The 259148-nt window shown below is 46.9% G+C and overlaps 1 protein-coding gene across 6 annotated transcripts; it reads left to right on the top strand.

Moving 5' to 3' along the window:
• The first annotated feature begins 25467 nt into the window (after positions 1-25467).
• Positions 25468-248076, top strand: atxn1 (ataxin 1). Of its 6 annotated transcripts, XM_033014306.1 has the most exons (7): positions 25468-25709; positions 68946-69101; positions 104850-104911; positions 109283-109359; positions 142248-142356; positions 235964-237905; positions 246379-248076. In XM_033014306.1, the coding sequence occupies exons 6-7, from the start codon at positions 236118-236120 to the stop codon at positions 246898-246900; spliced, it is 2310 nt and encodes a 769-aa protein (XP_032870197.1). In that variant the 5' UTR covers positions 25468-25709; positions 68946-69101; positions 104850-104911; positions 109283-109359; positions 142248-142356; positions 235964-236117; the 3' UTR covers positions 246901-248076. The 6 variants fall into 6 exon arrangements, with proteins under 6 accessions (XP_032870197.1, XP_032870182.1, XP_032870205.1 ...); XM_033014291.1 differs by lacking the exon at positions 104850-104911; XM_033014314.1 differs by lacking the exons at positions 104850-104911; positions 142248-142356.
• Positions 248077-259148: the final 11072 nt, after the last annotated feature.

Raw genomic sequence — 259148 nt, 5'->3', positions numbered from 1 at the left:
CTCCCCCCACCCCATCTCCCTTCCCCCTCTCCCTCCCCTCCTCATCCTCCTCCCCCTCTCCCCTCCTCTCTCTTCCCCCTCTCCTCTCCTCACCTCCATTCCCCCCGCTCCCCTCCCCGCCTCTCCCTACCCCCCTCTCCCTACCCTCGTCCCCCTCTCCCCTCCCCTTCTCTCTTACCCCCCCCCACCCTTCTCTCCCCCCACGTCATCTACCCCCTCACCTCCACTTCTCAACAAATTTCTAGAGAGAGTTAGATTTAGCTCTCAGGGCTAACGGAATCAATGGATATGGGAAGAAAGCAGGAACGGGGCACTGATTTTGGATGATCAGCCATTGAAGGGCCGAATGGCCTACCCCTGCACCTATTTTCTATGTTTCCAGAAGAGGGGAGTGTGGGGAAGGGAGGGTGGGGCGAGGAGTGAAAAGGAGGATAAGAGGGGGGGGGGGTTGTGGTTGGGGAGGAGGAAAGGGGTGGGGAGGTGGGGTGGAGATGGGGAGGGGGCAGTGTAGGCGAATCTAGTAGGATATTGTGATTATTTTGCAAACTGATCAATGGAAAGGCATGTGTTATTTTCTGGCTCTGAGTGGGATATCTTTCCCTTTTTAAATGATTTTGTTTATAAATTTCCAAAAATTAACTTTATTCAGAATTTTTAATAAATATATATACAAAACAAAATTAAATGTTCACATTACGGCTTCCCATGCAATAGTAGTTCAGTTTTAGAGATACAGCGTGGAACCAGGCCCTTCAGCCCACCGGGCCAGCACCAACCAGCGATCCCCGCACGCCAACACTATCCTACGCACACTAGGGACAATTTTTTTTACAATTATACCAATTAACCTACAAACGGGTTCGTCTTTGGAGTGTGGGTGAAAACCCACGCAGGTCACGGGGAGAACGTACAAACTCCGTACAGACAGCACCCGTAGTCAGGATCGAACCCGGGTCTCTGGAGCTGTGAGGCAGCAACTCTACCGCTGCACCACCGTGCAGTGTGACATATTAGGATGTTGCCAGGACTCGAGGGTGTGAGCTACAGGGAGAGGTTGAGCAGGCTGGGACTCTATTCCTTGGAGCGCAGGAGGATGAGGGGTGATCTTATAGAGGAGTACAAAATCATGAGAGGAATAGATCGGGTAGACGCACAGTCTCTTGCCCAGAGTAGGGGAATCGAGGACCAGAAGACACAAGTTTAAGGTGATTTAATAGGAATCTGAGGCGTAACTTTTTTATACAAAGGGTGGTGGGTGTATTGAACGAGCTGCCAGAGGAGGTAGTTGAGGCAGGGACTATCGCAACGTTTAAGAAACAGTTATACAGGTACATGGATAGGACAGGTTTGGAGGGATATGGGCCAAATGCAGGCTGGTGGGACATTGTTGGCCAGTGTGGGCAAGTTGGGCCGAAGGGCCTGTTTCCACACTGTATCACTCTATGACTCTCCAGAGATGCTGCCTGACACACTGAGTGTGCCCCGGTAACCATGGTTACCAGTGCACCCAAGATGGATGATGTCATTCCACTAATCTTGTAGAATTCTTTGCCACAGACGGCTGTGGTGGCCGCAAGTCAGTGGAGATATTTAAGGCAGAGATAGATAGATCCTTCTTTAGTGCGGGTGTCAGCGGTTACGGGGAGAAGGCAGGAGAATGGGGTTAGGAGGGAGAGATAGATCAGCCATGATTGAATGGCGGAATAGAGTTGATGGGCCGAATGGCCTAATTCTGCTACTATCACTTATGACCTTATGATCTTCTGTTCAAAGCGAGCATAGAATGGATGGACTCTGTCAGATAGAACATAGGACTGTACAGCAGAGGGACAGGCCCTTCAGCCCACGATGTCTGCGCTGAACAAGATGCCAAGACTATCCCTTATCTCCCTGTACGTGATTCATATCCCTCCATTTTATGCATATCCATGTGTCTATCCATATACCTCTTAAATGGCACTATCATATCTGCCTCCACCAACACTACTGGCAGCGTGCTCCGGAGAGAGGGGGAGAGGGGGAGAGGGGGAGGGGGAGAGAGGGAGGGAGGGGGAGAGAGAGGGTAGAGAGGGAGGAGGAGAGAGAGAAGAGAGAGGGAGAGGGAAGGAGAGGGGGAGAAAGAGAGACGGAGAGAGAGAAAGGGAGAGAGAGAGAGGGGGAGAGAGAGGGAGAGAGAGAGGGAGAGGGAGGGGGAGAGAGGGAGGTGAGGGGAGAGGGAGGAGGAGAGACAGAGAGGGGGAGAGGGAGAAGGAGAGACAGAGAGGGGGAGTGAGGGAGAGGGAGGGGGAGAGGGAGGGGGAGAGAGAGAGAGGGGGAGAAGGAGAGCGAGAAAGGGAGAGAGAGAGAGGGAGAGAGAGGGAGGGAGAGGGAGAAGGAGGGAGACGGAGGGGGAGAGAGGGAGATAGAAGATAGAGAGTAGATAGTGATAGATAAATACAGATTGTGATAGATAGATGGAGATAAATTAAAACATCGCTTCAACCACCACCCCTGGCAGCGCGTTCCAGGCACCCACCACCCTCTGTGTAAAAAAAACCTGCCCCGCACATCTCCTTTAAACGTTGCCCCTCTCACCTTAAAGCTGCGCCCTCTAGTGGTGGACATTTCACCCTTGGATTAATGTTCTGACTGTCTACCCTGTCTGTGCCTCTCATAACGTGCCTCTCATAACGCTGCACTCCTTCAATAGCGAGAATGTCCTTCCTCAAATTGGGAGACCTAAACTGCACACAATACTCCAGGTGTGGTCTCACTAGGGCCCTGTACAACTGCAGAAGGACCTCTTTAGCCGACAAACCTGCTTGTCTTTGTAGTGTGGGAGAAAACCGGAGCACCCGGGGAAAACCCACGCAGGTCACGGGGAGAACGTACCAACTCCGTACAGAGAGCGCCCGTGGCCAGGATCGAACCTGGCGCTGTGAGACAGCAGCACTTCCCCTGCATGGCCTGTGGATGTTTACTGAAGCAATTCCTACATTCACAGGATTATTGGGTGTCAGAAAACTGACCTTACACACCACGGTGGTGCAGCGGTAGAGTTGCTGCCTCACAGCGCCAGAGACCCGGGTTCGATCCTGACTACGGGTGCTGTCTGTACGGAGTTTGTACGTTCTCCCCGTGACCCGTGGGTTTTCTCACTGTGGTCCGGTTTACTCCCACACTGCAAAGACGTGCAGATTTGTAGGTTGATTGGCCTCTGTAAATCGTAGGACAGAACTACTGCATGGGCTGATTGGTGGTTGGCGTGGACTCGGTGGGCCGAAGGCCCTTTTTCCACGCTGTATCTCTGAACAGAATTAAAGGGCGCTCTTTTAGAAAGGAGGTGAGGAGGAACTTCTTTATTCAGACGGTAGTTAATCTGTGGAACTCATTGCCACAGAGGGCTGTGGAGGCCAAGTCAGTGGATATTTTTAAGGCAGAGATAGACAAATTCTTGATTAGAACTTTGACTTAAACCAGCATCTGCAGTTCCTTCTTACACAAGTTCTGGATGAGAACGGGTGTCGAGGGTTATGGGGCGAAGGCAGGAAAATGGGATGAGGAGGCAGAGATCAGCCATGATTGAATAGACTTGATGGGCCGAATGGCCTAATTCTACTCCTGCAATTTGTGAATGTAAAATTGTGAACTAGACTCCTTCTTTAAAAACCTAATGCCCTGTAAATTAAGTGGGCATGTAAATATTGTGACTAAAGAACAGATTAGGGATTATTGTACCAAATGACTTCACCCTATTGACCCAAACCCTCTCTACCATCAACAAGTCTGGGCACTATGTTATTGGAAAGATATTGTCAAGCTGGAAAGGGTGCAGAGAAGATTCACGAGGATGTTGCCAGGACTAGAGGGTGTGAGCTACAGGGAGAGGTTGAGCAGGCTGGGTCTATTACTTGGAGCACAGGAGGATGAGGGGTGATCTGATAGAGGTGTATAAAATCGTGAGGGGAATAGGTCGGGTAGATGCCGAGAGTAGGGGAATCGAGGACCAGAGGACATGGGTTTAAAGTGGAGGGGAAAAGATTTAATAGGAATCTGAAGAACAACGGTGGCGGGTGTATGGAACAAGCTGCCAGAGGATGGGACTATTACAACATTTAAGAAACAGTTCGACAGGTACATGTATAGGACAGGTTTGGAGGGATATGGGCCAAATGCGGGCAGGTGGGACTAGTGTAGCTGGGACATGTGTCGGCAAGTTGGGCAGAAGGTTTCCACACTGTTTCACTCTAAGGCTCTAGTCTGGGATTTGAGGAATACTCTTAATTTGCCTGGTTGAGTCCAGTTCAGTATGGCTCGATGTGTCGGATGGAACTGCAGATGCTGGTTTAAACTGAAGATAGACACAAAATGCTGGAGTAACTCAGCGGGACAGGCAGCATCTCTGGAGAGAGGGAATGGGTGACGTTTCGGGTCAAGACCCTTCTTCAGACTTTGGTCTTCACCTGCTTCATTGAATGCTGCAAAGTATTCTCTGTATTCAAAGATTTACTTTAGTTAATCGTCACGTGTACCGAGCTACAGTGAAAAGCTTTTGTTGCGTGCTATCCAGTCAGCGGAAAGACAATACATGATTACAATCTAGCCATTTACTGTGTTTAGACACGTGATAAAGGGAATGGCATTTAGTGCAAGGTAAAGTCCGATTGAAGATAGTCCTTGGGTCTCCAGTGAGGTAGACAGTAGCTCAGGACTGTTCCCTAGTTGGTGGTAGGATGGTTCAGTTGCATGACAACAGCCGGGAATAAACTGTCCCTGAATCTGGAGATGTGCGTTTTCACACTTCTGTACCACCTGCCTGGATGGGAGCGGGGAGAAGAGGGGGTGACTTTTCAAGGTCTGGGCCCTTCTACAGACCTGAGTGCTGAAGACCAGAGCCAAATTTAGGATTAGCTGTGGATAGACAAAAAATGCTGCAGTAACTCAGCGGGACAGGGATCATCGCTGGCGTTCCTTCCTACACATTTTGTCTGGGATTAGCTGTGTCGGGTTTTAATGTTATTCCTGAAGAGATCTCGGCATGGCATCTCTCTGCAGGATTCCGTGCACGGAGCTGTTTTGAAGTGGCCACTGTTATGTAAACAACAGCCATTTTGTCCACCGTGTATAGCCGGCAGAGTGAAGCAGAGTCATTTCTGTTCCCTGACCTGTTGTTCACACAGTCCTTTCATCCCCTCTTCTCTGCACCTTCTTCACATCCTTGCTCAACTCCCGAGAATGTCACCGCCTCTGCCTCTGACGACTTAAACGGATCTCCAGACGATTTGCGTTCTCCCAATAGATCAGGTTTAAGAAGTCAGGGTGGTGCATGGTGGAAACATAGATATATATATAGATATATAGACAATAGGTGCAGGAATAGGCCATTCGGCCCTTCGAGCCAGCACCATCTATGTTTCCACCATGCACCACCCTGACTTCTTAAACCAGATCTATTGGGAGAACGCAAATCGTCTGGAGATCCGTTTAAGTCGTCAGAGGCAGAGGCGGTTCAATGTGATCATGGCTGATCATCCAAAATCAGTACCCCATTCCTGCTTTCTCCCCATATCCCTTGATTCTGTTAGCGCTAAGAGCTATATCAAGAGTCAAGAGTGTTTTATTGTCATATGTCCCGGATGGGACGATGACATTCTTACTTGCTGCAGTACAACAGAATAAGTTAATATGTAAACATTGTATATAACGGGGGGAAAAAAAGAAAAAGTTCAATAAATAACAAATATAGTGCAAATAACAAATAATTAATATAGTATTTTGCAGTTCAGAGCTCAGAGCTTACTAGTTGTGTTTAATAGCCCGATGGCTGTGAGGAAGAAGCTGTTCCTGAACCTGGACGTTACAGTCTTCAGGCTCCTGTACCTTCTTCCTGATGGCACCGGAGAGATGAGTGTGTGGCCAGGATGGTGTGGGTCCTTGATGATGTTTTTGAGGCAGCGACGACAATAAATCCCTTCGACGGTGGAGAGGTCAGAGCCGGTGATGGACTGGGCAGTGGTCACAACTTTTTGTAGTCTTTTTCGCTCCTGGACGTTCAAGTTGCCGAACCAGGCCACGATGCGACCAGTCAGAATGCTCTCTACCATGCACCTGTAGAAGTTTAGGAGAATCCTCTTCGACGTGTCGAATTTCCGTAATCTTCTCAGGAAGTAGAGTCACTCTCTCTTGAAAACATCAGTAGAGTGGCGGCCTCACGGCGCCAGAGACTCAGGTTCGATCCTGACTACAGATGCTGTTTGTATGGAGTTTGGACGTTTTTTCTCCGGGCGCTTCGGTTTCCTCCCACACTCCGAAGACGTACATGTTTGGAGGTTACTTGGCTTGGTGTAACTGTAAATTGTCCCTAGTGCGTGCAGGGTAGCACTAATGTGCGGGTGTCGCTGGTGGGCTGAGGGGCCTGTTTCCGTGCTGTATCTCTAAACTAAATTAAAACTAAACTAATATCTATCTGGTATAAATCCCATTTTTAAATGATGTTTCTCTGGTTTGAATTATCTATTGGAAGGCAAACTCATTACTTGCATAGCCTGTTAATTCCTGCCATTATTGTAAATAGTTTAGTTTAGTTTAAAGATATAGCCCGGAAACAGGCCCTTAGGCCCACCGAGTCCACGCCGACTATCGATTGGTACACGACACTATTCTACACACCAGGGAAAATGTCCAATTTTAATGAAGCCAATTAACCCACACACCTGTATGTCTTGGGAATGTGGGAGCAAACCGGAGCACCCGGAGAAAACCCACGCGGTCACGGGGAGAATATATGTTCACTACCACTACCTCAATGGTGACCCTCGGACTATCATTGATCGGACGTTGCTGGCTTTGACACGCACTAAATATTATTCCCTTATCACTGTAAATGGATCGATTGTAATCATGTATTGTCTTTCCGCTGACTGGTTAGCACACAACAAAAGCTTTCCACTGTACCTCGGGATAGGTGACAATAAACTATGTGGGAGGTCAAGGACACTGCTGGTGCCTCTGGCTGCTACAAATGTGAGAAGTGCATCCAGGTACAGCTCCTGAAGGGCCCTGTTGGGAAACTGGAGAAGCAAGTGGATGACCTCAGGTTCGTCCGAGAAACGGAGTCGTTCCTCGACAAGTCCTACAGTACGATTGTTACACCTATGGTACTGGAAGAGAGAAGGTGGGAGACAGTGAACAAGGGAGGGAAGCATGGAATGCAAATGTCCCCGGGTGTTGTACCTCTTGTGAACAGGTTCACCCACTTAGAAGCTGTCGGGACAGAAGACGTGTTTACACTGGGCGGCGGACTGGCTTGCGATGCGAATAGGGTTGTTGAGCCAAAACCAAAGAAGCCAACGTCAGGCAACGCCATTGTAGTTGGAGACTCCATTGTGAGAGGTACGGACAGGGGTTTCTGCGGCAACAGACGGGATTCGAGGATGGTGTGCTGCCTTCCTGGTGCCAGGATCCAGGATGTCACGGACAGAGTGCAAAAAATCCTCAAGGGCGAAGGTGAACATCCGGAAGTGGTAGTGCATGTCGGCACAAACGATGTCGGAAAGAAGGGGATGAATATTCTGCAGCGTGACTTTAGAGAGCTCGGAAAAATGCTGAAAAGCAGGACCTCCAGGGTTGTTATCTCCGGTTTGCTTCCAGCTCCTCGTGCTGGCGAGAGCAGGAACAGGGAGATACAGGACCTGAATGTGTGGCTGAGGAACTGGTGCAGGAGGCAGGGATTTAGATTAGTACGGGTGTCAGAGGTTACAGTGACTAGCTTCTGCAAACCAGCCAGCGGCAAGACAATGCACGATTACAATCGAGTCATTCGCAGTGTACGGGTACACGATAAAGGGAATAGCGTTTGCCACAAGGGAAAGCCAGGAAGTAAACCTATGTGTGAGACAAAGGGGTTGAAGAGTTGCGAATTGTGAATCCAGAGGAAGGAATGAGGGTGGAAGGGGAGGGGAGAAATAGGTGGGAGTCTAGGTGGGGCAGAGGGGTGAGGATGGGGTGGTAGTTATGAGGTCCTTTCAACAATCTGGTAACAAATGGGGCCAGAGGTCATAGCCTCAGAGAGAGCTAGATAGGGCTCTTAAAGATAGCGGAGTCAAGGGATATGGGGAGAAGGCAGGAACGGGGTACTGAATGTGGATGATCAGCCATGATCACATTGAATGGCGGTGCTGGCTCGAAGGGCGGAATGGCCTACTCCTGCACCTATTGTCTATTGTCTATTGTAAAGGACGTTCTTTTAGAAAGGGGATGAGGTGGAATTTCTTTAGTCAGAGGGTGGTGAATCTGTGGAATTCTTTGCCACAGAAGGCTGTGGAGGCCAAGTCAATCGATATAGATAGATTCTTGATTAGTACAATGGATATCTCCAAGTCAATGGAGGTAGATAGATTCATGATTAGTGCGGGTGTCAGAGGCTATGGGGAGAAGGCTGGAGAATGGGGTTAGGAGGGAGAGATAGATCAGCCGTGATTGAACGGCGGAGTAGACATGAGGGGCCGAATGGCCTAATTCTACTGACTTATGATCTTATGGGGCGGCACGGTGGTGTAGCGGTACAGGTGCTGCCTCACAGCGCCAGAACACCCTGGTGTGACCCTGACTACGGGCGCTGTCTGTATGGAGTTTGTACGTTCTCCCCGTGACCTGCGTGGGTTTTCTCCGAGGTCTTCGGTTTCCTCCAACGCTCCAAAGACGTGCAGGTTTGTAGGTTAATTGGCTTGGTAAAGCCATAAGGTCCGAGGATGGGGGTTCTGGAGAGAAGGCGGGTACAGGATACTGAGTTGGATGATCAGCCGTGATCATATTGAATGGCGGTGCAGGCTCGAAGGGCCGAATGGCCTGCTCCTGCACCAATGTATCTATGTATCTATGTATTTCTATGTTTATATGATCTGCGATGAGGTGGATAGTAGTTCAGCGGTGCATGCAATACTCCACATGCAGCCAAACCAAAGTCCTATCGAGCTTTGTGTCGGAAAGAACTGCAGATGCTGGTTTAAATCGAAGGTAGACACAAAATGCTGGAGTAACTCAGCGGGACAGGCAGCATCTCTGGAGAGAAGGAACGGGTGACGTTTCGGGTCGAGACCAGACTGGTGATTCAGACTTCAGACTTCAGACTCCGATAGAGCTTTCACTGATCAACTGATCAAAGCCTAATGCAGTATGAAATATTATCTTCATTGGATTTGGTATTCGGTGTGTTTAATATTTCCATAGATATCAAAGCCGTGAGGTGTGTTCAGAATGGGCTGCTGATGAAATGAGAGCAAGGTATATGGACGGGAAAGGAATGGAGGGTTATGGTCTGAGTGCAGGTAGATGGGACTAGGGGAAAAAAGGAAGAAAAAAAAAGTGTTCGGCACTTGAAGGGCCGAGATGGCCTGTTTCCGTGCTGTAATTGTTATCAGGACCAGACATTGTAGGGTTTGCGGAACCAGTCGCAAGGATATGAGTAGACAATAGACAACAGACAATAGGTGCAGGAGGAGGCCATTCGGCCCTTCAAGCCAGTATCACCATTTACTGTGATCATGGCTGATCATCCCCAATCAGTACCCCGTTCCTGCCTTCTCCCTATATCCCCTGACTCTGCTATTTTTAAGAGCCCTATCTAGCTCTCTCTTGAAAACATCCAGAGAACCTGCCTCCACCGCCCTCTGAGGCAGAGAATTCCACACTCACCACTCTCTGTGAGAAAAAGTGTCTCCTCGTCTCCATTCAAAATGGCTTACTCCTTATTCTTATACTGTGGCCCCTGGTTCTGGACTCCCCCAACATCGGGAACATGTTTCCTGCCTCTAGTGTGTCCAAGCCCTTAACAATCTTATATGTTTCAATGAGATATCCTCTCATCCTTCTAAACTCCAGCGTGTACAAGCCCAGCTGCTCCATTCTCTCAGCATATGACAGTCATAGGGGCAGAATTAGGCCATTCGGCCCTACCCCGCCATTCAATCATGGCTGATCTATCTTTCCCTGCTAACCCCGCTAGACTTGGCGATTCAGCACGGAAACAGGCCCTTCGGCCCACCGAGTCCATGATGACCAACGATCATCCCGTTCAGCAACACTAGGGACAGAGTACAATTTTACAGAAGCTCAATGAACCTTCAAACCTGCACGTCTTTGGAGTGTGGGAGGAAACCGGAGCACCCGGAGAAAATCCACGCAGGTCACAGGGAGAACGTACAATCTCCGTACAGACAGCGCCCGTGGTCAGGATCGAACCCGGGTCCCTGGCGCTGGGAGGCAGCAGCTCTACCGCTGTGTCACCATGTCGGCCTAGCTTTGGTATAAACCAGCATCTCCAGTTCCTAGTTATTACAAGGAAGGAATAAAGTTGGATTAGTCGTAGAAAAAACGACACAAACTGCTGGAGTAACTCAGCGGGTCAGGCAGCATCTGTGGAGAACATGGAGAGGTGACATTTTGGGTCGGGCCCTTCTTCAGATTGATAGATTGAAGAATGTTGATTGGTATAGGTTTGGTATAAAGAGGTTGATGGTTGGCATGGTCTCGGTGGGCCGAAGGGCCTGTTTCCATGCTGTATTTATCAATGACTCACTGCTTTAGGTCCAGCTTTGGTTAATCATTAGTCCGTTTGCAAATAGACCAGGTAACTGAGAGTGAATGATTCACATGCGAGATATTAATGCTTCCATGGTTTCTTCGTTATCACCTGTACCCGGGTGTTTTTTGCATTCAGTAACAGCAAGACCTAATTTGAGGAAGGACATTCTTGCTATTGAGGGAGTGCAGCTTAGGCTTACAAGGTTAATTCCCGGGATGGCGGGACTGACAAATGCTGAGAGAATGGAGCGGCTGGGCTTGTACACTCTGGAGTTTAGAAGGATGAGAGGATATCTTATTGAAACATATAAGATTATTAAGGCTTGGACACTCGAGAGGCAGAAAACATGTTCCCGATGTTGGGGGAGTCCGGAACCAGGGGCCACTGTTTAAGAATAAGGGGTAAGCCATTTAGAACAGAGACGAGGAAACACTTTTTCTCACAGAGAGTTGTGAGTCTGTGGAATTCTCTGCCTCAGAGGGTGGTGGAGGCCGGTTCTCTGGATACTTCCAAGAGAGAGCTAGATAGGGCTCTTAAAGATAGCAGAGTCTGGGGATATGGGGAGAAGGCAGGAACGGGGTACTGATTGGGGATGATCAGCCATGATCACATTGAATGGCGGTGCTGGCTTGAAGGGCCGAATGGCCTACTCCTGCACCTATTGTCTATTGTCTATGACTAACTGCGTGGGTTTTCTCCGGGTGCTCCGGTTTCCTCCCATACTCTAAAGACGTTCAGGTTTGCAGGTTAATTGGCTTTGGTAAAAATTGTAAATTGTCCCTAGTGTGTGTAGGAGAGTGTTAGTGTGCGGGGGTTACTGGTTAGTATGGAGTCGGTGGGTCGAAGGGCCTGTTTCGGAGCTGTATCTCTAAACTAAACTAAATTAAAGGTAGGGTTGATACTGGCAAAGTCAGTGTAGACATAACATAGAGAGGATAGACAGTGGGACAGAGAGGGCGGACAGTGGCATGTTCATAAGTTTACCTGTGATAGGAGCAGAATTAGGCCATTCGGCCCATCAAGTCTACTCCGCCATTCAATCATGGCTGATATATCTCTCCCTTCAAACCCCATTCTCCTGCCTTGTCCCCATAACCCCTGACACCCGTACTAATCAAGAATCTCTCTGTCTCTGCCTAAAAAATATCTGCCTCCACAGCTGTCTGTGGCAAAGAATTCCACAGATTCACCACCCTCTGACCAAAGAAACTCTGGTCAGTCAAGAGTCAAGAGTGTTTTATTGTCATACTGGACTAGGTGGGACCCGTTGGGTCCCAGGTTCACACAGGAGGGCTGGTCCCCCAACGCAATATTCCACCTCTCCACCAATTCCAATATTGCTGGCCGGGGGGGGGGGGGGGGGGGGTGGTCGGCTGTCTGGAGCGCTAGTATGGGTGTTATGGGCCGAAGGGACTGGTTTCCAGAGGACTAGTATGGACATTATGGGCCGAATGGATTCTTGGGCTGGTTTCTCGGCTAACAGGGGCCTTGTGGGCCGAAATTAGTGGTTTCAGGCAGGCCAAACAACTCATTTCATTTCATTTCCAATTGCATTGCTGTTTCAAGCACTGGGCAGGCCGAATAGCTCATTGCATTTTCACTTCACTTCCATTGCCATTGCACTTTCAAGCACAGGGCAGGCTCAAGCCAAATAGCTGATTGCATTTTCACTTCATTTCCATTGCCATTGCACTTTCAAGCACAGGGCAGGCTTAAGCCAAACAGCTCATTGTATTTCCATTGCCATTGCAGTTTCAAGCACAGGGCAGGCCAAACAACTCATTTCATTTTCATTAAGGGCTATCAAATCATTTATTCAAGTACATTGCGTACTCACAGTGTTCTGTAGTTTCCCAGCTCAGACAGAGTCATGACCTCTCCCTCGCCATCTTGCAGACAGACTGAGCCATGCCCACACTTCCGGGGTTTATAGTCCCTCCCCCCTCCCACCGGAAGTGATTGACAATTTTTCTAAAATTGAAGTACAGTGCAAACAGGAAGTGGTCAAGATGAGACTTTTAATTATATAGATATTATAAAGAACAATTCAGTTATTACTTGCAGCAGCACAACAGAATATGTAAACACAGTGCACTGGAATCGATATAATAAACGAGAAAAAAAGTTCAGTGTGTGTATATATACACGTACTCACAAATACACATATACACAGATGCATTCCTCATTCGTGTAACCTGTTTGTGGCCATTCTTCCATCTACTGCTGCCTATTTCCCTAGCTCTCTCTCCCGAGATCCCTCAATCACCCCTGACTGCCAATCACCCCCCCACCCCCCGGACACTTATTATCACTTATTATTATTTATTTAAATCATTTGCTATGTCGCTCTTCCAGGGAGATGCTAAATGCATTTCGTTGTCTCTGTACTGTACACTGACAATGACAATTAAAATTGAATCTGAATCTGAATCTGAATCTGAATCTGAATCTGAATCATGGCTGCCCCCTTTTCACATTCCTCATGGAAACTTACCGAATGGCGAAAGGCCTGGATAGCGTGGATATGGTGAGGATGTTTCACTGGTGGGAGAGTCTAGGACCAGAGGGCACAGCCTCAGAATTAAAGGATGTACCTTTAGAAAGGACTTGAGGATGCATTTCTTTGGTCAGAGGGTGGTGAACGTGTGGAATTCATTGCCACAGAAGGCTGTGGAGGCCAAGTCAGTGGGTATTTTTAAGGTGGAGTTTCTTGATTAGTACGGGTGTCATGGGTTATGGGGAGAAGGCAGGAGAATGGGGTTGGGAGGGAGAAATAGACAGTAGATAATAGGTGCAGGAATAGGCCATTCGGCCCTTCAAGCCAGCACCGCCATTCAATGTGATCATGGCTGATCATCCCCAATCAGTACCCCGTTCCTGCCTTCTCCCCATATCCCCTGACTCCGCTATCTTTAACAGCCCTATCTAGCTCTCTCTTGAAAGTATCCAGAGAACCGGCCTCCACCGCCCTCTGAGGCAGAGAATTCCACAGACTCACAACTCTCTGTGAGAAAAAGTCTCCGTTCTAAATGGCTTACCCCTTATTCTTAAACGGTGGCCCCAGATAGATCAGCCATGATTGAGTGGCGGAGTAGACTTGGTGGGCCAAATGGCCTCATTCTGCTCCTGGAACGTATGACCTAAGTGACATTCCATCGATTCATTCCTCCCTTTCACATGGTGTCAAGAATTCTTTTAACATTCACACATGTCCTTCGAACAGAAGGATCATTGTGTCAGTGTTGTTTGTGTTGCAAATCCTTAATAAGTTATTTGTCTATTGTAGGCAGCAGGGAGTGGTTCAACCAGGCAAGCATCCTTCCTTCTAGAACCTTCAACAACCCTTCCTACTATACACCTCTTTGATGGCCCTCGGACTTTCCTTGATCGGACTTTACTCAAAGTAACATTAGCAAATTTGCAGATGACACAAAGCTGGGTGGCAGTGTGAACTGTGAGGAGGACGCTATGAGAATGCAGGGTGACTTGGACAGGTCGGGGGAGTGGGCAGATGCATGGCAGATGAAGTTTAATGCAGATAAATGTGAGGTTATCCACTTTGGTAGCAAAAACAGGAAGGCAGATTATTATCTAAATGGCGTCGTTGGGAAAAGGGGAAGTACAACGGGATCTGGGTGTCCTTGTACATCAGTCTATGAAAGTAAGCATGCAGGTAAAGCAGGCAGTGAAGAAAGCGAATGGCATGTTGGCCTTTATAACAAGAGGAATCGAGTATAGGAGCAAAGAGGCACTTCTGCAGTTGTACAGAGCCCTAGTGAGACCACACCTGGAGTATTGTGTGCAGTTTTGGTCCACTAATTTGAGGAAGGACATTCTTGCTATTGAGGGAGTGCAGCGTAGGTTCACCAGGTTAATTCCCGGGATGGCGGGACTGTCATATGCTGAGAGAATGGAGCAGCTGGGGTTCACTCTAGAGTTTAGAAGGATGAGAGGGATTCTAATAGAGACATATAAGATTGTTAAGGGTTTGGACACGCTAGAGGCAGGAAACATGTTCGCGATGTTGGGGGAGTCCAGAACCAGGGGCCACAGTTTAAGAATAAGGAGTAAGCCATTTAGAACGGAGATGAGGAAACACTTTTTCTCACAGAGAGTGGTGAGTGTGTGGAATTCTTTGCCTCAGATGGCGGTGGAGGCCGGTTCTCTGGATGCTTTCAAGAGAGAGAGCTAGATCGGGCTCTTAAAGATAGCGGAGTCAGGGGATATGGGGAGAAGGCAGGAACGGGGTACTGATTGTGGATGATCAGCCATGATCACATTGAATGGCGGTGCTGGCTCAAAGGGCCGAATGGCCTACTCCTGCACCTATTGTCTATTGACACCTGTACTAATCAAGAATCTATCTATCTCTGCCTTAAAAATACTAATTGACTTGGGCTCCACAGCCTTCAGTGGCAAAGAATTCCACGGATTCACCACCCTCTAATAAATTTCTCCTCATCTCCTTCCTAAAAGAACGTCCTTTAAATCTGAGGCTATGAGATCTAGTCCTAGACTCTCCCACTAGCGGAAACATCCTCGCCACATCCACTCTATCTAGGCCTTTCACTATTCTGTACGTTTCAATGAGCTCCCCGCATCCTAGAGTTATGGAGTGATACAGTTTGGAAACAGGCCCTTCGGCCCAACTTGCCAACACCAGCCAACATGTCCCAACTTCACTAGTCCCACCTGCCTGCGTTTGGTCCATATCCCTCCAAACTTGTCCTATCCATGTACCTGTCTAACTGTTTCTTAAACATTGGGATAGTCCCAGCCTCAACAACCTCCTCTGGCAGCTCGTCCCATACACCCACCACCCTTTGTGTGGAAAAAGTTACCCCTCAGATTCCTATTACCTTGAACCTATGTCCTCTGGTCCTCGATTTCCCTAATCTGGGCAAGAGACTCTGTGCATCCACCCGATCTGTTCCTCTCCTGATTTTATACACCTCTATAAGATCATATTTCCAAACTCCAGCGAGTACAGGCCCAGTGGCCACAAACGCTCATCACAGGTTAACCTACGCATTCCTGGGATCATTCTCGTAAAAGCTCCTTTGGACCCTCTCCAGAGCCAGCACATCCTTCCTCAGATATGGTGCCCAAAACTGCTCACAAGACTCCAAATGCGGCCTAACCAGCGCCTTATAGAGCCTCAGCATTACATCGCTAAAGTCACCCGTTCCTTCTCTCCAGGGATGCGGCCTGTCCCGCAGAGTTACTCCAGCATCTTCTATGCCAATGCAGACTTGGATTTTGACTCCCTTGTTATGAACTCCCAAACTATAAATTGCATGTAATTTGTAGGATTAATAGAGAGAATGACTCGAGCTCGGTGATTCATTTTTTAATCATACCGCAGGTGCTGTTGTGACAGTGAACGTAACGCTAGGAAATAAATTATAGTGGGCGCTGGAGGAGTAATCTTTCACACGGTGAAGGGTTTAAAATTAGATAGGATTTCCATAGAAACACAAAAGCTACGCTCTCTCTACAGTTGAGGCCTCACCGTCTCTTAACTTATATTTATTGAACAAGAGGTTTAGACCTGAAAAAAAACTACACACCAATTTACATGGAGTTTTAGGCAATATTAACTTAGGACTTTAAAATGTGACTTAAAGTTTATAGACTTTAGGCTTTCGATTTGCGGCCCACCCAGTCTGTACTGACAGACAGCACAGGGGTGGAGTTGCTGCCTCACAGCGCCAGAGACCCGGGTTCGATCCTGACTACGGGCGCTGTCTGCACGGAGTTTGCACGTTCTCCCCCGTGACCTGTGCGGGTTTTCTCCGGGATCTCCGGTTTCCGCCCGCACTCCAAAGGTTGGTCGGCCAATTGGCCTGGTATATTTGTAAATCGTCCCTGGTGTGTGTAGGATTGTGTTAGTGTGTAGGGTTCACTGGTCGGCGCGGAATCGGTCTCCCACACCCACAAGACGTACAGGTTTGTAGGTTCATTGGCTTGGGTATAATTGTAAACCAGTAAGTGTAGGATAGCGTTAGTGTACGGGGTGATCACTGGTCGGTTGGGCTGAAGGGCCTGTTCTCGCGTGGTATCTCTAGAGTCTAAAGGCATCCATTTCAAGTATGTCGTATCCATGAACCAGATTTTAGATATTTCCCACCACAGGTTTAGGTCGACCAGCGGTGTAATGCTGAGGCTCTATAAGCCGCTGGTCAGGCCGCAACTGGAGTATTGTGAGCATCTTACAAACATAGAAAATAGGTGCAGGAGTAGGCCATTCGGCCCTTCGAGCCTGCACCGCCATTCAATATGATCATGGCTGATCATCCAACTCAGTATCCTGTACCTGCCTTCTCTCCATACCCCCTGATCCCTTTAGCCACAAGGGCCACATCTAACTCCCTCTTAAATATAGCCAATGAACTGGCCTCAACTACCTTCTGTGGCAGAGAATTCCACAGATTCACCACTCTCTGTGTGAAAAATATTTTTTCTCATCTCGGTCCTAAAAGATTTCCCCCTTATCCTTAAACTGTGACCCCTTGTTCTGGACTTCCCCAACATCGGGAACAATCTTCCTGCATCTAGCCTGTCCAACCACTTAAGAATTTTGTAAGTTTCTATAAGATCCCCCCCTCAATCTTCTAAATTCTAGCGTGTACAAGCCGAGTCTATCCAGCCTTTCTTCATATGAAAGTCCTTACATCCCAGGAATCAGTCTGGTGATCTTTGGGCCCCATATCTGAGGAAGGATGTGCTGGCTCTGGAGAGGGTCCAGAGGAGGTTTACGAGAATTGATCCCAATGATCCCAGTAGGAGGGAAGAAGGGTGTCGACCCGAAAAAGTCACCCGTTCCCTCTCTCCATAGATGCTGCCTCACCCGCTGAGTTCCTCCAGTATTTTTGTCTACCAGTGATGAGTGGATTAACACACGCTGAGCGTTTGACGGCACAGGGCCTGTACTCGCTGGAGTTTAGAAGGATGAGAGGGAGGGGGGGGAGAACCTCAATGAAACATACAGAATAGTGAAAGGCCTGGATAGAGTGGATGTGGAGAGGATGTTTCCTCTAGTAGGAGAATCTAGGAACAGAGGCCAGAGCCTCAGAATTAAAGGACGTGCCTTTAGAAGGGAGATGAGAAGGAATTTTTTTCGTCAGAGGGTGGTGAATCCGTGGAATTCATTGCCACAGACAGCGGTGGAGGCCAAGTCAATGGGCGTTTTCAAGGCAGAGATTGATTAGTACGGGTGTCAGGGGTTGTGGGGAGAAGGCAGGAGAATTGGGTTAGATGGGAGCGATAGATCAGCCATGATAGAATGGCGAAGTAGACTTGATGGGCCGAATGGCCTAATTCGGCTCCTCTCAGTTCTGACCATGACAACTTGCTGTTCGAGTGACCCTAGTTTGAACTTGTCTGTTGGCAGAAGAAACTGAGCCAGCATTCACTATTAATCATTGTTTCCAGTTGCTGACTGGCGCTTTTGCTTGCCAAAGTCTATCCATTCAGCATTTTACCCTTTTTGGGCATTTTGAACCCAATTGGGAGAAGGCAGGAGAATGAGGTTTGGAGGGAGAGATAGATCAGCCATGATAGAATGGCGGAGTAGCCTCGATGGACCGAATGGCCTTATTCTGCTCCGATCACTTCTGGAAACAGTCACAATTCCCATGTGGCAGATGATAACATTATAGATGGATGGTTAAAAGAATGAAAAGTATAAAATTAGATCCCCCTGTGAGGCAGCACGGTGGCTCAGCGGTAGAGTTGCTGCCTCACAGCGCCAGAGACCCGGGTTCGATCCTGACTACGGGTGCTGTCTGTACGGAGTTTGCACGTTCTCCCTGTGTGACCTGTGTGGGTTTTCTCTGGGTGCTCCGGTTTCCTCCCACACTCCCAAGATGTACAGGTTTGTAGGTTAATTGGCTTCTGTAAAATTGTGAGTGTGTGTAGGATAGTGTTAGCGTGCGGGGATCGCTGGGCAGCTCGGTCTCGGTACGTGGCGACTCCACGATCCGCTACGTACCCGCTACGTACATTACACGAGCTCGAATCAGGGGAGAACTCGGGAGAATTACCTCGTACAGTGGGACAGGCCCTTTAATAGGAATCTGAGGGGCAACTTTTCAACACAAAGAGTGATGGGTATATGGAACGAGCTGCCGGAGGAGGTAGTTGAGGCGGGCACTATAACAACATTTAACAAACATTTGGACAGATACATGGATAGGACAGATGCAGAGAGCCGAATGCAGGTGGGACTAGTGTAGATCAGGCATGTTGATCAGCAGGGAGAAGTCGGGCTGAAGGGCCTGTTTCTGTGCTCTATGACAGGTCCACTCTGGAAACCTCATGACAAGCTCTTGATTCTTCTACTGGGTAAATGTCTCTGCTTTGCCCTATCAATGACCCTCATGTTTCTGTACACCTCATCAATAGACAATAGACAATAGGTGCAGGAGTAGGCCATTCGGCCCTTCGAGCCAGCACCGCCATTCAATGTGATCATGGCTGATCATCCCAATCAGTACCCCGTTCCTGCCTTCTCCCCATATCCCTTGACTCCGCTATCTTTAAGAGCCCTATCTAGCTCTCTCTTGAAAGTATCCAGAGAGCCTGCCTCCACCGCCCTCTGAGGCAGAGAATTCCACAGACTCACCACTCTCTGAGAAAAAGTGTTTCCTCGTCTCCGTTCTAAATGGCTTACACCTTATTCTTAAACTGTGGCCCCTGGTTCTGAACTTCCCCAACATCGGGAACATGTTTCCTGCCTCGAGCGTGTCCAAACCCTTAACAATCTTATATATTTCAATAAGATCCAGAACAAGGGGTCACAGTTTAAGGATAAGGGGAAAATCTTTTAGGACCGAGATGAGAAAAACATTTTTCACAAAGAGAGTGGTGAATCTCTGGAATTCTCTGCCACAGAAGGTAGTTGAGGCCATTTCGTTGGCTATATTTAAGAGGGAGTTAGATGTGGCCCTTGTGGCTAAAGGGATCAGGGGGTATGGAGAGAAGGCAGGTACAGGATACCGAGTTGGATGATCAGCCATGATCATATTGAATGGCGGTGCAAGCTCGAAGGGCCGAATGGCCTACTCCTGCACGTATTTTCTATGTTTCTATGTTTCTATATCCTCTCATCCTTCTAAACTCCAGAGTGTACAAGCTCAGCCGCTCCATTCTCTCAGCATATGACAGTCCCGCCATGCCGGGAATTAACCTTGTAAACCTACGCTGCACTCCCTCAATAGTAAGAATATTCCTACTTCCCTCCAAGGAATAAAGTCCTAGCCTGTCCAACCGCTCCCTATAGCGCAGGCCCTCGAGTCCTGGCAACATCCTCGTAATTCCTCTCTGCACTCTTCGCAGCGTGACACCTTCCACCCTGCACCAGCGCGACCAAAACTGAACACAATGCCCCAAATATTCCGAAGAGGGGTCCCAACCTGAAACGTCACCTATCCATGTTCTCCAGGGATGCTCCCTGACCCGCTGAGTTACTCCAACACTCTGTGAAACGTCACCTATCCATGTTCTCCAGGGATGCTCCCTGACCCGCTGAGTTACTCCAACACTCTGTGAAACGTCACCTATCCATGTTCTCCAGGGATGCTGCCTGACCCGCTGAGTTACTCCAGCACTCTGTGAAACGTTCCCGATGTTGGGGGGGAGTCCAGAACCAGGGGGCACACAGTTTAAGAATAAGGGGTAGGTCATTTAGGACTGAAATGAGGAAAAACCTTTTCACCCAGAGAGTTGTGAATCTGTGGAATTCTCTGCCACAGAAGGCAGTGGAGGCCAATTCACTGGATGTTTTCAAGAGAGAGTTAGATTTAACTCTTAGGGCTAACGGAATCAAGGGATATGGGGGAAAAAGCAGGAACGGGGTACTGATTTTAGATGGTGAGCCATGATCATATTGAATGGCGGTGATGGCTCGAAGGGCCGAATGGCCTACTCCGGCACCTGTTTTTCTATGCTTCTGTGTTTCTCTGTTTCTATCTGTAGTTCCTTCCAGCACACTGAATGAAGACAGATGTTTCTGCAGTATATTTGTCTGTCGAGTGCGGTGCCAAACCTTGGTTACCAGAGTTACAATTTTCTACGCATTGCATGTAAAGACTTGTTGACAACGTACTGGGAAAAGTCTTGAATCTCAGCAGAATGACGGGGTGGGAGGGAATGAACTGATCAAAGCTGTAAACATACGGCTCGTAGAACGTGGTGCTACAAAGCACAAAGCGAACAGCAGCGTGGAAAGGTGAAAACTGGAACAGGAGTGGGTTGAAGGTGTGAAAATGGTGTCCGCTGGTGCAAGTGAGTGCTTAGAAATCGGACACCTTAGAATCATAGAAAATAAATGCAGGAGTAGGCCATTCGGCCCTTCGAGTCAGCACCGCCATTCAATATGATCATGGCTGATCATCTAAAATCAGTTCCTCGTCCCTGCTTTCTCCCCATATTCCTTGATTCTGTTAGCCATAAGAACAAAATCTCACTCTCTCTTGAAAACATCCAGTGAATTGGCCTCCACTGCCTTCTGTGGCAGAGAATTCCATAGATTCGCAACTCTATGGGTTTTTCCTCATCTTAGTCCTAAATGGCCTACCCCTTATTCTTAAACTGTGACCCCTGGTTCTGGACTCCCCCAACATCGAGAACATTTTTTCTACATCTAGCCTGTCTAATCCTTTAAGAATTTTATATGTTCCATAAGATATCCTCTCATCCTTCTAAATTGCAGTGAATACAAGCCCAGTCGACCCATTCTTTCTTCATTCGTCAGTCCCGCCATCCCGGGAATAAACCTGGTGAACCTACGCTGCACTCCCTCAATTGCAAGAATATCCTTCCTCAAATTAAGCGACCAAAACTGCACACAATACTCCAGGTGCGGTCAATGTTCCAATGAGTCTGGAGAAGGGTCTCGACCCGAAACGTCACCTACTCCTTCTCTCCAGAGATGCTGCCTGTCCCGCTGAGTTACTCCAGCAATTTGTGTCTATCTTCGGTTTAAACCAGCATCTGCAGTTCCTTCCTACACAATGTTCCAATAGTGCTTTATTAGTCACAGATGTAACTGTACAGTGAAATTATTTTTGCATATATTACACCTGCGGGCTCCGCCATGTTTTGGCGCCATTATTCAAAATCCAAAGTCCGTTCGGCCCGCGTGCTTGATGTACGGGAGCAGTTCCCTCTAACCCACGTCCCCTCTCCTCCCCTTTCCCGGCCATCTTTGAGTCCCGCGGGCACCTCCTGCAGCCGACCTTGAAGCCGTTGGAGGCCCCTTCACATGGACTTCTTCACACCTGAGTCCATTTCATAGAGTCAGAGTCTCATGGCGTGACAACAGGCCCCTTCATCTAACTTGCCCACTCCGACCAACATGCCCCATCTACACCAGTCCCACCTGCCTGTATTTGGGATTTGGCCCATATCCTTCTAAACTTATCCTACCTGTCTAAACATTTCTTAAAAGTCGTGATAGTACCTGCAAACTACCTCCACCTGTAGCTCGTTCCATACACCCACCACCATTTTAGTTTAGTGTAGAGACACAGCGTGGAACCAGGCCCTTCGGCCCACTGAGTCTGAGCCGACCAGCGATCATCGGTGTAAAATAGTTAGGCCTCAGGTTCCCAGTAAATCTTTCCCCCCTCACCTTAAACCTATGTTCTCTGGTTCTTGATTCCCCTACTCTGGGTAAAAGGCGCTGTGCATCTATCCGATCTATTCCTCTCATGATCTTATACACGTCTATGAGAACACCCCTCATCCTCCCGAGGTCCAATGAATAAAGAAGAAAGAGGCGGCCATGGCTGACAAGGGAAGTCAAGGACGGTATATAAATAAAAGAGAAGACGTATAATGTAGCAAAGATGAGCGTGAAGCCAGAGGATTGGGAAACTTTTAAAGATCAACAGGCAATACGGGGAGAAAAGATGAGGTACGAAGGTAAGCTAGCCAAGAATATAAAGGAGGATAGTAAAAGCTTCTTTAGATATGTGAAGAGGAAAAAATTAGTTAAGACAAATGTGGGTCCTTTGAAGACAAACAGGTGAATTTATTATGGGGAACAAGGAAATGGCAGACAAGTTGAACTGGTACTTTGGTTCTGTCTTCAGTCTTCACTAAGGAGGACACAAACAATCTCCCAGATGTACTAGAGGCCAGAGGATCTAGGGTGACGGAGGAACTGATGGAAATTCACATTAGTCAGGAAATGTTGTTGGGTAGACTGATGGGACTGAAGGCTGATAAATCCCCAGGGCCTGATGGTCTGCATCCCAGGGTACTTAAGGAAGTGGCTCTAGAAATAGTGGACGCATTGGTGATCATTTTCCAATGTTCTATAGATTCAGGATCAGTTCCTGTGGATTGGAGGGTAGCGAATGTTATCCCAATTTTTAAGAATGTAGGGAGAGAGAAAGCAGGGAATTATAGACCAGTTAGCCTGACATCGGTGGTGGGGAAGATGCTGGAGTCGATTATTAAAGATGTAATAGCGGCACATTTGGATACCAGTAACAGGATCGGTCCGAGTCAGCATGGATTTACGAAGGGGAAATCATGCTTGACTAACCTGGAATTTTTTGAGGATTTAACTAGGAAAATGGACAAGGGAGAGCCAGTGGATGTAGTGTACCTTGACTTTCCGAAAGCATTTGATAAGGTCCCACATAGGAGATTAGTGGGCAAAATTAGGGCACATGGTATTGGGGGTAGGGTGCTGACATGGATAGAAAATTGGTTGGCAGACAGGAAACAAAGAGTAGAGATTAACGGGTCCCTTTCAGAATGGCAGGCAGTGACTAGTGGGGTGCCGCAAGGCTCAGTGCTGGGACCGCAGCTATTTACAACGTACATTAATGTTTTAGATGAAGGAATTAAAAGTAACATTAGCAAATTTGCAGACCAAAGCTGGGTGGTAGTTTGGAATGTGAGGAGGATGCTCTGAGGATGCAGGGTGACTTGGACAGGTTGGGTGAGTGGGCAGATGCATGGCAGATGCAGTTTGATGTGGATAAATGTGAAGTTATCCACTGGTGGCAAGAACAGGAAGGCAGATTATTATCTGAATGGTGTCAGGTTAGGAAAAGGGGAAGTGCAATAAGATCAGGGTGTCCTTGTACACCAGTCACTGAAAGTAAGCATGCAGGTACAGCAGGCAGTGAAGAAATCTAATGGCATGTTTACCTTCATAACGAGAGGATTTGAGTATAGGAGCAACGAGGTCCTTCTGCAGTTGTACAGGACCCTGGTAAAGCCACACCTGGAGTATTATGGGCAGTTTTGGTCTCCAAATTTGAGGAAGGATATTCTTGCTATTGAGGGAGTGCAACGTAGGTTCACGAGGTTAATTCCCGGGACGGCGGGACTGTCATATGATGAAAGAATAGAGCAGCTGGACTTGTATTCACTGGAATTTAGAGGGATGAGAGGATATATTATAAAAACATATAAAATTGTTAAGTGATTGAACACGCTAGAGGCAGGAAACATGTTCTCAACGTTGGGGGGAAGTCCAGAACCTGGGGCCACAATTTAAGAATAAGGTGTGGGCCATTTGGAACTGAGATGTGGAAAATCATTTTCACCCAGAGAGTTGTGAATTTGTGGAATTCTCTGCCTCAGAAGGCAGTGGAGGCCAATTCACTGGATGTTTTCAAAAGAGAGTTAGATAGAGCTCTTCGGGCTCAAGGGATATGGGGAGAAGGCAGGAATTGAGTACTGATTGAATATGATCACAGTGAATGGCAGTGCTGGCTCGAAGGGCCGAATGGCCTACTCCTGCACCTGTTGTCTATATATCTATGTATGAATCAAGCCCTAGTCTGCTTAACCTCTCCCTGTAGCTCAGGCCCTCGAGTCCTGGCAGTCTCTTGACAGGTTGTCTGGTGACCATCAGGTAATAGAATATAGAGCAACGTAGCACAGGAATAGGCCCTTCGCCCGCAATTTCTGTACCGAACATGATGCCAAGACCAACTTGTATCTGCGGCATCCCCCCCCCCATTCCCTGCATAAGCTCATTGGTGGTAGGAGCAGAGTTATGCCCCTGTCCCACTTAGGAAACCTGAACGGAAACCTCTGGAGACTTTGCGCCCCACCCAAGGTTTCCGTGCGGTTCCCGGAGGTTGCAGGTGGTTGCCGGAGGTTGCAGGTAGTGGAAGCAGGTAGGGAGACTGACAAAAGCCTCCGGGAACCGCACGGAAACCTTGGGTTGGGCGCAAAGTCCCCAGAGGTTTCCGTTCAGGTTTCCTAAGTGGGACAGGGTAATTAGGCCGTTCATCCCATCAAGTCTACTCCGCCATTCAATCATGGCTGATCTATCTCTCCCTCTCAACCCCATTCTCCTGCCTTCTCCCCCCTGTATCTCTGACACCAGTGCTAATCAGGAATCTATCAATGTCCAACTTAAAATTCAACTTGGCCTCCACAGCCGTCTGTGGCGAAGAATTCCACAGATTCACCGCCCGCTGACTAAAGAAATACATGGTAGACAAAAATGCTGGAGGAACTCAGCGGGTGAGGCAGCATCTATGGAGCGAAGGAATAGGCAACGTTTCGGGTCGAGACCCTTCTTCAGACTGATGTGGGGGGGGGGGGGGAAGAAGAATCACAGAGCGGGTGCAGTGAGAGAGGAGGTTGTTAAACTGCCTTCGGAGAGAGGAGGAGAGCTTCTTGAAAGTAGGCGTGAGGAGTAACCTTGAGGAGATTTCGCAGTGGAGTAGACAAAATGTTTGTACATCCTCATCGCCTTCCTAAAGGTACGTCCTTTTATTCTGAGGCTGTGGCCTCTGGTCCTCGACTCTCCCACTAGTGGAGACATCCTCTCCACATCTACTCTATCCAGGCCTTTCACTGTCCGTTAAGTTTCAATGAGGTCCCGCCCCCCCCCCCCCCCCCCCCCCCCCCTTACTCTGCGGTTGCTTGTTTCTACATGAAGGCAGAACAGGGCTGGTATTTTGTCACTGATTTCTCAGGGCAAGGTGCAATCTGCCGCAGCGATACAAATCCACATGGACCCGAGCCAATGGTCTCAAGGTCACGTCAACGTCAACTCCCAGTCATACCAGGAAGTACAAAACAAAATTAATCACAGCTGAGCGCTTGATTTGTCTGTCTGAGGATTTATCTGCGGTACCACAGACAAAATATTTCCCAGGATGAGGTACGTCGGATTTAATCTGCGCAGCGGAAACGTAATGTAAGCCTCCTGTAAGGTCATGATCTTATACACAGAGAATAGGCGAGCAGACTGGTCGAGTTGAGTTTAGTTTATTGTCACGTGTACCGAGGTACAGTGAAAAGCTTTTTGTTACGTGCTGACCAGCCAGGGTAAAGACAATATACGTGAGTACAATCGAGGTTTATAAGGTTAATTCCCGGGATGGCGGGACTGTCATATGCTGAGAGAATGGAGCAGCTGGGCTTGTATACTCTGGAGTTTAGAAGGATGAGAGGCGATCTCATTGAAACATATAAGATTGTTAAGGGCTTGGACACACTAGAGGCAGGGAACGTGTTCCCGATGTTGGGGGAGTCCTGAACCAGGGGCCACAGTTTAAGAATAAGGGGTAAGCCATTTAGAACGGAGACGAGGAAACACATTTTCTCACAGAGAGTGGTGAGTCTGTGGAATTCTCTGCCTCAGAGGGCGGTGGAGGCCCGTTCTCTGGATACTTTCAAGAGAGAGCTAGATAGGGCTCTAAAATAAACCGAAGGGCCTGTTTCCTGCCTCTAGCGTGTCCAAACCCTTAATAATCTTATATATTTCAATAAGATCACCTCCAAGAAAGAAGGCAGGAACGGGGTACTGATTGGTGGATGATCAGCCATGATCACATTGAATGGCGGTGCTGGCTTGAAGGGCCGCATGGCCTACTCCTGCACTTATTGTCTATTGAAACAGGCCCTTCAGCCCAACTTGCCCACGTTGGCCAACATGCCCCAGCCTTGCCCACGTTTGGTCCATATCTTTCCAAATGTACCTTTCCAAACGTTGATTAAATCATAGAGTCATCGAGTGATACAGTGTGGAAACAGGCCCCAACATGTCCCTGCTAATATTTTATGTGTCATTCCTAACTGCCACTGTATGTCATGTTGTCACTTGCGGGCGGAGCACCAAGGCAAATTCCTGGTATGTGAATACTTGGCCAATAAACATATTCATTCATTCATTCATTCATTCATTCATTCATTCATTCATACACTAGTCCCACCTGCCAGCACTTGGTCCATAGCCCTCCAAACCTGTTCTATACATGTACCTGTCTAACTGTTTCTTAAATGATGGGATAGTCCCAGCCTCAACTACCTCCTCTGGCAGCTCGTTCCATACACCCACCAAAAAAGTCACTCAAAAAGTTACTTTTACACAAAAAAGTGGGAAGAAGTTACCCCTCAGATTCCTATTAAATCTTTGCCCCCCCTCCCCTCCCCCTCCCCTTAAACCTGTGTCCTCTGGTCCTCGATTCCCCTACTCTGGGCAAGAGACTCTGTGCGTCTATTCCTCTCAAGATTTTTGCACACCTCTCTCTACAAGATCACCCTTTGTCCTCCTGTGCTCAAATGGATAGAGACCCACAGCCTGCTCGCCCTCTCCCTGTAGCTCAGGCCCTCGAGTCCTGGCGAACATCCTCGTAAAGAGAGTGCCAGAGCTGTGCGTGTGTGTCGGCACCACCTCCAAGAATGGGGAGGTTTTGAATAGAGTCATCGGGATATTTCGGGTGCTCGAGCTTGCAAATTAATTCTGCATCAAATCCTTTCTAATTTTAGCCCTCGCTGTGAACGGCAGGGCCCAGGAGTTGTAAGCTCGGCAGCCTCCATTAAATCACATTGGAATATACGCGAAGGAGTTTCCTTGACAAAAGTGTTGGCAGTGTTAAGCATTTGCACGGGTGAAATGTTCCAAGCCGAAGATTATTTTTTTTTTTTAGTGCTTCAGTGTCACGGGACCAGCTGCCCTGACTTTATATCATCCGTTTTGTTTTCTTCTCGAGAGTAGATTTCTTTTTTTTTTTGAGTCATCGGTGTCGTGAGTTCAAACATTTAGCGTCGGAAGCTTCAAAGCATCGCCGCCTGTGTGTACGGATTGAGTGGGACGTCTGTGTACGGGTAAGGTACAGACTTTGTGGAGTAAGCTTGTCTGAACAATCTAACAGGTTGCAGGGAATAGGCACTGGATGCTGTAGTTGCAATCTTTCTCCCAGAGAGTTGTGAATCGGTGGAATTCTCTGCCACAGAAGGCAGTGGAGGCCAATTCACTGGATGTTTTCAAGAGAGAGTTAGACTTATGTCTTACGGCTGACGGAATCAAGGGATATGGGAAGAAAGCAGGAACTGATTGTGGATGATCAGCCATGATCATATTGAATGGCTCGAAGGGCCGAATAGTCTACTCCTGCAGCTATTTTTCTATGTTTCTATGTTTCACAGCCTTGATGTAATATTTTTTTTAATTCACTGCTCTGATCTTGTGGACTGATGCATCTTATAAGTTTATTTTTTACATTGTATGCCTTGTTGTCACCTTCCCCCAGCTAACAAATAATCTATTCGACATTTTCCTTGAGCTTCGTCCCCTTTGATCTCTTGTTTTCACACCTTACCCTTTCCATATCTCTCGTTTCCCTCTCCCTTGACTCTCAGTCTGAAGAAGGGTCTCGACCTGAAACTTCACCCATTCCTTCTCTCCAGAGATGCTGCCTGTCCCGCTGAGTTACTCCAGCATTTTGTGTCCTTCATCGGTGTAAACCAGCATCTGCAGTTCCTTCCTACACATCCCAACTTAGTCATAGAGTCATACAGTGTTGAAACAGGCCCTTCAGCTACAACTTTTCCTCACTGACGAACATGTCCGATCAACACCAGTCCCACCTGCCTGCATTTGGCCCATATCCTTTTAAACCTGTCCTATCCATGTTCCTGTCTAATTGCTCCTTAAACGTTGCGATAGTCCCAGCTTCAACTATATTCATTCCATACACCCACCACCCTTTGTGTTTAAAAAGTTAGTACAACCTTCAGTGCAAGATAAAGTCCAGTAAAGTTCAATTAAAGATAGTCCGAGGGTCTCCCATGAGGTAGATAGTAGTTCAGGACTGCTCACTGGTTGTGGTAGGATGGTTCAGTTGCCTGATAACAGCTGGGAAGAAACTGTCCCTGAATCTGGAGGTGTGCGTTTTCACACTTCTGTACCTCTTGCCCGATGGGAGAGGGGAGAAGAGGGAGTGGCCAGGGGTGCGACTGGTCCTTGATTATGCTGCTGGCCTTGCTGAGGCAGCGGGAGGTGTAGATGGAGTCAATGGAAGGGAGGTTGGTTTGTGCGATGGTCTGGGCTGTGTCCACAATTCTCTGCAATTTCTTGCGGTCTTGGATGGAGCTGTTCCCAAACCGTGCTGTGATGCATCCCGATAAAATGCTTTCTGCGGCGCATCTGTAGAAGTTGGTGAGAGTTGCTGGGGACGTGCCGAACCTCCTGAGCCGTCTAATGAAGTGGAGGCGTTGGTGTGCTTCCTTGGTCATTGTTTCTCAAAAAATAGAGAACCAAGATGGGGCGTCACGGCGGCGCAACGGTAGAGTTGCTGCCTCACAGCGCGAGAGACCCTGGTTCGATCCTGACCGCGGGTGCTCCAGTTTCCTCCCACATCCCAAAGACCGACAGGCTTGTAGGTTAATTGGCTTCTGTTAATTGCCCCTCGTGTGTAGGGGGTGATCGCTGGTCGGCGCGGACTCGGTGGGCCGAAGGGCCCGTTTCCACGCTGTACTCCACAGATCCGGACTATCGACAACACCGCCCACTTTTGTGTCAGAGTTGTACCTGCTGCAAATTCTGGACTTGTTGCTAAATGTAACAACTTAAAGGACACAGGTTCGGAGGGATACGGGCCAAACGCAAGCAGGTGGGACAAGTGTAGATGGGGCATGTTGGCCGGTGTGGGCAGGCTGGGCCGAAGGGCCTGTTTCCACACTGTAACTTAAATTACTCTCGGGTCTGTAGTTCTGCCAAATAATCGGCAGCCGGGCAAGCAAACTGGGATGTGTAACTGACATCAAATCCACTCTGTGTAGTGGATGGTGGTGAATCTGTGGAATTCGTTGCCACAGAAGGCTTTGGAGTCCGTCAGTGGATATATTTAAGGGGGAGTGAGATAGATTTTTGATTAGTGCGGGTATCAGAGGTAATGGGGAGAAGGCAGGAGAATGGGGTTAGGAGGGAGAGATAGATCAGCCATGATTGAATAGGCTTGATGGGCCGAATGGTCTAATTCTGCTCCTATCACTTAAGATCTTATGATCTGTGTAGGAAGGAACGGCAGATGCCGGTTTAAACTGAAATGGACACAAAATGCTGGAGTAACTCAGCGGGTCAGGCAGCATCTCTGGAGAAAAGGAAAAGGTGACGTTTCGGGTCGAGACCCTTCTACAGACTGAGTCAGGGGAGAGGGAAACGAGAGATATGGCCCAAGCGAAGTATGAGGTGCTGTTCCTCCAATTTGCGCTGGGCCTCAGTCTGACATTGGAGGAGGCCCAGGATAGAAAGGTCAGTGTGGGAATGGGAGGGGGAGTTAAAGTGTTTGGCAACAGGGAGATCAGGTAGGCTGATGCGGACTGAGCGGAGGTGTTCAGCGAAACGATCGCCCCTGTCTGTGCTTGGTCTTGTCGATACATAGGAGCTCACACCCTTCCATATCTCTAGTTGCCTTCTCCCCCGACTCTCAGCCTGAAGAAGGGTCTCGACCTGCGACGTCGCCCGTTCCTTCTCTCCAGAGACGCTGCCTGTCCCGCTGAGTCGCTCCAGCATTTTATTCCCGTCCTCAAGCAAACTGGAACCTCAGCCCTGTACTCTGTGCCTGCTTCTCTCTTGCAGGTACATTCTGTGCAGGGTGGATGTCAGTGATTCACTGCTTCCAGCCTTGGACGCAGAGCTAAAAATAAAGCAATCGCCAAAACACGAGGGAAAACAAAACCTACTGCGTTTTGTAAAAGGAAGAGCAGCAATTTGGCAGCCAGCATGGGCTCAGCATTCCGGGTGTGCCTTCAGGACTAAAATAGTCCTGGTGACGTCTCGGTAGCTCGAGTACTCCATGTTTGTGTGAAAGCAAACCGGGCAGAACCAACGACTGTGTGTGAAGGAACTGCAGGTGCTGGTTTAAACCGAAAACAGGCACAAGAAGCTGGAGTAACTCAGCGGGACAGGCAGCATCTCTGGAGAGAAGGAAGAGGGAACAGACGTTCTTTTAGGAAGGAGATAAGGAGGATTGTACACTCTGGAATTTAGAAGGATGAGAGGGAATCTTATTGAAACATATAACATTGTTAAGGGTTTGGACACGCTAGAGGCAGGAAACATGTTCCCGATGTTGGGGGAGTCCAGAACCAGGGGCCACAGTTTTAGGAATAAGGGGCAAGCTATTTAGAACGGAAACGAGGAAGCACTTTTTCACACACAGAGTTGTGAGGGCCGTATGGCCTACTCCTGCACTTATTGTCTATTGAAACAGGCCCTTCAGCCCAACTTGCCCACACCGGCCAACATGCCCCAGCCTGCCCACGTTTGGCCTAGTCCTGCACCCGTCTATTGCCTGTTGAATTTCTTCAATCAGAGGTTGGTGAATCTGTGGAATTCTTTGCCACAGAAGGCCGTGGAGGGCCAAGTCTGTGGATATTTTTAAGGCAGAGATGGATAGATTCTTGATTGTTACGGGTGTCAGAGGTTATGGGGAGAAGGCAGGAGAATGGGGTTCGGAGGGAGAGATAGATCAGCCATGAATGACGGAGTTGACTTGATGGGCCGACTGGCCTAATTCTGCTCCTGTCACTTGTGGCCAATTATGAATAGGTGACGTTTTGGGCCAAGGCCCTTTTTCAGACTAGTTAACCAAAGAATAATTCCTTGAGTAATTATGGAATATATAACGTAGAACAGTACAGCATAGGAACAGGCCCTTCGGGGCACAGTGCTTGTGCCAAACATGATGCAAAGTTAAACTGATCTCATCTGCCTGTACATGATCCATGGCCCTCTATTCCCTTACAATCAAGGACCAGTCTCACCCTGGTCGCTTCCTCTTCTCCCCTCTCCCATCAGGCAAGAGGTACATCTTCCTCCTCTGGCAGCTTGTCCACACACCCACCACCCATCATGTGAAAATATTACCTCCTAGGTAATTAAACCTCTTGCCCCCAACTTAAACCTCTGTCCGGAGCAGGTAGTTGAGGCAGGGACTATCGCAACGTTTAAGAAACATTTGCACAGGTAATAATAATAATAATGGATGGGATTTATATAGCGCCTTTCTAATACTCAAGGCGCTTTACATCGCATTATTCATTCACTCCTCAGTCACACTCGGTGGTGGTAAGCTACTTCTGTAGCCACAGCTGCCCTGGGGCAGACTGACGGAAGCGTGGCTGCCATTCTGCGCCTACGGCCCCTCCGACCACCACCAATCACTCACACACATTCACACACAGGCAAAGGTGGGTGAAGTGTCTTGCCCAAGGACACAACGACAGTATGCACTCCAAGCGGGATTCGAACCGGCCACCTTCCGGTCGCCAGCCGAACACTTAGCCCATTGTGCCATCACATGGATAGGACAGGTTTAGAGGGATATGGGCCAAACTCAGGCAGGTGGGACTAGTGTAGCTGGGATATTGTTGGCCGGTGTGGGCAAGTTGGGCCGAAGGGAGTGGTTCCACACTGTATCACTCTATGACTCTATCCATGTTCTCCAGAGATGCTGCCTGACACGCTGAGTGTGCCGGTAACCATGGTTACAAGGGCCTGTTTCCATACTGTGGGACTCTGTGACTCCTTGACTGCAGTGTACCTGCTCCCTGTTCAGGTTATAAGAGGGGAATTAGGCCATTCAGCCCATCAAGTCCATCGCAAGGTAGCACAGCGGTAGAGTTGCTGCCTTACAGCACCAGAGACCCGGGTTCGATCCTGACTGCGGGTGCTGTCCGCACAGAGTTTGTACGTCCTCCCCGTGACCTGCGTGGGTTTTCTCCGGGTGCTCCGGTTTCCTCCCACACTCCAAAGACGTGCAGGCTTGTAGGTTAATTGGCTTTGGTAAAAATTGTCCCTAGTGTGTGTAGGATAGTCTTAGTGTACGGGGTGATCGCTGGTCGGTGCGGACTCGGTGGGCCGAAGGGCCTGTTTCTGCTCTTTGTCTCTAAAGTTGAAAGCCTAAAGGTGATGGGCCTGTCCCACTTAGGCGATTTTTTAGGCAACTACAGGCGACTAGTTTGTAGCCACATGTTCGCCGGTGGTCGCTGGGAGTTGTCTCCTCAGTCGCGCAAAAGGTCGTAGCGTCTTTCTGGTCGCCGCTAAATTTTCGGCGACAGTGAGTTTGATGCCAACGAGCGTAGCTTGACTTCTCCTGACGTAGGTGCTGTCGTAGGTTGTCTCCAGGATGACGTAGCTTGTCGCCGTTTTTTTCACGACCTGCTACGACTATGACAATCGCCGGTAGTTGCCTAAAAAATCGGCAAGTGGGACAGGCCCATACTCACCCATTCATCTTGAAGACTGAGAACGTGTTCATAAGTTCTTAAACGATAGGAGTAGAATGAGGCCATTCGGCCCATCATCTACTCCGCCATTCAATCATGGCTGATCTATCTCCCCGTCCTAACCCCATTTTCCTGCCTTCTCCCCGTAACCTCTGACACCCGCACTATTCAGTATTCTTCACACAAGTGAAAGCTGCATGTAGAGAGGTGTTTAGATTCAGAGCTCACCTCCCATATTTAAGAGCAGCACGCCCAGCTGTGGTCGAGGACATTTAATTTAGTTTAGTTTAGAGATACAGTGCGGAAACAGGCCCTTCGGCCCACCGGCACCGCGCTGACCAGCGATCCCCGCACACTAACACTATCCTACACACAGACTAAGGACAATTTTTTTATTTACCAAGTTAATTTACATACAAGCCATCACATCTTTGGAGTGTGGGAGGAAACCGCAGATCTCAGAGAAAACCCACGCAGGTCACGGGGAGAACGTACAACCTCTGTACAGACAGCACCCGTAGTCGGGATCGAACCCGGGTCTCCGGCGCTGTGAGGCAACAACTCTACCGTTGCGCCACCGTGATCGCCAAGATGGAGGGGGCATTTTAGAATCAGCTGTGTCAAAACTGACAGGGTGGTCAAAAAGGCTTTTGTTGCATTGGCCTTCATCATAAGGTCATAAGTGATAGGACCATTGAGTATAGAAGTTGAGACGTCATGTTGCAGTTGTATAAGACGTTGGTGAGGCGGCATTTAGAGTATTGTGTTCAGTTCTGGGCATCATGTCACAGGAAAGATATGGTCAAGCGGGAAAGGGTTCAGAGATGATTTACACGGATGCTGTCAGGACTCGAGGGCCTGACCTTTAGGGTGAGGTTGAGCAGGCTAGAAGCTTATTCCTTGGAGTGCTTGAGGATGACAATAGACAATAGGTTCAGGAGTAGGCCATTCGGCCCTTCGAGCCAGCACTGCCATTCAATGTGATCATGGCTGATCATCCACAGTCAGTACCCCGTTCCTGCCTTCTCCCCATATCCCCTGACTCCACTATCTTTAAGAGCCCTATCTAGCTCTCTTGAAAGTATCCAGAGAACCGACCTCCACCGCCCTCTGAGGCAGAGAATTCCACAGACTCACAACTCTCTGTGTGAAAAAGTGTTTTCTCATCTCTGTTCTAAATGGCTTACCCCTTATTCTTAAACTGTGGCCCCTGGTTCTGGACTCCCCCAACATCGGGAACATGTTTCCTGCCTCTAGCGTGTCCAAGCCCTTAACAATCTTAAACGTTTCAATGAGATCCCCTCTCATTCTTCTAAACTCCAGAGTGTACAAGCCCAGCCGCTCCATTCTCTCAGCATATGACAGTCCCGCCATCCCGAGAATTAACCTTGTGAACCTACGCTGCACTCCCTCAATAGCAAGAATGTCCTTCCTTAAACACGTGATCGTATTGGGGTGTGTATGATCATGAGAGGAATAGATCAGGTAGACGCACAGAGTCTCATGCCCAGAGTAGGTGAATCGAGAAGCAGAGGACATAGGTTTAAGATGAGAGGGGTAACTTTTTACATTAAGGGTGGTGGGTGTATGGAACAAGCCACCAGAGGAGGTGGTTGAGGCAGGTACTATTGCAACGTTTAAGAAAAAGACAGGTACATGGATAGGACAGGTTTAGAGGGATATGGGCCAAATGCAGGCAAGTGAGATTAGGGACATGGGGCATGTTAGTTAGTGTGGGCAAGTTGGGTCGAAGGGCCTATTTCCACGCTTTATGTTAATTACTATATATATGACCATAGCACACAAAAATGACACAGAGTGCTGGAGTAACTCAGCGGGTCAGGCAGCATCTGTGGAGAACATGGATAGGTGACGTTTCACAGAGTGCTGGAGTAACTCAGCGAGTCAGGCATCATCTGTGGAGAACATGAATAGGTGACGTTTCACAGAGTGCTGGAGTAACTCAGCGGGTCAGGCAGCATCTGTGGAGAACATGGATAGGTGACGTTTCAGGTTGAGACCCTTCTTAAGAATGGGACTGAGCGGATTCTTAATCAGCCAGCTGTAGGAATGATGTCAGGCGCACTATCCTCTGATTAATAGCAACGCACTGTCCTAATGTCAATCAGCACAGTATGCCAGCCACCTGCTGGACTTGTGCATATGTTCTGACTCTAAATGAATGTCTCTAATAGAAACAGCTTGAATTACAGTGCAAAGACTTCCATTGCTCAAAAATTAATTTCCCACAGCTTCATTGCAAGTAGAGGTCACTATGGAGATGCGGGATTCCAAGAATGAACAGTGGGTGGCACGGTGGCGCAGCGGGTAGAGTTGCTGCCTCACAGCGCCAGAGACCCGGGTTCAATCCTGACCATGAATGCTGTCTGCATGGAGTTTGTACGTTCTCCCCGTGACCTGCGTGGGTTTTCTCCGGGAGCTGCGGTTTCTAAAAACGTAAATGTTTGTAGGCTAATTGGCTTGGTATAAATAGTAAATTGTCCCTGCGTGTGTGTGGGATGGTGTTCATGTACGGGGATTGCTGATCGACATGGACTCGATGGGCCGAAAGGCCTGTTTCCGCACTGTATGTCTAAACTAAACAGTGTGCTTTATTTTATAAGCCATTAAAAAGGATTTTGTTATTTGGAGTTGAATAAAATTGTTTTCAAGCATCATAATTCATGTTCATCTTGTAGGAGCATCAATTTCTTGTTGACCATCAAGTTTTCCTGCCTTCCCCCCATAACCTACTGACACCCGCACTAATCAAGAATCTGGCAATCTCCGCCTTAAAAATATCCATTGACTTGGCCTCCACTGCTGTCTGTGACAAAGAATTCCACAGATTCACCACCCTCTGACTAAAGAAATTCCTCCACACCTCCTTTCTAAATGTGCGTCCTACTGTTTAGCCAGTGGCCTCTGGTCTTAGACTCTCTCACTGGTGGAAACATCCTCTCCACATCCACTCTATCCTGGTCCATATCCCTCCAAACCTGTGCCATCCATGTACCCATCTAATTGCTTCTTAAACGTTGGGATTGTCCCAGCCTCAACTACCTCCTCCGGCAGCTTGTTCCATACACCCACCACTCTTTGTGTGAAAATGTTCGCCTCAGGTTCCTATTAAATCTTTTCCCCTTCACCTTGAACCTATGTCCGAGTGTTAGTGTGGGTGGATTGCTCGGATGGAGCGGGCTCAGTGGGCCGAAGGGCCCGTCTCCGCGCTGTGCCTCTAAACTGAATGAAAACACTGTGCGGTGTGTTTGTGATCAGAAGGGTTTTGTCGGGTTGAGTTGCAGGAATACGCAGTTAGTGCAGCTTTCCAGCTTGCAGTGACAGCAGCGCTTGCAGTGACTGTTCGCAAGTACAGGACATTCTGCTGCTCAACATCTGCTGGGAGATCACCAATAACACTATCTTTCACACACTAGGGACAAACTGACATTGACACCAAGCCAATCAACTGACAAGCCTGTTCGTCTTGAAACCCACGCAGGTCACGGGGGGAAACGTACAAACTCCGCACAGACAGCACCCGTAATCAGGATCGAACCCGGGTCTCTGGCGCTGTGAGGCAGCAACTCTACCACTGTTTAACATGGCTACATGTTGGGGGAGTCCAGAACCAGGGTCCACAGTTCAAGAATAAGGAGTAAGCCATTTAGAACGGAGACGAGGAAACAATTTTTCACACAGAAATTTGTGAGTCTGTGGAAATCTCTGCCTCGGAGGGCGGTGGAGGTCGGTTCTCTGGATAATTTCAAGATAGAGCTAAATAAGGCTCTTAAAGATAGTGGAGTCAGGGGATATGGGGATATGGGGAGAAGGGCAGGAACGGGGTACTGGTTGTGGATGATCAGCCACGATCACATTGAATAACGGGTGCTGGCTCGAAGGGCCGAATGGCCTACTCCTGCACCTATTGTCTATAACACGGATATTGTGGGCCAAAGGGCCTATTCCTGTCCTTTACAGTTCTCTGTTCTATAAATTAATCTAATTTAGGTTTAAGAACGCTATGGGGGGATTAGCACGCAACAAAAGCTTTTCACTGTACCTCAGTACAAGTGACAACAAAACTCAAGTCAAACTGTGCTGCCTTCAAATATATCCCCATATAACCAGCGCTTCTCCCTGTTGAATGCAAGATCTGGGAGCATCTGGAACCAATTGAGTCTTGAAAAACATTCTGGGGAGGAAACATTAGTCAAACAAGACAGGTGGACATTCCATTAAGGATCTGTGAAGGAATGTGTGATCTAGTTTTAACTTTTATTTTCACCACTCAGGACGATACTTTGCTCACCAATTATAGAACCCATCTGGTTTTGATTTCATTGTAACTGAGGGAATGAAAATTGGACAGGTTCTGCGTTGGAATCACAGACCAAGGCACCGTGTTACTGTATCTCAATGTAACCCGCTGAGTACTTCACCAAAGTCAATTAGGCCTGGATCAAGTGGATGTGGAGTGGAGAGAGCCTGGGACTAGAGGTCACAGCCTCAGAATTAAAGGATGTTCCTACAGGTAGGAGATGAGGGGGAATTTCTTCAGTCAGAGGGTGGTGAATCTGTGGAATTCTTTGCCACAGACGGCTGTGGAGGCCAAGTCAGTGGATATTTTTAAGGCGGAGATTGCCTGATTATTGATTAGTGCTGTTATTGCTAATTACTGATTAGTAATTGATTAGATTATTGATCGTCAGGGGTTACGGGCAGAAGGCAGGATAATGGGATGAGGAGGGAGAGATAGATCAGCCATGATTCAATGGCGGAGTGGATTTGGTGAGCCGAATGGCCTAATTCTGCTCCTAGAAGTTCTGAACTGATGAACAGTGCAACCACAACTTGTACAGGGCAGGTATATCAACCATAACGCACCACTTTCTCCCTTGAGGCATCTCTTTCTATTTTCTTCTTATCCGTCCTCTCTATCACTTGCTGCTGAGTCGTGTGGGTGCTGCCTGCAGGTGTCAGCAAATGTCAGCTCATAGAGTCGTAGAGTGACACAGTGTGGAAACGGGCCCTTCGGCCCAACTTGCCCTCACCGACCAACATGTCCCGTCTACACCAGTCCCACCTGCTTGCGTTTGGCCCCTTAACCCTCCAAACCTGTCCTATCCATGTACCTGTCTAACTGTTTCTTAAACGTTGCGATAGTCCCTGCATGTTTGTGAATGTGTGTGAGTGATTGGTGGTGGTCGGAGGGGCCGTAGGCGCAGATTGGCAGCCACGCTTCCGTCAGTCTGCCCCAGGGCAGCTGTGGCTACAGAAGTAGCTTACCACCACCGAGTGTGACTGAGGAGTGAATGAATAATGCGATGTAAAGCGCCTTGAGTATTAGAAAGGCCCTATATAAATCCCATCCATTATTCATTATTATTACCACCTCTGGTTTGTCCCTCATGTTTAGGGCTTACTTTTACATTAGAGAGTTTAGAGAGATACCGCGCAGAAACAGGCCCTTGGGCCCACCGGGTCCGCACCGACCAGCGACCCCCGCACATTAACACTATCCTACACACACTAGAGAGGTTACAATTTTAACGAAGCCCAATTAACCTGCAAACCTGCACGTCTTCGGAATGCGGGAGGAAACCTGAGCTCCCGGAGAAAACCCACGCGGTCACGGGGAGAACGTGCAAACTCCGTGCAAACTCTACCGTTGCGCCACCGTGCCACCTTTAATAGAGCTGGTGTATTCAGCAGGTTCTCAGTGCAAGACTGACGAGAGACAGCACGGTGACTGAGGCAGAGCTTTTACAAATGACTGTTGGCTGAATGTCCGGACTTCAGATTTTAGAGATACAAGCGCGGCAACAGGGTCTTGGACCCGCCGACTCCGCACTGGCCAACGATCACCCCGTACACTAGCACGCCGACTCCGCACTGACCAACGATCACCCCGTACACTAGCACTATTAAGGGCGGCACAGTGGCGCAGCAGTAGAGTTGCTGTTTTACAGCGCTTGCAGCGCCGGAGGCCCGGGATCGATCCCGACTACGGGTGCCTTCTGCACGGAGTTTGTACGTTCTCCCCGTGACCTGCGTGGGTTTTCTACGAGATCTTTGGTTTCCGCCCCCCCCCCCCCGTCCAAAGACGTGCAGGTTTGTAGGTTAATTGGCTCGGTATAAATGTAAAATCGTCTCTAGTGTGTGTAGGATAGTGTGAGTGTGCGGGGATCGCTGGTCGGTGCAGACTCGGTGGGCCGAGGGGCCTGTTTCCGCGCTGTATCTCTAAACTAAACTAAACTAAACTAAACTGAATCTTTCTTGTTACATGTGATGGAATGGAATTTGAAGGCAATGGAAGAGGATTTTGGAAATGGGGTTATGATGAATACTGAGAAAAATTGCAATCTTGAATTTACAAACCACACACACACACACACACACACACACACACACACACACACACACACACACACACACACACACACACACACACACACACACACACACACACACACACACACACACACACACACACACACGTCTGAAGAAGGGTCTCGAGCCAAAACGGCACCCATTCCTTCTCTCCAGAGATGCTGCCTGAGTTACTCCAGATTTTTGTCTCTATCTTCGGTTTCAACCAGCATCTGCAGTTCTTACTTTCACACTGTGAAGTATCAAGAAATACCTGCTGTGTCGCATCAGGTGCAAGTGGATTTTTAATATTTATCTCAGCCATTATTACTGTGAAAACCAGCTTCTGCAGTTCCTTCCCACACATTACTGTAAAGGGGATGTACAGGTTGAATCTTTTCACACATAGGGTGGTGGGTGCCTGGAACGTGCTGCCAGGAGTGGTGGTGAAGGCAGATACAATTGTGGCGTTTAAGAGGCTTTTAGATAGGCACATGAATATGCAGGGAATGGAGGGATACGGATCACGTACAGCAGGGGTGGGCAACCTTGTTCTGCATAGGGGCCGGGACACGTGCCTGTGAGCGGATGGCGGGCCACATCTATCACGTGTACACATGGATCCCGCCCCGGATGGCAGGCATCAAATCATGTGTTCACAGAAGGCTGACAAAAATGCTGGAGAAACTCAGCGGGTGAGGCACCCTCACGCAACCCTCGCATGTCTCCACCCGCTGAGTTTCTCCAGCATTTTTAGTCTACATTTGATTTTTCCAGCATCTGCAGTTCTTTCTTAAACGTGTTCACAGAAGGTGCGCGGCCGTGTCGGCGGCTTTGCGCAGGATGCGGTGCAGGCAGAGCTCGGCCGCGCTTGGCAGGCCGGATGATTACGGGGGAAAAAATCCGCCTGCGGGCCGGATGATTTCGGGTTACGGGCCGCATTCGGCCTGGGGGCCATAGCTTGTCGACCCCTGATGTACAGCCAGATGAGATTGGTTTAACTTGGCAGCATGTTCAGCACAAACATTGTGAGCTGTTCTAGTGCTATACTGTTCTATGTTACATAGAAAATAGGTGCAGGAGGAGGCCATTCGGCCCTTCGAGCCAGCACCGACATTCATTGTGATCATGGCTGATCGTCCCCAATCAATAACCCGTGCCTGCCTTCTCCCCATATTCCTTGACTCCACTAGCCCCTAGAATATCTAACTCTCTTAAATCCATCCAGTGATTTGGCCTCCACTGCCCTCTGTGGCAGGGAATTCCACAAATTCACAACTCTCTGGGTGAAAAAGTTTTTTTCTCACCTCAGTCTTAAATGCCCTCCCCTTTATTCTAAGACTGTGGCCCCTGGTCTGGACTCGCCCAACATTGGGAACATTTTTCCTGCATCTAGCTTGTCCAGTCTTTTTATAATTTTATATGTTTCAAAATCCCCCTCATCCTTCTAAACTCCAGTGAATACAAGCCTAGTCTTTTCAATCTTTCCTCATATGACAGTCCCGCCATCCCAGCGATCAATCTCGTGAACCTACGCTGCACTGCCTCAATCACAGTTACGGCTCTAAGAAGTTTATATTTGCATATTATCTCTGGATAATGTGATGGATTTTACATTTTACATCAAAATATAAAAACATTTTTTTCACCGTTCACCATCAGTATTCTCTAGCCTTAATGCTGGTCCTCTGTGAATTATTTTGAAACTAATAAGGTTTAGTTTAGTTTAGATTATTATCACGTGTACTGAGGTACAGTGAAAAGTTTTAGTTGCGTGCTAACCAGTCAGCGGAAAGACAATACATGATTACAATTGAGCCGTCCACAGTGTACAGATACAGGATAAAGGGAATAACATTTAGTGCAAGATAAAGTCTGATTAAAGATAGTCCAAGGGTCTCCAATGAGGTAGATTGTAGCTCAGGACTACTCTCTAGTTGGTGATAGGATGGTTCGGTTGCCTGATAACAGCCGGTAAGAAACTGTCCCTTTTTTCTCACAGAGAGAGGTGAGTCTGTGGAATTCTCTGGCTCAGAGGGCGGTGGAGGCCGGTTCTCTGGATACTTTCATGAGAGAGCTAGATAGAGCTCTGAAAGATAGCAGAGTCAGGGGATATGGGGAGAAGGCAGGAACAGGGTACTGATTGTGGATGATCAGCCATGATCACATTGAATGGCGGTGCTGGCGCGAAGGGCCGAATAGCCTACTCCTGCACCTATTGTCTATAATCTGGAGGTGTGCGTTTTCACACTTCGGTACCTCTTGTCTGATGGGAGAGGGGAAAAGAGGGAGTGGCCAGGGTGCGACTGGTCCTTGATTATGCTGCTGGCCTTGCCGAGGCAGCGTGAGGTGTAGATGGAGTCCATGGAAGGGAGGTACACAAAAATGCTGGAGAAACTCAGCGGGTGCAGCAGCATCTATGGAGCGAAGGAAATAGGCAACGTTTCGGGCCGAAACCCTTCTTCAGGGAGGTTGGTTTGTGTGATGGTCTGGGCTGCGTCCACAATTCTCTGCAAATTCTTGCGGTCTTGGATGGAGCTGTTCCCAAACCGTGCTGTGATGCATCCCGATAAAATGCTTTCTGCGGTGCATCTGTAGAAGTTGGCGAGAGTTGTAGGGGACATGCTGAACTTCCTGAGCCTTCGAAGGTGTGCGTTCTCTGCCATTGCTTCAACATTGATGGTCTGGGACAAGTTGCTGGTGATGGTGTGCATGATCTTTCCTCCCATCTGGTTATTCACATCCATGTTACAGGAGCAGAATTAGGCCACTCGGCCCATCAAGTCTACTCCGCCATTCCATCATGGCCGATCTATCCCTCCCTCCTAACCCCATTCTCCTGCCTTCTCCCCATAACCCCTGACACCCGCACTAATCAAGAATCTGTCAATCTCCAACTTAAAATACACAAGCAGAGAGGATGTTCCCACTAGTGGGAGAGTCTAGGACCAGCCTAGGATTAAAGGACTTTGCTTTAGGAAGGAGATGAGGAGGAATTTCTTCAGTGAGGGTGGTGAATCTGTGGAATTCTTTGCCCCAGAAGGCTGTGGAGGCCATCAATGGATATTTTTAAAGCAGAGATAGATAGATTTGTGATTAGTACGGGTGTCGGGGGATATGGGGAGAAGGCAGGAGAATGGGGTTAGGAGGGAGAGATAGATCAGCCACGATTGAATGGCGGAGTAGACCTGAATGGCCAAATGGCCTAATTCTGCTCCAATCACTGATGAACATTGGACCAGGATTAAATATTAAATATTTGCTGCGGCTAAATAATTCCTGGTCCTAGTTCATAATATTGTGATGATTAGTTGGTTGCCAAGGAGTCGATGCCAAGACACACAAGTCAGAAGCAAACCTGCTGTGAGATTTCTTGGGTGCCGAGTATATTTGTTACTTGGGGCCATTCGACCCATCAAGTCTACTACACCATTCAATCATGGCTGATCTATCTTTCCCTTGCAACATTCTCCTGCCTTCTCTCCATAACCCCGACACCAGTACTAATCAATTTTTTGTACAATTAACTCAACAACCTCCTCAGGCAGCTCGTTCCGCACATCCACTGCCTGTTGCGTGAAAAAGTTACCCCTCAGATTCCTATTAAATCTTTTCCCCTTCACCTTAAACCTATGCCCTCTTGTCCTCGATTCCCCTACTCTGGGCAAGAGACTCTGTGCGTCTACCTGATCTATTCCTCTCATGATCTTATACACCTCTAGAAGATCATCCCTCGTCTTCCTGAGCTCCAAGTAATAGAGACCCAGCCTACTCAACCTCTCCCTGTAGCTCACACCCTCTAGTCCTGGCAACATCCTCGTAAATCTTCTCTGTGCCCTTTCCAGCTTGACAACATCTTTCCTATAACATGGTGCCCAGAACTGAACACAAGACTCTAAATGCGGTCTCACCAACGTCTTATACAACTGCAACATGACCTCCCAACTTCTATACTCAATGTAGACACTAAAAGCTGGAGTAACTCAGCGGGACAGGCGGCATCTCTGGAGAGAAGGTGACGTTTCAGGTCGAGACCCTCTTCAGATACTATACTCAATACTCTGGCTGATGAAGGCTAATGTGCCAAAATGACGTTTTGACCACCCGATCTACCAGCGACTCCACCTTCAAGGAACCATGCACCTGCGTTCCTAGATCCCTCTGCTCTACAACGCTACCCAGAGTCCTGCTGTTCACTGTGTAGGTCCTGCCCACGTTAGACTTCCCAAAGTGCAACACCTCACATTTCTGTGAATTCAATTCCATCAGACCCGAAACGTCACCCATTCCTTCTCTCCACAGATGCTGTGTGACCCGCTGAGTTGCTTCAGCTTTTTGTGTCTCTTTAAGTCCTGTCATGTCTAATTGAAAATAGCTAGCTGTTTTTTTAAATTATAATGACTAATACTTCAATTATTTCTGCCCACAGTCATTATTATTCAGTGTGTAAGATCTTGTTATTGAGCGAAAACACTGAAATAAATAGGTGATCTCCTGTTCTCACAAACAAGAGTTAACATCTAAATGACAGTTGTCCGTTATGGAGTACGTGGAATGATAAAACAATTTAGTACATTTTCTTGAGGGAAAAATTCACTTGATCTTTATTAACTTCCGAAAAATATTCAATAATCGGTCAATGATCAGCAGAGTATTATCAATCAAATTGACATTAGTGGCGCAGCGGTAGAGTTGCTGCCTCACAGCGCCAGACACCAAGGTTCGAACCTGACTACGGGTGCTGTCTGTACGGAGTTTGCACGTTCTCCCTGTGACCACGTGGGTTTTCTCCGGGTGCTCCGGTTTCCTCCCACACTCCAAAGACGTGCGGGTTTGAAGGTTAATTGGCTTTGGTAAAATTTTAAATTGTTCCTAGTGTGCTCGATAGTCCTCGTGCGTGGGGTGATCGCTGGTCAGTGCAGACTTGGTGGGCCGAAAGGCCTGTTTCCACGCTGTATCTCCAGAGTCTAACAGGTGCCTAGGACAGAACTGGTTTACACTGAAGATAGACACAAAAAGCTGGACTAACTCAGCGGGACAGGCAGCGTCTCTGGAGAGAAGGAACGGGAGACGTGGCAGGTCAAACTCTGGTTCAGTGGTTCAATGGCTTCTTTAAGGGCCTGTCCCACTTTCACGACCTAATTCACGACCTTTTTTACTCATGGGCATTTTACATCAGGCTAGAAAAAAGCCCCAACCTACTTGATGCCACGAGTACCTACGACTAGCATCACGACCTACCTACGACCTACCTACGACCCCCTACGACCTCGTGACGACCATACTGCGAGTATGAGTCAAGGGAAAACTCAGCAGAGGTTGTGAATTAGGTCGTGAAAGTGGGACAGGCCCTTTATTGTCACGTGTACCAGAGACAGTGAAATACATTTTTGTCATTCAGCTCAGCAAGGATATCCCCGTACATAAGCACTATCCCCCGGTCAGTACAGAATGTAAAGAACAGCCCACTGAGTCCATGTGCGAGAGTGGCCATTTTGGCACCATTTTTCAGTCCCACCTGCAGCTGGCCACAATGGCCGGTTACAACCATCGCCCTCCATCCCTGTTGCTGTGAGGCAGGAAAGCAATTTCAATCATTAAACTTGTGGGCAATAGACAATAGACAGTAGGTGCAGGAGTAGGCCATTCGGCCCTTCGAGCCAGAACCGCCATTCAATGTGATCATGGCTGATCATCCCCAATCAGTACCCCGTTCCTGCCTTCTCCCCATATCCCCTGACTCCGCTATTTTTAAGAGCCCTATCTAGCTCTCTCTTGAAAGCATCCAGAGAACCTGCCTCCACCGCCCTCTGTGGCAGAGAATTCCACAGACTCACCACTCTCTGTGTGAAAAAGTGTTTCCTCATCTCCGTTCTAAATGGCTTACCCCTTATTCTTAAACTGTGGCCCCTGGTTCTGGACTCCCCCAACATCGGGAACATGTTTCCTGCCTCTAGCGTGTCCAAACCCTTAACATTCAAGGGCAAATAAGTAACACAAAGCACATGGCAACAGAGCGTGTTCAAAACATTGTCAGGGGTGTCTTAGCTTAGAGATGCAGCGCAGAAACAGGCCCACCGAGTCTGCCCCGACCAGCGATACCCGCACACAAGTACTATCCTACACGAACTAGCGACAATTTGCAGAAGTCAATTAGCCGACAAACCCGCACGTCTTTGGAGCGTGGGAGGAAACCCGGAGATCCCGGCGAAAACTCATGCAAGTCACGGGGAGAACGTGCAAACTCCGTACTGGCAGCACCCACAGTCAGGATCGAACCCGGTTCTCTGGCGCTGTGAGGGCAGCAACTCCAACGCTGCGCCACCGTGCCGTTTTGCTCTGTTGGGTAACATCTTCTGTGGGCACGTTAGATTAATCAAGCAAATTGTTGGCAATTATTATCTCCTGTAAAATGTGTTCTGCTGATTGTGGGCAGAGATGAAAGCTGGCCCTGTTGGTAAATCTGCTCTTCCCACATTCACATTGTTTGCACCGTGTATCTATCAGTGAGCTCACTGTCCTAATCCGATCAGAACTATAATGACACTTTATTTTTGAGAGTCCAGCACTCATGAGGCTTAAAATCAATAAGATGCAAGAACAGACAAAAATGCTGGAGAAACTCAGCGGGTGAGGCAGCATCTTCAGTCTGAAGAAGGGTCTCGACCCGAAATGTTGCCTATTTCTTTCGCTCCATAGATGCTGCCTCACCCGCTGAGTTTCTCCAGCATTTCTGTCTACCTTCGATTTTCCAGCATCTGCAGTTCCTTCTTAAACAAGATGGAAAACAGATTGCATTTTAAAGGAGCCATGTGTTCCAAGTGTGACCTTAGCTGGAATAGTGGGTGGCACGGTGGTACAGCGGTAGAGTTGTTGCCTTGCAGCGCCAGAGACAACAGGATCTGGGATACAACAGGATCTGGGGGTCCAACGGGATCTGGGGGTCCTTGTTCATCAGTCAATGAAAGTAAGCATGCAGGTACAGCAGGCAGTGAAGAAAGCAAATGGCATGTTGGCCTTCATAACAAGAGGAATTGAGTATAGGAGCAAAGAGATCCTTCTGCAGTTGTACAGGGCCCTAGTGAGACCACACCTGGAGTATTGTGTGCAGTTTTGGTCTTCAAATTTGAGGAAGGACGTTCTTGCTGTTGAGGGAGTGCAGCGTAGGTTCACCAGGTTAATTCCCAGGATGGAGGGACTGTCAAATATTGATAGAATGGAGTGGCTGGGCTTGTATACTCTGGAATTTAGAAGGATGAGAGGTGATTTTATTGAAACATATAAGATTATTAAGGGTTTGGACACGCTAGAGGCAGGAAACATGTTCCCGATGTTGGGGGGAGTCCAGAACCAGGGGCTGCAGTTTAAAAATAAGGGGTAAGCCATTTAGAACGGAGATGAGGAAACAGTTTTTCTCACAGAGAGTTGTGAGTCTGTGGAATTCTCTGCCTCAGAGGGCGGTGGAGGCCGGTTCTCTGGATACTTTCAAGAGAGAGCTAGACAGAGCTCTTAAAGATAGCGGAGTCAGGGCATATGGGGAGAAGGCAGGAATGGGGTACTGATTGGGGATGATCAGCCATGATCACATTGAATGGCGGTGCTGGCTCGAGGGGCCGAATGGCCTATTCATGCACCTATTGTCTATTGTCTATTGAGACCCGAGTTCGATCCTGACCACGTGTGCTGTCTGTACGGAGTTTGCATGTTCTTCCCGTGACCTGCGTGGGTTTTCTCCTGGTGCTCCGATTTTCCTCCGACACTCCAAAGACGTGCGGGTTTGTCGGTCATTTGGCTTTGGTAAATTGTCCCCTGGTGTGTGTATCTCGATACGAAACGAAATTAAACAAACATGCATAACTCCGTGCGGTGAGGTGCAGCTTGAGCAGACACGGTGGGTGGTGAAAAAGGAGTGGGCAACTCTTCGAGCCTTTTTGGTCGGGGTGTGACCTCAGCTACCAACATAATTGCTGCAGTCAGTCGGCTGAGCTCCTGACATTTCAGTGATGTGGTTTACTGTGACAGCTCCGATTTGAGGCCAGCGTATCTGCAAGATGCACCAGCAGCAAGCACGATGTGCATGAGATGCTGCTAATTATTCGCACGTTAGTGCTCTCAGAGGCATCTCCAAGCTGATTCTGTCAGAAAATACAAAGCAGGTCAGACATAGAGTCACGGTTCCATACAATGTGGAAACAGCCCAACTTGCCCAGAACCAACCAACATGTCCCATCTCCACTAGTCTCACCTGCCTGCCTTTGGTCCATATCCCTCCAAACCTGTCCTATCCGTGCACCTGTTTAAATGTTTCATAGAAACATAGAAAATAGGTGCAGGAGGAGGCCATTCAGCCCTTTGAGCCAGCATCGCCATTCATTGTGATCATGGCTGATCGTCCCCTATCAATAACCCGTGCCTGCCTTCTCTCCATATCCCTTGACTCCGCTAGCCCCTAGATCTCTATCTAACTCTCTCTTAAATCCATCCAGTGACTTGGCCTCCACTGGCCTCTGTGGCAGGGAATTCCACAAATTCACAACTCTCTGGGTGAAAACATTTTTTCTCACCTCAGTCTTAAATGACCTCCCCTTTATTCTAAGACTGTGGCCCCTGGTTCTGGACTCGCCCAACATTGGGAACATTTTTCCTGCGTCTAGCTTGTTCAGTCCTTTTATAATTTTATATGTTTCTATAAGATCTCCCCTCATCCTTCTAAATTCCAGTGAATACAAGCCTAGTCTTCTCAATCTTTCCTCATATGACAGTCCCGCCATCCCAGGGATCAATCTCGTGAACCGACGCTGCACTGCCTCAATCACAAGGATGTCCTTCCTCAAATTAGGAGACCAAAACTGTACACAATACTCCAGATGTGGTCTCACCAGAGCCCTATACATTAAGGTTGGGATAGTCCCTGCCACAACTACCTCCTCTGGCAGCTCGTTCCATGCACCCACAACCCTTTGTGTGAAAAAGTTACCCCTCTGATTCCTATTAAATCTTCCCGCCCTCATCTTAAACTTATGTCCCTTTGGTTCTCGATTCCCCCGGTCAGGGCAAGAGACTCTGTGTGCGTTTACCTGATCTATTCCTCTCATGATTTTGTACATCTCTATAAGATCACCCCTCATCACTTAGACGCAAAGAGTCTTTTGCCCAGAGGAGGGGAATCGCAAACCAGAGGACATAGGTGAGTGGAGGTGGTTGAGGCCGGTACTATCGCGTTTATGAAACATTTGGACAGGTACATGGAGAGGACAGGTTTAGAGGGGTATGGGTCAAACGCAGGCAGGTGGGACTAAAGGGCCTGTCCCACGAGCATGCGACTCCATGCGGCGAGCGCGACCTAACGTGGTCACATGAGCCGTACGGCCTCGCGGGGCCAGTCTCACTTCGATTGCCGGAGCCGTATGGAGTTGTGCGGAGCTGGTCCCGACATCGCGCGGGGCTCCGAAAAACTGACCGTGTTCAAAAATTCCGCGCGGCAACGGCCTGCCGGCCCGCAGCCACATTGAGGCCGTACACACCGCCTCGACGGGCATACGCAGCGTCTTGACGGCGTACGCCTAGCGGACTTCGCTTGAACTTCACGTCACTCACTCGACCTCCGCGTGGCCCCCGCTTCCGGTTTGGTCGCGCTTGCCGCATGCAGGTCGCATGCTCGTGGGACAGGCCCTTAATGTAGATGGAACATGTTGGTCGGTGTGGGCTGGTTGGGCCGAAGGGCCTGTATGACCCTATGACTCTGCAAGATAAAGTCCAATAAAGCTCAATTAAAGATAGTCCAAAGATCTCCAGTGAGGTGGATGGGAGGTCACGACTGCTCTGTGTGACTCTTTGACTTTCTAAGACCAAAGGCGACTCCAAACTAGAGTAATTTAGTTTAATTTAGTTTAGTTTAGAGATACAGCGTGGAACGCGCCCTTCGGTCCACTAAGTCCGTGCCGACCAGCGTAGCCCACACGCTAACACTATCCTACACACACTATGGACAATTTACAATCATACCAAGTAAATTAACCCACATAGACAATAGGTGCAGGAGTAGGCCATTTGGCCCTTCGAGCCCGCACCTCCATTCAATATGATCATGGCTGATCATCCAGTATCAGTACCCCGTTCCTGCTTTCTCCCCATATCCCTTGATTCCTTTAGCCCGAGGAGCTAAATCTAACTCTCTCTTGAATGAAAAAACCTGCACATCTTTGGAGTGTGGGAGGAAACCAGAGATCCCGGGGCAAACCCACGCAGTCATAAGGAGTGATAGGAGTAGAATGAGGCCATTCGGCCCATCAAGTCTACTCCGCCATTCAATCATGGCCGATCTATCTCTTCCCCCATTCTTCTGCCTTCTCCCCATAACCTCTGACACTTGTACTAATCAAGAATCCATCTACCTCTGCCTTAAAAATATCCACTGACTTGGCCTATATCCACAGCCTTCTGTGGCAAAGAATTCCACAGATTCACCACCCTCTGACTAAAGAAATTTCTCCTCGTCTCCTTCCTAAACGAACGTCCTTTAATTCTGAGGCTGTGACCTCTAGTCCTAGACTCTCCCCACTGGTGGAAACATCCAGCGCTCACAGAGAGAATGTAGCAACCGTACAGACAAGCACCTATGGTCAGGATTGAACCCAGGTCACTGGCGCTGGCTGTACGGCAACAACTCTACCGCTGCGCCACCGTGCTGCTTTACTGCTCAGCCGTGTCTCTGATGTCAGCTGCAAACATTCTTCTTCTTAAACGTGTGTTTGAAACAAACAAATATAATGCAAAACAAGAGCAACATCATTTGATATAGCTCTGTATGTGCATCATCTTGCTCTTCTGTGTTGTTTCCCGTCCCGCTAAAAACATTTTTTTGGTTTGACAGCAGACATTTCAGCAAAATTAGGGATTTCCCCAAAGCCAAGTCCTTAACCACATACTTTGTATTGCCATTCTTGCACTTTGTTTTTTTTAATCTCATTTAGCGTAAGTTCAGAAATAAGTAGTCTTGTTATGACTCATGTCTGGAATATAGTTGCTGCTAACAACGCCAGCGGACCGATGAAGGACACAGATTGCTGGAGTAACTCAGGCAGCATCTCTGGAGAAATGGGATGGGCAACGTTTCAGGTCGGGACCCTTCTTCAGCAGCTCCACTGTTCGCATCCCTGTAGTATCCCTTCGTTATCACCTCTTCCCCAGCCAACAACGGGCCCATTGTGGGCTCTACCCGTCCTTGTTCCTGTTAGAAACATAGAAAATAGGTGAAGGAGGAGGCCATTCGGCCCTTCGAGCCAGCACCGCCGTTCATTGTGATAATGGCTGATCGTCCCCAATCAATAACCCGTGCCTGCCTTCTCCCCATATCACCTGATTCCACTAGCCACTGGAGCTCTATCTAACTCTCTTAAATCCACCCAGTGATTTGGCCTCCACTGCCCTCTGTGGCAGAGAGTTCAACAAATTCACAACTCTCTGGGTGAAAACGTTTTTTCTCACCTCAGTCTTAAATGGCCTCCCCTTTATTGTAAGACTGTGGCCCCTGGTTCTGGACCCGCCCAACAAGTCGGAACATCTTTCCTGCATCTAGCTTGTCCAGTCCTTTTATAATTTTATATGTTTCTATAAGATCCCCCCCTCATCCTTCTAAACTCCAGTGAATACAAGCCTAGTCTTTTCAATCTTTCCTCATATGACAGTCCCGCCATCCCAGGGATCAATCTCGTGAACCTACGTTGCACTGTCTCAATCACAAGGATGTCCTTCCTCAAATTAGGAGACCAAAACTGTACACAATACTCCAGATGTGTTCTTACCAGAGCCCTATACAACTGCAGAAGGACCTCTTTACTCCTATACTGAAGTCCTCTTGTTATGAAATCCTCTTGTCCTGTTGCCGGCTCTGCTTTGTCCTGCCGTTTTCCTACACTCCCTCTCCTCTACCTTCAGTCTGAAGAAGGGTGCCGATCCGAAATAGCACCCATCCTTTTTCTCCAGAGATGCCGCCTGACCCGTTGAGTTACTCCAGTGCTTTGTGTCTATCTTTGTTGCAAACCGGCATCTGCAGTTCTTTGTTTCCACATTTTGCAAACAAAACCAATATTCCACAACCTTCTCCAGGGCAAGTTGGACAATAGCGACACGTACTGTAAAGAGTGGAGTCAAGAGTCAAAGGTAGACAAAAATGCTGGAGAAACTCAGCGGGTGAGGCAGCATCTATGGAGCGAAGGAATAGGTGATGTTTCGGGTCGTGACCCTTCTTCAAGTCAAGTCAAGAGGCAAGAGATTCAAGAGAGAATTTTATTGTCATGTGTCCCATATAGGACAATGAAACTCTTGCTTGCTGCAGCACAACACAATATGTAAATATAATACAGAACAGGAGATAAAAGTTTTCAAAAGGGAACTGCAGATGCTGGAATATCGAAGGTACACAAAATTGCTGGAGGAACTCAGCGGGTGCAGGAGATAAAAGTTTGTGTGTCTATAGACCATAGATCATACATATACACAATAAATAAACAGATAAAGTGCAATAGGCTGTTATTGTTCAGAGTTTGTTTGATGGTGAGTTTAATAGCCTGATGGCTGTGGGGAAGTAGCTGTTCCTGAACCTGGATGTTGCAGTTTTCAGGCTCCTGTACCTTCTTCCCGATGGCAACGGAGAGATGATTGTGTGGCCAGGATGGTGTGGCTCTTTGATGATGTTGGCAGTTTCTAGAGGCAGCGACTGCGATAGATCCCTTCGATGGTGGGGAGGTCAGAGCCGATGATGGACCCAACTTTCTGCAATCTTTCAGGCTGATGTGGGGGTGGGGGGCAGGAAGTAGAAAGGAAGAGGCGGAGACAGTGGGCTGTGGGAGAGCTGGGAAGGGGAGGGGAAGGAGGGAGAAAGCAAGGACTACCTGAAATTGGAGAAGTCAATGTTCGTACCGCTGGGGTGTAAACTACACAAGCGAAATATGAGGTGCTGCTGCTCCAATTTGCGCTGGGCCTCACTCTGGCCATGGAGGAGGCCCAGGACCGAAAGGTTGGATTCGGAATGGGAGGGGGAGTTGAAGTGCTGAGCCACCGGGAGATCAGGTTGGTTCTTGCGAACTGTGCGGAGGTGTTGGGCGATGCGATCGCCGAGCCTGCGCTTGGTCTCACCGATGTAGAGCAGAAGACAGTCAAGAGTGTTTTATTGTCACATGTCCCAAAACGGGTACAATGACATTCCTACGTGCCGCAGTAAAGCAGATATGGAAACATAGTACTCTGTAAACACCACGAATAAACACAAAGTTTAGTTTAGAGATACAGGGCGTAAACAGACCCACCGAGTCCGGGTCGACCAGCGATCCCCGCACACTAAAGCTATCCTACACACACTAATAATAATAATAATAATAATAATGGATGGGATTTATAGCGCCTTTCTAGAATACTCAAGGCGCTTTACATCGCATTATTCATTCACTCCTCAGTCACACTCGGTGGTGGTAAGCTACTTCTGTAGCCACAGCTGCCCTGGGGCAGACTGACGGAAGCGTGGCTGCCAATCTGCGCCTACGGCCCCTCCGACCACCACCAATCACTCACACACATTCACACACAGGCAAAGGTGGGTGAAGTGTCTTGCCCAAGGACACAACGACAGGACTACTCACAGGGACGACTCACAGTTTTCACCAAGCCAATTAGACCACAAACCTGTATGTCTTTCGAGTGTGGGAGGAAACCAGAGCGCTCGGAGAAAACCCGTGCAGGTCACGGAGAGAACGTACAAACTCTGTATGCTTGGCTCATATGCCTGTGAAGCTGTCCAATCCAACCTGCCTTTATGTTTCTTAAACGCTGCAATGATACCATGGAACTTTATTGTCACATGTACCTAGACACAGTGAAATTCTTTATTTTGCATACAACCCGATAAAACCGCACAATAGATAAGCACACTCATAGTGCAACGATTGTAGTGTGAGGATGGTAGGCAGCGACTCATATAGATCTTTTGTTGTATAGTTGTACAGAGCCCTAGTGAGACCACACCTGGAGTATTATGAAGGGTTTGGACACACTAGAGGCAGGAAACATGTTCCCGATCTTGGGGGAGTCCAGAACCAGGGGCCACAGTTTAACAATAAGGAGTAAGCCATTTAGAACGGAGACGAGGAAACACTTTTTCTCACAGAGAGTGGTGAGTCTGTGGAATTCTCTGCCTCAGAGGGCGGTGGAGGCAGGTTCTCTGGATGCTTTCAAGAGAGAGCTAGATAGGGCTCTTAAAAATAGCGGAGTCAGGGGATATGGGGAGAAGGCAGGAACGGGGTACTGATTGGGGATGATCAGCCATGATCACATTGAATGGCGTTGCTGACTCGAAGGGCCAAATGGCCTACTCCTGCACCTATTGTCTATTATCTATTATCTCTTCGATGGTGGGGAGGTCAGAACCCGTGATGGACTGGGCGGTGTTCACTATTTTTGCAGTCTTCTTCGTTCCTGGGCATTTGAGTTGCTGAACCGGGCCGTGATGCAACCAGTCGATATGCTCTCTACTGTACACCTGTAGACGTTCAAGAGAGGAACCATCGACATGCCAAATTTCCTCAGTCTTCTAAGGAAGTACGGAGGCGTTCAGGGACTAGGAACCAAACGGAGGCAGGTGGGACTAGTGTAGATGGGGCATGTTGGTCGGTGTAGGCAAGTTGGGCTGCAGGGCCTGTTTCTATGTCGTGTGACTCCATGACTCCAGGCACTTCCACTCGGAGTGGCTACAGGGTGGAGCTCTCTGAACGATGGAACTGAACCAAACTGGGGCAGAGCCATGAGGGGCGGCATGGAGGTGCAGCGGTAGAGTTGCTGCCTCTACCGGAGTTTGTACCTTCTCCCTGTGACCGCGTGGGTTTTTTCCGGGTGCTCCGGTTTCCTCCCATAGGTTAAGTAGGGTAATTCATAAGTTCGAGGAGCAGAATTAGGCCATTCGGCCCATCAAGTCTTATAGAAACTTATAAAATTCTTAAGGGGTTGGACAGGCTAGATGCAGGAAGATTGCTCCCGATGTTGGGGAAGTCCAGGACAAGGGGTCACAGCTTAAGGATAAGGGGGAAATCCTTTAAAACCGAGATGAGAAGAACTTTTTTCACACAGAGAGTGGTGAATCTCTGGAACTCTCTGCCACAGAGGGTAGTCGAGGCCAGTTCATTGGCTATATTTAAGAGGGAGTTAGATGTGGCCCTTGTGGCTAAGGGGATCAGAGGGTATGGAGAGAAGGCAGGTACGGGATACTGAGTTGGATGATCAGCCATGATCATATTGAATGGCGGTGCAGGCTCGAAGGGCCGAATGGCCTACTCCTGCACCTAATTTCTATGTTTCTATGTTTCTAAGTCTACTTCAATCATGGCTGATCTATCTTTTCCTCTCAACCCCATTCTCCTGCCTTCTCCCCATAACGCCAGACATCCATACTAATCAAGAATCTGTCAATCTCCGCCTTAAAAATATCTATTGACTTGGCCTCCACAGCCGTCTGTGGCAAAGAATTCCACAGATTCACCACCCTCTGACTATGGAAATTCCTCCTCATCTTTCTAAAGGAACGTCCTTTAATTCTGAGGCTGTATATATATATTTATTTATTGCTCATTATTCTATGTTCGCTCTTCTGAGGAGATGCTAACAGCATTTCATTGTCTATGTACTGTACATTACACAATGACAATAAAGGTTGAATCTGAATCTGAATCTGACTCTCAGGTCCTAGACTCTCCCACCAGTGGGAGCATCCTCTCCACATCCACTCTATCCAGGGCTTTCACTGTTCGGTACATTTCAATGAGGTGCCCCTCATCCTTCTGAACTCCAGCAGTGCCGTCAAACGCTCATCATATGTCAACCCAATCATTCCTGGGATGATTCTTGTAAAACCTCCTCTGGACCCTCTCCAGGGCCAGCACATCTTTCCTCAGATATTGGGCCCACAAACGCTCACAGAAATTTGCTTATTTGAATTGTAAATTGTCCCTGGTGTGTAGGATGATCAGCCATGATCACATTGAATGGCGATGCTGGCTCGAAGGGCCGAATGGCCTACTCCTGCACCTATTATCTATTGTCTATTGATAGTGCTAGTGAACGGGGTGATGCAGTGGTCCTGAGGGGCCTGTTTCCGCGCTGTACCTCTAAAGTCTAAAGCCAATGACAATTCTCCTCCAGTTTTGGGTAGTGGCCTAAACTCTTGTCGAAGGTGGACAAAAATGCTGGAGAAACTCAGCGGGTGAGGCAGATTCAGATTCACATTCAGATTCAATTTAATTGTCATTGTCAGTGTACAGTACAGAGACAACGAAATGCATTTAGCATCTCCCTGGAAGAGCGACATAGCAAATGATTTGAATAAATAATAATAAGTGATAATAAGTGTCCGGGGGGTGGGGGGGTGATTGGCAGTCACCGAGGTACGTTGTTGAGTAGAGTGACAGCCGTCGGGAAGAAGCTGTTCCTGGACCTGCTGGTTCGGCAACGGAGAGACCTGTAGCGCCTCCCGGATGGTAGGAGGGTAAACAGTCCATGGTTGGGGTGAGAGCAGTCCTTGGCGATGCTGAGCGCCCTCCGCAGACAACGCTTGCTTTGGACAGACTCAATGGAGGGGAGCGAGGAACCGGTGATGCGTTGGGCAATTTTCACCACCCTCTGCAATGCCTTCCGGTCGGAGACAGAGCAGTTGCCATACCATACTGTGATGCAGTTGGTAAGGATGCTCTCGATGGTGCAGCGGTAGAAGTTCACCAGGATCTGAGGAGACAGATGGACCTTCTTCAGTCTCCTCAGGAAGAAGAGACGCTGGTGAGCCTTCTTGACCAGAGATGAGGTATTGTGGGTCCAAGAGAGGTCATCGGAGATGTTGACCCCCAGGAACCTGAAGCTAGAAACACGTTCCACCTCCGTCCCGTTAATGTGGATGGGGGTGTGCGTGCCGCCCCTGGACTTCCTGAAGTCTACAATGAGCTCCTTGGTCTTCTTGGAGTTAAGGGCCAGGTTGTTGTCAGCGCACCATGCTGCTAAGTGCTGGACCTCCTCCCTGTAGGCCGACTCATCGTTGTTGCTGATGAGGCCAATCACCGTTGTATCATCTGCATACTTGATGATGGTGTTAGTACCATGTACAGGTGTGCAGTCATAGGTGAAGAGGGAGTAGAGGAGGGGGCTCAGCACACAGCCCTGTGGAACGCCGGTGTTCAGGGTGAGGGTTGAAGAGGTGTGCTTGTCTAACCTAACAGACTGGGGTCTGTTGGTTAGAAAGTCCAGTATCCAGTTGCAGAGGGAGGGGTCGATGCCCAGGTTACCGAGTTTGGTGATCAGTTTTGATGGTATAATGGTGTTGAATGCTGAGCTGTAATCGATGAACAGCATTCTTACGTAAGTGTCTCTGTTGTCGAGGTGGGAGAGGGCGGAGTGAAGTGCCGTTGAGATGGCATCCTCCGTACTCCTGTTCAGCCTCACCCGCTGAGTTTCTCCAGCATTTTTGTCCACCTTCGATTTTTCCAGCTTCTGCAGTTCTTCCTTAAACATAACTCTGGCCCTAGATCAGGATTTAGTAAATAATATCCAGAACTATCCTGAAATAAATGTGAAATGAAATCCGTGCAGTCTAAAGAGTACTACATGCATCTGGCCGTGCTAAATCCGATGGGGAAGTGTTTAATGCTGACATTGGATGCCAGAAACATTCCAAACACAGGCACTGGCATCCTTCAAACCAATCCGCAAAAATATACTCAATCCCTTCCCTTAAACATCAAAATAGATAATTGAACAGCAGACTTAAAATAGTCCGAAAACTGCGACTACGTGTTCTATAAATGGACGGGAGGCAAAATGAGCCGCAACTTTCGTGCAATCCTTTATTTAGAAAGCATCGTCAAATTTGAATTCTGCATTTATATCTATTAAGAATGCAGACGGGTAAATCTGTCCCGAGTTATACCGCCCAGTCCATCACGGGTACTGACCTCCCCACCATCGAAGGGATCTACAGGAGTCGCTGCCTCACAAAGGGCAGCCAGCATCATCAGAGACCCACACCACCCTGGCCACGCTCTTATCTCACTCCGGCCATCGGGAAGAATGTGCAGGAGCCTGAAAACTGTAACGTCCTGGTTCAGGAGCAGCTTCTTCCCGACAGCCATCAGGCTATTAAACGCTACAACCTCATATAAGCTCTGAACTACATATATATATAAACAAACAATTATAATATATACTAGACCAAGTGCAGACCCGTTGGGTCTGTTCCCCCAACGTGCGGTTGTGGGGGGGGGGAGGCGGCATGCAGCGTCACACACACTAACTACCCCCCGCACTCACGCTAATTACCCCCCTTGATATTATATTAAGATTATTAATTTGCTCCTTTTACCCCATAAACACCCTATCTACTGACGCATAGCCCCCAACTTGCAGTCACACTTGGGGGGGGGGGGGGGGGGGGGGGGGGGGAGGGGGGGGTAGAGAGTGAGGGCAGAGAGAGAAGGGGCAGAGACAGAGAGAGAGACAGAGACACAGAGAGAGGGCAAGAGGGAGAGGGGGGTGGAGAGGAGAAGAGGGAGGGTGGATGAGGGGGGAAAGGTGGGGGAGGAGGGGAGGAGAGAGAGAGGGTGAGAGTGAGGGGAAGAGAGAGGGTGAGAGTGAGGGGGAGAGAGAGGGTGTGCTGAGAGGGGGGTGAGGGGGAGAGTTGGGGAGCAGGGAGGGGGAGGTAGGGGGGAGGGTGGAGGGAACAGGGTAGGGGGTGTGGAGGGGAGGGGGTTTAGGGGAGGGAGGGAGGGTGGGGGGGGATGGAGGGGAGCAGGGGAGAGAGAGAGAGGGGGGGAGAGGGGGGAGGAGAGAGGGGGAGGGGAGGGGGAGGGGAGGGGGAGGAGAGAGGGGGGAGGAGGGGGGGAGGGGGAGAGAGAGGGTGTGCTGAGAGGGGAGGGGGAGAGGTGGGGAGGGAGGGTGGAGGGAAGGGGGTAGGGGTGTGTGGAGAGGAGGGGGGTTTAGGGGAGGAATGGTGGGGGAGGGGATGGAAGTGAGAAAAAGAGGGGAGAGAGAGAGGGGGGAGGGGGGAGAGGAGAGGGGGGAGGAGAGGAGAGGGGGGGAGGAGAGGAGAGGGGGGAGGAGAGGAGAGGGGGGGAGGAGAAGAGAGGGGGAGGAGAGGAGCGGGGGGGAGGAGAGGGGGGGAGAGGAGAGGGGGGGAGAGGAGAGGGGGGGGAGAGGAGGGGGGGGAGAGGAGAGGGGAAGGAGATCCTAAAAAACATTTTAGAACCAAAAAAGTCACATTCTGCAAGCATTGTAGAACCAAAAGAGACACTTTTTGCAAACATTCTAGAACCAATAAACACTTTTTGCAAACATTTTAGAACCAATAGACACATTCTGCAAGTGTTTTAGAACCACTAAGGACACTTACATTTGAGTAGACATGTGTTCAGTGTTATTCACAGCTCAGAGAAACGTGACCCTCTGCCTTCCTCCAGCTTGCAGACACTGATTGAGGCACACCACTTCCTTGTTTTATAGTCCCTCCCCCCTGCCGCCAGCAGGGGCAGCAGAGAGAATGGGGAATTTTGTAAAATCATTAATATCTCTGTCATTTGTCATCGACGGGAAAAATCCTCGGCACACATATGGCGGAGGGGGGCTCTGAGCAAGGTGGCCAAAAATGACGGCCGTAGGTTGCGGCGTTCTCTCGGAAATCGCAGCACAGATGGCCAAAACCGGTCAAGAACAGACTTTTAGTAATATAGATAAATATAAACAAACAAATTTCAGAAGGTAGACAAAAATGCTGGAGGAACTCAGCGGGTGAGGCAGCATCTATGGAGCGAAGGAATAGGCAATGTTTCGGGTCGAGACCCTTCTTCAGACTGATGTGGGGGGGGGGGGGGGGTCACCTCATATTTTGCTTAGGTCGTTTTATTATTTTTATTATTAATGTTGAATGTTTTATGTGTCATTCCTAACTGTCAGTGTATGTCATGTTGTCACTTGCGGGCGGAGCACCAAGGTAAATTCCTTGTATGTGAATACTTGGCCAATAAACGTATTCATTCATTCATTACACCTCAGCGGTATGAACATTGACTTCTCTAATTTCAGATAGTCCTTGCTTTCTCCCCCATCATCAATGACATGCAAAACAAGTCAAATGGCCACTACACTGCCCACTGAGTCCGCGCCTACCAGCGATCACACATACACTAATTCTATGCCCTGCACACTCCAAAGACGTACAGGTTTGTAGGTTAATTGGTTTGGGTTTGTATACTTGGTGTAAGTGTAAATTGTCCCTAGTGTGTGTGGGATAGCGCTAATGTGCGGGGTTCGCTGGTCGGCGCGGGCCAAAAGGCCTGTTCCGCGCTGTATCTCTCAACTAAACTAAACTGCAGGCAATTATACAGAAGCCAATTAACCTACAAACCTGTACGTCCTTGGAATGTGGACCGGAGTTCCCGGAGAAATCCCTCGCAGGTCACGGGAGAACGTACAAACTCCGTACAGACAGCACCCGCAGTCACGAGTCAGAATCGAACCCGGGTCTCTCGCTCTGTGAGGCAGCAACTGTACCGCTGCGCCACCGTGCCGCCCCAAAACAAATTAATTTGGATGAAGGTAATGATAATGTAGACCAGTTCAAAGTGCGACTCTCCAGTGAGATGACATCTCCAGCAATGACTACAGTGAGCACAAGGATATATACATGAATAGGACAGGTTTAGAGGGATATGGGCCAAACGCAGGCAGGTGGGACTGGTGTAGCTGGGACATGTTGGTCGGTGTGGGAAAGTTGGGTTGAAGGGCCTGTTTCCATGCTGACTCACTCGATGACTCTAAGAGGGATGATTATCTCACTGCCCGCAATCTGACAACCTAACCCAAGAGTTCTAGGGCACTCCACTCTGAATTGGCACTAATCTCAGAATTAAAAACCTATCCAACTTTGATAATAGTTGGTATATAAATGCAAATGCCAGGCAAAGTCCAAAGGTCAGGCTATCGACCTTATCCCTGAAAGCTTATATGACCTCCCACCAACTCCCTGACTTCCTTCCCCCTCCCCCTCCCGTCATTGTTGGTGGTGGCTTCAGCTGCCGAAAACCTCAGTGGGGGTGCAGCGGTAGAGTTGCTGCCTCACAGCGACAGAGATCCGGGTTCGATCCTGACTACGGGTGCTGTCTGCACGGAGTTTGTACGTTCTCCCCTTGACCTGCGTGGGTTTTGTCCGGGTGCTCCGGTTTCCTCCCGCACTCTTAAGACGTACAGGTTTATAGGTTAATTGGCTTCTTAAACTGTCCCTGGTGCGTGGAATAGAACTACTGTGGGTAGACACAAAATGCCTGAGTAACTCAGCGGGACAGGCAGCATCTCTGGAGAGAAGGAATGAGACCCAACTTCAAAGATGCTGCCTGTCCCGCTGAGTTACTCCAGCATTTTGTATCTACCTTTGATTTAAACCAGCATCTGCAGTTCTTTCCTACACATAGAACTAGCGTGAACGGGTGATCACTGGTCGGCGCGGACTCGGTGGGACATAGGGCCTGTTTCTACACTGTATCTCTAAACTAAAGTAAACTAGTTAACATTTAATAAGTGGAAGTTTGTAGGTGAATTGGCTTCAGTAAATTGCCGCTAGTGTGTGGGATGCAAAACTGTGATAAACAGAGAACTAGTGTACGGGGTGATCGATGGTCGACGCGGACTCGGTGGGCCGAAGGGCCTGTTTCTGCGCTGTATCACAAAACGTATCCCTCCATCCTAGACTTTTCAACATCCTCACCGCCATCAATCCATTCCTCAAAGTCTTCCTCACTGATTTTTGCCTGATTATTTTTGCCTGGTTATTTTACTATGTTAAAGATGCTGCAAGTCATTCCAGTTAATCTTCAAAGGTTCAAAAGTACAAAGGTCAGTTTATTGTCACATGTCACGTAATTAAGGTACAGTGAAACTCGAATTACCTGCCAGCCGCACTAAAAAAAAGCAACAAGACACACAACTACATAAAAGTGAACATAAACATCCACCACAGTGGATTCCCCACATTCCTCACTGTGATGGAAGCCCCCGCGTCAGGATGGTTGAAGCTCCCGCGTCGGGACAGTCGAAGTTCCTGCGCTTTGGAGCTCCCGAAGTCGGTCTCTAACCAGGTGTTAATTCCCGCAGGCTTCCACGGTTGGAGCTCCCGAAGTCGGTCTCTAACCAGGGACCGCCAGCACCCCGGTGTTAATTCCCGCAGGCTTCCACGGTTGGAGCTCCCGAAGTCGGTCTCCAGCAGAGGCCGCCAGCTCCTCGATGTTAGGCTGCAGTGCGGACAGAGATACGATACGGAAAAAAATTGTATCTCCGTCGAGGTAGGAGATTTTCCCCAACTTGCCCACCTCCAACATAAAACAAGCTAACAAACACTAAAACATACATTTAACACATACTAAAAAACAACAGGAAGGAAGGGACAGACAGACTGTTGGCGAGGCAGCCATAGCTGGCGCCACCTGGTGGATATCTTATAATCCATTTGAGGAAGGGAGAGATATACTGATTATAGGCAGGCAGATAAGAGTGGATCTGGGCATCATGTTCAGCACACACATTGTGGGCCGAAGGGCCTGTTCCTGTTCTGTACTGTTCAATGTTCTACATTCTATGTTCTATTGGCTATGTTGAATGGATGGGCGAAACCTTACATCTGTATGCTGTTAGCTCCTTGTTAAATTGCAAATGTACAAAGCGTGGGAAAACATTTAAAAAATAGAACATTTCATGTTAATGGCTTTAAATTAAACGTTACTTATTCACAAAAATTAATTGAAGTTTTATAGGTCAATTGGCCTCTGCACATTGCCCCTATTTTGTAAGGACGGGGTGGATGTAACAGTTGGATAGCATCAAACTGGTGTGAATGGGAGAGCAATGGTTGGTGGGGACTTGGTGGGCCGAAGGCCCTGTTGACATGCTGTAAAAAAAATAAAATTTCACCTTAATGATGTTTAAAATAAACTGTATTTAGTTTAGTTTAGTTCAGCGCGGGAACAGGCCCTTCGGCCCACCGGGTCCGCGCCGACCAGCAATCCCCGCACATTAATACTATCCTACACCCACTTGGGACAATTTTTACATTTACCAAGCCAATTAACCTACAAACCTGTACGTCTTTGGAGTGTGGGAGGAAACCGAAGATCTTGGAGAAAACCCACACAGGTCACGGGGAGAACGTACAAACTCCGTACAGACAGCACCGGTGGTCGGGATCGAACCTGGTTCTCCGGCGCTGTGAGTCAGCGACTCTACCGCTGCGCCACCGTGCCGCCCATTTTAATTTATTCACTTTAAAGTGAATTCAAGTATTGTAGGTTAATTGGCCTCTGTAAATTGTCCCTAGTGTGTAGAGGAGTGGTTGAGAAAGTGGAATAACATAGAACTGGTGTGAATGGGCGATCGATGGTCGGCGTGGGCTCGGTGGGCCGAAGGGCCTGTTTCCGTGCTGTAAGAGGAATGTTTAAAAGATTTTTACCTCAATCACTTCAAAATGAATTGGATTTATTCACTCAAAATACAATTGAAAAGTTCCAGCAAGATGCTACCTATTATGCTGATGTAGTTCTTAATGTTGATCTAACGCATTGAAATGTTCAAAAGCTCAAGGGCAGATCCAGACGTTTTCTTTTCTGCACTGATCTGGAACTTAAGGAATTTGCACACTACAACTTAAAAGAAACAGCTGTAGAGCTGCTGCCCTACATCACCAGAGACCCGGGTTCAATCCAGTCTTATGGAGTTTGTACATTCTCCCTGTGACCGCGTGGGTTTTCTCCGAATGCTCCGCTTTCCTCCCACACTCCAAAGACGCACAGGTTTGTAGGTTAATCGGCATCTGCAAATCATAAATTGTCCCCAGTGTGTGTAGGATAGTACGGGGTGATCACTGTTCAGCGCGGACTCGGTGGGCCGAAGGGCCCATTTCCACACTGCCTCTCTAACGTCCACAGTAAAGTCTAAAAGATAGGGTATAGAGTCTGAACCTTTTACCCAGGGTGGAAATGTCCAAGACTAGAGTGCATGGCTATAAGGTGAGAGGGGGAAAGTTTAATGGAGATGAGCTGGGCAAGTTTTATTGCACAGAGTAGTGGGGGTGCCTGAAACATACTACCAGGGGTGGTGGTGGAGGCAGATACGACAGTGGTGTTTAAGAGGCTTTTCGATTGAATGGCGGACTTGACTTGATGGGCTGAATGGCCTAATTCTGTTCCGAAAGCTTATGAATAGGCACTTGAGATATGGACCATGTGCAGGCAGCTGTGCTGCACTATAAGCGAGAGAAACAACCTCTGGCATTTGAAAGTGGCTTCAATCAGTGGGTGGTGAATCTGTGGAATTCTTTGCCACAGAAGGTTGTGGAGGCCAAGTCAGGGGATATTTTTAAGGTGGAGATTGACGGATTATTGATTGTTGTTGTTGATTAACTTTAATTGTCATTCAGGTATACACATAGACACAGTGCACATTGAACGAAATTTCGTTGCATTGACTCTTCAAAGTAGCAGCAGAATATAACATTTATATCAAGCGATCAGTAAAAGTGTTTAGTGTGTCCATAAAAAGTGCTTCATGTGTATAGTTCTGTAAAATAGATATGTAGGAAATTTTTAAAAGTGGCAATGTATAAGAAAGTTCTAACCTCGGTTTGATTGTGAGTTCAATAGTCTTATGGCCTGGGGGATGAAGCTGTTGCAGAACCTGGTTGTCCCGCTCTTCATGCTGCGGTACCTCCTCCCAGAGTTCAGCAGTGTAAACAGTCCATATTGTGGGTGCGTGGGGGCTCTGGTAATGCCCTTAGCTCTTGTCAGGCAGCGTTTGTAACCAATGTCCATGATGGAAGGAAGAGAAGTCCCAATGATTTTTTCCGCTGTCCTCACCACTCTCTGAAGGCACTTCCAGTCCGCAGCTGTACAGCCGCCGCACCACGTAGAGATGCAGCTGGTCATGACTGATTCAATGGTGCTTCTGTAGAATGTGGTGAGGATGGGAGGGTGGAGGTGTGATCTTCTCATCCTGCAGAGGAAGTACAAACGCTGCTGTGCCCGTTTTACCAGAGATGTGATGTTTGTGGTCCAAGTTAAGGTATCCGTTATATGCACTCCCAGGAACTTGATGCTTTTCACCTGCTCCACTGCTAAGTTGTTGATGCCCAGCGGAGTGTGACTGGGCTGATTTTTCTTTCTGAAGTCGACGACAATATCCTTGGTTTTGTCCACATTTAGGAGAAGGTTGTTCTTGCTGCACCAGCTCACCAGCTGCTCCACCTCCTCTCTGTATGCCTGGTCGTCGTTGTTGTGGATGAGGCCCACTACTGTTGTGTCATCCGTGTATTTGATGATATGGTTAGTAGTGGACCTGGCGACACAGTCATGTGTCATCAATGTGAAGAGCAGCGGACTCAGGACACAGCCCTGAGGGGAGCCGGTGCTCAGTGTGATGACCGAGGAGGTGTTCTTCCCCACCCGCACAGACTGGGGTCTTTCAGAAAGGAAATCCAGGATCCAGTTGCATAGTGTGGTATTGAATCCTAGGGGTGCCAGTTTGCTCACCAGATGCTGGGGGATTATCGTATTGAATGCTGAGCTGAAATCAACAAACAGCATCCGCACGTGGGTGTTCTTCTCCTCCAGGTGTTGTAGGCTTAGGTGGACTGCAGAGGTGATAGCATCCTCTGTGGAGCGGTTCGGGCGATAAACAAACTGGAACAGGTCAAAACTGGAGGGGAGTTTAGAGACCATGTGCTGCTTAATAAGCCTCTCAAAACACTTCATTATTATTGGTGTGAGTGCTACGGGGCGGTAATCATTCAGGCAGGTTATTGTGGACTTTTTGGGAACTGGTATGATGGTGGCTGTCTTGAAACATGATGGAACAATGGCCTGGTTCAGGGAGGTGTTAAAAATGTCTGTCAGAACCAGTGCCAGTGCTGTTATTGCTGATTGGAAATGATCAGCCATGATCACATTGAATGGCGGTGCTGGCTCGAAGGGCCGAATGGCCTACTCCTGCACCTATTGTCTATTGTCTATTGTCAAATATATAAATGATGGGTGTTTCTCCCAAACATTATGGAGGGAATTGTAGATCAGCCATGATTGAATGGCGGAGTAGACTTGATGGGCCAAATTGCCTAATTTTTCTCCTATCATTTATGAACATATGAACAAGATCTCAGTCTTCAAGACATAATAGAAATATATAAACTTATGAGAGGCATAGATTGGGTGGAATGTTTTTAACGGAGTGGAAATATCAAAGACATGATTGAGTTGAGTGTAGAGATACAGTGCAGAAACAGGCCCTTTGGCCCACCGGGTCCACATCGAACCGGCGATCCCCCGACACGAGAACCAATTTACAATCTTTGCCGAAGTCCAGTAACCTACAAAACCTGTACATCTTTCACGTCGGAGGAATCCGGAGCACTCGGGGAAAACCCACGCAGGTCACGGGGAGAACGTACAAACTCCGTACAGACCGCACCCGTGGTCAGGATCGAACCCGGGTCTCTGGCGCTGTGAGGCAGCAACTCTACCGCTGCGCCACCGTGCCGCCCCTTCACTGTACCTCGGTACACATGACAATAGACTAAACTAAACCAATCCAGGTAAATGGGACTGGCTTCGGCGGGGAAGTCTAAGGGGATTAGGCGGGGCATAGTGTTGGGCGGGGACCAGTTGAGCCAAAGGGACTGTTTCCGTGCTGTATGACTTTATGACTGTATCTATGCACGCTAGGAATTTCACCTGACTCTGAGGTCTTGGTACAACCACAGTTGACAGCGGCAAGGAGTCATGTAGATATTGAAACTGAAACTGAATGAAGAGGAGAATCCAAAGGCACAGCCCTGTAACCTCCACTCGATGTTTGAGTTTAGTTTATTGTCACGTATACCGAGGTACAATAGGTGCAGGAGTAGGCCATTCGTCCCTTCGAGCCAGCACCGCCATTCAATGTGATCATGGCTGATCATCCCCAATCAGTACTCCGTTCCTGCCTTCTCCCCATATCCCCTGACTCCGCTATTTTTAAGAGCCCTATCTCTTGAAAGCATCCAGAGAACCTGCCTCCACCGCCCTCTGTGGCAGAGAATTCCACAGACTCACCACTCTCTGTGAGAAAAAGTGTTTCCTCGTCTCTGTTCTAAATGGCTTACTCCTTATTCTTAAACTGTGGCCCCTGGTTCTGGACTCCCCCAACATCGGGAACATGTTTCCTGCCTCTAGCGTGTCCAAGCCCTTAACAATCTTATATGTTTCAACACAGTACAGTGAAAAGCTTTTGTTACGTGCTAACCAGTATTTCACTTGGGCAGCTTACAATCCAGCGGTATGTATCTTGACCTTTCTAACTTCAAGTAACCCGTGCTTTCCCTCTCTCTCTCCGTCCCTCCCCCACCCTAGTTCTCCGACTAGTTTCACTGTCCTCCTGATTAAATCTTACTGTTTGTATGCCTCGTTGTCAACTTCTCCTCAGCCAACAATTATCCTTTCTACATTTTCCTTGACCTTCGTCCCCTTTGATCCCTCATTTTCACACCTTTGTCCTTCAATATCTCTATGTCTCTCTCTCCCCTGACCGTCTGAAGAAGTGTTTCAACCCGAAACGTCACCCATTCCTTCTATCCAAAGATGCTGCCTAACCCACTCAGTTACTCAGCATTTGTGTCTATCTTCAGCGGAAAGGCAATACATGATTACAATTGAGCCATCCCCAGTAAACAGATACATGATGAAGGGAATAACATTTAGTGCAAGATAAAGTCCTGTAAAGTCTGATTAATGATAGTCTCCAATGAGGTAGATAGTAGTTCAGGACCGCTCTCTAGTTGTTGGTAGGATGGTTCAGTTGCCTGATAACAGCTGGGAAGAAACTGTCCTTGAGTCTGGAGGTGCGCTTTTTCACACTTCTGTGCCATTTGCCCGATGGGAGAGGGGAGAAGAGGAAGTGGCCAGGGTGTGACTGGTCCTTGATTATGCTGCTGGCCTTGCCGAGGCAGCGTGAGGTGTAGATAGAGTCAACGGAAGGGAGGTTGGTTTGTGTGACGGTCTGGGCTGCGTCCACAATATCTCGCTGTTAGAGTGATTCAGCGTGGAAATAGCCCAACTTGCCCACACCAGCCAACATGTCCCAGCTACACTAGTCCCACCTGCCCGCCTTTGGTCGATAGCCCTCCAAGCCTGTCCTATCCATGTACCTGTCTAACCGTTTCTTAAACGTTGGGATAGTCCCTGCCTCAACTACCTCCTCTGACAGCTTGTTCCATACACCTGCCACCCTTTGTGTGAACAAATCACCCCTCAGATTCCTATTAAAAAAATTTCCTTCACCTTAAACCTATGTCCTCTGGTCCTCGATTCTCCCACTCTGGGCAAGAGACTCTGTCCATCCACACAATCTATTCCTCTCATGATTTTGTACACCTCTATAAGATCACCCCTCATTCTCCTGCACTCCAAGGAATAGAGTCCCAGCCTACTCAACCTCTGCCTATAGCTCAGACCCTCTAGTCCTGGCAACATTCTTGTGAACTTTCTCTGTACCCTTTCCAGCTTGACAACATCTTTCCTATAACATGGTGCCCAAAACGGAACACAATGCTCTAATTGCGGCCTCACCAACGTCTTGTACAACTGCAACGTGACCTCCCAACTTCTCTCGGGGCACAAAACATCAAGTAACCCGGGCATTCCCTCTCTCTCCATCCCTCCCCCAGCCAAGTTGCACCAGCTTCTCGTTTTCACCCAACAAACAGCAAACAACAGCCTGTTTTCTTTATCATCGTTACTTTCTTGCATATCTTTCATTCTTTGTTCTTTATCTCTCTCTACATCATCGTCTATATCTCTCGTTTCCCTTTTCCCTAAAGGGCCTGTCCCACTTTCCCGAGTTACGAATTCTCCCGAATTTTCCCCTTGATTCAAACTGGGAGATTCCAGCCGTAGGTACTTGGGGCTATTTTTTTTACTCGTGGACATTTTTCATCATGCTGAAAAAACGTCCCGACTTACCTGATGCCCCGAGTACCTACGGCTGGCATTACGAGCCGCTACGAAATATATACGGACTCCTACGGACTCGTTACGGACATTCCCCGAGTTTGAATCAAGGGGAAAACGCTGGAGAATTCGTGAGTAACTCGGGAAAGTGGGACAGGGGCTTTTACTAAGTCTGGTGAAGGGTCTCGACCCGAAACGCCACCCATTCCTTCTCTCCAGAAATGCTGCCTGTCCCGCTGAGTTACTCCAGCTTTTTGTGTCTGTCTCCCAACTTCTGTACTCAATACTCTGACCGTTGTACTGAGATTGTCCGCAGACAGTGACGCAGATGAATTCCATTTCCTAGTTGGTCGTCACGTGGTGCGGTTGTAAAACTGGTGCAGTTAAGTTAATGGTAGTTCCTCTCTTGCGAGCTGGGAATGAGAAGTCCCTTAACGTCTCCACCCTCTCTCTCTCTCATTCAATCACAGAAGTTAGCTGCCACTGTTGGACACGTCCTGCTCCCAAGATTAAACTATTGTTGACAACCTCGGAACCGATACTCAACATATTATCCTGTGCTACGCAGAAAAGGGGATATGAAATTCCTTGCAGCAATCTTTGACGTAAAGTGATTCATTTTATGGGTAAGTTTAAAGATTTATTTCTGATACGGAACGATCTCTGGATGCTTTCAAGAGAGAGCTAGATAGGGCTCTTAAAGATAGCAGAGTCAGGGGATATGGGGAGAAGGCAGGAACGGGGGTACTGATTAGGCATGATCAGCCATGATCACATTGAATGGCGGTGCTGGCTCGAAGGGCCGAATAGTCTACTCCTGCACCTATTGTCTATTGTCTATTTCATCTTTTGTGTCGATTTTGGATAAACTATATTTTCGGCCAGATCTGAATCGGCAAGAGGGAAGAGCACAAGAGAGTTTGCCTGAAAAGAAACGAGAAATTGCGACATTCGAAATGTTTGCCTTTGTGCAGACGTTTCCCAATATATATTTCTGCAACACATTACAGACCATGTCTTGAGCTAAACTCAAAGTGCTGGAGTAACTCGGCGGGTCAGGCATCATCTTAGAGCGGCACGGTGGCACAGAGGTAGAGTTGCTGCCTCACAGCATCTGGGACCCGTGGTTCCATCCTGACCACGGGTGCTGTCAGTACGGAGTTTGTACGTTCTCCCCGTGACCTGCGTGGGTTTTCTCCAAAATCTTCGGTTTCCTCCCACACTCCAAAGACGTGCAGGTTTGTAGGTTAATAGGCTTCGGCAAAAATTGTAAATTGTCCCTCGTGTGTGTAGGATAGTGCTAATGTACGGGGTGATCGCTGATCGGCGCGGACTCGGTGGGCCGAATGATCTGTTTCCGCGCCGTATCTCTAAAGTATAAAACGTCTATGAAGAGAATGGCTCTTGCTACCTGACTCACTGAGTTACTCCAGCACTTTGTATTTTGTTTGGGATTCCATCATCCACAGATACGTGCATATACATTTTGAAACTTAATTGGGAGAGTTGATCAAAACATGATAAACTTAATATACTATCTTAATCCATGAAGTACACTGTGTGAACTGTATAAATTTGGAAGGCTAAAGCAAGCAAGATGATTATTGATGGAGCGTTACAGGTAGTTAGAAGGTCATAGGTGATAGGAGTAGAATTAGGTCATTCGGCCCATCAAGTCTACTCCGCCATTCAATCATGGCTGATCTATCCCTCCTTCCCAACCCCATTCTCCTGCCTTCTCCCCATAACCTCTGACACCAGTACTAATCAAAAATCTATCTATCTCTGTCTTAAAAATAGATAGGGTGGTCAAAAAGGCTTTTGGCACTTTGGCCTTCATTTGTCAAGAGTTTTGAGTATAGAAGTTGGGAGGTCATGTTGCAGTTGTAGAAAGATTGTTGGGCGAGGTCGATTTTAGAGTATTGTGTTCAGTTCTGGGCAGCGTGTTAAAGGAAAGATGTTGTCAAGCTGGAAAGGGTGCAGAGAATATATGTGAGGATGTTGCCAGGACTCGAGGTCTTGTGCTATAGGAAACGGTTGAGCAGGCTGGGACTCTATTCGTGGAGTGTAGGAGGGTGAGGGGTGATCTTATAGAGACGTACAAACTCATGCGAAGAAAAACATTACAACACACACCCACAAAACATTACAGTGGCCGAATTACAGTTGGGCTTGTGTATAAAATCATGAGAGGAATAGATCGGGGAGACTCACAGAGTCTCTTGCCCAGAGTAGGGGAATCGAGGACCAGAGGACATAGGTTTGAAGTAAAGGGGAAACGACTTAATAGGAATCTGAGAGGTAACTGTTTTATACAAAGATTAGTGGGTGTATGGAACAAGCTGCCAGAGGAGGTAGTTGAAGCAGGGACTATCGCAACGTTTAAGAAACATTTAGACAGGTACATGGATAGGACAAGTTTGGAGAGATATGGGCCAAAAGCAGGCAGATGGGACTAGTGTAGATGGGGTATGTTGGTTGGGCTGAAGGGCCTATTTCCATACTGTATGACTCCGTGACTATGCCATCGCAATAAGGTGTGAGGGGGAATGTCTAGTGGAGATATGCAGGGCAAGTTTTGTGGTGGTGGGGGCTTGGAATGCATTGGCAGAGGGTGGAGGCAGATACGATATTGGTCTTCAAGAGGCTTAATTTGGATACGCACACGAATATGCTGAAAATGGAGGGTTATGGATCGCCTACGGCCAAGACGAGATCAGTTTAACTCAGCATCGTGTTCAGCACAAACATTGTGGGCCGAAGGGCCTGTTCCTGTGCTTGTACTGTTCTATGTATGACCAAATGTGGAATTCTTTGCCTCAGAGGGCGGTGGAGGCAGGGTCTCTGGATACTTTCAAGAGAGAGCTAGATAGGGCTCTTAAAAATAGTGGAGTCAGGGGATATGGGGAGAAGGCAGGAATGGGGTATTGATTGGGGATGATCAGCCATGATCACATTGAATGGCGGTGCTGGCTCGAAGGGCCAAATGGCCTACTCCTCCACCTATTGTCTATTGTCAAAGTTCGGAAAACTTTAGCTAAGTTCTGATGAAATATTCGCCTGAAACATTTTCATTTCTCATTCCATATTTACCACCTGATATTTTTATCAGTTCTTTTTCCTGCAATCTTACTCTTGGTAACTTTTCCTGTGAAGCAGCCCAAGTTGTTTTCCTCTGTTCAAGTTGCTTTTTCTGTTGGTGCATCGCCTGTTATGTAATTGGGGCAATAAATGATGCAATAGAATCTAATCAGTTGTAATTAAGTTCTAACAAGGAACCAAAAAGGATGTTTAAGAAGGAACTGCAGATGCTGGAAAATCAAAGGTGCACAAAAATGCTGGAGAAACTCAGCGGGTTCCAAGGGTTTCGGCCCGAAACGTTGCCTATCTCCTTCGCTCCATAGATGCTGCTGCACCCGCTGAGTTTCTCCAGCATTTTTGTGTACCACCAAAAATGATGTTGCCAGGACTCGAGGTCTTGTGCTTTCGGAAATGGGTTGAGCAGGCTAGGACTCTATTCGTGGAGTGTGGGAGGGTGAGGGGCGATCTTATAGAGACGTACCAACTCGTGAGACGAAAAACATTACAACACACAACAAAATATCAGAGCCAGATTCAGATTCAGATTCAACTTTAATTGTCATTGTCAGTGTACAGTACAGAGACAACGAAATGCAGTTAGCATCTCCCTGGACGAGCGACATAGAATATGATTTCAATAAATAAATCTATTTACATGCATACAGTCATAGTGTTTTTCCTGTGGGAGGAGTGTCCGGGGGGGGGGGGGTGATTGGCAGTCACCGAGGTACAGTGTTGAGTAGTGTGACAGCCGCAGGGAATCAGCTGTTCCTGGACCTGCTGGTCCGGCAACGGAGAGACCTGTAGTGCCTCCTGGATGGTAGGAGGGTAAACAGTCCATGGTTGGGGTGAGAGCAGTCCTTGGCGATGCTGAGCGCCCTTCGCAGACAACGCAGCCACAGAGTGATACAGTGTGGAGACAGGCAGCTTCACCCCAACTTGCTCACACCAGCCATCATCCCCCATCTACACTCGTCCCACCTGCCTGCCTTTGGCCCATATCCCTCCAAACCTGTCCTCTCCATGCACCTGTCCAATTGTCTCTTTTATGTTATGATAGTCCCTGCCACATACGAGGGGATCTTATTGAAACATATAAGATTATTAAGGGTTTGGACACGCTATGGGCAGGCAACATGTTCCCGGTGTTGGGGGAGTCCAGAACCAGGGGCCACAGTTTAAGAATAAGGGGTAAGGTATTTAGAACGGAGATGTGGAAACACTTTTTCACACAAAGAGTTGTGAGTCTGTGGAATTCTCTGCCTCAGAGGGCGGTGGAGGCCGGTTCTCTGGATACTTTCAAGAGAGAGCTAGATAGAGCTAGTCAGGGGATATGGGGAGAAGGCAGGAATTGATTGTGGATGATCAGCCATGATCACATTGAATGGCGGTGCTGGCTCGAAGGGCCGAATGGCCTACTCCTGCACCTATTGTCTATTGCCTATTGTCTTGTCTATTATAACATTGAATGGCGGTACTGGCTCGAAGGGCCGAATGGCCTACTCCTGCACCTATTGTCTAATTACCTCCTCTGGCACCTCGTTCCATACGCCCACCGTCCTTTATGTAAAAAAAGCCGCCCCTCAGGTTCCTATTAAATCTCTTCCCCCTCACCTCAAACCTATGTCCTCTGGTTCTCGATTCCCCTACTCTGGGCAAGAGACTCTATGCATTTACCCGATCTACTCCTCTCATATTTTTTATACACCTCTATAAGATCATCCCTCATCCTCCTGTGCTCCAAGGAATAAATTCCTAGCCACTGCCTCAGGCCCTCGAGTCCTGGCAACATCCATGTAAAACCTCTCTTTCCAGCTTGACACTCTTTCCAGCTTGACGACGCCTTTCCTTTAACACGGTACCAAAATGAATCTCAATTGAGAAGAACAATGATACAATTTTCCAACAGAGAGTGGAGATTGAGAAACTTCTGGTACAGGACATGAAAATACAAAATGACACTTCCTCATTCAAGAGTAATGCAAAGAAAGTCCTTCATTAAAATTAGTCAATGCACAAATTTCACCATCCTAAAGGGCACAGTAACGTTATTGTAATCTGTAGAGTGCTTAACCTTACAAAAGCACAATTGCTGCCTACAGAGTTACACCATGTGGAAACCTTTGGCCCATACCGGCCAACATGTCCCAGCTATACTAGTCCCACCTGCCCGAGTTTGGTCCACATTTACTCTAGCTATTCTTGTCATGGTTCTGTACGCCTCTGCAAAGATCTCCCCTCATCCTCATGCTCTCCAAGGAATAAGATCCCAGCCTACTCAACCTCTCCCGATAGCTCAGACCCTTGATTCCTGTCGACATCCTCGTAAATCTTCTCTGCAACCTTTATAGTTTCATCTTTTCAATGACAGGGGTGATAAAATCTGAACACAATACTCTAAATGTGGCCTCACCAATGCCTTATACAACTGCAAAATGACCTTCCAACTTCTCTACTCAATACTGTGACTGATGAAGGCCAATGTGCCAAAAGCCTGTGATGAAATTTTCTCCCTCGTATGAATGCAGGAAAAGTCAAGAGTGTTTTATTATCATGTCCCAGAGCAATGAAATTCTTACTTACAGCACCTAGTACTCTGTAAACTGTATAATACATGTTCAGTATATGTAAAATTTCAGTATAAATAAACATATATATTTCAGTATAAATAATCATATATATGTTTATATATGTTTATATATACATTTATATATATATAGGTCAGGTTGTTAACGTTATTCAGGTCGGGGGGAGTTCTCCCCTCCACGTGTACCATGTAATCCCCTGCTACCTGCTCCATGGTCGGATAGTCGGCGACTAAACCATCTCCCCCACCTGGTTTGCCAGGTGAGGAGGGGGCTGTGGGCCCCCAGCAGGACCAAAAACAAGACCTGTCAAAGGGCGGATGAGCTCCTAGCGAGCCAACGGCCATCCACACTTCAGTAGAAGTTGCGATCACTGTCGTACATAGCACTGTAAGGAACGATGATAAAGCACACGCACCAAAATCCTGTTCTTCCAGCGGCGGAAGTCCGCAGGAGCTGGAGGAGAGAGGTGTGTGGTGCGTCCGTCACCGTTTCCGTCGGAAACCAGCACCACTGCGTCGCTAATGTTTTCAATGATGATGATGATGATTATATATATAACACATACGTAGTACATATAAAAACAAACAAACAATAATAGTGCAAAAAGACAAAACCAATATTCCTAAGTTTATGTAGTTCAGAGCTTATTTGGAGGTTGTAGTGTTTAATAGCCTGATGGCTGTAGGGAAGAAGCTGCTCCTGAACCTGGATGTTACAGTTTTCAGGCTTCTGTGCCTTCTTCCCGATGGCAGGAGTGAAATGAGAGCGTGGCCAGGGTTGTGTGGGTCTCTGATGATGCTGGCTGCCTTTTTGAGGCAGTGACTCCTGTAGATCCCTTCGATGGTGGGGAGGTCAGCACCCGTGATGGACCGGGCAGGGTTCACCACTTTTTACAGTCTTCTTAGCAACACCAATGGAGTCTTCGATGGATTCATAAGTTCTACGAGCAGAATTAGGCCATTCAGCCCATCAAGTCTAATCTGCCATTCAATCATGGCTGATCTATCTTTACCTCTCAACCCCATTCTCCTGCCTTTTCCCCATTACCCATGACCTCCGTACTAATCAAGAATCTGTCAATCTCCAAAGATGGGCACAAAAATATGGAGTAACTCAGCCAGTCAGACAAAGACTCTGGAGAAAAGGAAAAGGTGACGTTTTGGGTGGAGACCCTTCTTCAGTCTGATGTATTCAAGAGAGAGTTAGATTTAGCTCTTAGGGCTACTGGAATCAAGGGATATGGGGAAAAAGCAGGAACGGGGTACTGATTGTGGATGATCATATTGAATGCCGGTGCTGGCACAAAGGGCCGAATGGCCTACTACTGCACCTATTTTCTATCTTTCTATTCCATTTCTCCAGAGATGCTGTCTGACCCGCTGAGTTACTCCAGCTTTTTGTGTCTATCCGGTTTAAATCACCATCAACAGTTCCTTCCTACAGATCTGTCTATCTCCGATGTGCTAGAAAAGAACTATGGGAGTGGGTCGAAGAGAGACTGAAACAAAGACTGTTCCACCTGTGCATCAAGAGGCAGGTGTAGCTTGAGTCCCCGTCGTATACCAGTCCCCCTAGCCACACTTTTGATTTGAAGGAAACGAGTGGAGTTGAAGTTGTAAGCAGAGTCATAGAGTGATACAGCGTGGGAACAGCCCCTTCGGCCCAACTCACCCACACCGGCCAACATGTCCCAGCTACACTAGTCCCACCAGCCTGCGCTTGCTCCCTCCAAACCAGTCCTATCTATGTACCTGTCTAACTGTTTCTTAAATTATGTGTTAGTCCCAGTCTCAACTACCTCCTCCAGCAGCTGGATCCATACACCCACTACCCTATGTGTGAAAAAGTGACCCCTCAGATTCCTATTAAATCTTTTCCCCCGCACCTTGAACCTACTCTGGGCAAGAGACTCTGTGCATCTACCCAATCTATTCCTCTCATGATAGTGAATTGTGTGGCTATTCTGAACCTCGGCTGAAGGTGCAATCGTTTGTTAGCACACCCTTTAAAACATCCTTAGACTTGAATTATTTCGCTTCAGAATCCTTCCAGGTTGCCATGGAGAACTCAAAGAAGGTAAATCTTTCTTCATTGCACCCACAGAACAACAGTACTACAAAGGCTCGACTAAAATTCTCTTTACAATAAGGATACATTGGCAGGATTCCCAGAACAACTGCTTTGTGACAGTTTCCAAGGATTCAGAGTATCATTGTTCGGTGTAGATATTTAGGGTGGAAATAGGCCCTTCGGCCCACCGAGTCCATGCCGACCAGAGATCACTCACACCCTAGTTCTATGTTATCCCAGTTTCGCATCCTACACACTGGGCGGCACAGTGGCGCAGCGGTAGAGTTGCTGCCTCACAGCGCCAGAGACCAGGGTTCGATCCTGACTACTGGTGCTGTCTGTACGGAGTTGTATGGTCTCCCTGTTCCCACGTGGGTTTTCTCCGGGTGCTCAGGTTTCCTCCCACACACTAAAGATGTCCAGGTTTGTAGGTTAATTGGCTTGGTACAATTGTAAATTGTCCCTAGTGTGTGTTGGATAGCATTAGTGCGCGGGGATCGCTGGTTGGCGTGGATTCGGTGGGCCGAATGGCCTGTTTCTGTGCTATTATCTCTAAACTAAACTAAACTAAAAAAAGTTAATGCACGAAAAGGTGTATCTGAGCAATAGGATCTATGCTGGGATGAGATGCACATATTTCAGTGATCTCCTTAATAGTCATAGAGTGATACAGTGTGGAAACAGGCCCTTCGGCCCAACTCGCACACACCGGCCAACAATGTCCCAGCTACACAAGGGAGGTGCCGTGGTAGTCTGGCGCGTCGATCTCTACAAAGCTGAGGCCACGCGCCAACTCTCGGACACCTCCTCCTACTTACCCTTGGACCATGACCCCACTGACGAGCACCAGGCCACCATTTCTAGCACCATCACCGACTTCATCAATTCCCACGCCCTACCTGACCAAGCCTCCAAACTCATCGTTCCCCAGCCCCGCACGGCCCGTTTTTACCTTCTCCCCAAAATCCACAAACCCGGCTCTCCCGGCAGACCCATTGTCTCTGCGTGTTCGTGCCCCACCGAACTCATCTCCACATACCTTGACACCATCCTATCCCCCTTGGTCAAATCCCTCCCCACCTTTGTTCTAGACACCTCAGACACTCTCCGCCGCCTCCACGCATTCCACTCTCTGGGCCCTCACCCCCTCATCTTCACCATGGATGTCCGGTCACTCTACACCTCCATCCCCCACCAGGATGGCCTCAAAGCCCTCCGGTTCTTCCTCGACCAGAGGAGCAACCTTTACCCAGCCACTGACACTCTCCTCCGCTCCGGAGTTGGTCCTCACCCTCAATAACTTTACATTTGACTCCTCCCATTTCCTCCAAACACAAGGCGTAGCTATGGGCACACGCATGGGCCCCAGCTACGCCTGCCTCTTTGTCGGGTACGTTGAACAATCCTTGTTCGATGCGTACCAGGGCCCCATCCCCGACCTCTACCTCCGCTACATTGACGACTGCTTTGGTGCCACCTCCTGCACCCACACACAACTGACTGACTTCATCCACTTCACCACCAACTTCCATCCGGCACTCCAATACACCTGGACGATTTCCGACACTTCCCTACCATTCCTTGACCTCACCATCTCCATCGCAGGGGACAGACTCCTGACCGACATACATTATAAACCCACTGACTCACATGGCTATCTGGACTACACGTCTTCCCACCCTGCCCCCTGTAAAGACTCCATCCCTTACTCCCAATTCCTCCGCCTACGCCGCATCTGTTCCCAGGATGAGACATTTCATACCAGGGCATCGGAAATGTCCTCGTTCTTCAGGGAACGGGGATTCCCCTCCGCCACCATAGATGAGGCTCACACCAGGGTCTCATCCATACCCCGCAACACTGCTCTCTCTCCCCATCCCCGCACACGCAACAAGGGCAGAGTCCCTCTGGTCCTCACCTTTCACCCCACCAGCCGGCAAATACAACACATAATCCTCCGCCATTTCCGCCACCTCCAACGTGACCCCACCACTCGCCACATCTTCCCATCTCCCCCCATGTCTGCCTTCCGCAAAGACCGCTCCCTCCGCAACTCCCTCGTCAATTCTTCCCTTCCCTCCCGCACCACCCCCTCCCCGGGCACTTTCCGTTGCAACCGCAAGAAATGCAACACCTGTCCCTTCACCTCCCCCCTCGACTCCATTCAAGGTCCCAAGCAGTCGTTCCAGGTGCGACAAAGGTTCACCTGTATCTCCTCCAACCTCATCTACTGCATCCGCTGCTCTAGATGTCAGCTAATTTACATCGGTGAGACCAAGCGTAGGTTGGGCGACCGTTTCGCCGAACACCTCCGCTCAGTCCACCTTAACCTACATGACCTCCCGGTGGCTCAGCACTTCAACTCCCCCTCCCATTCCCAATCCGACCTCTCTGTCCTGGGTCTCCTCCATTGCCAGAGTGAGCAACAGCGGAAATTGGAGGAACAGCACCTCATATTCCGTCTGGGGTCCTTGCGCCCTTATGGCATCAACATTGAATTCCCCCAATTTGGCTAGCCTGTGCTGTCCCCTCCCCTTCCTTCACCCTCTAGCTGTCTCCTCCCACCCTCCCATCCGCCCGCCCTCGGGCTCCTCCTCCTCCCTTTTTCCTTCTTTCTTTCCCCACCCCCCATCAGTCTGAAGAAGGGTTTCGGCCCGAAACGTCGCCTATTTCCTTCGCTCCATAGATGCTGCTGCACCCGCTGAGTTCCTCCAGCAATTTTGTGTACCTCCCAGCTACACTAGTCCCACCTGCCTGCGCTTGGTCCATATCCCTCCAAACGTGTCCTATCCATGTACCTGTCTAATTGTTTCTTAAACGTTGGGATAGTCCCAGCCTCAACTACATAATCTGGCAGCTTGTTCCATACACGCACCACCCTCTGTGTGAATACTTCATCCATTACAATATCCACCAGGGCTATGTGATCAGGTCAGAGAATACTGTTTTTCTGTGTCAAGCTGACTAGACTTTTGTCAAAAATGCAAAGCAAACACTGGAAATACAAAATAAAACCAAATAAGTGCTGGCATGTAAATCTCAGATATTGGATCTGCAGATGCTGGCTTATACCAACAAAAAGATGCAAAATGCTGGAGTAACTCAGCGGGTCAGGCAGCATCTGTGGAGAACATGGATAGGTGTCGTTTCATAGAGTGCTGCAGTAACTCAGCGGGTCAGGCAGCATCTGTGGAGAACATGGATAGGTGACATTTCAGAGTGCTGGAGTAACTCAGCGGGTCAGGCAGCATCTGTGGAGAACATGGATAGGTGACGTTTCACAGAGTGCTGGAGTAACTCAGTGGGTCAGGCAGCATCTGTGGAGAACATGGATAGGTGACGTTTTGGGTTTGATACAAGATTCTTGATACAAGTCCATTATCGATTTTCCGGCATCCTTGGTCCCAGAGCTTTGACAGATTATCCGTTTTGCCAGACCGACAGAGGTCACGGCCTCTGAGAGGAGTCCGACGGTACTGGAAAATTCCGCCCAGGCTGCAGAGGTGCCGAGATACCAGCCCGCAGGCGGCCTCGGGAGTCGGTGATGGGAACGGATCTGCCGGGGGACAAATTCCACCCGGCGATCGGCCGCAGAAGTCCCGATGAGGACAAGATCGGCCGCCTCTCCCGGCCTAGGCGCCACATTTACGGGGGGACCTGGGGGGGGGGGGGGGGGGGGGATTTCAAGTGGGCTCTCGTGATTTTCTCTGGAATAAAGGAGGTGCCGGACCACCAATTGTCAGAAAATCGGTGATGGATCTGTACTTTAAGAAAAATACTGCATAAACTCAGTAGATCAGGCAGCGTCTGTGGAGAGAGAATGTTTGAGAGAGAAACAAACTTGCTTCTCACCTACTCATTTCTGATGTTGGATTCTGGACGTGAAAAGTTGACTATTTCTCCTTCCAGATGCTACCTGACCTGCTGAGTTTTTCCAGCATTTGCTATTTTTATTGCAGTTCCGCTGAGTTACTCTAGCATATTGCGTCTATCTTCGGTTTAAACCAGCATCTGCAGTTCCTTCCTACACAGCTCGGTGGGATGGTTCAGTTGCCAGATAACAGTTGGGAAGAAACTATCCCTGAATCTGGAGGTGTGCGTTTTCGCACTTCTGTACCTTTTTCCTGATTGGAGAGGAGAGAAGAGGGAGTGGCTGGACTGAGGCTGGTCCTTGATTATGCTGCTGGCCTTGCCGAGGCAGCGTGAGGTGTAGATGGAGTCGATGGGAGGGAGTCATTAAATTAAGTGAAAGCTCAGCAACCAAATGCTGTGGTCACACAAATGATAATCCAGAGACCAAGGGCGTCTGATTGAAACTAGTGGGGCAGAAAGGCAGGAATTGTTTCCCAATCCACCTGGGTCATGTATCAGATAATTCTCCCTGTCAATTTTGACTGACTGATAAAACCTATCTTGCAATACATAGATACATAGAAAATAGGTGCAGGAGTAGGCCATTCAGCCCTTCGTGCCAGTACCAGCACTCAATGTGATCATGGCTGATCATCCACAATTAGTACCCCGTTCCTGCCTTCTCCCCATATCCCTTGATTCCGCTAGATCCTAAGAGCTCTATCTTTTGAATGCATCCAGAGGGCCGGCCTCCACTGTCTTCTGAGGCAGAGAATTCCGCAAATTTACAACTCTCTGGGTGAAAACGTTTTTCCTCATCTGAGTTCTAAATGGCCTACCCCTTATTCTTAAACTGTGGCCCCTGGTTCTGGACTTCCACCCCTGCAACGGACTGTTCCAGCTGCTACGGTCAGGCAAACGCTCCCGTTGCCATGCTGTGAGAACGGAGAGGTTGAGAAGGAGTTTCTTCCCAGAGGCCATTCGGACTGTAAACTCCTATCTCACCAGGGACTAACTTTACTGAACCTTTTTCCTTCCGCCCACAATATTTAATATGTAAAAGAATGTGTGATTCTGTTTGTAGTTTGTTTGGTTGTTTGTTTGTTTGTCTTTTTGCACAAAGTCGCGAGCATTGCCACTTTTCATTTCACTGCACATCTCGTATGTGTATGTGACGAATAAACTTGACTTGACTTGACATCGGGAACATGTTTCCTGCATCTAACACGTCCAAACCTTAATAATTTTACCATGCAATGCAAGCACCAACATGCCAACCGTGAGACCTGAGGTCAGTATCATTCAATGGTTCAATAGTGCTTTATTAGTCACAGATGTAACTGCACAGTGAAATTCTTTTTGCACGTTTAACACCTGCAGGCGCCGCCATGTTTTGGCGCCATTATTCAAAGTCCAAAGTCCGGTCGGCCCGCGGGCTCGATGTACTGGAGCAGTTCCTGCGAACCCTCGTCCCTCTCCTCTCCTCGCCCTCGTTGTGTTACCGGGGGCAACCTCCTGCAGCCGACCTTGATGGTGCTGGAAGCATCGCCCCGGTTCACCCTCCCACCGGCCCTTGCCCCTTGTGTCGCCCGTCTCCGGCGGCTCCCTCCCGGTTACTCCGACCCCTGAGCCTTCAGGCAGACCGGCAATAGCTGCCAGTGCTCCATTCTAATCACGCAAACCAACCTCCCTTCCATTAAATCAATGTACACTTCACACTGATTCAACAAGGCCACCAGCATAGTACACTTTAGACTTTAGAGACAAGTGCGGAAACAGGCCCTTTGGCTGACCGAGTCCGCGCCGACCAGCGATCACCCCATACACCATTCATAGAAACATAGAAAATAGGTGCAGGAGGAGGCCATTCGGCCCTTCGAGCCAGCACCGCCTTTCATTGTGATCGTTGTGATCGTCCCCAATCAATAACCCGTGCCTGCCTTCTCCCCATATCCCTTTATTCCACTAGCCCCCAGAGCTCTATCTAACTCTCTCTTAAATCCATCCAGTGATTTGGCCTTCACTGCCCTCTGTGGCAGGGAAATCCACAAATTCACAACTCTCTGGGTGAAAACGTTTTTTCTCACCTCAGTCCTAAATGGCCCTTTTATTCTAAGACTGTGGCCCCTGGTTCTGGACTCGCCCAACATTGGGAACATTTCCCCTGCATCTAGCCTGCCCAGTCCTTTTATAATTTTATATGTTTCTATAATTCACCATTCCATTCAATTCAATAATTCAATTATGCTTTCATTTCACATGTACCTAGGTACATTGAAATTCCTTGTTTCACATACAACTTGGTTAAATCGTACAGCAGACCTCACCTAGGCAGTACACGAAGAGTCGCCATGTTTCTGGTACTAAAGGTTCATCAAACAGTCTGTATTGCCTTGCTGCGCTGAATCAGGCTGGCCGCTGCACTATCCTACACACACTGGGGACAATTTACAATTTACTGAAGCCAATTAGCGTGCAAACCTGTGCGTCTTTGTAGTGTGGGAGGAAACCGGAGTTCCTGGAGAAAACCCTCGTGGTCACAGGGAGAAGGTACATAGAAACATAGAAACATAGAAATTAGGTGCAGGAGTAGGCCATTCGGCCCTTCGAGCCTGCACCGCCATTCAATATGATCATGGCTGATCATCCAACTCAGTATCCCGTACCTGCCTTCTCTCCATACCCTCTGATCCCCTTAACCACAAGGGCCACATCTAACTCCCTCTTAAATATAGCCAATGAACTGGCCTCGACTACCCTCTGTGGCAGGGAGTTCCAGAGATTCACCACTCTCTGTGTGAAAAAAGTTCTTCTCATCTCGGTTTTAAAGGATTTCCCCCTTATCCTTAAGCTGTGACCCCTTGTCCTGGACTTCCCCAACATCGGGAGCAATCTTCCTGCATCTAGCCTGTCCAACCCCTTACAAACTCCGTACACGCATCACCCGGAGTCAGGATCGAACCCGGGCCTCTGGCGCTGTAAGGCAGCAACTCAACCACTGGGCCACCGTGTCACCCTGAATCAAGGACCAATCTCACCCCGGCCACTCCCTCTACCCCCCACTACCATCGGGCAAAAGGTAAAGAAGTGTGACTGTTATCAGGCAACTGAACCGTCCTCTCACCCGCTAGAGAGCGGTCCTGACCTCCCATCTACCTCATTGGAGATCTTTGAGCTATCTTTAATCGCACTTTGTTGGATTTCAATCTCATATCTTGCACTAAATGTTGGACCCACTGTGGACGGCTCGATTATATTAATGTGCAGTCTTTTAGATTGGATAGCACACAAAAGCTTTTCACTGTACTTCGATATACATGACAATAATGAACTGAACAAACTATACTATAATAAGCCAAAGCACGGCTGGGATAGGTTTAGAGGGATAGTTTAGTTTGTCACATGTACCGAGGTAGATAATCAAGGGGTAGAGAAGTCAATCGAGGGATTCTGTTCGTAAGAGGCCAAGGATCCCTCTCCCAGTAGATTGGATCCCTGAGATCCAATTTTAGATTCTCCGGGACCCAAACCATTGGGATTGAGAACCTTGGTGAGCTAAGGTTCTTCCCCGCGGATTGTCACCTTGTCGTGGTGGAGAAGCTTGTGTGGTCCTGAGATCCTGAGAGCGATGCCGTCTGGAGCTTTGCTCCTGGTAGGGTCACCCATGGTGGTAAGGTCAAGGGAGAGATCTCTGACAAAGAGCAATCCACCCTAGACCTCAATGGTGGAACAGGCGGAGGACGATGGCTGACCTTAGTGGAGCGTCACAACGGCTGGGAAGGCGGATGAAGGCTGCAGCAGAAAAGGGTCTCCGGTTGCCTTGGACTCCATGCCACTGGATCCTGACCCAGATCTGTCAAGGACCGTGGGATGACTGTCTGTGCACCAGTCTCCCCACGTTAAACAAGGTCACGCACAGGCGCTCTCCATATAGGGAATAGCACCCTGGAGACACCCATGGTGTTACGACCGAAGGGGGCCTAAGGTGGGCCAAAGGGCCTGTTTCCATGCTGCATCTCTGAGCATGCATCACACCTCAAATTTTCGCCCCATTTGTACTTGGGTGCTATAATGCGGCTATATTTTGTGACCATGACAGACATAAAATGCTGGGATAACTCAGCGGGTCAGGCAGCTCCACCGCTGCGCCAATGATTCAGGGACAGTTTCTTCCCCGCTGATACGAGGCAACTGAACCTATCAGCGACTGGAGAGCAGTCCTGACTTGTCATATCCCTCACTGGAGATCCTCGGACTATGCTCCCGATGTTGGTGGAGCCCAGAACCAGGGGCCACAGTTTAAGAATAAGGGGTAAGCCATTTAGAACGGAGATGAGGAGGCACTTTTTCATACAGAGTTGTGAGTCACCCAATAAAGCTGCGGAAAGGCCTAATGAACCACCATGGCCTAAAAATCCATCAGGCGAGAATGAAATGCTTGGAGAAGGAGAAAGAGGTGCAGCGCGCAGGCCTTGAACCTGGTGAGACACAGGAGGAGCCCGGCCAGGACTCACCCCACAGAGCCCAGTCCCTCCACGCACTAGAGTCTCCCAACCCCTGCAGAGTGGTTACTAAGATGGCTGATCCGTGGGCGGTTGCTGCTGGGACGCAAGTCGGGGCCTGATCAACCCCGGCTGGGTGGCCTGGGCGAGAGGATGTTGTGAGGCCCGAAACACCCGATGACCCCAGATCACATCACTGAGGTTGCGTCCCAGCGCATCTAGAAGATGTATATTTTTCACACTGAGTCTGTGGAATTCTCTGCCTCAGAGGCCGGTTCTCTGAAAACTTTCAAGAGAGAGCTAGATAGGGCTTTTAAGGACAGCGGAGTCAGGGGATATGGGGAGAAGGCAGGAACGGGGTACTGATTGTGGATGATCAGCCATGATCACATTGAGTGGAGGTGACCATGACAGAGTGGCCGAATAGCTTACTCCTGCACCTATTGTCTATTGACTATCTTTTATTGGACTTGCTAGGACTGGATAGCACGCAACAAAAACACTTTTCACTGTACCTCGGAGCACGTGACAGAAATACATTAAACTTGCACGGTGGCGCAGCGGTAGAGTTACTGCTTCACAGCGCCACAGGCCCGGGTTTGATCCTGACTACGGGGTGATGTCTGTACGGAGTTTGCACGTTCTCCCCAGGGCCTGAGTGGCTTTTCCCCGGGTGCTCCGCTTTCCTCCCACACTCCAAGGACGTACAAATTTTGTAGGCCGATTGGCTTTGGTAAAGATTGTACCAACAGTCCCGAGTGTGTGTGGGAGAACGCTAGTGTGCGGGGATCGATGGTCGGCGCGGACCCGGTGGGCTGAAGGGCCTGTTTCCATGCTGTATCTCTGAACTAAATTAAACTCGTGGAAATGAATTCTAGCAGGTTTTCACAGGAAGTATATAAAATATACTTAATTAAAATGGGCGAGGAACCTTTGAAAAACACATCCCACGAAAGAATCCTGTAAACTGAAAACTATTTGGCACATGTATGGAATGCCAAATAGTGGCTAGTGATCTTTTGACCTCATTCTGCTGTAAACATATTAATCATTCATTCTGTTTTTCCTGAAGCCTGCAGTAAATGTTGCTGCATATTCCTGTCCTTCCACATCTGATGCTTTTGGATCCAACATGCATCTCTCAGAGGAACGTTGATTCGGAGGGCATCAATCTGATGTGTTAATTGCCAGAACAAGAATTATATTTCCTGTGATCCCATTTGTGCGCCACTAAAATCTCAGAGAAATATTGATTGCCATATTTGGTCGGTATTTGAGCACACAATGCAGGAGTAACTCAGCGGGACAGGCGTACTTCACGCTGCCTGGGCAAGGCCAGCAGCATAATCAAGGGCGAGTCGCACCCCTGGCCGCTCCCTCTTCTCCCCTCTCCCATCGGGCAAGAGGTACAGAAATGTGAAAACGCACACCTCCAGATTCAGGGACAGATTCTTCCCAGCTGTTATCAGGCAACTGAATCATCCTACCCCAACCAGAGAGCAGTGCTGAACTACTATCTACCTCTTTGATGACCCTCGGACTATCCTTGTTTGGACTTTGCTGGCTTTACCTTGCACTGATCGTTATTCCCTTATCATGTATCTACACACTGTAAATGGCTCGATTGGTATCATGTATTGTGCTTCTGCCACCTGCTTAGCACGCAACCACAAGCTTTTCACTGTACCTCGGTACACATGACAATAAACTAAACTGAACTAAACTGAACAGGCAGCATCTCTGGAGAGAAGGAATGGGTGACGTTTTGGATCGAGACCCTTCTTCAGACTTAACCCCAAGCTTTTCACTGTACACGTGGCAATAAACTTAACTGAAACGTCACCCATTCCTTATCTCCAGTGCTGCTGCCTGTCCTGCTGAGTTACTCCAGCATTTTGTGTCTGTCTTCGATGAAAACCAGCATCTGCAGTTCCTTCCTGCACATTTTTAGTTTAGCTTTGCTTTTAGATACAGCGTGGAAACAGGCCATTCGGCCGGTTGAATCTGCACCGACCAGCGGGTCCCTGCACATCAACACTACCCTACACACACCAGGGACAATTTTACACTTATACCAAGCCAATTAACCTACAAACCTGCACGTCTTTGGAGTGTGGGAGGAAACTGAAGATCTCAGAGAAAACCCATGGGGAGATCGTACAAACTCCGTACAGGCGGCACCCATAGTTAGGATGGAACCCGGGTCTCTGGCGCTGTGAGGCAGCAATTCTACCGCTGCGCCACCGTGCCACCCGGTTCATTCTGTCAGTATTGACATGATTTCATTCATGTCCCAGTAATTCAACCGATCTCTGTTTCACACGAAATCAAAATCTCTACATTGTGCCAATGATGTCATTCCAAGTGAGTCACTGAGTCGGAATGAAAAAGCTTTATATTATATCATGTGACACCATTTAATCCGATTACGTTAAAGATGTCAGTTTATGGAGAAGCAATTTTGCTTTGCTGGTAATTACTGTAGCCTGATGGGAAATCGATAGACAATAGAAAGTAAGTGCAGGAGTAGGCCATTCGGCCCTTCGAGCCAGAACCGCCACTCAATGTGATCATGGCTGATCATCCCCAATCAGTACCCCGTTCCTGCCTTCTCCCCATATCCGCTATCTTTAAGAGCCCTATCTAGCTCTCTCTTGAAAGTATCCAGAGAACCGGCCTCCACCGATTCTCTGGATACAGACTCACAACTCTCTGTGTGAAAAAGTGTTTCCTCATCTCCGTTCTAAATGGCTTACCCCTTATTCTTCAACTGTGACCCCTGGTTCTGGACTCCCCCAACATCAGGAACATGTTTCCTGCCTCTAGCGTGTCCAAACCCTTAACAATCTTATATGTTTCAATAAGATATCCTCTCATCCTTCTAAAATATTTAGAGTATTTGTCTCAGATCTCCACACCAGTCACCGAGACGAATATTACCTCAAAATCATGAGGGGAATAGATTGTGTAGACACACAGAGACTCTTGCTCAGTCGGGGGACATATACCAGAGGACATAGGTTTCTGTCCCGGAGCCAGGGTCGAACCGGGGTCTCTAGCGCTGTCAGGCAGTAGCTCTACCGCTGTGCCACCGTGCCAGCCGAGATGGACAGATGTTATTTGTTAGCAGTGTATGGAACGTCCTGGCATTGAGCTGCACAGTAATATCTGCAGCTCCATCCCAGCCCGTTTATATTGTCCTGTGAACACATGCAAATAATTTACAAAACGTCACAGTTTGTTACCACGGAAGATCCATTTCTTTCATCAGTAGTTCTCATGGTCCTGCAGTTTAGTTTAGTTTTAGAGATGCAGCGTGGAAACAAGTCCTTCGGCAAAGTCCACTCTGACCAGCGATCCCGCACACCAACACTATCCTACACGCACACTGACCGGCTGAGTTACTCCAGCATTTTGTGTCTATGTTCGGTGTAAACCAGCATCTGCAGTTCCTTCCTAGACTGTACTGTTCTATGTTTTGTGATGTACATGCGGTCCAAATTTGTAGAACTCGGAGATCGAAGGAGTTTGCAGAATTTGGGGTGGCACAGCGGTAGAGTTACTGCCTTACAATGCCAGAGACGTCAGTGTGTATGCCTGTGTGTGTGTGTATGTGTGTCAGTGTGTATGTCTGTATGTGAATATTTGTGTGTGAGTGTACGTGTGTATCAGTGTGTATATTCTTGTGTATATTTGGGTGTGAGTATGTCGGTGTGTGTACCTGTGTGTGTGTGTGTCATAATGTGTGTCAGTATGTGTGTGTGTGTGTGCGTGTGTGTCAGTATGTATGCCTGTATGTGAATATTTGTGTGTACGTGTCTAGTGTGTATGCCTGTATGTGAATATTTGTGTGTGTGTGTATGCCTGTATGTGAATATTTGTGTGTGTGTGTATGCCTGTATGTGAATATTTGTGTGTACGTGTGTGTGTGGCAGTGTGTATATTTGTGTGTATATATTTGCATGTGCATATGTGTCAGTGTGTGTGCCTGTGTACTTGTGCGCGTGTGTCAGTGTTTGTGCACGTGTGTATATGTGTGTGTGTGTGTGTGCACGTGTGTATATGTGTGTGTGCGCGAGTCAGTGTGTGCACGTGTGTATATGTGTGTGTGTACGTGTGTGTGTGAGTCAGTTTGTGTTTGCCTGTGTGTGTGGCAGTGTGTAAGCCTGTGTGTGTGTGTGTGTGTATATGCGTGTGTGTATATGTGTGTGTGTTCAGCTTGTTCAGAACGCTGTTGCTAGAGTTCTAACAAAGACCAAAAAATTTGAGCATATTACACCAATTCTTAAATCCTTACATTGGCTCCCTGTATGTCAGAGAATTGATTTTAAAATCCTGCTGCTCACCTATAAATCACTACATGGTTTAGGGCCAAAGTATATCACTGACATGCTTCCACTATATAAGCCTTCTAGACCGCTAAGATCTTCTGAAACCAATCTGCTAGTGATTCCCAGAGTAAATACAAAACATGGGAAAGCAGGATTTAGTTACTATGCAACAAATAGCTGGAATAAACTTCCTGAAGATTTAAGACTTGCCTCAACTTTGACCACTTTTAAAACAAGACTGAAAACTTTTATGTTTACTTTAGCTTTCAGCTAAATCTTAACTACATTGCACTTTTAACTTTTGCACTTTTTATAATGCATTTTTAATTTTGTTTTTCTTTTCTTTTAGTTCTTCTATTTTATTTCATTTTATTATTTCATTTATTGTATGACATGTTTTTATGTGAAGCACTTTGAGTCTGCCTCGTGTATGAAATGTGCTATATAAATAAAGTTGCCTTGCCTTGCCTTGCCTTGTGTGCCTGGTTGTACGCAGGGGAAGGCCAGGAACAATGAGAAGGGAAGCTAGAGTAACGATGACCACACATAATTGTGTGTACAAGCGTCACGAGGCCAGGAGTTGCAGCTGATTGTGTTTGTGAGCAGTATAATGGAGTAAGAGTCAAAGTTTTACAGCACTTAGTATATCTTACACAGCATTGGAATTTGCTATGGCACGATTCCCAGCTGCTTGGTCAATCATTGATCATGTACGGCTTATTCTCTTGGCACCTCCTGCCACTTCATTGTAGCCTGCGTGTCTTTCTGCTACCTCTGGTGCAGAGTGCATAAGTTCACAAGCCATAGCAGCAGAATTCGGCCATTCAAGTCATCGGCGCCATTCAATCATGGCTATCTCTCCTTCACAACCCCATTCTCCTGCCTTCTCCCCATAACCCTGTACTAATCAAGAATCTGACAATCTCCGCCTTGAAAACACCCATGACTTGGCCTCCACAGCCGTCTGTGGCAATGAATTCCACAGATTCACCACCCTCTGCGTTTTTTTTAAATATCTTCCTATCACATTTATTCACAGTCACAAAATCATACAGGCCCTTTGGCCCAACTTTCCCATACCAGCCAACATATCCCGTCTATACTAGTTCCACCTGCCTGCGTTAGTTTAGTCCTTCTAATCCTGTCCTATCCGTGTACCTGTCTAAAATTCAGACCAAATACGATCGGATAAAAATACCCAATGACTTGGTCTCCACAGCCGTCTGTTCCTCCTCATCTCCTTTCTCTGCAGCGTTTCCAGCTTGACAACGTCTTTCAACATTGCACCAAGCCAGACGTCTCCCCTGCGCAGCACTGTTAGTCCACACCTACATATGGCCGTGCAGCCTGGAAACGAGATTTAGTTACAATTCTAATGGAGGATAGTGAATCTGTGGAATTCATTGCCACAGACGGCCGTGGAGGCCAAGTCATTGGGGAATTTTAATGCGGCGATTGATAGGTTTTTGATTAGTAGTGGGGTCAAAGTTGACGGGGGAAGGCAGGGGATTGAGGTTGAGAGGGAACGATAGATCAGCAGGGTAGACTCGATGGGCTGAATGGCCTAATTCTGCTCCTATATCTGATATGGTCTTATAGACGCACAGCAGTGCCCGGTGTTTCCTTAAATAACCGTCGTCACAGATCCCAATAATTACTAACACAATTTAGTTTTAGACAATAGACAATAGGTGCAGGAGTAGGCCATTCGGCCCTTCGAGCCAGCACCGCCATTCAATGTGATCATGGATGATCATCCCTAATCAGCCCCGTTCCTGCCTTCTCCCCATATCCCCTGACTCCGCTATTTTTAAGAGCCCTATCTAGCTCTCTCTTGAAAGCATCCAGAGAACCTGCCTCCACCGCCCTCTGAGGCAGAGAATTCCACAGACTCACCACTCTCTGTGAGAAAAAGTGTTTCCTCGTCTCCGTTCTAAATGGCTTACTCCTTATTCTTAAACTGTGGCCCCCTGGTTCTGGACTCCCCCAACATCGGGAACATGTTTCCTGCCTCTAGCGTGTCCAAGCCTTTAACAATCCAATATGTTTCAATGAGATAACCTCTCATCCTTCTAAACTGCAGAGTGTACAAGCCCAGCTGCTCCATTCTCCCAGCTTATGACAGTCCCGCCACCCCGGGAATTAACCTTGCAAACCTACGCTGCACTCCCTCAATAGCAAGAAATTTACTTTTTTAGAATTAGAGATAAACCACGGAAACAGGCCCCTTGGCCCACTGAGTCCACGCCAACCATCCATCACCTCTCTCCAGAGATGCTGCCTGTCCCGCTGAGTTACTCCAGCAATGTGTGTCTACCTTTAACTAAAGGAAACATCTCTTTTTATCAAGCCTTACCTCATCCTCTCTGGTACATCTTTTCATGGCTGCCTTTCAAAAGAACCATTGATTGTGTGGCTGTTAAACACCTTCAGGCCTTTCAGTACATTGGAGACATTATATAAATGTAATTGTTATTGTTGCTATGTCAACTCACCAAGTCAGAATGCAAAGTGATAAAAGCTGCAGCATTTGGCTATGTATTGCCTGCTGTTTTGGCCTTACTGATGCTAGTTCAGCTCTAACGTGGGGTTTGATGAGTGTGCACGCATTTTTAGTTTAGTTTAGAGATACAGCGCGAATCGAGTGCCCACCGAGTCCGCACCGACCAGCGATCCCCGCATATTATCACTATCCTACACACAATTTACACGTACACCAAACCGATTAATCTACAAACCCTGTACGTCTTTGGAGTTTGGCAGGAAACCGGAGCACCTTGGAGAAACCCACGCGGATACGGGGAGAACGTACAAACTCCGTACAGACAGCACCCGTAGTCGGGATCGAACCCGGGTCTCCGGCGCTGCATTCGCTCTAAGGCAGCAACTCCACCGCTGCAATTATACATGATTACAATGAAGCTGTCCACAGTGTACAGATACTGGATACAGGGAATAACGTTCAGTGCAAGATAAACTCCAGTAAAGTCCAATTAAAGACAGCTCAAACGTCTCCAATGGGGGAGATGGGAGGCCAGGACCACTCTCTCATTGGTGAGAGGACGGTTCAATTGTCTGGTAGCAGTTGGGAAGAAACTATCCCTGAATCGGGAGGTGTGCGTTTTCAACCTTCTGTACCTCTGCCTGACGGGAGTGGGGGCATAACCACAGGTGAGAGGGGGGAAAGTTTAATGGAGATGTGCAAAGCTGTTTTTAATTGTGAGTCAACAACTCTACCGTGGCAATAGAAAAACTAGAGACCCGGGTTCCATCCTGACTACGGGTGCTGTCTGTACGGAGTTTGTACGATCTCCCTGTATCCGCGTGGGTTTCTCCAAGGTGCTCCGGTTTCCAGCCACACTCCAAAGACGTACAGGGTTTGTAGATGAATTGGCTTTGGTAAAGATTGTAACCTCCCTTTAGTGTGTAGGATAGTGGCTAGTATACGGAGATCACTGTCGGCGTGGACTCGGTCGCCCAAAGAGGCTGTCTTCGTGCTCTATAGGGCCTGTCCCACTTACCCAACCTTTTCGGCGACTGCCGGCACCCGTTGTAGGTCGCCGAAAATTTTCAACATGTTGAAAATTCAGCGGCGACCAGAAAGACGCTACGACTCTTTGGGTGATTAGACCTCTCGCGACCATACAGGCGACCCCTGGCGACATGTCGCGGTTGTCGCGGGGTGTCACCCGTGGGCATGTCGTCGTGAGAGGTCGTCAGGGTGTCACCTGTATGGTCGTGAGAGGTCCCCCAGTCACCCAGAGTTGTAGCGTCTTTTTGGTCGCCGCTGAATTTTCAACATGTTGAAAATTTTCGCCGACCTCTGACGGGTGCCGGCAGTCGCCGAAAAGGTCGCGTAAGTGGGACAGGCCCTTATCTCTAATACTAAAACTAAAAGTAAAACTCAGACACTAACAATAGATGAGGATGAGAAGTAAAGAGGGAGCATGCAGTCCACGCCGACCAGCAATCACCCCATACACCGGCACTATCCTACACGCTAGTGACAATTTACAATTTATAGATGCCAATTAACGAACAAATTTGGACGTCTTTACCCTGATAGGGGACGATCTTTTACTGTACGGTTTTTACTGATGGGGACGATCAGCCATGATCACAATGAATGGCGGTGCTGGCTCGAACGGCCGAATGGCCTCCTCCTGCACCTATTTTATATGTTTCTATGTCTTTGGATGTGGGAGAACACCGGAGCACCCGGAGAAAACCCACACGGTCACAGGAAGAACAAACTCTGTACAGACAGCTCCCGTGGTCAGGATCGAACCCGGGTCTCTGGCGATGTAAAGGGCCTGTCCCACTTAGGAGATCTAAACAGCAACCTCTGGTGACCTTGCCCGCACCCAAAACAAAATCAAGGTCGAGGTGACCTGCAACCTCCTACCACCTCCCACGCATATGTTGAAAACCTTCTTCGACTATGAAGAAAACCGGCTTCAACTAGACCTGCGGCTAAAAAATTATCGATTTTTAAAACGGCAACCTATTTTTAGTCGAGGCCGGTTTTAATCATGATGAAAAAATAGCAGCAACCTAGATGAAGCCTCGACCACGCGGAAACCACTTTCGACCATTAGGGAGAGTGACCAAAACCTCCGGTGACCTCATGGAAACCTTGGGTGGCGGGCAAGGTCACCAGAGGTTGCTGTTTAGGTCTCCTAAGTGGGACAGACCCTTTATAGGCAGCAACTGTACCGCTGCGGCACTGTGCCTAGGCATTCACAGGGTAAAGTGATTAGGCTAAACATTATCTCAGTTTCCCCATTCCACAAGGATTCTGTCTTAAAACCACCCTGTCGCTGATTACTGTGGCATCCATGGTGATGGAATAACACAGTAACAACACCATTGAAATTCCGCACCAGATTTATGCATCGAACCACCAATTCATTACCCAGCCCATTGCCTCATTGCTCACATTCTGTCTATTGTTTCCAGTCACTGTGCTAGTGTAGAGCGCTCCCTGGTAACTGCAGTACAGCTCGCAGTGTACAAGACTTTAGTTTAGAGATACATTGTGGAAACAGGCCCACCCAGTCCGCACCGACCAGTGATCCACCACACATCCAAGAATGAGTAGGATAACCTATGATGAGCGTTTGTCGGCACTGAGCCTGCACTCGCTGGAGTTGATAAGAATGAGGGGGGGCCCTCATTGAAACAATCAGAATAGTGAAAGGCTTGGATTGAGTGGATGTGGAGAGGATGTTTCCACGAGTGGGAGAGTCTAGGACTAGAGGTTATAGCCTCAGAATTAAAGGATGTTCTTCTAGGAAGATGAAGAGAATTTTCTTTAGTCAGAGGGTGGTGAATCTGTGAAATTCTTGGCCACAGAAGGCTGGTGAGGCCAAGTCAGTGGATCATTTTTAGGCAGAGACTAGACTAAGTGGGACCCATTAGGGCACAAGGGAGGTGGTCACTGGTTCCCCAAATGCAACCCATTACCTAACGCGATATTCCACCACTCACCCATTCCCCCAACGCACTATTCCACCACTCACCTATAGCCCCTAACTGCGCAGATGCGGCTCATTTCCCCTCATCCCCCACCACTCCCTTCCCCCTCCTCGTCATGTGTGGGAGGTAAGTGGGGTGTGTAGTGGGGGGGGAGGGGCGTGTGGGGTTGGAGGGGAGGAGGGGTGTGTGTGGATGGGGAGGTGTGGGGGGGGGTGGGTAACGGGGGTTTATGGGGTGGGGGGGGGAGGTGTGTATGTGTGGGCGGCCGGTTGTGTGGGTGGTGAGATGTGTGGGTGTGTGGGGGAGGGGGGGTTGTGGGGACGGGGAGGTGTGGGCGGGGGGGGGGGGGGGTGTGGGTGTGGGTGGGCGGGGGAGTGTGTGTGGGTAGGAGGGCTTGTGGGGGAGTGGGGTGTGTGTGGGCGGGGCGGTTGTGTGGGGGGGAGAGGGGTGTGTGGGCGGGGGGGAATGAGCTCGGAGAAAAGACGGGGGAAAAGCCATGGGGGGGAGGGGGCGCATCACGAGGGAGGGGGGGAGGAACCAGCGAGGGGGACCATAGGGGTAGTGGCTGGAATTTGCGGTGCGATGGGGACTCACAGCGGTTCTTCTCCTCCGCTGGGATCAGATTCTCCGCTTTTCGTTTGCCGACATCTCCGACTCTGGGCTGGGCTGGGCAGGGTCGACGACGCTGAGTTGCTCGACACTGGGCTGCTTGGGGCTGGGCTGCTCGACGCTGGGCTGCTCATCACTGGGCTGCTTGGAGCTGGGCTGCTCGACGCTGGGCTGGGCTGCTCGGGGCTGGGCTGCTCAACACTGGGCTGCTTGGGGCTGGGCTGCTTGGGGCTGGGCTGCTCGGGGCTGGGCTGGGCTTGGCTGCTTCGGGTCCCTCCAAAAGTCTGGTTGGAAACCTCCGCCGGCCATCCTCAGCTCCAGTAAAGACGCGATAGCGCAGGAAGGGGCAGACCGTCCCGGCAAGTGACAGGGGAATAGACTTATCCATGCGGCGCTGACTGGCAGCAGAAGAGATCGATCTGCGCAAGCGCGGTTTTTAAGATTTTTAAACCTCGCTAACTTTGACAACATTCAACCGATCGGAACGAAACTTGGTGCAATCGGAGCACAGGAGAACGACGAGTGAACTGGTGAAAAATCCTAGCGCTATCGTGAACTGTTTTTGCGCAAATAGAAAGATTGTCAAACCGGAAGATAACAAGATCAGAGTTTTAGTTATGTATAGAGTTATAGATATGTTCTTGATTAGTACGGGTGTCAGAGGTTATGGGGAGAAGGTAGGAGAATGGGGTTAGGAGGGAGAGATAGATCAGCCATGATTGAATGGCGGAGTAGACTTGATGGGCCGAATGGCGTAATTCTACATTTATTATTTATGACCTTATGACCTCATGACATGTGTCGGAGGAAACCGAAGCACCTTGAGAAATCCAACACAGGTCACGGGGAGAACGTACTAACACTGTACAGACAGTGTCCGCAGTCAGGATCGAACACGGGTCTCTGGTGTTTTCTGAGGCAGCGACTCTACCGCTGTGCCTCTGTGATGCCCACAAGTTCAGTTAAAAACAAGGTTTACCCTACTGCGCTTGAAAATCAGGGTCCCTACTCTCCCTCTAAGCTATGAAAACCTCTGCTATGATTGCAAAACATCTTATGTGCAGACTGGTTTTAATCAACTTGTGTTTGTTTAGACTCGTGTTATCTACTTACGCAATTGAGCCCCGGGTAATGAGCTGGGTCAATTGAGAGAGAACAACTGATGCTGGGTGTGGTTACTATACTGGTGTCTGGAACCAGACTTACCGAGCAGAAGATGCATGCATTTTCAGCATTGCCTGCGGGAGGTTGAACAGAGAAAAATACACATTGCTATTCGAGCATATGTTTACCTGCACCATCCAGCTTACTCACAGACAGCATGAGACGCGTAGATAAGGTAGACAGCCTGAACCCTTTTTCCCCAGGGTGGAAATGCACAAAATTAGAGGGCATAGTTTAATTTTCACGTTCATGTTATAGGAGCAGAATTAGGCATTAGGCCATTCAGCCCATCAAGTCTACTCCGCCATTCAATCATGGCTGATCTAACATCCCCTCTCAACCCCATTCTCCTGCCTTCTCCCCATAACCCCTGACACCCGTACTAATCAATAATCTGTCAATCTCCACCTGAAATATATCCATTGACTTGGCCTCCACAGCCTTCTGTGGCAAAGAATTCCACAGATTCACCACCCTCTGACTGAAGAAATTCCTCCTCATCTCCTTTCTAAAGGTACATTCTTTGATTCTATGGCCTCCGGTCCTAGACTCGCCCACTAGTGGAACCATCCTCTCCACATCTTTCTGAAGAAGGGTCTCGACCTGAAACCTCACCCATTCCTTCTCTCCAGAGATGCTGCCTGTCCCGCTGAGTTACTCCTGCATTTAAACCAGCATCTGCAGTTCTTTCCTACACATTCTCTCCACATCTTTGTTTAGTTTAGTTTAGTTTATTATTATCACATGTGCCGAGGTATAGTGAAAAACCTTTTAGTTTAGTTAGAGATACAGCAGTGAAACAGGCCCTTCGGCCCACCGGGTCCAAGCCGACCAGCGATCCTCGCACATTAAGACTATCCTATACCCACTAGGGACAATTTTTTTACATTTACCAAGCCAATTAACCTATAAACCTGTACATCTTTGGAATGTTGGAGGAAACCGAAGATCTCGGAGAAAGCCCACGCAGGTCACGGGGAGAACGTACAAACTCCGTACAGACAGCACCCGTAATCAGGATCGAACCCGGTTCTCCGGCGCTGCATTCGCTCTAAGGCAGCAACTCCACCGCTGCGCCACCGTGACCGCTATCACGTTATTTTGTTTTGTTGCGTGTTATCCAGTCAGCGTAAAGATTATACATGATTACAATGAAGCTGTCCACAGTGTACAGATACTGGATACAGGGAATAACGTTCAGTGCAAGATAAACTCCAGTAAAGTCCAATTAAAGACAGCTCAAACGTCTCCAATGGGGGAGATGGGAGGTCAGGACCACTCTCTCATTGGTGAGAGGACGGTTCAATTGTCTGGTAGCAGTTGGGAAGAAACTATCCCTGAATCGGGAGGTGTGCGTTTTCAACCTTCTGTACCTCTGCCTGACGGGAGTGGGGGCATAACAATAGGTGAGAGGGGGGAAGTTTAATGGAGATGTGCAAAGCTGTTTTTTTTAACAGAGACCAGTGGGTGCCTGGAACGCATTGCCAGGGGTGGTGGTGGAGGCATATATGAGAGTAGTGATTAAGAGGCTTTTAGATAGGCACGTGGAAGTGCGGATAGCAGAGGGATATGGGTCATGTACAAGCAGATGTGATCAGATGTGCACGAGATAGCCCGGCTGTTGTGCAGTAGCAAGCAGAAGAAGAAGAAGAAGTTTAAGTAGGCACCATGTTTGGCACAAATATTGTGGGTCGAAGGGCCCGTTCGTGTGTCGCGTGGTTCAATTAGCAACTCCAGTCAAGAGTCACATGTACAATCAATGGAACAATAGACAATAGGTGCAGGAGTAGGCCATTCGGCCCTTCGAGCCAGCACCGCCATTCAATGTGATCATGGCTGATCATCCTTACTTATAACATTCTTACTGAACCAAACTTTTACATGCAAAGGGTGGTGGGTGTATGGAACGAGCTGCCGGAGGATGTAGTGGAGGCAGGGACCATCGCTACATTTAAGAAACATTTAGCCAGGTCCCTGGTGCTATGAGGCAGCAGCTCTACCGCTGCGCCACTGTGCCGTCCCCTTGATCTATGGAGAAAAAGGACTGCGTCGATCACCCCATCACACTCGTTCCATGTTATCCCAGTTTCACATCCTACACACGAGTGGGCAACTGATAGAAACCGATTAACCTACAAACATGCACGTCTTTGGAATGTGGGAGGAAACCGGGCAAAACTCGCGGGGTCACGGGGAGAACATACAAACTACTCACAGTCAACACGTGAGGATCGAACACGGGTTGCGTTCAGTTCTGGGTACCATGTTATAGGAAAGATATTGTCAAGCTTGAAAGGGTTCAGAAGAGATTTACATGGTTGTTGCCAGGACTAGAGGGTGTGAGCTACAGGGAGAGGTTGAGTAGGCCGGGTCTCTATTCCATGAAGTGCAGGAGGATGAGGGGAGATCTTATAGAGGTATACAAAATCATGAGAGGAATAGATCGGGTTAGATGCACAGAGTCTTTTGCCCAGAGTAGGGGAATCGAAGACCAGAGGACATAGGCTCAAGGTGAAGGGGAAAAGATTTAATAGGAATCCGAGGGGTGGCTTTTTCCCAAAGGGTGGTGGGTGTATGGAACGAGCTGCCAGAGGAGGTAGTTTAGGCTGGGGCTATCACATAGTTTAAGAAACAGTTGGACGGGTAAATGGATAGGACAGGTTTGGAGGGATATGGACCAAACGCAGGCAGATGGGACTAGTGTAGATGGGGCATGTTGGCCGGTGTGGGCGAGTTGGGCCAAAGGGCCTGTTTCCACACTGTATCACTCTATGACTCTATCTATTCCCCTCATGATCTTATACACTTGCTGTTATCAGGCAACTGAACCATCTTATCACCAACTAGAGAGGGGTCCTGATCTACCATCTACCTTATTGGAGACCCTTGGACTATCTTTAATCGGACATTACTGGATTTTATCAGGTGGCTTGATTGTATCATATATAGCATTTCAGCTGACTGGATAGCACGCAATAAAAAATAGCTTTTCATTGAACCTCGGTGCACGTGACAATAAACTAAACTAAACTAAACTCTATAAGATCACCCCTCATCCTCCTGCGTTTTAAGGAATAAAGCCCCAGCCTGCTCAACCTCTCCCTATAGCTCAGCCCTCGTGCTGGAATCGTTCCCACACAACGTCTGAAGAAGTGCCTTGTCCCAAAACGTCACCCATTCCTTCTCTCCAGAGATGCTGCCTGTCCCGCTGAGTTTGTGTCTTATCTTTTTGTGTCTATCTTCGGTTTAAGCCAGCATCTGCAGTTCCTTCCTACACATTCAGATATTCAATCGTTTTCAAGTGCTGCAGGCACTAATTGCTGTTTGAAATCGATGAACGATTGTACCACGCTGTACAAATGGAAAGATTTGGTGAGATTTTACTCAGTGCATCATGATCACACCTTAAGCATGGAGTGCACACAGGAACACACTCAATCATAGTAAAACCAACATTTGGCTGCAGTCCTGTCAGGTTTATTGATTTATGTGCAATTAATGTGTTAAGTGCTGCAAAAACAATCATGTCTTGGACGAAACCTGCACCTGTGACAGTAAATGCATGAATTTAATTACAGATTAACTAGGGATTCACTTGGGGGAGAATTTACCTGCAGATGCAATCATTCCTGACATTCCTGTTCATTTTTGATGTTCCTATTTTGTGACAAAATAAGTTTAGTTTAATTTACTGTCACATGTACCGAGGTACAGTGAAAAGATTTTAGTTTAGTTTAGTTTCGAGATACAGTGCAGAAACAGTCCCTTCAGCCCATCTAGTCTGCGCCGACCAGCTATCCCTGCACACTAACACTATCCTACACACACGAAGGACAATTTACATTTATACCAAGCCAATTAACCTACAAACCTGTACGCCTTTGGAGTTCACCAGTTCGCAAGTTATAGTAGAATTAGGCCATTCGGCCCATCGATTCTACTCCATTCAATCATGGCTGATCTCTGCCTCCTAATCCCATTTTCCTGCCTTCTCCCCATAACCCTTGACACCCATTCTATTCAAGAATTTGTCGATTCCTGGAATCATTCATGTAAACCTCCTCTGGACCCTCTCCAGAGCCGGCACATCCTTCCTCAGATATGGGGCCCAAATTTGCTCACAATACACCAAATGTGGCCTGACCAGCGCCTTATAGAGCCTTAATATTACATCAGTCTGAAGAAGGGTCTCGACTGGAAATGTCACCCATTCCTTCTCTCCAGAGATGCTGCCTGTCCGGCTGAGTTACTCCAGCATTTTGTGTCTATCTCAGCGTTATATCTCTGTTTTTGTATTCCAGTCCTCTTGATATAAATGCTGGCATCGAATCTGCCTTGTGGGAGGAAACCGTAGGTCTCGGAGAAAACCACGCAGTCACGGGGAAGAACGTACAAACTCCGTACAGACAGCACCCGTAGTCGGGATCGACTCCGGGTCTCTGGCGCTGTAAGGCAGCAACTCCACCGCTGCACCACTGTGACGCCTGTTTATCAAAGCTTTAGACTTTAGCGTTTAGAGATACAGCGCGGAAACACGCCCTTTGGCCCACCAAGTCCGCGCCAAACAGTGACCAGCCCGTACACTATCAATATCTTACACACTAGGGACACTTTACAATTTGACCAAAGTTGGTTCTATTCTCACCCATCAGTCTCCTGCAGACTCTCAAGAAGAGTCTGTTTAGGAAACGCAAGATCGGGAAATCCAATTTATTTTAGTTTAGAGATACAGAGTGGAATCAGGCCCTTCAGCCCACCGACCAGCAATCGCCCCATACACTAGTTCCATCTTACACAATAGGGACAATTTCACAGAAGCCAATTAACCACTTTGGACGGTGGGAGGAAACAGGATCACCCAGAGAAAACCCACGTGGTCCTAGGGAGAACATACAAACTCCATACAGACAGCAGCACCCCTAGTCAGGCTCGAACCCAGGTCTCTGGCGCTATGGGCTGAGCAGCTCTACCGCTGCGCCACCGTGCTGCCCGCAGTGCTCTGGCTTTCTCCCACATTCCATAAAGAAGCACGGGTTTGTAGGTTAATTGGCTTCTGTGAATTGTACCTGGTGTGTAGGATGCAATTAGCTTCAGGTTTAGTTTAGTTTGTTGTCACGTGTACCGAGGTCAGGTGAGAAGCTTTTGGTGATTGCTGGTCGGTTTGGACCCGCTTCCACGCTGTATCTCTAAACTAAACTACAGCATGGGCATAAAATCACCTTGGTTCCTGTACAAAACTTTTTTAACTCTAGTTTGCATGCCAACTGAATTTCTTAGCCATTTGCATTAAAGCTCCTTTTAATGGATGAAGATACCACCTAGTGTTCAAGTGAAGCAAGTCAAATATAAACTGGAGTAGCTCAGCATTTCTGGAGAAAAGGAATGGGTGACGTTGCAGGTCGAGACCCTTCTGAGACAGTGTCTGAAGAAGGGTCTCGACCTGCAATGTCACACATTCCTTCTCTCCAGAGATGGTGCCTGTCCCGCTGAGTTACTCCAGCTTTTTGTGTCTATCTTCGGTTTAAACCAGCATCCCTACAGAGTTAGGGAGGAGGTGGTTCTGAAGAAGGGTTTCGGCCCGAAACGTCGCCTATTTCCTTCGCTCCATAGATGCTGCTGTACCCGCTGAGTTTCCCCAGCAATTTTGTGTACCTTCCCTACAGAGTTAGTTGTACAGAGCCCTAATACTACACACCTAGAGTATTGTGTGCAGTTTTGGTCCCCTAATTTGAGGAAGGACATTCTTGCTATTGAGGGAGTGCAGCGTAGGTTTACAAGGTTAATTCCCGGGATGGCAGGACTGTCATATGCTGAGAGAATGGAGCAGCAGGGCTTGTACACTCTGGAGTTTAGAAGGATGAGAGGGTATCTCATTGAAACATATAAGATTGTAAAAGGCTTGGACACTCGCGAGGCAGGAAACATGTTCCCGATGTTGGGGGAATCCAGAACCAGGGGCCACAGTTTAAGAATAAGGAGTAAGCCATTTAGAATGGAGAAGAGGAAACACTTTTTCTCACAGAGAGTGGTGAGTCTCTGCCTCAGAGGGCGGTGGAGGCAGGTTCTCTGGATGCTTTCAAGAGAGAGCTAGATAGGGCTCTTAAAAATAGCGGAGTCAGGGGATATGGGGAGAAGGCAGGAACGGGGTACTGATTGGGGATGATCAGCCATGATCACATTGAATGGCGGTGCTGGCTTGAAGGGCCGAATGGCCTACTCCTACACCTATTGTCATCCATAGTTCCCTCCTACACAAGTCAAATATATGCTCTCTGAAACAATTCCAAGTCTTTGCTGGGTTTTAACTCGAAGCTGGATGTGCTGTTAGTTTAGTCTGGTCCTGTGAATTGGCGGCAGTGGTGCAGCGGTACAGTTGCTGCCTCACAGCACCGGGGAGCCAGGTTCAATTCTGACTACAGGTGCTGTCTGTATGGCGTTTGTACGTTCTCCTTGTGACCAAGTGGGCTTTCTCCGGATGCTCCAGGTTCCTGCCAGATGACAAAGAAGTGCAGGTTTGTAGGTTAATTGGCTTCTGTAAAATTGTCCCCAGTGTGTAGGATAGAGCTAGTGTACGGGGAGATTGCTTGTCGGCACGGACTCGGTAGACCAAAGGGCCTGTTTCCATGCTGTATCTCTAAACTAAAGTTAACTATGTTCAAATTAAATTGGAGTTTCTTAAGCAGCAGAAGACTGATGGATGAGAGTAGAACCAGGCAAGGGCTGTGAAACAGTGCATCATCAAACACTTTACAACATGTGGGGAGAATATAAACCAAACCTGGAGTAGAAATTTGTGGAAGCAAAGAACTGCAGATGTTGGTTTACAAAAAAAAGACACAAAGCGCTGGAGTAACTCAGGCAGCATCTCTGGTGGACATGTTAAGGTGACGTTTCCGGTTGGCACCTTTCAACTATCCATGTTCTCCAGAGATGCTGCCTGACATGCCGAGTTACTCCAGCACTTTGTATCTTCTTTTTTTGTAAACTAGCATCTGCAGTTCCTTGGTTCCACTTCCTACACATTCGGGGCAATTTTACAGAGACCAATTAACCAACAAATCCGCATATCTTTGGGATGCGGAAGGAAACTGGAGAACCTGGACCATGCAGTCACAGGGAGAATGTGCAAACTCCACACAGACAGCAACCGAGGTCAGGATCGAACCCGGGTCTCTGGAGCTGTTAGTGCTGTTCTACCAGCTACTCCACTCTGCCACCCAAGTCAAGAGTGCTATCCTCTGAGCCATACAATGTACTACATTCTTCGGCCCCTTCAGTCGTGGCTGACCATGGGTGCCTCCAGGATGATATTCCCTATATGGAGTGGTGCACAGACTGGTGCACAGACAGCCACCCCACGGTCCTTGACAGATCTGGGTCAGGATCCAGTGGCATGGAGTCCAAGACGACCGGAGACCCTTTTCTGCTGCAGCCTTCATCCGCCTTCCCAGCCGTTGTGACGCTCCACTAAGGGCAGGCATCGTCCTCCGCCTGTTCCACCGTTGAGATCTTGGTCGGATTGCTCTTTGTCAGAGACCTCCCCCTCGACCTTACCGCCATGGGTGGCCCTACCAGGAGCATAGCTCCAGACGGCATCACTCTCAGGATCTCAGGTCCACACAAGCTTCTCCACCAAGGTGACAATCCACGGAGAAGATGGAGTAAGTGTATCACACATAGTGCAACACACTACATAATATACTACAAATTCTGTGCCTATCTTCAGTTTAAACCAGCATCTACAGTTCCTTCCTACACATAGCATGTTTACCACAACTCAGGGCCAATCTCTACCTTCACTTTTATTACTGCATTTAAAATTAAATATTTAAAATATATGTATAATGAAATGCTGAGAATTTATGATTATAAAGCAAATTTTACGTATTACAATAACAGACGAGTTTTAGTTTTTTTATATTTTAGGGAAATAGCGCGGAAACAGGCCCTTCGGCCTATCGTCAGCACCGGTCAGCACACTAACACTATCCTACACACACTAGGGACAATCTTACATTCATACCAAGCCAATTAAACCTGTACGTCTTTGGAGTGTGGGAGAAACAGAAGAGACCGGGAGAACGTACAAACTTCGTACAGACAGCAACCGTGGTCGGGATCGAACCTGAGTCTCCGGCGCTGTAAGTGCTGTAAGGCAGCAACTCTACCGCTGTGCCCGTTTGTTAACAGCTGTGATACATTTTAAATTGAGATCAACCAGTAGTAGGCAGGAACGGGGTACTGATTGGGGATGATCAACCATGATCACGTTGAATGGCGGTGCTGGCTCGAAGGGCTGAATGGCCTACTCCTGCACCTATTGTCTATTATCTATTGTCTAGATTGTTTGATTGCCATGGATGAGATTTTGTCTACTATTCAATTTGAGAATGCAAATAATATTTTTTTAAACTAGAAAAATAATGTAATTCATTTATAACATTTATCTTAACTAGATAATTACAATATTTTATGAATGGAAAAGGGGTCAGATTCTAATTTAGAAATGCTACAATTGAATGAATATTAAAAATATACTGGGTGGTTACGTTCTACATAGTGGTTGAGTGGTTACGTTCTACCATCTGCATGAGGAGGGATCATTTGCCATGGTTACAACATTTTTATATGGCACGATACACCAAAAAATAAAAAAACAGTCCTCCTAAAAATACCTCTTTTTATGCTTATTTTTGTAGGAAATGCAGTTTGTGATGTTAATAAACACTGCACCATGTTACTGTTGGATGATAAGAAAATGGTAAATGCACTAATTTACATTGTTAAAAAGTTCATCTTAAAATCCTAAACAATCGTATAAGTTCATTAGAAAATTAAGCTGATCCAGAAGTAAGCAAGCGCCTTAGAAACATAGAAAATAGGTGCAGGAGTAGGCCATTTGGCCCTTCGAGCCAGCACCGCCATTCGATATGATCATGGCTGATCATCCAGAATCAGTAGCCCGTTCCTGCCTTTTCCCCCTATCCCTTGATTCCGTTAGCCCGAAGAGCTAAATCTAACTCTCTCTCGCCTTGTGTTGAGTTTAAACACGAGAATGTTCCCAGGAATGAGTGGGTTAACATATGATGAGCGTTTGAAGGCACTGGGCCTGTACTCGCTGGAGTTTAGATGGATGAAGGGGGACCTCAGTGAAACATACCTAATAGTGAAAGCCCTGGATAGAGTGGTTGTGGAGAGGATGTTTCCACTAGTGGGAGAGTCTGTGGAGAGGATGTTTCCACTAGTGGGAGAGTCTGGTACAGGCCACAAAAATACCTGCTATAATGTGGTGATCTTCCCCAGAGGGACATTGATGCAGTGAAGCACTGTCCCTGGACCTGTGGGCCTGGTGTGTTCCCAGTCCCCCGCACCCCCTCCCAGCCAAACGAGGCCAGGCCAGGCCCCGCCACTATGTTTATTCCTTGGAACGCAGGAGGCATGGTCTTATAGAGGTGTATAAAATCAATATAGGGTTGGATAGAGTGGATGTGGAGAGGATGTTTCCACCAGTGGGAGTGTCTAGGACCAGTGGTCATAGCCTCAGAATTAACGGATGTTCCTTTAGGGAGGAGACGAGGAGGAATTTATTTAATCAGAGGGTGGTGAATCTGTGAATCTTTGCCACAGAAGGCTGTGAAGGCCGTCAATTGATATTTTAAAGTAGAGATGCATAGATTCTTGATTAGTACAGTTGTTAGGGGTTATGGGGAGAAGGCAGGTGAATGGAGTTAGGAGGGAGATCAGCCATGGTTGAATGGTGTAGTCTTAATGGGCCGAATGGCCTAATTCTTCTCCTATCACTTATGAACTTATGAGAAGAGTAGACTGGGTGGATGCACAGAGTCTCTTGCCCATAGTTGGGGAAATCGAGAACCAAAGGACATAGGTTTTAAGGTGAAAGAGGAAAGATTAACAGGATCTTAAGAGTTATCTTTTTCACACAGAGGGAATGAGCTGCCTATTGAGATAGTTGAGGCAAGTACTATCACAATGTTTAAGAGACATTTAGACAGGTAAATCAATAGGACAGGTTTAGAGGGATATGGTCCAAGCGCAGCCAGGTGGGACTAGTGTAGATGGGGCATGTTGGTCAGTATGGGCAAGTTGGGTCGAAGGGCCTGTGTGATTATGAATAGATCGGGTAAATGCACAGAGATGTTTACCCAGCGTAGGGGAATCGAGAACCAGAGGACATAGGTATAAGGTGAGAGAGTGGTAAAGAATGAATGGGAACCTGAGGGGCAACATTTTCACATAAAGTATGTAGTTGAGGCAGGGAGTATTACAACATTTAAGAAACATTTAGACAGGTACATGGATAGGACAGGTTTATGGGCCAATCGCAGGCAGGTGGGACTAGTGCAGATGGGGCATGTAGGTCGGTGTGGGCAAGTTGGGCCGAAGGGCCTGTTTCCACGCTGTATCACTCTATGAATCGATTGGGTAGATGCATAGAGTCTGAAGATGGGTCTTGACCCGAAATGTCATCCCTTCCTTTTCTCCAGAGATGCTGCCTGTCCTGCTGAGTTACTCCAGCATTTTGTGTATATCTTCCGACACAGACTTGTTTACCTGGGGTAGGGGAAATCGACAACCAGAGGACATATGCTTAAGGAGAGGGGGGAAATATTAAATAGGACCCTGGGGGGTAACTTTTTCACACAGAGGGTGGCGGGTGTATGGAACGAGCTGCCGGAGGAGGTAGTTGAGGCACAATTAAGAAACATTTAGACAGGTACATGGGTAGCAGAGTTTTGGAGGCATATGGGCCACACATAGGCAAGTGGGACAAGTGTAGATGGGACATGTTGGACGGTGTGGGCAAGTTATGCCGAAGTGCTGTGTCCATGCTGTATGACTATGATTCTATGAATACATCGGGTAAACACACAGGGGTGACAATAGACATTAGGTGCAGGAGTAGACCAAATCATGAGGAAAATTGAGAGTTTAAATGCACAGTCTCTTGCCCAGAGTTGGGGGAATTGAGAACCAGAGGACATAGGCTCAAGGAGAGGGAGAGGGAGAGGGAGAGGGAGAGGGAGAGGGAGAGGGAGAGGGAGAGGGAGAGGGAGAGGGAGAGGGAGAGGGAGAGGGAGAGGGAGAGGGAGAGGGAGAGGGAGAGGGAGAGGGAGATTAAATAGGAATCTGAGGGGTAACTTTTTCATACAGAGGGTGGTGGGTGTATGGGGCACATCCAGCTGCCAGAGGAGGTAGTTGGGGCACATTTAAGAAACAGTTAGACAGGTGCATGGAAAGGACGGGTTTGGAGGGATATGGGCCAAACACAGGCAGGTGGGACTAGTGTAGATGGGGGCATGTAGGTCGGTGTGGGCCAGTTGGGCCGAAGGGCCTGTTTCCACACTTCTCTGTGTGTGTGTGTGACTCCCTCCCTCCCTCCCTCCCTCTCGCCGCGGCTCCGCCCGGAGCCGGTAACATCGGCGCTCGCTCACTCACTCACGCAGGAAGATGGTGACCGTCAGGGAAGCAGGAAGCGGCGGCGGCCTCGGGATGAGGGGAGAAATACAAGGTGTCGTCCCTCGTTTACTTCCCTCACACCTTCCCCCTTCCCATTCCCCATTACCCCTTACACCTCACCCCTCGCCCCTCTCCCCTCGCCCCTCTCCCCTCGCCTCTCTCACCTCGCCCCTCGTCGGCCCCCTTTTGCCAGAACCTTCCGTGGCCGTGGCGGCGGGTAGTGGATGATGATGATGATGATGATGTGTCGTCGCTGCGGCCGCGGCCGCTCGGAGCTCCGGGGTCTTGGCCTAGGCCTGGTGTCGGTGTCGGGGCCCACCCTCCATCCATCCCCCCTCCACCCCGGCATCAAACCCCCTCCACCCCGGCATCAAACCCCGGCATCAAACCCCCTCCACCCCGGCATCAAACCCCGGCATCAAACCCCCTCCACCCCGGCAGAGCAGGTCCAGCTGTCAGCGCCAGTCGCCGTGGCGTCCACGGCCCGCTAAACAACCCCGGCAACGGGCAACTGTTTTCATAGTAAATGTAATATCTATGTATGTGTGTGTGTGTGTGTGTGTATAAATGGTGTATGCATATGCTTGGGTGTGTGTGAAAAATATATGTGTGTGGATGTCAGTGTGAGTATGTCAGTGTGTGTGTATGAATATTTGTGCGTGCGTATAAATGTGTGTACTGTGTGTGTGTGAATTTGGGCGTGTATGAATGTGTGTGTGTGAGCGTGTTGTATGAATGTGTGTGTGTGTGTGTGAGCGTGTTGTATGAATGTGGGTGTGTGAATGTATGTGTATGAGTGTATGAATGTGGGTGTGTGTATGAATGTGTGTGTATTAGTATGTGTGGGTATGTGTATGAATGTGTGTGTTTATTAGTATGTGTGGGTATGTGTATGAATGTGTGTGTTTATTAGTATGTGTGGGTATGTGTATGAATGTGTGTGTTTGAATGTGGGAGTGTGTGTGTGTGTATGAATGTGTGTGTTTATTAGTATGTGTGGGTATGTGTATGAATGTGTGTGTATGAATGTGTGTGTTTGTATGAGTGTGTGTTTGTGTGTTTGAGTGTACTTGTTTGAAAGTGTGTTTGTGTGGCATATGTATGTTGCATGTGTGTGCGTGTATGTTTGTGTATGTGTATATTTGTAGGTTTGTGTGTGTATATGTTTGTATGAATGTGTGGTATAAAAATGTGTGTGTGAATATGTGAGTATGAATGTGTGTGTGTGTGTGTGGATATTTATGTGTCTATGAATTTGTGGGTGTGTGTGAGGGTGTGCCTGTGGGTATGTGTGTGTGTGTGTATGAATGTGTGTGTGGGTGTGCATGAATGTGTGTGTGTGTGTGTGTGTGTGTATATGGGTGTGTGTGAATGAATGTGTGGTGTGCATGTGTATGTATATATGGGTGTGTGTATATGTGTACTATGTGTACAGTATGAATATATGTGTATGAATGTGCATGTTTATATGTGCGTGTGTGTGCCACACCCACATACACGTACATATACACATACATACGCCTATATATATTTGTTGTGGTAAAACGAAAAGTGCAGGATTAACTTGTCAGCGGGACAGGCAGCATCTCTGGAGGGAAATGGACACACAATGTTTATTTATTTATTTTTTTGTTTGTCTGCCCTGATTTTGCAGATTACCGGCGACAAGCTGCTTCCCTCTGTGAGAAACCAAGTCACCGAGAGTGCGAGGAGTCCAGCGAGCTGCGGCAGGTAAGGAAGAGAGGTAGAGGGGCGGTGGGAAAGAGTGGGGGTTGGGGGATTAAACCCCAGTTGATTGTCACTGTTTCCAGAGCCCAGCGAGTTACCTTGGCCCTGAGATACAGCTGCCGTCCTGATTTATTGATCCTCATTTTTCTGATGAATTTGGGTAACGTGGACATTATTGATAAAGTATATTCTGGATTTGTCCTTGAAATGGTCTGAGTTGTCACCTTCATTAGTTGCAGCCTGCATATGAAGTTCGAGATTTTGATTGTGACTAGAAAGGGAGGGGATCCTTTAAGAATGAGGAGTAAGCCATTTAGAACGGAGACGAGGAAACTTTTTCTCACAGAGAGTGGTGAGTCTGTGGAATTCTCTGCCTGAGAGGGCAGTGGAGGCAGGTTCTCTGGATGCTTTCAAGAGAGAGAGAGAGAGAGATAGATAGGGCTCTTAAAAATAGCGGAGTCAGGGGATATGGGAAGAAGGCAGGAATAGGGTACTGATTGGGGATGATCAGCCATGATCACATTGAATGGCGGTGCTGGCTCAAAGGGCCAAATGGCCTACTCCTGCACCTATTGTCTATTGGGTCCAGGTAATAAATTAATGTCAAAATAGTTTAGTTTGTTGTCTCGTGCACCTAGGTACAGTGAAAAGCTTTTGTTGCGGGCTAACCAGTCAGCAGAAAGACAATACATTATTACAATTAAACCATGCACAGTGTACAGATACATGATAAGGAAATAACGTTTAGTGCAAGGTAAAGCCAGTGAAATCTGATCAAAGATAGTCCGAGGTTCTCCAAATGAGGTAGATCAGGACTGCTCTCAAGTTGTTGTAAGATGGTTCAGTTGCCCGTTAACAGCTGGGAAGAAACTGCCCCTGAATCTGGAGGTGTGCGTTTTGTCCGATGGGAGGGAGAATGAATGAATACGTTTATTGGCCAAGTATGTACACATATAAGGAATTTGCTCGCAAGTAACAACACGACATACAGTAACAATTAAGAATGACACATAAAACATTAAACATTAATAATAAAACATTACAGTTTAAACATGTGAATGAAATAAAATACCAGAGCTAAAGGAGGCTACAGACTTTTGGTTATTGAATTGAGCTACTACTCGTGGAACAAAGCTGTTTTAATATCTGGCTGTGGTAGCTTTGACAGTCCAGAGTTGCCTTCCAGAGGGAAGTGCTTCAAAGAGTTTGTGGCCAGGGTGAGAGGGGTCGGAGATGATCTTATCCGCTCGCTTCCTGGCCCTTGCGGTGTACAGTTAGTCAATGGAGGGAAGGTTGCAGCCAACAACCTTCTCAGCTGATCGGACGATTCGCTGCAGCCTCCGGATGTCGTGCTTGGTGGCTGAGCCAAACCAGACCATGATGGAGAAGGTGAGGACAGACTCAACGATGGCCGTGTAGAATTGGACCATCATTGCCTGTGGCAGATTGTGTTTCCTCAGCTGCCGACGGAAGTACATCCTCTGTTGGGCCTTTTTGACTGTGGAGTGTTGAAGAGGGAGTGGCCAGCATGCGACTCGTCCTTGATAATACTGCTGGCCTTGCCGAGGCAGCATGAGGTATAAATGGGGTCAGTGAAAAGGAGGTTTGTTTGTGTGATGGTCAGGGCTGCGTTCACAATTCTCTGGTGTGTAATTAGTGTGGTACATGGTGTAGATGTTGTGTAACTAGCAGTGGTACATAAAGGTGGCTATCTTCAAGTGCTCATGCTCCTGTACAGATAGGCAAGTTTGCAAGAAGCCTTTAGTGTGTTGCTGGCAATGAAATTGTGCCTCTGGTTCTGGGGGGGGGGGGGGTCCTGTGGTGGCTCCTAAGGGTCGTGCCATCATACTGCCGAACCCCTCGGCACAGGAGTGGTGCAGTCCGGAGGCGGCCCTTAGCCGGAGGGTTTAAAAGGCAGGGGTTTGGGTGCCATCTTCCGCTAGTTTCGTCCTCCCTACAACCGGGAGGAATATAATAAAGGTGCTTCTCGAAACTCTGGACTTCGTGCCTCCTTTCGAGACCCACGCACCACAATAGTCTCTTTTATTCTTTAGGAAGTGACGACCCAAGGTGATGATTGAATATGGTGTCTTTGACCAAGGGGGTTGCCCTGCCCTCTTTGAGGCAAGTCACCTGATCACTAATGTGCAGGAAGGATCTGCAGATGCTGGTTCATACCCAAGACAGACATAAATTGCTCGAGTAACTCAGCGGGTCTGACAGCATCTCTGGATTAAAGGAATAGGTTTAAGAAGGAACTGCAGATGCTGGAAAATCGAAGGTAGATAAAAATGCTGGAGAAACTCAGCGGGTGAGGCAGCATCTATGGATAGATATTGATAGATGCTGCTTCACCCACTGAGTTCCTCCAGCAATTCTGTCTACCTTAAAGGAATAGGTGACGCTTCTTTAGTTTACGAAGGAACTGTCTAAAGAAGACTCATGGCCAGAAACATCACCCATTCCTTCTCTCCAGAGATGCTGCCTGTCTCTCTGAGTTACTCCAGCATTTTGTGTCTAGCTTCTTTAGTTTAGTTTAGGGATACAGCATGGAAACAGGCCCTTCGGCCCACTGAGTCCACACTGACCAGCGATCCCCGTACATTAGCACAATCCTGCACACATGCATATTAGGAACAATTTACAATTTTTACCAAAGCCAATTAACCTACAAACCTTTGAAGAGTGGGAGGAAACTGGAGCACCCAGGGAAAACCCAGGTGGGGTGGGTTGAACATACAAACTCTGTACCGACAGATACAGCACGGAAACAGGCCCTTCGGCCCAATGAGTTCACTCCGACCAGCGATCCCCGCACACTAACTCTATCCGTGCACACACTAGGGACAATTTACATTTACACCAAGCCAATTAACCTACAAACCTGCACGTCTTTGGAGTGTGGGAGGAAACTGGAGACCCTGGCGAAAAACCAAGCAGGTGACGGGGAGAACGTACAAACTCTGTCCAGACAAGCACCCGTAATCAGAATCGAGCCCGGGTCGCCGGCGCTGTGAGGCAGCAACTCTACCGCTGCACCACCGTGTCGCCCTGACTGAAAGCTTGGGAAAGCCAGAACAAAACGGGGCCGGCAGCAGATGACCTCAGGAAGGGTGGAGTCCATGATGGCCCATTGTTGGCTGGGGAAGATGTGCTAACGACAGGGATGCAAGGATGTGAACAGCAGATCTGGGAATATTCTGCACTATGGCAATTTTCTCTTCGTTCTACCCATTGTACTTGCGTTTTGCTTTCTTGTTTCTTGGTTTCTTGGTCCTCCAAAATATTCCAAATGGAATTTAAACTGGAGGTGGTGGAGGGGGGACTTAAGCCAGAGAGGGTTTTTGGAAAGAAAGAGCTACCTTAAATTTAGTTGCGTCTGTTTGGGTAACTATGGTAGGGTGAAGATTATTCCATGCTTTAATTGTGTGGGGGAAGAACGAATTGCTGTGCATATCTGTCTTGGTAGCTGGAATCTCAAATTGGATCGAATGCCCTCGTCTGCTCCTAATTGGTTTGTGTTTGGGCTTGATTCACAAGTTATAGGAATAGGATTAGGCCATTCGGCCCATCGAGTCCACTTCGCCATTCATTCTTGGTTGATCCCTGCCTCCTAATGCCATTTTCCTGCCTTCTCCCCCATAACCCTTGACACCTGTTCTAATCAAGTATTCACGTAAGGTAATGTGTAAGAAAGAACTGCAGATGCTGGTTAAAATCGAAGGTAGACACAAAATGCTGGAGTAACTTAGCGGGTGAGGCAGAGAATTCCACAGACTCACCACTCTGAGAAAAAGTGTGTCTCTGCAGAGAAGGAATGGGTGACGTTTCGGGTCGAGACCCTTGGTACAGCAGGCAGTGAAGAAAGAGAATGGCATGTTGGTCTTTATAACAAGAGGAATCGAATATAGAAGCAAAGAGGTCCTTCTGCAGTTGTACAGAGCCCTAGTGAGACCACACCTGGAGTATTGTGTGCAGTTTTGATCCCCTAATTTGAGGAAGGACATTCTTGCTATTGAGGGAGTGCAGCTTTCGTTTACAAGGTTAATTCCCGTGATGGCGGGACTGTCATATGCTAAGAGAATGGAGCTTGTACACTCTGGAGTTTAGAAGGATGAGAGGGTATCTCATTGAAACATATAAGATTGTTAAGGGCTTGGACACGCTAGAGGCAAGAAACATGTTCCCGATGTTGGGGGAGTCCAGAACCAGGGGCCACAGTTTAAGAATAAGGAGTAGGCCATTTAGAAAGGAGACGAGGAAACACTTTTTCTCACAGAGAGTGGTGAGTCTGTGGAATGCTCTGCCTCAGAGGGCGGTGGAGGCAGGTTCTCTGGATGCTTTCAAGAGAGAGCTAGATAGGGCTCTTAAAAATAGCAGAGTCAGGTGATATGGGGAGAAGGCAGGAACGGGGTACTGATTGGGGATGATCAGCCATGATCACATTGAATGGCGGTGCTGGCTCGATGGGCCGAATGGCCTACTCCTGCACCTATTGTTTATTGTCTCGACCCGATACGTCACCCATTCCTTCTCTCCGGAGATGTTGCCCCACCCGCTGAGTTACTCCAGCATTTTGTGTCTGCCTTCGTGTATGGTATTATCTGATTTATTTGGATAGCACGCACACACACTGTACCTCGGTTAAAGTGACAATAATAAACCTAAATCTATCAAGCTGTTCAGGTTCTGTCATTTTGCTCTATCTTCATTCAGCCCGGCTCCAAGCAGGGATAAAAAGGGCTGAATTCGAGAGCCACGTTAAGAGGGACTGCCCTTGGCAGTATGCTTGGCATCATGAAGGACGTTCTCTTGGGAAGGAGATGAGGAGAAATGTCTTTGGTCAGAGGGTGGTGAATCTGTGGAAATCTTTGCCTCGGAAGGCTGTGGAGGCCAAGTCATTGGTGGGCCGAATGGCCTAATTTTACTCCTATCACTTATGACCTTCTGAAGGCTTGATAAAATTAATGTTATGAAACTAAAGGGAAAATAATTCTTCATAATCTCAACCAAATATAAAACAAGATTGGGTGTATGTGTTGAAGGCCAATCTACTTAGTCTCAGGGCACCACGAGTTCTTCAGGGCCTTGTCTGAAACATTGCTCAGTTCCATTGACACCTCCAAAGCAGCTTCATTCAATTTTGCAAAAGACCCGTGTAATATTTAGGCAATGACTAAGAAATGTCATAGTCATTGAGTCATACAGTGTGGAGACAGGCCCTTCGGCCCAACTTGCCCAAACCGGCCAACATCTCCCAGCTACACTAGGCCCACATACCCCTCAAATTCCTATTAAATATTTTCCCCTTCACCTTAAACCTCTGTCCTCTGTTCCTTGATTCGCCTACTTTGGGCAAGAAACTCTGTGCATTCACCTGATCTATTCCTCTCATGATTTTGTACACCTCAATAAGATCACCCTTCATCCTCTTGCACTCCAAGGAATAGAGTCCCGGCCTACTCAACCTCTCCCTATAGCTCAAGCCCTGGCAACATCCTCGAAAATCTTCCCTGTACCCTTTCCAGCTTGACAGCATCTTTCCTATAACATGGTGCCCAGAACTGAACACGATACTCTAAATGCGGTCTCACCAACGTCTTATACAACTGCAACATGACCTCTCAACTTCTATACTCAATGCTCTGACTGATGAAGGCCAATATGCCAAATGCCTTTTTGACCACCTTAACTATCTGCGACTCGCCCTTCAAGGAACCATGCACCTGTACTCCTAGATCTCTCTGCTCTACAACGCTACCCAGAGGCCTACCATTTACTGTGTAGGTCCTGCCCATGTTAGACTTCCCAAAATGCAACACCAATGCATTCCTAAAATGCAAATTGCAAAATGCAACAAATCTACGTCTCTAAGATCCGTGCAATAACCATTTGCAATAAGAGAGAACTTATCCGCTTTCCTTTGATATTCAACAACGTTATGATGCATTATTAGCAACATCCTAGCAAGAATTGACCAGAAACTTAAGTGGTCAAGGAGTATCGGCTTGTACTTGCTAAAATTTAGAAGATTGAGGGGGGATCTTATAGAAACTTACAAAATTCTTAAGGGGTTGGACAGGCTAGATGCAGGAAGATTGTTTCCGATGTTGGGGAAGTCCAGAACAAGGGGTCACAGTTTAAGGATAAGGGGGAAATCTTTTAGGACCGAGATGAGGAAAACAGAGAGTGGTGAATCTCTGGAATTCTCTGCCACAGAAGGTAGTTGAGGCCAGTTCAATGGCTATATTTAAGAGGGAGTTAGATCATCGAGCCTGCACCGCCATTCAATATGATCATGGCTGATCATCCAACTCAGTATCCTGTACCTGCCTTCTCTCCATATCCCCGATCCCTTTAGCCACAAGGGCCACATCTAACTCCCTCTTAAATATAGCCAATGAACTGGCCTCAACTACCTTCTGTGGCAGAGAATTCCACAGATTCACCACTCTGTGTGAAAAATGTTTTCCTCATCTCGGTCCTAAAAGATTTCCCCCTTATCCTTAAACTGTGACCTCTTGTTCTGGACTTCCCCAACATCGGGAACAATCTTCCTGCATCTAGCCTGTCCAACCCCTTAAGAATTTTGTAAGTTTCTATAAGATCCCCCTCAATCTTCTAAATTCTAGCGAGTACAAGCCGAGTCTATCCAGTCTTTCTTCATATGAAAGTCCTGACATCCTAGGAATCAGTCTGGTGAACCTTCTCTGTACTGCCTCTATGGCAAGAATGTCTTTCCTCAACCTTGGTGAGCTGCACAAAACCTTGCCACTTTGCATAAAGTACAAGCATAAAACATGATAAAATCACCTCCATTGCCTGCATTAGTCACCTATATCTTTTCTCTGGAGATGCTGACTGACCCACTGATTTACTCCAGCATTTTGTGTCTATAAAAAGAAAATAACGGGTAGATTTTCGTTTTTCTTTGTTAAAAGTCCCTTAAGCTTTGAAAATATTTGGGGGGTTTTTCGTACACTTTTGAATTGTAGTTTTCCACAAAGTTCAGCTGGACTACTCTTGTCTGGAAACTGGGTCAAGTTGCAGATGATCCAAAACTTACTACAGTGGTTTTTTTAGATCTTTCATATAATGGTGGAATGTCAAGATGAGATATTGATGGATCGTAAAATTGGTATTTTCGTTAGTTAGTTAGTTAGTTAGTTAGTTAGTTAGTTAGTTAGTTTATTGTCACATGTACCGAGGAGCAGTGAAAAGCTTTTGTCTTTTGTGCAAGATGCAGTTCAGAAATGTCTGATTTAAAGATAGTCCGAAAGTCTCCAATGAGGTAGACGGTGGCTCAGAACCGTTCTCTAGTTGGTGAAAGGATGCTTCATTTGCCTGATGTCAGGTGGGTAGAAACTGTCCCTGAATCTGGAGGTGTGCGTTTTCACACTTCTGTACCTCTTGCCCGACGGGAGAGGGGAGAAGATGGAGTGTCCGGGGTGAGACTGGTCCTCGATTATGCTGCTGGCCTTGCCGAGGCAGCGTGAGATGTAGACGGAGCCAATGGAAGGGAGGTTGGTTTGTGTGACGGTTTGGGCAATGTCCAGAATTCTGTGCAATTTCTTGCAGTCTAGGATGGAGCTGCTCCCATACCGTGCTGTGATGCATCCCTATAAAATGCTTTCTGCAACGCGTCTGTAGAAGTTGGCGAGAGTTGTTAGAGAGATGCCCATCTGCCGATGGAAGTGTTGGTGCACTTTCTTAGCCAATGCTTCAATGTGGGTGGTCCAGGACAAGTTGCTGGTGATATTTACTCCTGGGAACTTGAAGCTTTCAACCATCTCTACGTTTTGTCTTTGTGATTTGGCTAAACTCTGCCATTATTGAGGATATGGATGATCGTGGAGCCTTCTATTTTTAATTGTCCGCAGTCACTCCTGGCTGAACGTGGCAGAGAGTAAAGGGCCTTTCCCACTTGGTCGCGGAGTGTCGCCTGTAGTGTTGTGAGTAGTTGCCCAAAGAGCCGTAATGTTGCAGGATTTTCAACATTTTTAAAATTTTCGGCGACTATGACGGGTGCCAGCAGTCGCTGAAAATAATCACGTAAGTGGGACAGGCCCAGTAGGGCTTTGATCTGATCATTGATAGTGGCTTTGCTTTGCTCCACCTGTCACTATCTGCTGCTGTTACTCATGCATATAATCTTGTATCATTGAAGAGCAAGCTGGCTTTTTACAGTAGTGTGTAGTTTTTTTTTCTGAGTATTATATCTTCGAGTTCAGTTGACTGAGATTAGGTAGAGATACAGACGATATCAAATTTCCTGCAGTCTTTTCACCAGATTGTTTCCTAAAGCTAGATAGGGCTCTTGAAGATAGCGGAGTCAGGGGATATGGGGAGAAGGCAGGAACGGGGTACTGATTGTGGATGATCAGCCATGATCACATTGAATGGCGGTGCTGGCTCGAAGGGCCGAATGGCCTACTCCTACACCTATTGTCTATTATGCCAAGTACGAGGAGAGATTAAGTAGATGTGGCTTTGCTCCCTTGCTATTTAAAATATATAGATCAGATTTTACTCGTATGGGACCAGAGGGCACATCATCGGAATAAGGGTGCACCCTAATAAAGGAGATGAGGAGAAATGTCTTTAGACAGAGGGTGGTGAATCTGTGAAATTCATTGCCACAGAAGGATGAGGGGAATGGGGGGGGAACCTCATTGAAACTTACCGAATATTGAAAGGTCCGGATAGTGTGGATGCGGAGAGGATGTTTCCACTAGTGGGAGAATCTAGGAGCAGAGGCCATGGCCTCAGAATAAAAAGGCGCAGCTGTGGAGGCCAAGTCATTGCGTATTTTTAAGGCTGAGATTAACGGATTCTTGATTGGTCTGAGTGATAGACGATATGGGGAGAAGGCAGAATGGGGTTGAGCGCGATAGATAGATCAGCCATGATTGAACAGCGGAGTAGACTTGATGGGCCGAATGGCCTAAATCTGCTCCTAGAATTTATGAACCCCTAATGGCAATGTGGGTTGGATCGACCACCATGGGCCGCTGAGGATGGGCAGTTAGGGTAGGGCAATGTTCAATTGGACAGGTACATGTAATGGGAACGATTAGAAGGCCGGTGGGACTAGCGTAGATAGGGCATGTTGGTCGACGTGGGCAAGTAGGGCCGATAGGCCTGTTTCCATGCTGTATAACTCGAGGATACTAAATGCTGGCCCAGCTTGCAAAGTCCACATCTCTTGAATGAACCAGAATAAATGGGACTTTTATTTATTTATTTATTTTATCAAAAAAATGTATTCAATTATTAAAAAATAATAATTACACTACAATAAAACAAGCCAGAACCCACCACGATACTACAATACAAACATATATCCATAATAACCTACGATACAACTATGATACAATCCTTATTAAGGATACATTCAACACCCTGCGGAGCCCAGCGGTCCCGGAACTCTCTCAGGGTGATTAAATGGGACATTATGGGCTCCACCTTCCTTGTTCATCTGTTGCTGGTCATGTATTGTCCTGCTGTTTTCCTACCTCCAGTTCCTTCCCCTCTACTTTCAGTCTCAAGATGGGTCCTGACCCGAAACGTCACCCATCCTTTTTTTCCAGACTTGCTGCCTGACCCGCTGAGTATCTCCAGCACTTGTGTCTATCTTCGGTATAAAGCCAGGGTCTGCAATTCTTTTCTGCACCGAAAAAAACCCAAAACATTTCTTCACTCAGAGTGGTAAATCTTTGAAATTCTCTGCCCAAGAGGTACAGCTCTTGTTGAAGGCTGGTGGATTTTTAGATCCAAAGATATTCGGGGTTATTGCAGTAGAAGTGTCACCGAGATGCGAGATCCTGTCGTGATCTTATTGAATGCTGAAGGTGTCATGAGGGGGTGGTTGACCTTACTATATCTTATCTTCTGAAATGTCACATCGTCTGAGGTAATCATTTTCAATCTTTGGTCACTTTTTGTGGTGCCGATTAGATCAAACCAATTTATGTCTTGATTGTGTGGGAAGGAACTTCAGATGTTGGTTCACACCAAAGTTAGACACGAAAAGCTGGAGTAACACCAGCGGGTCAGGCAGCATCTCTGGTGAGAAGGAGTAGGTGATATTTCGGACTGAAAGTCGTGAGGAGAGGGGAAACAAGAGGCATGGAAAGGCTCAGAACGAATCAGAGCTGGCACCCATGACCAAGGAAAGGTGGAGCCCACAATGGTCCATTGTTGGCTGTGGAAGAGGTGACAACGAAGGGAGACACGGATGCAAACAGTGGAACTAGAAGGATGACTAGGGTGGGGGAGGGGTGCAGAGGGGGGAAATTCAGGGGTTATTTGAAATTGGAGAAATTTCACGTTTTGTGCATTCAGATAAAGAACCCTTCATTTTTAAGTTGATTTTTTTGTTTTTCTGTTATAGTATTGCCATTTCTCACACTGCTCCCCTATCACATTCTGCTTATTATTATTATTACTACTCGGCGATGCAAACACGTTTAATCACCTGTTGATTATTCAACGTTATTTATTCAATTTTATGCAACTCCCGTCCCAACCAGATCCAAGTGAAATCCCTTTGCCCCACAATGTCTATGCCGAGCAAGATGCCAAGATGAACGGATCTCATCTGCCTGCCCTTGATGCATCTCCCTCCATTCCCGAGCATATCCACGTGCCTATCCAAAAGCCTCTTAAAATGACACCCTCCTACTGAACATTGTGAGCAGCACGGTGGCGCAGCGCTAGAGTTACGACCTTGCAGCGCCAGAGACACGTGTTCGATCCTGATTATGGGTGCTGTCTGTACGAAGTTTGTACCTTCTCCTCGTGACCTGTGTGGATTTTTTGGGGGGATCTCCGGTTTCCTCTCACCATACAAAGGTGTACAGGTTGGTAGGTTAAATGGCTTGGTATAATTGTAAATTGTCCCTAGTGTGTTTCGGTTAGTGTGCGGGGATCGCTGGTTGTCGGCGATTCAGTGGCCGAAGGGCCTGATTCCCCATTGTATCTCTAAGCTAAACTACACTAAACTTTTTTTACACAAGTAAATGGAGGAGGTAGTTGAGGCAGGTACTATAGCAACATTTGGATAGGTACTTGAAGAGGACAGGTTTAGAGGCCAAACGCAGGTAGGTGGGACTAGTGTAGATGGGACATGTTGGTTGGTATGGGCATGTTGGGCTGAAGGGCGTTTCCACGCTGTATCACTCTTATCTTTCCTACTGCATTGCTGCCAATTCCTCATTGAATCAATCGTAATCCCCCCCCCCCCTCCCCCCACACCACACTCTGAACCACTACATCATCTCTCTGATCAGTATGTCCCTGAGAAAACACCACTTATGAAGGTTGACATTTCTCACAAGGCACTACTTCCTCAGTAATGCAGTGAAGTGATATCCTGAGATGCCGCCTATCCCGCTGAGTTACTCCAGCATTTTGTGTCTTCCTTCGGTGTAAACCAGCATCTGCGGTTCCTTCCGACACACTTTATTCTCACATTTACCTATGAATCTGGGCACAGTGAAAATCTTTGTTTTTCATACATTCTTTAAGTATAGTATAGATATACGGTGTTACATATCAAATTCCTTTTCACGGTGATGAAATGGTTTAATTTCTGACAACTGTTCATAACGTGAATTTTCTTCAGTGGAAATGAACAGAAATAGTCATAGGTGTACAAAAATGCTGGAGGAACTCAGCAGGTGAGGCAGCATCTATGGAGAGAAGTAAATAGGCGACGTTTCGGGTCGAGACCCTTCAGACTGACCTTCAATTTTTCCAGCATCTGCAGTTTTTTCTTAAACAGAAATAGTCATGGAGTAATACAGCGTGGAACCAGGCCCTTCAGCCCAACTTGCCCACACTGACCAACATAGAAACATTGAAAATAGGTGCAGGAGTAGGCCATTCGGCCCTTCGAGCCTGCACCGCCATTCAATATGATCATGGCTGATTAACCAACTCAGTATCCTGTACCTGCCTTCTCTCCATACCCTCTGATCCCTTTAGCCACAAGGGCCACATCTAACTCCCTCTTAAATATAGCCAATGAACTGGCCTCAACTACATTTTGTGGCAGAGAGTTCCACAGATTCACCACTCTCTGTGTAAAAACATGTTCCATCTACACATGTCCCACCTATCTGTGTTTGGCCCATAAACCTCTAAACCTGTCCTATTCAGGTTTTTTTAAAAAATGTTGCGATAGTCCCTGCCTCAACTACCTCCTCCGGCAGCTTGTTCCATTCACCCACCATGCTTTGTGTGAAAAGAACTTACCCCTCAGGTTCCTGTTAAATCTCCCCCCCCTTCACCTATATCCTCTGGTTCTCCATTCCCCAACTATCAAAAATGTGGTTAGGTAAATGCGAATAAGTCAACCTCCTGTGGGGAAATCCAGACGGCGTAACTTTAAAAAATTGATTACGCCATTCGACGATGATGTCAGGAAGATCTTTTACAATTACTCACATAATGCCACTGGATCTCTCAGAGTTGATAGTACACAATAGTTTATGCCTTGTGAATTTTTTATAGGTTTGACCTAATAGAGTGCTTCTAAATGAGGTGAATCATAGAATTGCATTTTGTAAGCATTGGCTATCTGCCAAAATGCTGACGGTTGAACTTATTTTTCATGGGAATCTCATGACTTCACCGTATTGTCGTAAGATTCTTGTTTTTAGAGTCCTGGAGCCTTACAGTGTGGATGCAGGCCCTTCGGCCCAACTTGCCCTCACCGGCCAACATGTCCCATCTACACTAGTCCCACCTGCCTGCGTTTGGCCCGTATCCCTCTAATCCTGCCCTATCCATGTACCTGTCTTATTCTTTCTTAGTTTAGTTTAGAGATACTTTACGGAAACAGGAAACGGGATGATCACTGGTCGGCATGGACTCAGTGGGCCGAAAGGTGTTTGCGCGCTGTATCTCTAATCTCAACGAAACTACTTAAGGAAGGATATGCAATGATTTAATTGAATTCAGTTGTATTTATTGTCCACTGTGACAAGTCACAGTGAAATTCTTTGCTTGTATACCTTGCCAAGGCATGCAAATAGTCGCCACATAAAGGGCGCTCACAAAGTTACTAATTCCCCCACCCGTGTCAGTTCCCCCTTTGTTCTACTACCCCTCCCCCCCAGACGCCAGGCCCCCCCACGCCGGGATGTTGCTTTACCCCTCCCCCACGCCTGGTCCTCTATTGTCCATTGTTCTTCATGGTGGTGCCCACATGCCGGGACCCCATTGCTCGCCCCCTCCCTCAGGGCTGTCCCCCCCCCCCCCCCACGATGGTCAGCCTGCACTGAAGATTCACCGGATTGATCCCTAGGATGGTGGAGAGATTAAACATACTGGATCTTTCCACACTCTTGAGTTTGCAAGATTGCGGCGGTTATTTTTTTTGGAAATGTTTACAAATCATAAGGGGACTTTACAGCACCGATGTAGAACTAAAAATTCAAAGCTGGAAACTGAAACAAAAGCAGAAAATGCTGAAAACAGACGGCAGGTCATATAGAATCTGCAAAAAAAAAAAAGATTTAAAGTTTTGGGTGCAGACCCAAGCGAGTTGTTGCACTTGAGGAGGTCAAAAGTAAGGGGAACGAGAACAGTCAATGCAAGACCCTTAATGTACAGCATTGATGCACAGAGGGATCTTTGGGTCCCGGTCCACTGCTCTCTGAAAGTGGCAACACAAGTAGATAGACTGGTAAAGGAGGCATATGGTATGCTTGTCTACATCGGTCAGAGCATTATGTGTAAGTGTCAGGAAGTCATGTTGCAGCTTTAGCGGGCTTTGGTTAGGCCACGTTTGGAGTATTGCATGCAGTTCTGATCTCCCCGCGACAGGAAATGATTTGGAGGTTTAGGAGAGGGTGCAGAAGAGGTTCACCAGAATACAGCCTGGATTCGATGGTATTTACTACTAGGAGCGGTTGCAATGTTTTCTCTGGAACGTTGGAGACTGTGGGGAAACCTGACAGACCTGTATAAAATTATGAGGCATAGACTGTCAGAACCTTTTTCCCCAGAGTGGAAATGTCAAGGATTAGAGGGCATAGTTTTAGTTTTAGTGACCCACGATCCCCGTACACTAGTTCCATTTGACGCACCGAGGAAGGCAATTTACAAAAGCCAATTAACCTACAAACCTGGTCGACAAAAATGCTGGAGAAACTCAGCGGGTGTGGCAGCATGACAATATAGACAATAGGTGCAGGAGTAGGCCATTCGGCCCTTCGAGCCAGCACCGCCATTCAATGTGATCATGGCTGATCATCCCCAATCAGTACCCCGTTCCTGCCTTCTCCCCATATCCCCTGACGCCGCTATTTTTAAGAGCCCTATCTAGCTCTCTCTTGAAAGCATCCAGAGATCCTGCCTCCACCGCCCTCTGAGGCAGAGAATTCCACAGACTCACAACTCTCTGTGAGAGAAGTGTTTTCCAGCTGGAAAAGCATCTATGGAGCGAAGGAAATAGGCAACGTTTCGGGTCGAAACCCAAAGGGTTTCGACCCGAAACATTGCCTATTTCCTTCACTCCATAGATGCTGCCTCACCCGCTGAGTTTCTCCAGCATTTTTGTCTACCTTCGATTTTCCAGCATCTGCGGTTCCTTCTTAAACAACCTACAAACCTGCACGTCTTTGGAGTGTGGGAGGAAACCAGGAGAAACCCGGAGAAAACCCACGCTGGACACAGGGTCAATAGCTTACAGTGCAAAAGTAAAAGGTATAGATTGATTGATTGATTGGAGTAACAAATATGTAGGTTCTCGCCCCGGAAAGTCACCCATTTCTTTTCTCCAGAGATGCTGTCTGATCCCCCCGAGTTTCTCCAGCTTTTTGTCTATCTTCGGTTTAAACCAGCATCTGCAGTGGCTCCCGACACAAATAATAATATTGGTCTTTACCAATGCCATGTACAACTCTAGGGGTACGGTACCGTTTCTAAACTCCAACGCTCCTGCGATAAATGCCAAATGCCTGCAAACTTTTTACTTAGTACATCCTGTACCTTGCTGAATCAGAAATTTTTGGCCATTTCGATAAGTCACTGCCATTGACTAACTTAGTGAACAAAGCAGTCGAGTGGAACAAATTTATCTGCGGTCATAGTCTTACGGCGTGGAAACAGGCCCTTCGGCCCAACTTGCCCACACCAGCCAAACTGTACTATCTACACTGACCCATATCCCCCTAAACCTGTCCTGTCCATGTATGTTTCTCAAACGTTGCGATAGTCCCTGCCTCAACTTTCTCCTCCGGCACCTCATTCCATACACCCACCACCCTTTGTGTGAAAAGATTAGTCCTCAAGTTCCTATGAAATCTTTCTCCCCTTACCTTAAACCCATGTCCTCTGGTTCTCGATTCCTCTACTCTGGGCAAGAGACTCTGTGCGTCTACCCAATTTATTCCTCTCATGGTTTCGAAGATGTCGGCACAAATGATCTCTTACAATGAACTTGATTGTCTTTCCATTTTTGGAATGGGAGAAGTTAATGTTGGAAGGGGAAGAAATAATTTTGACTTCCTATATTACCCCTGTGGAAAATGATACTTGTAACCTTCAAAACTGGACTGCCTTTTGAATTAATTATCCTCGTTACCGAATGCACGTTGTATTCTACTTTAGATTTGCAGATTGTTTACTTTAGTTTAGCGAAACTGGCCCTTCGGCCCACCGAGTCCACGCCGACCCCAGCGATCCCTGCACACTAACACTATCCTACACACACTGGGGACAATTTTTACATTTACACCATGCCAATTAACCTACAAACCTGCACGTCTTTGGAGTATGGGAGGAAACCGAAGATCTCGGAGAAAACCCATGCAGGTCATGGGGAGAATGTACAAACTCCGTACACGCAGCACCCGCAGTCGGGATCGAACCCGGGTCTCCGGCTCTGCATTCGCTGTAAGGCAGCAAGCCTTCCGCTGCGCCACAGTAATTTAGTTTAGAGAAACAGCTCGGAAACAGGCCCTTTGGCCCACCGAGTCCGCACTAACCAGCGATCCCTGCACACTAACACTATCCTACACACACTGGGGATAATTTACATTTGGGCCAAGCCAGTTGACCTACAAACCTGTACGTCTTTGGAGTGCGGGAGGAAACCAAAGATATCGGGGCAAACCAATGCAGTTACTGGGAGAAGGTACAAACTCTGTACAGACACCACCCATAGTCGGGATCAAACCCAGGTCTCTGGTGCTGTAAGCGCAGTAAGACAGCAACTCTACCGATGCGCCACTATGCCGCCCACTTGTTCTGGAGAGCAAACACTTTTGTAGTGACTGGTATGGCTCATTTGAATTAGACTTCAGTATAAAAATGTTATCGTATTAAGATGCACGGTGGTTGGGTAATACCTTCTAATATAATTGTCATGAACTTTAGATCCTTGTGATAGTGGAAGTTGAGATGCCTACGATGTTTTCTGAGCACTTAGATATTGATCTTTTCACTATCTGCCAGGCATGAATGTGTGAAGGTCAAACCAGATTGCAAGTTGCTGCAAGTTTCTCGTTTCTTTCCAATCCGCATCTTTCTTTGATTGTAGAATATGACATTTGATTAGATTCTGGCTGCTATATCAGGTTCATAAGTGATAGGAGCAGAATTAGGCCATTCGGCCCATCAAGTCTACTCCTCCACTCTACGGGTGTCAGGGGTTATGGGGAGAAGGCAGGAGATTGGGGTTCTGAAGGAGAGAAAGATCATGATTGAATGGCGGAGTATACTTGATGGGCCAAATGGCCTAATTCTTCTCCTATCACCTATGAACATGAACTGATCTATCTTTTGATCATAACCCCATTCTCCTGCCTTCTCCCATTAACCCCTGACACCTGTACTAATCAATTGTCTGTCTGTCTCTGTCCGTCTGTCTGTCTCTGCCTTAAAAATATCCATTGACGGCCTCCACAGCCTTCTGTTGCAATGAACTCCACAGATTGACCTCCCTCTGACTAAAGAAATTCCTCCTCATCTCCTACCTGAAGGAATGTCCTTTAATTCCGAGGCTATGACCTCTGGTCCACTCTATCCAGGCCCTTCACTATTTGGTAAGTTTCAATGAGGTCCCCGCTCAACCGTCTAAATTCCAGCGAGTACAGGCCCAGTGCCAGCAAATGCTCATTATATGTTAACCCGCTGGGATCATCTCGTAAATGTAATCATCACATTGATTGGCGGTGCTGGCTCGAAGGGCCGAATGGCCTACTCCTGCACCTATTGTCTATTGTCTATTGTAAACCTCCTCTAGATCCTCTCCGGCGCCTCCTTCAGATATGGGGCCCAGAATTGCTCCCAATACTCCAAATGCAATCTGACCAGCGCCTTATAGCTGGAATGGGTGCAGATAAGAGTTATGAGGATGACACCAGGACTTGAGCGCCTGAGCTATTTGCGAGCGGTTGAGCAGGCTGGGACTCTATTCCTTGGAGCGCAGGAGGATGAGGGGTGATGTTATAAGAGGTGTACAAAATCAGAGAGGAATAGATTGGGTAGACATGCAGGGTCTCTTGCCCAGAGTAGGGGAATCGAGAACCAGAGGACATAGGTTTAAAGTGAGGGAAAAAGATGTATTAGGGATCTGAGGAATAACTTTTTCACACAATTGGTGGTGGGTGCATGGAACGAGCTGTCGGTGGAGGTAGTTGAGGCAGGGACTATCGCAACAATTAAGAAACAGACAGGTTCGTGGATAGAACAGGTTGGAGGGATATGGGTCAAATGCAGACAGGTGTAGATGGGACATGTTGGTCAGTGTGGGCAGGTTGGGCCAAAGGGCCTGTTTCCTGGCTGTACGACTCTATGACTATGAAATGCTGAACATGTTGAAGGGCCTGTTTCCACACTGTATGACACTATGACTCTATTTACTGTCCACTACAAAAAGATCAACTATCAATAATTCAGAATATTGAGGTTAGAAATAAGATGATGGGAAAATGTAATGGAAAAATTAAAGATTAGGCCGGCACGGTGGCACAGCGGGAGAGTTGCAGCGAATGCAGCGCCGAAGACTCGGGTTCGATCCCGACTACGGGTGCTGTCTGTACGGAGTTTGTACCTTCTCCCCGTGACCTGCCTGGCTTTTCTCCGAGATCTTCGGTTTCCTCCCACACTCCAAAGACGTACAGGTTTGTAGGTTAATTGGCTTGGTAAATAAAACAATTGTCCTTGGTGCGTGTAGGATAGCATTAATGTGCGGGGATCGCTGGTCGGCGCAGACCCGGTGGGTCGAAGGGCCTGATTCCACGCTGTATCTCTAAACTAAACTAAAAATCAATCGAATATTAAAAAAGAGAGGAATTGCCTATTTAGTATCTAGACACTTAGTATCTTTTAAGTCATTATATCAGTTAACTCACACAACACATATTAATGTTGCGCAGAGCAGTGTGCATTTATGACTCATTTGGGGGGAGGAAGCATTGTTTCAGTAGTGTGAAGTAACGACACAGAGATTAAAAAGGAGAAGTAAAAGTATATGGGGTGAGAGGTGTGGATGCTTATTTAAATCGATCATGGTTTTGTTGCACCATGCATTTGCTGTTACTGGATGGTGCATAGTGCCATCAGATACGGGTAGATAAGAGCAGCGGGAGAGTTGCTGCCTTACAACGCCGGAGACCCGGGTTTGATCCTGACTACGGGTGCTGTCTGTACAGAGTTTGTACGTTCTCCCTGTGAACTGTGTGGGTTTTCTCCGGGTGCTCTGGTTTCCTCAACAAAAGTACACATCTTTCTCTTTCCTTTCTTCTCTTTTTTTTCTTATTTCAATTAAATATTCTGTTTGTAAAATGTTAAAATTGAAGCTGTGCTAGAGTTATAGAACTGTTAAGTCATTCTTTTTGGTACAATTGCTTTCAATAAAAATAATTTTTTTTAAAAAGTACACACGTGACAATAAACTCAACTCAAACTCAACTCAACTCCCACACTCCAAAGACGTGCAGACGTAGGTGAATTGGCTTCGGTAAAATTGTCCCTCGTGTGTAGGATAGTGCTAATATATGGGGATCGATCACTGGTCGGCATGGACTCTGTTGGCCAAACTAAAACTGTCTCTTAAAAACTAAAAAAAGAACGTTTGTATAATGCCCTCCATAATGTTTGGGACAAAGACCCATCGTTTATTTATTTGCCTCTGTACTCCACAATTTGAGATTTGTAATAGAAAAAATGCACATGTGGTTAAAGTGCACATTGTCAGATTTTAATAAAGGCCATTTTTACACATTTTGGTTTCACCATGTAGAAATTACAGCTGTGCCATGTAAATGAAAGTAGTCATGTTTAGTATTTTGTTGCATATCCTTTGCATGCAATGACTGCTTGAAGTCTGTGATTCATGGACATCACCAGTTGCTGGGTGTCTTCCTGGTGATGCTCTGCCAGGCCTGTATTGCAGCCATCTTTAGCTAATGCTTGTTTTGGGGGCTAGTCCCCTTCAGTTTTCTCTTCAGCGTATAAAAGGCATGCTCAATTGGGTTTAGATCGGGTGATTGACTTGGCCACTCAAGAATTTACCATTTTTAGCTGTGAAAAACTCCTTTGTTGCTTTAGCAGTATGTTTGGGGTCATTGTCTTGCTGTAGACTGAACCGCCGGCCATGAGTTTTGAGGCATTTGTTTGAACTTGAGCAGATAGGATGTGTCTATACACTTCAGAATTCATTATGCTACTACCATCAGCAATTGTATCATCAATGAAGATAAGTGAGCCACTACCTTCAGCAGCCATACATGCCCAGGTCATAACACCCCCACCACCGTGTTTCATAGTTGAGGTGGTATGCTTTGGATCTTGGGCAGTTCCTTCTCTTCTCTTGATCTCTTGACCATACTTTGATCTTGCCATCACTCTGATATGTTAATCTTCGTCTCATCTGTCCACAAAACCTTTTTCTAGTACTGTGGTTGCTCTTTTAAGTACTTCTTGGTAAACTGTAACTTGGCCATCCTATTTTTGCGGGTAACCAGTGGTTTGCACCTTGCAGTATAGCCTCTGTATTTCTGTTCATGAAGTCTTCTGCGGACAGTGGTCCTTGACAAATCCACACCTGTCTCCTGAAGAATGTTTCTGATCTGTTGGACAGGCGTTTCCAGAATTTTCTTTATTACAGAGAGAATTCTTTTGTCATCAGCTGTGGAGGTCTTCCTTGGCCTGCCAGTCCCTTCGCAATTAGTAAGCTTCTTAATGATGTTCCAAACCGTTGATTTTGGTAAGCCTAATGTTTGGCTGATGTCTCTTAACAGCTTTATTCTTGTTTCTCAGTCTCATAATGGCTTCTTTGACTTTCATTGGCACAACTTTGGTCCTTATGTTGAAAAACAGCAATTAAAGTTTCCAAAGGTGATGGAAAGATGAGGAAAGACTAGGTGCTGAGAGCTCTCTTATACCTGCATTAAGGAGGCATTTAAACACACCTGAGCAATTACAAACACCTGTGAAGCCACGTGTCCCAAACATTATGGTCCCCTGAAATGGGGGGGGGGGGGGGGAGGGAGAGAAGGGGGGGATTGTAAAAAAGAAGTTTAATTTGACACCTAATTCACTTTCATATCTTCAGTATTAAAAAAAGTTATGGCCATTTTTAAACTCTGAAATTAGCATCTTGTTCCCTATTGCTTTTCCATTGATTTAACTCAAAAGCTGTGATCAAGAACAGTCAAAAGCCCATAACATTAAAAAAATTAAGAGAACTGAATGAAATTTTCAGTTATTATAGATTGAAGCATTCTGAAACCAATATGAAACAATCTTACTTGGATGACCTGAAATTAAAGCATATAATTAGTTAGTTACCTAATTGTAGCTAATTGTAAAATTCAATTACTAGATCTTAACCTATCCATTTCTTAAGAAAAGGTTAACATTTTTAAATAGCCTAAGTGTTCAAATAACATTCACACAAGAATTCACAATATAACATGATTTTAAAATCTCATTGTCATGAATTTATAGGCCAAATGGAAGGGATTTAATGTTTAATTCCCGTAAATTAATGGCCATTTAAATCATCTTGCGAGTGGGATTTTGTGGAACGCGATCGTTTGGAACGTTGCTGTTTGCAGTGAATTATCGGCAGGAAGAATACTGCCGGTTCGTATGGAGCCTAAATCACCTTTTCGCAACGTAAAATTTGGATTAAAGTAATCCTAAGAAGCAAGTTTATGTAAAATAAACGGCTTACCTTTATTTGTCCCGTACGTGAGATCCGTCCCGTTGTCGGCGTTGACGGCGTTAGAAGTCGATTTTTATTTTACTCCAGCAATTAAATTGTCCAGCGATGCTTTTAAAAAAAACTTCAGAGAATGGATGTCGGAGCGATTTTTCTGCAGCAGCTGAACAGGCTGAGAAAGATCGACTCCAACAGGCAGGAGAAAACGGCATTTTAATCCCGCCCCCCTCTCAAAGGCGTCAAAGTCGCGCACACGGCCAGTGCAGAACTGCAACGCCACTGAAGGTAAGTTTTGTAACATACCTATAGGATCTTTGCTGAAAACTCCAATGAGCCAATCAAAATGGCCGGTCAGTGAAGGAGATTGCCTTCGACTGCTTGTAAGTAAATAGCGACCCCACTCCACTGGCTTCGACCAAACGGCAACCTATTTTTAGTCGAGGCCGGTTTTGATTTTGTTGAAATAATCGCAGGAATATAGAAGAAGCCTAGACTACGCGGAAACCACTTTCGACCATTAGGGAGAGTGACCCAAAACCTCCGGGAATCTCACGGAAACCTTGGGTGGGGCGCAAGTTTACCAGAGGTTTCCGTTCAGGTTTCCTAAGTGGGACGGGGGCATTTGTAGGAATTTGCTGTGTGCAGATTTGGTGCTGTGTTTCCTCCACATTACTTGTGAGTGCACATGAAGTGTTTAATTATATGCAAAGTATTTTATCACATCCTGAGGTAAAAGTAAATCCGAGTATAAAGTGTTTTTCCTTTATTTGAAAAAATGCTTGACACAAACCTTTAGTTTGAGACTCCTTTTAGTTTAATATCCATCAGCATTTAGTTTAGTTTGGAGAAACAGCGCAGAAACAGTCCGCACCGACCAGCGATCCCCCGCACATTAACACTATCCTATATACACTTAGGCCAATTTTACATTAACCCAAGCCAATTAACCTACAAACCTGTACGTCTTTGGAGTGTGGGAGGAAACTGAAGATCGTGGAGAAAACCCGCGCAGGTCACGGGGAGAACGTACAAACTCCGCACAGACGGCACCCGTAGACAGGATCGAACCCGTGTCTCGGCAACTCTATCCCCTGCGCCACCGTACTGTTTTTCCTTTAATTGAAAAAATACTTTACTTTTGAGACTCCTTTTAGTTTAATGTTGTCCATCAGCGTGTTTATTAATATTATCAGGAATACATCAATTAAAAAGTGGCCCTCAAGTTGTATTGGTCTGTGAATTACTAATATAGAATTTCTGAAAAGCTTTGCAAACCTTAAAAATCCAAAGTTTAAGCACCGTTCCCAGTTCTGAAATATGGTAAAGGAATTCCCAAAACTGTGGTATGAACATTGACTTCTCCAATTTCAGGTAGTCCCTGCTTTCTCCCTCTTTCCCCTCCCCTTCCCAGCTCTCCCACAGCCTACTGTCTCCGCCTCTTCCTTTCTTCTTCCTGCCCCCACCACCCCCACATCAGTCTGAAGAAGGGTCTCAACCCGAAAGGTCACCTTTTCCTTCGCTCCATAAATGCTGCCTCACCCGCTGAGTTTCTCCAGCATTTTCTATCTCCCAAAACTTAAGGTCATTTCAGATTTATAATCTCTGCACAGCTGATTGCCTTGTGAAATCAGTAGGATTCACCGCAAGGATCTATAGTCTACTGAGTTTGATGTTTTGTAAGTGCCCACGAGGAAACCACTCATGCTGCTGTATTTATACTTTGTCGATGGTTTTCTGGCGTACGGCTTCTTCCAGGAATTGGCACATCACGCTGGAATCAATTTGATTCATTCTGTTTGGGATGTGTCCATGAAGCTTGCAGAGTGGGATCACGGAAACAAATGCTGCACGCTTTCACTCAAACCCCCGCACAGACTGCAGTTTGTGAGGGGCAAAACATGGTTTCAAAAAACGAGGTTCTAATTCAGTCCGAAGAAGGGTCTCGAACCGAAATGTCACCCATTCCTTCTATCCAGAGATGCAGAATGTCCCGCTTGGTTACTCCAGAATTTTGTGTCTATCTTCAGCGTCTACCTTCAGCGTGGCAACAGGCCCTTCGGCCGGCTGAAATCCACGCCGACCAACAATAACCCCAAACACCCGTTCTATCCTCACACTAGGGACAATTTACAGATGACAATAGACAATAGGTGCAGGAGTAGGCCATTCGGCCCTTCGAGCCAGCAGCGCCATTCAATGTGATCATGGCTGATCATCCCCAATCAGTACCCCGTTCCTGCCTTCTCCCCATATCCCCTGACTCCACTATCTTTAAGAGCCCTATCTAGCTCCCTCTTGAAAGTTTCCAGAGAATCGGCCTCCACCGCCCTCTGAGGCAGAGAATTCCACAAACTTACAACTCTCTGTGTGAAAATGTGTTTCCTCATCTCCGTTCTAAATGGCTTACCCCTTATTATTAAACTGTGGCCCCTGGTTCTGGACTCCCCCAATACCGGGAACATGTTTCCTGCCTCTAGCGTGTCCAAACCCTTAATAATCTTATATGTTTCAATAAGATCCCCTCTCATCCTAAATTCCATAGTATACAAGACCAGCCGCTCCATTCCCTCAGCATATGACCGTCCCGCCATCCCGGGAATTAACCTTGAATGAACCTACGCAGCATTCCCTCAACAGCAAGAACGTCTTTCCTCATATTTGGAGACCAAAACTGCACACAATACTCCAGGTGTGGTCTCACTAGGGCCCTGTACAACTGCAGAAGGACCTCTTTGCTCCTATACTCAACTCCTCTTGTTATGAAGACCAACATGCCATTTGCTTTCTTCACTGCCTGCTGTACCTGCATGCTTACTTTCATTGACTGATGAACAAGGACCCCCCCCGATCCCGTTGTACTTCCCCTTTTCCCAACTTGACACCATTGAGATAATAATCTTCCTTCCTGTTTTTGCTACCAAAGTGGATAACCTCACATTTATCCACGTTAAACTGCATCTGCCACGCATCTGCCCACTCACCCCACCTGTCCAAGTCACCCTGCATTCTCATAGCATCCTCCTCACAGTTCACACTGCCACCCAGCTTTGTGTCATCTGAAAATGTCCTAATGTTACTTGGAATCCCTTCATCTAAATCATTAATATATATTGTAAATAACTGCTGTCCCAGCAAATAGCTGTGGTACAATATACATTCATGATTTAGATGAAAGGATTAAAAGTAACATTAGCAAATTTTGTGTACATCTTTACCTAATCTTTTTGGTAAAGATTGTGAATTGACCCTAGTATGTAGGATAGTGCTAGTGTGCGGGGTGATTGATGGTAGGCGCGGACCCGGTGGGCTGATGGACCAGTTTCCACGCTGTATAGAGTCATACAGCGTGCAAACAGGTCCTTCGGCCCAAATTACCCATACTGACCAATATGCCCGATCTACACTAATCCCACCTGTCTGCGTTTGGCCCAAATCTTTCTTAACCTGCCCTATCCACGTCGCTCTAAATATACTCAAACTAAACCAAATTTTTAGTTTTCTTCAAGCTTGTAGCGCATACGGGCCATCTACCAGAACACATTCTTTAATGAAACAGAAAATGCTTGCTTTGTAATGAGAATGGAATGAGTTGTGAGATTATTTGGCTGAATGCCAGTGTTTAAAGTATGAGCAGACGATGGAAGGATTGCCTCTCAGAGGGGTGTTGTCAGGTCAACACACAGGGACATCGTTTAGGAAGACATGAATCCAGTCACAGAAAACATCCATCTCTGTAAAGGGAATGAACGTTGACTTCTCTAACTTCACGTAGCCCTTGCTTTCCCTCTCTCTATCCATCCTCTTCCACCTTCCTAGTTCTCCGACCACTTACTGTCTCCGACTACATTTTATCTCTGTACCGCCCACTCCCCTGACATCAGTCCCAATCTGAAACGTCACCCGTCCCTCCTCTCCAGAGATGCTGCCTGTCCCGCTGAGTTACCCCAGCATTTTGTGTCTACCTTCTATTTAAACCAGCATCTGCAGTTCTTTCTTACACATCTTTGATCGGACTTCACTGGACTTTATCTTGTGTTAAATGTTATTCACGTTATCATGTACATTGTACACTTACAGCTTTAAGTCAGTCTGTTTGAAAGTAATGCTTTGCCTGATGATGCTTCTGCAGACTGCATTGATATATTTTCCAACAATACTATTCATAAGTTCATAATTGATCGGAGCAGAATTAGGCCATTCGGCCCATAGAGTGTACTCCACCATTCAATCATCCTGCCCCCCATAACCCCTGACATTCGTACTAATCAAGTATCAATCTATAAATATCCCTTAAAAATATCCATTGACTTGGCCTCCACAAAGAATTCCACAGATTCACCACCCTCTGACTAAAGAAATTCCTCCTCATCTCCTTCCAGAAGGAATGTCCTTTAATTCTGAGGCTGTGATCTATTTTCTTAGAATCTCTCACGAGCGGAAACATCCTCTCCACATCCACTCTATCCAGGCCTTTCACTATTCTACTATTGTTGAACTATTTACAATAAACTTTAAATATTTTGCATGTAAAAGTCAAAACTGTTAGAAATTAGCAGTTCTGTGGATAGAGAGATGTAGAGTGGTTATTTCTGGATAATAACCTTTCATCAGAACCTCATCTATTGCATCCGCTGCTCTCGGTGTCAGCTGCTGTACATCGGCGAGACCAAGAGTAGGATTGGCGATCGCTTCGCCCAACACCTCCGCTCGGTTTGCACTAACCAACCTGATCTCCCAGTGGCCCAGTACTTCAACTCCCCCTCCCATTCCGAATCCGACCTTTCTTTCCAGGGCCTCCTCCATGGCCAGAGTGAGTCCCACCGCAAATTGGAGGAGCAGCACCTCATATTTCGCTTGGGTAGTTTACACCCCAGCGATATGAACATTGACTTCGCCAATTTCAGGTAGTCCCTGCTTTCTATCTCCTTCCCCTCCCATTCCCAGTTCTTCAACAGCCCACTGTCTCCGCCTCTTCCTTTCTTCTTCCCGCCACCCCCCCACCCACCTCCACATCAGTCTGAAGAAGGGTCTCGACCCGAAACGTCACCTATTCCTTCGCTCCATAGATGCTGCCTCACCCGCTGAGTTTCTCCAGCATTTTTGTCTACCTTTCATCAGAACCGGGGTGGTTTAGAAATCAATAGGTTGTAAGATGTGGAGAAAGGGTGGAGTGGGTGGTGCGGGAGAAGAAGGTAGAAAGACTGGGTGCGATAAGATGGAAGAGAAGCAAATTGTCAAATGGAGTCATAGTTCAAGGTCTACAGAGTGCTAGAGTAACTCAGCGGGTCAGGCAACATCTGTGGAGAACATGGATAGGTGACGTTTCACAGAGCGCTGGAGTAACTCAGCGGGTCAGGCAGCATCTGTGGAGAACATGGATAGGTGACGTTTCACAGAGTGCTGGAGTAACTCAGCGGGTCAGGCAGCATCTGTGGAGAACATGGATAGGTGACATTTCACAGAGTGCTGGAGTAACTCAGCGGGTCAGGCAACATCTCTGGAGAACATGGATAGGTGACATTTGGATCTGGGACCCTTCTTTGGGTCCTCCAGGGATACTGCCTGACCTGCTCGTTTACTCCAGCACTTTTTGGAGAAAAATGTCACCTATCCATGTTCTTCGGAGGTGCTGTCTGACCCGCTGAATTACTCCAGCACTTAGAGTCCTTTTGGGTAAACTAGCATCTGCAGTTTCTTGTTTCTAGTAATAGTCCATGGTAATTTATCTGCCGTTGTTATGTGTACTTTCATATAAAATATATATATTTTTGCTAAATGATGATAAGGACATTGAGAATTGCAGAGTCATACAGTGTGGAAACAGGCACTTTGGCCCAACTTGCTCACACCGACCAACATGTCCCATCTACACTAGTTCCACCTGCCTGCATTTGGCCCATATCGCTCTAAACCTGTCCTATCCATGTACCTGTCTAATTGTTTCTTAAACGTTGCGCTAGTCCCTGCTTCAACTACCTCCTCTGGCAGCTCCTTCCATACATCCACCATTCTTTGTGTGAAAAAGTTACCCCTCAGATTCCCATTAAATCGTTTCCTCTTCATCGTAAACCTATGACCTCTCTTTAACGATTCCTCTACTCTTGGCAAGAGATTCTGTGTGTCTACCCGATCTGTTCCTCTCATGATTTTATACACTTCTGTAAGTTCACCTCATCCTCCTGCACTCCAAACAATAATGTCCCAGCCTGCTGAACATCTCCCTTTAGCTCAGGCCCTCGAGTCTTGGCAACATCCTCCTAAATCTGTTTCCTTCGCTCCATAGACGCTGCCTCACCCGCTGAGTTTCTCCAGCATTTTTGTCTTCCTTCGATTTTCCAGCATCTGCAGTTCCTTCTTAAACATCCTCGTAAATCTTCTCTGTACCATTTCCAACTTGACAATCTCTTTGCTATAATATGGTGCCCAGAACTGAACGCAATACTCTAAATGCGGCCACACCAACATCTTATATAAGTGCAACATGACCTCCCAACTTCTAAACTCAATATTCTGGCTTGAGTCATTTGCGATTGACCTATCTTTTATCCTCATTTGCTTTGAGTTCATTTCCAAGAATGAAATAGCCGGGAAAACTGGTCCAAAGTTGAAAACTGTTATGAATACTTGATTGGAGGTCACATTTTTCCACCAGGCAAGAAAGGTTGTGGCTAGTAGTGGTTGGCTTACAGATGCTGAAAGAATTGCACTCAACTCGGTATTTAGTTTTCAAATGTTGGTACGAGATAAGCTAAAGGTCATGTTTTGCATTGGCTTAATGTTAATCATAGCTGCTCACAGGCATTTTGTAACAGTTGTCCTGCATTTGATTATACCTATCTTCTCCATTCATTAGCTTTTCCATCCACTCTGTGGCTCTGCATGTTGATCAGAACTATCCACAGGTCAGAACTGCTTGTGGCTGAATATCACTAGTTGGCCACGACCTTGGTCCATACCCTTTTTAGTTTACACAGAAGGCAGTGGGCAGGTGCTATAGACCTGCACGGTAAGGTAGACACTCCCGCCCCCATGAGATTTGGGCAGATGGGGCTCGTCAGCCTGGGAAGGCGCCTCATCTAGGAGAGGGGAAACTCTGCTTTTAAAACCTCCACTGCCTTGTGGCCATATCCAGTCATTGTAAAGGCTCCAGGAGTAAACCTCAAGAAAATCCGGAGCCCCTAAGGCAGTTCGTCGTTGTCTACAACCTCGCTCTGGCAGCTCCTGCGACGGCGCTGGTGCCAAACTGTAACGGCCCTGCTGTTCCTTTGGATCGATCAGCGACGTGGAGAGGGGGGACGTGCTGCATGGGCAACAGCCTGTCCTCCATATAACATCGCCCAGGCTTGCATCCGACCACACATCACCTACAAACTAGGATGCATCATGGTCAGTCATGACTGAGGGGGGCCTACTACAATGAGGAAACAGGGCCTTCGGCCTACCGCATGCGTCCACACGGACAAGCGTTCCCCTTATATTAACACTATCCAACACACACTAGGGACAATTTACACATACACCAAGCCAATTAACCTACATACCTGCACGTCTTTGGAGTGTGGGAGGAAACTGAAGATCTCGGAGAAAACCCGCGCGGTCACGGGGAGAACGATAAACCCCATACAGACAGCACCCGTAGTCAGGATCGAAGCCGGGTCTCTGGCGCTGTAAGTGCTGCAAGGCAGCAACTTTACTGTTGCTCCACCGTGACACCCACCCTCTGATTGTATTTGGTCTGAATTTTAGACAGGTATGTGGATAGGACAGGTTTAAAGAGACTAAACTAACACAGGCAGGTGGAACTAATGTAGATGGGACATGTTGGCTGGTATGGGCAAATTGGTCCGAAGAGCCTGTATGACTGTGACTATGAATAAATGTTTTAGGAAGATTTATTAAAAATGCAGAGACAATAGACAATAGGTGCAGGAGTAGGCCATGTGGCCCTTCGAGCCAGCACCGTCATTCAATGTGATCATGGCTGATCATCCACAATCAGTACCTCCGTTCCTGCCTTCTCCCCATATGCCCTGACTCCGCTATTTTTAAGAGCCCTATCTAGCTCTCTCTTGAAAGCATCCAGAGAACCTGCCTCCACCACCCTCTGAGGCAGAGAATTCCACACACTCACCACTCTCTGTGAGAAAAAATGTTTCTGTGTCGCCGTTCTAAATGGCTTACTCCTTATTCTTAAACTGTGGCCCCTGGTTCTGGACTCCCCCAACATCGGGAACATGTTTCCTGCCTCTAGCGTGTCCAAACCCTTAACAATCTTATATGTTTCGATGAGATGCCCTCTCATCCTTCTAAACTCCAGAGTGTACAAGCCCAGCCGCTCCATTCTCTCAGCATATGACAGTCCCGCAATCCCGGAAACAGAGGGTGGTGAATCTGTGGAATTCATGTCCACAGAAGGCTGTGGAGGCCAGCTCAATGAATATTTTTGAGGCAGAGAGAGATAGATTCCTAATTAGTACGGTGTCATGGGTTATGGGGAGAAGGCAGGAGAATGGGGTTAGGTCAGAGAGAGAGATCAGCCATGATTGAATGGCGGAGTAGACTTGATGGGCCGAATGGCCTAATTCTGCTCCTATAATTCATGAATATATGAATATGAAGGTGGAAATCTGAAATAGATACAGAAATTTCTAGGTGTAATCAGCAGGTCAGGAAGCATCTGTTGAAAAAGAACTACAGTTACTGTTTCATGTCAACAAAGCTTCAGAACTGGGAAGAAGGGAAATGAAGTTGATACCAAATCTCAGGAAGGGTGGGATAAGTGAGGGATGGGCTGGCTGTCTGTGTGAGAGTTAGGGCGACGGTCAGGGAGGGAGAATGTGGTCTTTTACTCATACAAGCGTTGTAAAGATGGCAGCCATTTAGTAATTAAAAATATTATTATCAAAAATATTTATTCAAATATTAAAATAATATATACAGTACAGTACTGTATATATCCCCTCCAGTTTTGACCCGTTCCAGTTTGCTTATCGCCGAACCGCTCCACAGAGGATGCTATCTCCTCTGCAGTCCACCTGAGCCTACAACACCTGGAGGGGAAGAACACCCACGTGCGGATGCTGTTTGTTGACTTCAGCTCAGCATTCAATACGATAATCCTTCCAGCATCTGGTGAGCAAACTGGCACCCCTAGGATTCAATACCACACTATGCAACTGGATCCTGGATTTCCTTTCTGAAAGACCCCAGTCTGTGCGGGCGGGGAAGAACACCTCCTCGGTCATCACACTGAGCACCGGCTCCCCTCAGGGCTGTGTCCTGAGTCCGCTGCTCTTCACATTGATGACACATGACTGTGTCGCCAGGTCCACTACTAATCATATCATCAAATACGCGGATGACACAACAGTAGTGGGCCTCATCCGCAACAACGACGACCAGGCATACAGAGAGGAGGTGGAGCAGCTGGTGAGCTGGTGCAGCAGGAACAACCTTCTCCTAAATGTGGACAAAACCAAGGAGATTGTCGTCGATTTCAGAAGGAAAAATCAGCCCAGTCACACTCCGCTGTGCATCAACAACTTAGCAGTGGAGCAGGTGAAAAACATCAAGTTCCTGGAAGTGCATATAACGGATACCTTAACTTGGACCACAAACATCACATCTCTGGTAAAACGGGCACAGCAGCGTTTGTACTTCCTCCGCAGGATGAGAAGATCACACCTCCACCCTCCCGTCCTCACCACATTCTACAGAAGCACCATTGAATCAGTCATGACCAGCTGCATCTCTACGTGGTGCGGCGGCTGTACAGCTGCGGACTGGAAGTGCCTTCAGAGAGTGGTGAGGACAGCGGAAAAAATCATTGGGACTTCTCTTCCTTCCATCATGGACATTGGTTACAAACACTGCCTGACAAGAGCTAAGGGCATTACCAGAGCCCCCACGCACCCACAATATGGACTGTTTACACTGCTGAACTCTGGGAGGAGGTACCGCAGCATGAAGAGCGGGACAACCAGGTTCTGCAACAGCTTCATCCCCCAGGCCATAAGACTATTGAACTCACAATCAAACCGATGCCAGAAATTTCTTATACATTGTCACTTTTAAAAACTTTCCTACATATCTATTTTACAGAACTATGCACATGAAGCACTTTTTATGGACACACTAAGCACTTTTACTGATCGCTTGATATAAATGTTATATTCTGCTGCTACTTTGAAGAGTCAATGCAACAAAATTTCGTTCAATGTTCACTGTGTCTATGTGTATACCTGAATGACAATTAAAGTTAATCAAATCAAATCAAATCAAATAAAGTAAAAAAACAAAGCAGAACCCACCACCATAACAAACGATAAACTATTATACAACTGTCTTGCAATCCTTGTCCAGGATGCATTCAACTCCCCTGCGGTGCCCAGCGGTCCTGGAAATCCCCCAGGGCACCCGTGGACAACGTTTAGTCCATCTCGACCACCACACAGGCAAGGATGTAACCCTGTGAAAGGGGCAGGCAGCTGGCTCGGGCAGAGCCCTCTTCCGTATGGTGGCGTGACTCGCGCATGGCCAGCTTGGCAAGAAGGCAGCCAATGAGTCATAAACCCATACAGCACAGACACAGGCTCTTCGGCCCAACTCCTCCGTGCTGACCAAGACCCCCAGCTAAGCGAGTCGCGTTAACCCGCGTTCCACTGGGTCTTTATTGTCGCGTGTGCACTACACAGATCCTTTTAACAGAGCTTGCACGTGCACGAGTCGCCATCTTTCCACGGCGTTTGCACAGAGAAACAGTCCAAGGTCCGGTCCACGTGCTAGATGTACTGGAGCGGCTCCCGATCCAGGCGAGCCCCAGGCTGCTGCACGGCCTTCCTCCGTCGCCCGCCGACCCACGTCCCTCTCCTCTCATCGACCGCCCGACCGCCTTTGTCTCAACTCTTGAGTATCTCTCATTCTTCCTGCAAGCAATATAAATACAGTTTCCAAATTAGTGAGACAATACTAGTGGCTGTACAGTAGGTAGAGTGAAAGGATTCTGTTTCTATTTTTTAATTAATATTCTGGTTGATCTTGGTACCTTTCCAAGCAAGTCCTCAGAGTATGATGAAAATTGAATGGAATTCATATTTGACATTGCCAGATGTTAACTTTAGCAGGTAGCATGGTTGTGCAGCAGTAGAGTTGCTGCCTACAGCGCCAGTGACCCGGCTCCGATCCTGACAAACCGGTGCTGTCTGTACGGAGTTTGTACGTTCTCCTTGTGACAGCGTGGGTTTTCTCCGGGTGCTCCGGTTTCCTCCCATCCTCCAAAGATGTGCAGGTTTGTCGGTTAAATGTGTAGGAAGGAACTACAGATGCTGGTTTATACCGAAGTTGTTTACAAAATGTTGGAGTAACTCTGTGGATCAGTCAGCATTTCTGGAGAGAAAGAATAGGTGACGTTACAGGTTGGAACCCTTCTTCAGGCAGAGTCCGAAGAAGGGCTCCGATCGGAAACATCACCTGTTCCTTTTTTCCATAGATGTTGCCTGACCCGCTGAGTTATTCCAGCATTTTGTGTCCATCTCAGGTTTGTAGGTTAATTGTAAATTGTCTCTTGTGTGTACTAATGATCGCTGGTTTGTGTGGACTCGGTGGGCCAAGGTGTATCCATGCTGTATCTCTAATCTAAACTAAACTCCAGCTTTTTATGTCTACCTTCGGTTTAATCTAAACTTTTTTTTCTGCTCCTTGTTCCCAGGCATTTGTCTTTTGTGTTTAAGACACACATTGGAGGTCTGTGATCTAATGGACACACCTGAGATTGCTGTCTTCTGATGGATATTAAAAGAAAACCTGCATTTCATATGGTATGTCACCACTGGATTTTCTACATGCTGAAACTTTTTTGGCGACAATGGCGACCGTGGGTTTGACGCCAATGAGAGTAGCTTGACGTAGGTGCTGTTGTAGGTTGTTGCCAGGTTAACGTAGGTTGTCGCCAGGTTAACGTAGGTTGTCCCCGGTGCTGATTTTGGTGAATTCCATTGTCGTATTTGCCGGCAGTCGCCTAAAATATCGCCTGACATCGCCAGTTTTTCGGCGACCTGCTACGACTATGACAGTCGCAGAAAAATCACCTAAGTGGGACGGGCCCATAAGGCAGCAACTCTGCAGCTGCACCACGGTGCCGCTCCAGTGCAGGAAGACTTTGTTTATTCAGTTGTTGGAAACAATTAAGTCCCAAGTTAGAGACGGAGCGAATCATTTGGGGTTGCAGACAGTTCAGGGATGTGATGAAGTTGCAGCAAGCAGTTGTTGTGTTTTGAACCCTCCAGGTAATGAATGATTTAATGGAAAGATGTCATAGAGTCATACAGCGTGGAAATAAGCCTTTCGGCCCAACTTGCCCACACTGACCAACATGCCCCATCTACACCAGCCCCACCTACCTGCATGTCATTTTATACTCATCACAGTTGTCCCTAAGCTCGGTGTACATTAAAAAAAAAAAATCAGATTTGTTGACGTCTGGAATTGTCATCTGTGTGAATATCTCATCTAAGAGATAGTTTAATTAATAGGCCAAATAACCTAGGTGTAGATACAAGGGAATCCGTGGAATTCATTGCCACAGACTGCAGTGGAGGCCAAGCCTTTGTGTATATTTAAAGCGGAGATTGATAGGTTTTTGATTAGTAAAGGGCCTGTCCCGTTGGAGACGGAGCTAATCATTTGGGGGTTGCAGACAGTTCAGGGATGTGATGAAGTTGCAGCAAGCAGTTGGGCGTCATTTGCGCGTCACGCAGATGGCGCGCGAGGATTTTTGAGAATCGCAAAATCCTGGGGCGCCGCGCGCTACCGTGCGTCACTGCCTACGCCACCACGCGTCATGCGATGCCATGCCAAGCGTGCGTTGTGACGCGTAAATGATGTTGCGTAAATGACTCTCAAATAACGCCCAAGTGGGACATGCCCTTAAGGGCAGCAAAGGTTAGGGGGTGATGGCAGGTGAATGGTGTCGAGAGGGAAAGACAGATCAGCCATGATCCAATTGCGGGTAGACAAAAATGTTGGAGAAACTCAGCGGGTGAGGCAGCATCTATGGAGCGAAGGAATAGGCGAGACCCGAAGCGTCGCCTATTCCTTCGCTCCATAGATGCTGCCTCACCCGCTGAGTTTCTCCAGCATTTTTGTCTACCTTCGATTTCTCCAGCATCTGCAGTTCTTTCTTAAACATTGATCAAATTGCGGAGCACTTGATGGTCCAAATGGCCCGAACCTGCTCCTATGTCTTACGATCTTATGACCTGCAGACGCTGGTTGAAAAAGGATAGCGGTGGAGTAACTCAGCAGATCAGGCAGCATCCCTGGAGAACGGACCAAAAACGTCTCCTGTCCATGATCTCCAGAGAACGGGGCTGTCAATGAAACTATCTCACACATGAGAATTACAGGAGAGTCAACAAAATCTGATCTGATCTGAGGAAAGACATTCTTGCCATAGAGGGAGTACAGAGAAGGTTCACCAGACTGATTCCTGGGATGTCAGGACTTTCATATGAAGAAAGAATGGATAGACTCGGCTTGTACTCGCTAGAATTTAGAAGATTGAGGGGGGATCTTATAAAAACTCACAAAATTCTTAAGGGGTTGGACAGGCTAGATGCAGGAAGATTGTTCCCGATGTTGGGGAAGTCCAGGACAAGGGGTCACAGTTTAAGGATAAAGGGGGAAATCTTTTAGGACCGAGATGAGAAAAACATTTTTCACACAGAGAGTGGTGAATCTCTGGAATTCTCTGCCACAGAAGGTAGTTGAGGCCAGTTCATTGGCTATATTTAAGAGGGAGTTAGATGTGGCCCTTGTGGCTAAAGGAATCGGGGGCTATGGAGAGAAGGCAGGTACAGGATACTGAGTTGGATGATCAGCCATGATCATATTGAATGGCGGTGCAGGCTCAAAGGGCCGAATGGCCTACTCCTGCACCTATTTTCTATGTTTCTATATTTCTATGATCCTCCAGAGATGCTGCCTGACCCGTTGAGTTACGTCGTCAAGTCAACTTTATTTGTCACATACACATACATAGATGTGCAGTGAAATGAAAGTGGCAATGCCTGCGGATCGTGCGAAAACTATAGAACAGAACCCGTATTTACATTTTAGGAAAAATAAAAATTTAAAAGACACAAAACAACAGTAAATTAGTAAATTAGTCTCTGGTTAGATAGGAGTTTACAGTCCTGATGGCCTGTGGGAAGAAACTCCATCTCATCCTCTCTGTTTTCGCAGCGTGACAGCGGAGGCGCTTGCCTGACCGTAGCAGCTGGAACAGTCCGTTGCTGGGGTGGTAGAGGTCCCCCATAATGTTGCTGGCTCTGGATCTGCACCTCCTGGTGTATAGGCCCTGCAGGGGGGCACTTTGTCACTTTATTCAGTCAAACCACTTGCTATATACGTCCTTGTCTAGAATGTCTACGTGGGTGGAATATTAGTTGTTGGCATGTTGATGATTTTACAATATTGCTGCAAGCAAATGGTGAAATAATTTCTATCTGTTTGATCTTAGTGGAAGAAATTGCTGGTACGAGAAATATGACTGACTGCATAGTAAAATGGGACTAATTATTCTCCATTGTGGATCTGTCATTGTTCACCCTGATGCATTAGTCATAGCTGTTCCATATGACTGTAGCAAACCACTTCAATAAGTGCTGTTATTAAGGGTCGACGGGATGCGGACACGTATTTGTAGCTATTTGAGCTACATGATGGATTCGTATGAGCAGACCCCTGCCGTTTAGTTTGGTTTATAGTCATGTATATACTGAGAGAATTTTAAAAAGTAAAGTATCCTTTATTGTCATTCAAACTTTTGGTTTGAACGAAATTACGAAATGGAGCGGCTGGGCTTGTATACTCTGGAATTTAGAAGGATGCGAGGGGATCTTATTGAAACATAGCAGATTATTAAGGGTTTGGACACGCTAGAGGCAGGAAACATGTTCCCGATGTTGGGGGAGTCCAGAACCAGGGGCTGCAGTTTAAGAATAAGGGGTAAGCCATTTAGAACGGAGATGAGGAAAGACTTTTTCACACAGAGAGTTGTGAGTCTGTGGAATTCTCTGCCTCAGAGGGCGGTGGAAGCCGGTTCTATGGATACTTTCAAGAGAGAGCTAGATAGGCCTCTTAAAGATAGCGGAGTCAGGGAGTATGGGGAGAAGGCAGGAACTGGGTACTGATTGGGGATGATCAGCCATGATCACATTGAATGATGGTGCTGGCTCGAAGGGTCGAATGGCCTATTCCTGCACCTATTTTCTCTGTTTCTATAAGAATGTGGAGACCAAGTCAATGGATATTTTTAAGGCTGATTCCTGATTAGTCCGGGTGTCGGGGGTTATGGGGAGAAGGCAAGAGAATGGGGTTTGGAGGGACAGATAGATCAGCCATGATTGAATGGCGGAGTAGACTTGATGGGCCGAATGGCCTAATTCTGCTCCAATAGCTTATTAACTTATCCAGAAGGAATCCAATGCAGTCCTTCGGACACATGAGTTACCTAGAACAGGATATTTCCTCGTCGCCTTTCATGAAATCTTCTTATGACTTTCCATGGTGTTTGTCAAAAAGTCAGAATAATTGAGACCTGCCACTGGCGAAAAACAATTGTGTGGCATCTATTATTAATTCATATGTATCAATAATGCCACATTTCTACCTCTTCAGGCAATATTAGTTGCTGGAGTTACTTAGATGTCACTCTCTAAGATTGGAGTCTGAAGAAGGATCTCGATCTTGTGTAGGAAAGAACTGCAGAAACTGGTTGACACTGAAGGTAGACACAAAATGCTGGAGAAGGATCCCGAGCCGAAGCTTTAATGAGAAGAGCTCTCCCGAGTTTAAAAAAAATCAAACTCGTGGTAAGCACGGAGAATGAACGTAGCGGGTACATCGGAGCTCGGGGACGTCTCTTAGCGGCTCATAACGCTAACGGCAGGTCCTCGGGAAGACTCGCTAACGGCAGGTAAGCACGGGAAGACTCGTGAAGATTTTTCAACACGTTGAAAAATGTCCACGAGAGCCCCGAGTACCGACGAGTGGCCATTACCGTAAACCTCCGAGTTCGAATCAGGGCAAACTCGGGATAACTCTTGGAATGAACTCGTACCGTGGGACAGGACTTTACTCCCCCTTCCATTCCCACATTTTCTGTCCTGGGCACGAAACGTCATCCGTTCCTTCTATCCAGAGATGCTGCCTGACCCGCCGAGTTACTCCAGCACTTTGTGTCTTTCTTTGCTGGGCCAGCATCTGCAGTTCCTTGTTATTACATTCAGATCTCACAATGGCAGCAGTGAAATTTAAATCTGGTTGATGGTATGAAATTAATAAAAAGGTCTGTAATGACAACCACAAAACCACTGAACTGCTGTAAAAATTATGTCTGGTTCACGAATGCCCTTTGGAAGTAGAAATCATCCCTTCATAGTCTGTATGCAACTCCAGAACAATCCCGCAATGCTCTCGGCAATGGTTCAGCAAGGCATTCAATTATACAATTAGTGGTTCATTTTAAAATAAACAAACTGATTATTAGCATCAACCAAGGCACGGTCTCTCTCAGTCCATACAGACACAAAATGTTGGAGTAACTCAACGAGACAGGCAGCATCTCTGGAGTGAAGGAATGGGTGACCTTTTGGGTCGTGATCCTTCTTCTGAAATCTGAAGATGGGTCTCGACCCGAAACGTCGCCTATTCCTTCTATCCAGAGAAGCTGCCTGTCCTACTGAGTTACTTTAACATTTTGTGTCTATATCTTCGATGTAAACCAGCATCTGCAGTTCCTTCCACACTCTCAGCCCAGTTCTCCTCTTAAACAGCTGACCTCACAGAAGTCACAAGGCGGCACGGTGGCGCAGCGGTAGAGTCGGATGTGTGTGTGTGTGTGTGAGTGTGTGTCTCTCTCTCTCTCGTCGGTGGAAGATTTTTCAACATGTTGAAAAATGTCCACGAGAGCCCTGAGTACCTACGAGCAAACTAAATTAAACTAAACTGATGGTAAGAATGGTCAGACTTGGCATTGAATGTGCAGCTCTGCCCTGCCCTGTTTAATAAAGGGCTCTCATGCCGTAGAAAAGCATAATTGGAAAAATAAATTATAAATATAAGACAATCACAAAAATGAAATTAGGCAAGCAGTGAAACAAAGTTGTAGTTAAACATCCAGATATTTTTAAAGTATGAAAAAGCAGGCATAAAATTGACTCAAAACAGGACATTCATAGCCGCTGATTAAAAGGCTTTAGAAAGAAGACGAGGAGGAATTTCTTTAGTCAGGGGGTGGTGAATCTGTGGAATTCATTACCACAGATGTCAGTGGGTATTTTTAAGGCGGAGATTGACAGTTGCTTGATTAGTACGGGAGCCAGGGGTTATGGGGAGGAGGTGGGGAAGGAGAGATAGATCAGACATGATTGAATGATGGAGTAGACGTGATGGGCCGAATGGCCTAATCCAGTTCCTGTCACTAATGATCTTATGATCCTATGAAGGGTTCCAACCCGAAGCGTCACCGCTTCATAACTTCATAAGAGCAGAATTAGGCCGTTCGGCCCATCAAGTCTACGACAACACGCTTCTAGTTTCACAGCTGGTATCAGGAAGTAAATGTGTTTACAGGAAATGAGTGCTCTACTTAACTTTTAATGAATGGATGATTTTAGAACTCTTTCATTCTCTGGTGTTCACAGCCCTTTCACTTCCAGCATTGTGTACCAATTGCAAATACATTGAATTGCCGCATCAGTTCCTTTTAGCAATACAAAATCTTTCCTTATTCCTGACTAAAATGCATTTGTGTTTTAACTCTTCTTTTACTTTCATGAGCTTACATTATCTATTTTTGTGAATATTTTAACCATAATGGGCCTGTCGCACTTACGCGATTTTTTGGGCGACCACTGGCAACATGCTGAAAAATTTTCTCCGACAGTGGCGAAAATGTTTGCTGTCGTAGGTTGACGCCAGGTGTCGTAGGTGAATTCCATTCAAATGAGTCCCTGGCAGTCGTCTAATGAGTCGCCTAAATGGGACAGGCCCATTAATCTCTTTCCAGCTCCCACCACATCTTTCATTCATTGTGACACAATATTATTGACCTAATTTTATGATGTACATTCTTTAAACTTTCTCAGCTTATCTACACTACTCTGTCTTTTCATGTACCATGTGTGCCTCTCGCGGATGTATTTATTTGAACACGTAACACAATTTTGTTTTGGTTACATTCATGTGAAGTGCCTGAGGGCATTTTGACTATGTCAAGGAGATTCCGCTTGTTGTTAGTTTAACTTGTGTTTGAAACTTCTCTGTTGACCCATTGCCTGAACAATTACTCATTTCTATTTTCTGTCCTTTAACCAATTTTGTATCTACATTACATTATCCCTGCAACAACATTTAATTTCATGGAATTAATATATCTATATATAATGTAATGCTAAGTTAATCACCTTTTCAAAGTCCATAGAGAATGAGTTGAGAGTAAAATGTCCTTTGCTACTTCAGAAACAAGTTAGTCTACTGAGTCAAACCCACCGAGTTACTCATAAGGTCATAAGGGCTAGGAGTAGAATTTGGCCATTCGGCCCATCAAATCTACGCCATTCAGTCATGGCTGATCTCTCTCCTAACCCCATTCTCCTGCCTTCTCCCCATAACCTCTGACACCAGTACAAATCTAGAATCTAACTATCTCTGCCTTAAAAATATCCACTGGGTCTCAACAACCTTCTGTGGCAAAGAATTCAACAGATTCATCACCCTCTGACTAAAGACATTTCTCCTCATCTTCCTAAAAGAAAGTCCTTTAATTCTGAGGCTATGATCTCTAGTTCTAGACACTCCCACTAATAGAAACATCCTCTCCACATCGACTCTATCCAGGCCTTTCACTATTCTGTACGTTTCAATGAGGTCCCCCCCAGCACTCCAGCACTAGTATAGAAGTTGAGAGGTTGAGTATAGATGTTAGGAGGTCATGTTACAATTATATAAGACGTTGGTGAGACCACATTCAGACTATGGTGTTCAGTTTTAGTCACCATGTTATGGGAAAGATGTCCAGCTTGAAAGGGTTCTGAGAAGATGTACCAGGACTCGAGGGTCTGAGCTATGGAGAGAGGTTGAGGAGGCTGGGGCTCTATTCCTTGGAGCGCAGGAGGATGAGGGGTGATCTTACAGAGATGTACAAAATCATGAGAGGAATAGATTGGGTGGACGAATTGAGTCTCTTGCCCAGAGTAGGGGAATCGAGGTCCAGAGGACACAGGTTCAAGGTGAGGGAGGAATGATTTAATGGGAACCTGAGGGTCCGGAGATACGATCCGGAAAACAGTCGCATCTCCGGCAGGGTAAGAGATTGAAAAAAAGTTTCCCCCGACCCCCTCCCCCACCCCACACATAAAACAAACCAGAGAACATTAACAGAAACTTTTAAAACACACTAACAATAACAAAAAAAAGACGAAAAGACAGACAGACTGTTGGCGAGCCTGCCATCGTCAGCGCCCCCTGATGATACATTACTGTCATTTGTACCCAGCTGGGCGCAATGAAGTTCTTTGTTTTTGCATACAAAGTACAGAAAAGAGTCATCACAAAGGGGATGATTAAGTTACACAAAGTACTCATTCCTTCCTCGTCCCCCCCACTGGGTTCTCCTTTGTTCTCGACGCAAACCCCCCCCCCCCCCCTGCCCCCGGGCTGGGTTCCCCCTTAGTTATCGTTAGCCCCCCCCCCCCCCCCCCCCCCCCACGCCGGGTTCCCCTTAGTTCTCGTTATCGCCTTTATTAATCAGATGTGGCATCTACTTGATCATTTGTGGTGTCTTAGGCTTCTATCAAAAAAATGGAGAAACTGATTGAAAATTAGCTTATTTGGAAAGGAGAAATTCTGTCCTGTACAGTGAACCTTGTACACGCAGAGATTTGCTCTTCTCTGGCATTGCTCATTATAGATTAGAGAACATGCTTTTAGTTTCACAGCTACAGTGTCAGGAAGTAAATGTAGTTACAGGAAACGAGTGCTTTGCTTAATTTTTAATGTAATATTTAAATTTATTAAATTAAATGTATATTATATAATTTTAATATATACATTTTGTTTGTTTAATATGTTATATTGACTACAGTGTTTACAGTTTAGTTCAGTTTAGTCTATTGTCACGTGTACCGAGGTACAGTGAAAAGCTTTTTTTGCGTGCTAACCAGTCAGTGGAGAGACAATACATGATTACAATAAATAAGTAAGTAAGTTTATTGGCCAAGTATTCACATACAAGGAATTTGCCTAGGTGCTCCGCCCACAAGTAACAACATGACATACAGTGACAGTTACGAATGACTCAGAAAACACTAAACATTAATAATAATAAAACATTAATGATAAAACACCATTTAGAATGTACAGAAGATACATGATAAGGGGATAACGTTTAGTGCAAGGTAAACTCAGCACAGTCCGATCAAGGATAGCCGATGGTCACCAATGAGGTAGATAGTAGTTCAGGACTGCTCTCTGGTTGTGGTAGGATGATTCCGTTGCCTGATAACAGCTGGGAAGAAACTGTCCCTGAATCTGGAGGTGTGCGTTTTCACACTTCTATACGTTTTGCCTGATGGAAGAGGGGGGAAGAGCGAGTGGCCAGGGTGCCACTCGTCCTTGATGATGCTGCTGGCCTTGCCGAGGCAGCGTGAGGTGCAGATGGAGTCAATGGAAGGGAGGTTGGTTTGTGTGATGGTCTGGGCTGCGTCCACAATTCACTGCAATTTCTTGCGGTCTTGGATGGAGCTGTTCCCAAACCGTGCTGTGTTGCATCCCGATAAAATGCTTTCTATGGTGCCTTTTGTGCTGCTGCAAGTAAGAATTTCATTATTTTGTTTTGGTAAATATAACAATAAAACACACTTGACTGTCTTTGCTGGGATCAGTGACTAGTGGGATGCCGCAAGGATCGGTGCTGGGTCCCCAGTTATTTACAATATATATTAGTGATTTAAACGTGACATCTCCAAGTTTGTGGATGACACAAAGCTGGTTGGCAGTGTGAACTGCAAGGAGGATGCTATGAGGCTGCAGGGTGACTTGGGTAGGTTGGGTGAGTGGGCAGAAGCATGGCAGATGCAGTATAACATGGATAAATGTGAGGTTATCCACTCTGGTTGCAAGAGCAGGAAGGCAGATTATTATCGGAATGGTGTCAGATTAGGAGAAGGGGAGGTGCAACGAGACCTGGGTGTGCTTGTACATCAGTCACTGAAAGTAAGCATGCAGGTACAGCAGGCAGTGAAGAAAGCAAATGGCATGTTGGCTTTCATTGCGAGAGGATTTGAGTTTAGGAGTAAGGAGGTCCTACTGAAGTTATACAGGGGCCTGGTGAGACTGCACCTGGAGTATTGTGTGCAATTTTGGTCTCCTAATTTGAGGAAGGACATTATTGCTGTTGAGGGAGTGCAGCGTAGGTTCACCAAGTTAATTCCCGGGATGGTGGGACTGACATATGATGAAAGAATGGGTCGACTGGGCTTGCATTCACAGGAATTTAGAAGGATCAGAGGGGATCTTATAGAAACATATAAAATTCTTAAAGGAATGGGCAGACTAGATGCAGGAAAAATGTTCCCGATGTTGGGGGAGTCCAGAACCAGGGGTCACAGTTTAAGAATAAGGGGTAGGCCATTTAGGACTGAGTTGAGGAAACATTTTTTCACCCAGAGAGTTGTGAATCTGTGGAATTCTCTGCCACAGAAGGCAGTGGAGGCCAATTCACTGGATGTTTTGAAGAGAGAGTTATTTAGCCCTGGGAGCTAAAGGAATCAAGGGATATGGGTAAAAAGCAGGAACGGGGTACAGATTTTAGATGATCAGCCATGATCATATTGAATGGTTGTGCTGACTCGAAGGGTCAAATGGCCTACTCTTGCACCTATTTTTCTATGTTTATGTGTTCTATTTTTTTTTAATGATATCTACAGTGAAACCTGCAGATTACTAATCCACTTTGATTTTCCAACCAGTTATTTTTAGAAAGGAATTGCAGATGCTGGTTTAAATCTAAAAAAACACAAAGTGCTGGAGTAACTCAACAGGACAGGCAGCATTTTTGGAGAGAAGGAATGGTGATGGTTCTGATGACTTAATAAGGTCATAAGGGATAAGAGTAGAATTAGGCCATTCAGCCCATTATTTCTACTCTGCCATTCAATCATGGCTGATCCTAACCCCAATTCTCCTGCCTTTTCCCCCTGACCTCTGAAGCCCGTATGAATCAATAATCTATTTATCTCTGCCTTAAAAATGTCCACTGACTTGGCCTCCACAGCCTTCTGTGGCAATGAATTCCACAGATTCATCACCCTCTGACCCGAACAGTGACCTATTCCTTTCTCCAGAGATGCTGCCTGACCTGCCGAGTTACTCCAGCACTTTGTGTCTATCTTTGGTGTGAACCGACATCTGCAGTTCCTTCCTACACGTAAAGTTTGCAGGCAACAAAAGCTTTTGACTGCACCTTGCTACACGTGACAGTCAACTGAATTGAACTGAACTGAATTGAAGTTTATAATGTCTTACAAAGTTGCAAAGGTAGTTACGGTTGCAAAGCTTAAATGGAATCTCTGCCTCGGCCATTCATGTCTGCCTGATAAAAATGGCAACTGCTTTAACAGCAGTGTCTAGAAAACTACATTTGTTTAACAAAAATAACCCATATCCAAAGAACTGATTAGATTGTTTGGCTGAGAACGTGGAGCCAAAGAATTTTCACATATCTGAATGGCAGCCAAAATATATAACTGGCCAATTTCCAAACTAGCTAGCTTGGTGACAGAAACTGGGCTGAATGACTAGTTCCAACCCTTTTAACGTTTACTCACTGGCATTTCCATTTGTGTTTCTGTACGAGAGAAACCGATTAAACAAATTTTGTGGTGATTTTAGACTAGCCAGGAAGGAATTAATTCACACAGAGAATAGTGAATCTCTGGAATTATCTGCCACAGAAGGTAGTTGAGGCCAGTTCATTGGCTATATTTAAGAGGGAGTTAGATGTAGCCCTTGTGGCTAAAGGGATCAGGGGGTATGGAGAGAAGGCAGGTACAGGATACTGAGTTGGATGATCAGCCATGATCATATTGAATGGCGGTGCAGGCTCGAAGGGCTGAATGGCCTACTCCTGCACCTAATTTCTATGTTTCTATGTTTCTAATTGTGTCCTGAAGTCACCAGTAGTAATACTGAAGGATGTCACAGAGTCAATAGGCAATAGGTGCAGGAGTAGGCCATTCGGCCCTTCGAGCCAGCACCTCCATTCGATGTGATTATGACTGATCATCCCCAGTCAGACAGTGATGTAGCGTGGAACCAGGCTCTTCGGCCCAACCTGCCCACACCGGCTGACATGTCCCATCTACACTAGTCCCACCTGCCTGTGTTTGGCCCATATATCCCTCCAGTCCAGTGTCCAACTGCTTCTTAGACATTGCGATAGCACCTGCCTCAACTACCTCCACCGGCCGCTCGTTCCATACACCCCATCGACGTTTGTGTGGAAAAAGTTACCTCTCAGATTTCTATGTTTAAGAAAGAACTGCAGATGCTGGAAAAATCGAAGGTAGGCAAAAAAGCTGGAGAAACTCAGCGGGTGAGGCAGCATCTATGGAGCGAAGGAATAGGCGACGTTTTGGGTCGAGATCCTTCAGAGTCCATAGATGCTGACTCACCCGCTGAGTTTCTCCAGCTTTTTTGTCTACCTCAGATTTCTATAAAATCATTCCCCCTCCACCTTAAACGTATACCATCTGGTTCTCGATTCCTGAACTCTGGGCTAGAGACTCTGTGCGTCTACTCGACCGATTCCTCTCACGATCTCTCCACCTCTATAAGATCACCCCACATCCTCCTGCGCTCCAAGGAATATAGTTCTAGCCTGCTCAACCTCTCCCTGTTGCTCAGGCCCTCGTGTCCTGCCAACATCCTCCTAAATCTTCTGAAGTAGCTTTCGAAGCACAGGCCCTGTTGTGTTTTCTACAAGGCTCCGAAATGAATGATTGGATTATACGTTATTGTCACATTAGTGAAATGCTTTGCCCCGCGTACAATCCAGTTAAAGCAGACAAGAGACCTCGCTCCAGGCGGTATGCAAAGAGTCTCCAAGTCTCTGGTGCTGACAAAGTTACAAAAGTTCACCGGGCAGTCTTATATTCTGCTTGAACTGGTGAACTGGGCCTGCTGCCGCCCTTTCTCGATGGGCCCCCACCAGCTCCACCCTTCGTACCCATGGATAGGACAAGCTTGGAGGGATAAGGGTCAAACGCAGGCAGGTGCGATTAGTGTAGATGGGGCAGGTTGGCCGGTGTGGGCATGTTGGGCCAAAGGGCCTGTTTCCACACCGTATCCCTCTATGACGCTAGATGTATGATATTTCTATCCTACACGATTGAACTATCTGAGTACAATGACTTTTTCCACTAAGAAGGGTCTCGACCTGAAACGTTGCCTATTCCTTCTCTCCAGAGTTGCAGCCTGTCCCGCTGAGTTACTCCTGCATTTTGTGTTGACTTTTTCTTACTCTGTAGCTGGTATTCTCTCAGTAGGAGAGGAAAATGAAAGCTTTGCTATCCCTTGGCCTTTCCATTATGCCAATGGTGTGTATTGGTGCTCATAAGATCTGGGAACAGAATTAGGCCATTCGGCCCATCATGTCTCTTCTACCATTCAATCATGGCTGATCTATCTCTTCCTCCTGCCTTTTCCACATAACCCCTGACACCCGTACCAATCGAGAATTACTGTTGACTGAGGCGGAATCTCGTGGTAATGGTTCATGGTAATAGTAATGCACTTGCAAATCTGATGAGGAATTTTATTTAAATTCTGGTTTCATCTAAAGGTCACAAAAGTCTTGCCTTTTATGACTTTAGGATGTGCCAAAGCTAATTAGTTTAGTTTAGAGATACAGTGCGGAAACTGGCCCTTCGGCCCACCGGGTCCGCGCCGACCAGCGATCCCTGTACATTAACACTATCCTACACCCACTAGGGACAATTGTTACATTTACCAAGCCAATTAACCTACAAACCTGTATGTCTTTGGAGTGTGGGAGGAAACCAAAGAAAATCCACGCAGGTCACGGGGAGAACGTACAAACTCCGTACAGACAGCACCCGAGGTCGGGATCGAACCGGGGTCTCTGGCGCTGCATTCGCTGTAAGGCAGCAACTCTACCGCTGCGCCACCGTGACCACTAACGAGCGGCTAATTAATCCCAGCTATGAGAAGGCACGCAGCATTGTTCAATTGACAAACTGCTGGAGGGGTTCAACATGTCAACGTCAAATTACGAGAGGTATCGATAGATAGCGTAGGTATTTAAAATCTAATACGAGAGAGAGAAGGCATAGGTTTAAGGTGAGAGGAACATAGTTTTTTACACAGAGGGCCGTGAGTGCCTTGAGCTCACTGCTCAGGGCGGTGGTTAAAGCAGATACGTTAGTGCAGTGGTTCTTAAACTATTTCGGTGTCATTCACCCCCTGAAAGGCAAGTATCACTAAATTTCATTCACACCCAACTAAAATTTCTAATGTTTTTTGATAATTTCCGTCTTATTCTCCCTTGTGTATAATTTTATATATAATAATTTATATTGTCACATGAGCCAAAAACATAAATTAATTCAAGTGTTTATTTTATTCAACTTTTTGAACATCCTAAAAATATGTAAAGAAAACCAGGAGTAAAAAAAAGAAATTTAATTACCACTGGAGTAGGAAGGTAGACAAGAATGCTGGAGAAACTCAGCGGGTGAGGCAGCATCTATGGAGTGAAGGAAATAGGTGACGTTTCAGGTCGAGACCCTTCTTCAGACTGATGTGGGAGTGCGGGGGGGGTGGGAAGAAGAAAGGAAGAGGCGCAGACAGTGGGATGTGGGAGAGCTGGGGAGGGGAAGGAGGGAGAAAGCAGGGACTACCTGAAATTGGAGATCAATGTTCATACCGCTGGGGTGAAAACTACCCAAGTGAAATATGAGGTGCTGCTCCTCCAATTTACGGTGGGACTCACTCTGGCCATGGAGGAGGCCCAGGACAGAAAGATCGGATTCGGGATGGGAGGGGGAGTTGAAGTGCTAAGCCACCGGGAGATCAGGTTGGTTATTGTGAACCGAGCGGAGGTGTTGGGCGAAGCGATCGCCAAGCCTACGCTTGGTCTCACCGATGTAGAGCAGCTGACACCTAGAGCAGCGGATGCAATAGATAAGGTTGGGGAGGTGCAGGTGAACCTCTGTCGCACCTGGAAGGACTACTTGGCTCCTTGAATGGAGTCAAGGGGGGAGGTAAAGCGACAAGTTGGAGTTGGAAAATCATTCTATTAGAATGATTTAAAAAAAAACATTCCAACGTCTAAACACTGGGCTTCAGCCCCACCCTACCCTTTCGGGCTTTGATTACTGCAGTTTTTTTCTTGGTAAACTAGCTCAATAAACCATGGACCGTCATTCACCCCTCTAGTTTCATTCACCCCAAAATAATTTCATTCGCCCTTGGTGTGAACCATTCACCAGTTTAAGAAGCACCAAGTTAGTGGCATTTGAAATACTTTTTCCATAGGTACATGGCTATGGAGGGATATGGGTCATGTGCAGGTAGATAAGTGATGGTCTTGGCATCATGTTCAGCATAGACATTGGGGACCAAAAGACCTTGTGCTATACTGTTCTATAGTCTGAAGAAGGGTCTCGACCCGAAACGTCACCTATTCCTTTTCTCCAGAGATGCTGCCTGACCCGCTGAGTTACTCCAGCTTTTAGTGTCTATCTTTGGTGTAAACCAGCATCTGCAGTTCCTTCCCACACATCTCTCTTCTAGATACCCTCTCCTAACAGCCTTGCTCTTCACCTATCATGTCCTTCGACATCCATATACCTGTCTAAATGCTTCTTAAATAGTACCTGCCTCAACTCCCTCATCTGGCAACTCGTTCCATACACCCAAAAAGTTGCCCCACTGGTTCCTATTAAAACTTTCCCCCCCCCCCCCCCCCCTCATCTTTTCACCGTACCTCGGTACACGGGACAATAAATTAAACTCAATTACCAGAGAATGGGGTTGAGATCTTAGAATAGATCAGCCATGATCGAATGGCAGAGCAGACTAGATGGGCCGAATGGCCTAATCCCCCCACCCTCCCCCGTGTCCTATAGTTCTTAATAAGAAATGTCAAAATCCTTCAGAAATTCATAATCAGAGCCTACGACACCTCTCTCAGCCAAAGTGGATTAAATGCTTAATGTCTTGAATTCCGAGTTGGAAGTCTAAAGCGTTTTTACTTGGATTTTTTTCAAAGTTAACTGAACAGCAGAAGCTATTTGTAGAGTAGTGTGTGGGAGGAAACAGTAGTTTGGCATTTTCATGGTTACGCGGGTTGTGAGTTAGATTACACATTTCTCGTTGAACGTGAAGGCTCTGGGCAGCATTCAGTGGGTCGGGTGTTACTAGTCTTACTCATTAGTCATGTCTTTAGTTTAGTTCAGAGATACAGCGCGGAAACAAACCCTTCCACCCACCGAGTCCTCGCCAACAAGCGATCACCTCACGGTGGCGCAGCGGTAGAGTTGCTGCCTTACAGCACCAGAGACCCCGGTTCAATCCTGACTATGGGTGCTGTCTGTACGGAGTCTGTACGTGACCTGCGTGGGTTTTCTCTGGGAGCTCTGGTTTCCTCCCACACTCCAAAGATGTACGGGTTGATCGATTAATTAGCGTGGTAAAACTGTCCCTAGTGTGTGTAGAATAGTGTTAGTGTGCAAGGATTGCTGGTCGCCGTGTACTCAGCGTTTTGTAGGGCCTGTTTCCATGCTGTATCTCCAAACTAGCACTATCCTACACACCAGGGACAATTTACAAATGTTACCGAAGCCCATTAACCTACAAACCTGTACGCCTTTGGAGTGTGGGAGGAATGCAAATCATCTGGAGAAAACCCACGCAGGTCACGGGGAGAACGTACAAGCTCCGTACAGACAGCATCCATAGTCGGGATCGAACCCGGGTCTCTGACGCTGTGAGGCAGCAACTCTACCACTGTGCCACCGTGCCACCAGTGTGAGGTGATCGCTTGTTGGCGAGGACTCGGTGGGTATCTGCGTCTGAGACTCGTTTTGCTGAGAATATTTGTTTTTTGCATATATCATGGCTAGTGCAACGGCATTGCTTATTTATACAGCTCCTTTGCCCAGGCTGACAGAGTGTGATTCATTTCTGTATGGAATGTATTTACATGAACGTGAGTGTTCTCCCACACTGTGGGAGAAAGGATTAGACACGTTTACATCAGTTGAGTGTGGGTGAAATCTTCAATAGCAAAAAAGCAATTAAACAAACGTTTATTCCCTGGGGAAAGACTATGGCTTTACGCATTTCTTCTGATACTATTCCTGTCTACAAGGCTGTCACTGGATTATAGTTCTGGGCTTTTCCTACCTCCAGTTCCCTCCTTTCTACTTTCAGTCTGAAGAAGGATTCTGACCGTCACCCATCCTTTTTCTCCAGAGATGCTGCCTGACCCGCTGAGTTATGGTATGGGACTTTATTTGTCACATGTTCAGTGAAATTATTTTTTGTACACAGTTCAGTACAAGTATCGCTAGACATAAGCTCTTAGATACTTATTAGGTAAACATCTCAAATACAGTACAAGTGTACAGCAATTTATGAAGGAACTGCGGATGCTGCTTTAAAGCAAAGATAGACACAAAATGCTGGAGTAACTCAGTGGGACAGGCAGCATCTCTGGAGAGAAGGAATTGGTGACGTTTTGGGTCGAGACCCTTCTTCAGAACCTGAAGACTGGGCGGGGGGGGAGTGGTGGGTGTTTGGCAGATGGGTGGAGTAAGTGACAAATGCTAGGCATGAAAACCTCTTTGGTGACTCTCGGACTTCGCATTCAATGTGGTCATGGCTGATCATCCCCAATCAGTGCCCCGTTACTGCCTTCTCCCCATATCCCCTGACTCTGCTGTTTTAAAGCCCTATCTAGCTCTCTCTTGAAAGCATCCAGTGAACCTGCCTCCACCGCACTCTGAGGCAGAGAATTCCACAGACTCACAACTCTGTGAGAAAAAGTGTTTCCTCGTCTCCGTTCTAAATGGCTTACTCCTTATTCTTAAACTGTGGCCCCTGGTTCTGGACTCCCCCAACATCGGGAACATGTTTCCTGCCTCTAGCGTGTCCAAGCCCTTAACAATCTTATATGTTTCAATGATATTTCCTCTCATCCTTCTAAACTCCAGAGTGTACAAGCCCAGCTGCTCCATTCTCTCAGCATATGACAGTCCCGCCATCCCGGGAATTAACCTACAAGCACATTACAATCGCTGCACACTTAAATCTCAATTCCTACAACAACACTTCTTACTTCATCTGTACATTGTAAATGGCTCGATTGTAATCATGCGTTGTCTTTCCGCTGACTGGATAGCAGGCAACGAAAGCTTTTCACTGTACCTCGGTACACGTGACAATAAACTAAAGTGAAACTGAACCGCCCATCCCCTCCACTGATGCTGTCTGAACCTCTCTCACAGCATTTTATTTCTTCAGTCGAGGAACTGCTGGCGTTGTGCTTTGATGAGTCATTGAATCTACTTTGCAGGTCAGGTTTGTTGCCTCAGATGGAAGAAGGCAGCGAAATCATTTAAGACGGCGCCACACGATTAATTGGCAAAAATCTTAGATAACAAATGTCAGTGTGGGAACTTGTTTGTATCTTGTTATCTTGCATGGCGGAGGTGACTTCCATCATACGTTCTATCGATAAAACAACTGGATAGAACTTTTCTTTTAGAAGCATAGGAAAATAGGTGCAGGAGTAGGCCATTCGGCCCTTTGAGCCAGCACCGCCATTCAATATTATCATGGCTGATCATGTAAAATCAGTACCCCGTTCCTGCCTTCTCCCCTATATCCCTTGATTGCTTCAGCCCTAAGAGCTAAATCTAGTTCTCCTTGAATTTTTTGTTTCTTAGGAAGCGCACCACTATTTTGTCCATTAGTCATAGATACAGTGTGGAAACAGGCCCTTCAGCCCAACTTGCCCACACCGGCCAACATGTCCCATCTACACTAGTCCTTCCTACCTGCATTTGGCTCGTATCCTTCTAAACCTGTTTAAATGTTGCTTAAGCATGGTGATAATACCTTCCACAACTACCTCCTCCAGCAGCTTGTTCGATAAAATCACCATTCTTTGTGTGGAAAAACATAGTTACCCCTCAGGTTCCCATCAAATCTCTCCCCCCCCCCCCCCCCTCCTCACCTTAAACCTATGTCCTCTGGTTCTCGATTTCCCTACTCTGGTCTTTAAAACATATTTATAGAAAATATGTAGGAAGGAACTGCAGATGCTGGTTTAAATCGAAGGCAGACACAAAATGCTGGAGTAACTCAGCGTGACAGGCCGCATCTCTGGAGAGAGGGAATGGAATTTAAAATATGGCAGCACAGTGGCCTAGCCGGTTGAGCTTCTGCCTCACAGTGCCAGAGACACAGGTTCGATCCTTACCTCAGGTGCTGTCTGTGTGGAGTTTGCACGTTCTCCCGGTGACCGTGTGGGTTGCCTCTGGGCATTCCGGTTTCCTTCAACTTCCCAAAGACGTGCAGGTTTGTAGGTTATTTGACCTCCAAGTTGTAGTAGAACCTAAGCCTTCTGCAAGGCATCCTCAGTGCCAGCTGGGTTGGTGCCATGCAAAATTGGACTTGTGCCACTTTGGCCCTGGTTACCAAGATTTAACAAGACTTGCAAGATGTCGCAGTAGCCCAGCAGCCTTTCATTGCAGAGTGGCAACAACGCTGTGGAATACAGATCTAGTCTTTAGACTTTTGCAGCGAGGATATGGACCCTTCGGCCAACTGAGTCCAAGTCGACCAGCGATCCACGTGCACTCGCACTGTCCTACACACTAGGAACAATTTACAATTTTTACCGAAGCTAATTTTACCTACAAATCTGTACGTCTTTGGAGTGTGGGAGGAAACCGGGGCACCTGGAGAAAACCCACAGGGAGAGCGCACCAACTCCGTACAGACAGCACCTGTAGTCAAGATCGAACCGGAGACGTAAAAAATGTTAAATTGTCCCCAGTGTGTAGGATGGTGCTAGTGTACGAGGAGAACTCTGGTCTTAGTTTAGTTCAGAGATACAGCGGGGAAACAGGCCCTTCGTTCCACCGAGTCCGCGGCGACCAGCGATCTCCGCACATTGACACAACCCTCCACACACTGGGGACAATTTACAATTATCTGTGCAGACTCGGTGGGCCAAAGGCCAAACGGTGTCAATCTGTTTTAAAACTCTGCATTTTATGCACTCGTTTTATTTCTAAAATTCTTCCCTTTTTGAAAATACGTAGTCCCAGTCGCCAAATAGCCAGTCGCCAATACAGGCATGATACTTAGTTTGTAATCCTTATTCTTAATGTGTAAAATCACGAGTGGAATAGAATGGGTAGACGCACAGAGTCTCTTGCCCAGAGCAGGTGAATCGAGGACCAGAGGACATAGGTTTAAGGTGAAGGGGGAAAGATATAGGAATCTGAGGGGTAACTTTTTTACACAAAGGGTGGTGGGTGTATAGAACAAGCTGTCAGAGGAGGTAGTTGAGGCATGGATTATCACATCATTTAAGAAACATTTAGACAGGTACATGGATAGGACAGGTTTGGAGGGATATGGTTCAAACACGGGCAGGTGGGACACGTTGGGCGGTGTGGGCAAGTTGGGCCGATGGGCCGGTTTCCACACTGTATCACTCTATGACTCTATGGGGAAACTCAAATGATATTCCAGCAAATAAGGGAGTGTCAGCATTGTGAGCACTTTAACTCCCCCTCCCATTCCACCTTTCTGACCTTTCTGTCCTGGGCCTCCTCTGTTGTCAGAGTGAGGCCCAATGCAAATTGGAGGAACAGCACCTCATATTTTGCTTGAGCGGCTTACACCCCAGCTCAAGATGAACATTGACTTCTTGAGTCTGAAGAAGGGTTTCGGCCCGAAACGTTGTCTATTTCCTTCACTCCGTAGATGCTGCCTCACCCGCTGAGTTTCTCCAGCAATTTTGTCTACCTTCGATTTTCCAGCATCTGCAGTTCCTTCTTGGACATTGACTTCACTTGCTTTCGCTCTCTCTCTCTCCATCCCTCACCCATATCTCCCCCTCTCTGACTAGATTGACTGTCCTCCTGATTAAATTTAACTTTGCATGCCTCGTCGCCAACTTCCCCGAGCTAACAATGATCTATTCTACGTTTTTCTTGAACTTCGTCCCCTTTGATCTTTCATTTTCACACCTTACCCTTCCAAAAGTTGAAGGGCTTGGATATAGTAGATGTGGAGAGGATGTTTCCATTACATAGAAACATAGCAAATAAGTGCAGGAGTAGGCCATTCGGCCCTTCAAGCCTGCACCGCCATTCAATATGATCATGGCTGATCATCCAACTCAGTATCCTGTACCTGCCTTCTCTCCATACCCCTTGAACCCTTTAGCCACAAGGGCCACATCTAACTCCCTCTTAAATATAGCCAATGAACTGGCCTCAACTACATTCTGTGGCAGAGAATTCCAGAGATTCACCACTCTCTGTGTGAAAAATGTTTTTCTTATCTCGGTCCTAAAAGATTTCCCCCTTATCCTGAAACTGTGACCCCTTGTTCTGGGAGAGTCTAGAACTAGAGGTCACAGCCTCAGAATTAAAGGATGTTCTTTTAGGAAGGAGATGAGTAGAAATGTCTTTAGTCAGAGGATGATGAATCTGTGGAATTCTTTGCCACAGACGGCTGTGGAGGCCAAGTCAGTGGATATTTTTAAGGCAGAGATAGATAGATTTGTGATTAGTACGGGTGTCAGAGGTTACGGGGAGAAGGCAGGAGAATGGGGTTAGGAGGGTGTAGATTGGTTACATTACTTCTCAACATCGCTGGCCCAGAAGCTATCAAACGAGCAGAGCGCTTCGACCTTGCTCCCGCAGTTCTGGATCACAACAATAAGATCGTGGTATCTGCTGAAACTTTAGATGATCCAGAAGTTCTGATCACCAAATTCAGACAGCTATGTGACCTTCGCACTAACTCTGTACTGGAACACGCTAAATTGTTTGCTCAATCAGCTACAAGGAGAACCTGTGGAGACTTATATAGAAAATAGACAATAGGTGCAGGGGTAGGCAATTTGGCCCTTCGAGCCATTCAATGTGATCATGTCTGATCATCCCCAATCAGTACCCCTTTCCTGCCTTCTACCCATATCCCCAATCTTTAAAAGCCCTACACCAGCACTATATCAGCACTACATTGCTAGTAAGTAGTGTAACCAATCTACAGAGGGAGAGATCGATGAGCCATGATAGTAGACTTGATGGCGGAGTAGACTTGATGGGCCGAATGGCCTAATTCTGCTCCTATTCCTTATGACCTTCTATCTCTCATTTCCCTCTCCCTTGACCCCCAGTCTGATGTAGGGTCTCAACCAGAAGCGTCACCCATCCTTTCTCTCCAGAGATGCCGCCTGTCCCGCTGAGTTACCCCAGCATTTTGTGTCTGTCGTCGGCCATTGTGAAGCCGTTGCCCTTTTGTTTGCGCCAGCCAGTGCTGCTTGCAGATCGCTCTGCTGATTGGCGGAATGCAGTGGGTGAGAATTCTCAGGATAGTTGCGTGAGATCAGGAATGCCAGCCTACGTCTCTGCTCTATCCCTCTGAAATACCGTCAGGTAATGCCAGAAGCAGCACGGGTTCCCTGGAGTTTTTCGTTATAGCAATCTCCTCGAGAAATGGAGGGGAAATCAGGGGATGGAGGTTGCTCTATAGTGGGGGTAGAGAGACAAGGGAGTAATGTAGGTGAATTAGCTCATGTTCATGGGTTCTAGGAGCAGAATTAGGCCATTCGGCCCATCAAGCCTACTCCACCATTCAATCATGGCCTCTCAACCCCATTCTTCTGCCTGCTCCCCATAACCCCTGACACCCGTACCGATCAGTAATCTATCTATCTCTGCCTTAAAAATATCAATTGACTTGGCCTTCACAGCCTTCTGTGGCAATTAATTCCACAGATTCACTACCCTCTGACGAAAGAAATTCCTCCTCATCTCCTCCCTAAAGGTAGAAGAAGGGTCTCGACCCAAAACATCGCCTATCCCTTTGCTCCATTGATGCTGCCTCACCCGCTGAGTTTCTCCAGCATTTTTGTCTACCACCCCAAAGGTACGTCCTTTTATTCTGAGGCTATGGCCTCTGGTCCTAGATTTTCCCACTAGTGGAAACATCCTCTCCATATCCTCTCTATCCAGGCCTTTCACTATTCAAAATCATGAGATCGGGTAGACGCACAGAGTCTCTTGCTCAGAGTAGGGGAATTAAGAATCAGAGGACATTGTTTTAAGATGAGGGGGGAAAGATTTAATTGGAACATGGGGTAACTTTTTCTTTCCACACAAATGGTGGTGGGTGTAAGGAAGAAGCTGCCAGAGGATGTAGTTGAGGCAGGGACTGTCACAACATTTAAGAAAGATTTAGACAAGTAAATGGGCAGGACAGGTTTAGTGGGATATTGGCCAAACGCAGGCAGGTGGGACTGGTGTAGATGGAACATGGTTGGCCAGTGTGGGCAAGTAGGGCCGAAGGGCCTGTTTCCACGCTGTATCTATGGCTGCAACTTTGGAGACAGTAGAAGAACATGTCAAAACCTGGGCCTACAGGGTGGATGAAAAGGTGAAAGAAGATTAAAGGGAAGGTGAAGATCTTTTCTATTAGCCATGAAAGATTGGGTAAAGGCGGAGAAGGTAGGATCAGTCAAGGATAAAGGAGGGCATGTGTGCCTGGAGTCAGAGGATGTGGACTTTAGACTTTACAGATACTGTGTGGAAATAGGCCCTTTGAGTCCACACCGACCAGCGATGTCCCCGTATACTAGTTCTATCCTACACACAAGGTACAACTTACAATTCACAGAAGCAAATTAACGTAGAAACATAGAAAAAAGGTGCAGGAGGAGGCCATTCGGCCCTTCGAGCCATCACCGACATTCATTGTGATCATGGTTGATTGTCCACAATCAGTACCTCGTGCCTGCCTTCTCCCCATATCTCTTGATTCCGCTAGCCCTACAAACTTGTTTGTGTTTGGAGTGTGGGAGGAACCTGGAGCACCTGGGGAAAACCCACGCAGGTCACGGGGAGTGTAGGAAGGAACTGCAGATGCTGGTTTAAACCGAAGATAGACACAAAATGCTGGAGTAATTCAGCGGGACAGGCAGCATCTCAGGAGAGGAATGGGTGACGTTTTGGGACGAGACCCTTCTTCAGACTGAGAAATGAGAGATAATGATGGTGATGAAGAGAGATATAGAACAAATGTTAATTTGTAACTTCTGTCTTGTGGTATATTCCATGAACAATCAGGACAGGTGGACCTATAATTAGAGTTACAGAGAATTCCAGGAAGGAATTCATGGTGGCCTGGACTCATCCATAGTAATACTGAAGGATGTCATGGTCAAAGAGTGATACAGCGTGGAAACAGGCCCTTCAGCCCAACCTGCCCACGCCGACCAACATGTCCCATCTACGCTAGTCCCACCTGCCTGTGTTTGTCCCACATCCCTCGAAACCTATCATATCAATGTACCAGTATATATATATATCTCTCTACACCACCGTCTATATCTCTCGTTTCTCTTCCCTCAGACCCTCAGTCTGAAGAAGGGTCTCGACCTGAAACATCACCCATTCCTTTTCTCCAGAGATGCTGCCTGACCCGCTGAGTTGCTCCAGCATTTTGTGTCTATTTTTGGTATAAACCAGCATCTGCGGTTCCTTCCTGCGCCCTGTGTTCAGCATAGTCCTTGTGGAGCCGAGAGCCTGCTGCCATGCCATGCGGTTGTATGTCGTATGTTCGAGAAACAAGTCTGATATTGCCACGTATAACTCAAGGTGCTGCTCACAAGATAAACTGAAACCTTGTTTGTTGTCGTGTTTGCAGATGATTCCACAACAGCATTCAAAGGTGAATGTTTATTTTATCCCACTCCAATCTGGAAACTAAAAGTCTGTTTTTTTTTAGAGTTCTTTCAGGGTACAAATTGTTGCCACATTTCGCCACGTGAAAATTGTGACTGATCTTCAAAAGTAATGTTTAAGAAAGAACTGCGAATGCTGGATAGATGGGGATAGATGCTGCCTCACCCGCTGAGTTTCAAAAGTAATGTCATGTGCTTGCTTTTGTGTGTAAGAAAGAACTGCAGATGCCGGCTTAAATCGAAGGTAGACACAAGAGTAAAGGGCCTGTCCCACGAGCATGCGACCTGCATGCGGCAAGTGCGACCTAAAGGGCCGGTCCCACCAGCATGCGCCTGCATGCGGCAAGCGCGACCTAACCAGAAGCGGGAGCCGCGCGGAGGTCGAGTGAGTGACACGGCGTCGAGGCGGCTGCGGGCCGGCAGGCCGTTGCCGCGCGGAATTTTTAAACATGGTCAGTTTTTCGGAGCCCCACGCGATGTCGGGACCAGCTTCGCACAACTCCATACGGCTCCGGCGATCGAAGTGGGACCGGCCCCGCGAGGCCGTACGGCTCAAGCAACCATGTTAGGTCACGCTTGCCGCATGGAGTCGCATGCTCGTGAGACAGACCCTTAACTCAGCGGGACTGGCAGCATCTCTGGAGAGAAGGAATGGGGCAACGTTTCAGGCGGAGACCCTTCTTCAGACTGATGTCAGGGGAGGGGGCGGGACAAAGATAGAATGTAGTCGGAGACAGTAAGACTGGTGGGACAACTGGGAATGGGGGAGGGGATGGAGAGAGAGAAAGCAAGGGCTATCTGAAGTTAGAGAAGTCAATGTTCGTACCACTGGGGTGCAAACTACCCAAGTGCAATATGAGGTGCTGTTCCTCCAATTTGCGCTGGGCCTCACTGACAATGGAGGAGGCCCAGGACAGAAAGGTCAGATTGGGAACGGGAGGGTGAGTTGAAGTGCTGAGCCACCGGGAGATCAGGTAGGTTAAGACGGAAGAAAACGATGAAACGATCGCCGAGCCTGCGCCTGGTCTTGCCGATGTAGAGAAGTTGACACCTGGAACAGGGGATACAGTAGATGAGGTTTGAGGAGGTGCAAGTGAACCTCTGCCTCACTTGGAAAGACGGTTTGGGTCCTTGGATGGAGTCGAGGGGGGAGATAAAGGGATAGGTGTTGCATCTGCTGCGATTAGAGGGGAAAGTACCTGGGGAGGGGGTTTTATATTTGAACATGTAACATAAAATATTTACTCCTTGCAGTAAAATGAAACTTCTGACTTTTTGTATATTCAGTGAACTCAGGACAGGTGTATCTATTATCAGAGTCATAGAGTCATACAGCACGGATACAGGCCCTTCGGCCCAACTTGCCCTCAATAACCAACGTGTCCCATCCACTAGTTCCAACTGCCTGCGTTTGGCTAAACCTGTCCTATCCATGTACCTTCTAAATGTTTCTGTCTAAATGCTTCTGTCTAAAAGGTTGGGATAGTACCTGCCTGTTAGAAATTTTCCAACAAAGACTATTACTAAAACGGAGGTAGAAACTGAACGAACTTTATTGTGAGAGAGAGAGTCACACAGAGCCCAAGTGTCTGTGGGAGTCCTCTTTGACCTAATGCTGAAAACCATCTCTTTTATACATTGATTTAGACAAAAAAGCATCCAGACAAATGGTAATGAACAAGGACACTCAGAATTCAAAGGAAATAACATTTAGCTGTGGAAAGTTACACCGGAGCAAGATTAGCCGTTCTGCAAGTTCTGTGATAGACTCTTAATCTCTTGACCGAGACCTGTCAATTACTTGTGCCCTAGGCAGTTTCGGTAAACAATCTTGTGCAGACACAGATAGAATACACAAGGAAATAGTTACATAAATGTTTCCATCATTTTCCTCCTCTTTATACAAATTTACTGAATTATAATCTAAAACAAATTTATGTCCTTCGAGTTGAAGTCCCCAAGTTTCTTCACAGAACCACATGTTCTCTCGACTTTCTGTAGTTCGATCATTCGTGAGGGTTCAATCAGTCAGGAATGTTTCTCTCAAGTCAATTTCATAGCATTGTCTCTCTTCTGCTTTGGTTGGTATTAGTTCGTATAACATAGTCATTTTCTTAGTGAGGGCCGTTTCAATCAGCTGCTGGGCGAGTCCTCTCACATGGGATGATGCAGCAGCCCAGGCAGACCAGTACCCCTGCAATGACTATGAAAGCGGTTAGTGAAGAAATAACAACATTTTTCCATTTCCCGAACCATGAGTACAGGAACACTGTCCGGGAGGTGACGACTCCTGAATTCTCAGCCAATTCCTCTGCCAGTGAAGTGAGTCCAGCCAGGGCCCTGGAGACCGACCCATCAGGTGCGGTATTATTAGGAATAAAGGTACAACAAGATGATCCGAACATTACACATACTCCTCCCTTGTCTGCTAGTTGCATGTCCAAGGCCATTCTATTCTGCCAGGCCATTAGACTGGTCCGATCTAGTTGTTCGGCTAACCCTTTCACAGCATCTCTTGTATAATTGATAAATCGCTGCTGAATATAATATAAGTAATTTATCCAATCTACATTTTTATTAATGGTGGACCACCAGAAGATGACGGACTCAAATCCTGCAGCTATCTGATTGCGTGCCTTAAATTCATCTGGAACCCCTCTGGGCACTCCAATTTCATCTATGTAAATGTGTGCATCAAAAGAACCTTTAGCAAGTTCCCTTTTCCCTCTATTCCCTGTCTCGAATTTCTCCTTCACATCTTTCAGTGTTACGAGAGTAAACGGCATCATCAGCTGTATCAATGCACAGGTACCTTTCCAGTTCTTAGGTAGCTTTGCCCTCAATATTCTCCCTCCACAGTACCACCAAACATCTGTCCACCCGACCTCATGTTCAACCAGAGCAGTTGTGTCCAACCCTGGCAAGGGACCAGATGATAGTACAGGGGCAGGAACGGAGACGTTTACTATAATCTCGCATAACTCCAGTGTTCCCAGCTCCTTACCTCCAAGATCCCATCTAGTGAAACAATTAAATTTTCCGCCGGTTGGTACAGTGAATGGAGGTGGGATCATGTCCTTAACTATGGGGGGGGGGTAATAGAAAATGCAAATCTGTGCAATTTTTATTCTGTGGCTTGCGTTTACTAAGGTACAATGATAACATGCACTTGACTCCGGCTTGAGTCTGAAGAAGGGTTTCGGCCCGAAACGTCACCTATTTCCTTCGCTCCATAGATGCTGCTGCACCCGCTGAGTTTCTCCAGCATTTTTGTGTACCTTCGATTTTCCAGCATCTGCAGTTTCTTCTTGATGCACTTGACTCCGCCTGGTGAGCTTCATCTTTCTTCTGGATGTTTCTCACGGTTATATACGTTTTCCAAGTAGGCTGTGTATTTCCCCATCTTCCCCGGTTACTCCAGCCAGGGTTCGTATGGGTGTAGGACTTTCTTTTTAACGACCATCGCTGGTATTGCTCCATTCCGGTCTCTTTATAGCCTGAGGACTCAGAGTGTTGGAAAACATAATGCCATTTTGAGCAGGGTGCTAGACAGACATACACCCCATCCGTTACGTATGCTTTGTCCTCGCAACTGTCAGTTTTATACTGACATGGGTCGATTTCAAAAGTGCTAGTACTTTCTCGGTTCAGGTATATTGTATACTTCGCATATGCTGTGGTGATTAATGCAATTCCACTCAGAATAATCAGCCCCCACTTCATGGTTTCTGAGGTGTAGGTTTCCGATCGTTACTGGACCTATACAGGCCGTCAGCCGTCGTCGGTCCCCCTTTCTCCTACTCTGGTTGGGATTTTTACTCTTTTGCAGTGTGTGATATGTACCCACGTTGGCCTTTCGGCAATTCTTACCGCAGTGGGAGTAGTAAGTAGTGCTTGATACGGACCTTCCCACCGAGGGCTTGACCACCTTTTTCTTTTGATAATTTTTACGAACGCCCAGTCTCCTGGCTTTAATTCCTCCACGAGATCCCCTTCCGCTTGGTCAAGACCTGTTAAACCTTTCAACACACGAGATTTGTTTATTAGCATTTTCTTCATGTACTGTGCTAGGGTACTATCTTCACTTACTGTCTCAGAAAGCTTTTGTAGAACAGGGTATTGGAATGGTTTACCATACAATATTTCGTACGGGGACATTCCCCTCGTACTTGGCAGCATTCTCATATTTAATAAGACTAATGGGAGACAATCTATCCAGGAAAATCCCGTTTCCGTCATTGCCTTCCTTAATTTGCTTTTAATAGTTCCATTAGTCCTTTCTACTAACCGTGCAGACTGTGGGTGGTAAGAGCAGTGATGTTTTAATTGTATCTTTAGGGTCACCGTGAGCTTCTCTATTACCTCATTGACAAAATGGCTCCCATTGTCACTATATATTTTCTCTGGTATCCCGAACCTTGGTATGATGTCCCTGAGGAGAGCTTTTGCCACTGTCAATGCATCCGCATTGGCAGAGGGAAAAACTTCAACCCATCGGGAAAATACATCAATAATCACTAAACAATATTTCTTCCCTTGCGAGTGGGTTAATTCAATAAAGTCCATATTTAAATTTTGAAATGGGAACCTTGGTTGTGGGTACTTCCCTTGTTGTTTCTTCATGTTTCCTTGTGGATTGTACCTGGCACATATCTCGCACGTTTCGCAGTACTTCTTTGCATAACTCGTGAACCCATAGGTTTTGAACACCTTCTCGACTAGTTGCACCATTCCTCCTGTTGAGACATGGGTTACCCCATGGCTCATAACACAGGCAAATCTCCACAGTCCATCCTCATGTTTTTCCACTTCATCCATTTTCCATTAGGGTTTGCCTCAAAGTTCTTGCTAACAGTACTCTGACGTTTGGCACAGGAGCAGATGCTAGCTGTAGCAAATGTGGCATCAAATGCTCAGCAAATTGTTCTATTGGGATATAATCATCTTCTATCACTGCCTGGCAGACAAAGACAAAGGCTTGACGACCTGATCACTTCACACTATGGCAAAACCTATCAACAAGTTCACTGATCAAGTCCACCGCTAAAGCAGGAGTTGAAGCTGCATAACATTTTCTGATCATCTCACTCACCAGTCTGTAGGCAATCCATCGGACTGAAGATGCCTTATCCGCACAGAGGCTGAGAGATAAGGGGCGCAGATAGTTATACACATCTTTGTGGTTGTACAGTTCCAGCAGCAAAATAAGTTGTTCGGAAAGATCAGCTCTGAAGCGCCAATTCCTGCTGTTATCTGTTACCATTGTAGAAAAGGGTGGTGCAATGTGTGATTGGTCGATATGCACTGTATCACTCACACTGTCTTCCTCAACGATGGCTGAAATGTCAGCAGTTAAAGACACATTGCCTTGCTCAACCCTTCTTGGATCAACTGCAGCAGATTCCGTTTGCAACTGTGTTTGATTAAACAGTGACTCTATGGATTTTTTCTTCCTCAAAGTCAAGATCCAAAGCTTGCAGTGCAGCAGTTAAAATATCCACTTGTGCTTTGACATCTGGGTCATCTATGTGTGGTGGGTATTATACCAATCCACAATCCCATCATAATATCTCGGCCTAGCAAAGTTACTGAACAAATCGCTGAGACCAGTACCTGTTCCTCGCAACACATATTAGATATTGGTTCTTGTCAACAACTCCACGTTAGTATGCTCGGTGGCGGACTTTACAGTTATTGAATTTTTGGAGTATAGTGTTCCCGGGGGCTCTTCGTCTTTTATTATGACAGTTTTACATGCTCCGCTATCGCATAAGAATGTCATCCTTTCCCCATTCACTATTAAACTTATCGTAGGCTTTAGGTAAAGCGTAGAAGATTTCTTCTAGATCCAATATTTGCAGAGGCTCTTTGTCGGCTGGGGGAGTGGGAGTATCTCTGGTTGATTTGTCCCTCCCTTCAGCCTCGGTCAGTCAGGATCGGTCATAGCTTCGGGACCTTGAACCCTCCTCGCCTTCTCTTAGTGTAATATGCTTAGCCTGGGGACAATCTCGAACCCAATGGTCGAGTTTTCCGCAGACAAAACATCCCTCCCCCCTTGGGGGCCTACTCCCTCTACCTCTGCCTCTACCTCTTCCTCTGCCTCTCTGGCATCCCCGCCCCTGATCTCCTTGTTTTACCCGGTAGAATACAGGGACGGTATTTTCGCTTATTTCCTCAACATCGGCCAGATAAGCGTTCTTTACAATCTTTTTCTGTTTGGTGTTTTCCTCCGCATGTACTGCCCAATCTTTTACATCATTGAGTGCCTTTGTTTTCCATCCCACCATGTGCTTTTTTTATATATAAACTAATCTCGGGTTTTAATCCGTTTAACAGTTCGATTTTAAACTGTTGGGCAAACGGTCCATCACCCACCCACGGGATCGGTACTTCTTGTCCACTATTTGCCTCAAAGACAACCCTAAGTCTGGAGAAATAGTGTAGCACAGGCTCGTCTTTATTTTGTGTACATTCCCTAATTTTATTGTAATCGACTCCTCTCTGGAAGTGTGCTCTTATTCGATTTTCAATAGTTATTCGTTTGTTATGATAATCATTCTGACCTGGTGCCCACTGAAGGGGTGCTCCATTTACAATAGCATTCCATTCTCCTTCAATTAAACACCAATCACACCCGATAAGACTTTGCAAGGCTTGTTCATATTCTACCGTATTTAAACGATAACTTACAACCAGGTTTCCAAAGTCCCTCTGCCACTTTGCGAAATTATCTCTAGGATGTGGAATGCCCTCCAGTGCCTTTTTAATATTCCATGGCCTGTACACGTACATTGGCCCCACTGCGCCGGCATCTGGATTAGGCATTGCAATCATAGGATACATTTCAGCCCTGCTTGGTCTTATTGACCGTGGAGATTTAGGCTCAAATGCATGAAGATTATAAACGGTACCTGAGCGAGTGGTTTTCGGACTTTGCAAACCTGGGTGCAGCTGGCCGCTTTCCTTAATGGTTGGTTTTTGTTCCAGTACGGGGGTTGGAGCCCTTGTTGAGTACGATCCGACGGTTTCTTCCACCGGTGGCAAGGCCACCCCCTTTTTCTCCGGTGTGTACGGAGGGGGGGGGGGGCACTCGCCATACCCGGTGATAGGTGGGAGACCTCGTTGTCCCCCTTCTGGAGGAAAGCGTTTGTCGATGGTTCGCTTTTGGTAAGTTGTTCCTTCTCTTTTTCCTTTCCGTCTCTGCGTGATCTGGCTTCCTGAAGCCACAGACGTGCTTCATGGTAGCCCAACTTGTCTTTATCCTTCCTTCTTTTTGTTGCATCTTTGGCAATAGCAGACATTAATTTACAACAATCATCAACAAGTAACTTACCACTAAAATCATACCTTTCCACTTGTTTAAGTACTTACAATTACGCTTACTTTGTATAAACATACATTTTTCATCACCTTCATAACCTTTTGAGTTTGTCGAGCCCATTCTGATTCCCTCCTCGAGAATTACGACTATACTTTTTCCCTGTCAAGTCCAACTTGACTGAAGTCCCAAACTTCTTACCTTGGACGACCCCGTTTGTCGCCCAAGTAGTCCAACCACTCTTCTCAATTGTCCCCGACAATTCTTAGGTAACCCCGTCACCCGAGTAGTCCAACTACTCTTCTCCTGTCAAGTCCAACTTGACTTCTGAAGTCCCAGACTTCTTTGGCGACCCAGTCGCCGGAGTGGTCGAACTACTCTCCTCAATTGTCCCCGACAATTCTGGATGCCGTCCCGGGTCTCTGAGGAAGGTAACAAAATACAACTCGGCAAAGTCAAAATTACTTAGCAGGGGCCCCACTATCTACGGAACGTTCAGTCCTACCTCTGGCGTGTCGGTTGAGCCCCGTCACTCTGCCCCGGTGTCCGTAAGGAACCTTAAAATGAGCGCTCTTGGTTCCCCTGAAAACCGGCAACAGAGGTATTGGGGCCCCACGTTGGGCGCCAATTATGTTAGAAATTTTCCAATAAAGACTATTACTAAAACGGAGGTAGAAACTGAACGAACTTTATTGTGTGAGACACAGATAGAATACACAAGGAAATAGTTACATACATTTTTCCATCACTGCCTCAACTACCTCCTCCGGCAGGTACACAAAATTGCTGGAGAAACTCAGCGGGTGCAGCAGCATCTATGGAGCGAAGGAAATAGGTGACGTTTCGGGCCGAAGAAGGGTTTCGGCCCGAAACGTCGCCTATTTCCTTCGCTCCATAGATGCTGCTGCACCCGCTGAGTTTCTCCAGCAATTTTGTGTACCTTCGATCTTCCAGCATCTGCAGTTCCTTCTTGAATACCTCCTCCGGCAGCTTGTTCCATACACCCACCACCCTTTGTGTAAATATAAGGTTACCCCAGGTTCCAGTTAAATCTTACCCCCTCACCTTAAGCCTATGTCCTCTGGCTCTAGATTTCGCTACTTAAGGCAACAGACTCTGTGCGTTTACTCGATCTATTCCTCTCATGATTTGGTACACCTCTATAAGATCATCCCTCATCCTTCTGCGCTCCAAGGAATATAGTCCCAGCCTACTCAACCACTCCCTGCAGCTCAGGCCCTCGAATCTGGGCAATCTTCTCTACACCCTTTCCAGCTTGGCAACATCTTTCCTATAACATGGTGCCCAGAACTGAACACATAGAAACATAGAAAATAGGTGCAGGAGTAGGCCCTTCGAGCCTGCACCGCCATTCAATATGATCATGGCTGATCATACAACTCAGTATCCCATCCCTGCCTTCTCTCCATACCCCCTGATCCCTTTAGCCACAAGGGCCACATCTAACTCCCTCTTAAATATAATAATAATAATGGATGGGATTTATATAGCGCCTTTCTAATACTCAAGGCGCTTTACATCGCATTATTCATTCACTCCTCAGTCACACTCGGTGGTGGTAAGCTACTTCTGTAGCCACAGCTGCCCTGGGGCAGACTGACGGAAGCGTGGCTGCCAATCTGCGCCTACGGCCCCTCCGACCACCACCAATCACTCACACACATTCACACACAGGCAAAGGTGGGTGAAGTGTCTTGCCCAAGGACACAACGACAGTATGCACTCCAAGCGGGATTCGAACCGGCTACCTTCCGGTTGCCAGCCGAACACTTAGCCCATTGCGTCATCTGTCGTCCAATGAACTGGCCTCAACTACCTTCTGTGGCAGAGAATTCCAGAGATTCACCACTCTCTGTGTGAAAAATGTTTTCCTCATCTCGGTCCTAAAAGATTTCCCCCTTATCCTTAAACTGTGACCCCTTGTTCTGGACTTCCCCAACATCGGGAACAATCTTCCTGCATCTAGCCTGTCCAATCCCTTAAGAATTTTGTAAGTTTCTATAAGATCCCCCCTCAATCTTCGAAATTCTAACGAGTACAAGCCGAGTCTATCCAGTCTTTCTTCATATGAAAGTCCTGACATCCCAGGAATCAGTCTGGTGAACCTTCTCTGTTAGAACACAATACTCTAAATGCGGCCTCACCGACGTCTTATACAACGGCAACATGGTCCCCCCCTCCCATCCCTCCAACTTCTATACTCAATACTCTGACTGATGAAGGCACAATGTGCCGAAATACTTTTTGACCACCTTATCTACCTGCGATGTCACTTTCAAGGAAAGTGTGCAAGGAGACTGTTATAAGGTAGACAAAAATGCTGGAGAAACTCAGCGGGTGAGGGAGCATCTATGGAGAGAGGGAATATGCAACGGATAGTTTATGTTTCGGATAGAGACCCTTCTTCAGACTGTTATTGTGAGAGAAACTGTTATTGTGAGAGAAATTTCATAGTAAGAACATTGGAAGTAAGGACAAAACAGCAAATGAAAGATCTGTACTTTCAGTGATCGCGTTAAAGAAATGAGTTTGTCAATTATTTGCTTTCATTGTTGTAGGCAAGCATTTGAATTTTGTTCTGCTTTAATCAGGGCTTTAATGATTTGATGAGTTTGCAACGCGACCCTCGGACTATTCTTTGATCGGACTTTGCTGGCTTAACCTTGCACTAAATGTTATTCCCTTTTCGTGTATCTATACACTGTAAATGGATCGATTGTAATCATGTGTTGTCTTTCCGCTGACTGGTTAGCATGCAACAAAAGCTTTTCACTGTCCCTCGGTACACGTGACAATAAACTAAACTGAACTGAAAAAACCCCCCAATAATTAAGATACTGGATTTGTTCTTTTTGCTTAATGGTGTAGACATTAGAAAACCTCAAAGTGTCGCAGAGTAGGGATCCAAATCATTGTGGTTCTAGGCTCCTGTTAATCCAGCTGTGACCAGTCAGCTTGATTCCTTTCTGTTTATTAAATGGGCTCAGATCTTACTCACTCTGGTCTGTTGCCACACTCTCCATCCCCATCCCAAATACAGAAGGCGCATCGAACTTCCCAACTTGTCGTGGAGCCAAGCAGGAAGGCCCTTGAATAGTGGAGAGGCCCCAAAACATAATCAGATCACGCCTGGCCATGAAATCTTTTGATGCTTTGACAGCCAGCTGTGCAGTTGTTATGTGTAGGATGGAACTGCAGATGCCGGTTTACACAGAAGATAGACACAAAACACTGGAGTAACTCAGCGGGACAGGCAGCATCTCTGGAGAGAAGGAAGGGGTGACGTAATGGGTCAAGACCCTTCTTCGGGACGTCTCGACCGGAAACGTCATCCATTCCTTCTCTCCAGAGACGCTGCCTGTCCCGCTGAGTTACTCCAGAATTTTGTGTGGTTGTTATAGCTGTTTAGGTTTTAAATGCTTCTTAGTTTGGTGATGCAGCATATAAACAGGCCCAATTGGTCCACGCCCACCATTGATTGCCCGTTCTCACTAGTTCTATGTTATCCCACCTTTGCATCCTGTTTAGTTTAGAGATACAGCGCGGAAACAGACCCTTTGGCCCTCTGAGTCTGCGCCGACCAGCGATCACCCCGTAGACCAGCACTACTGTATGCTACACACTGGGGACAATTTACAATTTTTACCGAAGCCAATTAATATACAAACTGTACGTCTTTGGAGTGCTGGAGAAAACCGGAGCTTCCAGGAAAAACCCAAGCAGGTCACGAAGGAGAACGTACAAACTCCATACATACAGCACCCATAGTCAGGATCAAACCTGGGTCTCTGGCACTGTGAGGCGGCAACTCTGCCACTCCGCCACTGTGCCACCCTTCTATAAGAAAGGTGCTGAATCAGCGGTTGATAATTTAATATCCGGCCTGGAGCTTGCCTGAATCAAAGTCCTAGATGTATCAGCAATTTGAGATGGACAATGAGAGTTCAACTTAAGCTCGGAGTGCATGGTACCAGGTGAAGGTAAAAGGCTAAGGACGCATATAAGCTATAGAACAATGTGCTCCATTTTGTGCACTCTCTTGAGATGCTTAGCTCGGTAGGTTAACCTGAAGTGCAAAAGTTCATGTGATAGGAGCAGAATTAGGCCAATCAGCCCATCAAATCCACTCCGCCATTCAATCATGGCCGATCTATCACTCCCTCCTAACCCCATTCTCCTGCCTTCTCCCCATAACCCTCGACACCCATGCTAATCAAGAATCTATCGATCTCTGCCTTCAAAATATCCACTGACTTGGCCTCCACAGCCTTCAGTGGCAAAGAATTCCACAGATTCACCACCCTCTGACTAAATAAATTCCTTCTCATCTCCTTCCTAAAGGAAAGTTCTTTAATTCTGAGGCTACGACCTCTGGTAACTTTAGAGTTAAACTCAGGATGGTCAGCAACTATTTGGGCAAGCGGACAAGTTAATAAATATTAGCTGACTGAATATTTATTCAACATGTAACTTTCAAAATGCATGAGTTGTTCAGGATGAGGTCTCTTGACCCAGAACTTGTAATTGATGCCAAACTTCTAATATGCATTAACAGTGAAAGAGAATTCTTCCAATCCCCTTCTATGTAAACTATGTAAAAATTGTTGGTGGTGTGTGCATCTTTTAATTTGGGTGCAAGAAAACCACTAACATTCACACCTCACCCCCTAACAGAGCGGCATGGTGGCACAGCCGTCGAGTTGCTGCCTTAGAGAGCCAGAGACCCACGTTCCATCTTGACTACGGGTGTTGTCTGAACGGAGTTTGCACGTTCTCCCTGTGGACCTGCCTGGATTTTCTCTGGGTACTCCGGTTTCCTCCCACATTCCAAAGACGTACAGATTTACAGACGTACAGATCCCTCCACTCGGTTCGCAATAACCAACCTGATCTCCCAGTGGCTCAGCACTTCAACTCCCCCTCCCATTCCGAATCCGACCTTTCTGTCCTGGGCCTCCTCCATGGCCAGAGTGAGCACCACCGTAAATTGGAGGAGCAGCATCTCATATTTCGCTTGGACAGTTTGCACCCCAGCGGCATGAACATTGACTTCTCCAATTTCAGGTAGTCCCTGCTTTCTCCTCCCCTTCTCAGCTCTCCCACAGCCCACTGTCTACGCTTCTTCCTTTCTTCTTCCCGCTCCCCCCCACCCTCACATCAGTCTGAAGAAGGGTCTCGACCCGAAACGTTGCCTATTTCCTTTGCTCCATAGACGCTGCTTCACCAGCTGAGTTTCTCCAGCATTCTTGTCTACCTTCTTATACAGACTTGTAGATTAATTGGCTTTGGTAAAAATTGTCCCTCGTGCCTGTAGGATAGTGCTAATGTACGGGGATCGCTGGTCGTCGTGGACACGGTGGGCCAAAGGGTCTGTTTCCACGCTGTATCTCTAAATTAGATTAACCTAAACTAAATGTACAATTTTACTTAATTACCAATTAGCCTCCAAAACCTCTTTGGAGTGTGGGAGGAAACCGGAGCACTTGGTGAAAACCCACGCAGGTCACGGGTGAGAACGTACAGACTCTGTAAAGACAGCACCCGTGGTCGGGATCAAACCCAGGTCTCTGGCACTGTATGGTAGTTGTGGAATGCTCTGCCTCGGAGGGCGGTGGAGGCCGGTTCTCTGGATGCTTTCAAGAGAGAGCTAGATAGGGCTCTTAAAGATAGCGGAGTCAGGGGATATGGGGAGAAGGCAGGAACGGGGTACTGATTGTGGGATGATCAGCCATGATCACATTGAATGGCGGTGCTGGCTCGAAGGGCCGAATGGCCTACTCCTGCACCTATTGTCTATTGCCACTGTGCCGCCCTTAAACAGATTTTCATTGTAATTTTGTGATTGTAACATTTATTTGTCATGTCCATTCCAAGTTTGAAATATTTACAGATACAGCCTATCCCCCTATGATAGTATAGAGGCTGAGGTGGCCTGTCGATTGGCAAAACTCTAAGTTGTGTCGCGTTGAAGTCTCTATTAATTTTTTTCTCAGACACTTTCATTGGCAGCCTCCCCAATTCAAAACACAGTTACTCTCACAGGATTCAATTGCGGTTTGCATGAAATGCAGCGGTATTTAGTTTACTATACTAAATTTTGTTTAGATACTAAATTAATCTCATCTACCAGCACATGATCCATATCCCTCCACTCCCCGTAAACCCAAGAACCTACCTAAAAGCCTCTTAAATGCCACTATTGTATCTGCCTCCACCACCACCCCTGGCAGCGCGTTCCAGGGATCCACTACCCCTTGAATAGAAAAACTTAACATGCACATTGCCGTTACACTTTGTCGCTCCCCCCTTAAAGCTAGGCCCTCGAGTCAGAAGGAATAGTAGAATTAGGCCATTCGGTCCATCAAGTCTATTCCACCATTCAATCATGGCTGATCTATCTCTCCCTCCTAACCCCATTCTCGTGCCTCTGACACCTGTACTAATCAAGAATCTATCTATCTATCTCTGCCTTAAAAATATCCACTGACCTGGCCTCCACAGCCTTCTGTGGCAAAGAATCCCACAGATTCTCTACCCTCTGACTAAATAATTTCTCCTCATCTCCTTCCTAAAAGAACGCCCTTTAATTCTGAGGCTATGACTCTCCCACTAGTGGAAACATCCTCTTCACATCCACTCCATTCAAGCCTTTCACTATTCTGTATGTTTCAATGAGGTACCCCCTCATTCATCTAAACAACAGCGAGTGCAGGCCCAGTGCCGACAAACGCTCATCGTGGGTTAACCTACTCATACCTAGTCTTTGGCGTTTCCACCCAAGGGCTGTCTGCCCTATCCACGCCTCTCACAACTTGAGTTTAGTTTAGTTGATTGTCACGTGCTCCGAGGTACAGTGAAAAGCTTTTGTGTTGCGTGCTATCCAGTCAGCGGAAAGGCTATGCGTGATTGCGATCACGGTGTACAGATAAAGGGAATCGTGGGGATAAACATTACCGACCTTTAAACACCTAGCAGAATCAGCATTGTGATATTTACTGTCAATGATATATGGATGCTAATGTTAAAAACTGGTAAGCTTTAGACGTTAAAGATACAGCGTGGAAACAGGCCCTTCGGCCCACCGAGTTATAGAGTCACAGAGTGATACAGTGTAGAAACAGGCCCTTTGGCCCAAATTGCCCACTCGGAACAACATGTCCTAGCTACACTAGTCCCACCTACCTGGTCCATATCCCTCGAAACATGTCCTATCCATGTACCTGTTTAACTGTTTATTAAACGTTGGATCAGTCCCAGCCTCAATTACCTCCTCTGGCAGCTTGTTCCATACACCGACCACCCTTTGTGTGAAAATATTACCCCATCAGATTCCTATTAAATCTTTTCCCTTTCACCTTAAACCTATGTCCTCTGATCCTCGATTCACCGACTCTGGGCAAGAGACTCTGTGCGTCTACGCTGACCAGCATAGAAACATAGAAAATAGGTGCAGGAGGAGGCCATTCGGCCCTTGATGCACCGCCATTCATTGTGATCATGGCTGATCGTCCCCTATCAATAACCCGTGACTGCCTTCTCCCCATGTCCCTTGACTCCACTAACCCCTAGAGCTCTATCTAACTCTCTCTTAAATCCATCCAGTGATTTGGCCTCCACTGCCCTCTGTGGCAGGGAATTCCATAAATTCACAACTCTCTGGGTGAAAAAGTTTTTTCTCACCTCAGTCTTAAATGATCTCCCCTTTATTCTAAGACTATGGCCCCTGGTTCTGGACTCGCCCAACATTGGGAATATTTTTCCTGCATCTAGCTTGTCCAGTTATAATTTTATATGTTTCTATAAGATATCCCCACATCCTTCTAAACTCCAGTGAATACAAGCCTGGTCTTTCCAGTCTTTCCTCATATGACAGTCCCGCCATCCCAGTGATATAGAAATGAACAGGATTTGGGCAGTAATAATTTCAGTGGTTATGTCCTTTTTTTTACACTTTGTACTGGTTATCAGTTCCAAGAAGTGTATTTCAGTCAAGTCAAGTGTGTTTTATTGTCATATGTGTCCCAAAACCGAACTATGGAATTCTTAGAATATTAGCAGACAGAGATATTAGGAAATGTAAATCCAAACATTGCAATGGAGTTCCCCATTTACAACTATGTGACATTAGTTTTAAATGTCTGTCTCTAGATACTGCGATTCAGTCCATAGTTAATCTTGAGTGAAACGGCCTTTGAAGTGAATGGCAGGGCTCTGGAGAGTGTTGTACAGCAGAGGGATCGTGGAAAGCAGGTACATAGTTCCTTGAAGACGGTGTCACAGGTGGATAGGGTGGTCAAAAAGGCATTCGGCACATTGGCCTTCATCAGAGTATTGAGAATAGAAGGGAGACACAAAATGCTGGAGTAACTCAGCGGTTCAGGCAACATCTCTTGGGCAGAAGGAATGGGTGACGTTTGCACTTGTGTGAGGCTGCATTTAGAGTACTGTGTTTGGTTCTGGGCACCATGTTATAGGAAAGGTGGTGTTAAGCTGGAAAGGGTGCAGAGAAGATTTACAAGGATGTTGCTAGGACTCGAGGCCCTGAGCTATAGGGCAGAGGTTGGGCAGGCTGGGACTCTAATCCTTGGAGTGCAGGAGGATGAGGGGTGATCTTATAAAGGTGTACAAAATCATGAGAGGAATAGATTGGGTAGACGCATTGAGTCTCTTGCCCAGAGTAGGGGAATCGAGGTCCAGAGGACATAGGTTCAAGGTGAGGGGGGAGAGATTTTATTGGAATTTGAGGGATAACTTTTTCACACAAAAGGTGTTGGGTATATGGAACGAGCTGCTGGAGGAGGTAGTTGAGGCAGGTAGGACTAGTGTAGCTGGGATATGTTGACCGGAGTGGGCAAGTAGGGCTGAAGGGCCTGTTTCCACATTGTATCACTCTATGACTCTAAGCAAATAGACAGGTACATGGATAGGACAGGTTTAGAGGGATATGAGCCAAACACAGGCAAGTGGGACTAGTGCAGAAGGGACATGTTGGTTGGTGTGGATAAGTTGGGCCGAAGGGCCTGTTTCCTTACTGTATGACTCTATGACTCGAAGTAAAGATGATGAACAGAGGTATCTTGGGGTCCAAGTCTATAACTCACAAAGATCACTTGTTAATTTGCCACCACGGATACTGCCTGACCCGCAGAGTTCCTCCGGCACTTTGTGTTTTGCTCCAGATTCCAGCGCCTGCAATTCCTTGTGTCCCATGAAGTTTTATTGACTGGACTAATTTTAGATATTTCTTTCACGTGAATCTCCGGTCTTGCTTCTGATGTCCACCTTTGTGAGGCAGCACTTTGCCAGCCCATTCTGTACTGATTTCCCCTGTGTGTCGCACTGCAAGAGATTAGCTCAGTCCAAACATATTTGAAATAAGGAGTATACACTCAGAGTCAGCGTTGATAAGATGAGATTCTCATACATACCAAACTGATGTGCTAGTTCTAGAAAAATAAAACCAGTCTGCAGCTGCAGGTGGTGTTTAGACCACAAATAACTTGGACGCTGAACATACTTTGCAGATGCTTCTAATTCTTAATGTGTTTGGACTAAATCCTTTACAAACATGTCCCACATTATTAACAACGTGGGAGGGGGGGGGGGGGGGGGGGGGGGGGGGGGGGGTGTGTAGTTCAGCATGGTGGCGCAGCGGTAGAGTTGCTGCCTTACAGCGCCAGAGGCCCAGGTTAAATCCTGACTGCGGGTGCTGTCTGTTGGTTAGTTTGTACAGAGCTCTCCCCGTGACCTGCGTGGGTTTTCTCCTGGCTCTCCGGTTTCCTCCCACACTCCAAAGACGTGCAGGTGTGTAGGTGAATTGGCTTGGTATGATTATAAATCGCCCCTTGTGTGTGTGTGTGTGGGATAGTGCAAGTGTGCGGGGATCGCTGGTCGGCGCGGACTCGGTGGGCCGAACGGCCTGTTTCCGAGCTATATCTCTAAATGAAAAAATAAACTAATCAAGTTTCTATCCCACGTCTCCCAATATTAATCATGCTAAACCAAGGTAGGGAGCGTAAGCTAAGTGTTGGGGGTGCTTGGGAAAGTGGGATAAACCTGGAGTATGGTGTGCAGTTTTGGTCCCCTAATTTGAGGAAGGATATTCTTGCTATTGAGGGAGTGCAGCGTAGGTTTACAAGGTTAATACCCGAGATGGCGGGACTGTCATATGCTGAGAGAATGGTGCAGCTGGGCTTGTACACTCTGGAGTTTAGAAGGATGAGAGGGCATCTCATTGAAACATATAAGATTGTTAAGGGCTTGGACACGCTAGAGGCAGGAAACATGTTCCCGATGTTGGGGGAGTCCAGAACCAGGGGCCACAGTTTAAGAATAATGGGCAAGCCATTTAGAACGGAGACGAGGAAACACTTTTTCTCACAGAGAGTGGCGAGTCTGTGGAATTCTCTGCCTCAGAGGGTGGTGGAGGCCGGTTCTCTGGTAGCTTTCAAGAGAGAGCTAGATAGAGCTCTTAAAAATAGCGGAGTCAGGGGATATGAAGAGAAGGCAAGAACGGGGTACTGATTGGGGATAATCAGCCATGAATGGCGGTGCTGGCTCGAAGGGCCGAATGGCCTACTCCTGCACCCATTATCTATTGTCTATAACATAGTACTAGTGTGAACATTGATTACTGGTCGTCGTGGACTCGGTGGGTCGAAGGGCCCATGTTCTCCAGAGATGCTGCCTGAACCGCTGAGTTACCCCAGCACTTTGTGTCTGTCTTTGAGACCTTGTGTGAATTTGTTTCATGTGATTTAAATTTGCTAATGCAAAGGGTGCCCTTCAACCCACGAGTCCACGCTGCATCTCTAAACTGAACTAAAGGAAGCTGATTCCATGTAACAAACACAGTGGCGCAGCGGTAGAGCTGCTGCCTCACAGCGTCAGAGACCCGGGTTTGATCCCGCCTACGGGTGCTGTCTGTGTGGAGTTTCTACGTTCTCCCCGGGAAGGCGGGGGTTTTATCCGGGTGCTCCAGTTTCCTCCCACATTCCAAAGATGTGCAGGTTTGTAGGATGTGAAAGTGGGATGACATGGAACTAGTGAGCGGGTGACCAATGGGCGGCGTGATCTCGGTTGGCCATAGGGCCTGTTACCGTGCTGTATCACTGAACTAAAATAAGCAATGTCCTTTAATTTCTCAATTCTGCAAGCAAAATAGTACAATCAGTACAGTCCCAGTACAATCAGTCAGAAGAGGGGTCCTGACTCAAAATGTCACATATCCATGTTCTCCAGTGATGCTGCCGGACCCGCTGAGTTACTCCAGCACTCATGTGAATTGGTTTCATGCAATTTAAATTTGCTACTGCAAATTCTACAGGATTGTAAAGAGGCTGACAAAGATAAACTCACAATGCAACTTTATTTGAAGCTATTTATCTTAGAGTCATAGAGTGATACGGTGTGGAAACAGGCCCTTCGGCCTAACTTGCCCACACCGGCCAACATGTCCCAGATAAATTAGTCCCACCTGCCTGCATTTTGTCCATATCCCTCCAAACCTGTCCTATCCATGTACCTGTCTATCTGTTTTTAAACATTGAGATAGTTCCTGCCTCAACTACCTCCTCTGGCAGCTCGTTCCATACACCCATCACCCTTTGTATGAAAAAATTACCCCTCAGATTCCTATTAAATCTTTTCCCCTTCACTTTAAACCTCTGGTCCTCGATTCCTACTGCCCCTACTCTGGGCAAGAGACTCTGTGCGTCTACCCGATCTATTCCTCTCATGATTTTATACACCTCCATAAGATCACCCCTCATCCTTCTGCGCTCCAAGGAATAGAGGCCCAGCCTACTCAACCGCTCCCTATAGCTCGGGCCCTCGAGTCCTGACAACATCCTCGTAAATCTTCTCTGTACCCTTAATCTTTACCCTCGTGAGTTGAGTTTAGTTTAGAGATTCAGCGCGGAAACAGACCCTTCTGCCCACCGAGTCCGCACCGACCAGCGATCCCCGCACACGAGGGACCAATTAGCCAATTAACCTACAAACCTGTACATCTTTGGAGTGTGGGAGGACACCGAAGATCGCGGGAGAAATCTCACGGGGAGAACGTACAGACAGCACCCATAGTCGGGATCGAACCGGCGTCTCTGGCGCTGCGAGCGCCATAAGGCGGAAACTCTACCGCTGCGCCACCGCGCCGCCCATAGAGCCGGAGGCATAATCAAAATGAGATTTAAATCATTGCTATTTACCTTTGCCACTGCCGTGTTGCTATGTATTTTAGATGGTTTTCCCCCCAATACGATCAGAAATATTTGTGGTGTGTTATTTTCCTGGCAGCCACCGCTCGGTGGAATGCTTCTGCTTTGATTTTGCTTGCCAAATAAAAACCAGTAATCCTGATATTTGTCAGAGCGAACAGTCAACAGGCCAGACACGGGAGAAATATGGGGCAGTGATTTTAAAGTGGGACTCAGAAGTTGGGGCTCATTTCAAACTCCCAAGCCTTAAAATCCTCTGAGCAGTGAGTATCCAATTACCGGAGGGAAGTGCGTGCAAATACAGTTTTTCATATTGTAAGGGCATGGTGGCGCAGCGGTAGAGTTGCTGCCTCACCGCGCCAGAGACCCTGGTTCGATCCTGACTGCGGGTGCTGTCTGTATGGAGTTTGTACGTTCTCCCTGTGACCTGCGTGGATTTTCTCCGGGTCGTCCAGTTTCCTGCCACACTCCAAAGACGTACAGGTTTCATAATCATTTAACACCCCCAGGGGTTAATCATTTAACCCCCCCCCCAACCTTCTGTTATGAATTCCGAAATCGCCTTCCATCAGTTAGGAGAATCCTGGAACTCACATAAAATAGTTAAACAGTGGAATCATGTGAACGTACTAACGAAGAGAAAGGAATTTGGCACGCATGCATTCAGTTTACAGTAACTGAATCTTTAGAGTATCAACCAGCCTGCGGTCCTGTCAACTACTACTCCGATGAAACTTGTCACAGTGGGGACAATTTATAATTTTTGCCAAAGCCTCAAACATGCACGTCTTTGGATTGTGGGAGGAAACCAGAGCATCCGGAGAAAACCCACACGGTCATAGGGAGAACGTGCAAACTCTTGAGTCAGAGGGTGGTGAATCTGTGGAATTCATTGCCACAGACAGCTGTGGAGGCGATACAATACAATAGAACTTTATTTATTCCAGGAGGGAAATTGATTTGCCAATAGTCATAAAAACATAAAATCAATCGGTATTTTTAAGGCAGAGTTTGACTGATCCTTGATCAGTACGGGTGTCAGGGGTTATGGGGAGAAGGCAGGAGAATGGGGTTTGGAGGGAGAGATAGATCAGCCGTGATTGAAGGGCGGAGTAGACTTGATGGGCCGATTGGCCTAATTCTGCTTCTAGAACAGGGGTGCCCAACTTTTTTTGTCCCGTTTACCCCTGGCAACTTTAATAGCATGTAACAATGTTATTTCACTTATTTATGAACAGCTAATGATGAACAGATACCGGTATACCAGAACTAAACACAGTCAGTCAATGAGAAAAAATATGTACATAGAAACATAGAAAATATGTGCAGGAGGAGGCCATTCGGCCCTTCGAGCCAGCACAGCCATTCATTTTGATCATGGCTGATCGTCCCTTATCAATAACCCGTGCCTGCATTCTCCCCATATCCCTTGACTCCACTAGCCCCTAAAGCTCTATCTAACTCTCTCTTAAATCCATCCAGTGACTTGGCCTCCACTGCCCTCTGTGGCAGGGAGTTCCATAAATTCCCAACTCTCTGGGTGAAAAAGTTTTTTCTCACCTCAGTCTTAATTGACATCCCCTTTATTCTAAGACTGTGGCCCCTGGTTCTGGACTCGCCCAACATTGGGAACATTTTTCCTGCATCTAGCTTGGCCAGTCCTTTTATAATTTTATATGTTTCTATAAGATCTCCCCCTCATTCTTCTAAACTCCAGTGAGCACAAGCCTAGTTTTCAATCTTTCCTAATATGACAGTCCCGCCATCCAAGGGATCAATCTCGTGAACCTACGCTGCACTGCCTCAAATCCAGAATCAACATATTTACCCCCTGGGTAGGCGAAATTTACCCCCTGGGGGGGTTAAATGTACCCCAGGTTGGGAACCTTTGTTCCAGAACGTCTGGACTTTTGATATCTGTACAGACAGCACCCGTAGTCAGGATGGAAGGCGGGTCTCTGGTGGTGTGAGGCAACAGCTCTACCCGCTGCGTCAGTGCCGCCGACTGTGCTATATCCTCTGATCCGAAATGGACAGTTTTCTGCAAGGCATTTTAAAAGTGAGTAAAAACAATGACATTTTGTGTATCTCTTTGAGTGAAACAAATTCCCTTCTAATAGGAATGTTGTTGCCTGCTGAAAACCAGATGATTCTATTTACGTAAGTGAATTTTATAACCTCCAAATGTTCTGGAGCACTTTACAGGATTGTCAAATATGATCAAGATTGTAATATAGAAAATAGTGCAAATATTGAGCGTCTACAAACAGCAGCGGGCACTAACTAAAATATCGGATTCATTGTTATAATGTTGACTGAGCAATAACCTTGGTTCCCTCGAGTACTTAGTTCCCTGTTCTTTGAAATAATAATGTGGGAATTAGTGACTTGCAGCTGAGACAGCAGACAGAGCCTTGGCTTCCCATCAGATTGAGTCATGGACCTGTCCCACTTAGGTAATTGTTTTGGGCGACTACAGGCGACTGCCGCAAAATTTTCAACATGTTGAAACATTTTCGGCGACAGCGACGACAATTCTTGTGTCGTAGGTGATGCCGTAGGTTGTCGCCAGGTGTCGTAGGTGAATTCCATTCAAACTAGTCCCTGGCAGTCGCCTAAAGAGTCGCCTAAGTGGGACAGGCCCTTAAGTGTTATTTCCCAGCAGATTTTAAACCATTCGGCCCATCTAGTCTGCTCCACCTTTCTGGGCACAAAAAAGCTGGAGATATATCTCAGCATCTCTGGAGACAAGGAATAGGTGACGTTTTGGGTCGAGGCCCTTCTTCAGACTGAGAGTCAGGGGAAAGGGAAACGAGAGATATAGATTGGAAATAAAACAAATGAATGAAAGATATGCAAAAAGCAACTGTGGTCAAGAAAAGGCAGAGCCCACAATGGTTCATTCGTTTTATTTACCATCTTACAGCCTTTTGGGTGGATAATTCCCAAGGTTTGCTGCCTTCCAGATGATGAAATGTCTCCTTGTTTCCATCCTCAGTGCATAGCCTTCTAGATTTGTTGTGCTCTACACACTCTGACATTGAATTTGATATGGGCTCATTGAACCGCACTGAATAGTGAAAGGCCTGGATAGAGTGCATGTGGAGAGGATGTTTTCCACTAGTGGGAGAGTCGAAGACCAGAGGGCACAGTCTCAGAATAAAAGGATGTACCTTTAGAAAGGAGATGTAGGGGAATTTCTTTAGCCAGAGGGAGGTGAATCTGTGGAACTCTTTGCCACGGACGGCTGCGGAGGCCAAGTCAAAGGGTATTTTTAAAGCAGAGATTGACAGGTTCTTGTTTAGTTTAGAGATACAGTGCGGAAACAGGCCCTTCGGCCCACCGAGTCAGCGCCGACCAGCCTTCCCCACACATTAACGCTATCCTACACACACACACTATGGACAATTTACACTTATAACAAGCCAATTAACCTACAAACCTGGACATCTTTGGAGTGTAGAAGGAAACCGAAGATCTCGGAGAAAACCCACGCGGTCATGAGGAGAACGTACAAACTCCGTACAGACAGCATCTGTAGTTGGGATCGAACCCGGGTCTCCGCGCAACAAGCAACTGTACCGCTGCGCCACCATGCTGTATAGTACAGTACGGATGTCAAGCCAAGTCAATTTTATTTCTATAGCACATTTAAAAACAACTCTCATTGACCAAAGTGCTTTACATTGGTGCAGGTACTAACGTGCTGCAAACAGTGGTACATAGATCAACAATACATACATAAATACATACATACAGCGCTCCCTCAGAGGACCTCAAGAAAGACTTGAGAGTAGAAATAAGTTTTAAGTCTAGACTCAATGGAGTCGATGGTAGGGGGCAGTTCTGATGGGAAGAGGGATGCTGTTCCATAGTCTAGGAGCTGCAACCGCAAAGGCGCGGTCGCCCCTGAGCTTATGCCTGGACCGCGGGATGGTCAGTAACCCCAAGTCAGCCGACCTGAGGGACCTGGAGGTGGTGTGCTGGGTTAGTAGATTTTTGATGTAGGTGGGGGCAAGCCCGTTAAGGGCTTTGTAAACATAAAGGAGGAGCTTGAAATTGATTCTGAACCGCACTGGGAGCCAGTGGAGAGAGGCCAGGATCGGGGTGATGTGGTCCCTTTTACGGGTGCCCCTCAGGAGTCTCGCTGCGGCGGTTTGGACCAGTTGCAGGCAGGACAGGGAAGATTGGCTGATGCCAGTGTGAAGGGAGTTGCAGTAATCGAGGCGGGAGGAGGTAAATGAGTGGATGATCTTTTCGAGGTCGTCAAAGTGGAGGAATGGTTTTATTTTAGCAATCGTCCGAAGCTGGAAGAAGCTAGCTTTTGCCACAGCATTGACTTGTTTGTCAAATTTCAGTGCCGAGTCAAATATCACGCCAAGGTTTTTGACGTGAGGTTTGAGTAAGGAGGTAAGGCTACCAAGGCTGCCTGCTGTCATTTTGATGGAGTCTGAGGGGCCGAGTAGGATGACCTCAGACTTGCTCTCGTTTAGTTGGAGGAAGTTCTGGGCCATCCAACACTTTATATCCTCGAGGCAGTGGATAAGGCTGAGTAGATTAGATCGGTTGTTGGGCTTCAGGGGGAGATAGAGTTGTGTATCGTCTGCATAGCAGTGGACGGAAATGCCGTGCCTTTGAATGGCTTGGCCTAAGGGGAGCATATAAAGGGAGAAGAGAATGGGGCCAAGGATGGAGCCTTGTGGAGCCCCGCAGCAAAGGCTAGCTGAGGAGGAGAAAGAGTTGCCTATGTTTGTAGAGAAACTCCTAACTTTGAGGTAGGAGACGAACCAGCTCAGGGCAGTGCCATCAATACCAACCCCGTACCGGAGACGGTCAATTAGGATGGTGTGGTCGACTGTATCAAATGCTGCGCTGAGGTCAAGAAGGAGCAGGATTGCACAGTCGCCGGAGTCAGTGGTGAGAAGTAGGTCGTTATGTACCTTCAACAAGGCAGACTCTGTGCTATGGTGGGCCCTGAAACCTGTTTGGAAAATTTCCAGGATGGTATTTTGGTGAAGGTAAGGCATTAGTTGATTTAAAATTACCTTTTCAAGGACCTTTGAAAGGAAGGGCAGTTTGGAAATAGGTCTGTAGTTGCTAGGCAAGGTGGGGTCTAGGTTAGGTTTTTCAGGAGGGGCTGGACCACCGCGTGCTTGAAGCAGGTTGGAACAGTGCCAGTGGCCTGAGAACTGTTGATGATGGCGAGGATGCTGGAACCGGCTATTGCAATGACATCCTTCAGAAGGGCAGTGGGGACAATGTCGAGGGGGCAGGTAGCAGGTTTCATGGTGGTGACCAGCTTTACAAGGGAGGGTAGAGTAACGGGTTGGAATTTTGAAGAACAGACCAATGCGACAGCTAGGTCACGGATTGAAGGGGAAATATTCGATCTGATGTTCTTAACTTTGCTGGTAAAAAATGTAGTAAATTCTTCGTACTTAGCAGGGGACCCAGCTAAGCTGGTACTGGGGGTGGGACATATGATAGAGGTAATGGTACTAAAAAGGACCTTGGAGTTATGGGCGTTTTTGGAAATAAGGTCGGAAAAGAAGTGTGTTCTCGCAGACTTTACTGCTTCCTGGTATTTGAGAAGATTTTCTCAGAAGATCAAAGGAAATTTGAAGCATCAGATTTAGGACAGATTGTGGACAGATTTTGGACAGATTGTGTCGGGGGCTATGAGGAGAAGGCAGGAAAATGGGGTTGAGAAAGAAAGATAAATCAGCCATGATTAAATTGCAGACTAGACTTGATGGGCCGAATGGTCTAATTCTGCTCCTATGACTAAATAACTAATCTATAAAAAATGCTTATATTTGTATAGCCATGGCATTTAGAGGAAATTATTTCTCAAAGACAACTCAAATCTGTATCCAAAATGAGTTGTCAGAGGTAACTATAGAATTACAATTACAATAAGATACAATTATAACTTTTAAAAGATATGTTGATAGAAATAAGGATATGAGCCAATCGTATATTGTCTTTCCGCTGACTGGTTAGCACGGAACAAAAGCTTTTTGCTGTACCTCGGCACACGTGACAACAAATTAAACTCAAATGTCAACTTATTTGACGTGGCTAGGTGGGCCTGTTATTGTGCTGGGCAGCTCTATGACTCTATCCTGCAAGGAATATGAAAAGCACTATACAAGCTCAAGCCTCAAACTCCTTCATGTTTCTCCCAAAGATCCTATAGCGAGCAAGATAGTCCACTCGACAAAAAAGACGTAGTATGGTCATGGGCAGATTCATGGGTAATTTAAGGCCCCATTTCCGTCACCGGCTTCCGTCTCCACACCAAAGATCCCATAGGATCATAGTGCGGAGACGGAAGCCGGTTACGGAAACATCCTCGTAAAAATAAAAGTTATTTGGTAAAAATCTTCTCCTCATTTTCAGAATTTTAATTTATTAACACAAACTGTTCCCCCTCAACGTTGATTACACTGTGGGTCGGGTCGGGTTACGGAAATGGATGAAAAAAAGGCCCACGTACCGCTCCGTTGCGTACTACACGTCAGCCCATTGCATTGCATATAGCATCCGCTATAGGATCTTTGGTTTCTCCTGCATTCCCTCCTCTCCCCTCTCCCCCCCTTCCCCTAATCACCCAAGCAACCTACCAGTTCCACTGTCCACATCCTCGTATCCCTCCTGTTATCACCTCTTCCACAGCCAACAATGGGCCATTTTGGGCTCCAACCTTCCTGAGGTCATCTGTTGCCGACCCTGAATGTTGTGTGTAGGAAGGAACTGCAGATGCTGGTTTAAACCGAAGATAGACACAAAAAGCTGAAGTAACACAGCGGGTCAGGCAACATCTCTGGAGAAAAGGAAGGGGTGACGGTTTTGGTCTGTTTTCACCCCCAGTTTATTTTTCTCCCCCACCCCCACCTCTATTTTCAGTCTGAAGTTTGATTCCAACCCGAACCATCACCTATTCCTTTTATCACGCGATGCTGCCTGTTTCGCTGAATTACTCCTGCATCTTCAGTATAAATCAGCATCTGCATTTCTTCGTACACATTTTTCCCTTATGTTTTTTTGGTTTATGTTGACAAGTTGGATAGAGAGGATTTACGAGGATGTTGCCCGGACTCGAGGGTCTGAGCTATGACGAGAGTTTGAGTGGCCTGGGACTGTTCCTTGGAGCGCAGAAGAATCTAGACTTTCAGAAAGTCTTGGATATTGTCCCACATAGGAGATTAGTGGGCAAAATGAGAGCACATGATATTGGGGGTAGGGTATTGACATGGATAGAAAATTGGTTGGCAGACATGGAACAAAGAGTAGGGATTAATGGGTCCCTGTCAGAATGGCAGGCAGTGACTAGTGGGGTACCGCAAGGCTCGGTGCTGGGACTGCAGCTTGTTGGTTGAGTGGGCAGATGCGTGGCAGATGCAGTATAATGTGGATAAATGTGAGGTTATGGTGAGAAGGCAAGAGCAATGGATAAAAGGTGGCCATTCGGCCACTCGAGCCAGCACCGCCATTCAATGTGATCATGGCTGATCATCCACAATCTTCTGCCTTCTCCCCATATCCCTTGACTCCGCTATTTGAAAGAATCCAGAGAACAAGACTCCACCACCCTACCCTCCGAGGCAGAGAATTCCACAGACTCACAACTCTCTGTGTGAAAAAGTATTTCCTCATCTCCGTTCTTAATGGCTTACCCCTTATTGTTAAACTGTGACCCCCAGTTTTGGACTACCCCAACATCGAGAACATGTTTAGATGGATACTGAATTGGATGATCAGCCATGATCATATTGAATGGCGGTGCAGGCTCGAAGGGCCGAATGCCCTACTCCACCTATTTTCTATGTTTCTATGATATGGGCCAAACGCAGGCAGGTGGGACTACTGCATGTGGGTCGGTGTGGGCAAGTTGGGCCGAAGGGCCTGTTTCCACACTGTATCACTCTTTGACTCAACATTTTATCTTAACACTGTAAATTGGAGCAGGAGGTGGATCTATAGCCCATTGAGCCTACTATTTTATTTAATCAGATCATGTCTGACGTTGCCTATTTCCTTCGCTCCATAGATGCCCGCTGAGTTTCTCCAGCACGTTTGTCTATGTCTGATCTAATCTTGTGATCTAATCTTTGGCTTTAACACAATTTTCCTGCCTCTTTCCCATCACCCTTGAATCTCATGAAGATCAAAAAATTACCACAATGTTAACTGTGTCCGCATCCATGGCACAGGATAAAAAAAATTCCAAATATTCATATTTCTCCAAGAAGATAAATCTCACTTCAGTCTGAAATGGTTGACTTCCGGTGAGATTTTTGTCTCCTAGTTATAGACTGCTGCTGGCAATTCTCATGGCCTTTAACCTTCGACGAAAATGTGTTTCAGTGAGATCATCTTTTGCTCTTCCAAACCAAGTATTGGCCCACTCTGTTCAATCTTCTTTTATAAAAGGGCCACATGGTGGCGCAGCGGTGGAGTTGCTGTCTCACAGCACCAGAGACCCGGGTTCGATCCTGACTACGGGTGCTGTCAGTGCGGAGTTTGTATGTTCTCTCCGTGACCTGCGTGGGTTTTCTCCGGGTGCTCCGGTTTCCTCCCACATTCCAAAGACGTGCAGGTTGTAGGCTTCTGTAAATTGTCCCCAGTGTGTAGGATAGTGCTAGCGTACGGGGTGATCGCTGGTTGGTGCGGATGCGGTGGGCCTAAGGGTCTGTTTCCGCGCTGTATGCCTAAAGTAAAGTATAAGATAACCCCTTCGTCTCAGGAATCAGTCTTATGAGCCTTTGTCTCTGAAGCAAATATAGACTGCTTTAAAAAAAACATTTAAAACTGGGTGTGATCTCCTCAAAGCTCGGTATAATCGGAGCAATTATGAAGGCTACCACTCCAGTTTCCTCAGCTTTGTCAACAGACCTGGTGACATTGCACTCATTCAAATCATTTAATGTACTGTAGAGTCTTAAATACCTGTGTTCCTCGCATTGATCCCAGAGGCAACCCTGGATTGAGTCTTTATTTCTCAATTGAATGCATAGCGGTTGAATGGTTTGATGTAGGAGGGACGTGCAGATGCTGGTTGAAACCGAAGATCGACACAAAATGCTGGAGCTACTAAGCAGGACAGGCTGCATCTCTGGAGAGAAGGAATGGATCGAGACCCATCTTCAAACTGAGTTTACTCCAGCATTTTGTGTCTACCTGTGATTCAATGGTTTCTTTATTGTCACGTGCACCAGAGACAGCGAAATACATCTTTTGGATACAGCTCAGCAAGAATATGCCTGTACATAAGCAGAATCACCCCAGTCAGTTCAGAATGTACAGACCAGCCCACTGAGTCCTTATGCAAGAGGCTGAATATTGCCGCCATTTTACATTGCAGCCGTCGCCACCATTTCGTGTTGGAGGAAACCGGAGATGAATAGATTCTTGATTAGTGTGTCAGGGGTTATGGGGAGAAGGCAGGAGAATGGGGTTAGGAGGGAGAGATAGATCGGCCGTGATTGAATGGTGCAGAAGATTTGATGGGCCGAAAGGCCTAATTCTGCTCCTATCACCATAGAATACCCACGCAGTAAATTCCCCTTTATTGTGCAAGTGAATGTTAGAATCTGAAGATGAGAATATGGAAATATTAAAAGTGGGATTAATATAGGATTAATTTAAAACGAGTGATTCATGGTTAGTGCGGGCTCGATGGGCCGAAGGGTCTGTTCTGCGCCATATCTTACTATGGCACTATTTGTACGATTCAAAGACTTACCTACCACAAGCTCAGTCATTCAATTATCTGGGTCACTCATTCAAGTTCAATTCATGTGAAATGTGTCCCACTGGGAATGCTGTAGGGAGGAACTGCAGATGCTGTTTTCAACCGAAGATAGACACAAAACGCTGGAGTAACTCTGCGGGACAGGCAGCATCTCTGGAGCGAAGGAATGGGTGACATTTTGGGTCGAGATCCTTCTTCAGACTGAAAACCAGCCTCCCTTCTTCGCTAGTAGTGGTGTCAGCATTACATGAATTGAATAGGTAGAGTAGATGTGGAAAGGATGTTTCCACTAGTGGGAGAGTCCAGGACTAGTCATAGCCTCAGAATTAAAGGACGTTCTTTTAGGAAGGATAAGAGGAGACATTTCTTCAGTCAGAGGGTGGTGAATCCATGGAATTCTTTGCCAAAGGTTGGTGGATATTGTTAAGGCAGAGAGAGATAGATTTTTGATTAGTACTGGTGTCAGAGGTTATGGGGAGAAGGCAGGAGAATGGGGTTAGGAAAGAGAGATAGATCAGCCATGATTGAATGATGGAGTAGACTTGATGGGCTGAATGGCCTAATTCTGCTCCTATCATTTATGACCTTATGATTTTCTCCCACAACACTCTTTGAGCTCACAATTACAACGTTAAAAGTGAATGTGATCGAGTGTGGTTGTTGTTTATGCAGTGGCTGCGATGACGTGATTGCTTTGGCAGAGTTACACCACTTGGAGTCTTTCAATTAAATACTAAGATCAGGCACATGAAAATCGTCATTGTTGCTCTTAAAAAAAAAAAAAAACCTCTCCATTTTCCTCATTTCTTTGAAGGGAATTAGCAATGCCAGGCATGGAATGCTCTATTTGTTTAGAGAAACAGCGAGGAAACAGGCCCTTCCATCCACCGAATCCGCCCCGACCAGCGATCCCCGCACACTTAACGCCATCCTTGGGACAATTTACAATTTTATCCAGAACCAGGGGCCACAGTTTAAGAATAAGGAGTAAGCCATTTAGAACGGAGACGAGGAAACACTTTTTCTCACAGAGAGTGATCAGTCTGTAGAATTCTCTGGCTCAGAGGGCGGTGGAGGCAGGTTCTCTGGATGCTTTCAAGAGAGAGCTAGATAGGGCTCTTAAAAATTGCGGAGTCAGGGGATATGGGGAGAAGGCAGGAACGGGGTACTGATTGGGGATGATCAGCCATGATCACATTGAATGGCGGTGCTGGCTCGAAAGCGGTCCTGCCCCTATTGTCTATTGTCTATTGAACCTGAGGGGTAACTTTTTCACACAAAGGGTGGTGGGTGTATTGAACAAGGTAGTTGAGGCAGGGACGATCGCAACGTTTAAGAAACAATTAGACAGGTAAATGGATAGGACAGGTTTAGAGGGATATGGGCCAAACGCAGGCAGGTGGGACTAGTGTAGATGGGGCATGTTGGTCAGCTTGGGCAAGTTGGGCCGAAGGGCCCATTTCCTCGCTGTATTACCCTATGAGCATGAGATATGTTCTTATTTTTATAAACATGTTATGACCATTTATTCTTTATGGAAATGTCATTTCCACTAGTCCCCCCGGGTTTGTTATCTCTGCTTTGTAGCGGCAACTCTTACCATGTCACTTCATTACATATCAAAGTAGACTTGTTCCTCTCAGATCTCGATTGTAAAACACAAGAGTATGGTTTTTTATGAGTCAGAATAATCTGGTAGTATTCACATTTCTCAGTATTCATCTGGAATGCATGTTTATGTTATTGAAGGGGTTTAGTTTCACTGCTAGTTTCACTGCTAGTTTCACTGTCGTCCTGCTTAGTTTCACCATTCGTATCCCCTCCTTATCCTTTTTCACAGCCAACAATGGAGCATTGTGGGCTCCACCTTTCCTTGATCAGTGTCGGAGGATTGGCGTACTGCGCATGTTGTTCCATTGTTTAAAAAGGGGTCTAAGAGTAAACCTAGCAATTATAGACCTGTTAGTTTGACCTCAGTGGTGGGCAAATTAATGGAAAGGATACTTAGAGATAATATATATAAGCATCTGGATAAACAGGGTCTGATTAGGAACAGTCAACATAGATTTGTGCCTGGAAGGTCATGTTTGACTAATCTTCTTGAATTTTTTGAAGAGGTTACTCGGGAAATTGATGAGGGTAAAGCAGTGGATGTTGTATATATGGACTTCAGTAAGGCCTTTGACAAGGTTCCTCACGGAAGGTTGGTTAAGAAGGTTCAATGGTTGGGTATTAATGGTGGAGTAGCAAGATGGATTCAACAGTGGCTGAATGGGAGATGCCAGAGAGTAATGGTGGATGGTTGTTTGTCAGGTTGGAGGCCAGTGACTAGTGGGGTGCCACAGGGATCTGTGTTGGGTCCACTGTTGTTTGTCAGGTACATCAATGATCTGGATGATGGTGTGATAAATTGGATTAGGAAGTATGCAGATGATACTAAGATAGGTGGGGTTGTGGATAATGAAGTAGATTTTCAAAGTCTACAGAGAGATTTATGCCAGTTGGAAGAGTGGGCTGAAAGATGGCAGATGGAGTTTAATGCTGATAAGTGTGAGGTGCTACATCTTGGCAGGACAAATCAAAATAGGACGTACATGGTAAATGGTAGGGAATTGAAGAATGCAGGTGAACAGAGGGATCTGGGAATAACTGTGCACAGTTCCCTGAAAGTGGAATCTCATGTAGATAGGCTGGTAAAGAAAGCTTTTGGTGTGCTGGCCTTTATAAATCAGAGCATTGAGTATAGAAGTTGGGATGTAATGTTAAAATTGTACAAGGCATTGGTGAGGCCAATTCTGGAGTATGGTGTACAATTTTGGTCGCCTAATTATAGGAAGGATGTCAACAAAATAGAGAGAGTGCAGAGGAGATTTACTAGAATGTTGCCTGGGTTTCAGCAACTAAGTTACAGAGAAAGGTTGAACAAGTTAGGGCTTTATTCTTTGGAGCGCAGAAGGTTAAGGGGGGACTTGATAGAGGTCTTTAAAATGATGAGAGGGATAGACAGCGTTGACGTGGATAAGCTTTTCCCACTGAGAGTAGGGAAGATTCAAACAAGGGGACATGACTTGAGAATTAAGGGACAGAAGTTTAGGGGTAACATGAGGGGGAACTTCTTTACTCAGAGAGTGGTGGCTGTGTGGAATGAGCTTCCGGTGAAGGTGGTGGAGGCAGGTTAGTTTTTATCATTTAAAAATAAATTGGATAGTTATATGGACGGGAAAGGAATGGAGGGTTATGGTGTGAGCGCAGGTATATGGGACTAGGGGAGAATACGTGTTCGGCACGGACTAGAAGGGTCGAGATGGCCTGTTTCCGTGCTGTAATTGTTATATGGTTATGTGGTTATATGGTTATATGATCACCGTTGCTGGCTCTGATTTGTTCTTTTCACAACTTTTATTCATTTGTTCTTTGCACCTTTTCATACCTTTCCCCTGACTCTCTGTCTGAAGAAGGGTCTCGACCCGAAACTTCACCTGTTCCTTCTCTCCATAGATGCGGCCTGACCCGCTGAGTTACTCCAGCAATTTGTGTCTCTCTTCGGCGTAAATCAACATTTGCAGTTCCTTCCGACACATTTAAAACGTTTGATCTAACCAAATGGTAGGGAGTTGTGGCGGGGGACTAATTTTAGTAATGAGAGCAAATTGATTGCTCTTTTGTTCCAGTTTTCACAGCATTAGGTGCTGCTCAAAGGCTCTTGTTCCTTGGGAAATGTAGTAAATGTAAACTTCAAGTGAAGAATGTGCCTGAGTCACATCTTCTGTTTTATTCTGTCATAAGAATCAGCAAATGCACATTGTATTTAGTTTAGTTTTTTTTAGAGATAAAGTTTAGTTTAGAGATACAGAGTGGAAACAGGCCCTTCAGGACCACCCAGTCCGCACCGACCAGCGATCCCTGCACACTAATGCCACACACTCGAGGGACAATTTACATTTCACCAAGCCAATTAACCTACAAACCTGCACGTCTGTGGAGTGTGGGAGGAAACCGAAGATCTTGGAGAAAACCCATGCAGGTCACGGGGACTGCGTGGGTTTTCTCCAGGTGCTCCGGTTTCCTCCCACTCTCCAAAGACTTCAAGGTTTGTAGGTTAATTGCCTTCTGTAAATTATCCCTAGTGTGTCAGATAAAACTAATGTATGGGTAATTGTTGGTCAGCATGGACTCGGTGGGCCAAAGGGCCTGGTTCCACACTGTATCTCTAAACTAAACTAGACTACAGAAACCAGGATGGTAAAGGGAGTGAGGGTCAGCAACAAATGCTGAATAAATGATGAAACATGCACAGGGGGCCGCATTTAGAGTATTGCGTTCAGTTTTGGTCACCATGTTTTCGGAATATCCTTTGAGCCAGCACCGCCATTCACTGTGATCATGGCTGATCATCCACAATCAGTACCCCATTCCTGCCTTCTCCCCAATCCCCCTTGACTTTAAAGAAGTTCTCCCTTTGAAGAAGTTCTCCTTTTCTCCAGAGATGCTGCCTGATCCGCTGAGTTATTCCAGCTTTTCATTACTTGCTAATGGTGAGCTCCCGGCAGAAAGATACATCACTCACCAAATGTCCTGGCTGCAGCCACAAAAGCTTTTCACTGTACCTCAACCATTCGGCCCATCAAGTCGACTCGGCCATTCAATCATCGCTGATCTAGCTCTCCCTCTCAACCCCATTCTCCTGTGCCAACTCCCCATAACCTCTGACACCCTGCACTAATCAAGAATCTGTCAATCTTCGCCTTAAAAATAACCATTGACTTGGCCTCCACAGATGCCTGTTGCAATGAATTCCACAGATTCACCACCCTCTCGAGAAAGAAATTCCTCCTCATCTCCTTCCAAGGATACGTCCTTTTATTCTGAGGCTGTGGCCTCTAGTCCCAGACTCTCCCACTAAAGCATCCTCTCCACGTCCTCTCTATCCAAGCCTTTCACTATTCGGTAAGTTTCAATGAGGTGTTCCCACCTCCCCTCATCTTTCTAAACGCCAATGAATACAGGCCCAGTGTCGTCAAACGCTCATCATATGTTAGGGGTTATGGGGAGAAGGCAGGAGAATGGGGTTAAGAGTGAGAGATAGATCAGCTCCTATCACTTATTCAATCATTCCTGGGAGCATCCCTGTGGGACGTGTACCAGCATTGGCTGATAAGTGTGAACAGAAGATGGCAGGAGTCATGTAATGATTCACAAAGATGGCACTAGATGGTGAAATAATGAGAGACGTTGGCATGTATTATGCTGGAGTACCACCTGCCAAGCTACATATTTGTCTAAAAATGATACAGGTACCCAAGAAGACATTAATAACTTGTAAAAAGGAAGTGTAATTAGCAATTGATTTCCCTGTGGATTGATAGGATTTGTACATTTTGGTTAAGAACACCGCTGTGTGGTTAATTGTCAGGTAAAATAGAGGATTAGAGAATAGAGAAGGCATGGTGGCGTTCTAGTCCAGTGCCAAAGACCCTGGTTCGATCCCGACTACGGGAGCTGTCTGTACGGAGTTTATACGTTCTCTTGCGTGGGATATGACCAGGATCTCCTGTCCCCCCCACTCCAAAGACGTACAGGTTCAAAGGTTAATTGGCTTTGGTAAAATTGTAAATTGTCCCTAGTGTGTGTAGGATAGTGTTAATGTGCGGGGATCGCTGGTCGGTGCGGACTCGGTGGGCTGAAGGGCCTGTTTCTGCGCTGCATCTCTAAACATAAAAACTAAACTAACTAAACAGTAGCATAGGTTATTAAGTTGCTGCCAAAAATTAATAAGAGTGCAAAGAGTGCTGTGAGGTTGACGAGGATGTTGCCAGCACTCGAGGACTTGAGCTATAGGGAGAGGTTGAACAGGCTGGAACTTTATTCCCTGGAGCGCAGGAGGCTGAGGTGCGATCTGCTAGAGGCAGGAAACATGTTCCCGATGTTGGGGGAGTCCAGATCCAGGGGGCACAGTTAGAAAATACGGGGTAAGCCAGTTAGAACGGAGACGAAGAAACACCTTTTTCACAGAGAGTTGTGAGTGTGGAATTCTCTGCTTCAGAGGGCGGTGGAGGCAGGTTCTCTGGATACTTTCAAGAGAGAGCTAGATAGGGCTCTTAAAGATAGCTGAGTCAGGGGATATGGGGAGAAGGCAGGAACGGGGTAATGATTGGGGATGATCAGCCATGATCACATTGAATGGCGGTGCTAGCTCGAAGGGCCAAATGGCCTACTCCTGCACCTATTGTCTATTGTCTATTGATCTTATAGAGGTTTATAAAATCCTAAGGGAAACAAATAGGGCTACGTCTTGGGAGATGTAGGAGGAAATCGAAGATCTCGGAGGAAACCAATGCGGTCATGGGGTGTACGTGCAAACTCCATACATACAGCACCCGTAGACGGGATCGAAACCGGGTCTCTGGTGCTGCAAGTGCTGTAAAGCAGCAACTCTAATGCTTTGCCACCATGCTGCCCGACTAGTCAAGTCAAGTCAAGTCAAGAGAGTTTATTGTCATGTGTCCAGAGGACAATGAAATTCTTGCTTTGCATCAGCACAACGGAATATAGTAAGCACGAATACAAAACATATCATATCAGTGATTAACCCCCTCTGGCGGCTCGTTTCAAACACACTACCCTCTGCGTTGAAAGGTTGTCCCTCATGTTCATAACTTTCCATTTTAAAGAAGTAATTATCAAAAGTAAAAAACAAACTGCGAGTGGAACTCAACAGGTCAAGCAGCATCTGTGGAGGGAATAGACAGGCGACATTTCAGTCTGGGACCCTTGTGCAGACTGCTCAGTCTGAAGAACATTCCTGACTCAAAACATCATCTGTCCATTCCCTCCACAGATGCTGCCTGATTCACCAAGTTCCTCCAGCACTTTTTATTTTTTTAGATCTTAAGATCTTTAGAGGTGTGTGGAATAGATTGGGTGGAGTCTCTTGCCCAGAGTAGGGGAATCGAGAACCAGAGGACATGGGTTTAAGGTGAGGGTTTAATAGGAATCTAATAGATAGCTTCACCCAGAGGGTGGTGGGTGTATGGAACGAGCTGCCAGAGGAGGTAGTTGAGGCTGGGATTATTGCAACATTTAAGAAACAATTAGACAGGTACATGGATAGGACGGATTTGGAAGGTTATGGGCCACTTGTTGGCCGGTGTGGGCAGGTTGGGCCGAAGGGCCAGTTTCCACACTGTATTACTCTATGACTTTAATTCTACGAGATAAAAATGAAGAAGGGTCTCGACCCGAAACGTCGCCAATTCCTTCGCTCCATAGACGCTGCCTCGCCCGCTGAGTTTCTCCAGCATTTTTGTCTACCTTCATTGTTTTCTAAGCTCAATTAGATGCATAAGTGCGTAATGACATTAAGAACCACTTATCTTTTTCTCTGTGTTCACATACGCACTCGTTCACTTTAATGTCTGTGAACTGATCATTATAATCTCTAAATCTTTTCATTCTGGTGAAAAATCAGTGGAAACTAGTCGCACCGACCTGGATGAGTCAGGTATAGTTTCATGTGAATTGTGCTGTAAACTGAAGCTTTCTTTCTCAGTGCCGCTAATCACACACCAAGGCAGTACATTTTTTTCCGTGAGAAAACTGCAAATGTATGCACTTACATCACACCATATAATGCACTCAAATAACACAAGTATTTTGACAGGAATATTACCCAGCACATGTATTACTGCTGGGCTGGCAGGGTGGCACAGCGGTAGAGTTGCTGCCTTACAGCATCAGAGTCCCGCGTTCGGCCCTGACCAACTGTGCTGTCTGTACGGAGTTTGTACGTTCTCCCCGTGACCTGCGTGGGTTTTTCTCCAGGTGCTCCGGTTCCCTCACACACTCCAAAGGCAATAGACAATAGGTGCAGGAGTAGGCCATTCGGCCCTTCGTGCCAGCACTGCCATTCAATGTGATCATGGCTGATCATCCCCAATCAATACCCCGTTCCTGCCTTCTCCCCATATCCCCTGACTCCGCTATTTTAAAGAGCCCTATCTAGCTCTCTCTTGAAAGCATCCAGAGAACCTGCCTCCGCCGCCCTCTGAGGCAGAGAATTCCACAGACTCACAACTCTCTGTGAGAAAAAGTGTTTCCTCGTCTCCGCTGTAAATGGCTTACTCCTTATTCTTAAACTGCGGCCCCTGGTTCTGGACTCCCCCAACATTGGCTACATGTTTCCTCCCTCTAGTGTGTCCAAACCCTTAACAATCTTATATGTTTCAATGAGATACCCTCTCATCCATCTAAACTCCAGAGTGTACAAGCCCAGCTGCTCCATTCTCTCAGCATATGACAGTCCCGGCATCCCGGGAATTAACCTTGTAAACCTACGCTGCACTCCCTCAATAGCAAGAATGTCCTTCCTCAAATTAGGGGACCAAAACTGTACACAATACTCCAGGTGTGGTCTCACTATGGCTCTGTACAACTGCAGAAGGACCTCTTTGCTCCTATATTCGATTCCTCTTGTTATAAAGGCCGACATGCCATTCCCTTTCTTCACTGCCTGCTGTACCTGCATGCTTACTTTCATAGTCTGATGTACAAGGACCCCCAGATCTCGTTGTACTTCCCCTTTTCCCAACTTGGCGTACAGGTTTGCAGGTGTAGAATAGTGCTGGTGTACGGGGTGATCGCTGGATGGCGCGGACTCGGTGGGCCGAAGGGCCTGTTTCCGCGCTGTATATCTATAGCTTGAAGTTAAACGTCTGCGCAGACTACCCTGAGAGAGATAAACAAGCGATTGATTAAGTGAGGGGTTTGGAGAGAGATTTCCACAGCCTTGGGCCAAAGCAGCTACTGACATGGCAGTCAATGACCAAGTGACTAAACGCCACACCATAAGTGATAAGAGCAGAATCAGACCATTTGGCCCCCATCAACTCTACTCTGCCATTCAAACATGGCTGATCTCATCTTTCCCTCTTAACCCCATTCTCCTGCCTTCTCCCCATAACCCCTGAAATCCATAATAATCAAGAATCTACCAAGCTCTGCCTTAAAAATATCCATTGACGGCCTCCACAGCCGTCTGTGGCAAAGAATTCCACAGATTCACCACCCCCTGACTAAAGAAATTCCTTCTCATCGCCTTCGTAAAGGAACGCCTTTTAATCCCACTCTATCAATCTCCATCTAGACTAGTTTCACTGTTGTCCGACGTGTCTTCAGAATGGAGATGAGGAGGAATCTCTGTAGCCAGAGGGTGGTGAATCTGTGGAATTCATTGCCAAGTCGTTGGGAATTTTTAAAGCGGAGATTGACAGTTTCTTGACTAGTAAGGGCGTCAACGATTAAAGAGAGAAGACAGGAGAATGGGGTTGAGAGGGAAAGATAAATCTGCCACGATCGAATGGCGGAGTAGATGGGCCTAATGATCTAATTCTGCTGCTTTAACTTATGAAGTGCTGCTTAGTTTCAGTATCCACTGGTTATCACCTCCTCCGCAGCCAACAATGGATCATTGTGGGCTCTGCCTTTCTTTGATCAGCTGGCTGGCTTTCATTTGTTCTTTTCACACCTTTCATTCATTTGTTCTTTGTACCTTTTCATACCTCATCTCCCTCTCCCCTGACTCTGGCCCGAAACGTCGCCTATTCCTTTTGCTCCCGAGATGCTGCCTGACCTGCTGAGTTACTCCAGCATTTTGTGTCTCTTTTCCCTCCTGAAAATGCTGAGTTTTTTTATTTGTGGAGCAGAGAATTCTGAAGATCTGCACCCTCTGTGCAAATAAAACATGAAACTGCTTAAATCTAAATGGCTGATCACCCTATCCTTATTTGCCTGTCCCACTTAGGCGAGATTTTTTCGCCGACTGCAGGCGACTAGGCTGTCACCACATGGTTGCAGGGTGACGCCTATCGGATCGTGAGTCGTCTCCTCAAGTCGCCCAAAGAGTCGTAGCGTTTTTCGGGTCGCCACTGGATTTTGAAATGTTCAAAACTTTTCGACGACTGTCGCAATAGTCGGCTTGACGCCAATGAGCGTAGCTTGTCTTCCCCTGACGTAGGTGCTGTCGTAAGTTGTCGCCTGTGCTAACTTCGGTGAATTCCATTGGCGACTACCTGCATCAACCGGCGACAGGTCCCGGCGACTGAATTGTCTTAAGTTGTCTTCAGTTGTCGCCGACAGGGTCGTACCTTGTCGTAGCTTGTCGCGGGTGGACGTAGGTCATTGTAGGTGTTGTCGTAGATGGACGTCCTAATGGGTCGCCAGTTGTCGGTAGCTTGCCGAGGCTTGAATTCGACTAGGTGGTAGGTTGTTGTGGACATTGTCGTAGGGAGGTCCAGTCGTCGTTTTTTCAGCAACCTGCTACGACTTTGACAGTTGCCGAAAAAATCGCTTAAATGGGACATGGGTATTACGTTATGCCCTCAGCCAGAAGAAATAAACCTCTTTGTCATCTCTTATTGATCCTTGCTGATTTTCCTACAGCTCAATAAGATCACCATTTATTCTTCTAAACTCTAGTGAGTACCGGCCAACCAATTTTAATCAAATAAACGAAACCAAGTTTCAAGGAGGAGAAGTTCAAGGGTGGCACGGTGACGCAGTGGTAGAGTTGCTGCCTCACAGCACCAGGGACCCGGGTTTAATCCTGTCTCGAGTGCTGTCTGTTTGGAGATTGCATGTTAGTTTAGAGATACAGCACGGAAACATGCCCGCCGGGTCCGCACCGACCAGCGATCCCCGCATATTAACACTATCCTACACACACACTAGAGACAATTTGTTTACATTTACCAAGCTAATTTACCTCCATACCTGTATGTGTTTGGAACTTTCTACCTGTGACCGCGTGGCTTTTCTCCGGGTGCTCGGGTTTTCGCCCACGTTCCAAAGACGTGCAGGTTTGTCGGTTAATTGGCTTCTGTAAATTGTCCCTGGAGTGTAGGATAGAACTAGTGCACGGGGTGATCGCTAGTCGGCGCGGACTCGGTGGGCCAAAGGGCCTGTTTCCACGCTGTATCTCTAAACTAAACTAAACTCTCTTCAGAGGGCAACACTCACATCCACAGAATCAAACACTGAGGAAGGTTCCTGACCCGAAATTGCCCGCAACGTGTAGGGAGTTGTCCAAAAGTGGGATAACTTCGAACCAGTGAGATCGGGTGATTGATGGTTGATGTGGGCTGGAGGGCCTGTTACGAAAGCCGTATCTCTAAATTAAACACTTTCCAGAACTTCATAAATTCCATTTTATATCATGATCTTCCTGTGATTTTTATACTACATTCTTAATGATGAATTCTCGCATTCTAGGTTTTTATTGACTATTACAAGGCTATTTTTGCTCTTGGTCCGTCTATGACAGTATTGACGTACAAACTCCTTACAGACAGCACCCGTAGTCAGAATCGAACTCGGGTCTCTGGCGCTGCATGGCAGCAACTCTACTGCTGACCGCCCCATTCATTCAACTAGAGGATTATATAAATGCCTTGGAATAAGTGTGGTTTTGATTCTGGGCTGATGAAAATTTAGTAAGACTGGCAGACACTGGCTGAATTTTAAATTTGGAGTCGGGAAATAGTGGAGGATAATTTTCTCTATCTCTGCTGCCATCTATTGTAGAACACTGGGGTGGGTGCAGGCTGTCAGGTCCAGGAGATTTTACATTTAATCCCTTTCATTTCTAAACCTCTTTGTCTATTGTGGTTTTACATTAAGTTCCCCACTGTCATTTACGTAAAAATTTTGCCTGAAGCTTGTATGCGCCACCACAGGTATCAGAGGCAAAAAACACCTCCTCTCCCTCAGAAAGAAATCCTAATGCTGATTACATTCCTGACAACAGCGCACAATCAATCCCGAAATATTGTGAAGTAAGGAGCTGCAGATGCTGGTTTACACCGAAGGTAGACTCAAAATGCTGGAGTAACTCAGCGGGTCAGGCTGCGTCTCTGGAGAAAAGGAATAGGTGGCGTTTCGGGTCAGAAGATGGGTTCTTAGGTTTAAGGTGAGGGGGGGAAATATTTAATAGGAACCTGAGGGGTAACTTTTTCACGCAAAGGGTGGTAGTTGTACAGGACAAGCTGCCGGAGGAGGTAGTTGAGGCAGGTACTCATCGCAAGGTTTATGAAACATTTAGACAGACACATGCATAAGACAGGTTTAGAGGGAAATGGGCCAAATGTAGGCAGGTGTGACTTGTGTAGATGGGACATGTTGGCCGGTGTGGGCAAGTTGGGCAGAGGGGCCTGTTTCCACAGTGTATCACCCTCTGACTCTATTTTTAAAAAAGTGGAATTAGGCTGGGGAGCTGTTTTTCCACTGGCTAGGCTTTCAAGATGATGGGCTGAATGGTCTCCTTTGTCATAGACTTTCTGTGATGTAAAGCTCCCCCGGACAATAACTTTGATATTCACAAGCCTTTGCCACCCTCAATTTTTCCCCTGGTGTGCCTTTTCCACTTTTCTCTGCAGGCTAAAACTTGTTTCATTTTTTAAAACTTTTCTACTTCAAATTGAAAGGTCATCAACCTGAAACCTCAGTTGTTTCTCCAAAAATGGTGCCCATCCTGAGTATTTTCAGCATTTTCTGATTTTTTTTGTTCCTGCATGTGAATCACTTTGACTAAATGAGATCAATGCATTGGCCTTCGGGTGGCACGGTGTCGCAGCGGACTCGGTGGTTCACAGCGCCAGGTTCCATCCTGACTGCGGGTCCTGTCTGTGCGGAGTTTGTACGTTCTCCCCGTGACCACGTGAGTTTTCTCTGGATGCTCCCACATTCCAAAGACGTAAAGGTTTGAAGGTTAAATGCCTTGGTATAACTGTAACTGGTCCCTAGTGTGTGTAGGATAGTGTCAGTGTGCGGGGATCGCTGGTCGGCGCGGACTCGGTGGGCCGAAGGGCCTGTTTCCGCGCTGCATCTCTGAACTAAACCAGACTAAAGAGTGAGTCAACTGAGATGTGTGGCTTATCGATATCTTAATTTCTGCAACCAGTCTTCTGAAAGCACAGTGTCTCGAGCTAGCAGCTCTAACCCAACGTACAACTGTTCACACTTGCCAAGTTTTGAAAGTGCAGAAAACATGTTTTGAACACATCCTGCCCGTTTCACATGTGACCAGCTTTCAGCTGTGTGGGATCCACCATGCTGGAAACTGGCCATATTTGCGTGGCTCTCATTCATTGTGAGCGGAATCTGCACCACTTCGCTTTCCTGCTTTCACAAGACGTTTTTTTGCCGTTGCTAAGGCTATCTAAATTTAAATGTAGACACAAAAAAAGCTGGAGTAACTCAGCGGGTCAGACAGCATCTCTGGAGGAATGGAATAGGTGACGTTTCGGCTCGAGACCCTTCCTCGGACTGCTCCACCTCTATCTAAATGTCGTTTGTTTCTCATTAGCCGCTCGGCCTTGTTACCAGGTGAGCTAATTGTCTTCCTCATGCCAATTGACGTGAATAATAATGTATTTGTTAAAAATCTTGCACGGATCTCCATAAGGATGTTTATGGGGAAAAATAAGCACCGATCCAAAGAGGTATCAAGGGAGAATAACACAATTCTAATCCAGATAGCTTTGAATTGTGAGTAACCATTTATTTTGTCACAGACGGATGCTTTCTTGTCGAGCTGTTTCATATAATTGTACATTGCTGAGCGGAATTTCTCTGTAATTATAGACTAGATTCAGAACCAGCCGTTGCTCTGTATTGAGATTCAAATGTGGTTTAATGTGGCTTCATCATAAAACTCTACTTGTGAATCTTATTCCCCCCCCCCCCCCCGGCTTTGAAAATGGCAACTTCTTGGCAATCGTGGCTGGCAGCAGCTTTGCCAGGAACACTTTCGGTTCAAGGCTGTTTGTCAAACCTTATTCTTGGCAACTTCCAATAGAAACTTCATTTACTTACAGTATTTACACTGATGACTTCAAGGGCTCTGGCAGTTCAGTTTAGTTTAGAGATACAGTGCAGAAACAGGCCCTTCGGCCCACCGAATCCGTGCCGACCAATGATCCCCGTACACCAGCACTATCCTACACACACTCAGGGCAATTTACAATATCACTGAAGCCAATTAACCTACAATCCTGTACATCTCTGGAGGGTGGGAGGAAACCGGAGCACCCGATGTCAATGGAAATTTTTAAAGAGGAATTTTAGAAAGGAGATGAGGAGGAATTTCTTTAGCCAGAGGATGGCGATTAATTGCTGTAGAGGCCAAGTCAATTGATATTTTTAAGGCATAGAGAGATAGATTCTTTTTTTTTAATTTTTTTATTTAATTTTTTTTTAAATTAGAAGTACAGTAAATTACAATAATACACATCACATATATCTTAATACATTTGTTGTACCACTTCGTTTTTCGAGCTTTAAAAAAGATAGAAATAAAAGAAGTAAGGAAAGTGAGCAAGAATCGTGAAGGTGCAGGAAAGTGTTGGGAAAGGAAAGCCCCTTAGGGAAGAAGTTAGAGAAGGAAGTAAAGAAAGGAAATTAGACCCTAGAAAGAAAAGAAAAAAAAGGAAAAACAATCGCTCTATTGTAACACAAAACTCCGCAAAAAAGGATATATCAACCGTATTTTTTTTAAATTTAAATTTATTTTATACCTTTCGTTACCAGATCCTGGTACCATTTATATTTTAAATTACTATTGCACCTTATACTTGTAATAGTTCCATAAATGCAGACCACGTCTTTTGGAAGTGGTCTGCTTTGCCTGCTAGGAGGAGTCTCATCTCTTCCAAGTGTAGTGTTTCGAACATGTTTGAAATCCACATTTTTATTGTTGGTATTGGAGCATTTTTCCAAAATTTGAGTATAAGCTTTTTTCCCCATTATTAGCCCGTAATTAAGTAAGCTTTTGAAACACGTTTAATTCGGGTTTACCTTCCGATATTCCAAAAATGATCCATTCTGCTTTTGGTACAAGTTTTATTTTAAATAATTTTGTGAAGATTTCAAATATTCCGTTCCAGAATTTTTGGATTTTTATACAAAAAACAAAAGAGTGCGCTATGGTAGCTTCTTGTGACTGACATTTATCACAAATGGGTGAGACATTGGGGAAAAGTTTATTTATTTTAGTTTATGAATAATATAGTCTATGTAATGTTTTGTATTGAATTAGAGTATGTCGTACGTTGATCGAGCATTTATGCACATATAGTAAGTGTTTATCCCAGCTCTCTTTTGAGATTTTTATAGCTAGTTCTTGTTCCCAGTCTCTTCTAATACCATCGGCTGTAGGTATTTCTATATTTAAAATAATGTTGTATAAGTATGATATTAGATTTGCTGATTCAGCCTTTGTCTTCATGGCTTCATCCAATGTCTGGGGACATGTTATGATAGTCTTTTGTGTATTTTTTCAGATAGTCACGGATTTGAAGATATTTAAAATATTGATTATTTTTCAAATTATATTTCAGTTGTAATTGTTGAAATGATAATAATTTTCCTAATTCATACAAGTCTCAGAGCGTTTTGATTCCCATTCTTTCCCATTGTATAAATGATTTATCTATAATTGAAGGTTTAAACGACGGGTTATTAACTATTGCCATTAAAAGAGATAGATTTCTTAATTTTAGATTCTGTTTTATTTGTTTCCAAGTTCTAATTGTGCTATGTATCATTGGATTTTTATTATAATTTTTGTTATTCAGAGAGATAGATTCTGATCAGTACGGGTGCCAGGGGTTACGGGGAGAAGGCAGGAGAATGGGTTTGAGAGGGAAAGATAGATCAGCCATGATTGAATGGCAGAGTAGACTTATTGGGCCGAATGGCCTAATGTTGCTCCGAGAAGTTATGAACCCGGGGAAAATGCTACAACGCCACGGGGAGAACGAACAAACTCCACACCGACAGCACCCGTAGTCAGGATCGATCCCGGGTGTCCGGCGCTGTAAGGCAGCAACTCTACCGCCTGTAAGGCGCCACTGTGCCGCCTGTGGAAGTATTGAAAAGTACCTTGCAAGATGTTCATGGTTTTTCAGGACAGATTTTAGAATCTGAGGTAAACACAAAATGCTGGAGTAGCTCAGCCAAACCACATCTGCAGTTCGTTTTTTTTATTCCATTAGTACCTGGGGATATTGTTTTATAGACAATAGGTGCAGCAGTAGGCCATTCGGCCCTTCGAGTCAGCACCGCCATTTACTGTGATCATGGCTGATATTATTGTCCAAGAGCACAGAATACCCTGTTTAACGTAACAAGTCTGCCGAATTACGAGTTGAAACAAAGAGCTGCTGATGCCAGTTTACACAAAAGGACACAAATGTCCTGGAGTAAATCAGCGGGTCAGGCAGCATCTCTGGAGAAGATGGAACGATGACGATACTGGTCGGGGAGGGAAGGTCCCGACCTGAAATGTCACCTATCCATGTTCTCCAGAGATGTGTAGATGATGGTTTATACCGAGGATAAGTTACGCTAACTCAGTGAGCCAGGCAGCAATTCTGAAGATAAAGGATGGGTGACGTTTCGGGTCGGGACCTTTCTTCAGACTTCTTCAGAGCTGCTGGCTGACGGGCTGAGTTACTACTTCTGCTTACCCTCTCATGCAATCATAAGACTACTTCCTGAATTGCGCGCCATCAGCATTATTGGCACAATGTATGCTGAATGAGTTATTGAAGTTGGTAAACAAAGGCTTTTGGTTGTAGGGAGAATCTGAAGATGGCAGAAATTAAGAATTGCCTGCAGAGTTAAAGCCCTGTCCCACGGTACGAGTTCATTGCAAGAGCTCTCCCGAGTTTGCCCTGATTCGAACTCGGAGATTTACGGTAATGGCCACTCATCGGTACTCGGGGCTCTCGTGGACATTTTTCAACATGTTGAAAAATCTTCACGAGTCTTCCCCGTGCTTACCTGCCGTTAGCGAGTCTTCCTGAGTACCGGCCGTTAGCGTTACGAGACGCTAAGAGACGTCCCCGAGCTCCGACGTACCCGCTACGATCATTCTCCGTGCTTACCACGAGTTTGATTTTTTTTAAACTCGGGAGAGCTCTTGGAATGAACTCGTACCGGGCTTGAACCGTACCGGGACAGGGCTATTAGGGGCGGCAGCGTGGTTCTCCCCGCGACAGCGTGGTTTTTTTTCCGAGAGCTTCGGTTTCCTCCCACACTCAAGGATGTACAGGTTTGAAGGTTAATTGGCTTAGGTAAAAATTGTAAATTGTCACTAGCGTGTAGGATGGTGCTAGTGTATGGAGATCGCTGGTCGGCGTGGACTCGGAGGGCAGAAGGGCCTGTTTCTGCGCTCTATCTCGACACTAAACTAAGTTACCTGATTGCCAGCAACGGTCTGGAAGCCTGCGCATGCACTCTGTACCCTGTATCACCCCTTTTGCCCTTGACTTGATTGTATTTATGTCTAGTATTATCTGACCTGATTGGATAGCATGCAAAACAAAGCTCTCCACTGTATCTTGTTACATGAGGCAGTAATAAATTCCAGTTTACTACCACACTCCAAAGATGTACAGGGTTCATAAGTTCATAAATGATAGGAGCAGAATTAAGCCATTCATTCAATCATGGCTGATCTCTCTTACCCTCTCAACCCCATTCTCCTGCCTTCTCCCCATAGCCCCTGACACCGTACTAATCAAGAATCTGTCAAACTGCGCCTTAAAATACCCAATGACGCAGCCGTCTGTGGCAATGAATTCTACAAATTCACCACCCTTTGACTACAGAAACCTTTCCTCATCTCCTTTCTAAAGGTACGTCCTTTTATTCTGATGTTTTGGACTCACCCACTAGTGGAAACATCCTCTCCACATCCTCTCTATCCAAGCCTTTCACTATTCTGTATGTTTCAATGAGGTCCTCATTTCATCCTTCTAAACTCCAGCGAGTAGAGGCCCAGTGCCGTCAAACGCTCATCACATGTTAACCTACTCATTCCTGGGATCATTCTCGTAAATCACCTCTGGAGCCTCTCCAGAGCCAACACACCCTTCCTCAGATATGGTGCCCAAAACTGCTAACAGTTCCATTGCAGTGGAATTGAGCCAATTCCAGTAAGTTTCACCAAGGTTTTTGTTCTGGGGGAGGTGGCCCGTCGTATGTGACCACGTTGTGCAGTCTTGTGTCTTGTGGAGGTTGAGTGCGGCTCACGAGCCCAATGTGGGAACGCACGCGGGCACAGTGGGTGCACATGACAACTGCTGTTGGGGGGACTTGAGTTTAGTTTAGTTCAGAGACACGGCCATTTGGCCCACCCAGTCCGCCCCGACCAGCGACGCCCGCAAATTAACACTATCCTACACACACTAGGGACAATTTACAATGTCAGCAAGCCAATTAGCCTACATGCCTGTACATCCAGAACCAGGGGCCACAGTTTAAGAATAAGGAGTAAGCCATTTAGAACAGAGACGAGGAAACACTTTTTCTCACAGAGAGTTGTGAGTCTGGAATTCTCTGCCTCAGAGGGAGGTGGAGATACTTTCAAGAGAGAGCTAGATAGGGCTCTTAAAGATAGCGGAGTCAGGGGATATGGGGAGAAGGCAGGAACGGGGTACTGATTGGGGATGATCAGCCATGATCACATTGAATGGCGGTGCTGGCTCGAAGGGCCAAATGGCCTACTCCTGCACCTATTGTCTATTGTCTTTGGCGTGTGGGAGGAAACCGAAGATCTTGGAGAAAACCCCCGTAGGTCATGGGGAGAACGTACAAACTCCGTACAGTCAGCACCCGTAGTCAGGATGGAACCCGGGTCTCGGGCGCTGTGAGGCAGCAACTCTACCGCTGCGCCACCATGGCCTTCCTCCTGTCTCTGGCAATAACGTGTCGGCTTCGGCATCGTGAAATGCCATGGTGGCATTACTTTGCTTGAATCAACTTCAAATCTTGCTGCTGTGTTGTGTGCTTGTCTTTACTATTACCAGGGTAAAAGAGGAAGCAATTTTGTGAAAGGTTCAAGATAAGATAAATTCAATGACTGTATGATTTTACTCAGGGTGTCAGGGGCTACGGAGATAAGGCAGGAGAATGGGGTTGAGAGGGAGAGATAGATCAACCATGATTGAATGGCAGAATAGACTCGATGGGCCGAATGGCCTAATTCTGCTCCTACAACTTATGAAGCATGAGAAAATAACCCAATACATTGAGTTGGATTTAGCTTTTAGGGATAAAGGAATCAAGGGATATATAACAGGAATGGGGGTACTGATTTTAGATGATCAGCCATGATCATATTGAATGGCGGTGCTGGCTCGAAGGGCCAAATGGCCTACTCCTGCACCTATTTTTCTATGTTCTATGTTTCTACATAGATTCAGGAGCCAAATACTGATTTGATTCCACCCCCCACTGTTTAGTTTAAACCCACCTGTGTAGATAGTAATTCAGGGCTGCTGTCTATTTGTGATAGGGTGGTTCAGTTGCCCCCCCCCCACTTAATTACTAATCCCCCCTTTAATCAGTCTCAAGGAAGGTCTCGACCTGAAACACTGCCTGTCCATTCCCTCCACAGATGCGGCCTGACCCGCAACATTCCTCCATCACTTTGTCTTTTGCTGAGGATTCCTGCATCTGCAGTTCCTTGTGTCTTCAAATGAAACAAAGAGTTGGGCTTCTAATTTCATTGCTCTCTCTGCATTTAATTGATTCAATAGTCATGGCAAATTAAAGATAATTAATATAGGGGGAAAAACACAATTTGATGTCTGTTTTCCAAGAAATATCTGTGAGATTTTCAGTTCAGTTTAGTTCATTGTCACGTGTACCGAGGTACAGTGAAAAGCTTTTGTTGCGAGCTAACCAGTCAGCGGAAAGACAATACATGATTACAATCGAGCCGTTCGCAGTTGGGGGTGGAGGTGTGCGGAGGGATGATGTGTTTGTCAAATCCCACAAATGGGCCGTGTGATCTTTACATTCAATGTTCATAACATTGCTACAGCTTCCAACAATGAAACTATGGGTGATAATAGATTAAGAAACAACATGATGCATGCAGATATCAAGACCTGTTGTGTTGTCAAGCTGGAAAGGGCGCACTTGTTTGCCGGGACTCGAGGGCCTGAGCTACAGGGAGAGGTTGAGCAGGCTGGGTCTCTATTCCGTGGATCGCAGAAGGATGAGGGATGATCTTATAGAGGTGTACAAAATCATGTGAGGAATAGATCGGGTAGACGCACAGTCTCTCGCCCAGAGTAGGGGAATCGAGGACCAGAGGACATAGGTTTAAGGTGAGGGGGAATGATTTAATAGGAACCTGAGGGGTGATGTTTTCACACACTGGGTGTGTGGAACGAGCTGCCGGCGGCGGTAGTTGAATCGGTCACTATTGCAACGTTTAAGAAACATTTGGACAGCTACATGAATAGGACAGGTTTAGAGGGATACGGGCCAAACGCAGGCAGGTGGGACTAGTATAGATGGGACATGTTGGTCGGTGTGGGCAAGTTGGGCCAAAGGGCCTGTTTCCACGTTGTATCACTCTGTGACTCTATCTCAAACTCAGACAAAGCCAGTGCCAGGCCCCGACACAAAAACACAGTCAGTTTTAACGTCCAATGATACCAATGGTAATTGAAAGTAGCTTGTGCATTTGACTGCAAGAAATTTAGGTTGGATGAAAGGGTGATTTGCATTCCCTGGTGGACATTGCTGGGAAGGATGTGCAAGTGAGTGGCATATTTAATTGAGACAGTTGTAATGCTGCCACTGAAATCATGTAGATATGCAATTGATGTGTAAAGCATTCGGAGTAGGGACACTTGCTTATTCTATTACTCTCTTCCTTTTAGTTTAGTTTAGTTTGGGATGCAGCATGGAATCAGGCCCTTTGGCCCAGCGTGTCCATGCCAACCAGTGATCCCCACACACTAACACTACCCTACACACACACTAGGGCCGATTTACGTTTATACCAAGCCAATTAACCGACAAACCTGTACGTCTTTGGAGTGTGGGAGGAAACCGAGGATCTCGGAGAAAACCGACAATGTCACGGGGTGAACGTACAAACTTCACACAGACAGCACCCGTGGTCAGGATGGAACCCGCTGCACACTGCTTTTCCCTGCTGGCTTGTGATCAAATAGGTCTTTATCCATTTTAGCCCAATAACCACAACAGGCACAGTGGTATCATCAGCATTAGAGTCGTCACGGTTGAAGAGCAGTAGAGTTGCTGCCTGACAGCGCCAGAGACCCGGGTTCGATCCCGACTATGGGTGCTGTCTGTACGGAATTTGTACGTTCACCCCATGACTGTGTGGGCTTTCTCCAGGTGCTCCGGTTTCCTCCCACACTCCAAAGACGTACAGGTTTGTCGGTTAATTGGCTTCGGTAAGTTGTAAACTGTCCTTAGCGTTCATAGTTCATAAGTGACAGGAGCAGAATTAGGCCATTCGGTCCATCAAGTCTACTCCGCCATTCAATCATGGCCGATCTATCTCTCCCTCCTAACCCCATTCTCCTGCCTTCACCCCATAGCCTCTGACACCTGTACTAATCAGGAATTGTCTATCTCTGCGTTATAAAGATCTGTTGACTTGGCCTCCACAGCCTTCGTATTAGTGGTGGTGCACGGGGAATGTTGGTTGCCGTGGACACGGTAGGCCGCAGCGCCCACTTCAGCCTGTTCTCTAAACTAAACTAAACAAAGTTAATTTTGAATCAATTAAACTCACAGACACTCATGTCCAAAGTCTATGGAGAATCTAAAATGATTTCTACGGAGCTCACTGAAATTATTTAAAACTGAGTTTTCCTTTTTGCAAAAAGTAGATATAAAGTTCCGTACTATCGCAATGTTAGGCTGGTACTTTTGCAACATTTAAGCAGATACTATCCCAACATTTAAGCAGGTACCATCACAACGTTTAAGAAACTTGTCGACGAGTAAATGGAGAGGACAAGTTTATAGAAAACATGGAAAAATAGGTGCAGGAGTAGGCCATTCGGCCCTTCGAGCCAGCACCACCATTCAATATGATCATGGCTGATCATCTAAAAATCAGTACCCCTTTCCTGCTTTTTCCCCATATCCCTTGATTCCTTTAGCCCGAAGAGCTAAATCTAACTCTCTATAGAGGGAGGTATACAAAAATGCTGGAGAAACTCAGCGGGTGCAGCAGCATCTATGGAGCGAAGGAAATAGGCAAAGTTTCGGCCCGAAACGTTGCCTATTTCCTTCGCTCCATAGATGCTGCTGCACCCGCTGAGTTTCTCCAGCATTTTTGTATACCTTCGATATTTCCAGCATCTGCAGTTCTTGAATCCTCTATAGAGGGATATGGCCCAAATGCAGGCAGTTGGGACAAGTGCAGATGGGCGTGGACAACAGGCGAAGGGCCTGTCTCCACGCCGTATGACTCTAATATATTGATTCTTCTTCTTCTTTTCGTGTCCATCTTGTTATAAAAGTTGGCCTCGCTGTGATCGTCCGTCCTGAAAAGGACGCAAGCGGGAGCCGTCACTTGATGCAATAGATGACGGTGGTAGCAGAATTAGCTCGGGATACTTCCAGTTTCCAGCCCCGCGACGTGGACGCTTCTGCTATGGGGCCAATATCTTGATAATGTACTGCAACTCTTCGCGGTTGAAATCTGAAAGCTTTTGAGTCATTTAAGAAATGTGGAGATCGCAATAGTTACAGAAAATCAACAGGCACAACTTCCTCTCACTGATAGTGAAACTTAGACAATGAGCCCATGTTTATGGTGACATATTTATCCCTCTCACGTAACCTTGTCAGCGGCTAGGCCGTGTTGTGGGTGTTTCTTTGTGTCAACGTTTTGTCTTTAGAGTTTTCACATGCAACTGATTTTGCATTTCGCATGCAGAGGTTTTCAGCTGACTCTGCAATTGTGGGCTGAACAGTGACGGGAGGGGAGGGAGGCTGAATACAGAGGTGTAGTCAACGACTTTGTTGAGTGGTGTGGGCTGAATCACCTGCAGATCAACACCGATAAGCCTAAAGAGTTAGTGGTGGACTTTAGGAGGAGAGGAACACTCCTGTCCCCTGTCTCCATCAATGGTGTGGATGTGCAGTTTACCAGGGTATACAAGTACCAAGTATCTGGACAGTAAACTGGACTGGTCCAGGAACGCTGAGGCCCTCCACAAGAAGGGACAGAGCCGGCTGTACTTTATGAGGAGGCTCCGCTCTTTCAACGTCTGCAGTAAGATGCTGCAGATGTTCTACCAGTCGATGGTGGCCAGTGTCATCCTCTACACTGTCGTGTGCTACGGTAGCAGGGCGAAGACCGCGGGCACCAACAGAATCAACAAGCTCATCAGGAAGGAGGATCTCGACCCAAAGTGTCACCCATTCCTTCTCTCCAGAGATGCTGCCTGTCTGTCCCTGCTGAGTTACTCCAGCATTTTGTGTCGAACACTGGCCTTTCTGTCCTGGGCCTCCTCCACTGTCAGAGTGAGGCCCAGCGCAAATTGGAGGAACAGCACCTCATACTTCACTTGGGCAGCTTACACCCCAGCGATATGAACATTGACTTCTCTAACTTCAAGTAGCCCATGCTTTCCCTCTCTCTCCATCCCCTACCCTTCCCAGTTCTCCTACCAGTCTTACTGTCTCCGACTACATTTTATGTCTGTATTGCCCACTCCCCTGACATCAGTCTGAAGAAGGGTCTCGACCCGAAGCGTCACCCATTCCTTCTCTCCAGATGCTGCCAGTCCCGCTGAGTTACTCCAGCATTTTGTGTCGAAGCTCATCAGGAAGGCTGGCTCCGTCCTGGGGGCAGAGTTGGATCCAAGGGAGGTGGTCTTGGAGGGGATGATGCTCCTCAAACTGCGGAGCATCCTGGACAATGCAGCTCACCCCCTCCATGACACACTGGTCAACCTGAGGAGCACCTTCAGCAACAGACTGGTTCCACCAAGATGCAGCACCGAACGCCACAGGAGATCCTTCTTCCCTGTGGCTATCAAACTACAACTCCTCACCCTTCTGTCATGGGGTAGACTGACTCCCCTCACCCCCCCCACAATCTTTGCACATCCCTAATCCTGGACTTTCCATTTGTCACTTTAATTTCATGTTTCATGTATCTTGTTGTGTTTTATGACTGTTGGCAGATCAATTTCCCTTCTGGGATAAAGTTCTATCGTATCATATCATAACACTGAGTTTAGAGATTTGAATGTTATTAACAGGCGCCCATCTTTTTGCACTGCTTTCACAGAAACCTGTTCTGCTGTAGTTGAGACTTTGTGCTTTGGTCTAAATTAACATTTTTGTTCTACTGCTGGAATATTTTATCCTCTTACGCATTGTCATCAGTTTATTAGTTTAGTTTAGAGATCCAGTGTAAAAACAGGCCCTGCGGCCCACCGAGTCCGCACCGACCAGCGATCCCCGCACACTAAAACTATCCTACAAACATTGGAGACAATTTCTACATTTACACCAAGCCAATTAACCTGCAAACTGAAGTCTGAAGAAGGGTCACGACCCGAAACGTCGCCCATTCCTTCTCTCCAGAGATGATGCCTCGCCCGCTGAGTTACTCCAGCTTTTTGTGTCTACCGTCGATTTAAAACCAGCATCTGCAGTTCTTTCTTACACACAAGCTACAAACCTGAACGACTTTGGAGTGTGGCAGGAAACCAAAGTTCTCGGAGAAAACCCACGCAAGTTACGGGGAGAATGTATAAACTCCGTACAGACAGCACCCGTAGCCAGGATCGAACCTGGGTCTCTGGCGCTGTAAGCGTTGTAATACAGCGATTCTACAGTGCGCCCATTTGTCATTAGTGCTGCAGTGAAAAGCTTTTGTTGCGTGCTAACCAGTCAGCGGAAAGACAATACATGATTACAATCGAGCCGTCCACAGTGTAAAGATACACGATAGAAGGAATATCATGAATAACATTTAGTGCAAGATAAAGTCAGTAAAGTCTGATCAAAGATAGTCCGAGTGTCTTCAATGAGGTAGACAGTAGTTCAGCACTGCTCTCCAGTTGTGGTAGGATGGTTCAGTTGCCTGATAACAGCTGGGGAGAAACTGCCCCTGAATCTGGAGGTGTGTGTTTTCACACTTGGACACCTTTTGCCCAAATAGGAGGGGAGAGCTGAGAAGAGAAGAGGGAGTGGCTGGGGTGCAACGCTTCCTTGATTATAACTCTACAGATTTTACAAATCATTTGCTTTTTAAATAACTTTACTGAAAGGAATAGACAGGATAATTGCACAGAGCTTTTAGCCAGAGGAAGGGAATCAAAAACCGGAGGAGATAGGTTTAAGGTGAGGGAGGAAGATTTAATTGGAACATGAGGAGCAACCTTTTTTACACAAGCTGCTGAAGGAGTTTGTTGAGGCAGGTGCTATCGCAACGTTCAAAAAACATTTGAACAAGTACATGGATAGGACAGGTTTAGAGGAATATGGGCCAAATGCAGGCAGGTGGGACTGGGTAGATGGTCGGTGTGGGCAAGTTGGGCTGAAGGGCCTGTTTCACCGCCGTATGACTGTGACTCTAAAATCCTGAGGTCATTCAGTTACCATCTCCTTGAAGGAACACTAAGGACCCTTCTTGATTAGTAAGGATGTCAAATGTTACGGGGAGAAGGCAGGAGAATGTGGTTGAGAAGGGATAATCTATCAGCCATGATTGAATGGCGGAGTAGACTCGATGAGCCGAAAGGCATAATTCTGCTCATATTCCTTATGGTCATAGTATCTTGGGCTTGGGTGGTAGAAACAAGGAACTGCAGATGTTGGGTTACACAAAAGGACAACTCGGCAAGTCAAGGGGCTGTCCCACTGTACGAGCTAATTCAAGAGCTCTCCCGAGTTTAAAAAAAGTCAAACTCGTGGTAAGTACGTAGAATGTACGTTGCGGGTACGTCGGAGCTCGGGGCGGCTCTTAGCGGCTCGTAACGCTAACGGCAGGTACTAGGGAAACGCGGTAAGCTCGTAAAGACTCGTGAAGATGATGAAAAATGTCCACGAGAGCCCCGAGTACCTACGAGCGGCCATTACCGTAATTCTCCGAGTTCGAATCGGGAAACTCGAGAGAACTCTTGAATTAGCTGGTACAGTGGGACAGCCCCATTAGGCAGCATCTCTTCAGAACATGGATAGGTTTTGGGTCGGGACCCTTCTTCAGACGAGCCAAACTTTGGGTTGCTGAGCTTTGATTCCTTTCTAGTGTTGAAGTTGAGCCTTTGGGGGTGTTCGCTTTCCTGTCGGCGCAGGCTTGCATGGCATTGGTTTCATCTGACTTTAGAGATCATTGTGGCAGCCACTTTTGTCAAGAGTCAGGAGTGTTTTATTGTCTAGGAAGGAACTGCAGACGCTGGTTTAAACTGAAGACAGACACAAAATGCTGGAGTGACTCAGCGGGACAGGCAGCGTCTCTGGAGAGAAGGAATGGGCGACGTTTCGGGTGGAGACCCTTCTTCAGACATCAGCCCACAGTGTGATATGTCCCAGATAGAACAATGAAATCTTACTTGCAGCAGCACAACAGATATGTGAACATAGTGCACTGTAAACAATGTAATAAACGAGAGAAAAAAAGTTCAGCATACACACACACACACACACACATGCACACATACACACACACGCACACACACACACGCACACACACATGCATACAAACACACACACACATGCACACACACACACGCGCACACACGCACACACACACACGCGCACACACACACACACACACACACACACATACACACACACGCACACACGCACACACACACACACACATACACACACACACACATATATACACACACACACATACGTACACATAAAAAACAAAAAGTAAAAGCACAATAATAACAATAATAGTCTAATAGTTGGCTTGGCGATCGCTTCGCCGAACACCTCCGTTGTCTATTCCTTCAATCCATAGATGCTGCCTCACCCGCTGAGTTTATCTTCCTTCGATTTTCCAGCATCTGCAGTTCCTTCTTAAACAATAATAGTCTATGCAGTTCAGAGCGGATTTCAGGTTGTAATGATCGCTGTAGGAAAGAAACTATGTCATTATACATTATTATTTTCTACTATCATTTGCAGTTTTTAAATCAACTGCGTTATTATTTTGCCATTGATTAGAAGAGAAGTATATTTGAATTTTGAGTGGAGTTCAGCTAAGAGTTTACCATGATTAAAATCCATTCATTGCCGCTCACAACCTTTCAATGTAATAGGAATGTTCCTATGCGGAGAATGTACTTGCAGTTACTTGTTAGCTGATTATAAAATGATTGGGATGTTGTGCACTGGCACCAATGCAGTAGTGACAACATCTATCTATCCATTCATTTATTTATTTTTATTATTTATTTTTATTAGAAGCAATTGTACAAAAAGAAAATAATCGACATAACAGTTATACAATTTTCGTACTGCTTCAGTTTTAACATTTTATAAACTAATAACTAAATTGGGAAAAAAAGAAAAAGGAAAAAAGGGAAAGAAAGAAGAAAAAGAAAAAGAAAAGAAAGAATGTCAAGAAAAACACGAAAAAGAAAAAAGGAAAACCCCAGAACTAACTATGGAGTGAAAGAAGCGGAGATATATCCCACTGCCCTTCCATTCGCCCGCTCACCCGACCCTAACGTCGGTTTTGAGTTTGTGTTCAACCATTACGTGTGGCAACATTTAGATAGGTTTTTAATGCAAGCCTTGTTCACTGTGATGCTGTAACTATTCAAAGGTGTTGGGAATTCATTTTGAGTTTTACCCGTGCATTGAATTCAGGAAAATGCTGCAAAACGATCTGGTCATTTGTTGAGCCTAGGCCTGTACTCGCTGGAGTTTGGAAGGATGAGGGGTGACCTCATTGAAACTTTACCGAATAGTGAAAGGCCTGGATGGAGTGGATGTGGAGAGGATGTTTCCACCAGTGGGAGAGGCTATGACTAGAGGCCACAGCCTCAGAATTAAAAAGCGTTCCTTTAGGAAGACGAGGAGGAATTTATTTTGTCACAGGGTGGTGAATCTGTGGAATTCATTGCCACAGTAGGCTGTGGAGGCCGTCAATGGTTATTTTTAAGGCAGAAATAGATAGATTCTTGATCAGTACGGGTGTCAGGTGTTATGGGGAAAAGGCAGGAGAATGGGGTTAGGAGGGAGAGATAGATCAGCCATGATTGAATGGCGGAGTAGACTTGATGGGCCAAATGGTCTAATTCTGCTCCTATCACTTAATGAACATGGGACTGAATAAGCCGCAAAGTGCAGGAGTAACTCAGCAGGTCAGGCAGCATTCCTGGAAAACATGGATAGGTGACGTTTTGGGTAGGGTCCCGTCCTGAGAAGTCACCTATCCATGTTCCCCAGAGATGCTGCCTGACCCGCTGAGTTACTCCAGCACTCTGTGAAATGTCACCTATCCATGTTCTCCACAGATGCTGCCTGATCCGCTGAGTTACTCCAGCACTCTGTGGCTTTTTTTTTTGTAAACCAGAATCTGCAGCTCCTTGTTCCCACTAATTAAGCCATCTTAGATTTACAAATTGTTATGATTTTTTCCATTTCATTATTTATTTCGCTTTGTTCAAAAAAGATGTATGTCCTGAAGTTTTTTAATCTGTTTTGTTATATGCGATACATGGGGTCATGTAAAACTGGGAATACTATCGATTTGCTGTTTTAAACTTGCCTAGAAAATCCTGAACTTTTTTTTTCTAGTTTAGTTTAGAGATACGGTATGGAAGCAGGCCCTTTGGCCCACCGAGTCCTCGCCGACCACCAATCCCTATACACTTACACTATCATACACACACAAGGGACAATTTACAAATTTACCAAGCCAATTAACCGACAAACCTGCACGTCTGTGGAGTGTGGGAGGCAACCGGAGATCCCAGATAAATCCCGTGCGGTCACGGGGAGAACGTACAAACTCCGTACAGACAGCACCCGTAGTCAGGCTTGAACCCGGGTCTCCGGCGCTGTGAGGCAGCAACTCTACCGCTGCGCCACCGTGTCACCCCATCTATTGCATTGGGCATCCATTTTGTGCATTACACAATAACATTTTATCAAAGATAGACACAAGATGCTGGAGTAAGTCTTTGGTGTAAACCAGCATCTGCAGTTGCTGATGTCTAGGGCGGCATGGTGGCACAGCGGTAGAGTTACTCTCTTACAGCGCCAGAGTTCCGGGTTCGATCCTGACTATGGGCTCTGTCTGTACAGAGTATGTACGCTTTCCCAGTGACAGCGTGGGTTTTCTCCGGGTGCTCCGGTTTCCCCCACACTCTAAAGACATGCAGGTTTGTAGGTTAATTTGGCTTGGGTAAAAATTGTCCCTAGTATGTTTCGGACAGTGCTACTGTATGGGGATGTGTAGGAAGGAACTGCAGATGCTGGGTTAATACTGAAGATAGATACAAAGTGCTGGAGTAACTCAGCGGGACAGGCAGCATCTCTGAAGAAAAGGAATAGGTGACATTTCGGATCGAGACCCTTTTTTAGCCTGAGTCAGGGGAGAGGGAACCGAGAGATATGAAAAGGTACATAAAACAAATGAATGTAGGATATGCGGTCTGAAATATGCAAAATGAAAGATATTGATCTGTCTTTCATTAATTTGTTGTATGCGCATTTACATATCTCTCGGTTTCCTCTCCCCTGATTCTCAGTGTGAAGAAAGGTCTCGACTCGAAACGTCACATATTTATTTTCTCCGGAGATGCTGCCTGTTCCGCTCCGTGTCTATCTTTAGTGTGTGGGGATCACTGGTCGTTGGGCCGAAGGGCCTGTTTCCGTGCTGCATCTTCGAACTAAACTAAACCCCGCTGTTTACTCTTGACTCAATCAATAGACAATAGACAGTCATGAGATGAATTGGTTCATGGACAATATAATCGCCTCAGGTTGCCATGGCGATTACCATGATCATGCTGCCTGCAGCATCCAGTAAACCTATGAGGGAATTTTAAAAATACCACAAATCAACCAGATCACTGAAGACCCACTGAAAGGATTTTCGAATCAAAAAGTTTAAATGACATGCTCTCCGTCTGAATGTATGGGTTTCCTCCCTTTTGGTAAAATAGTAAATAGTCCTTGATGTGTGGGACAGTGCTAGTATGCGGGGTGATCGCCGGTCTGCGCGGACTCGGTGGGCCGAAGGGCCTACTTCCTTCCGCGCTGTATCTCCAAACTGGACCAATCTCGCAAGGAGGACATACATGTTTCCCTCGGGATTGATGTTGTTGTGAGTGCAGTGAACACATAGCGTGCTACATAGGGGCAGTGTGTGACAGCTTGTGCCTTTGACAATAGACAATAGACAATAGGTGCAGGAGTAGGCCATTCGACCCTTTGAGCCAGCACCGCCATTCAATGTGATCATGGCTGATCATCCCCAATCAGTACTCCGTTCCTGCCTTCTCCCCATATCCCCTGACTCCGCTATTTTTAAGAGCCCTATAAATCTCTCTCTTGAAAGCATCCAGACGACCTGCCTCCAAGTCAAGTCAAGTCAAGTCAAGTCACGTTTATTTGTCACATACACATACGAGATGTGCAGTGAAATGAAAGACCGCTCTCTGAGGCAGAGAAGTGTGGTGGGTTCCCCCAGTTGTGAAGTTGATGTTTGTTTATCCACAGAGCTGGTCACGTGGGTGGAGAGCTCTTGTTTAACGAGTGAGTCACAAGTCCTACTAGCAGCGGCAAATGCCAAACCAGTTGCATGACCTCCATCAGTGATTAACATGTCTGTGCAATATGTAACACGCTATGTATAGTACAACAGACGGCTTGGATGCATTGGGTTTGGGGGGGGGTGGGGGGGGCGGGCGTTCTTAATGACACATTGAATCAGTGAGCGAAGTTCAGCCTGTTTATATGCAGTCACCAGAACCCTTGAGAATTTTTATAAGCTGGGTGGAAGCACACAGCAGCCAAATGTTTTTATACGGATCTGTACACTCAGCATACTAATACCTCTCCGTGTCAACAGTGAGGGATTGCCAGTTCTCTCGCGCTGCTTCACCAGCGGGTGCAGTCATTCAGCTTTCTATTTTCTACCAGAGCAACTTCCGGATGCCACCCCGTAACGTTTAATGGACAGACTTTGCACTGTACGGTTAGTAGACGATGCTGGTGGAACTCCGGTGACTTCTGTAACGGGAACCAACGAGCCCGAAGAAGGGTCTCGAGCCGAAACGTCACCCCTCCCTTCTCTCCAGAGACGCTGCCTGTCCTGCTGAGCTACTCCAGCTTTTTGCGTCTATCTTCGGTTTAAACCAGCATCTGCAGTTCCTTCCCACACAATGTAAAATGTGGTGCAGGATGGAGCTCAACTCTTCCTGTTTAGTTTATTGTCACGCGTACCGAGGTACAGTGAAAGGCTTTGAAGCTTTTAAAGTTGAGCAGAGAACGTTATTAATCCCTCTGTATTCTTGGCGTCTTGCGACAAGTTTGTGATTACGATTAATTCATTGCAATCATGCGCCTTTGTTTTGTTTCATAGGCTTAAGGTGAAGGGGAAAAAGATTTGGTGGAAATCTGAAGGGCAGCTTTTTCATACAAAGGGTGTCCGGAATAGGCTGCCATAGTTGAGGCAGGGACTATCACAATGTTGGAAAAATACATGGATAGGATAGGTTTGGAGGGATATGGGCCAAATGTAGGCAGGTGGGATTAGTGTAGCTGGGACTTGTTGGCCGGTGTGGGCAAGTTGGGCCGAAGGACCTATTTCCACACTCTATGACGCTAATTACTTTTGTAGATATTCAGACAAAAATGTGTAGGAAGGAACTTCAGATGCTGGTTTGTACCAAAGATAGATGCAAAATGCTGGTGTAACTCAGCGGGACAGGCAGCATCTCGGGAGAGAAAGAATAGGAGACGTTTCGGGGCGGAATCCAACTTCGGTCTGAAAGAAGAGTGTGGGGGGGGGGGGGGGGAGAGGGGATAACAAATCAAGGCCGGCTACAGATTACCTCAGGAAGGGTGGAGGAGGCCCAGGACAGATAGATCAGTGTAGAAATGGGAAGAGCAGTTAAAGTGTTTGGCAACCGGGAGATCGTGTAGGCCAAGGTGGACCGAAAGAATGGCAGATGCTGGTTTATTTTTATAAAGACACAAAGTGCTGGAGTAACTCAGCGGGTCAGGCAGCATCTGTGGAGAACATGGATAGGTGATGTTTCACAGAGTGCTGGAGTAACTCAGCGGGTCAGGTAGCATCTCTGGAGAACATGGGTAGGTGACGTTTCAGGTCGGGATCCTTCAGCCTGAAGAAGAGTTGCATTAGTTTGATGTGGGTACAAGCACGGTTCTGAGCACACTTGTGAAAATCTAATGGCAATAGCTCTTTAACGATGTTGGCAACCTGCGGGTAGTCACAGCATCATTTCCAAGTTTGCAGATGCAATGAAACTCTGAAAAAGCAATTAACAGTCAGAAGTTATATCTAGTTAGTTTAATTAAGTGTATTGTCACGTGTACCGAGGTACAGTGAAAAGCTTTTGTTGCGTGCTAACCAGCCAGCGGAAAGACAACACATGATTACAATCGAGCCGTTCACAGTGTACTGATACGTGATGAGGAAATAACGTTTAGTGCTAGGCAAAGCCAGTAAAGTCCGATCAAAGATAGTCCGAGCATCACAATGAGGTAGATAATAGCTCAGCACTGCTCTCGAGTTGTGGTAGGATGGTTCATTTGCCTGATAAGAGCTGGGAAGAAACTGTCCCTGAATCTGGAGGTGTGCGTTTTCACACTTCTGTACCTTTTGCCCAATGGGAGAGGGGAGGAGGGAGTGGCCAGGGGTGCGACTGGTCCTTGATTATGCTGCTGGCCTTGCCGAGGCAGCGTGAGGTATAGATGGAGTCAATGGAAGGGAGGTTGGATTTGTGTGACGGTCTGGGCTGCGTCCACAATTCTCTGCAATTTCTTGCCGTCTTGGATGGCGTTGTTCCCAAACCGTGCTGCGATGCGTCCCGATCGGGATCTGCGAGAACGGAGGAGAGGACAAATTGGCGCAGTGGCTCCATGTTGTAAGATTCTGATTTTAGCTCTAAACAAAGATTGAAACTTTTGATTAACGCCTAGGTTTTTCGTGTCAACTTTTCTTTGCTTTTGTTCCAGATGTTTTTACATGTGTTCCATTGCTGGCACAGGGAGAGCCAAGTTGAACTGGCACCAAGTTTCACATTGGCCAGGTTGGCTGGTGTATTTATATGCAAGGCCATCTCATTAATCACCGCAGTCCGAAACAGTTTTGTCAATCTCTTAGCTTCTGACAACAGTGCAATATGCCAAGCAAAATACTCAGCTCACTTTTTAATTGTCTGCAGCAATTAACACTTTCGTGTTTAGTTTAGAAGTACAGCTATATCTCTAAACTGAACTAAACTATTCCTCTCAAGATTTTGTACACATTTTTGTAGTGTTTGACTGCCTTTTGAAATGCCTTTGCTGGTCTATTATGCCAGAATCTTATCTAATCTAGGCATTCATTTATACTGTAAAGTTCCCCTTGCTCTCTGTTTCAACATGCTCGTTGGCAGGCGTGTGCCTATTGGCTTGTACTGAAAATATATTCCTTAACTTAACTTGCCGAGGATGTTGCCAAGACTCAATGGTCTGAGTTATAGGGAGAGGGTGAACTCTCTTACCAAGAGTTGGAGAATCGAGAACCAGAGGACATGGGTTTAGGGTGAGAGGGGGGAAATGATTTAATAGTATCCCACATGTAACTTTTTTTCACACATATGGATGGTGGGTGTACGGAACGAGCTGCCAGAGGAGGTCGTTTAGGCAGGTACTCTATTCTTCGGAGTGCTGGAGGATGAGGGGTGATCTTATGGAGGTGTACAAAATCATGAGAGGAATAGATCGGGTAGACGCACAGAGTCTCTTGCCCAGAGGAGGGAAATTGAGGACTAGAGGACATAGGTTTAAGGTGAGTTTTTTCACACACAGAGTTGTAAGTCTGTGCAATTCTCTGCATCAGAGGGCGGTGGAGGCCGGTTCTCTGGATACTTTCAAAGGAGAGCTAGATAGGGCTCTTAAAGATAGCAGAGTCAGGCGATATGGGGAGAAGGCAGGAACGGGATGATCAGCCATGATCACATTGAATGGCGGTGCTGGCTCAAAGGGCCGAATAGCCTACTCCTGCACCTATTGTCTATTGAGGAGGGAATGATTTAATAGGAACCTGAGGGATATCTTTTTCACACAAAGGGTGGTAGGTGTCTGGAACGAGCTGCCGGAAAAAGTAGTTGAGGCAGGCACTATTGCAATGTTTAAGAAACAATTAGACAGGTATGTGGATAGGAGAGCTTTAGAGGGATATGGGCAAAACACAGGCAAGTGGGACTAGTGTAGGTGGGACATGTTGGTCGGTGTGGGCGCGTTGGGCCGATGGGGCCTGTTTCCACGCTGTCTGACTCTGTAACTTCCTTCTGCCATCTTGCAAGAAATGACAACAAAAGAACCTGGAAGCATTTAATTTTGCCATTCTGCTGAAAATCTTACAGGACCCCCCCTCTTAGAGGTCTTAGTGTCCCCTTTCCCAGAGAATAAAGCTGAAGGAGGATGATCTTTCCCTGCAACCAAACCCTTTCAAAGTGGAAGGAATTGCCTCGTTACATTCCTGTGGCCACTTTCCAGTAACCACATGATAGTACGATGTACAGCAAGCAGTACAGCAAAGTCAATACAACTTGCAACCCATCTCCTTTGCCTTATAAGTCACATTCTTGGTTATAAATAAATCCATATGGTCTTGTAAACTGCTGCTATTCTAGCCCGTTACCCAGTAAAGGCATGTGGAAATGAATTGAACTGTTCCCTCTAACTTCGTACGTTCATGGGTTATAGGAACAGAATTGGGCCACTCGGCCCATCGAATCTCCTCCGCCATTCAATCATGGCTGATCTATCTTTCTCACTCATCCCCTTTGGTTTAGTTTTAGAGATACAGCGCAGAAACAGGGCCTTGGCCCAGCGAGTCCGCGCCGACCAGCCATCCGCGTACGCCAGCACTATCCCACACACGAGGGACAATTTACAATCTTTACCAAAGACAATTAGCCTGCAAACCTAAACGCCTCTGGAGTGTGGGAGGAAACTGGAGCACCCGGAGAAAACCCACGCAGGTCACGGGGAGAACGTACAAACTTCATACCCGTAGTCAGGATCTCCAAATTGGTCTCCAAACCTGAGGAAAGACATTCTTGCCATAGAGGGAGTACAGAGAAGGTTCACCAGACTGATTCCTGGGATGTCAGGACTTTCATATGAAGAAAGACTGGATAGACTCGGCTTGTACTCGCTAGAATTTAGGAGATTGAGGGGGGATCTTATAGAAACTTACAAAATTCTTAAGGGGTTGGACAGGCTAGATGCAGGAAGATTGTTCCCGATGTTGGGGAAGTCCAGGACAAGGGGTCACAGTTTGAGGATAGAGGGGAAATCCTTTAGGACCGAGATGAGAAAGACATTTTTCAAACAGTGGTGAATCTCTGGAACTCTCTGCCACAGAAGGTAGTTGAGGCCAGTTCATTGGCTATATTTAAGAGGGAGTTAGATGTGGCCCTTGTGGCTAAAGGGATCAGGGGGTATGGGGAGAAGGCAGGTACAGGATACTGAGTTGGATGATCAGCCATGATCATATTGAATGGCGATGCAGGCTTGAAGGGCCGAATGGCCTACTCCTGCACCTATTTTCTATGTTTCTATGAACCCGGGTCTCTGGCGCTGTAAAGCAGCAACTCTACCGCTGCACCACCCAATTCTCCTGCCTTCTCCCCATAACCCCTGACACCCTTACTGAAGTGCCTCCTTTAAACCGATGAGAATAGATTTAGGGCGGATACAAAATGCTGGCGTAACTCAGCGGGACAGGCAGCATCTCTGGATGGAAGGAATCAGTGACGTTCCTCTATCCAGAGACGCTGCCTGACCCACTGAGTTACGCCAGCATTTTGCGACTATTCTTGGTGTAAACCAGCATCGACAGTTCTGTAGATGTAGACTAGTCTGAAGAAGGGTCTTGACCCGAAACATCACCCATTCCTTCTCTCCAGAGATGCTGCCTGCCCCGCTGAGTTACTCCAGCATTTTGTATCCGTCTGCAGTTCCTTTCACAGATTGAGGGCAGAACCATGTGTCAGGACTGATTGGAACTGGCTAATCCTGCTATCTTTATTGTTAGGTAAATGATTAAATATAAGGGAGCAAGGAACAGCTGGTATACTTCAAGACAGCTGTGAATCCTTGAGTAAGTCCAATGAGTATTTCATTTCTCGAATGCAGCATGCTAAATAGGTTGTCTGTATTTCTGGCCACAAATACCTTTATGCTGGGTTTTTTTACTACCAATGCGTTCACTTGCCCCCACTGTATGTATGATATCTTTATCTTTAAATCTAGTATTGGGGCTTTAACTTTACATTCTTGAATTTAATTTAAAACGGATATATGAAATCAATTGATTGAGTCGGGGAATCAAGAACAGGGTTCATTAGTTTATGGTGAATGGGGTAAGATTTAATAGGAATCTGAGGAGTAACTTTTTCATCCAAAGGGTGGTGGGTGTATGGAACGAGCCGCTGGAGGAGGTAGTTGAGGCTGGGACTATCGCAACGTTTAAGAAACATTTAGACAGGTACATGGGTAGGACAGGTTTAGAGGGATATGGGCCAAACGCGGGCAGGTGGGACTAGTGTGGATGGGACATGTTGGTCGGTGTGGGCAAGTTGGGCCGCTGGGCCTGTTTCCACGCTGTATGACGAAGAATCTTGGCAGCAGGTACTGCAGCATAAAACAGGCAAGTGCTTGCCCCAACTCGAGCCCTGGCTACATCTGCATCAAACAGGCCAAAGGGTGTATTCATCCCGTAGGCAGCAAGTTTAGTTTAGAGATACACCATGGGAACAGGCCCTTTGGCCCACCAGGTCCACACCGACCATCGATTACCCGTTAACACGAGTTCTATGTTATCCCATATTCTCAGCCGCGCCCTGCACATTCGGGGCAATTTTGGAGGCCAATTAACCTAACGCACCCGGACTAAACCCACACAGTCACGGGGCGGAGGTGCAAACTCCACACAGACAGCGTTTGAGGTCACGATCGAGCCCAGGTCTCTGGCGCTGTGAGGCAGCAGCTCTACCCGCTGCGCCACTGTGCCGCCCACTGGAACATTACAGTTTTGACCACTTCATGTTATGATATAATTGTCTTATTTTTATTTAATTTTATCAACTGTCAGAAATGGGATGTATAAAAATAGATCGGGTAGATGCACGAGAGTCTCTTGCCCAGTGTAGGTGAATCGAGGACCAGAGGGCATAGGTTTAAGGTGTGGGAGGAGAGATTTAATAGGAACCTGAGGGGTAACTTTTTCAGGTGGATGTATGGAACGAGCTGCCGGAGGAAGTAGTTAAGGCAGGTGCTAACACAATATTGAAGCACCCGGAGGAAACCCATACGGTCATAGGGGCGGCATGGTGGCGCAGCGGTAGAGTTGCTGCCTCACAGCGTCAGAGACCTGGGTTCGATCCTGACTAGGGGCACTGTCTGTATGGAGTTTGAACGTTCTACCCGTGACCGCGGGGGCTTTCTCCAGGAGCTTCGGTTTCCTCCCACACTCCAAAGACCTACAAGTTCCCACATGATTTTATGCACCTCTATAAGATCGCCCCTCAGCCTCCTGTGCCCCAAGGAATAGAGTCCCAGCACACCCAACCTCAGGTCCTCAAGTCTTAGTTTAGTTTAGCGATACAGCACGGAAAGAGTCCTCTTTGGCCCACCGAGTCCGCTCCGACCTACGATCCCCGAACACAGATGCTATCCTGCACACACTAGGGCCAATTTGCAATGTTTACAGAAGCCAATCAACCTACAAACTTGGTCAGGGGGAGATCGTACAAACTCCGTACAGACAGCACCCGTAATCATGATCGAACCCGGGTCTCTGGCGCTGTATGGCAGCAACTCTACCGCTGAGCCACCGTGACAACATCCTCGTAAATCTTCTCTGTCCCTCCTACAGCAGGGCGACCAAAACTGAGCACAGTATTCTAAAAGAGGCCTCACCAGCAAATCCTTGCTGATGTGAAAACTGTTGCATGGAATTTGAATGACACTTGTTTAAGACTCAGCTGTAATACAAGGAAGATTACCACTGCATCAAATCAAAGTATAGAGTCCAATTCTAGCAGAGCTATAGATGGCCGTAAGCAGTGCAGTACAGTTAATAGATCATTCAGTAATTAATACAGGTTGGTACGTTGACTTTTTGCTTTGGCTAAGTTTAGTTCTTTCACTGGCACCGATGACAGCATAAAAATAAATGCAGCGTGTAAATATCTGTTGGGATTATTTATAAAACTCACTCTAAGCAGGAAACTAAATTTATCCCTTCACAGATATGCTTTACTTACTCAATATCGTCATCGGTAAGGCATGTTGTGCAGTCCGTTCATCGTTTGCAGAATGAATTAGACAATAAAATGATGTGTATCATTGTGTTTAGTTTGGAGATACAGTACAGCGCGGAAACAGGCCCTTCGGCCCGCCGAGTCCGCACTTTACCAGCGATCCCCGCACATTAACACTATTCTACACGCACTAGGGCCAAATTTACAATTTCAAGACAATTTAATTTGAGTGTGGGAGGAAACTGGAGCTCCCGGGCAAAACCCACGAGGTCACGGGGAAAACGTACAAACTCCGTACAGGCAGCATCCGTAGTGGGGATGGAACCAGGCTCTCTGGCGCTGCGAGGCATCAACTGTGGCACTGTGCAGCCCCTATGGCCATATGGGTTTCCTCCGGATGCTCTAGTTTCCTCCCACACTCCAAATACGTGCAGGTTGGTTGGTTAATTGGCTTCCGTTAATTATCCCTGGCGTGTAGGATAATGCTGGTGTACGAGTGATCGCTGGTCAGTGCGGACTCGATGGGCCGAAGGGCCTGTTTCCACCTTGTATCTCATTGTACTGTAGGCAAACAGCTGTTGGTTTTTGTATTCATAGAAAATGTAATAAAAATGCCTCAGAATTAAAGGATGTTCCTTTCGGAAGGAGATGGGGAATTTCTAATTTCTGTGGAATTCATTGCCACCAAAGGCTGTGGAGGCCAAGTCAATGGATATTTTAAGGCAGAGATAGATAGATTCTTGATTAGTACGGGTGTCAGAGGTTATGGGGAGAAGGCAGGAGAATGGGTTGAGAGGGAAAGATAGATCAGCCATGATTGAATCGCAGAGTAACATAGAAACATAGAAAATAGGTGCAGGAGTAGGCCATTCGGCCCTTCGAGCCTGCACCGACCGCCATTCAATATGATCATGGCTGATCATCCAACTCAGTATCCCGTACCTGTCTTCTCTCCATACCCCCTGATCCCTTGAGCCACAAGAGCCACATCTAACTCCCTCTTAAATATAGCCAATGAACTGGCCTCAACTACCTTCTGTGGCAGAGAATTCCAGAGATTCACCACTCTGTGTGAAAAATGTTTTTCTCATCTCGGTCCTAAAGGATTTCCCCTTTATCCTTAAACTGTGACTCCTTGTCCTGGACTTCCCCAACATCGGGAACAATCTTCCTGCATCTAGCCTGTCCAACCCCTTAAGAATTTTGTGAGTTTCTATAAGATCCCCCCTCAATCTTCTAAATTCTAGCGAGTACAAGCCGAGTCTATCCAGTCTTTCTTCATATGAAAGTCCTGACATCCCAGGAATCAGTCTGGTGAACCTTCTCTGTACTCCCTCTATGGCAAGAATGTCTTTCCTCAGATTTGGAGACCAAAACTGTACACAATACTCCAGGTGTGGTCTCACCAATACCCTGTATAACTGCAGTAGAACCTCCCTGCTCTTATACTCAAATCCTTTTCAAGTAGACTTGATGGGCTGAATAGCCTAATTGTGCACCTATCACATGAACTAATGAACCTATGAAAGGAACTGCAGATGTTGGTTTGTACCAGAGTTAGACACAAAATGCCGGGGTAACTCAGCGGGACCGACAGAATAATGATTATAGCATTCAGAATAGAAGGATGGTTAATTTATGCATTGAGTGACTTTAGTTAATTGAATATTTAATTTGAACAATTCCTTTCATTTCAGATTCCCGAGCAGCTGTGAAGAATCCTGGCTGGAGGAAATGAAGCCTCGTGCAGTCCTGGGATCTTTTTGGAGCAAACGACCGGAAAACAAATGCAACGTGCAATTGATCAAACCCGGATCGCAGCCTAACAGACACTGAGTGCGTCTTTCAAAGATGAAATCCAACCAGGAGCGCAGCAACGAATGTCTACCGCCCAAGAAACGTGAGTTTCCAGTCAGCAGCCTGCCCTCCCTGGCAGAGAAGCCGGTTGCCACGGCCACTGGCAGTGAGAGGAGCCGCAGTGAAAACTTGGCGTGGCTGGCCAACATCGCCAGCCGGCAGAGCAGCGTGGGGGTGAAGTACGGACATGCCAAAGGAGCAGGAGAAACCTCACTGGAAACTGGCCTGCCTCTGTACAAGCCACTACCGGCAGCTGTGGACTACTCATCGCCCGGGAATGTGAGAGGGGCTCCCGGCGTGACGCAACTCCGCGCGGTGTATTCATCGTCGGTCTTGGCCCAGCCGGGGCCCTCCATGTCTCCGGTGGAGTACACGCCTCTGCAGCCGGCCGCCTTCCAGTTTGTCGGGCCGCCGTCGTTCAGCGGGCCCTACGTGGGCCCGCCCGCGTTCGTCCCGTCCCCGCTGGCGGTGTCTCAGGCCTCCGCCTCCCCGACGCAGTATTCCCACCTGGAGCCCTATTCCGCCATCTTCGGCGGCCCGTCCCAGCACAAGGCGGGGTTGGAGCAGCAGCAGCAGCAGCAGCAGCAGCAGCAGGCGGGCAGGACGCGCAGAGAGATGCCCGCGTCACAGTACGCGCAGGCCCCCAGCCCGTTGCCCAACATGACCAGGCCTCACTCTCCGGCCCCGCTGCACCCCCACCCGTCGCTGGCGCCGCGCTCCCACGCCGCCACCACCACCTCGCCCATGCTGCTGCAGTACGCCGAGGCCGGCTACCACGCTGCGCACAGGGAGGCCCAGAGGAAGGCCGGCGAGCCCAGGCCCCACCTGGCGCCGCGCAGGGAAATGCTGAACGGCGAGGTGGACAAAGGGCGGCGCTACGAGTCGAACGCGGACAAGGCGGGGGCCAAGGCACTCCCCCGGCACTACGAGATCAGGCACGGGACCCACGTGGTTGTCCACCCTGCCGACTATGCACAGGAAACTTTAGCCTCCAGGGCCTCCGTGATGATCATACCCAACAGCCACACGCCCACCACGGATCTGGAGGTGCAGCAGGCCACAAGCAGCGACAGCTCCCATCTGGCATTGTACGAAAAGGCCAACCTCAATCACGGCAAGGCCACCTTCTCTCCACAGTCAGTCATCCAGACCACACATACCCCCACTGACCACATCTCCATCGGCCCCCCCGGCGGGGCAGTCTACTCCAGTCCTCAGCAGCCGCTCATCGGCTACATAAGCAGCCAGCAGCAAGGCTTGAGCTACCACGGGAACCTACAGCAGCACCTGGTGATCCCCGGCACCCACCCGCTCCTCATTCCCGTCTGCGGCACGGCAGTGGAGGCCCCGGGGGTGGGCTCCGCCATCATGACGTCCTCGCCACAGTACGCCGCCGTGTCCCACCCCTTCGCCACCAACGCCGGCCACAAGGCCGAGACCTACCACCACCACCACCACCACCACCCGGAGCCGCTGGTGGCACAGTCGGCCTACCACACTGCCGTGGTGCAGGCACAGGTACACCTGCCCCTGGTCCAGCCGGTCAGCTCCCCGGTGGCTGCCTCCACTCAGCTGCCCCCCTACTTCATGAAGGGGTCAATCATACAGCTGGCCAACGGGGAACTGAAGCGAGTGGAAGACTTGAAAACAGAGGACTTCATCCAGAGCGCTGAAATCAGCAGCGATCTGAAGATTGACTCTAGCACAGTGGAGCGGGTGGAGGGCAGTCAAGCCTCCAGCTTTGCTGTTCTGCAGTTTGCTGTAGGGGAACATCGAACGCAGGTATGACCCAACGTGTCATCGGTCAACTCAAGTGCTAGAAACATAGAAACATAGAAAATAGGTGCAGGAGTAGGCCCTTCGAAACTGCACCGCCATTCAATATGATCATGGCTGTACCGTCCTTCTCTCCATACCCCCTGATACCTTTAGCCACAAGGGCCACATCTAACTCCCTCTTAAATATAGCCAATGAACTGGCCTCAACTACCTTCTGAGTCAGAGAATTCCAGAGATTCACCACTCTCTTTGTGAAAAATGTTTTTCTCATCTCGGTTCTAAGTGCTGCTCCTTTCCTTGTTCATTTTAGTTTAGTTTAGAGATACAGCGCGGAAACAGGCCCTTCGGTCCACCGGGTCCATGCCGACCAGTGTCCCCGCACACTAACACTATCCTACACACATTAGGGACAATTTTATATGACACCAAGCCAATTTGCCTACATACCTGTACGACTTTAGAGTGTGGGAGGAAACCGAAGATCTTGGAGAAAACCCACGCAGGTCACGGAGAGAACGTACAAACTCCGTACAGACAGCGCCCGTAGTCAGGATCACACCCAGGTGTCCGGCACTGCATTCGCTGTATGGCAGCAACTCTACCATTGCGCCACCGTGCCGCCCTAATAGCAGAATTTGTTCTCGATTTCAAGAAGTCCCTTCAAATCAAACCTTATTAATCGTCCTCTTGGAAAATTGTTAATTTTTCAAGTCAGTCATACAGCGTGGAAACAGGCCTTTTGGCCCAACTTGCCCAAACTGACCAACAAGCCAATCTGCACTAGTCCAACATGTCCCATCTAAACCTGACCCATCCATTTACCTGTCCAAAAAATATCTTAAACTTTGCCTCAACTACCTCCTCCAGCAGCTCATTCCATACACCCACCACCCTTTGTGCAAGAAAGTTACCCTTCAGATTACCACAAAATCTTTCCCCCTTCACCTTAAACGCATGCCCCCTGGTTCTCGATTCTCCTACTCTGGCAAGATTCTCTGTGTGTCTACCCAATCTACATCTCTCAGTCCTTACAAATCATACTCATGTGTCATAGGAGAAGAATTAGGCCATTCGGCCCATTTAGCCTACTTCGCCATTCAATCACGGCTGATTTAAAATTGTCCCAAGTGTGTGGTATAATGCTAGTGCACGGGGTGATCGCTGGTCAGCACGGAGCCGGTGGGACGAAGGTCCAGTTTCCGCACCATGTCTCTCAAGTATAAAATCTTAGCATTTGATATTCCCCGGTAAAAAATTGTGCGATTTTGTTGTGTTCTTGGATCATACAGGACCGATGCTAGTGGTGACTTTTTCATTCCGATTCAGGTGTAGATCACTGTGCAGTTTGCTGTACAGGTTTGTCAACAATTCGCTGATTGATTGACCTCAGTGAATCCCATGGAGCTCAGACTTAATGGGCCTGTCCCACTTATGCAACTTTTTCGGCGACTGCCGGCACCCGTCATAGGTCGTTACAGGTCGCCGAAAATGTTCAACATGTTGAAAATCCAGCGGTGACCAGAACAAGGTACGACTCCAGTGGCGACTACTCACGACCATACAGGCTTCACCCCACGACATGTCACCAGGGTGACGCCTGTATGGTCGTGAGTAGTTTCCTAGTCGCCCAAAGAGTCGTAGCGTCTTTCTGGTCGCCACTGAATTTTCAACATGTTGAACATTTTCGGCGACCTATGACGGGTGCCAGCAGTCGCCGAAAAAGTCGCGTAAGTGGGACGGGCCCTTTAGCGATGAAAAGTAGAAAGTATTGCTGACTTGTTTTTAATTGTAATTAGCTTTATTCTCATGTATCCGAAATACAATGAAAGTCATTTAGCTTGCTATCCAGGCAGATCATACGGTATAATGTAGAGTATGGGAGCTGTACGGCATGGTGGCGCAGCGGAAGAGTTGATGCCTTACAGTGCCAGAGACCTGAGTTCAATCCTGACCACGGGTACTGTCTTTACGGAGTTTGTACATTCTCCCTGTGTCCGTGTGGGTTTTCTCTGAGATCTTCGGTTCCCTCCCGCACTCCAAAGACTTACGGGTTGAAAGTAAACATGCAGGTACAGCAAGCAGTGAAGAAAGCTAATGGCATGTTGGCCTTCATAAAGAGAAGATTTGAGTATAGGAGTAAAGAGATCCTTCTGCAGTTGTACAGGGCCCTGGTGAGGCCACATCAGGAGTATTGCGTGCAGTTTTGGTCTCCTAATTTGAGGAAGCACATCCTTGTGATTGAGGCAGTGTAGCGTAGGTTCACGAGATTAATCCCCAGGATGGCGGGACTGTCGTATGAGGAAAGATTAGAAAGACTGGACTTGTATTCATTGGAATTTGGAAGGGTGAGAGGGGATCTTATAGTAACGTACAAAGTTATAAAAGGACTGGACAAGCTAGATGCAGGAAAGATTTCCCCAATGTTGGGGGAGTCCAGAACCAGGGGCCACAATCTAAGAATAAAGGGGAGTCCATTTAAAACTGAGATGAGAAAATACTTTTACACCCAGACTTGTGAATTTGTGGAATTCTCTGCCACATAGGCAATAGAGGCCAATTTACTGGATTAATTTAAAAGAGAGTTAAATAGAGCTCTAGGGGCTAGTGGAATCAAGGGATATGGGGAGAAGGCAGGCACGGGTTACTGATTGTAGATGATCAGCCATGATCACAATGAATGGCGGTGCTGGCTCGAAGGGCCAAATGGCCTATTCCTGCACCTATTGTCTATGTTTCTATAATTGTAAAATTGTCCCTAGTGTGTTGGGAAATGTTACACTTGTTAATGTGCGGGGATCGCTGGTCGGTGTGGACTCGATGGGCCGAAGGACCTGTTTCTGCGCTGTATCTCTAAACTAAACTAAACTAAAAGTACCATGAATGGATCTGCTAAACAGATACATGGACTTAGCCTCTTGAGCAGTAAATAAAGTTAGATGTTCTGGGCAACTATTGTGCAAGTTAAAATAATGATTGCAATGTAATGTTATTCGTTCAGTTTCACAAAATAACATGCATACAGTTATAGAGTCATCCTGCATGGAAACAGGCCCTTCGGCCCAACATGTCCCATCTTCACTAGTCCCACGGTACATATGACAATAAAAAACTAAACTAAACTTAGAGAAAGGCATTCGGGAGCCAGAAAATAAATCTAAAGAGAGAAAGAGTCTTGCATTTAGTTTTTAGTTTTAGAGATACAGCGTGGAAACAGATGCTTCGGCCCAGCCAGCCAGCGCTGCGAGACCTGAGAGTCCTATCACAACAGCCCGAAGGCCAAATTCTTCACCACAGGTGTGTAGCAGTTGAAGGGACGGCTCACTACCGCCCTCTCGTGGACAGTGGGGGGTAAGCATTTGTTGCTGGCTACATTGGTGCTTTTCTTTGTTCCTAAGTTATTGGAGTAGAATTAGGCCATTCGGCCCATCGGGTCTCCTCCGCCATTCAATACTATACGATACGATAACATTTTATTCATCCCCGGAGGGAAATTGGTCTGCCGACAGTCACAACACACAAGGCACACAAAAACTTGACATTAAAAATGAAAACAAAAGGAAAAAGACAAGCGACTGTTGGCTGGCCTTCACCGGAACAAATGAACCAACAAACAAACACAGACTTATCCCCTGGGCAGAGGATTCTAAACTAGAGTGCCCCCCCTCACCCTCCCCCACACCGGGTCCCCCTTTGTTCTTCCACACGTCCCTCATGCCGGGTCCCCATTGTCTTCCCCTCCCCCTCACGCTCATCGACTGCGAGGCCCCATCGCCAACAAGACTGATCTGCCTCTCCCTCCCAACCCGATTCTCCTGCCTTCTCCCCATAACAATTGACACCCGTACTAGTGAAGAACCTATCTATCCTTGCCTTAAAAAATATCTATTGACTTGGCCTCCACAGCCTTTTGTGGCAATGAATTCCATAGGTTCACCACCCTCTGACGAAAGAAACTCCTCCTAATCTTTCTAATCTACGTCCTTTTATTCTCAGGCTATGGCCTTTGGTCCTAGACTCTCCCACTAGTGGAAACATCCTCTCCACATCCACTCTATCCAGGCCTTTCATAGGTAATTTTCAACGAGGACCAGCCTCATCCTTCTAAACTCCAGCGAGTACAGGCCCAGTTACATCAAACGCTCATCATATGTTAACCCAATTATTCCAGGGATCATAGACACATAGAAAATAGGTGCAGGAGTAGGCCATTCAGCCCTTCGAGCCAGCACCGCCATTCCATATGATCATAGCTGATCATCCAGAATCAGTACCCCGTTCCTGTTTTCTCCCCATATCCCTTGATTCCGTTAGCCCTAAGAGATATATCTAACTCTCTCTTTCATTATTACCTTGCCTGTAATCCCCATAGTGAGTCAATCGATGCTTATATGTATTGTTGCTTATTGCTTAAGCAGATTGTAGGAGCAATAACATATCAGGATAATTATCAAATAAATGGATTAAATATAGATCAGAAAGTGAAAATCTACGGGTTTCAGTTCATCCGTGAACATTTTAATTATCCAAGGTACACAAAAAAGCTGGTGAAAACTCAGCGGGTGCAGCAGCATCTATGGAGCAAAGGAAATAGGCAACGTTTCGGGCCGAAACCCTTCTTCAGACTGATGGGGGGTGGGTGGGGGGGGGGCGGGGAGAAGAAAGGAAAAAGGAGGAGGAGGAGCCCGAGGGCTGAGGGAGAGATAGGAAGGGGAGGAGACAGCAGGGGCTAACAGAATTGGGAGAATTCAATGTTCATGCCACCAGGATGCAGACTCCCCAAGTGGAATATGAGGTGCTGTTCCTCCAATTTCCGGTGGTGCTCACTCTGGCCATGGAGGAGGCCCAGGACAGAGAGGTCAGATTCGGAATGGGAGGGGGAGTTGAAGTGCTGAGCCACCGGGAGATCAGGTTGTTAATGTGGACCGAGCGGAGGTGTTCGACGAAACGATCGGCAAGCCTACGCTTGGTCTCACCGATGTAGCTGACATCTAGAACGGTTTTCCAGCATCTGCAGTTCCTTCTTAAGCATTTTAATTATCCAAATCGATTCTGCCAGGGACAATACAACTCACACATCCACTTGAGAAATCAGCCAAATCATTCATACGTGATAGGAACAGACTTAGGCCATTCGGCCCATCAAGTCTACTCCGCCATTCAATCATGGCTGATCTATCTTTCCCTCTGAACCCCATTCTCCTGCCTTCTCCACATAGCCCCTGACACCCGTACTAATCAAGAATCTATCTCTGTCTTAAAAATATCCATTGACTTGGCTTCTAATGCTAAATCAAGCATGATTCAACATTGTTCTTGTTAGTAATGCTTTGTTTGAGATAGCATCGAGCTGCCTCAGCATCTACAGTGCCTCTTTAGAAATACTTCAATTGCTGTAAAGCGCATGAAAGACGTCAAACAAACGGGCAGCACGGTGACGCAGCGGTAGAGCTACTGCCTCACAGCGCCAGAGATCTGGGTTCGATCCTGACTACGGGTGCTGTCCAGTATGGAGTTTGTATATTCTCTCTGTGGGTTTTCTCCGGGTGCTCCGGTTTCCTCCCACAAAGACATACAGGTTTGTAGGTTAATTGGCTTCGATAAAAAAAATGTATTGTCCCTAGTGTGTGTGTGTGTGTAGGGGTAGTGTTAGTGTCCGGGGATCGCTGTCCTATCCATGTACTTGTCAAGTACACTTAATCCTGACTCCACTCTATCATGGCAGTTTTTACAACATTCTCAAGGTCCAACTTCGATAGCCATTAATTATCGGAGATGATTTGGAGGTATAGCCTAACGCACTCACGACACACTTAAGACAGCAAAGATGAATCTTCCAGACGTCGTTTCTTGATTAATTGGTTTTTAATTGAGGTAATACAAAACAAAGAAATAACTCATAACTTTCCGTTCTTAATCGTTGTTCCATTCACGTCATATAAATCACATAAAAGCTTCTTCTTATAAAGGTATGTCGTCTCGTAGCAAGTGAGCGTCGTGATCATGGTAGAAAACTATTTCCTCCGACATCAAACTGAAACTTCTAATCGGCGAGTCTGCGCCAGACTTCTCTACAAAAGAACACACCCCTACTACATATCAAATCCCACCTACAAAAGTACAGGCAGATGAAAACTAAAACTAATAATATCAGACATGATAATAATACCGACTTGCGCGTAATGGCTGCTGCGCCACTCGTTCTTGATTCCAAGGTAGCAAGTGCCTCTGGAGTGAGTGTAATTACAGCGTGACAAGATTGTGTAGGTGACATCTATTAAAAAATGAGGACTTAGGGAGCTGTAGCGGAAAGTTATTGCAGTATGTGTGTGGGTGGAGAAAGATTCACTGAATGCTTGTTTAAGAAGGAACTGCAGATGCTGGAAAAATCGAAGGTAGACAAAAATGCTGGAGAAACTCAGCGGGTGAGGCAGCATCTATGGAGCGAAGGAATGTTACTGCTTGTTCACAGCAAGTCAACAACTAAATATTTAAATCTCATTCAATAGCTTAAAGTTACTGTTCACTTATTTGACCAGTTCCATGATTCAATGTTTTTGAGCTATAACCTTCTATTTTTAGTAAATTCTATATGCCTGCATCAATTGGGGTTTCATACGCCTGGTAGTTCATAGGTGATAGGAGCAGAATTAGGCTGTTCAATGCCAAGCATGACACATTTGGTAGTAAGGAAGGCAAATTCAATGCTGGCATTTATATCAAGTGGACTGGAATACAAAAACAGAGATGCAATGCTGAGGCTCTATAAGTTGCTGGTCAGGCCGCATTTGGAGAACTGTGAGCATATTTGGGCTCAATAACTGAGGAAGGATGTGCTGGCTCTGGAGAGGGTCCAGAGGAGGTTTACATGAATGATTCCAGGAATGAGTGGGTTAGCATAAGATGAGTGTGTGACGGCACTGGGCCTGTACTCGCTGGAGTTTAGAAGGTTGAGGGGGGACCTCATTGGAACTTACAGAATAATGAAAGGCATAGATAGAGTGGATGTGGAGAGGATGTTTCCACTGGTGGGAGAGTCTAGGACCAGAGGTCATGGCCTCAGAATTAAAGGGTGCTCTTTTAGTAAGGAGGTGAGGAGAAAAATGGGATTAGGAGGCAGAGATCAGCTAAGATTTAATGGCGGAGTAGACTCGATGGGCCGAATGGCCTAATTCTACTACTATAACGCCCAATTTGCACTCTGGTTCTTGATTCCATTACTCTGGGCAAGAGAATCTGTGCATCTACCTGATCCATACCTGATTTTGTACACCTCTATAAGTTCACAAGTGGCAGGAGTAGAATTAGGCCATTTGGCCCATCAAGTCATTCAATCATGGCTGATGTATCTCTCCTTTCTAACCCCATTCTCCTGCCTCTTCACCCCATAACCCCCGACACCCGTACTAATCAAGAATCTATCTATCTATATCTTCCTTAAAAAATACAATAGACAATAGGTGCAGGAGTAGGCCATTCAGCCCTTCATCCACAATGTACCCCGTTCCTGCCTTCTCCCCATATTCCCTGACTCCGCTATCTTTAAGAGCCCTATCTAGCTCCCATTGAGTAGGGCCGTCAGTAGCGATAATATCCACAGATTCACCGCCCCTTGTCCTTCTGCACTGCTATCACACGCTTGCAAGTCTTTTATTTAAGGTTATTTTATTAGAAGCAATTGTACAAGAAACAAGAAGAAAGCAATCGACATAACAATAATACAATTTTCGTACAGCTTCAGTTTTAACATTTTATAAACTCATAAATGAATCGGAAAAAAAGTAAAAAGGAAAGAATGAAGAGAAAGAAGAAAGATACAAAAAAGAGAGAAGAAAAAACCCCTGAACTGACAAAAAAGTGAGAGGGAAAAAAGAGAAAAAAACGGAGATATGTCCCACTATCCTTCCTTACCCCCGCTCACCCAACCCAAGCATCGGTTTTAAATTTGTGTTCAACCATTCTGTTGTTGAAGAAATTCAATGAAAGGAGACCATATTTTGGAAAATTGGTCCAAATTTATCAGCCAAAACAAGCCTTATTTTTTCTAAATGTAGTGTCTCGGTCATTTCTGTGATCCACATCTTCACTGTAGGAACTGTTATCTTTTTCCAGAAGTTTTTTTGCAGTTAATAAGCCATAGTCAAGGAAACGTCTTTGGAATGTCGTTAACTTAGAGCAGCCCTCTGACGTTCCTAATATTATTAATTTTGAATCTGACTCCAATTGAATTTTGAGTGTTTTAGAAATGGTATGGAATATTCCCATCCAGAAATTTTGTATTTTTATACAGGATACAAAAGCATGGGTTAGGGTAGCTTCTTTGAGGTGTCATTTATCACAGAGAGGGGAGACGGTTGGGAAAATCTTATTCAATTTGGTCTTTGAGCGCGCTTGCAAGTCTGATGAAGTTTGTGTTCTTGTGCGTTTTTGCATTTGCCGGGATCCCGGCTCCCTCACTCATGCGACGTTTGATTTGCAGGTCAGCGTGGAGGTGCTGGCGGAACACCCGTTTTTTGTCTTTGGGAAAGGCTGGTCTTCGTGCTGCCCCGAGAGGACCTCGCAACTCTTTGGCCTGCCCTGCTCCAAACTGACGGTGGGTGACGTTTGCATATCCCTCACGCTGAGGAACCTGAACAACGGCTCCCTGAACAAAGGGCAGGCCACCGCGGACTCCGGCCAGCCGCCGAGGCACCCCAGGAATTACAGCCCGGCCGCCTGCAGGCTCCCCCGCTACCTGGAGCGGGAAAACGGGATTGTTCAGGGGGACGTCTCGGAGAACGGCAGGCCGCCCGACCAGGGCTTCGCCCTCCAGCGCGCAAAGCCCTGGCTCGGCAAAACAGAGTTCGGCGGGCGCACCCCGACCAGGAAGCGCAGGTGGTCCGCCCCCGAGACACGGAAAGTGGAGAAGACTGAGGAGCAGCCATTCCTCCTCCCCAAACCATCCTTCATTCCTCAGGAGGTGAAGATTTGCATTGAAGGCCGATCCAACGTAGGCAAGTGACGAAGGAAGGCACTTTGGGGTGGAGTGACACTTGCTCACACATCAAAAACAAAATGTTAAAACTATAATACTGTACTGTAGACTTAAAGCTAGAAAAAAAACCCAGTATTTACATGTTATCTGCTTGTTATTTTAGGTTTTTTGTTAATAACATGTAATAATTTCGAATGGTGTTAAGGAGAAGACAGGTAGGTGTTCTTTCCACATAGCTTTGACTGTTCACTGTTTATTGAATGCCCTTACGAAAATTCTCACCTGGATTATTCCTGTCATGATTAGAATCCATTATAGTCTTCTCTGGTACTGTGTTTTTTTTTTTAATTTGGTTCATATTTAGTGACAGTGTGTGCCACTTTCTTTAGTTCCCCCTGACTTATGTGTACATTGTGTGCAATCCACAGTGGGACAGGGTGACCCTTTGGGCATTTGCAATTTTTTGTCATATTTATTTTGCTGGGCCTTCCTCCTCTCCCTTCGAGAGGCCCCAACATCATACCAAATTTGACGAGTTTAGTATTATCTGTAAAAACACTGTCATCCACTTAAACTAGATACTGAACGTTGAGAAAGAAACGGAAACTGAAGAATGACGTTTGTGTAGAAGACGCGAGTGTGGAACCAATTGTAGAATCGAGTTTGTTTGGAAGAATGAGAATCAGCGGTGATGATTCCTGAGTGAATGATTTAATACGATAGTAGTGGTCTGTCGGAGACTGCTTTATCAGAACGCACTTTTTAAATGTAATGCTTAAAAGAAGAGGGGTGGGGTTTGAATAGCCGGCGCGTTGAGACGCAAGCTGGAAGAGATATCTTAAGAGTTATCCAGTATTTAACTGTTGTACTTTTAAAGCATTTGGCAATTTGCACATCTCGATAGTCAAACAATCATCCAGTGAGTCTGTCAGTTGTGCTGTTTTTTTTTGTTTTCTCTCGAACCTTTTTCTTTTGAAAAGGGGAAAAGTTTAAATAAAAGCAATGTAGCGGATATTGTTTGGCCTGTGTTGGCATTGGGACCTTCCCGCAGTGTTGTTTATCATGTTGAGCGATGGACTCGAAGCCTGTCATATCTATTAACCTCCCCAAGACAGTTTGAAATGATACACCTTTCCAGTAATTTTTCCAATTTTTAGGAGATCTCAGGCTGTTGCAAAAATTAAAAATGGTTGTGTAACAAAAGTTGGTTTCCTTCCCTGCTTATATTTTACCCATGATTATAGGGTGGCACGGTGGCGCAGTGGTAGAGTCGCTGCCTTACAGCGCCAGAGTCCCGGGTTCGATCCTGACCACGGGTGCTGTCTATACAGAGATTGTACGTTCTCCCTGTGACTTGCGTGGGTTTTCTCCGGGTGCTCCGGTTTCCTCCCACACTCCAAGGACGTGCAGGTTTGTAGGTTAATTGGCTTGGTGTAAATGTAAATTGTCCCTGGTGTGTAGAGCAGGGATCGCTGGTCGGTGGGGACTCGGTGGGCCGAAGGGACTGTTTCTCTAAATTAAACTAAACTAAATCAGTGATATCAAATTTTTTTTTTTTTTAATTGCACAGGGTTTTATCGTTCAAATCTTAGTTCTGAGCCACCTTCAATGAGCTCATCGATTATTTTAGAGTGTGCAATGGCTTTTTGAAACACATGATACGATAACACTCAAAATTTAATTCATGAGGAACACGGTATTTAAAATCAACAAAGCCTCCTTTAGTATAGACACAAAATGCTGGAGTAACTCAGCGGGACAGGCAGAGAGAAGGAATGGGTGACGTTTCGGGTCGAGACCCTTTTTCGGACTGCGAGTCAGTGGAGAGGGAGACTGGAGTTAGGGAAGGGTACAATGAGAACGTCACCCATTCCTCATGTCTGTCTACCTTCGGTGTAAACCAGCATCTGCACTTCTTCCCTGCTCCTTTTAATATAGTCTTGTTTCATAATAGATCGTCGATCAGCATTGAAAATGTAGGATGGGTTTGGGGAGGGGTTGACTTTTTAATATGTGCAAATTACTCAAAACCTGGCTTGTAGTGTCATAGCTTCTTGGCTTGCCTCTGTTATGAATGTACCCAAATCTGTTTCGACATCCTAATGAAAGAAATGGGGATGGGATCAGAGAGGCGAAGAAGCTCGAGTACTGCTGACGTTGATGAATAAAACCTCTGAACAGTGCACCAAAATAGCTGAACAAGCTTTCCTATATTGCACATTAACATTACTTGGTTACTAATGCTGGGTTCCTAATGATCGAATTGGGGTTTCACTTGGGTGGCATGGTGGAGCAGCGGTGGAATTGGCGCCTTACAGCGCCAGAGACCCCGGTTCGATCCTGACCACGGGTGCTGTCTGTGCAGAGTTTGTACATTCTCCCCGTGACCTGCGTGGGTTTTCTCCGGTTTCCTCCCACACTCCAAAGACGCACAGGTTTGTAGGTTAATTGGCTTGGTGTAAATTTTTTTTTTTAAATTGTCTCTAGTGTGCGTGTGTGTGTGTGCGTGTGCGTGCGTGTAGGGTAGTGTTAATGTGCCGGGATCGCTGGTCGAAGGGCCTGTTTCCGCGCTGTAACTCTAGACTAATCTACATGTGTGAGCCCTTCCATTAACACATGCAGGGCCTTCAAGTTCTTATATTTTTTTCTTAAGGCAAGAGGAAATCAAAGCGCAGGGCGGGCGGGCGGGGACGAGAGATTTTAGCTAAATGAATCAGTACGGCTGCACAGTCAGGGGTGGTTTTTTTCTTTTCACGTCTCTGGGAGTGGGAGCAGGGACTCGTTTAACTGCCTGAATCCACTGAAGAAACACTACAGGAAATAGTCAGATGCAATACGACCGATTCAGTGACTTGTCTTATGTTGATGTACAAGTAGGAATTCGAATTCCACAACCTCGACGCACCCAGACATGAACTCTGAAACTGTTTGCTTCATTAGCACGTGCAATAACCATTTGTCGAAAGTGCCAGGTCGAAGACGATAGATAGTTCACATCTTTTCGCTTACATTTAAAAAAAAAAAATATCATTCGCATTTCTCTTGCTAACCTTATCCCCGCTGCCTTTCTTTCCCCCCCTGCCCAAAACCAAGGCCTCCTTACAAAGACGGACGTTGAATCAGAATGCAAGACAAGCTTTAGACAGACACAGAGTGCTGGAGTAACTCAGCGGGTCAGGCAGCATCTGTGTGGAACACGGATAGGTGACGTTTCACAGAGTGCTGGAGTGACTCAGCGGGTCAGGCAGCATCTCTGGAGGGAAAGACTAGGTGACATTTCAGGCCGAGACCCTTCTTCAGACTGATCTGACATGGAGAGCCTTTTACGTTTGTAACCACATCAGCTGCGTGCTTCTGTACAAAGTCTGATTTGCAATAGTTAACTGACAACTATTTTCTAAAAAAAAAGTTTGTGGTGAGCAAAAAAAAATGTTTAAAACAAAACTCACACAAAAAAAAAATATATAAAGTCAGGGTGACCCCAACCTGTTTGTAGACAATTTACTGGTTATTCCTACTGGTAGTAGAAATTTCCACCCCTGGACACCTTTTTAATTTGTTGGATAGGATGATTGGAGTGATCTGCAGAAGCCTTTCACGCCTTTTACTCAGGGATGGGCTGGTATGTATGTGGAACACTGATGTAACCAGAGACAGCACTTTCACTAACTCCGAAGCCTACTTTATTTTTTAACAGACCTAGCCTCAAACGACGTTACCTTACTAATCAGATCATTTGTGGCGGGCGCTCGCCTTCCCTAGGCAGCATCACGTAGACAGAAGTTGTTTTGGAAGTGACGGCTCACACACATATACGTTGATTAGTATAGGTAATGTGAAACTATTGCACATGGGAGGGCGGAATGTTGGGGGGGGGGGGGCAGGGTACGCAGTTCCTCGAAAGGCTCAGATACTGTTTAAATTAGCTTTGAATTTCATACCGTGTAAGATATTGGAGAGGGGAGGGGGGCGCAGGGTGGGCCTGGGGGGGGGGGGGGGGGAATAAACCAATACAAAAGTTGAAGGTTCCCTTTATAGTTGTATGTGTTCATTTGCAATGTCCAGGAGACTGGTCTATTCAGGCTGTGGCCAGATTGAAGTACTTACTTGCGCGTACAAAGTAGGCTTTAGGATGCGCAGCCAGTTTATGAATAGATTCCAGGCAGAATCCTGAATTTGCCCGACTCTTTGGTTGTGTGTGATTACCTTTTTGGACGTTTTTTAAGTCTTCCATTGAGAATCAATTCGAGGCGGCGAATATCGTCTATTGTTTTCTTTGTGGACTCGTGGACTGAGCTGTGGTCAAATAATGTCGAATTGGCCAGTAGAGGTAAGAAAATGGGGGAGGGATTAAAATGTTTTGCACCTTACTGATACCGAGAGAGAGAGAGAGTTTTTTCAGTACATAAATACGTAGTTACGAGCTTTCATTGTGAAAGGGGGGGACGTTTTTCCGTACACGTGTGTATTCCATGTAATTCCAGTGTACAATATTGTACTTGCACTAGCTTTTTTTAAAAAACAATTATACAAATGGAAGAATTCATATTCTATTTTCTAATCGTGGTGTGTCTATTTGTAAGGATACACCCGGATCTGTTGAATTTTATGGTCCCTTTCTTTGGTGCTTGCAGGTTTTCTAGTTAGAGGTTATTTCATTATTATGATAATATTTGATTCAGACTTTGAACAAATTTTGTTTTAAAGAAATTGTCTGTATACCAGTACAAGTTTATTGTTTCAGTATACTCGTACTAATAAAATAACAGTGCCAACCCCGGCCGTTTCCCCTGCTTGCTTCTTTCTGTTTTTTTTATAACTCTTTCAAGAGTCAAGAATGTTTATTGTCGTGTGTCCGAGGTAGAACAATGGAATTCTTCCATGCAGCAGCACAGCACTCTTCGCCACGCTTCGTGGAGTTGCCACCTCACAGCGCCAGAGACCCGGGTTCCATCCTGACTGCGGGTGCCTTCTGTACGTTCTCTCTGTGACCCACATGGGTTTTCCCCGGGTACTCCGGTTTCCTCCCACACTCCAAAGACGTGTGGGTTTGTAGGTTAATTGGCTTTGGGTAAAACATTGTAAATTGCCCCCAGTGTGTAGGATAGGGCTCATGCGTACGGGGTGATCGCTGGTGGGCGCGGACTCGGTGGGCCGAAGGGCCTGTTTCTGCGCTGTATCTCAAAAACGAAAAGACGTTGCAGAATGGAGGGATATGGATCACCTGCTGGCAGATGAGATCAGTTTATCTTAGCAGTATGTATGTTCAGCACAGACATTGTGCTCCGGTTTCCTCCCACATCCCAAAGACTGGCAGGTTAATTGGCTTCGGTAAAAGATAATTGTAAATTCTCCCTCGTGTGTAGGATAGTGCTAGTGTACAGGGTGATCGCCGGTTGGCACAGACTCGGCGTGCCGAAGGGCTGTTTCCACTCAGGATCTCTAAAGTCTAACGTGTCTCAAGGGCCTATCCCACTTGGGCGACCTGATCCGTGTGTCCCGAAGAGTTCCTTCGACCTTCAAGCTCGAGGGCACTCTCCTGGAAAGCCTCGAGCTGGATCGAATGGCCGCGTTGAAACCGCGAGTTGCATCTACCCACCGCACACACACACATACACACAAACACATCGCGAAGGTGGAGGCCAAGGAAAGCGGTGGAGCGCTGTCTGCGCGGTGAAGAGGAAGGTAAACAGCTGCCACAGAGTACCGTAAGTCCTTTAGAGAGCGCGGGGGGGGGGGGGGGGGGGGGGGGGAGGGGGAGAGAATGGGAGACAAGGGAGAGAGAAGGGGAGGGAAGGGGGGGGGGGGAAGAAGGAGTGGAGACACTTTAAAGAAGTTTAATAAAGTTTAGCGGGCATTTTACCAACCTGAAACTCCAATGAGCCAATCAAATTGCCCGGTCAGTGAAGGAGATGGCCCACGGCTGCCCTCGACTGCCTGTAAGTAAACAGCGACCCCACTCCACGGCACTACGAGTGAAAAAGAACAATGCCGACCAAATTTTACTCGCGGGAAAATTTTCAACATCCTGAAAATTTTTCCGCGACCTAGCTGAGGCTGCGAGTAGGGGTGGGAACCTCCCTCGAGCATGAAGGAGAATTCCAGCCACCTCATATGACCTCCTTGAACCTCGTGTCTGCGAGTTTGAGTCCAGGGCAAACTCTTCTAAACTTGCAGCTTAAGTCGCCGCAGTGGGACAGGCCCTTTAAACATTGCAATTGGACCTATTACAGTTTCATCTGGCAACTCATTCCTTCGAGCCAGCACCGCCATTCAATGTGATCATGGCTGATCATCCCCAATCAGTACCCCGTTCCTGCCTTCTCCCCATATCCCCTGACTTCCCTCTTTAAGAGCCCTATCTAACTCTCTCTTGAAAGCATCCAGAGAACCGGCCTCCACCGCCCTCTGAGGCAGAGAATTCCACAGACTCACAACTTTCTGTGTGTAAAAGGTTGCAGACATGGATTACAATTCTTTCCTGTACTCAACCTTGGCCTTTCATTATCATCTAGTCCTTTAAAATGTCTCTAAGCATATTTAACAATTTTTACTTTTAATAAATCTGTTTAAGTTTTTCTTTCAGTGCGAAGTTGGCGAGCTGTCAAAAAGCCTTGAAGGCAGTGATGGAGAGACAAGGAACATCAGATGCCTGAGTCTTGTGTAGATGTAACGGCTACACAAGTTCTCTAACTTCAAGTCACCCTTGCCTTCCCCCTCTCTCTGTCCCTCCCCCACCCTATGTCTCTGACCAGTTCCACTGTCCGGGGGTGAGGCCAGAGCCGGATTTAGATGAAGAGAGGCCCCCTCCGCGTTGGTTATCAGCGCTGGCGGCGAGGCAGCGACCGGACAGCCATGGCGGCCAAATCTCCCACAATTCAAAGCGAGGGAGAAAGTGCCCAGTGCCGACCAGTTGCCGTTGCAGAGCGCATGCGCAGGGCGGCCGACGATGTGCTGGCCGTGGTTGTGCGCATGTGCTATAGGGGGGAGGACGTGCAGGCCGCAGCAATGCGCATGTGCAAGGCGGCCTGCTGTGCCGGCGGATGGAGCGAGCAGAGCCCGGCGGCCCGGATACGGATAGCGGGGGGAGATGGAGAGAGAGAGGGGGCTGCCCAGAGTTGAACGGTAGGTGTCCTGCCCCTAGATTTCGAGGCCCTAGGCTTCAGCCTATGATCCGGCTCTCCGAGCCCCCCCTAGACCTCGAGGCCCTAAGCTGAAGATTGTCCAGTTTATACGTAAATCTGGCCCTGGGTGAGGCAGCATCTCTGGAGAGAAGGAATGAGCGAAGATTCTCGACCCGAAACGTCGCCCATTCCTTTTCTCCAGAGATGCTGCCTCACCCGCTGATTTACTCCAGCATTTTGTGTCTGCCTTCGATTTAATCCAGCATATGCAGTTCTTTCTTACACATAGTTCTCGTCCTCCTGGTTAAATATTACTGTTTGTATTCCTCGTGGCCACCTTCACCTCAGCCAACAATGAACCCTTCTACATTTCCTTATCATCATCCGAATTATAACTCTTGAATGCATCCAGTGAATTGGCCTCCACTGCCTTCTGTGGCAGAAAATCCCACAGATTGACAACTCATTTTTCCTCATCTCAGTCTTAAATGGCCTACATAGAAAATAGGTGCAGGAGGAGGCCCTTTGAGCCAGCACCAACATTCAATATGATCATGGCTGATCATCCAAAATCAATACCCCGTTCCTGCCTTTTTCCCATATCTTGATTCCTTTAGCCCTAAGAGCTCTATCCAACTCTCTCTTGAAAACATCCAGTGAATTGGCCTCCACTGCCTTCTCCACAGATTCACAACTCTGCGTGAAAAAGTTTTTCCTCATCTCAGTCCTAAATGACCTACCCTTTATTCTTAAACTGTGACCCATGGTTCTGGACTCTATCCAACATCGGGAACATTTTTCCTGCATTTAGCCTGACCAATCCTCTAAGAATTTTATATGTTTCTATACGATCCCCTCTCATCCGAAATTCTAGTGAAGATAAGCCCAGTCGACCCATTATTCTTTTATCATTTTATCTTTCTACTTAACCACTTCTCCTTCTTATATAAAGCAGCTTGTCCCGCTGAGTTACTCCACCATTTTGTGTCTATCTACGGTGTAAACCAGCATCTGCAGTTCCTTCCTATACCTGGAGTAACTGAGTGGGTCAGACAGCATCGTTGGAGGACATGGATTCGTGATGTTTCACAGGTGTCCTGACCCAGAACATCGCATATCAATGAGTTCTCTCAATAAGATCAATCTCAATCTCCTCCTTAAAAAAAACCCCAATGACTTGGCCTCCACAGCCGTCTGTGGCAATGAATTCCACAGATTCACCGCCCTCTGACTAAAGAAATTCCTCCTCATCTCCTTCCTAATGGAACACCCTACTACACCGAGGTTGTGCCCTCTGGTCCAAGACTCTCCCACTAGTGGAAACATCCTCTCCACATCCACTCTATCCAGGCCTTTCACTATTTGGTAAGTCTCAACGAGATGCCCCCTCATCCTTCTAAATTCCAGCGAGTACAGTCCCAGTGCCGTCAAACGCTCATCATATGTTAATTGAATTATTCCGGGGATCATAGAAATGTAGAAAATAGGAGTAGGCCATTCAGTCCTTCGAGCCAGCGCTGCCATTCAATATGATCATGGCTGATCATCCAAAATCTGTACCCCGTTCCAGCTTTTTCCCCATATCCCTTGATTCCCTTAGCCCTAAGAGCTAAATCTAACTCGTGAAAACATCCAGTGAATTGACCCCAGTCTATCCATTCTTTGATCATATGTCAATCAATAGACAATAGATAAAAGGTGCAGGAATAGGCCATTCGGCCCTTTGAGCCAGCACCGCCATTTAATGTGATCATGGCTGATCATCCCCAATCAGTACCCCGTTCCTGCCTTCTCCCCATATCCCCTGACTCCGCTATTTCCCCTGAATCCCGCCATCCTGGGAATTAACCTGGTGAACCTACGCTGTACTCCCTCAATAGCAATAATGTCCTTCCTCAAATTAGGAGACCAAAATAGCAGACAATACTCCAGGTGTGGTCTCACAACTGCAATAGGACCTCCTTACTCATAAACTCAAATCCTCTTGCAATGAAGGCCAGCATACCATTGGCTTTCTTCACTGCCTGCTGCTTACTTTCAGTGACTGATGTACAAGCACACCCAGGTCTCGTTGCACCTCCCCTTTTCCTAATCTGACACCATTCAGATAATAATCTGCCTTCCTGTTCTTGCCACTAGTGGATAACCTCACATTTATCCACATTATACTGCATCTGCCATGCTTCTGCCCACTCACCCAACCTATCCAAGTCATCCTGCAGCCTCATAGCATCCTCCTCGCAGCTCACACTGCCACCCAGCTTTGTGTCATCTGCAAACTTAGAGATGTTATATTTAATTCCCTCGTCTAAATCGGTCCCAGCACCGGCATCCCACTAGTCACTGCCTGCCATTCTGAAAAGATATAAGAGACATTTATTTGTCACATGTACCAATTGGTATACAGTAGTGAAATGTGTGGTCACCATGCAGCCATACAAATACTGCCATTCTGAAAAGGACCAGTTAATTCCTACTCTTTGCTTCCTGCCTGCCAACCAGTTCTCTATCCATGTCAATACCCTACCCCTAATACCATGTGCTCTAATTTTGCACTCTAATCTCTTGTGTGGAACCTTGTCAAAGGCTTTTTGAAAGTCCAGATACACCATATCCACTGGTCCCCCCTTATCCATTCTACTTGTTACATCCTCAAAAAATTCCAGTAGATTAGTCAAGCATGTTTTCCCCTTCATAAATCCATGCTGGCTTTGACCGGTCCTGTCACTGCTTTCCAAATGCGCTGCTATAACATCTTTAATAATCAACTCCCGCATCTTCCCTACTACCTTGGAAGCCTTACCCCATTACTCAAACCTCACGTCAAAAACCTTGGCGTGATATTTGACTCAGCATTGAAATTTGACAAACAAGTCAATGCCGTGGTAAAAGCGAGCTTCTTCCAGCTTCGGACGATAGCTAAAATAAAACAATTCCTCCAGTTTGACGGCCACGAAAAGATCATCCACACATTTATCTCCTCCCGCCTCGATTACTGCAACTCCCTTTACACTGGCATCAGCCAATCTTCCCTGTCCCGCCTGCAACTGGTCCAAAACGCCGCAGCGAGACTCCTGACGGGCACCCGAAAAAGGGACCACATCACCCCGATCCTGGCCTCTCTCCACTGGCTCCCTGTGCGGTTCCGAATATATTTCAAGATCCTTCTTTTTGTTTACAAAGCCCTTAATGGGCTTGTCCCCACCTACATCAAAAGTCTGCTTACCCACCACACCACCTCCAGGTCCCTCAGATCGGCCGACTTGGGGTTATTGACCATCCCGCGGTCCAGGCATAAGCTCAGGGGCGACCGCGCCTTTGCGGTTGCAGCTCCTAGACTGTGGAACAGCATCCCTCTTCCCATCAGAACTGCCCCCTTCCATCGACTATTTTAAGTCTAGACTTGAAACTTATTTCTTCTCTCAAGCCTTTCTTGAGGTCCTCTGAGGGAGCGCTGTATGTATGTATCTATGTATGTATTGTTGATCTATGTACCACTGTTTGTAGCACGTTAGTACCTGCACCAATGTAAAGCACTTTGGTCAATGAGAGTTGTTTTTAAATGTGTTATAGAAATAAAATTGACGACTTGACTACCGATGTACGGCTAACTGGTCTATACAGTGGCTTGCAAAAGTATTCATACCGCTTGAACTTTTCCACATTTTATCACGTTACAACCACAAACGTAAATGTATTTTATTGGGATTTTATGTGATAGACCAACACAAAGTGGTGCATAATTGTGAAGTGGAAGGAAAATGATGCATGGTTTTCAAATTTTTTTACAAATAAAAAACTGAAAAGTGTGGCGTGCAAAAGTATTCAGCCCCCCTGAGTCAATACTTTGTAGAACCACCTTTCACTGCAATTACAGCTGCAAGTCTTTTGGGGTATGTCTCTACCAGCTTTGCACATCTAGAGACTGAAATTTTTGCCCAGTCTTCTTTGCAAAATAGCTCAAGCTCAGTCAGATTGGATGGAGAGCGTCTGTGAATAGCAATTTTCAAGTCTTGCCAGAGATTCTCAATTGGATTTAGATCTGGACTTTGACTGGGCCATTCTAACACATGAATATGCTTTGATCTAAACCATTCCATTGTAGCTCTGGCTGTATGTTTAGGGTCGTTGTCCTGCTGGAAGGTGAACCTCCGCCCCAGTCTCAAGTCTTTTGCAGACTCTAACAGGTTTTCTTCCAAGATTGCCCTGTATTTGGCTCCATCCATCTTCCCATCAACTCTGACCAGCTTCCCTGTCCCTGCTGAAGAAAAGCATCCCCACAGCATGATGCTGCCATCACCATGTTTCACAGTGGGGATGGTGTGTTCAGGGTGATGTGCAGTGTTAGTTTTCCGCCACACATAGCGTTTTGCATTTAGGCCAAAAACTTCAATTTTGGTCTCATCTGACCAGAGCACCTTCCTCCACATGTTTGCTGTGTCCCCCACATGGCTTGTGGCAAACTGCAAACGGGACTTCTTATGGCTTTTTTTCAACAATGGCTTTCTTCTTGCCACTCTTCCATAAAGGCCCAATTTGTGGAGTGTACGACTAATAGTTGTCCTGTGGACAGATTCTCCCACCTGAGTTGTGGATCTCTGCAGCTCCTCCAGAGTTACCATGGGCCTCTTGGCTGCTTCTCTGATCAATGCTCTCCTTGCCCGGCCTGTCAGTTTAGGTGGACGGCCATGTCTTGGTAGGTTTGCAGTTGTGCCATACTCTTTCCATTTTCGGATGATGGATTGAACAGTGCTCCGTGAGATGTTCAAAGCTTGGGATATTTTTTTATAACCTAACCCTGCTTTAAACTTCTCCACAACTTTACCCCTGACCTGTCTGGTGTGTTCCTTGGGCTTCATGATGCTGTTTGTTCACTAATGTTCTCTAACAAACCTCTGAGGCCTTCACAGAACAGCTGCATTTATACTGAGATTAGATTACACACAACGTGGACTCTATTTACTAATTAGGTGACTTCTGAAGGCAATTGGTTGTACTGGATTTTATTTAGGGGTATCAGAGTAAAGGGGGCTGAATACTTTTGCACACCACACTTTTCAGTTTTTTATTTGTAAAAAAATTTGAAAACCATGTATCATTTTCCTTCCACTTCAAAATTATGCACCACATTGGGTTGGTCTATCACATAAA

This window comes from Amblyraja radiata, chromosome 2 (assembly GCF_010909765.2).
Source record: "Amblyraja radiata isolate CabotCenter1 chromosome 2, sAmbRad1.1.pri, whole genome shotgun sequence".
Lineage (NCBI taxonomy): Eukaryota > Metazoa > Chordata > Chondrichthyes > Rajiformes > Rajidae > Amblyraja > Amblyraja radiata.
The sequence above is the reverse complement of the archived record's forward strand: the minus strand, read 5'-3'. Positions and strand labels throughout refer to the sequence as shown.

What these genes read in the sequence shown, in the direction of transcription:
- atxn1 (XM_033014314.1), top strand. Translation starts at nt 236,118, where the DNA reads ATGAAATCCAACCAGGAGCGCAGCAACGAATGTCTACCGCCCAAGAAA. An exon ending in TAGGGGAACATCGAACGCAG is followed by an intron (nt 237,906 to 246,378) that starts GTATGACCCAAC and finishes TTTGATTTGCAG; the next exon opens with GTCAGCGTGGAGGTGCTGGC.